A 210,968-nucleotide genomic window follows, 5' to 3' on the forward strand; every position below is an offset into this window, starting at 1 on the left:
TGGAAAAGTTGCCCTGGAATTTGCAGCCAGTGTTGCTCGTGGGGATTATGGTGAATTAGCTGTTCTTCCAAAGCAGGTACTTCTTTGCTTGGTACATTTTTTTTTTTTTGATAAGTTCTTTGCTTGGTACACTTATGCGGATGCTCCTGATGTTTATTATTTATACCTTCTTCAAGTTGGATTTTTCTTGTTTATTTAAATTGTAGAATGATCCTATGATATAATGTGCTTTCTTTCGCATCATGTGATTTCTTTCATGATTCCCTTTTCCAGTGAAATAGGTAGCTTCGTAGACCTATCCCATGGTTCAGGATCAACCAACTCGATCTCTATAAATAAAATTTTGGTTCTCACTTCTTCAAGAGATTCAATCTTTCTGGATTACAGTATTTCTCTTTTTCTTAGTGAATTATATTGTTCAATTGAAAAGACTTTTGCCTTCTCATCATTTTCTGGTGCAGAACAGCTTTGGGTCTTGGACTCTGTTCCAGGAGAAGTAAACTCTGACGAAACTAATGGTGAGGTGGAAAAGGTTTTGCTTACTCTTCAAAGTTTGCCATCTCCATTGCCATCACGCAAGTATGCTCCCTGTTATTAGAAAACTCTGTGATGCCATACAATGTTTAAATTGCATGACCAAGTATGATGTGTTAGTGAACTGGCTCAAACATGTGAACTAATTAATCAACTTTTTTACTTTGGTTCGTACTTCGAAAAAAAGCACACCAATACCTTCTCTTAATGGAATTTTTTGGACAGTCCACTTTGCCATTTCTCGGAAAAGATTTATGTATAGGAGGAAATTGCTGTTGAGTTGAATGGCATGCCTCCCTATCTACAAGATAGTAGTAGTTGAGGAGCTACACAAGATCTTGCATCCAGATTGTGTCAACCTGAAAAGAGACTCATTACTTCTTATGTTCATGTTCCAACTAAGAATGGCTACTTGATTCACGTTATTACTTTGTATCATCAAATAGTGTTGCTTTTCTGATTGTAAGAACTAACTCTTGTGTAAGAAATGCTAAAATTTGTGAAATTAGTCATGGTTATGTGAGTGTGTACTAGATAATACTGACCAAATAAAATATATTCTGACTTACACTGTGGATGGTTCAAATCCATTTGCAAGTTTGTTGCATGTATCACTAGATAGAACTTTAGGTTTATATTATTGATCAGCAGGATCAGAAGAGATACTCCATCAAGCAATCGACTCATATTATATGCGACTTTGAATTTATCCATTGAGGCCCTATGATCAGGGTTTTTTTCTAAAAAAAACAAAAGCAACTACTTTACTTGCATCCACTCTATCATGGACTTGCTTAACCTTTGTGTCCTGAACATTGAAATTTACCGGACTTTACTCAAGCTATATACTTAATTAGGTCTTTTAATGCTTTGTAAATTTCATCTCAAAATCAGGTGGGTTGTTGACCATATGCTGAATCTTGGATTTTCCAAAATGCTCTCCAATTGGATTGGCAGCAATCTAAAGAATGAAGGTGAACATGTAGTATGGGCTTTTGATCTTCAGGCCTGTATAGAGATGATTGACTCATATCGGTAATGATACATAGCACCTTAGCATTCAATTTTTGCTCTTTATTTATCGTAGATTATGTTTTCCGTTTTTTGCAATCTCTGAGTACTAAGATGATGGTTGCAGGGAAAAGAGTTATTGGCCTCTATTGGAACACCCACCAAAAGGATTGGAGATCGCTATTGTTCAAGCAGAGAACAGTGACAGGTGGACACAGCATGTGATTGAGCGTCTTGATTACCTCTCTAGAAAGCTAGAGGGACCTGAAGAGGGAAAGATTTCATTACATGTCCTACCTAAGTCTGGCCATTGGGTCCATGTTGACAACCCAAAAGGATTACTTGAGATTGTGGCATCAAACTTCTACTCATGTACCTGAAACTCTATTTTTTATTTTTTGAATTTAGAAATATCATGATGATGACAGAGAATCTTGTGTTTGACAATGAGAAACTGAAGAACCATGTTTAATTGAGTTACCATATATCGATATTTAAGATGCAAAAATTTTCATCTGAAATTCTGTTAATACTTTCAACATGTTCTATCATTTTCCTTTGCTTTTTGTATATGCTGTTATATGCATCTCATAAACTGATTCAACAGTGTTCACTTGGTTCTTTCATCTCTTCATCCATTACCTAGAATTGCAGTGTTCTCGGGCTTCTATTTAATATAATTATTTGTTTGGTTATGTATACCTTTTTGAGTTTCTGGACCAAAATTACTGCAATTAGATTGAATTCAAATCGAGTTGTACACATTTTTTTACTGTTTTTTCAGTTAAATATCGAACCAGTTCTATCATAGCTCTCTCTTACTTGGATTTCTGATTTTTTTTTTTTTTTTACTTACTGTAAACAGATAGGAGTTACTTTAGGTGCTAATTATTTGACTGCATCTTCCATAAAGTATAATTATTTATTCAAAATAGTTTAATCTTACACATTCCAGGTAAAAAAGCTTTTTGCTTGGAAAAATGATCATTCTGCAAAAAATCTTTTGACCACAGCTTGTGTGTTCTTTGCTTCTACTTTTGAGATTGAAATATCGTTCCTATTTTCCGCTGGCTATTTTCCCACCTTTTTTTTTTTTCTTTTACTGCCAACTGCGATTTATCGGCCTCACTTTGTAAACTCCAGGGAATGCTATCGTTCTGCAAAATTTTGGCTCTAGAACTGACAGTTTATTGTAGTGTATTTGATGGCCATGATCTCTTAACTTCATAGGGTTGCAAGAGAATTAGTTTTCCGTTGAAGGATCAAAGGAATGTAGCGAGGACAATTCTTGCGAGGTAGGAAACATGTCGTTCTGGTTCTGTCTCAGGCTGAGGTGTTGGGAGGTCGAGACCCTACAAAAAGAAGCTGCAAGGTATACCCAATAACATCTCTTTAATTCTTTAATTAATATTCATTAAATGTTGCTTTTGCAGCGAGACACGAACAGTTACTATGTTCCACTAGATTACTCTTAGCAATTACATGTTCTTGCAAGGTTTTGCATGCTTACCGGAGCAGCTTATATCAGTTCGATTGCATTCTATTTTATGCCAGGCAACTCGACAGTTTCCTGATGTTGATCTAAATGTCCAAGTTCAAGATCGGGGACCCATTGTAGCAGTTCTTTTGACTGTGGATCTTCAATAAAATCTTCCCAATATGACTTCAACAATCTTAAGATAAATATGATGTAATGTTCATGCATACATTGGACTGTTCTATACACCCTGTTGCAGCTCATGATATTTGTTGCAGGGGCATTAGCAAACACTTGAACAAGAAAGGGCAGAATAGAACTATCTATAATCCAACTCAATAATCATATCTTTTAACTTAAGACCATACCATTTAACATTTTAGTTATGATCCAATGTCTCTGCAAAATCTAGAACATAGTGTTGAAGTTCATATATGATGGATGCATTGCATGTGGATTTACATTTGCTCAACTCCGTAACCCAAAGATACTTGAAATAGATTGATTGAGTGCTTCATGCTTTATCGGCCATACAATAGACCTAATAGCCCTGCCTTAGCTTTTCTTCAAACCTGGTCTTCTCATCCTGCAAATAAGTTGCCCAAAATGAGATGCTATGGCATACAAATTATTACAAAATCTGCATTCTAAACAAATTTCACTAATCAATTCTAAGAATTATATACTGGTCTGATATTTAGTAAGGTAGTCATAAAAAATTAACAGTCAGAAAACTGGAGCAAGCTGATTCATATTAAGCAGGAGGAGCATCAAACAAAAGTGCAATAGACTTTGTCAAAGAATAGGATCACACACACATATACATATACATATATAAATGTATATATAAATATACACACACACATATATATACATATATATACATATACATATATATATAATCAAACACTAAGAAGTGGAAACCCGAGTATCATTTAGAAGGAAAAGAAACCATTTAGGACTTCATATCCTTCTAATTAATCCCTACAAATGCAGTCGACGCAAGAGATTATAATAGAATAACAAAAGGCTTTCCAAATATAACTTACATCATTATCACCATGGTTTGTAACCCATGTCCTTCCATTCAATTCAACCACTACATACCTTTTTTTTAAATAAGAGAACATAAAAAAAGAACTCATGGAATTGCGCATATCATGACAAAACACTAAGAAAGCATGTGAACCGGCTCAAACCAGCCTCTTAGCATTAAGCAGCTTAAAATGTGCACAAAATATGCCAGAACTTTAGCAAGTACCCTGTGTATGAGCAACAGTGAACATATTGACTGTGGGAACACCTTGTGGCCTCTTCAGTCATCTGCTGATGGGTGCTGACATTAGAGGTAAACTAGCCATGAGAAAGCTAGCCTACCAAACAACCTGACCACTAGTTTTTAAAATTATTTAGAATCTTTCTCTCCCACGAACATGTCTGTGTCGTTAAAGCATCGCCATAGAATCGGCAAAGCACTTGATGACAACCCATGCAAACTGATTAACACGTGGCATGGTAGGGGAATCCTTGGTTACAACAACATTCCATTTTGACAATCAATAGGGTGGTTGAAATAAGAAGGAAAAGAGAGTCAAACCCAAACACACTGGCACCATTTATAGATTAATTCGTTTGAGAACAAGCAATTCCATTAAAACTGAATTGAGAATTGAGATATCTTCAGTGGTTATCTTATCCAGGATTTTGAGCAATGGCTCAAATCGAGCAGTTATCTTCAGCCATACAAGTTTGATGTGCAATGGGATAGTAGAATTCATAAAACAGATGGCCTTTCTGCTGGAAATTTACTATTGTTTAGCACTTTGATAATGGATTAATCTAGACTTGTTTCTGTCACACATAATAAATTGCCCCAAGGACTTGTGAAAAGATCTTTTCTATAAAGTGTTCTAGAAATAAATTATAAAAAGCACATTATAAAAGATGCTCTCCTATATGCATTAGATGCAACATACTAAAAATAAAAAAAGACTATATATAGCAAAAATTACAGATTACAGGTCTTGATACAGGATTTAAGAAAATGTTCCATATCATTGAGTTCTTCTCAAGGAAATCCAATACATGAATAACATCACGCTTAGAGATGTCAAACATCTTGAATGATACAGAAATAATCCGAATAAAAAAGAAGAGTGAGAACCGAACCTCAAAACCCTTCTTCAGATAGTCAAGCTCCTTGTCTAGGTCGTCGATTGCCTGACTATAGGCCTGTGTCGGGGAAGACTGGCTGGTCGTTTGGATCTGTGGGCCACAAGGACATGTTAAGTAGAAAATCGAGTGAAATGCTGCAACCCATTCTATGGGGAGATAAAGAAAAAGAGTGAGAGGCTTACCCTAACTATGATCTTGTACTGGAGGGGATGCGGAAGCTTGTAGCCTGCGAAGAGAACATTGGGGTCTCTATGCAGCTGCCTGCAGGCACAATATAAGCGTCCAATATAGATTTATATATCAAAAACGAAACAAAATTCCATGAAAGACACCTTTTTTTTGGTTTTCAGAGAAAGAAAAAAGGAGAGCAGCAGAAGGTAGTGTGTGTGGACATTCGGAGGATGTTTCCGATCGTGTGATCTTCGCGCTCAACAGTGAAGGAGGCCGCATTGACGATCTTGGTGTCCCTCTCATACGAAACCCTAAAATTTTCTCCCCACAAAAGATATAGTACGGGATTAAGACACCAAAGAATCGATGATAAATCTCGTACATAACAAGTTCATCGAGAGTCCAATCGGCCAGTGAAGATGTTCTACATCACGAAAATAAATTAATCTAAACAAAAAGAAAAGATCGGTCAAGAAATTAGGATCAAAGGACAATAAAAAGATTGCATCTTGTGCTTACTTCTTGGTGCCCTCGGGCACGACGAAGCGCTCGTAACGATCCGGAGCGTTCATCCTTCTCCTCTTCCTTCGTCTGTTCTATTCCTCGCCTTCTCGCCCCCGTCTGCAACTTTTACTGGGAGACGACATATCCATTACGGTATCGTTAATTGGACTTGTGTCGGATCCGAATCGGAAAATTAAGAACTCGGATCGGGTTTCAATCGGGGACAGATCCGGTGAACTTTACAGGTATTCTGATCGTTCTCAACAAACGGATCAGTTGTTTTCGTAGTTACCCGATCCGTTTAAATCGGATCTAATCGGGTTTTTTCCGTTCGCCTCCGAGGGAAGAGCTACTGAAACAGTCTGTTCTCTGTTTCTACCATGTTTGTCTTCTAAGACTTCTTTTAGATCTCCAAACCTCCCAAGTTGAAATCTTGATGCGATTTAATGGCTTGTCTTCTGGTTTTGAACATTGGTAACGTATCAAGTTGACTTTTTGACGTTGATTCTGAACTTCCATGGCTGCCAAAAGGTTCTTCGCTCTGCCTTTCATCGACGTTCTACTGTCCCCGGTTTCGATCGTGTTCAATTCGTACTGGCCCAATCTGAAAGTTCATCTTTTTATGCTCAGCACCACCATTTGATCTGGAACTTGGTACATGTATCTGCTCGGAGAGAAGATATGGTGCCAAAAGGAGACGGATTCGTACATGCACGGACGGATTCATCCCGCCATGTCTGCCTCACCAGCCTACTGACCTGAATTTATTTCCCTGCCCCTCGCCTTCTGCTCTCCCCTTGCAGCTTGCCGCTCCTCGCTTCCGAGACCTGCTCCTTCGTCCGCTCGCCCCTCCGAGACAATATCCGCCATTGCCGACGACGCCGCCGTGTCGGTCATAGCTGACGCCGCCGCCATGGAAGCCGTCGCTGATGATGCCGCCATGGACGCCGTCCAAAGGCGCCTTATGTTCGAGGATGAGTGAGCCCCTCTCCCCGTAACCCTCTGTTTGCTACCTCTCCTCTTAGATCCATGCGCCTGACATTGATTGTGGCTTGCTTTCTCTCGTTTTGTGCCGTTTTCTCTCGTCTTTTACTGCGAAATGAGCAGGAAATTGTGGTTCTGCAGAGTTAGTATAATGTAGCTCAGTGAATGCTATTAGATTGTGCAGATAACGATTTGTGGCAATAATCTGTCAATAGATTAGTAATTGAAATGAGATTGAAGTAGAAGAACCTTTGTAACACCGGAAGCATTTTGAATCTCGACATTTGGAAGCATACAGAGAGGCTACAGGATTGAGGTTCCATTTTGATGCCACTTCTATGTGACTACATTGGTTTAACATCTTAGATGAACTGGCTCAACCAGATTTTTGCCTTTGCCAGATAACTTATAGGAGCAATGTAATGATCTTTAGACATCAATTCCTCACTTTGCGACTCCATTGTTCGTTGAATTTAGCCACCAGCTTGTACAGACATTGATCTGGCATTCTGACTCCTACAGCATTACTTCATATCCTTCTGTATCATACACATACTGTATTGCAAGTGCCTGTTGAATAGTTCTGAAGAAGAAACAAGTATTTTCTTTTGGATACATCTGTCTTTGTTATAACAATTAGCAAGCTTATCAACTATACATCCTCATGTGCATATATACATCTCAAAGACTCAAACTAATCTCATGTTTTGTATCTTAACTATGCTGGTATATGTATGAGCTTCTCTGACAAATGTAAACTTCACTTTTCTGTGCGTGATGCAGATGCATTTTGGTGGATGAGCAAGACAACGTCGTTGGACATGAATCTAAATATAACTGTGAGTGTTCGACAACATATTTCAGCTAATTTCGCCATGCAAATCGTTTTGTGGATTATGTTCAAGAAACAAAGTTTCTTGGCTTTGATGATGCCTCAAGTTCTAAGACAAAATTACTCCCTGAGCATCTTTGTGGTTACCATGTTTGGGTTGAGGAAGCTGCCTCCTTTGGGGTTGTTTTATTATAATTATACTTCTGTCCTTCAAGATCAGATATTGCTTGCATTCAAAGGAAGCCTTTAGTTTAAGAAATTAGTTGGCTAACCATACAATTCAGGTTTTCATGTTTCCTTTTGGCATCTAAGCATTGTATAATTAGCTGGGGTGAATTCTATAATACGCATGAGATATCTCATGTGAATTGCTAGTGCCTGTGTGTAACTGCGGCTGAAACTTGATCAACATACTACTAGTTTAGTTTCTTTCCAAGTGTTCAACAAAAATTCATGGGATTATCTTTCGTATATGTAGGACTTGTCTTCTACTTTATGCATGTAAAATCTCATGAATTTTATAACCAGAGTATCAAGAGAGTATAAACAACTCACTAGTCGCTGTATTTGCAAGCTGATATGTTAAGGCAAGGAATGAATGGAAGATTTTATGTATGAAATGAGCTAAAAATGTTTAATTACTTGAGAGTATCTATAGCTCAGTGATTTAGTGTTCTGTTAGTGCCAAGTTTGTGCTACAAGAGAAAATTTTGACAATTACTTTAGGTCTATAATTGTAAGAAGAAACACAGATATCTCAAGACGTAAAAATAAAATCAATTCATGTTTTTCTTCACTAATTTGTGAATGTTTATTGCAGCCTGAGTTCTCATTGAGGATATAGACCAGCAATATATTGTTCATTTATAATGCTCACGTTACTAATCATTTTTCCAGTCACTAATCCCTCTGATTTTATTGGTTGCTGTTAGTGTTCTGAATAAAGACATACTGCTATATTGTCATACTGACCTTTGATCATCTATTGTTCTTTAGGCCATCTGATGGAAAATATTGAGTCTCAGAATGTGCTCCATAGGGCTTTTAGTGTTTTTCTCTTCAACTCAAAGTATGAGTTGCTACTTCAGGTATGTATGCGATACATAATAAATCATGCTTCTTGCTGCAAGGAGTTTGAAAATTATGTATATCGATAAGAAATCAGAATATGTTATAGTTAGCAAAAGATCTACATTGTTAGATCATCTACTTCTTTCTCCATCATGTTTATATCAACTTCAGTCAAATCGCATGTAATGCTGATTATTCATGTCAGAGTTGAAACTTGATGCCGCGCTGGAGATGCTACAAAATAGCTGATATCCATAAACTTAAATCACTTAGAAAATACACAGAAATATCATCTTTGTGTCTTAGAATGAGTTTGCCAGTTCTGGTTCAAATTTGATTTGCTTTCCCAGCAATCGTGGTTTCTTCATTAATTGTTTGTTCTTGCACTGCCCAATGATATTTAGAAACTTATTTAAAAGGCCAATTTTATGTGAGAACAAGTCCTACCTGCGGATATTCGAAACATGAAGCAGTATCAATAACTTCAAAGCTGAATTATGTACAGAATACCACATCATTGTTCATGTGACCTACAACTCTGGTGTTAAACTGTTCACACCACTATATTTTATCTTTCCCATGCAAATTATAGATAGGATGCCGATGCGTTGATGCCCGATGGATGCTTATCCTATCTAGGCCAGATCTGGACATCGCTTTTGTTTCACGAGAAATATATATACAGCCAAGAAAACCATGTCATGCATACAGGGTGACAGCATTACTCACTGGGTTCTTTTTCTGCACTCCTTGTTATATAGCTGCATGATTTCCGTGAGTAGCAAACATGACATAATTTGAATTCCACAAAGCTGCTGTCCGAAGTTGATCATCCTACTGTTGTATGTATCGGACATGCTTCAGGTTCTGATGTCTCTGTCCTTGAAACTTTTTGCAGCAAAGGTCTGCAACAAAAGTAACATTTCCATTGGTGTGGACAAACACCTGCTGCAGTCATCCTCTTTATCGGGAATCCGAACTTGTCGAGGAGAACTTCTTAGGTACAATTTCGCATAACCTCCCATCTTATTCTGACCTACTAAAAGCTGATACCACAACATCTCTTGTTGCCAGGGGTCAGAAACGCTGCACAAAGGAAGCTATTCGATGAACTCGGAATACCCGCGGAAGACTTGCCTGTCGATCGATTCACTCCTGTCGGTCGCATGCTCTACAAGGCGCCATCTGATGGAAAATGGGGGGAGCACGAGTGTATGTGCTCGCTATAGGCCTTCATTTATCGAATGAGTTATCGTTGGATTTAGTGTCACAGCCTGATGAAAGTGTTTCTTGATCTCAGTGGATTACCTGGTCTTTGTGGTTGCTGATGTGAAGCTGCTTCCCAACCCGGACGAAGTCGCGGATGTCAAGTACGTCAACAGGGAGCAGCTGAAGGAGCTGCTGGAGAAAGCAGATGCCAGCGAGGAGGGTGTTAAGCTTTCTCCCTGGTTTAGGCTGGTGGTCGATAACTTTCTGATGAAGTGGTGGGACTGCGTGGAGAGCGGCACTCTGCCGGAGGTAGCAGACATGAAGACCATTCATAAACTGGTTTAGGAATTGTTGGACGATGTGATGATCCTGCGGAAACTGAGGGAACTCTGATAAAAAATAGTGTTGACCATGCGGAAGTAGTTTATAATATGTATCCTGCCCATGGCGTTGACTGTGGACAGTTTAATCTTATCAAATTTGGTAAATGGCCGATGGTGGGTGTCGATTAGCATTACAATAACCCCATCCTCATCCCCGTCCACCACCACCGCCAATACCAGAAGGTTGAATAAGCCTTTTGTTGTCACTACAATTCCTAAAATAGTTTTTATATATTATATATTATATTATATATATATATATATATATAATATCAATTCTTCTTTTCATAAATTGTCAACAGGAGAACTTAGCCTCCAAAATGTGTTTTAAATTCCAAGCCAAGACATTTTAGGATAAAAGAAGAGGTAATATAGAAACTACAAGTGTGAAGTTTGGTCACATTTTTCTAGTTATGTAATAAAAAACAATCTCAAGTTTCTCCTGCTGTAAAAAGATTAACACAAAATAAGGGAAAAACTAAAATTGTGGATGTAGGCAGCATGGCCTGAATAAGTAAACAAAGATTAAAGAAGCAAACCCAATATGCAATTTAGATGGGAGAAATAAAATGTAATCCCTAGTTTTAACCAACCCTCGTATGTTAATTCAACAGAAACAACTTCTCTGCCCAAGTCATTAAGATTTTTTATCTACATTTACATTTCCTCCTTGTCTAAATTAGTGAAGCAAATTGTCTATTTAAGATGGTGCTGCTAGAGGTACAAAAAGTTGAATGACCCAGATGGGGAACGCAAGAGCTTTGCTTTAAATACCAGAGTGGAATGTTGCACAGACCCCATTTTGAGAGGGGGTAGCTATTTATCATAATACAGACAGAGGAATACACCACACAAGTAGCAAACTTCTATACTGTGGTAATTTCTGGAGCAATGGTGCTTGGGGTTGGTATTAGAGCCAACATTTGGTTTTTAATGATCACCATGCATGTCTCAATCTCCCTGTAAATTGGAAGATTATGAGGAGAATGTGGTTGCAAACTGGTTACTGCAGAATCAAGAATCTGGGCAATCTCAGCGGGTGGGTACTGTCTCTCTGTACAACTCTGCAAAACCAATCAAGTTGAATATATGAATTTTTTTTTTTCAAAAAGTGAAATAAAGCGTTATGAACATAAGATTTGACCGTGCATGTGTTAGTACATTACACATAGATAGATGAGTGAAGAAAACAAAAGTGCTAGTACAGTAGTAATTGAGGCATATTTCATGTCAAGGTGGCCAGAAAAATGTCAGCTACAAAATCCTAGAATGGTATTTAAAAGGCAAATAAGTTAACAAACACTGTCTAATTTACATGTTTGGTAGTGCTTCGGTAGTAATCAGTCAGCTTTTCTGGTACAAAAACAACAACTTGAGAGTTGTAGACAAAATTCAAAAACCATCTAGACACGGTGACCTGAAGGAACATTGGCAGTGTAAATTGATGGAATGACTCTCCGGAGACGATGTATCCAAATTAAAATCAGAAACGGAGATCTCTGGAAGCCAAAGAAAATTGGGTGTGTTTTAGTGGTGTTAGTTTCTGTAAGATCTTCTAAATGTGGCTGATAAAATGACAATGAGAAAAAGATACCAATTCAGATACAAATTATTAAAACAACAGAAAAAAAAAACCAATTTAAAAGCAAATAATTAGTCTCAGAGGACTCGGGCTCCAATTAAACTATTTGGAGTTGGCAGTTCAAATATCCTTGACCATTAAACTTGAGCGAGTCTGTAGGAGTTCAAAATAAAGAAAAAGCCAAACATTTAAATTATTATATACTCGAAGCAGGTAGGATAACTGAGTATACACCAATAAAGTCCTACCAACAAATTTACCTGTATCATGAGAAGTGTAGACACACACGATGAAATTAACTCGGAAGGAAGTTGAAGATCAGCATCAGTTGAGCTGTTTGGCTTTGGTGCATGAACCGTTGGCATGTCAGACGTGCTTGCTGTGTGATCCTGATTTGCTGTGTTATTATATCCTGGATTAGGAGCCCCATGTACTCCCAACATACAAGAACCAGAACCAGAACTGCGATTATTTGCCAAATCTAAAGCCTGTCCTATTTTAGTAAAAGCATCTTCTCCTTCCTTCAGTGTGCACATTGCCTGAGAAGCACATCAAAACAATAACTATGCTCCATAAACAGACTAATGAGACTAGAGATTGTGATCAATCAAAAATTGAGGGCATAAAAGCTAGTAGCAAAAACAATCTGATAAAACCATAACAAGGTTAAGGTCTTCATTGTCCAATCAAGCATAAGTTATGCAGCAAAAACCGAGATATCTTCATATACCTGCACAGCAGCATCAACCATTGTCCTTGCTTTTTGCCTACAAGTAATTTCCACTACATGAGATCCCAAATCCTGATTGAGTACAGCAGATGGATTGAACAATTCTGAAGGTCCAACAGGTACTCCTGAATTTTCCATTGGCCTATTCCATGGATGTGTTGAATTATTATGGTACGTGTTACGTTGTCTTAAGGAGAGCAAGGCAAGAGCAACCTGAAACCCATAGAAACAGTTCAGATTATTGCTTGGGGGTATGTCCTTTGAACATTAAGTGGATATAAGTCCTACAAAGATGCTTACCTGATCATTAGCATCTCTTAGTTGAACAAGCACCATTGCATACTGCTTTCTGAAATGCTCCATATCTTTTATGGGATCACCATCCTTTTGCTTTTCTGATACTTCTCCATTCATATTCCTCAGTTCTATCAACAAAGCTTCCTACAAGTGCACCAAAATCCATTAACATCGAGGTTCCTAAAAACTAGAATAAGTAATTAATAATAAGAAATGAGATATAGGGGTATGAGTCACTGCAAGCTTCCCAGAGTGTGCTTGGATGATAAACTAGACTCCATAATCAGATTAAAAACTTTAATGTAGCAAGTGTCCAGCTTGGTTTTATGTGATTATTTTCATTTTAAGAATTCTAATGAGAAACAAGAGTGATTAGAGGCTAGACCATAGAGCCTCTCCAAACAATTTCCAGTTATTAAGCTTCCACAATGGCAATAGGGTTGAGATTAGAGTTATGAGAACTATGATTTCAAATGCTAGTAAGACAAGTATGTACCAACAAATGTTTTTATAGATCTAAGGACTGTTATCAGACCATATGGCTGGACACCGGGCAGAATTTATTTTTATTATTATTAAAATGATATAGTGTGGTATAGCTCGGTATACCTCCAGATATACTGGTGCCATATCAATCTAACAATGTGTTGAAACCAATATCGAAGCGATAATTTAACCAAGAAAAGAACTACCAATTTGAATAAAAGTTACGTGATGTATATCATGATAATCATCATAGTTTGCACTTGGCACCAAGTAATGGGTTCAGTTACACTAAAATCAACTATATATGGTATTGGCTAATGTACAAGATAATTGCAGTGAACCAAAATAAACCCAAACACTGGGATGTTAATTTTTTAAATCAAGATGGAATTTCTGCAATCTTAGGCGTAAATCAGAGAAAGTGGTATGTTCCACACATCAACCTGGAGGTCCATACAGACAGATGTATAGTCCAATAGCAGATTAAAATGTCAACCATTTCAAGCACATAAGACAACTGCAACTGAGTACCTGTAGCTAGAGGATGTTAACCTACATGGTGGGCAAAAAGAATGAATTACTGCTTCTGTTAGATTTTGAATGAAGCAACATGGGACATATTACAGTCAGTAGCCAGCTCGAACAAGAGTCCTATAAAGCTCAGTTTCATCAAGGAGACATACAAGTTGGCTCCATGGTGTGTGGTGATGATATAGAATATCCATGAGGAAAGGTTATTACAGGAAACCCAGCAGAATAGAAAGGATCACACTGATGTAAAACAAGTGAAGGAAACAATACTATTGAGCAGATCAACAAGATGAGTTTCATCAAAAAGGTTCTCACTAAAAATGGATGCATGCTACTGAAAAATCTCTTGCATGCTCAAGCTGAAATTTCTTTTATATGGAGTACCAAGTAACCAGGTTATAAGCATGATTTTTATATATGGATATTGGATCCCGTAGTTGTCATTGGCCAGATTAATATGGATATGTTATGTACCGTCATACCCAACATTGCATCCATATACTGGTCAGCACCAAGGGGGCGAGTAGGAGGAGATGAAGATGAAGAAGATGAGGAGGAGGGGGAGGAGGAGAGGAGTGGAAAAGGAAGAAGAGGAGGTGGAGGTGGAGGTGGAGGTGGAGGCGGAGTAGGGGCACTAGGAGGCAGAGGAGAGGAGAAAAAAGAGTACCGAGCAGGCAGGCAGTTGGAAGCAGTGGGTGGTGGCAAGCAACACCAGGCGAATGAGAACCGGACGATCGGGAGAGAATGAGAAAAAGAGGGGTACTAAAACCTAAATAGACAAGAATAACTGTCAAATTTTTTTTAAAAAGTCCAAACTGGATGGTAAGTTCGGACTGGACTGCCAGAGCACAAACCCTTGGTCCACGTGTCAATTCAACCTCGGACTAGTAAATACCACCCAGAGTGGTGCAATCCAAGCAAGATTTTGAAACATCATTATACATATCACAGATTCTCGAATATATGCCCAAGAATTGTCAATCCAGGACCCCACAAAGAAAAGGGGTCTTGGTACACAAGTGGTCCACAGATCAGCCAGACTGTCCTTTCAATCCTAAGCCACATAGTACTGGTCCAAATATTGCATAAAACTGTGTTTAAAACCACAGCAGCCTTGTAGATCAACTGCAGCAACAATGGAGAGAGGAGGGGAGGCTGAAGAGTAATACAACTGAATTATAAGATTTAATGTTTTCAATCAGGTTTCATCTTCTTCAACAGAATCATATCTCCAAGAAACGATAGAGGAAAGAGAGAGAAGAGGGATAAAAAGGAACTATGGAGAGCAAAAAATTTATAAATCAATTTGTGATGCCTCTAGGGGCCTACAATACTATTATTTAGAGTGTTTGCTCTCTTTATTTTTTAAGCAATGAAACTAAACTAGAGCTTCAGGTTACTAGGGTACTATGGTTTGCACCACAAACACTGATATGTATGTATTTTCATCATTTTTGGAAGGTTCTATTTCTCTCATTTTTGGTTGTTGTCAGCACCTGTGTAATTATCATGTCAAGTTGGCAGTAAATACCATACCACCTACCAGTTGAAATAAGGGATGCCGCAAATCAATTAGAATTTTATCAACATTTTTATTGCATAAGAGGTATAAATGAACAATCCAACATGACATCTTATTAGACAAATAGAAATTGAACGACGAGATATGCAAACTTGTAGAATCATCATTACCTTTTTATCAAGAGCACGAGATAACTCAGCAAGAGCCTTTATATCAGCTTCTTTTTCCTGAATTTGTGATAGTGTACAAGGTTGATTGCACATTGCCTGCTGAGCAGCAGCTGCAACTTGAATTACAGTAGCTTTAGCTTGTGCGATGGCATCAATCGAATCCACCTGCCAGATGCACATTCTGCTTAATGGATCTCTAAAATTCCATCCTGCATAAGAATATTAAAGTTAAAAAAAGTAGAACCTTTGCCTGCTTCATTAATGTATGCATTTGATAACTCCCATCTGCAATGTTGAAACTCTCATTAGGAGCAAGTCTCGTAGAACTTCCAGTTCTCCAGTCCTTCAGACCATCTTCTAACTTCATATCTTTAAAGCTGTTGCAGTATCTGTTGAGAACACTGTCCTGTGGTCTAAAAGCTTCAGGAATATTGTCAAATGGATATAGTGGCGCAGAGTCAATATCCTGAAAAAAGTGGAAAATTGCATGTCATTCCAAAGCTCAGGATACAAAATAGTATTATTAACTAGCATCCTGTTTCCTTCCAAGCCTTGTTATGAGAACATAAAACTCAAATTGCTTATATCTAGTGAGAAAAAGGAGCACCACAGGAATATTACCAGATGCTCGCTGCAACGAAATGAGACCATATAAGTAAGAATCGCAGACAATAGTGTTCTAATTGGTAACTGGTACAAGAACAAGGACATTGGAAAGGCTAGACTAAAATCACAATAATGCTTGAACTTTGCTGAATAAAATCAGAAGAGTTTTTCTGGGTAGTAACCAGAAAAGCGTGAAAGAAAAGCAATATCAAACTTTCAGACAGAAGAGAAATTCAAATTATATATTTTTATGATACAATTTATTTTTCCTTATACCCTGTACTGATAATGCTTAGTTGAACTAAACAAGGAATGCAATTTCGGGTACCAAGCCCATGTCGGTCCATGGTTGGACTCGTATAGATCTCATCCATTTTGACTTACTGACACACAATGCCAGAACGTACTGCACTCCAAGTGTGGGCGAAGAGAAAGGAGGAAAAGGAATGAAGTGGAGACACTGAAGGAAGAGGAAGAAGAGCAAGAATGAAGAGAAAGAAGTGTACCCAAGAAGATGTAGTACTAATGAAGAAACACCCTCAAAATAGTGATCCAATGAGATGGACAAGGAGAATAAGCAGACGATGCAGATCCCCACGAGGGTCATGTTCAGCTAGAAGTTGATGAGATGAGGATGATAATTATTGACAATGAGAGCACAGGCAATTGACACCAGAGAGTGGGGGGTATAATTTACTGCTAGACATATGCTACAATGAGCAATCCAGTACATGAGGGATAAGCCACAAGCATATGACTTAGCAGATTGCTGATCCAGCAAAGTAGTAAATGAGACTTCTAGATTCAAGACATTTGTACTGCAGAAGAAATGAAATGCAAGACTATACAGCTGCAGTGGGTAATTAGCATGCATGTTAAGGTACATATTGCTATAACCTGAGAAAAATGACCAAGAAAAACATGTTCATCAAGTAGACAATAAAGTTTCCAAAAAGACATGTTAATGAATAGTACTGATATTCACTTTCAACCTGAAACTTACAAATTTGTGAGACTTCATTAGATAGGGTTATTTACAAATATAAAATAAACTTCTGGCACCTACTACCATTACAAAAATATTTAAGAACTTGAAATAACTATTTTCAACAACAATTTCCGAGAGTACGAAGGCATGCTCGATGAATTCATGCACATTCTTTAACATGTAATACTGTAAGATAAAAAGGTAAAATGGGAAGTTATTTGCAAGTAATTCTAAATATTGTTATAATTAATTTCACAGTTTAGAATATAAGTTTCTCTATAAATAAATCAACATAAAAGATTCAGAAACATGTCAAACCAGAACACAATAATATACAATATATAATAGGAAACATTAAAAGTAGAAGGATTACCATTACAAACTCAACCCCTAATTCAGGCTGATCAAATTGAACCCTGCACCTACTACGGTCAACAGTGAGAATACTTCCATTGTGAAGTTCTCTTGTTTTAGGGTGACAAGCAATAACACGTTGTCCAACTGACAAAGGAAGAGCCAGATCTCTTGGGAGGCCTTCTTTAAGGCCAGCTCGAAGCTCAGCATAATGTGCCCTAACTGATTCTCGATACTGCTCGAGCTTCTCTCGTTCTTCCTTTAAGAATTGCTTTGATAATCGACGTGGCTTTCCAAGAGAACTGAAATAACAAGCAAAAAGAATAACTAACTGAAAGTCAGAATTAAGAATTCAATTAGCATGTACCTTCGTATAACACCCCACTCCACACGAGTTAGTCTAGGTATGTGGCCCAACCTGACATGATTCAAGTACTCTACAAACTCACTTTTGGCAAACCAAGGAGAGTCAATTGCACTATAAAACCACTCAAACATACACCACCGGCGCAACAGTTTAGATGATAGGCAGTGAGAAAGCTTTCCCTGCAATGAATAAAATAACACAATATTAGAATATTATTAGAAAACAACTTTGACCAGTTGTAAAAATATAAAAACCTTCTCAATCATCCTGATGACTGCATTGGAGTGTCCAGGACGATCATCTCCCACAACATCAGATTTGAAATCCTTCCAGGCCAGTGCTTTCTGCAGGCATATCTTACGACGGCTTCTATGCTTAGTAAGCAAATTAACTTGGTTTTCGATTCCATCACAAAGAGTTGTTTCACTTAAATCTGTCAGTGCTCTTTCAGGATCAGTTGTAGAAGATGAGTTCTCTGGTTGTTTAATAAACTTTCCTTGCCTGAGCAACAGACTAACTTCACTAACATGTTTAACCTTCGCAGTGGATCGTTTCCCTTCTTCAGCAAAGACCTGGTAAACAAGTGGTAAGAATATGAGAAGACTTGTTACACAATTTTTAGCAAAAGATAAATATATATAATTACTGAAGTATAGAAGACAAACATGGGACATAAGATTGCATCCCAACATACAACTTGGTAGTTGTACAATTACTGAACAACAGAGAGATTTTAGTTAAAACTTGTTGCAGAAACTAAGATTTTAAAAGCATTTTGAAGCCACAAGCATCAAAGCAAAAACAAACTATACAAGCATCAAGAGAACGGCGAAATACCTCCATCTTATGTGATTCACTTTTTTGAGAGTCACTGCAGAACTCAGATTTTGGTATCTGCCAATGGTGAATAAACAGGTAAAAATAATAAAGGAACATTACATCACGAAGGTGATGATAATTTATTATATGCATAAATCAGATAAAGCTGAAAATACTGAAATGGTTGCATATCTCTTACCTTCCTAGACAAAGATTTCCCTTTTCTTTTTTCTGTCATACCAATACATGCACAAGCTTGCTGATTCATTTCAGCAATAACTTTTGCATCGTGTTGCAATCCCTTGACAACTTTAGAACTTTTCCTGGAAAGTATATCAGAACCAACACTAGTAGAATGCCTTCTCTCCTTTTTCCCAGGAACTTTAGGCTTATCTCTTTGGTAATTTAATGGCAATGATTCAGGTATATTAGGCTTCTCATCAGTATCAACATTTGCCTGTTCTTCTTTGACCTGGGCTGATGATTCTAAACACAGTATAAAAAATGTAACACAGGAACTCATTTGTGTAAGATTCTTATAAAAATGATCTGTCAATAAAATACTAAAGATGAGGAAGCAATATTTTCACACATAGGCTTTAAACACAAAATGGGCCAAATTATTAGGCAATTTCCTATAGCTGGATGGAGACACAATTTCCTACATAGGCAAATACCTTTTTTGGTCGCATCTACCAATCAAACAAGAAATTTTGACACTAATGCTTTTATGAATGTACAATCGGTAAAATTCCACCTGATGAAAGGAACAGATAGGAGAAGAATAACATATAAAAAATTATTTTGGAGACAAATATTTTACCTAAATCATGCACATATGGATTATGACAGTTTCTCCAAAAAGCATGTATACAGAAAATGAAGAGACAAGAATCTAGGTAAAACAAACTAACCAGACTCAACAACAGATAAAGGAAGCAAGATGTTAACAGACAAATCTGCTAGTGTCTGCAGAGCATCCAGGGCAGAGTTCTCATCTACAAAGAAAAACCAATAAGCTGAGTAACCATGTCATATCATCTCATATGCATGTGAGAAAATAACAATAAACAAAAAGAAAAAATATAAGTTATTCACTAAAATTTTATCCATGTAAAATTAGCATTCACATATGTTCCCCAAACAACATTTAAAAATAAAACAGAAGGGCAAGTAAGAACATAAATGATGATATTGCAAGATATTTCCGATGACCTAGATTCCACCAGAAACATTTAGAAATACAACATGAATGAAGCCATCACTTATATAAGTTGACAGAAGAGAAGGACAACTGAGATCATGAACAACGAAATTGAAAGACATTTCCATTTACCTATGAAAAGGTTAGCCGCAAACAACTATCTTATTCAACTGGAAGTTTTAACCCATAAGAGCTTAGGTTATCAATTTAAGGTTCGAGGAGCTTTAGCTTCTGGTGGACAATAAAGAAGTTTTCGGAAGGCAATTATAATATTCCACTTGTTGGTGACTACATAGCATGTTCCTGGGCTTGCATGTGGTTCACGCCTTATGCATGACAATATTGTTATAGCCAAGGATCACATGACTAAAAAAGTACACATAAGCAAGAAAGAAACAAGATGGAGAAAGGAAAATATATTATATATCAGAGAAGGAGCAGATGAGAGTATGGTCATGCCAATACTAGTAACACTCCTTGACGAGGAAGCTGACTTCAATATTTTGTATACTTTATCTCCATGTCAATCGACACAATGATCACATAATTTTCATTAATTGGAGAACATAAGCATCCAATTCAATATAGCATGTTGAGATACAAATGCAATAACCCATAAGGCAATAGACAGTGATGATATCATCTTATCTATGAATTGTGGCTGTTGAAGTATCATCAGTATAATTAAACCTTAAGCTAGAAGCACATAAGTTTATATTCTAGTCATTCTCGTCAAACTAGTAAAACAATGAAAGAATAACATGGTCAGAGCCACAAATTCCTCGAGAAAAATGGGAAAACTAAGACATGTTGACAATAATGAGGGAATGAAAGGGGAAAGCAAAGATAATTTGTAGCAAACCTCCAAAAAAGAGTTGACGGCTTCTTTTTCTTGAACCAATAGATCCTCGAGTAGTTTTACTGACTTTGACCTCCAAGTCAGTTTCATCTTTAATTTTTCGAACACTTGATCCTTCCTCGGTACCACTGCATGCTTCCCTATCATCATCAATTTGAAAGCTTTCAGCATTAGAAGTTCTTGGCCTCTTTCCTTGGCGTTTCTTCACCCTTTTTGGAGCTTCAACTGCTCCAGAACCTTCATTACCATCTCTAGCAAATATTCCATTCTCAGCTTCCCTACTCCCTAGACTATTTTCATGACAATCGCCATCCATTTGACTTAATAACTTTGACCTATCAATCTCCAGTTCAACACTCTGGATTTTGCAGGAAGAATGATTCAGTAAATATAGCAAAATCAATCAAATAAATACATATAGTTGGTTACCTTTTGTTCACTACTTTTAACAGGAGAGGACCTTATGTGATCAACTCTGTTTTCAGGTGTTCGAGAAACCTGTGGTGAGCCGCCTCTTTGCAGAACCTCTGCTAAAGCCAATGCTGCAACATGGGCACCTTCATCATCAACAGCATTTACCTCAGATTTTGAAGGCTGTTTAATTAAAAATGCTGATTTTTCTTTGTCGTCTTTGCTGTACATATTTGCATTTGAAACAGGGATGCGAGGAGTCCTTTTCCCAACAGCACGAGGTTGATTTCCCAGAAATAAATCTGCTAAAGTTGTAGAATTAATTTTATAGATAAGGAAAGAAAGATTATGCACACACACTCATATGAAGCAAGCACACAACACATGCCAATAAATAGATGCAAGGGCAGAAACATCTCCACACCCCAGCGAAGAAAACACATATCTTTTTCAGAACACATCAAAATTGGAAAAATATTTTTTTTTCTTATTGTAAATTGTTTTATAACTTTTATTAGGTGACATACACATCAAAATCAGTCTAATGTATGTTCTCATGGTCAAAATCTTTTTTTTGGTCATCCATAGCAGAAATTCTGACTTCAATTCTGCAGAATGTGTAGGATCAGAGGACAGCGATTAAAACAATAAAAGGCAATTCAATAAATGAGGAACTATATTAAAATAAGATTTCTATAAAATAACAAGAGGACCCCAGGTGATGGGGAAAAACTTGGTCTATTATATTGTTCCTTTCCCAATACGTCCTTCAAAATAAATGCATGCTGATGCTACATTTCAACCAAATTGCTATCACTCCAGTATCAGATAATAGACAATAGCTAAATAACAAATAAAATAGTACTGAAAGATTGTACCTCCAGAACGCTTCTTCTTCAACAAAGATAGGCATCCATATCTTGATGAAGCTGATTGATATTGTGACCTATCAAGAGAGCACCCATCAGAACCCTTGGATATAAGTCGAAATTTTCCCCGACCACGCTTTTGAGGCTTTTGAGATGCTTTTGCAACATCATTGCTTTCTGGATCACTCTCATTTCCTTCCTGCTAGTTGTTAGTTCCAAGTTTCAGACTATCGAATTTCAAAAAAACTAAATGCACGATCAGAAGTAAGAGCAAAGATTCAAGAACTAAAAAGGCAGGAGAAGGGATATTGTTCATCTGGATCATGGCATGATTAACTAATTTGTAGCAGAAAAAGATTTTTAAGGAGTTGAAAAACTTATCAAAGCAAACAAACTGGGGAAAAAGATACTAATTAGTTATAAAAAGTTATAACAAGCCATGATATCATCATTTTGGCACCAAAAGAAGAAATAGCACTAGAAACAGAAACTGTATAACAGAGCAATAATATGCAGAAACACTACCTAAAAATCATTAGTTGGTTCAGCTTTCTGTAAGATTGTCCTTCATGGTCAAAGATTTATTTAATTATTAAAGAAAAATGGCTTTTCAATCAATAAGTCAACCCCGGTTAAAAAATCGATCATACTAGGTGGTACGGTTGTTTTTATCAGTTTGAGACTTTACTGGTATATGGATCAGGCAAGGACCAGGCAGATTTTTCACGGCCCACTTCAGAATAGTGTTTACCACCTGATACAGTTACCGTTTCAGGCAGTCCTTTGACTAGTACATAAAGGTGAGTTGAGTTAGTCCTTTGACTTGTGCATACAGGTCAAAGGACTAAGCTTACCAAAATGTTGAGTCATGACGTTGAACAGTTCTAGCTATTTCTTCACTAGAATTGATCACTTTCAATAGCCTTTATCCAAAAAGTCCATGCTTCTTAATTCACAGTAAAATTTGATAAAAATCATCCTTTTTCGGGTACAGAAGAAGCTAGAACTAATATTCATTTATGAATAATTTATTTCTGATTTCAAAAGGAGTAATTGATTAGATGATGAGAATCAACAGTAAAGTGTAGCTAATACCAGTAAACTGGAGAAAAAAAACTCCAATCTCACCAGAATGTTGTGGTGATCAGTCATCATTGCAATTAGCCCAGCTGCAGTAGCCGTTCCTTCTGGAAGAGATAAATATGCCTGAAAAACCATGGCAAACTTTAGTCAGTCATGAAAAGTATCATGGGGTCTTTTTCTTATGAATAGACAAACTATTTGCAGCAAGATTGAAAATCAAAAATCTCAGAAGTACAAAATTTATCATAAAATCATAAACGAAATCAAATCAGCTGTAAGAAAAAATGTTAGTAAGTGTTTGGTAGCCTTCATTTCTTTTCTGCATTGCATCAATTGATGCAATGCAGGTAGTCTTCGGAAGGTTGTATCTCAAATCATGAATTTACTTTTACAGTATAAGCATGCATCAAAATTATGTGTTTTGTCATGCAACCAACTAGGTCACATGGCACTATGAAGTCCTGCATAATACATCTAATTTTTTGCCCCATACCAATATTAATCAAGAAATAGTTATGCATTGTCAGCCTGCATTTGCACCAAACAACTCACCCTGCATTAGTTAATGTATGATCAACAAATGCAGTGCATTTACTAATGCAGCGGATCAACAACCATAGGCCACTAAACATTCCATTAGTGGAACCTATCAAGTTCAACATGGAGAGTAAACCGTGGTAAAATCACACTACTATTGCTAAACTCAATAAGAATAGTAGATATTAATTTTGTTCCAAGAGACAGAATATAATTGAAAGTGAGAAGCACAGCTCCATCAAAAGAAATGACAGAGCTGCTATAGAAAAGACAGGAAATGCACAAACAATGGGCTTTCAAATGTTCTCTGTCTCAACCTGGCTCTCAAGTTAATTTCAGCAGTTTTTGGTTATTACAACTTGCAACTGTGATGCTTTTGCTTTCAGGATTGCAGCCAGAAAGTTAAAAAGTTATGAGAAGTCGAGGGACTACAAAGAAACTTAAGGATTATACAAAACAAGCAAAAAAATAAGTAGCATTTTTTTATGTAGGAACTTTTGGAATTCGCAAGTATCCTACATGAGTTTCCTGCTTTTAGCCAAGAAAGAAAAAGTAATTAAAATAAGTCAAATAAAACCTCGGGAATCCACATATTACTGATTTTTTTTTATTTTACTACTCATATTCAAAAAATTTATAATATACATACTAGACGCTTACGATGGGTCTCAAACCCCCGACATTGTAACTAGGCCTAGAGAACCGTAACTACTGGGATGCCTCTTCAGAATTCTATCAACTCTTCTCTAAATATGAAGTCAAAATAAACATAAGTCTTCTTTCATCTATATCAAGGCTTATAAATCTTGGTACAGCATTGAATCTGATCGGCGGCCAGACTACTATGGTACTCTGATCAATGTTCGATATGGATCTATACCACCCGAACAAGAGAGAGAGGGGGAGAGAAGAAGGGAGGAAGAGAAAGAAGGAAGAAGATGCGTAGGAGACAAGAGGAAGATAAGGCAAACTGGAGTCGGAGAAAGATGTGTCTCCAAATGAGGAAACAATAGTGACACGGCAAGGAGGAGGAGGAGGTGTTGACGAGACAAGGAGAGAGAGTGTGTGCATCAGAGAAAGAAAGCATGCACAAGAGAGAAGAAAGAAAAGAAAAAAGAGAAGAGAAGGGCAGCTGTCTCAATTGCAGAAATTTTAATAAAATAACAACCAATATCAGTTAGTAAGCTTATGTCCAGTATAGTTTGGTACGGATCTGCATACTGTCAATAAATATGGTGCTATGAGCATATGGCACATTTTAGCTCATATCGGACAGAACTGGACAAAATTATCCAGTTCCTGTCCTAATTGGATATCGGACTAATATATACTAATCATACAAGAGGTACAAATGATATTAAAACCTTGATCAATTTATGGAATATGGAAATACTCCCATAGATTTCATATGACAACTATTTATATTTGATGGCTTTGAAAGTAGGTAAGCCATTAGGCCTATACACACTATATCTTTATCTGCCAAAAAAATCCAAAAATTGGATGTTCCAACATTTAATACCAAGGTTCCTCCAATCAAGTAGATCAACCTGATGAATGATTAAAAAACAAAGTAGATCAACCTGAAGAATGATTAAAAAACAATGAGTCCAGCAGCTACAAATATGTCAATGAACCAAACTGTCTACTCTAGACATAACAGATCAAACAGTTGAAACACTTTGTGAGCTGAGGAGACACAATATAAAATCAACTAGAGAAATACACAACTGCATGCCAACCAACAAGCACTTTAAGTTAGAGAGGGTTGACAAAAGAAAAGAGGTGAATGTGAAAATCAGGTAATGGACCAGCACAACCACATTCTAGAGAAGAACTGCATGATACATTACCGCAGAAACATGTCTGATTCAACACATATAAAAGCAGAATGGACTCATAAAAAGTGAGAACATCGATATATGTCAAGAACATAAAAGGAATTATGGATTTGAGAAAAGATCTTACTTTATTCATGTTGTAAAGAGCTTCCACCATTTCTGATGATCTGTTAGGTATAGTACCAGAAACCTACAAATAAAAGGATTTATGATATTCACAAAAGATCCAAAAATAATTTTCATACTTTCTTAGATATCAGGCTTCTCAAATGCATGGCGTTTCTCTTCTTTTTTATTTTGTTTTGGGGAGGGGAAAAAAACTAAAAAGGCAACTATACCTTTCTCCAATCTTTCCCATATTTACGATAAGCTTCGTAGAAGCGCTCAAGTTCTTCTTTGCTCCACTGAGGACCTAACATGTCAGACAACTTCCTCTTCTGCATTGTCAGAAGCCCAGATATTTGAAATTAATAACCAAAACACAGTTAGAACAGTACACTTTATCTTCAGAGATACAATTTACTCATGTAACTAATGCTTAAGAAATGAAAGATTTGAATCAATACTTTTGACCAAAGTGAATGATAAATGCAACCAAACAAGTCATTTTCTTACATGTTAACAAGTATTCTGTATTTCATGTATGATCTCAGCTTTACCCAATTTTGTGTTTGCTAGAAATTTGCAACCTACAGCAAAGGGATGATGTCAGGTCTATAGATGCTTTAAAATCGGCTTCCTCCACTGGTGAAGTTTTCTCAGTTCAGAATTCTCCTTCTCATGGGTGATCAACAGCAATTTTAATGTGCTTCAGAGATTTATCAGAAAAATATTGATAATAAGGGCCTTATTCAATTTGGAATAAATGGCAACCAAACTTGAAGTGTTGTGAGAGCATAACACCAGGAAGCTGGCAAAAGTGAAATGTTCGACTTGGTCTGGACAATCCTTCTCCCATCAGCCCAATGTACATCATTAAGACCTTCAAATTTTTCATTTTAAGATACAAGAGAACTTCAAAACTTGAAATTCCTCTCTATTATCCTGTGGAAGATTACCCACTATCATTTTCGCTCAAACATTTAGAACACTCAAAAGTGAAGCTTCAAGGAACACTTACGAAGATATATAATCAAGAAGTCTGAAAGTCTGGAAGAGAGGGACCCAATCAATGCTACAAATGATTCATTTCAAATTTCCTTACAGGATCCAACGCATAGGAAGATGAAGTACTTGGAAACTAAAAACAATAACCACATGACTAAAATGAGGGAATGGGAGAAAAATTTTCAATGACATTGCAAACCGACAGAACCCTCTCTAACCTGAGAGATAATTGCTTATAATATATGTTCACGTTTCAGTTTTGCCCTTTGTTCCTGTTACTACAGCAAAATCTTTAAAAGCATATGAGCATGATTCAAGGACCATGAACTGTTCGGCGAGTGAAGAACAAAAAAAATAAGATCTTACTCGTGTTCGACTTTTCTTTGGAGGTGTCTCATCCTTCTCAGACCAGTCTTCGAAAACTTTAAATCGCTTGTTCACATTTCTAGATTTCCTGGTTGAAGCCATTAAAATTTCTCTCTATATCGCCTGCAGTATGTATAGGACATCAATCGATACTTATCAAGAAATTTCATTTTAAAACTAGGTAGGTGCACATTATACACACTTCATACGATATAAAGAAAAAAAAAGTTGACCATTTAAAATAGTATGCTATACATTCTAAACTGTAAAAACTTGGGAGTTATAACTAGGTCCCACCTTGAGAAAATTAATGCATAGATGTAAAACCTCAAGACAATAGAGAATGGTGGAACAAAAGAAATTTATATCACTGAACAAAGAGTATGGAACTCATGTAATAGACAGTCTCTCGAAATCTAGTGTCAACAGAAATAAAAAATTTTAAGTTATAGTGCTGTTAAAAAGAGGGGCAAAAATAGTTCTCACTGACCCCGAAGGAACCTAGACTGGAAAAAACCTAGACGGGCAAAAGTGCATGTATTATAGCAAGAAGGTAACCAACAGCGGAGAGAAGAGTCCCACCCTTGAAGCTAAAATTCAATGTCCACGTAGACGAGAACCATACTATGAACGGGGAGAAGAGTCCAGAAAAATGAACGCTAAAAGGAAACAACTAAAGAACGGTTCGAGGTCATCAAGAATGGATCTAGGATAAAGCTGCCCTAAAGCTTATGGAGCTAGTATATTGTGATGATCGGCCAGTAAGGTTTCATGAAATAAATATGCTTTATTAAGGAGCTCAATCTCAAAAACGAAACTTTGCCAACTCGATCTATCTTGAACCAAAGAATTCGACAGTATTCGATCTCACAACGTCCGGAAAACCCAAAAAGAAAAGCAAAGAAACCCATTGTAGCGAAAAGGGAGGAATTGGGTCGGTGGTAGCCGGGCAAATGAGGAACGAGCAGGAAAGAGGAAGCCACTGAGGTATCAATCGAGACTTTGGCAGCACGATCTAAAGGTAAAACACACGAAGGATTGAATCAGGAGGAGAAATCGCGGTTTGATTTCGAGAAACAATAATTTCAAGATCTCGAGCAAAAATTGGGCGTACCTGGAGAGGAAGAGCGCGGGGAGCCGCGAGTAGATGGAGAGGGGATCGGAGAGTGACGCGAGCGCCGCCCTCCTCTTCCGGACAAAGGCGAGAGCGAGAGAGAAGGTGGACGGGAGGCGCCTCCTTTTTCTTTCTCTTTGTTTCTGCGTTTGGTGGAATCGGCGGGTGGAGGACGGGGAGGGAAGGGGTTAAAGATGCTGAGAGGGGGACGGAGGGATAGAGAGCTTTTAGATTCGCGCACGGAGATTTGCGCATTTGAAAGGTCCGCCGGTGCTGCTGCCACTCAGATAATTCAAACGAACAATACCTTTTCGTACGTGCTTATTCGAAACCCGCTCGGCCACCTCTTCTGTGATTGGAACAAAGAATAATCCCGGATGGGTAACAACAGGTGTGAGGCCGGCCATTCTTGATGTGGCACCAAACTTTTGACTATACTTCACAAAAATTAGTATTTCAACCCAATAATCTATAAATTAGTATTTCAATGTTAAGAGTCGAAGATGGACGAGTCAATTGATTGATAAATTAGATTGGGGATGTATATGGCTAGGCATGTAATGCACTCAGAAAGACTTTGTTAGCAAGAATTGATGCAAGAGGGGTTGATAAGTGTGGGTGGGGTCCTTTTTTCGGATGATTCTTGCAATGATAGTGTTTATCTGGGACATACATGGTAGCTATTACATGATGAACGATACACCAAAGACATGAGGCGTATATGTGCTACATTAAGATTGGCGTCATGCGATGACGTTATATACCCTAATTACATGGATGTCCGTGTGTCATTTATGCGATATCAATATGATGTGTATTATTAAATATAAAAAGATTAAATGGCTGACACACTTAGTGTGTACATAAACTGACATCAGCATAATAATAAAGTATTAACACACCTTTAGTGATGAAAGAAGGGGCCAACGGCCTATGATCGCGTTTTGTTGACGCGCGATTGCAAGAGCAAAATAGAACAAAACCATTTATTGCAAATTGGACGAATTTAAGGGCTCGTGATGACGCGCGTACCAATACATGCTCGATATTATAAATAACCAATTAGCATCGACTTATACGCTCCGATGTCGAAGCTTAATCAGTTTAACACACATTAATTTATATCGAATGATACCATCAGAATTAGTTTCTTGATCAAGTAATTAAAATTAAGTTTGGTCGACGCACTTTGATTGAAGAAAACAATGGGTAGTTTAAAGAATTTACTGAATGATGATCTACGCCACTCGACTCAATGATACAATCTAATTTGCAATATATATAAATAAATAAATATAATTATATATATATATATATATATATATATATATATATGAGAAACTTCTCCTATTCGAGTTTAATATCTCCAACTATATAATCAAGTATAAGGTATTTCTTTCGGGACTTCGAAACATATTTCAATTTAAGATTTAATAATATTGAATGACTCTCAATTAATAGTGAACCAAGAAAAAAGAAATAACAAGGCCTAAGATACGATGACAAAGTACTTTGTTGAATTGTAAAAACTAACTCTCTACTTCTTATAACTTAATATGTTGTATGTTCCTCATGAAGGGAATACCCATGCCAATATACTTGTCAGATTAGCATCAATCGGGACTATGAAGGATAGTTGACTAAAGTTCAATTCGATAGCTCATCTTCAAACCAATGATCTTATTTAAATTCTCTACTAAGGTGAAAAATACTTGGGTGGATAAACTACTGAGGTGAGGTCGAGCGCGACACTGACCCCTATTCGTTCTCGAGGAGAGGAGGTCAGATACCAAATCAATCTTTGTTTCTTCCTGAGGTGAGGAGGTTGGGTGCGGCCCTAACCCCTTTTCCTTCATGATAAGAGCAAAGTCTACAAGCCGTGGGAGGAGTCAATGTGGACCTCTCCCACGATTGGTCTTAGTGACGAGCGAAAGTAGGGCTCCTCCTATATTCTCCCTTGATAACGAGCAAAGGAGGAGCTCACTTAGACTCCTCCCACAACTCACCATGGCGACGAGCAAAAAGGGAGAAGGGGCAGCTTGATGACATGGAATATTCATAACATCTCCCCTGTAGCCCTACGTAGATCCCTTGGTGATAATAGACTTGTCGCCAACATGGGTCTCTCGATGACAAGTAGAGGATATACTCGGCTCGACTCTTCCCATAGCCCACTTCAGTGATGGACAATAGAGGAACATGGATTAGCTTTTGCACTAAGTCAACCGAGAGCAAGCTTCCTCTGCCCAAAGTTGGTCTCTTAGAAAATCAAACAGGCGACCAAAATTCAATTTTCTCTATCAGCATACAACAACATAGCTTAGGTAACGATAAGGGTTGCAACATCTCAACTATAGATTGATGATTGACCCATGGCCCGATGAGGTCCTTATGGTATCCCTACTATAGATCAGGCAATGATATGGGCACGATCAGGTCGAGACATTATGGGTTACCTCGATGACAAGTAGGGGAGGAGCCCACCTCGACTCCTCCCATAGCCCGTTTTGATGAGCATATCGTCGCGACTTTCTTTAAGTGCCTCTAAGAGAACTGGGTTAGAGTCATGCTCGAGTTAGAAGAGGAGTGGTAAAAGGAGTAGGTATTACCTTTTGATACATACATCTTATCATCGCTACATCATGTCATGCAACGATGAATGACTTCTCAGTAGCAAATCGAACAAGCCAATCATATCCTCTATTATCCAAAACAAGCATCTTGACGGCTCCTCCCCCCACCTCTATATAGTGCACATGTCGGATAAGCTGATAGTTACACTTTGTGGCCTCTTTAGAAAAGTTCCTAAAGTATATCTTTAGAGGGATAAATGAAAAAGAAATATCATCAATCAATTATCATCCAACACATGACCAAGCCAACAAAAGTGAGACAAGATCTACACCCTTGGTTTGCTTGCTTAGACATAAGTCCAAAGCAGAAGATTATAGGCTGCCTCCTCTATTGTCACTCATATGGATAAAAGCATAAAGGTAGATTGTTAGAGGCGATTGAGGTTGTATCCCCATAAAATATTTCTATCCTCTACAATCCCTCTACGACCATATATAAAAATTTACTTTTAACACAATTATCGAGAGAATCACTTTTACCACTTGTGATCATACTCACTTATCTTAGATTATTGATTTAGACATAAGAGGGATTAGGTCAAGAAAGCTCTCTTCATCTCAATCTTCATACAAATGACACTTCATGAGTTTGACGTTTCAAACATCAATATATACATATATCAGAAACTTATCGAATCTTCTTATAACACCTAATAAAAATTTAATATTTTTTACTTAATTTGAGTCAGTTTATCATTTTAGAATAAAAATATGTGTAGACTAATCCAAATTTTGATCAAGCCAAACCATCAAAGAATCTGAAGTGCAATTGATGTAAATGTCACCGACCTCCACATATATATATATATATATATATATATATATATATATATATATATATATACTACTGTTGATGTTGTCGGGTGTCATTCTCGAACCGGCACTCAGGTCCCTCTCTTGATCTAGATTACTTCGTCTCAAACTTTCATTACTTGTTTTTATAATTCTCAAGAATCTCATGTGTTCAAGTTGGAAGCGATTCTGCCTTTATTATCTTTCATATAATTATCGTTCTAGTTGTTGAAAGAGACGATCGGAGGCTGATTAAGTTGAGCATATAGATATGCGTTTTCTATTTCAGTTGTGCTGTCTAGTCTTGCAAAGTTATATGTTTACCTATCTTCTGCACTTGCAGCTGCAATATACATTGTGTTCTATCAGGTGATACAGCATCTTTTGATTCATCACGGAACTCAAATATGCCTTCAGGCACAACACGTAACTTTTCATTTTTTGATGGTTATTTCCTTTCTGTCACGGCTAACGAGGAAATCAAATACATATTCTAAGAGTTCTTTTATTTTTTTTCTATTTCAAATTTTACGTTAGCAAATGGTTATATATATTCTATATAATAAAGAAGTGATATGTTTAATGATGGATGATCTCATGAATTATGGTTTAAGGAGATTCTCGTGAGCAGGTTTTATTTTATGGGTACGAGGGGACAAGCGTGCAATCCAACAATTATTCTCACTATTATCCTGCGTGTTTCTTGGACCATGCTGTTTCATCGATTCTGGTTTCTGTGACTTCCTTGTCGACGAGCTGTCTTTTGCAGGTCCTCCCAGATGTCCCACCTGATATGGTAGATGCTACAGGCCGAGGGGGGAGAGAGTTCAGAGTTCATCGAGCCTGGCCGCTGGGAAAACCCCGTCAGAAGCCATCCAAAAAGCAGCAGCAATTCATTGGGTACAGATTCAGGGATCACAAGGGCACAGAAACCCAAAGATATTGATGCCCTCGTCGACCTGACTACATCGCTTCAAAGTCTGGCTCAAAACCTCTTCGATCATCATCATGATCATGGCGGAAAGAAAAAAGAACTGGCGAGGGGACAACTTTCGACGCATAGTTTAATTTACATGGTACGGCAGATGATTTATCCGGCAGTCAAAGGGTGTGTCCGCATGCTGTCTCTGAGCTTCTTGTGCAGTCGGAGGGAATCTCAATTTCCTGGTACGGCTCAAAGCCAAAAGCCTAATGCACCTCGATCTCTGCTGCTGCTGCTGCTGCTGCTGCTGCAGGAGGTCTGGATTGACAAGATCAATCAAGACTACTTTTATCGAGAAGCCATTTGTCGATCCGTGCACAATTCAGCCAGGTGTCCATAAAAATGCATGCCCTTACGTACGCCTCATCTCTGTGAGCAGCAGTGTGGTATTAATTCTCAGCACGAGCTGGTCTGATCGCAATGAGATGGTGTGCCGACCCGTCGTTAAAGTGGTCCACGAGCACAATGTTAGACCCTCGATGGAAGACTGGAAGATCCGTGCAATCGATTGATTGATTGATTGATTGTTTGTTTGGGCTTGATGTTGAATCTGACTGCAGCTTGGTTTGAGGACGGACCCAAATCAATCAAAGTTGATGGAATGATGGGCCGGGTCAGACCAGCCCAGGCGAAACACAACTGGGGGGCCGCTCGATCGGACAGGCAATGTGGCGGGTCGAGTCTCGGCAGTCTCTTCTCCAGCGGATATATCTTGGCTCCACGTGCATCTGCGACCGCCTGCACGAGTTCCCAAGCCGTCATACTATTAATTAACACGTCCCTCGTGCCCATCCCTTCCTCCCGTCTGTAATCGATCTGTCCTTCCCTGTTGTTGCTCGCTCTCTCTCTCTCTTCTCTCTCTCTCTCTCTCTCTCTCTGTCTGGTATGCTCCTCCGTCCACACACACAATCTGTGAGTAACAAGGGCATTGCAGGTGGACCTCGGGTAGGCAAAGGTTAAACCGGCGCGTACGGAGGACGACCGGGATTTGTCTTTCTCTCTCCTTCTCTGTCTGTGGTTAAGGAGGTGATCCAAGAGAGACAGGAACTGCACTGGAGGAAGAAGAGGAGGATGGGAGACAGAGGGGTGGTGGGAGTAGCGGACGACATGGGGGAGGGCATGCAGTGCGTGGACCACCCTTACCGTAGTAACCCGGGCGGGGTATGCGGCTTCTGCCTGCAGGAGAAGCTGGGCAAGCTGGTGTCCTCCTCCAAGTCCAGCCCCTTCTCCCCGCTCCAGCCCCCGCCGTCATCCTCTTCCTCACCCACGTCCTTCCGCTCCGACGGTGGTGTTTCTGGCGGAGGGCTCGGGCTTGGACTGGGACTTGGACTCACCTCCCGTCCGTCACGTACCGGTGCCGCCTCTGGTGGCCGTAGGACCAGGTTCCCCTTTCTGGCCGCCAGCCACAGCAACAAGAAGAAGAAGAGCAGCGGCGGGAGTGGTGGCTACGGAAACGGCGCAAGGAACGTGATGGCTTCGGTCTCCACCGCAGCTGGCATCACGGATTCTGGCTCTGCGGCGAACGACAGCGGCATCGTTCTAAAGCGGAGCAAATCTACAGCACCGAGAACGGCTGGAACCCTTGCGCAGGGTCGTGGTGGTGGCGGCATTGGAGACCCCGCCGTGGCAGAGAGTCCTCGAAAGAAGAGCTTCTGGTCTTTCCTCTACCTCTCCTCTGCCTCTTCCGCCTCGAGCTCCTCTTCTGCGGTCCACAGCAGCAATATCAACAGGCGAAAATCTACCTCATCGTCGTCGGGCGAAGGATGCGATAAAGATGTCAACATGAAGCTGCATCTGCAGCGGCAAGTGAATGCATCAGATAAATTGGTGGCCAAGGAAGAAGCGGCGACCGCCGCCCCCGAGCAAGGGGAAAACGGGGTGAAGGAGGCGGAGAGCCCAAACGCTAGACAGGCGGCAGCGTCATCGTTCGGAAGGAAGGTGGCCAGATCCAGATCGGTGGGCTGCGGCAGCAGGAGCTTCTCGGGAGACTTTCTGGAGCGCATCTCCACCGGGTTCGGTGATTGCACCCTCAGGAGAGTGGAGTCCCAGCGCGAGGCCAAGCCCAACATCGGCCTCCACCTAAATTACGACAATGACGGAGAGCAGCGGCAGCCGAGGATGAAGGTGCGGTTCAAGTGCGGAGGGCTGTTCGGTGGTTTCGGGACGATGTACGCGTACTGGTTGTCGGCGGCCGCGGCCGAGGACGACTTGGACGACAGCAGCAGCAGCAGGACCTCGGCCGCAACCCCGGCTCCCTCCGCCACCGCTGCTGCACGAGGCCGAACTAGAAGCTGGAGCTTAGCCTTTGCGAGTCCAATGAGAGCCTTCAGGCCATATTCCTCCTCTAAGCCCCTGTACGCCATCCATAACGCTGCTTCAGCTGCGCCGGCGACCAACATCATTTCCTCGATCAACGGTAGCAACGGCGGCAAAGGGCACAAACTCCACAGCAATCCATCGTTTCTAGCTGTTGAAAGCTAACACACAGACACACCCCTATGGTAGTCTTCTCTTCCGCAGCAGCGTACTTGTCTATTATCACAATCTGCCCTTGAACTCGATCTTTCGATATCGTGTTAATCACATTCTACTTCTCCGTCGATCGCCTCTGAAACTATGTTATATTTTGGTGAAATATGGCGACATTATGAGCTTGTTTTTGTTGGAAATAGTGAGCGTCGTTGCGGTGGATCTTTCGATGCTCGCCTGCAAGCGTTAATAGCTTCCCGTGTCCGATCCTGTTGTCCGTTGGCGAATCAAAATCTTTGCCTTTGTGGCATCGAAGGCCACTGCGTCGTTTCGTTTCAGGGGCCGCCGCCGCGGTCACCCTGCACTCGACAACGCGAGCGCGGTTCTTCTCTTATGCTTGACTGCGTGATGGATCGCCACTGTTCTTTTCGTGAATGGATCGACGCGCTTGTTGGGGGTTCGCTGTGAGAACAATGTCGTGCAGATTTGCGCAGCAAAACGATTCCACTAAGCTTATATTTGCAGCGGTGGTGTGGGATTTATATTAATCGGTCTAGGATAGTTAGATCCAACCAAGCTGAGCTGCGCCCGTGTGGGTCTCTACTGGTACTCCATACCTCTGTTCGTCGAGGATGCCATGTGTCTTAGCTTCCACAACTCCAGGTTTGACTGAAGCAACGCGACCATGTTTGGAAACATTTGATTACTAATAATTATAATCAAATAGATTTTTTTTTATTAAAAAAAATAAATTATTTATAAAAATTATAAAATCATACTTGATGAAAATTTAATAAATCAACATAGGAAGCTTAACAAAATATGTTCGTGATAAAATCTAAAGATAGAGATGTAACCTTAAGAGAGTGGTGATAGTCCGAGAAAGTTCATAAATTAATTTTTACTTAAAAATATATTTTAAATATTGATAAAATTATAAAAATTTGAAAAATTTTGAAAAAAAATAAAAGAATAAAAAAATCTTCAATTAGTATGATAAAATATAAAGCTTATGATAATTTTTATAATAAATTAGTTACCAAAGATACATAAGAAATAATATATTGAATTGTTAAAGCTAGGAAAAGAAAGCGTAAGGAACTAGGTAATTTTAGATGCATTAAATACGAAGATAAAAAAATACTTGTTAATGATAATAAGATTAAAGAAAGATAAAAAAAAAATATTTTTATAAATTATTTAATAAATATTCTACACATGACTTAGGTTTAATGATAAATAATAATGATAGATTTAATAATCACATATTTATTCATAAAATTAGAGTTAATGAAGTAAAAAAATATATTAAAATGATAAAAATAACTAAGAGTGTAGAGCCTGATGGTATTCCTATTAAGGGTTGAAAAAGTTTAGGGAACAAGTGACTATATTTGTTAACTAGTCTATTTAATAAAATCATAAAATTCAGAAATATGCATGAAGAATGAATAAAGAGTATTTTAGTGTGAATTTACAAAAATAAGAATGACATACAAACATGTTTAAATTATATAAAAAATAAAATCATAAGTTATAATATAAAATTTTAGAAAAAAATTATCAAAAATAAAATAAGACCTGAAACAAATATCTTTGAAGGTCGACTTAGTTTTATACTTAAAAGATTAACCATATAAGTTTTTTTATTTATTAAAATAATTAATAAAAAAGTATAGAGAGAAAATTTGATATATTATTTTTATTGAATTAGAGAAAGTGTCATAGTGTATCCACTAATTATATTACTGTTATTAAATATATGTATAACAATATAACTATTAATATTAGAACTATATGAAGTATGTGGAGTGAGTTTTTTATTAGCATATAATTATATCAAGGATCTACATTAAGAATTTATATATTCACATTGATAATAGATAAATTTACTACACACTTATATAATAGACCTCTTTGGTGTATGTTATTTACTAATGATATTATTTTTGTTTATAAGAACTTAAGTGAAATTAATTACAAATTTAAGCTATGGAGTTAAGCCTCAGAAACTAAAGGTTCTAGATTAAATTTGATTAAGATTGAATTTATAAAATATAATTTAATAATAAAAAAAAAGAGAATATAATTAGATTGGATGAACAAAAGGCTCCGTTAAGTAAATGTTCTATATATCTTGAATCTGTTGTTTAATAAGATGAAGATATCGATGAATATATTATTCATAGAATAAAAATAGAATGTTAAAATAACAAAGGTGTTAGGAGTCTTACGTGATCATTAAATATTTTTGAGATTAAAAGAAAATTTTATAAGATAATTGTGAGACCAATAATATTTTATGAATTTGAGTGTTATATGTAAAAATATATATATATAATTATTAGAAAAAATATTTATAAATAATTAGGTATTGCTTATAGTATTATTAGGAAAGATAAAAAAGATTAATACAAATTTAATAGAAACTATAAATAAAAATTTAAGTATTCTAAATTTAATTAAATATATAACTTTTTTATAAATTTAAATGATGATAAAAAAATTATATAGTCGAACTCATATAATTAAAACTAATGATTTTATTATTATCATCCTATAGATTCATATGATCGATCTCAATTAATTGAGATTTATAATTTTAATATTATCATCGTCTATCTTTGATTGAGTTCTGTCAGCCCATCTCTCCGCCATCCCCCTTGCTGGCTAAATATTTAGGGAGGGAGATGAAGAGAGAGAGAGAGAGCAATAAGGAAAGGACGAACGCAAAAAGAGGCGGCCTCGGGTGGTGCGTGACGGAACGTGAGAAGAGTGCGTGAACAGCCCACCGTAGCGAAAAAGTATCATAGGGATGGGATAGTCGGGGACAGTGGGAAGTCTTCCGTCCACTTCACATGGCCCCCTATCGAAGCGGCAGCAGCGCCTGCTGCTTCAATGTATGAGCCCATGGCAGGGAGCGACTGCGCCGTATGCGTGTCGATTCGATCTTAAAACAGCAATGAGATGAATGAACCACCTCATCCTTGGCAGCAGGACCACCACGTAAAGAGGAGAAAGAATCGATGAGAATGACGATGAAGTCTGGATATAGGTCGATCCAGATCAGATTTCCACAAACGAATGGTAACGGCGATGATCGGATCAATCAGATTCGATTCAAGTTCACGTCCATTAAAAAGCCTAATATATATAGTCAAAAGATTAAGGGGTACTCGAATATTTTCTAAATTATGGATTTATAATGAATATTAAGGTCGAATGAGATTTCTTCGACACGACACTCTAATTAATGTGATAAAAAGTTTTTAATAAGTAATCACTCACCTTAATTACTTATTATTATACTAAGAAGGCCTAATAGACTTTTTATAGGAGATTTAATATGAGAAGAATATTTTGAGATATGAATGAAATTGATAGCTAAAATTCAAGTATAACCTAACAGATGGGTGTTCTCGCAGAAGATACAAAAGCTTAAATCTCTATTCTACATACATCTTAACATTACACCCCTTCCAGCATCGCCCTTAATGCACGATACACGACAGGTTGCTAGATTCATGTAACTATGCATTCTCAAATAATGTTTCAAAAATATTGCAGCCACAAACACTTGCTTTCCATCATACCCAACATTTTTGAGGTCTTGTTAATGTGGTCAAGCCACTTAAACAACAATGATAGATTCAAAGTACCAAGTAGTTTTTGCCCTCAGAGCTTCCACCAAAACCTTTGTTACCAAAATTTCCCATCACTGCTGCCCTTTACACATTTTCATCTGATTCCTCTTTTTGCAGCAAGTCATGGGTGCATTCCCTTGGGTCAATCACAACAATGACAGATTCAAAGACCAAATACCTTTACATGCAGATCTTCCATCAAAGCTTTGTTACCATTTTTCCTATCTTGTTTTCTCCCTTCATTCTCTTCTACTGTTTTCGTAGCAACCGAGGCTACTAACATATCCTAAAATGGTTTTTAAAACCGGATCAAAATGATATCAGTATACCTAGCAACATACCGAGAATCAATCGTTGTCGGCCTATATTACCTAGCATCAGTCCATGATCAAAGTATTTGAAATCCTGATTCCTCCGGTTCTCTTACCAGATCATACTCCGTCGACCTAGCATATGTTTAATACTTGTCTATACAACTTATCTGTTAACTCCAGTACCAAAATAAGAAATGTAACTTATGGATAGATACTTGAAAGAACATGGCAACAGATGTGCAGATTCAGATATAAAGAACAGGTTTTCAAAAATAAATTGGGCTGGAAGTCAGTACCCTACCAGAAAGTTGAAGAGCACCCACAAGGCTCCCACCCTGATCTTCATGTAGGGGAGGATTGTAGAGCACCTCTTGCTGAAACTTGGGCACCGGGAGCATTCATTATTAGCTCACCAGGATTTCCTCCATCTGCAATGCAGCTTGTCTGTGGTCCTCTCCGCATAGTTGACTAACCAGCAAATAACATACTGAAGTTTCAAGGGAGTAGCCAATTTTATACACGGCATCCAGCACCAATAATGCATCATCCACTCTGAAGCTATTGCTGAGGCATTCTAATAACCTGTTGATGGTGTCTCTTTGTGGCTTGAGATTATTCTCCAACATGTTTACCAACCATGCCATGCCTGCTTCAGCCTTGCCGACCCTGCAGAATCCATTAATAATATAGTCATTTGTACGAACCAAAGGCTCCAAACCCTTTTCTTTCATGCATCTCATCAGCTCCATTGCACCAAGCACATTCCCCTCATTGCATAGTGCCTCGATCAATGGTGTGTATGTTGAAACACTGGGCTGCAGTCCAACCAATAACAGTGTCTCATACAGTTTCAGAGCTTCGGCAGTCCTGCCTTCCTTGCAGAGACCCTGAATCAGTGTGTTGTAGGTGATCACATCGTGCTCGATTCCTTTAGTTGGCATTTCCTCAAACATGTCAACTGCTTCTCCCACCCTCCCGTGCAAGCACAATCCGGCAATCAAGGTGTTGCAGCTCACTGTGCTCTCCCTGAATCCACTTCTGCACATCTCCTGGTACAATTCCTGAGCCTTACTGAGGTCACCAGCCTTGCAATAGCCATTGATGATGACATTGTAAGCATATTCATTAGGCTTGGTCCCCTTTGCTACCATCTCCGACCACAGCTTCCACGCATCGGTAGTCCTACCCATCTTGCATAAACCATCGATCATTGTTGTGTAGGTAACCAGATCAGGAGCATAACCTCTCAGCTTGAGATTGTTGAAGATGTGGAAGCCCTCATCGGCCTTGCCATTTTCACATAAGCCGTGAATTATGGACTGGTAAGTGAATATGTCAGGCATGCAGCCAACTGCTATCATCAGGTGAAGAAGCTCAGAGACCTTGCCATAATTGCCGTCCCTGCAATATCCAGTGACCAACTTGGTGATGGAGATCACATCAGGCACAAGCCCATTCCTGGAGACTTCCCGAAGAAGCCTATAGGCATCGTCCAGCTCATTGTCCATGCAGAAGGCCTCGATGAGGTAACCAGCAGTGGAGGCGTCGCCCGAGATTCCTAACTGCATCATCATCTCGTAGAGGCGCCACACGAGGTCGGTCCTCCCTGCTCGCAAGTAGGCAGAGAAGATGGAATTCCAAGTGGGGAGGGACGGGGAGTAGCCAAGATGAGTCTTCACGAGGGATATAGTCTCCATCGCCTCGTCGGTCACCCTCCCTTCCCTTTGAATGAGGCGGTAGAGGAATAATTCAATAGCGGGCGGGTCGGGCCGGCATTTCGTCGAACGAATAGCGAGCAAGGCCGCCTTCCAGGCCCGGGCATTGGCGAGGGCGTCGAGGAGGGAGGCGGAGGTGGCAGCGTCGGCGGGGGAGGCATCGGGGTGGGAGGAGAGCCAGAGCAGGTAGCGAAGGGAGAGCAGGGGTTTGGTGGAGACGAGGGGCCGGAGGACGTGACCGACGCAGGTGGGGTGGAACAGCTCCGAGGGAGCAAAGTGGGAAAGCAGGAAACTTTCCCACCTGGGCTGCCTCACGACTACCTCGCGCACCCTTTTCGCCGTCTCCGCCAGCTGCTGGTGGTGCCTCCCGTTGTTATCGTAGCTGTCGTCGGCCGCATCGCCTCTCTGTCTTCCTTCGGCAACGGAAAGGATTGGCCCCGCACTTTCTACCGAGGCTGATGCTGGCGCCCCGGTGGAGACGGAGGAGGAGGTGGTGGATGTGGCTCTGCTTCCTTTAAGCGCATGAGAAACGAAGGGGGAGCGGCTGTTGCTGCTGAGATCCCACCAAAACCTTTGCGCGACGCCAGCCTTCCTCACCATCTTCCTCTATTTGTCAACCATTGCGCGGCGATCATTTGGGTGCTCGATTGGGTGCGGCGGAGGAAACAACACAAAGCTATCAACGGAGTCGCACTTGGACATTTACAATTAACCCCCTTTCAATCTTACAATTTAAGATTGGAATAACATCCACACAACATGATTGCTACCCATACACTTACCTCCTCCCATGTGTCGAGTTTTGATCGGGACGAACATTTCTTTTATTGTTTCATGCCCCATGAATGATGGTTGTATATTTGCTGATTCTTGTTTGCATGACGACAGTCCGATGGAAGATGGATTGTGGCAGGGGAAGATGTTTCGAGGTACACGATTCTCAAGCCATTCTCAGGCATCGACTTGTATTATGGGAAGAACATGTCAAACTTTCCATGGAGCCGGGAAACACGATCACATCGATCATCGATCTGATCGAGCTATCAACCTTAAACACTCAACACGCCGACCAAAGATAGGAAAGAAAGCAATCAAACAAACCAAGCACAATCACAAGCTTTAACCCGAGATTACTGGGGGGAGGGAGCGTCGCCGCCATTGTCTGTGTAGAAGGGGATGATGGTGTACACAGTCTGTAGCACGGTGAGGACCAACAGGAAAATGGCGGCGGCAAGCGAGAGGACCGCCCAGGGGCTCCGGAAGTAGGTGTGGATGAGGTTGGCCCGCCACATGTTGATGTCCTTGCGGCAGTAGTTGTTGACCTTGCGGTGGACATCGTCGAGGGTGCTCTCCGGGTCCAGCACCACGTCCTTGGACAGCCGGTTGAACAGCTTCGCCACCGCCTTGTCGCTCCCCACCGCGTTCTGGATGATCTCCTTGGAGTGCAGCAGGCTGACGTCCTTGGCCGAGTCAATGATGTTGTCCATGAAGAAGACGTAGGAGGTGATCTCGTTGCCCGCGCCGCAGTGCAGCCGCTCGAAGGCCATGAGGTTGAGGAACATGTACTCGGTGGCGTCGTCCACCACGATCACCGGCAGCCTGAGCACCCCGTGGTGGAAGCTGATGTCCCGCAGGCTGTTGGTCTTGCTCTTCTTGAACCGGATCCCGGCCTCGTACAGCTCCACCGCCGACCGGACGATCTCGCTGGAGCCGTCCCGATCCGGCCTGACCAGCGGCGAGCGGTGCGTCGGGTCGTACAGCAGGCTCTTCCGGAAAACGTCGAGGGGGTGGAGACCCAGGGCCACGCTCGCCGTGGACGGTCGGCCATGACCTGACGCGCAGAACTTGAGCACCAGCTTGTTTACAGAGTCTTCGAGCTGTCCCAAATCAAACACGTTCATATATGGTACTGATTGCTTTACTCCCATGAATCCATGATACGAGCAAAGAGAGAAGAAAATATACCTTGGGTTTGCTGCTCTCGACAGAGACGAGAGTGTCCAAGGCCAGCAGGGGCAGTTGGTTCTCGATCATCAGCATGTCTCGCTTGATGTAGGGGACGGTATACAGCATCCCATGGCTGCTAAAGATGGGGTCGTTGTAGGCGTAGTCACTGGAGGCGCCGGTGGCGACGCGCATTATCTCGAGCATGAAGCAGCCGTCGAGGATCATCAGCTGCAGGAACCGGTCCTTCTCCCTCCATGGATCGTCGAGGCCCTGATACGCGTCCTGCAATTGCTGCACCACCTCCCCCATCGCCGCCACGAACTCGTCGAGCCGCTTGTTCGCCCTCCTGAGGAAGTGGAGGAGCGCTCTGTGCTTGTGCTCCTCCATGGGCCAGACGTCGGGGTCCCCGTGGTGGTACGGCCCGAAGGAGACGACCTGCGGCTTGTAGGCCATGCGGTTCAAGTCCTTGATGCAAGCAGGAACCTTGTATATGGATCGGTTACTCCATTGACCTGTCTCTGCTGCTGGTTCGACGCTCTCGAGCTGGTCATGGATCTCCAGCACCCAGTTTTTGGCCATGGCACAGAACGAGAACGATTACGACCACCATTCATCCTCCTCCTCCTCTCTCTATATATATGCCCCTGAAGCATAGGAAATGAATGGTTTGTGGGCTAATCAGTTAGTGTTTCTGCTGCTTTACAGCCAACTACTGGCCAGGCTTTATCGGAGATATCCCTATAGAATGAGCAGCGATTGAACTGAGGAAGAGTACGGCATAGGGGAGGTATCTCTGTCCTCTAATCTATCTAGAGAAAAGGTAAAGAACAAAGAAGGCCATATACTCTGTAAAGAGCACGAATGCCTTTGTTGCAAGTCATTGAACATATGCTCTACTCATGCAGTTCTCTCTCTCTCTCTCTCTCTCTCTCTCTCTCTCTCTCTCTCTCTCTCTCCATTAAAAGCATATCGATTCCAAGTTAACAGGTAAAAAAGCCTAAAAAATATAGCCCAATGTATCCAATCATTTCTTATTTGTGGTTTTTCATTAACAAAGTGTAGCAACAAGTCTCTGAAGTCCCTCAACAACAATAACCTTTACCAATGCTTTCATCTACTTTTATCCTGCATGTATCATCTAAGATCTCATTATTTGGTCTTTGCAGTAGCAATAATAGAATGTGGTGACCCCGATGTGAGGGGGGAAAAAGATGAATCTCTCACTATCCTATCAGTGATCGCTGACCTCAATTAGCTGGTCCACAACACTTGGGTCTGCAAGTGTGCTTGTATCCCCAAGCTCATCTAGCTGCCGTGAAGCAATTTTCCGCAATATCCTTCTCATGATCTTTCCGCTCCTGGTCTTTGGTAGTCCCGGTGCCCAGTGGATTTTGTCTGGGGCAGCAAAGGCGCCAATCTGACAAGAGAAATTTCGTAAGTGCATCATGTACAAATGAGTTTGCCATAGTTTGAATCAAGAGAACTGTAATATCTGATAAGTGTCATCTGTTGTGCAATTGAAGTAGTGCTGCAGACCGAAAACTCTCCGATGCTCTCAGCTCTCTTCATTCTATCGAACTAGCACATTTGCTGGCACTGCTCATGTACCAAATACAGAGCATGTACCCCTTTAAAAATGCCCCTTTTCTGCCGACATCATAAATACAATCCCAACTGGTACCTTAGATCAAGACCCGAGTACACCTCTTTCTTGTAGCTCTCAATACAGTGTGAAAGTATGCATACAATGAGTCGTGAAAACATCAATAGTGTTTTAATATGTCCTACTTGTACTAATTGTCTAATGGAAGATACTTATAGGTATAGCAATGGAGGACCTCTGGAGGACAAGGGCCTAAAGGGATAGAAAGGAAACTAGACAGATCGGATAAACATATAAAAATAGCCAAAACTTTCCATTTCTAAAGAGAGTGGTGAAATGCACAGTAGATGAATGGATATATAGACTCTGGTCCTTAGAGATCAAAAGGATAAATTTTTGGATGATAATTAGCTCAGCATATTTCATAGTCCAATGCTGTATGATATATGTGCATATGCAAAATATATTGGACACCCATCTTTGCTATAGAAACAAAGAATAAAAAGACATACAAATTATTATAAGCAAGAGTTGTGAGAAAGAATTTCAAAAAGCTGGCGATAAAATAATAAAGGCCTTAAGAACAATTGACACCCCTACAAAATTTAGCATCTGCCTCTAAATATTCCTCCTCGAGTTAGATTTCCAACAAAATAAATCACTAGTGATATCATCAAATCGACTACTAAGTTGGTGTTTCCAATGACTAAGAAGAAACCCATGTAACCATGGCATGTAACTTAAAGCTTCGAAAACTCTAAAAACGATCAGAATGCAATGTATATATAAGTCAGGAGCGCCACATCTGATTACAACAGGAACATACCTGGCTTCTGACGGCCAAAATGAGGCTTTTCCGTACTTCATTGCTGTAAGGAACGCCATCCACTAAAGTGACAAAAGCATATATGCTTTGCCCTTTGACCTGGAAACAGAGAAAACTGTAAGAAAAGATTAACAACTAAAGTTCAGCAAGAGGCATCATGCTTGAAGCTGGAGCTCTTCACCTCATGGTCAACACCAACGACAGCAGCCTCTGCACATTGGGGGTGAGACACCAGGGCAGATTCTACCTCTGCAGTTCCAATGCGGTGCCCACTACAGACAACTTAATCAAATATTTAGTCACCATTCCAATTTGAATGAACATGCTTTCCCTCAAGAAAGCTATAGTCCCATGTCAATTACATTAAGAATAATAAGCACATATGAGATTACAGTACCTGACATTGATAACATCATCAACTCTTCCGGTGAGCCAGTGGTAGCCATCCTTGTCCCTGATGCATCAAAATGATGACCAGAACATGATAGTTACCTATATGCGAATGTTATATATCCAGCAACCTAAGCTTCAAAAACTCATTTTTGCAGTATCTTGTGGCACAAAGATGAAGTTTTAAGCCTGCATCAGTTAATATGCCAGAACAATTACCTGCTGCAACCATCACCTGTGAAGTAATAACCAGTGAATGGTTTAAAATATGTGGTCTCATATCTTTCATGATCACCATAAAGTGATCGAAATGCCCCTGGCCATGACTTCTTAATGCAAAGATACCCGCTGCATTCACCTTCTAGCTCGTTTCCTTTCTCATCGACTATGACAGGCTGCAACGTATCTCAATTTTTATTTCATAGATTCAAACTCATATTTTCCTATATAGAAAACCTTAGTTTGTACCTCAATGCCAAAGAAAGGAAATGTGGCAGAACCAGGTTTCTGTGGCCAGGCACCAGGTATAGGTGTAATCTGGAAAACGGGAAAGGAGGGGAGCAGAAAATAGGTGAAAATACTAAGGAGCAAAAGGAATTAGAATGATCATTGAAACATTGACTAAAAAGTAAAGTGGAGCATCAACGCACCATGAAACCACCAGTCTCAGTTTGCCACCAGGTATCTGATATAGGGCATCGTGAATCCCCGACAACATTGTAAAACCATCTAATGAACATACATAAAGTGTGTTAGCAATTTATTATATTCACAAGATAAACTAGTCCAAAGTACAGTGTCGAACCTCCATGCACTCGGGTTAATGGGCTCCCCCACGCTTCCTAGAACACGTAGAGATTTACGAGAGTAGCAAGTAACGTACTGCACCAGAGCATCACATGTATGGATGTATAAAGGAAAATTTATAGTTACAAACATAACTATAACTTATATCTCAATAAATAAAACATAATATGAAGAGTGGACAATGCCAGTGTTATTTTACATCACGATAGACACGAACTGAAGGACTGCCATGTTTTCAAGGCTCCAAAATTGTTGACATTTATTTAACATGAATGAGGGCTATCAAGATATTTTTGTACCTTTGATGAAGATAACTATATGATTTGTCACGTGATGGGACAAACAAAGCACCTCAAGGAAATGATGATGCTACTAATGAAATAAAAACCAAAGTATGATAGATATCCAATTACAGACATTTGGAAATATAATGAATCACTATAAAAGAGAGTAAAAGAGTTCCAAAATTTGTAATGATGAGAGATGAAAACAACTAAGATTCCTACCTCATCACCATCACGCATGAGGGCACGGACCAGGGTTGGTGCTGTGTAAAATATTGTCACCTTGTACTTATCCACAATATCCCAACAACGTCCAGAATCAGGGTAACTTGGAGCCTGTGTGATATCAAGTAGATTCTGTTAGAAGGATCGTATCTATGGAAAAAAAGAAAGCAAGAAAAGGATAAGTTCATAGGTTTTGTCAAACCATAAGTAGATACAGCATAAATAATTTTGCAGTAAAACAATTGACCAAGATGGTCAAGTACACATGTAATTTCAGTACAACCAGTATTCCGAAGAATTCATGGATGGTGGATTACCCCTTCGAAAACCAAAACAGTAGCTCCGTTCAAAAGAGGACCATATGTAACATAGCTGTGTCCGGTGATCCAGCCACAGTCAGCAGTGCACCTTAGGTCAGAAAATTAAGGGATAATGACAGAAGTAACAGTAGACATAATTTGCAAAAAAAAAATTATAGAAGATTTTTACACACAAACAAATTAGAAGCATACCAGTATACATCTGATGGCTTATAGTCAAATGCATACTTAAATGTTGTTGCAGTGTATACCATATACCCCCCAGTTGTGTGCAATACACCCTGCAGATAGAAAATTAATATGAAAAAAATTTACAGTAATAATTAAATCAGTTGAAGCCTGGCCACCTTCGGCTTTCCAGTGCTGCCACTTGTGTACAAGAGAAACAGTGGATCTTCTGCATCAACCCATTCCACTGAACACTTGGTTGGATATTGCGGAACAACATCCTGAAGATAGTACAATGTACACAGAGAATTATGTCAAGGTAATTAATTGAAAATTTAATGACATTATTAAAAATGATTTATGAACATTAGTGGAAAGTTCATTTTGGTAAACATCCAACCAATGACGTAGAAAGACCTAACATAATCAAGATTTGCCAATAAGCAAACAAGTGCGCAAACCTGCCACCAGATGTCTCTTCCTTCCAGCCATTTGGTTGTTTCTCTATCCATGGCAGACTTGTTTTCATAAATCAAGCGCAAGTCTGTATGAAGGAAAACAGAGATAAAGTGATGAGCCAATGGGGACAGCAGTCACTCCAGGTGGAAGAGTGCATAATGCAAATGCAAAATCCGAGGAGAGAAAACAGGAGTTTATCACAAAAGTAATTACAAACCATTTTATTATATTAATCTTTCAATATTATCAAAGTCTAACATTTCACCATGGAAATAGATGAATACCATATAGCTAGTCCAGTGCTCTGGTAAGTTAAAAGTCTTTAATGATAGCCCTCAGACCAAAGGAAATTCCAGAAATATGAAGGAAAAAAACAACATAAATGGATCATCCTACACATAGTACTCAAACAGAATTCAATTCCCCATAAGAAAAGCCAATTCCAACTCATTTACAGAAGCTGAAAATAATGTTTTTTGAGTGTCAAAGGATGTTGCATATCAGTAAGCTCAGTGAGTGATAACAGCAGACAAGTTTTGCTCCATAAACAGGAAAACATTAAGACAAGTTCCTGCATACATACCCACAGGAACTCCATTTTTGGTAGACTCAACCAAAGCATTGTCAACTATCTCTTTGAGATGGATGGTTTTGGCTCCTCTACGCACCGCATTGCAGCTTATTATGACTTTTGGTTTGCAGTCAATAATCCTCTGTGAAAGAGATTCTGCCGAGAAGCCAGCAAACACAACCTGAAGAAAGCCAATGATATCTCATCCCTAGACAACCGAATCCAATCTTCGAGGACTAGACAGGATAGTAACAGGATAATACCGAGTGAACAGCACCAATGCGAGCACATGCCAACATTGCAATTGGCAACTCCATCAACATGGGCAGGTAAATGACCACTGCGTCCCCTTTACCGACCCCAACATGTTTCAAGTAATTGGCAAGCTGTTTTAAGATACGGAAGATCCATTGTTACCACAACATATTCTACTACAACCAAAAGAGATGGAAATGGTCACCAGCGCACCTGGCAAACCTTCTCCAACAGCTGGGCATATGTCAGCTGCCCATCTTGGGCTGGCTCATTGCCTTCCCAATACAGAGCTACCTTATCTCCATTGCCGGCCTCTATGTTCCGATCCAAGGCATTGTAACAGATGTTTGTAACACCTCCTTTGAACCACTGAGATCGGTAATAGTAAAGCAGAATTCAATTTATGTTACAGCACATCTATCTACCTCTTCTGCGCAAACAAGACTGACCTCGATCTTAACAGTCCCTTTCCTCACGTCAATATTCTCGCTGCAGACCTCCGGACCCCACCTCTCCTTCCAGTAAAACTCGGATGCGATCTCTGACCAAAATCCCGCGGGATCCTCTATCGATCGCTTATACATTTGCTGGTACTAATTCATGAAATGGGAGAAGAAAAGCAAGATCTAAGACGAATGAAAAGAATAAACCAAAGCAATAACAGCAAAAAGGACGCATCTTTTAGATTAGAATCAATGGACTCTTCCCAAAATTGAACGTTTTCAGATCAAAAACAGATTCTTGGAGGCATCACCGAGGATGAAGGAAAGACACCTGTTCCGGGGAGGAGACTAGGGCGTCGCGGGAGAAGTCGTGGGAGGGGACGACGAGGTCGACCTCCTCGGCGGCGATGGCCTCCCCAAGGACGACGGCGTTGGGGCGGGAGATCCGCCCGGCGCCGGAAGGTAGCTGCGACGTGGACTCCACGTGGGAGAGGTGGTCGAAGGGCGCTACGCTCCGGCGGGAGGACGACCCCATCCCGAACAACCGGCGGCACGTGAGCCCAAGGAGGAGGAGCGGAGGAGTAGCTGTCGAGGGTGAGAGGAGGAGGCGCGTCCAAGGCACCGCTGCGGTCCGCGACCACTTGGCGGTCGCTGGCGCCGTGGCCATTGGCGGTGTATATATACGGGTGGAGGACAGCGAATCCATCCGTAGAGGAAAAGATCGCCCACAGGAAAATCCAATCAATGATCGATATTTTCTCCCCCTCTGCTTAATGGCTACCGCCGCACGCCACTGCTTCCTCTCGCTCCCGGTCTCTCTCACCCCCTGGTCTGCTTACTGCAGCCGCTCTTCCTGGATCAGGCTATATCCGTGTAGATCTCACATCGAATGGGGGGAGGGATCGGATCAGGGAGGACGACTCTCGCCCACACTTGTTTAATGGCTTTCTTGCTCTGCGGTATTTCCATGGCTTGGAAGACGACACATGTAACGTGTATGGCGCCACGGCGGCCACAGGTTGGAGAACGTTTGACACGGCGTTTTGCACGCCTCGGCTGCGGGCCGCGAATCATGCCAAGTACCACCGTGTGACGGTTCATTGGAAGGCGGATGGAGCGCATGCACGACATCAAACCCATAACCAATAGAATGACTCGGTTGACTGCATAGCATTTTGACGTGCAATCTTCGGGCACGTCTTTGCTTATCGTACAATCACAAAAATATTATGATAGGATCAATCAAAGTAAGCATTTTATGTTCTCTTTCGTCGAGGGGAGTCTTCTGTGTCAATCATACGATTTTGGCTGTCCACATCGACAGCCAAATTTCGTATATTATGAGTCAACAAAGTGAATAAATTTTATCTTTTATAAAATAAAAATAAAAACAAAAAATTGGGAGACTTGTCTACTTAGAGGGCTTTGTCACCGTGGCATCTTTGCTCGAAGAAGTTGGCAGCGATGGACCCACCGAATCTAGGAGCACATTCCTCTGTTGAACCATCGGCACCTGCATCTCGGCGATCAGCGTCTCCAGGGTCTCTACTCGTTGACGAAGCACCATGACCTTAGCCTGCGATTCGTTGTTGTCCCGTTGAACCTCCAACAACTTAGTCGCATGGCTTTGACACTGAGCTCTTAACTTTATTGCCTCCATCTTCCACATCTCACCCTCGAGCTCAGTCACCTCGTCCGAATCGACAACGGCAGACTCCATCAGCTCCTTCACCAGTGCGCCCGATTCTTGTACTCGGGAGATAAGCGCGGCACTGAGATGAAGACCCTGAGGAAAGGAAATGATTTCAGCACAATATGAATACCCAAAAAGAAAAAGGGAGATAGTACCATCACGATATGCTTCAAGGCCCTCGAAACTAGAGCGTCAGAATGTAGGGTACACAAATCCTTGGTTAGCTTTGGGAAGAGGACTCCCTGAACGAAGATCATGGCTTGTTCCGTTGACTTCCATGGTTCCGCCGTATCTATCATCCTCCACCCGGAAGATATCTCCTCGCCCTCGGGTGTGGGCAGACTATCGGCCACCACCAGACGAGTTGAAGATGATGAACACTGAGCCGCCAACTCCTCTCGACGACTCCTCTTTGGCAAATGCTCTTCCCCTCCCCCTCCTCCCGCTTCCGTATCTCGAGGCCTCTTCGATGGCCTAGGGTGGGGCTCATCGACTCGTGTGGTCGGGACCTTGGCAGCTGAAGAAATCTGCGTGGCAGGCACGGGTGTCACCCGGGGAGATGATCGACGTTCAGATCTGACACCGCCAATCCGTAGAGGCCCAGGAGCTCGGGGGCCAGGAGGACCTTGGTCTATGTTCTTTCCCTTCAACGTACGCGTCAAACTCCAAACCGTTTCTAAACGAGACGCACGAAATCAAAATCAAACCTGAATGACAAAACAAAAGCAAGTGACGCTATCAAACTCACCTTCTTGAGAAGGGCTCAACCCAGCTCGGACAAGCCAGGATTCATCCATCGCTTTTATCATCGAGGTGGATTCAAGGATGCCGAGCAATTGACTGACTTGCACCGCCTCCGAGTTGGACAATTCTGGGACATCTTGAGGAACGACGGTCGTAGCCCATACCTGATTAAATGGCCAATCATCTTCACCCCGTACAAGACAGTACCTCCTCATCCACCCATCGGCAGGCCTCGGAAGCTTGTCGATCATGAGGCCCCGTCTCGGATTGATGTCGTACATTCCTTTCGCTTGTTCTAGGACGAAGAAGTAGTGGAAGACGGTAAGGGTGGGTTGTATGCGGTGCAACTCGCACTCTCCTACGAACACGACCACGTAGCGCCAGCAGTTGGGAACCATCTGGGCCAAGGCAATTCCCCAGTACGAGAGACACTCGACGACGAAGGGGTGCAGTGGGAGCCGCAACCCAGCATCGAAGGCGTCGACGTACATGAACGCCCAAGGTGTTTCTGGTACGTACGGGCGCATGTCGTGACCGGGGATCCCCAGCTGATACTGATAGGGAATGAAGTACTTCGTCCGACAAGATTCGAGGTCCGACAGGGTGATCTCAGAATCATCGAACATGCTCATCCAACTGATTGCCAAATGGTCCTCCTCTAGACTCCTTGTCTCCGGCGGAAGAGATGTTCCATCACCGGGTTGAGAACGCTTGCCTGCTCCCCTTGCGCGAGAAGCGTTGCCGCGACTCGTCCTACGAGACATCTTCTCCCGAGGGAACTCTTTGAACGCCAAGGAAGGGCAATTGATTTGACTCGAATTTTCTGACCAAGGACAATCCGGACCTCTAATCCCATTTATACGGTGTGGTATTTTCTATTACTTTTCTAAATTAGAAAAAGAAAATATAGGTTTGGTACACATCTCATCCAACATTATTTATTTCCTAATTTTTATACCCTAATATAATATACATATCACTATTTTTTTTAAATTTGTATACCCTAATATAATGTACATCTCGCTCTTTTTTTTTAAAGCCACATATAGTGCATATCTTATTTTTTATTTTCCAATTCTTAATATCCTAATATGAAATAGATTTACTTAATTCCTTTTTAAGGATAAGCTAATATGGAATAAGTCTTCTCATAATAATTCAGATTCTTCACTGTCTCCTAGTCCCATTTCTGATTCTGAAGGCTGTGAGGAAGGCTTCTGTTGGTTTTGAGGGATTCTAAGGTTGATTCAATATACTGTTAGATGAGAAATTAGTGGTTGAATCACTACATGGGAATGGGAGGTTGGATCCCACCTATGAGACAATAATATGTCTAGCAACCAAATTTGATTTTATATATATAATAAGACGGATGGTTATCGTTACGATATGCTCTAATAAATCTCGTTATATCTTAAATTACAAAAAAAAATAATTAAATCCTTAATCACTTAACATGAAGATACATTCTAAGTTGATTATATTTGTTAAGATGATTGTGTTCGATCATGTTTTCAAGATTGTTATACTTCTTGAGATGATTATCTTTGAGTCAATTGAGTTCTCGATACTTATGCTCGTTAGGAGAGTCAGGTCCCCGAGTCGGATGCATCCTCAAATCAACCATGTCGTTAAATCAATAATAGTATGACTTGATGAAGTCGATAATCACTTTGGCTTATATGAGTTCACGATCATCCAATTTGATAAAGTTAACTATATTTTCAAGTTAGTCATATCATCAAGTCAATTATGCCTTCAAGTGAGTCATGTCAAGACACCTCAAGTCTCATCTTAATACAATTCATAGTCTCAAGTCGGGTGCATCCTTAAGTCGACCATCTTCGTAAGTCACTCATACCCTTGAGTCGATTATTTTTTCAAATCGAATGCATTCTCAAGCCAATCATGCTCTCGAGTCGATAGTGTCTTCCAGTCGATCATGCTCTCATGCCCCCGAGTAATCTTCAAGTAGATCACACATTTGGTAAGCAAAACTTTGAAGGTCTTATATATATATTAAAATCAAAGCTAAAAAAATCAAATAGTATCTTCAAAATTGTCACACTTTTCAAGACGATTATAACTTTGAGATAATTAAGTCATCGAGACTTGTGCTTATTAAGAGAGTCATGTCTCTAGGTCAGGTGTATCCTCGAGTTAACCATATCATCAAATCAATAATAGTATGATTTGATGAAATCGATAATCACTTGGTTTAAATGACTCCATAGTCATTCAATTTGTCAAAGTCAACTACATGTTCAACTTGACTATATCCTTAAGTCAACCATACCTTCAAGTGAGTCATGTCTTCGAGACGACTCAAAGTCTAAGACAATCATCCTCAAGCCCACCATGTTCTTAAGTCATTCACACTCTCCTCAAGTTGAATGTATTATTATATAATTACCAAAACTTCTACCTTGCCAATTTTTTATGCATACAATAACTATCAAGATTACACGTCGGCTTAGACAATTATTCATCATGTAGCGGAGTAAATGATATAGTAATATTTTTGATCAATCAAAACTTGACATGTGTAACTCATTCGATCATATCGAATGTATTTATAATATTCTTGATTTAGAAAATATTTCATTCACCGTAAGAGGCTAAAGCTTTACTTTTAGCTCTCACTTAAGAATCAAAATAACTACTTCAAAAGCCTCATTCTTAACTATCGGAAAACAAGTTCAGATTGACTTTGTGTCATTGATCGACGATTAATTCTATCGCTAACGGAGCTCTTACATTTTATTTTTTAATTATTACATAAGATTTAGTATTATAAAAAAAATTGTGGTAATTCATAAGTTGTTTCTTTACATACAAGTTTCGCAAAAATCCGGTTTATGTTATTTTATAGAGATCAAATTGGAATGATGACTTGCCACAATTAGTTATTATAGATAATTTTATCTAAGTTGCAATGAATGAGAATATACAATGAAAGAAAATTAAACCTTAGCTATGTATTTTTAGAGAGACGTTTATGCACAATATCACAGCCACTTATTCCAAAAACACAAATAAAGGCTTCCCTCATGCTTCGAAGCCCAAAACTCCTCAATGGATCGAAGCATTGGCGGAGAATTCTTAGAGGAGCCATCAACACCTCTACCCGCGATCGAAGATGGGCCCCTCGTCAAGGACCTCCTCTTATCGGAGATGGACCCACACAAGGTGGTCCCACTCGATGTCGACAGAAGCGCGCGACAGTCGTATTGACCCTTCCCAAATAAACCCGTGACTAGTACGAAATTACACAATCAACCAGCCGCGAAGATCCGATAACCCACGAAGAAAAGGGCATGTACGTCATTTCGCGTTCACGTTGGTCGCGAGTCGTGGGTCCACTCCCACGGCCTGACAGGGGTCTTGGCGGGCCCACCACGAGGGTAGCTGTGGGTGTGTTGGTGAGGGGGAGACGAATCAAGGACTGGCTTGCCCGCGCTGCTCATCACGGGCAGCTCCCCTCTATAAATTCGTGTATTATGGAGTGGAAAGTAGTTTGCCGCTGTCACTCTTTGAGGTGTCTTTTGTAGGGAGAGATTCCTTTTTCCTTTCCCACTTCGCGTCCAAGGTAGAATGGAAATTCTAGTATTTCCATTTTTAATCTTTGTTTTGATTCGATCATGTTTCTTAATTTTTGATTGTTTTTTGGTTACCTACGGGATGTATCTTTTCGACAGATCTGGTGATTTTGGATCCCGGCGAGGTTTTCTTGGTTCATTATTTCTTGTTTGAACTCAATATAATGCTTTCAATTGTTTATAATCGAACTTGTAAACATGATGAATGCTTTTCTTTCGTTTTTACTTCAGATCTGCAACAAATCTTCAAGGAAAAATGGGATCCAATTTCGTGTCCAAGGAAGACCACCATCACCAGGCTCCGTCGCGGCGGGGCGTTAGGAGGACCTGGTCCTCCAACTCGTCCACGTGCGGCCAGGGCGTCGCCGCTGTCCCCAAGTGCGTGTGTGCTCCAGCCACTCATGCGGGCTCCTTTAAGTGCCGCCTCCACCGGGCGAGCTCCCACGGCCACTCGCCCCCCTCCCCCACCTCGATCCGTCCGCCGCCGCCGTCCGCGAACTCCTCTCGCGCTCCCACCGTGGAAGCCCAGTGACTCGAACGAGGGCCAGAGCGAGGAAGAACTGTTAAAGAAGGGAAACATTTGGTGATTCCCGATGGCTAGCGAGAGTTTTCATCTTGGCATGGTGTATTGTGTTTTCCACCCATACTCTGCTTACTGCAGCTTCCTTATTTTATTTTGTACGGAAGAAACAGCACCGAGTGTGATTAGTGTTGTAATTAGTTCTATCTCCCAATCGCCAGCTGTGAGAGATGTTGCCTACTCCAGTAATTTCTTTCTATCTTCTTGTTGTTGAAGCTGTTCTTGTAAATATGATCTGTTTCTACTTTCTAAAGCCAAAAAAACACAAAAGGCATCAGTGTTCTAATCTGATTGGTGTGTGTTTGAAAGATGACAAGTTAACATATGGAGGTGGCCAACTTTTTTTCCCATTCCCTTTTCTTAGTTGACGACAGTGAATTTATTGGTTGCCTTGTATCTGTCCAGGTTCACGAGCTGCTCCGAGAAACGAAAGAAGGTTCAGATGTTTAATCTTCTTTTCCAAATGCGATCAACCACAGCAAAAGAAGGTTCAGATGTTGATAAACTTGTTCATATATGTTAAATTTCAGTGCTTTCATTGATGAAGATGATTGCCTTTAGAATGTTTGCTGAATTGTGCCTGTAGTGATAGCATGCATTCTTTTTCTCCTTTCCAACTCTGTTAACCTAGTGATTCCTTGTAGTTTACTGTTCCAACATGGTAGATCCTGTTCTGGATGAATCCTCAGGTTTGATAGTATATCCGATGACTGCTACTTCTTTCCATTTTCCTGCCATAGCCGGCTTGAAGGACATGCATATCCTGTACTACAATCGTCCTTATTTGGCACTTCCACACAAAATGGATCAGCATGGGTACAATTTCAATTTGTCCAAATGTGCTCTGATGCAGCTAATGAAGAAATTTTTTATCTAGTCAGTACTTCAAGTATAGGTAGGAAGTTATCACATCAGAAGCTTATGCATGTGGGCCTTGTATACTGCCGCCCTTCTTTATCTTGTTCCAAAACTATGGTGGCGTGACTTTTGGTTCACCAGTTGTGGACGTAAACATATGGAAAGTGCTGTTTGATGAAATGAAAGAAAAAGAAAGATTTGACAGCCTAAAAAAAAGGTTTTTGACTTGTCAAAGTTTAGCTTGTTTTCTTCTACACTTCCAGAAACCGTGTGCTTTCATCTGCCACCACTGGTGTTACTTTGCTTAATTGTGAGACATGTTCTTTTTGCAATTTCTACAATGTTCCAAAGTTCCCCCTCTGGAGGTATTTTAATGCATATCAGTTAATTGTTATGCTAGATTTCTTTGAATTGTGCACGAGAGCAAACCATTGATTGATGTGTGCTGTGAACCAACACTGGGTTCTTCAGTCTTAAATTTTTATGCTGATATTTTTGAACCATGCAATGCTATATGCTGTGATCCAGTCTAGGGACTAGGGACTTCATTCAATTTATTTTTTTGTCTGAGTTTAAATTCATGTGCTACATTTCTTCAAACCATGCATTTGGAAGCTATGGTTATTGCTATGTGCTGTGAATCAGTCTGGTTTTTTCAATCTTTCTTGAAGGTGCATCAAGCTTCTTGTGAGCCATAGAAATATATCTTGATCTTTTCTTGGTCACAACTTGTGAGATATACAGAACTTAGTCGTGCTTTGTGTGCTGTAGCCCGTGCTTGTTGCTCCACTGTTACATATTGGCTTTTATCCATGTAGTGCACTGTTTAGAAACAATTCACGTTCCTTTTCCATGTGTTAACTTAGGAATAATTATCTATTGTTCTCCCCCCTACTTAGCTACCTTTAATGTCTTAGTCTTTACATGATATCCCTATAGTTAGAAAAGTAAAATATTTAAGTTTATTTATTCTTAACATCGTTAGTTTTACCGGCGAAAACATGAAAACAAAGGACAAAAAAATAATTTTAACGTTCGATGATAGACGACATCGATGGTGGTATCTGATAGACACACTGGCGTCGATGCCGACGTAGTTATTTGGCCGCCTCTGACGGTGATAAGATCCGCTCTCCGACACCACTAGCCTCCACGAGAAGTGTATCGTTGATCTCATTGTGGCGTCGACACAGATGATGGTAGTCGTCATGGCATCCACAGCAAAGATGGTAGTCACCTCATCGTTGACCCGTTAGGCGGATCGCAACCTCAACTCAAAGTTAGGGCTACCGAAACTCCTACCGCTACCATGTTAGTTCAGATATATCACCACTTGGCCAATTGTTGACATCACCTCTTGGCTAGTTGTCGAGCGGTGAAAAGATGCTTGGCGTCTGCATCAACGTCGACATAGATATAGAGCGGTAGGACCTCTTACGACCCAAGTTTCGAGTTGAGGCTGTGATTTGCCCAACAGGTCAATGACGAGGTGACCATCATCTTCATCGTAGACATTGTGGCGGCCACCACTATCTGTGTCGGTGCTAACATAGATGTCGAATGACCCTTTTGTCGCTCGATAACTATGTTAGCATCGACGTAAATACAAAACGACTCAAGACGGGCGATGATAAGGTTGACGATGTGCTCCTTGTGGAGGTGAGTGACAATACAGTGAGAGCGAATCTAATTGTCATCGAACGCGACCAAGCAACTGCATCGACGATGACTTCAGTGACATCGTTGTTCATCACTAAATATAAAAAAAAAATGTACTCTTTATTTTCATGTTTTCACTAGTAAAACTGACATTGTTGGGGTAAATTGATTATACATATTTTATTTTCATAACTATAAAGATGTTAATATAATTTTTTGAAATATGTGGATCGAGGTACTATATAATATATAATTAGCCCGTTAACATAACACATTTTTCCTTTTGTAAGTCGGTGTTCAATCTGGAGTCTTAATTGGCAGATGTAGAAGATGATTCGCATGGAAATCATATGAGGAATTGGTCAAGAACTTTTATCTACTGGGTTAATCAGTTGGTAGAACACTACTACCTCTTCATCGAATACCTTGACGGCAAGATGACCGACAACCCATAGGGATGCCCTTGGATTCTGCAATAAAGGAGAATCACCGGATCACATGCGAGCGGAGTCCGTTTCGAACACCCAGGTATGCTGCTGAGCTCAATGGGTTCACCATGCGTTCAGCTTCGTGCAGTCGGACGCGAGAGTTTGTTTCGGTTCCGAAGCCGGCGTTTCGGATTTGAAGAGCAAATAACCCAATTAACCGCGAAATTTTCCTGACATAATTGTCGTCTCTGCCTACGCCATCAGCGTAATCACATCAAATCATATCATAAACCTCTACCAAATCCAGCCTGCTCCAATCGGGCAATACCACAAACATTTAATCCTCATTGCGGTCTGCACTACCGGGCGAGTGTTTGGAGAAGGGAAGAAAGGTGAACATGGGGCGAAGCGGCGGCGCCGTGGAGGTTGGGGAGCGCGGACGGACACCGGATCGCCGGTCCTCGGAGGGGGACGGGGAGGATGAGCAGCAGAAGCAGCAGCGGTCGGAGATCTACACCTACGAGGCGCCGTGGCACATCTACGCCATGAACTGGAGCGTGCGGCGGGACAAGAAGTACCGGCTGGCGATCGGCAGCCTGCTTGAGGGCTACGGTAACCTGATGGAGATCGTGCAGCTGGACGAGGCCACGGGGGAAATCCGCTCCGACCCGGCCCTCTCATTCGAGCACCCCTACCCCCCCACCAAGGCCATGTTCGTCCCCGACCGCGACTGCCTCCGCCCGGACCTCCTCGCCACCTCAGCCGACTTCCTCCGCATCTGGCGCGTCGCCGACGACTCCTCCCGTGTCGAGCTCCGCGCCCTCCTCAACGGCAACCGCAACTCCGAGTTCTGCGGCCCCCTCACCTCCTTCGACTGGAACGACGCCGAGCCCCGTCGCATTGGCACCTCCTCCATCGACACCACCTGCACTGTCTGGGACATCGACCGCGAGGCCGTCGACACCCAGCTCATCGCCCACGACAAGGAGGTCTACGACATCGCCTGGGGCGGCGTTGGCGTCTTCGCTTCCGTTTCCGCCGATGGCTCCGTCCGCGTCTTCGACCTCCGCGACAAGGAGCACTCTACCATCATCTACGAGTCCGCGGAACCCCCCGGTACACCACTCGTCCGCCTCGGATGGAACAAGCAGGACCCCCGCTACATGGCCACCATCATCATGGACAGCGCCAAGGTCGTCGTGCTCGACATCCGCTTTCCTACTTTGCCCGTCGTCGAGCTCCACCGCCACCAGGCCAGCGTCAATGCCATCGCCTGGGCTCCCCATTCCTCGTGCCACATCTGCACCGCCGGCGACGACTCCCAGGCCCTCATCTGGGACCTTTCATCTATGGGCAGCGACCAGCAGCCTGCTGCCTCCACCGCCGCTGCCGAGGGCGGTCTTGACCCCATACTGGCCTACACCGCTGGGGCCGAGATCGAGCAGCTGCAGTGGTCCTCCTCCCAGCCGGACTGGGTGGCCATTGCCTTCTCCACGAAGCTTCAGATACTTAGGGTTTGACGGCCTCACCTTCAATCAGAAAACTAATCGAAAAAAAAAATTTTCTGTTATATTCATAATCATTATCATCCTCGTCTTATTCGTTAATGTTTTACTACGCTTGTGGTGACTGATAACAATAGGTTTGTCAAAGAAAACTAGAAGGGAAGGTAGGTTTCGCCTTGTAGGTCTACATGTCTACGATAGTAGCTACTGAGTTTGTCATCTGAAATTGCATTCTATTGAGTAGGGACGTCATTGGCTCCACCTTCAAGGGTTTCTATTGTTCTCATGTGCTGAGTATATATTACTTGTTGGTCCTCTAAGATTGCTGATCTTGGTCGGATGTTATCTTCATCCTATCTGAAACTCATATTTGTTGCTTTTGTTATGCCTCTACTTAACTTTGAGTAATTCGTTTAGAATGGAAGGGTTACAATGCTTTAGTTTTTCATGTGATGATACTCTAAAGTAGAAGTAACTGTAAAGTTTTATGGTGGAAGAGAGGAGCGTATCATTTCTGTTTGGTGCTTCTGCTTTATGCTAGAATGATGAGTTAGATGCACCATTTTTTTAGATGAGTGAGGCTTTTTACCTATTAGTAGAAAAGCTAAACATGAAATCAACTGTATAAAGTTTTTGAACGATAATCATGGAATGGCTTCGAAATGCTTGTCTTATTTCTAGATAGTAAGAAGCTAATAAGGTAGGTAAATTGTTGATCATTCAAGTGGAGATGACAATGTATGACTTAGCACTCTATTGGCTTTACCTTTGTCAAGATCATATTTAGTATTAACTTTTTCAGGTCTTCCATTCAACTTTGAGGATTTCTTGAATAGTGCCTTTGTATGTATTCTAAAATTCTCTTGCTGAAAGCTAGCACCACCGGTTCAAAAATATTCAGTTTATTTTCTTCCTATGGTTGTCTGTGGGATATGTATGGTAAATGTTTGTGAGATTTGCCATTAACAACTTTCCAAACTATGATTATAAAGTAATCACAAGCCATAGGTTTGGGATCTGCTCATTACACCCCTGATTTCAAGTGGCACCGGGTGATAGTGATTGATTGTCATTGTTTCACTCATTTTTGTCTTCTCTGCATCTTTTTCTCTTCATACTATGGTTGTTGCAGCAGGCTGCACTGCAGCAGCTTTTATCACTTCTCGACTGTTTTCAGCTACAAGGCCAAGCAATTGACTGAAGTTAGGTTGGTTGTGTTTCAACTTGATCACGAACTGTGTACATGATGAACCTTGAGATGACATGTTTGAATTAGATTCTTAATTTCAGTGATTCAGATCATGTACCAGTAGTTAAAACAGAGAACCTAGATTGTTTGGGGTGTGCAACGAACTAGGTAACCATGAGTTTGGAAGGGGCATGAGGAAATGTAGATTGATACTGGTTTAGTGTCCTAGGTAGCCTAGTTGGTAAAGACTTCGATTGATTAATCACAAGATCCTAATTTTGAATCCCACTTTCATCACTCATCCTTTACCAAAAAATAAATATTGGTTTATTGTGCTAGGAAATTTCTTGAATATGTAAATTTGTTGAATAACCTAAAGTTGTAGCTAGCATGTTCTTATGTCCTTTTTGAGCATCAATAGTCGCACTTAAATCATCTTGGATGTTCAGGAATGAGTAAATTTATGATTTTTAACCCTAATGATGTGGCTAGAGTGTTCTTTAAGACCTCTTTGGTCATCTAATAGTAGCTCACTCAGAAAGATCTTGTTAAAGGGTGAATAGTTTGGTAGACACTTGTTTCAAGCTAAAATGTTGTATTGTCTATGCATCTTAAGAAATCATTTTTTAATCTGTCATGGAGGATTATACTTGCAGATGCTATTTCTTGTATTTCTGCGCTTGAAGGCTTGGCCCCATCTGGTGACAAAAGTAAGTTAACAGGGAATGTACTTTGGCATGACTGTGAGGTTCGAGGGTTGTTCGATCACTTGGGAGTAATAGTTCTATATCCTATGTTCATCAGTTTGGCAGTCTAAATTGAGTACTAGAAGAGGTTCTAGGTATTTCGGTTAGGATTTAATGAAACATAAGAATGCATTTTTCTGCCTTTACCATGTGTTTCGCCATCCAAATTTAAAGTGTAAGAAAAATATTTAAGGGAAACATGTATGTAAGACATTCATCTTCATCATACACTAATATAGATAGAAACTTTTTGTTGTCGCCTTTTCTACTGTTATTTTAGTCACTTTATGTGGTTGGTTATGTTCCTTTATATGCATGTACAATATGCACAAGCTCGAGTGTCCTACGGTCTTAATATCCTAGTCAAATAAAAAAAGAAAAAAAGCTTGTATATCATATAGTCGTAAGTTAAAAAGATACAGAGCGGAACCTGTTTTGAGCAATTTGTTCTATAGCTTGAAATTAAAAGGACTACATCATGTGATGTTCCGTGGAAGCAATGGTCCGAAGCTCAGTATTTGATGGTCACATGTTCTAGTAGAATCAAAACATTTGTTCATAACCTTCTGTTCTTGTCATATGAGTAAGGTCTACTCTCAGTATTTGGTAATTTTTATGACTGAAATTGATAGTAGCACTTGGTGCTGAATTTGTACCACAACATGATAGTTATCGTTTCTTTTTATTCGGGATGATTTTTCATTAAAGCAGGTCATATAAGCGATTCTTGATGTAGTTGATAGGGTTGTTCCTTTTTCGATATTTTATTTGGTGATTGCTGTCTCAGATATATCGACCTATCGGAACATGGATCATTTAATGACTTGCTGCCTGTTTTCTTATAGTCTAGTGCATCATTGTCTTCTCGAGTTCCAGAAGATGATTCTTTCTTCTTCTTCTTCTTCTTCTTCTTCTTCTTCTTCTTCTTCTTCTTCTTTTTTGTGTCAAGAGATCTAAGTAAAACATCTATTAGCATTTCCTCTGATACTTATTTCTGCAATGGTTGTAATTCCGCATATTTTCTGACAGACATGTTGAATCTCATAATGTTATGGCTCACTATGCTGGAGATATACATATTAGCAATAGTCTCTTGAAATGTCAGTATTTGAACTCACAGTTAGTGGCTTCTGTAGGTCGAGAAGTATGTTGATTTCAATGTCAAGTGCCACTGTTTTGGTGGGACTTGAAAAGCTGTTGATACATATCGAAGTCGTCAGGACTTTTGATTTCTTGGTCAGTTTTAACTATCTACCCACCCTTCTTTAACTTGGTTCAAACATATGGTGACGTTGGCTTTTGGTTCACCAATTGTGGATGTACGTATATGGAAAGTATTGTTTAAGAAGCTTGCTATTGGTATTGGCAACTCCGAATTCGCAATTGCCAACCCTTTCACTATAGCTAATATTTCAAAAAATAATAAAATATAATTTTATTATTTATGATCTCTTTGTTATCAATCATATCTTTATTCCTATAACCCTTTATTTTATCGTTAGCATCGACATCGTTTCTTGTCACTCCATTGCGGAACAAGAACAAGAGGACATTTATGCTCGTTCGATATTGTTTGTCGGGAGAAGAAAAGATGATGAGGATACTTACGTTTGTTCATTTGCAAAGATATATTTTTAAAAATATTAAAAAAATAAAATAAGATTATAAAAAATAAAAAAGGGGTTAGATTACAAACCTTTGTTTTAATAAAATGAAAGAAAAAAATTGACACCTGGAAAATATTGTTGACTGGTCAAACTTTAACTTGTTTTCATCTACGTGCCAAAGAGTATGAGGTCAACGTTGCTGTCTGCCACGCTGCTGTGAAAAGATCTGAAGGGAATCGCCTCCTCTTGTCTGCACCGATGTGTCTGTCATCGACAACGACGATAGGTGATGATGGATGGCGAGGTTAAGGTAATGGCGGGGGTGGGCGGTGCAACGTTTGGTCTGGCATGGTTGGCGCGACGACTGGGAAGCAACCCATCTCCCGGAATCGGAACGGGAGGCAACCTCGGTAACTTATTTGGTTCTTCCATGATGCTTCTGACAGAATCCCTGCCTCTCTGTTTCGGCTGTGGCGCTCGTCGGTATACGTTCCTTTGTCCTTCGCCCACACCTGCCTGCTGGTTCTTCCCGCACTTCTCGAGGGGAAGACGATCGTATCCTATCCTGTGAGGAGGCTGTGGGCTCCGTGGGGTTATTGTTTTTTTCCTCTGTAAGGATGCAATCGTTACATTCATTGCTGCTTCTTAGTAAAGTCGATTGAAACGTATCCCAGTGATAGGTATATATGAAAGTTTATCCGAGATTGGTGTGGGGGCTCGAGTAGGAAAGGGCACATGCATTTTACTGGGTTTGATCTGGGTTATGTGTAGCACCCCTATTAGTCCCACATCAAAAATGAATAAGATTAAGATTAATTTAATATTATATTCATTAATAATATGTTTGATTAGCATATAACCTAAATGTTATCGAGTCAAATATTCCATCAACTCATCTTTCAAGATGTGCTTATTATGTTATCTAAGTTGACAATGATGTGCTTAGAAAACCGGGGTTAGGACTAGTGCTATCCTCAGTGCATGCACACCCATGTTCGAATGGGGAAGACTACGGCGAGTCCGACTTCAAAGAAGACAAAAACATAAAAAAAGATGTTAGAGGTCCACCCACTTGAAATGGTCGGTGGTGGAATGCGACATGGATTCGGAGACGACGACGACGACGACGAATACCAATACGGTGAACTTTCTCCCGGCGACTTTTGTGCCCATTTATGTATGTTGGGAAGATGGGGAAGGTGAAGTGGTTGGGTGGGGACGTTCTTCTCCCCTTCGTATAGTTTCATTGGGTGTTCCAAGCAATTCTTATGGCGTTCCTTTTCTTCCCCAAGTCAAATATCGTGCATCAAAAATGTAGGTAGGTCGTTCACCTAAAGCTATTGTTGGAGTAGGTTTAGAGTGTACCGAAAAATCTTTGAATGCATTGGTGAGAAGAGATAAAATAATTAATATTAATGATATAAAAATATAAAAAATTAATAAATATTATAAATAAATATTTAAATATTCCGAACTTATCTAAATATATAGTCTGTTGTAGATTTAAATGATGACGAAAGATTCATGTGATCGATCCCAAATAAATAAGAGTTACAATTTTATCGTTGTTATTATCATTATTATAAGTTTAGAGTTAATCAATAATTTATCAAGAATCGTAAAAATAAGATAAAATATTAGTAATTAAAAGCTTATATTTATATTGATCACTTATGATAGCTCTCGTCATCGATTGTTGTCCCGGTGGTCGATCGTCTCGATTCGATGAAAATTTTGATTTTTTTTTTTTACGTGTGATAATTTCGCATGTAAGACAATTGTAAACATCCAAAATGTGGTTTCGAGAGATAGCATCGAGCTCTCGATGTCCCTCCCTTTAATGTTATTTAAAGTACAGTGAAGAGAGAGTTTAACCTCACGGACTTTTTTCTATGTACATATTGTCGATCCGTACTTTAGAGTGAATAATAATTCTATCATCTTATAAACTCTCAAACTTATCTATTTTTTCTCATTTTGTTACTAAATCAATCTCATAATTTAGCTTTGATTATAGAAGAGCCAAATGAAGAGTTTAGCTTTGACTGAAACTGGACTCGTAATTTAACTAAGACCTTTAACCAAACATAACATCTAAATCACAACATCGGATTTATATGATCTAAAAGTAAAATAGGAGTTCGATGAAAATCTTGATTTTTCTGTGTGGATATAAGTAAATATTATATTTTATAATTATATTTCATCTAGCATCAAAGTCTTCTAACTACGTAATCGATGAGGGTAATAATTACGATAAGACTCGCATGACACCTGCTGACGTCCCGCTCCCCTGTTAATCCGACATCGCGTGACTAACACGGGTCAAAACGTCAACCGAGGCCCATTAACGATCGCTCAGGTTCGGTTCCACACGCTACGCCGATGGCAATGTCAGACGCCATCAGTAGGTACGATTTTACCCCTTGCGGGCAGGCACATCAGGTAACACCGAACCCCCCTTATAAATACCCTTGCATCCTAAACAAAAAGGGGGGAACCAACATATACAACAAACCCCCAGCGACTATTTACTGACTGGATCGTCGGAGGGGTCGGGTCGAGTTCTCCCGTCCCGACCTGTGTGCAGGAACGAAGGCGAGACGCTTCTCTCCGGGCGCGTCGGCAAGGAACCCCCTCGCGAAGGAATCGACGACCCGTTATCCGGACCCGAACCAAGCCGCGTCGACCCGAGGTCACAACTAAAAAGTTGTTTACACTAACAATAGTCATCACCACATCGTCAATCTTTTTCATTGAAAACTACTTTCGAGATAAAAAAATGTGTTTATCGGATCTAAAAGTGTCACATCGCCCGGTAAAGATTTGGTCCCTTGTTTGCATCAATAAGCAGCTGTAGTCAACGGTGGAGCAAATCTAGAACGCAAACGTTCGCCACGAAGTCAATGAAATCTCTATCCGTCGAGAATCGAAGTCCGCAGGTTGCTGTTGTTGTTATCGTCGTATTGGTTTGCAGCGTTTGCTACGATGCTTCGGCGTGGGAGAGATGCACAAGTCATAGAAGAACGTGTTCTCGTTTCTGTGTTTTATCGAATCAAACACATGTAAAGGTCATTATTAGACTGGGAAGATTCAACTCAGTTCTCACATACGAAAGCATGCGGCGAGAGGAGACCTCAAAGGCCGTGTCTCACATGGTATTCCTGCGTCCGGGAAATTGTAGGGGAAGGGAGAGGAGAGTGGGTTAAAAAAGCAGGCAACAGGAGAGGTGATGGCGACAAGAGACTGAGTGCAGACTCTCTCTCTCTCTCTCTCGACAGGCTCTCCTCCTTGCACCATTAAGTTGATTCACCCGGGAGCTGTGACCGAGCGAGATAACCTGTTTGCATCATGCCAGAATGGTGACACCCTGCGCTAACAGCTACGTCTGGGCTTAGGCAGACGGTCGGAGCACGACAGAGGAGGCGTAGGCTCCATTTGCGGTGTTGCATAGTTATGGACGACAGCAGCAGCAGCAGCAGCAGCAGAGGCGCCATTAATGGAAAAAGGCCCATCAGGTACATGGTGATACTGTTTATGGAATGGGAAGGTAAGGCCAGGGATGACGGGAAAGGGGATGGAAGGGAAGGGAGGGATGAGGCGTTGCAGATACGATATGATTTGATGACAATAACAATTCAGGCGAGACTGCGTCGATCACTTGTGTTACTACTGCCCGCCAGACCAAGAAACGTAATCCCCGTGGCTTTTCCTCGTTCGACGCGCCCAACTCCTCCTTTGGGGCACCGGGCACCGCCGTGCGTGCCGCCCGAGGCGAACGCGTCCGTAACTATTGAACTCACTTGCGGTCACACTGGGCTCGGTGCACAGTGCACGATGCAGCGGCCCCCCGCTTGACTTTGCTCGTCGGTTCTTGATAGAGTGGATTTTGCTGGAATTCTACTGCTCCCACGCCGGAGAAAAATTACAAAGGCAAAATAAGAAACTGAGCGCCCTCAGAGATCCCTTTTCGAGCAGCGCTACAAAGTACGGACTTTGGGGGGGGGGGGGGGGGGGGGGGGGGGGGGTGGGGGGAGTGAGGTCCCCTCTCTGGCTTGACATGCGTTGGAGGGGGACACTGCTGTCAGCGGTCGTTTCTCGCAACAGTCCCGACACTAACAACGCTGTCCCCGGTGCATAGCGTTGCAGGTGACTTCCCTCTGCGTTCCTTGTATCTCGTAGTGGTACGACGCCTCAGGACCATGAATCATCTTCATCATAGCACCGAGTATTTTTGGTACCAAGCAAAACACGGTGGAGAAGAGGGCGAGGGTGGTGCGTCGTAATTATGAGGCTACCCTCGGATGTGGTCTCTTACCTGTGCCTCGGTTGTCACGTTATTCCCATGGGGGGATGCGGCGGGCACCGGTGCTCCCTCGCGTGTTATGGTGGTCCAGCTGGATGGAAGCAGACGTCGTCGTCGGTGGGGACGGACGAGACAAAACACACAGGAGCGTCGACCCAAAGTTGCCGATGACATGTATGACAATATGCTAAAGTGAGATTGATCTGATACATGGAATCTCCCCCCTCAGTCAAAAGAAAAAGGGAGAGGGGGATCGGACTCCATTAAGAGAACGGGTGCGACCATGCTTTATTTTCCTGTCCTAGATTTTTCCCGGGTGGACATGTGGATATATATATATATATATATATATATATATATATATATATATATATATATATATATATATATATATATATATATATATATATATATGGCTTGGGAAATTTATATCTGGCTGTTGATGTACTCGTCCCCCGTCAACCGATTCCGACGGCAGGCATGAGGATCTCGTTTCCTCCCACCCACCTCCGTGACAGAGGGGGGAGGATTCGCTGGCTGTGCGTTGCGGGCGTCTCCGCATCCCCGTCCGAGCCCCGTTGCAACGCCAGATTTGACCGTCCATTGCCGCATTCATATCCGCAGCTACGTCTCCTCCTCCTATTACTAAATAACCGACCCCCTCTCACTCCGTCAATTGATTGAAATCGAAGAATAGCTGCAACAGATATAAAACATGGATTTAATAACCCATTCAAACCCCCATATCTGCCCGACTTGCCTGCGTGCCTTATAATGAGATTGTCACTGCCCATAAAATAGTGTCGGTTCGTTTTCTCAGGCAGCTATTATGGTTTGTATATGCGTTTAGTTTATTTTGGTTTGTGGCTTGTGTCTTTTTCCTACGTGGACCCCTCTCTTCCTCTTTCTCTCTCTCGGATGATATATATATACATATCCATAGAGAGAGAGAGAGAGAGAGAGAGAGAGATACCCAAACACAATATATATGTGCCACGCCCATTCTTGTCCCACGCCATTTGGTTCGCTCATCCTTCCCTCGCCCTCAACCCGCTCCCAACGCGCGCTCTGACCATAAGAAGAAGCGACGCCCGTAGCAACCGAAATCGTCGTGGTTGTGGGGTGGGGGGGTTTCGGATCTGGCAGTGATGGCCGTGCGAGCCCAGTATCCCGCCAACGCCTTCTCCCCCGATTTCCGCTACCGGTGAGCCATCAGCGCTTCTCCTTGCCCCTTCTTGGAGCGCTTCTCTTGGATTCCTTATCCCGCTCTCTTCCATTTAAGATCCATCCCTCTTCCTCTCATGCCCTGTTCCTTCCTTCGTTTGGTGCTGTGGTTGGTAGCAGAGCAAGGAGCGGTGCGCTGGATGACCCTCTGATGATGCAAGAGCCTCGCGATCTCCTGCAACTCCATGGCAACAACCTTGGCACAGGTGAGCCTCCCTTTCTAGCCTTTCTCGGCTTTCTTGCTTCCAGACCGCGGTGTGATGGGATCGCTGATTGCAACCGTCATTGTGGGTGATGCAGGGGAGCAGCAGCACCAAATCTTGAACAACGCGGGGGTGTTCAGCGACCGCCAGAGCGAGCTCACGTGCAATGCCTCAGGGTGCAGGAAGCGGTCGCGGGAGGAGTCCATGGTGCTGCCCGGTCTGCACAACCCTGCCCTCTCGACGCTGTTCCGGTACCCTAACGCGACGGCGGTCCCGGTGAAGCCCACTGCCGCCCAGACCTTCTCCGTCGGACTCCCCCATAGCCGGTCAATCGAGTCCGGCGCTACTTCTACCAGCGGTCGGCACGTTTCGTCGTCGCATGCCGCCCCGCCTCCCCCTTGCGATCTCGTCTCCCTTCTCTTTCAACAGAATACGGAAATCGACGCCCTCGTCCGCTTGCAGGTATCTGCCTATCCAATACCTTCCATCTATATCCGTTGTTGCTTTATTTCTTGAATCGACTATTTTATCTTGAAATTAATCATCATCTGTAACCGACCTCAACAGAACGAGAGGCTGCGGACTGGATTAGAGGAGGCGCGCAAGAGGCATTGCCGGGCACTTCTTACGGTGTTGGAGCAGCAGGTGGCGAAGCGCTTGATGGAGAAGGAAGCCGAGTTACTGATGGCGACGCGACGGAACGCAGAGTTGGAGGAGAAGGTGCGGCAGTTGAGCGAAGAGATCCAGATATGGTTCGCCATGGCCAAGAACAACGAAACCATCGTGTGCAACCTGCGGACGAACCTGGAACAGGTCCTACTCCAGGGCGCGTCCGGGGCCGCAGGCCGCGGTGGTTACGACGACAGCGAGGGCGGTGGCTTCCCGGCCGACGACGCCCAGTCGTGCTGCTTCGAGTTCGACGCTGCCGCGGCTCCGGCGGCGGATTCCGAGGTCGCCACGTGGCGGAGGGCCTGCAAGGCATGCGGGGAGCGGGACGTCTCCATCCTGCTCCTCCCCTGCCGGCACCTTTGCCTCTGCAAAGACTGCGAGACCAAGGCCGACGCGTGCCCCGTCTGCGGTTCCGCCAAGAACGCCTACCTCCAAGTCTTCATGTGCTGATGGCGTCGGACGCAGCAGCGGAAGGCGGTTCGTTGGGGTTTTCTTTTTGGTGGCGGTTCGTGCGGGCCGTCGGACCGGTCGAATTTGTTCATATCGTTCGTTACATTTTGGTTTTTGGTAGGGAATTCTTCTTTTTGCTGGGCGACGGTTATCGCACGTTGCCGCTTCTGTGTATGGATCGCGTACTGATAGGCTTTCGATGAAAGGTTTCTTCTCCTCTCTAAGTAACTGCACACACGATCAGATGCAGTAATGGAGGCCACCCAATTCTCTTCTCATTGCTTCTCTTCTCTTTCAGCTACTTATTGACAACTAATAATAAGCTTTAGAATAGGCGGCAGATGTAATAATAGTACGCGGTAAAGGGTGAAGTGTTTGAACAGTGTGCTTCCACTTAGGTATTTGGTTCTTCATGTATCCCTGAGATGAGGTGGGGAGGAGAACCAATAGCCGTTACTTCTCGGAGACACGGAATTGTGGTGCTCACGAGAGCGTTTGCCGAAAGGGGTGGGTGATCGGTGGCGTGATGGTGATCTGCCAAGCATATGATGGCGCTGTGACTATTGTCATTATTGCTTTGCGTTTCTTCAGTGTTGGATGTCACCTCTATCCCCTTTGAAATAATTAGTATTTTGACTCGTATTCGTGGATTAAGTTCTAAAGGCTCATGTCATGTCCACATTTCATTACGTCACTGTTGTTGGGCTCCAACCCCTCGATGTTAAAGTCATACATGAGAGCCACACCTTTCCATGTTGCTCATCTATTAAAAAAATTATGCAGGGATCTAACAATGTTTTGATTTAAATAGTCTTAAGGTCAACAATAAATCCCACCTATCCTTTTCCATGTCATATCTTCTTTACTCTTATCTTAGTTTAGGCTTTCCCAGACCTAAACCCATATTCTATGCACCTGTGCTTCCACTCAAACTCATTGTAGTTGCTCATGTCATGTGCAGTAGGGGAGAAAGCAGGATCCTCTCCCACAGGGCCAAGTAATCAAAGACCTACTCCGCTCCTTTGTCATGGCTCGGTGGACAAAGACAAAGGAGCGACCTTTATCTTTATCTGATGCCACCGATTCACCCAAGCATGTTATTAAACAAGCATTTACTTCTCACCTGGTGCCCCACCTACCTCTCTCCCTTCACCGTCGTTGCCTGCACAGACTTTTTTTTTCCCCCCTTTTTCTCGGGGGTGGGGACCAGTCATCATCAAATGCTTTTGGCTTTGTTTGGATTTGATGACATAACCACAATAATAATAATAATAATAATAATAATAATAACGTGTTGGATGGTGTTGTTGGGTCCCTGCAGCTTGGCCGACCTTGGTTGAACATGGAGATCAGTTGACCTATCTTGCCTGGTGTTCTGTAGCTTTTCTTTCTCCAAGTTTTTTGTCATCAGGAAGCTTGAGGCCACAGCTTTGCTTTCTTTAATCTCGCCGAGGCAGAGCCACTGCCCTGGAAGGCACCAAAAATAAATGCACAAGTCTGCTTGAATCCCACAACCTTCGTCGATGGAAAAGAACCTTTTCTCCCTCCCTGTGAGCTTTACTTGTGTTGGAATTTGGGCTGTCGCCATCCCCAACCAATTCCAGGGGATCACACTCGCTTGTTTCGTGGTGTTGGCTGTGTGGTCCCGCCTCATCCAAGCGAAGCAAGATATATGCTCTTTTCATGGCTTCGGACCTTAAGGCAGTGGCAGTGGTAGTGACAGCGACAGCGACAGCGACAGACTTTATTGCTTGCACCAAAAGATTTTGACACAACTTGGGTGCCTTCTCTTTCATGACTCGGCAGTGCATAATTATCCCGTGGAATTCTTCTCTCACAATAATTACGACGTATGAGACGGGTGGTGTGCGCCCACATGGGAGGCATATTCCCAACGAAACATGAGAGAAACAACTCCGCGAGGCCGAAGAAAGAGTTCCCAACGTCCAACTAGAGATGCCGCTCCCACTACACAACATCTGCTCCTCGGAATCAGCGACGGTCTCATCCATCATTCTCGTCGGGTTAGCCTGCGGATGCCCGAGTCCAAGTGGATACTCTATTGACGGCATCGCTGACACCCACAGGGCACGGGACTTTGCAAGGTGGCAGCTGCCTCAGGCACACCGAGATCCGATCCGGAAGAAGGGCCACTCGTTGTCGAGGAGCAGTAAGAGACTTATGGTCGGTTTGGTTCTGTATTCTGCGATCTACAGTCCAAGAGATGGCTGGCCCGACTCGGTGCGCACGCATGTGATGGGGAACCTTTTCTCTGCTCCGCATCATGTCTCCATCTCGTTTTGTCGTGTACACGAAGGTGGCATGGTCGTCACTGTCCCTCCACAGTGCCATTATCGTGCTCATCCCCCTCTCTTCCACCGTCATGAAGCGCACGCCACCTGTTCTTCTCTTGGCCGTGCGTTAAAACTACATGGTGAGGAACTGCTGCGGCTGATACTGTTCTTCCCATGGGGAGATGGAAAGAGTATCAAGAACAGGATGAGATTCCGGGACTCGAGCAAGCAGACAACGGGAACGTGCTGCAGATAAAGAGGAGTTTGGCCGGTAGCCACGAACCAAGACCCGTCTGCACCGGAAAAGGCAGCCGTGCGTGCCCTAATCGGAGGGTGAGGATGCCAATGGCCATGACTCTTGCCCCCTCGAGGAGGAGAGGAGAGACGGACCACCTCCATCAGTCACACACCTCATCACAGCAATGTGGAGAAGTCCTGCACGTATGATTAGTTTAACAGATACGGTGAACAGTTCATGGGGGGGGGGGGGGGGGGGGGGGGGGCATTTCTGATGCATGGGAACATGTGAGATCTGGCACAGTGGCGGAATATAGATATTATATGTAGTAAGGGATAAGCGCGAGAGGAAGATGATGACGATGTGAAGCTGCTAATAAAATGGTGGATAGAGTTCATATCAGTGGCGGCCGAGAAGAGGATATATTTGGGGCACTGTCGACATACTTTTGAGGTGGGAAGAGGATATCTTTGCATTCATGAGATGTCGAATAAGGCGGAAAGAAGACAAGACAGAGAGGGACGGAAGACGATGCTGACGTTGCAGAGGGCCACACGCATCCACTTAAACAGAGTCAATTATAATTAATGATAAAAGGCCAATTCCCAAGAAAACGAAGTCCTATTTTTTAGAATTTTTTTAAGCGATTAGTGTTAGTTTGCCATAAATATCTCGGGGAGGACAATTTATAAGGTTTAAATTATGAGTTTTGAATAAATTTATAGTATTTTGACGAAGATATGGAAAGTAGCATAAGTCTATTCAAAACCATTATAATAAAAAAAAAAAAAAATATATAAACATATAATTTTAAAAATTTTATATTAATTATATTATTTTTTAAAATAGACTTATAATGTATCCAATTATTTTATCGGGTGATAAAATTTAAAATATAGAAAAACCTAAAAAAGAATTTAATTTTAGAACTCGTCCACATGATAAAACCTTTCTAGTATAATAAGAAGAAAAAAAAAGATTATTGCACTAGTTAAAAGTGTTTCGTTCCGCATTATTGCACTGAGTAGGTGTTCTACTTGGGGCACACGAAAAGGACCTTCGTACCAACGAGCAACGTTGATATAGGACAGCTGCTCCCGTGCGAGGAGGATGGTCATCGAGCAACCGAATCCACCACTAATCATTAAGGACGACATCCACAGAAGCAGGTCACTTGTTAATTATCAAGCGATGACACATATCTTGGTAGGTGGTGATGAAGCTCTGTTTTGTTATCATGTAAAATATCCTACTTGTATATCTTAATACCCTACTTGTTCACGTTAGTTTGAGACAATTCAAGAAGAACAAGTGATAGTGGTCATCCTGATAAGTCTCTCTCTCTCTCTCTCTCTCTCTCTCTCTCTCTCTCTATCATTCTATCTCATCTGGCAAAACTTGGGAGTATGGGATGTTGCAACTCTAGTACTAAAGTGGCAACAATTTGAAGAGTTGGGAAGTGATGATGCACTCAAGAGTAATCAGTGGCTTTTGCTTTTGTTTTTGTGCGTGGTTTTGGAGAAGGTTTCAACACAAGTTGCTTTCAAGTGCTGCTGCCTCTGTGAGTTGTTCCCCTCTCCATTTCACACAATCATGCCTGCCTCTTTTGTCATTTTTAGTCTGAAAGATATCCCCCAACCTCCTCCCAGCTCACACACACTCCCCCCAACCCTCCCCTGCAGCAATTATTGTCCCCATCCACTGTTAGTCCTCTCACCTGTCCTCACTCATTGCATACATTATCACCCACTGAATCCTGCAACTGTCCCCATTTCCTTGTATCCTGCACTCCTTGTGGTCCTAATAAGCATGGAAATGTGGTGATCGTCTAAGACTTGGCCTTTTGTGGGCACTTTCACTTCATTCTATTATATCATCCGAGGACATGACATGGACCCACAACAACCAGCATCATACTGTTGTCCCCATATATGTTCACAGGCTAATCTTTGTAACACACATGGTAGCCTAGCCAACTTTTGTTGATTTCCTGATGCGTGGAAGAGGCTGCTACGACTTATCTTTTGCCAAACACAGCTAAGCTATTGTTTTAGTATGCTGCTGCTCATTGGCATACTATAAGTCTCATTCCTGACTCTGCTTCTTGCTTTGATTTGAAGCAAAAGGAAAGTGGATACGTGGAATATAATTTTGTGTCTCAAATCACATCTCTGCACGAAGAATAAAGTTTCCTTGTGGCTGCTGATCTTTTAATATCTTTGGTCATGAGGTTCACCTTGCCTATGGTTTTTAACTACACAAGAAAAAAATAGTACATTCGAGTGATGGTGATGATGATTAATCGACAAACAAATGAAGTAAAAAACATTAAACAACATGTTCAAATCTGTGAACACTGAAGCCAAATTCTTACATTTATCTTTCTTATTTTATAATCTGTTGCAGAGTACCATTTTGTACACTTGAAGCACTGGTCCAGATCTAGATCAAGCACTGGTCCATGATTCAAGACAAAAGAAAATTGAGGCAGCAGGCAGCTAATTCTGAACCCACATGCCAAAAGTACGCAGCTGGTGGTGTTTGGGCAGTGCAGACACTCAATTCTAGGTTGCTTGACAAGGCCAGATATCAAAGTCTTTACCTAAGAATAAGAAAGAGCTTTGATTGATGTGAGACATTCCTAACACTTGAGATGCCAAGGCTCCAATGGGGGTGGAGCCCCCTTCTCCTCCTCCTCCGGTTAATTGCCATCCATCCTCACCAGCTTTGTTTCTTTGCTTTTGGTGGAGGATTCCTCCACACCCTCCCCACCAGTCTGAGACATCGGATGGGGGGTGCCGAGCTCACACATCTCTTTCGCTAAAAGACATCACCACCATATTTGTGTGTGTCCTCCCAACTTTTTCCTTTGGGACGCAGAGGGTGGGGGTCTCATGTGGACACGCAGAGACATCTGAAAGCAACGTGATGTTGCACGCCGCGGACGCGATGCCCCCACTGCTTGCTGCTTGTGATGCGGTGGTGTTCGGCTTCCCCACACCGTCAAAGGAGAGCCCTGTTCAAAAGGTTCAGCCTTTTGGTACAACGAGATGATGGCACTCCAACTCTGAGGTCGGTCTAAAAGCACGCATTGATTCACGAGCACCGGTAAAAACCGTGTGGTTGTGCCGTGTGGGGGCAAAGCGGCGACAAGATTATTATTTTTGGGTGCTTCAACCACTCGATGCGCGTTTGGACCTTTTGAACATGTCACTCATCAACTGTGTTGATCGATGTAAGTGATGTCCAAATCATTTCGACTTGATTCCCAACCTCGCGTGCTCAGAAAAAAGTCTGATATGGAGTACATCCGTCTGATAGCCGACCTAGAAGATCGAGGCCCGTCCGATTGAGTCTCCATCGAGACCCGTCATTTAGTTTCAACTAATTATTTTGAATAAACAGTAATTAACCTTAATTATAGTGACCCGATGGGCTTAACCCAAAAAAATAAAATATTTTACAATATGAATAAAATATATTAAACTAATGTTAGTGTGATTGGTAGGCTTGCTGCAAAGCTTGATAATATTGGATCATCAGAACAAGAAAAGCAAAAGAAGCATGAACAGAAAATAAAAGAAAATCCAGTGAAATTGTAGAATGGTAGGGTTTACAGGTCAATAAAATGAAAAGAAGAAAGCCTGCAATTAAGAATAATAAAATTTAATATACCTATGAACTTGAATAATGTTAATAAAATTAATTTAACCATGAACATGAATCAAGTTTCCAGACATATTTGGCCCTCATGTAAAACAATGAATTAAATCAACTATCTCAAGCTCTGACTTAATAGATATTGTCATGTACAGAGCACAATGGTGGGGAAATGTCCATGAAGTAGGACATGACAACTAGATATTGTTGTCTTCATTGTTGTTGTAATCAAATAATCCAAGCTCTTGTCAGTCTTTAGGCTGTAAATAAGCTTCATCAAGCATAAATGTGTTCAAGGAGGAGGTACCGACAAAGTTATTTTAACATCTTAGATGAAACCTGCAATGATATTGGAAATTATCCACACAAGAAAAGAAATTGTGAAGATCTAAAAAGTCTGCATAACCACTTCTTTTCCTTGTCCAAAGAACTATCTTGCACTCCCCAGGATAAACAACCCCTCGCATGTGGTCGCTAGAAACAAAAATTCCAATGCAAGCCATTTAGCACAAAGCAAATCATTGTGTTTCCATGCCTTCAACAGAAAGAATCAAAATGGAGTATATCTAATATATTAAAGCAGTGATCAAAGTTCCCTACTGTACCTATATGTACATGTTAGAGGGTGGCGAAGCCCATAACCCAAAAGAATGGATGAATAATAAAACTGAACACATACATACAAAAAAAACTATGTCAGCCTTTGTGAGTCCAAAAAATGACCACCTCATATTGCAATTCTTATCAAGTTTGTTCAATATATCTAAGCAACGTAATTGTCAGAAATTATAAGTTCCTGCCTTCGTACATCGCTGGCCATCTCTCAGTCAATCTATTGTTCTATACACCCTGTAAATGTTGAATGAAAAAAAGAAAAACAATGTAATTGTACAAATCTCACTAGTTCCTGGGTCTGCTAACAGGTCCCTCAGATAGGGCATTGTTCTAAAACACCGTCTAAACGTTGAATCCATAGAAGTACTGCCTTGTGGTCAAGATCATATATCACAATGCCTCTTGAGAACAACTTTCTTAGATGAGCATCTTCTAAAACAATATATATTAAAATAAAAATCTTTAATATTGAAAAAATTTTAACTGGAAAAAAGTTTAGAAGGATTTATAACTTGACTAACTTGAGAAAAAACTAATTTCAAAAGAAATAACATCCAGGAGTAAATATTAACCACATAAGAATTACCAACGATGAACAACTCTGCTTTTTGTTTCTTGCATTTTATAAGATTAAGCTGGATGTTTTATTAGCTTCATATTCAAGCAAGCCAACTGACTTTCATATTTGTTTGTATGTGCTTCAGCAAGTATAGATCCAGATCTGGAAGTTTTTATTAGTGAAGGAAAAAGCCAAGGAGGCAATATTACTAGGGAAACTTTGAAAGAAAGTAGAAAGAAGAATAACCCAAAAACAAACAAAATTTGAAAATTTTGAAGTTCATCGTATTCTGTTCTAACTTAGGGCTCAATTCAGGTGCTTTCTTGCAACTTCTATTGTTGTTTTGACATTTGTACTCTGTTTCTGTAGTAGATATTCCATTATTGGATCTAGTGGATGTGCTTAAGTATTTCAAGTAGATGGTTACCCCTTCTATTTTCTATTGGAAAGCATAAAGAACTTTGAGCATTACATGTTATACTGTAATATGATAATGATGTGCAAAGAAAAAAACATGTCACATACTACATACAAAGCAACCATACTACATGTAAATGGACTTTATGCTTGGTAAGTCGCGTCTTCTTTAATTGCAAAAAAAAAAAAAAAATTGAGACCATAATCAAATTTGCAACGTTCATGATAATTTCAATACAGCTCCGCATCAATGCAGAACCTTAGATTTCAGAAATCAATTCTACTTTATTTCAAGTACATACCAGACAAAGATAGTTAATATTGTACATAAACATACCATATATGCTCTCCACAAAGAAGTGATGTCTTCCTATATCCTACTTGTATACCCTTGTCACATGTCACATACAACAAGCACAATAATGACAACGACGTGCGTGTGATTTCTAATGTCATTGAGCTCTAATTCATGTCAAACACTAACAAAATTTCCTCTGTGTTCATGACATAGCATGACTTAGAACACTGCCAAGAACAAAACAATATCTCAATAAGTAAATTGGTGAAGACATTTAGGATCAGCATATAATGTTAGGCAGCCTACAACAAAGATCACCAATTAGAATGACTTCTGGAAACTCCATTGCGGCTCACGTTGGCCGGCATTCTTTAGTCAATTCTGTACAACCATCCCCTAAGAAACATTTCAGGCTTATCTCAGAGTCTCCAAATTGTACCGATGACTTATCTTAGCTTGGACGGCAACATGGTGGGCGGTTCTGCTTTGGTCCGCCATGTATGAACCCGGTGTGAACGTGACGGGCCGCCACCATGGCCCGCGCTCTATCTTCATGCAAGAAAGCAACGCCGAATCGAATTCTAACACCAGGGCTTCTCGAGCTACCAGAAACCCTAACCGGGAAATTTCTAGGTCAACACTAATAGAAAAGGTTTCAGAGACGAACGGCGTGGGTTTCCACTAAACGATCGCTCGGGTCGCCATGATCAATCCCCAGAAACGACGTCGGTTTCCATCTAGAATGCAACAATCCAGACATCCAGATGGGGAAAAGAACTCCAACAACAGGCATGGAAGAAAAGGAAAAGCATACCGAATCGAAGTCGTGCGGCTCGATGGAGTGGATGTGAGGAGAAATCCTGCGCCAATCTCAGAGTTTTTATACATCAAAAAATTTACATTAAGATACAAAATGTAATTGGTTTTATCGATGAAAAAATAAAAATAATAAATAAAAAGATAATTTTAATATCAAAATTATATTTTTTATAATAGTTAACGATAATGTAACTGGGGCCACCGATGTCTATTGTGGATGAAAAGAGACAATGACGACGAGAGATGAGGTGAAGAGAGAAAATGAAGAAGATAATACACATATCGACGTAAATGTAGAGCGAAGCAAAGGGCGATGATCTACTGCGAGCCGAATGTTGCCTTCTTTTATTGGACCTGCATTGCGTCCATCCACGATGCCAACTTTCTCATGGCTCGTCGCATCCGCAAGGTCACTTGTGTTACTTGTCACTCCCTCGACATTGACTATCGCATCTCTAGTGCAGGTTCACAATAGGTCCCACCCCTTTACGTTTCTTGTGATCCCAATCCTGTTGCCTCTCATTCGCACTTTGTGACTTCCTCATTCTCTTACTCTTGCCTCTCCACCTCCAAATTCTCGACAATTCCTCGAGCTAAGAAGCCCACATATCTTTGACAAATGACCATGAAGTGACGTCACGAGGTGGTTTAAGAAAGGATGGAGGTCGTCTTGCCAAGCTAGAGCTAAAGGATGGGGTGACAGAACGACGCTAATACAAATTCAGAGCATCGATATCTACATCGTCCTCTCCCTGTTCCTCAACTCTCACTACTCTCTCTCATCATCCATAATAGTCACCCACGGCCCCTATCAGTGTCGTCGTCTGTCATCACTAAAAAATAATTGAGATATTAAAATAATCTTTTTACCCATTATTTTTATGTTTTCATCGATAAAACTAATGACATTAGGATAAATAATATTAGATATTTCACTTTATATTCTAATATAAAATTTTCAAGTTTAAAAAATAGAATACAAAGGAGATCTAACTATAACAAATAATATGTAATTAGGCTGCTAATCTTTGAAGGCATCGGTAAGATTTAGAAAAACAAATATATATATATATATACATATATATATATATATATACATATATATATATATATACATATATATATATATATATATATATACATATATATATATATATATACATATATATATATATATACATATATATATATATATACATATATATATATATATACATATATATATATATATATATACATATACATATATATATATATACATATATATATATATATACATATATATATATATATATATATATATATATATATATATCCAAATTTGGATTATTTATATATAGTTCTTTCAAAATATTTAGATTTATAATAATAGACCACAATCAATCGAACGAAGTCAAGTCAACGATTTAATAGTTCTTAACCAAATCAGCACTTTGATTCGATTTGAATCGATCAAAAAAATAAAAAATCTAAATACATTTGTAAATAATAAATTTATCCCGTATAACCTAATAAACGACTAATTAGATGAATATTCTATAAAATAAAAAAATAGGGGAATTGGAATCGATTGATTCTTGAACCGAAATTGAAATTGCCTAGAAACGGTTCTTTGTTATATCATTCAACATAAGAAATTGAAATTGCCTAGAAATCATTCAACATAAGAATTTCTTTTATCATTGAAATTCAATAGAACCAATATTTTTGATTCTGAATTGAAAATATATATTTTAAATTGTAATTAAAAAAAACTCCAATGGGTCATTTATTAAAAATGTTGAAAAGGATAAACTCATCATTTATTTATTTATTTATTTATTTTTCTCATCGGCTTGTAATCGAATCAAAATTATCAGTTTCCATTTTCGTTTCGGATTCCATAATTCTAGAAATCGAAATCAAACGGCCAAATTCCAATTCTAATTTGATTAAAAATTATATTACCCTACCCTTTCTAATTTTTGATCGATTTGATCCGAGTTGGAAATTAGCTCACATAACCACTCCTTTGGATCTTCGAGCAATGATGAATTAATAAAAAACGATGCAAATGTATTAGAAAGTAACAATATACATACATACACAATCCTGGAGATTATTTTTGTGGAAGAGAGAAAGCTCCTTCTCCCTTCATTATCCGTCATTATACTTTGTCGCACATATGGAACATGACGTGCTGCAACGTTCGCCTCCGCCTACAAGTTTGGATGGGTCATCAATTTAGCTTGCAGAATAAGCTTTGGTCCGCCGTGACCCCGTCGTCGTGATACTGCGCCTTCCTGTTTCCTGTGACGCGCCTCAATTGTTCGACGCAAGTTGTCACAGAAAACGCCGTGGATAATAGAAGGATAATGTAAGAGCGGTTTAATGGTCGCGTCTTCCGGTACACCAACTTGCAATATCGTGTCACACATCATCAGCCGCACATCCCTCCGTCGATTGAAAGTCAGCATCTTGTGGTCGCTTTTTCTTCCCTTGAATAATCGATGCGCGACGATGAAGTCAAGATCGTCATTCTCTGTGGGACCCGCCGTGTCGCCCAATGGGAGAACGTCTCCTACCCACTAGGCGTTGCACGCGAGGTCGGTGGGGCCTACTCCGTCGGCCCAATGGGAGAACGTTCGTTCCCTCCTCGAGGCGTTGCACGCGAGGTCGCACGCGTGATACCGTCCCACACAAAACGTGTGAAGTTTGGGTGAGAAGGAAAGAGTCTAGAATCACTGCTCCGAATCGGAAAGTGTTTTTGGCAGCAGAATCACTGCTCAGAATCAGAAAGTGTTTCCATACCTGGGGCGTTTCTTTCGGATCAGATAGTCAACCGCAAAAGACGACCATTTTTGATTACTTGGTCATCGTCACCCGGTTTTGTGTGTGGGCCCTCGACGCAGTCCCACGTGACGCCCAATGGTCATGAGGGTGGTTGAAAGTTAGGAAGTAGCCGCGTTTGAACCAATCCGACGTTTCGTTTCGTCGCCCTTTTAAGTAACGTGCGATAGTAATTCGTTTGTTCAAACCCGTTATACCTTTCAGTTTCCCGAATTTTTATTTCGACGTGTAGGAAGTACGCGTAGAACTTACGTGTTGGAGCGGGCCCTCGGATGGGCATCTTAACTTCTGTGCTGGGACGCATGGTTTTGCGCATGACACGAACTCGCGTGGATCGAGGAGGTGTGAGCTTTGCGTTCCACGCCCATGGTAATGCTAATGGTAATGCTTCCATTTAATTGCAAAGAAGGGATTGGGCAAGACTTCTCTCCCCTCCACTTTGGTCATTGGCCCATCTCTTCAACCACTCCTCCTTTCGCCCGCCGATCCCTGCCTCCTTTTCTTCCTCTGCGAGTCTTTTGGCGTCGACTCTTGATCTCCGCGTCTTGGATTGGTTCAGTTGGATCGGCGATCGTTGCGCCGCGCCCTACGTTTTGGTTCTCTGCAAGTGAGCCCTTCTTCAAGCATCCGTCGGTTCTCGACCAACCTCCGTCGATCGAACATCAGGTAATAGGTCGATCGTTCTTTTCCTGATTTAATTTGTTTTTTGGGGCTTTTTCCGTATAGAATGTTCCTTCTCTTCTGGAAAATCAAGATTACAACCATCAGGACTGGGAAAGCAAGTTTGATTTTGACTACCGTGTGACTGGCGTCGAGAAGGATGGTAGGACTTTCTGTAGTCCCAGAAGTACCGATTGTCCATCTTTGTGTGTCCTTGTTTAGGATCGAGTTTGTCATCTTTAGATTGGTTAGCTTGCCTTTGGGTTTCTGATCATGATTATTTAAAGCTGTCTCACAGACGGAATAATGATTTATATTTACTTGCTGCATAACTAGCGACGGAAAATGTGCTGAGAGTAATCAATAGATTAATCGTGTACTATGCTTTTGATTGTCGATATATATTGTTTTGATGGTCTTCTGATAAGGTGAAAGCTTTGGAACAATTTAACGTCCATGTAGGATGATCTTTTGATAATTTTAGTGATCTGCTTATCCTTTATCTTATGGTCAGCGATTCTTTTGTTCTCATTTACTAATTTAAGTCAGTCTTAGATGAACCTTTTTCATTAGGTGTCGGGGGCTTTTCAAGAATGGTTCTTTTTATTACGTTCAGCTGAGTGTGTGCATGTCTATGAAAATAACCTTTATGCCGGCAAAGGGGCAGGAGCCTTATAATTTGGGTCACCCACTTGGTCTAAATTAGATATTAAGTTTGGTTCTTCTCATGTTCAACTTGATTTTAGAAGCATAATGTTACTTGACATGAGTAATTGAGTATGAAACGTTCAATGACTTGATGTTCGGTTTATTTTTCTAAGCAAACGAATCAAATTGGTAAAGCTGGATGATTCAACCAAACATCGTGATCCACAATTAATTGGTATCTTCTATCTTGCAGATGTGAGTGACATGCTTATGCTGTTCTATAGTGAAAGAACATGTATAGCCCACCATTTCAGAGATCTTGAATGATAGACATGTTCATATTAATGGTTGTCCCACAGTTGCTAGAAAGGATCAATTGGGAGGCAACACAGAAAGAATATGGCCTTGTTGAATTAGAGGGTCATTCACAAAAACCCAATTATTACCTTCACTTAAACCATGCTTAAGTATCATATAATTATTCATGATCAATGTGCCTCAATTGATTAAAAAAAAAAATATCAATTGCATGTGCCTCTTATATTCGATGACGTTAGAACTCACCTCTATGTCCATAAACCAGTGAACGATGGCTGAAGAACCATGCTTTATGTCCCAAATGTTTCCTCGAATCACAATAGGCTGGCTTACCACATAAAACAGTCTATAAACAGCCTTTGAAGTTCCATGTAAAACAAGTAAAACATATTTTTCAAAAAAGACTTACAGGTTGGCTAAGTTTGATTGCTCCTTATTATTGTCTTTTCTATTATATCTACATTCTAGTTTTATGCTCTCATTATATTTTATTTTTGTTTCTCTTGATGATATAATTACTAACTCATGTTAATCGATACTGTTGGGGAAAAAAAATATCATTGTCGTCCTTGTCAATATGACGTCGCCCTGATCTATATACGTGAAGTCATCTAAGGTGGAAAGCGCCTTCTCCCGAGATGTCACCTACACAAAGACTGAAGTCGAGAAAGGCTTCTTGAGTCGGTCCCTCTGATGCTTATGTTAGCGCTAAGGTTAACTTCCCTGGCTCTAAATTCTTTATATCCCTTACTTTGAGTTGAGGGTATGTTTTTATATTTGATCTTGAGGAGACATAATATCCTATAAAGATTTCGTAGGGGAAACGATTTATAATCGATCCAAGTAGCCCTGTGGACTCTCGAAAATATTCTTGTGAATATTTCACAGGGAAGGCAGTTTGTAATTGACCCGAGTTGCCTGCCCCCCTAGACTCTCAGAAATATTCCTATGAATATTCTGTAGGGGAGGTAATTCGGTAATCGACTCGTGCTGCCTCTTGGACTCATATTCACGCGGGCAAGCGGGTGTCAGGTCGTCTGGACCTTTTTCCTCCCATGGGCCTTACGTGGTGCTTACGTGACGAACGGTGGTTGATCGATTATATATTCCTTATCAGATATTATGGGTCTTTATGTATGTATGTTGTATGTATATTCTAGCAACCTTCCTCATGCATAACATGCTCGTGTTGATTGTTAATTGAAAATGGGTTTTTCATGCTATAATAGTTATTTTGTCCATTGTGTTTGTCTTATTATTTACTAAAAATAAGTCTTAAAATTACACTTCAAACCTCAATTGAGTTACAGTAGTGCTTTACATATTGATCAATTCTTCGCACTTCTATATCTAATATTTTTACCACTTTATCCTATCATTCTAGGACTGTGTTATAATGCCTTTCTGAAATTTAAGATCTTGAAGATCTTCTTATTGCATTGAGGTTTTGATTTATTTATGCTGAGATGAAAGAAATACATTGCAAAGAATGCCTACAGCATGGAGACGCATCCCTGTCTGATCCCCTCTAAGTCCAACAGTAACTAACCCAGTAGATAAATGGCTATATGAAAATGTCCTCTGTTGTGATATTTAATTAAGTTGACATTTATCTTCAACTCCAAAAGTTAACTTGCTACTTGTGTTGCTTGTGTACTGATAGTTTAACTTAAAACCTTAGTCTAATGCATAAAGTTTCTAATTCTGCATATACTTAATTGTGTTTTTTTGAAAATTATTTATTCAGACTATACATATTTTATCTGGACTTATCATCTTCAATAGTGAACTTTAATAAAGTTTGCCAATTTTATGTGTACTAAATCAACTCTTTCCTGAAATTTCCTTATTCTGTCTGCAAAATTCTTTCTGGTCATAGCAACTTCAATAACATGGTTCGAACTTTGAAGACTTGAATATGTGAATCCAACAGTATCTGTTTTATGTCCTTTGCACAGTTCTTTTTACTAGTAATTGCTTGTTATGTGAGGAGTTGTATATATTAGAAACATTATAAGTTTTCAGCTTGTTTAAATTAATAATGATGCCTATATTTCCTGCTTAGCCAAAAGGACATCACTTGTCACAGGCTGCGATATATTAGTTTTGTACTATAATGGGTTAAGACACCGATCCTTTAACTTTTAGGTTTGTGAATTTCTTAGCTGTTCTAGAATTTTTATATTTAATTGGGTCATTTTGTTATCATTTGTTATTTACAGATCTTATAATGTTTCCTTATAAAGTCTTATAGTTTTTCCTTATCAAGTCTACTCAGCTATACTGTATTGATGCATTAATTTGTATCAGATATTAGTGCTCTATCAAATATCTGCAATGATAAAGCATGTAGTCCACCATGGGAATTCATGAGCTTACAGTTTAAGTGTTTGCATGCATGTCCTCTCATATAGATAGGGGTCTGACATGATAGAAAATTTATTTTTGCTGACGTTGTGTTTTGTGATCACAGCATTATGTTTGTTGCAAGTTGGCTTGTATCAGGCATTCAGCTTAGTATGCATCTCAACTTGGTAAACTGCAATATTGGTTCAGAGCTTTAAGGAAATTACGAAAATACACGATGTCTGTGATACGGTCTGCAGATTCATCTACTGCCTATGGTGAGTCAAACATTTATACTCGTAAGGGTGGTGGTGACAGCTCAGCTATATCCAGGCAAATATTAAGTGCGGATGAGCAGATGTACACTTACGGGCCTACCTCATACCATTCGGGCTTCTATTCCCAGCAATACGTAACCAATGCGTCATCAGAAATGGTGCATGCTGATCCATTTCACATGTCTGGATCCTCAATTCCAAGACGCTATCTTCAAGTTTCTTCAGCTCCCTATCAGCTGATGGCTAATATTCACTCATCTATCATATCGGAAAATCCTTATAGTTCCTGCTTTGCAGCAGTTCAGAATCCTGATTCCTCAGCAAGCTCTAACATCTCTCATCAAACTTCCCATTCTTTATCTGACAATCTAAGTCCAGAGCAAGAAATAGACTATGGTGAAGATGAAATCAGGTTAAAGCTTCAAGAACTTGAGCAGGCATTATTGAATGATAATGACGAGGACTTGGTGGATTCAGACCAGGTCATGGGAATTGAAGATGATTGGGCTGAGCCTATCAAGGACCTGTTACTTCCAAGCTCACCAAAAGAGTCATCGGCAGATTCAAGTGTCAGTTGTGTTGGCAGCAATAGAGAACCACGAACTCCCAAGCAGCTACTTTTTGACTGTGCAGCTGCAATCTCAAAAAGTAGCATGGAGGAAGCACAAGCTATCATAACTGAGCTTCGTCAGATGGTTTCGATTCAAGGGGACCCTCCTCAAAGGCTTGCAGCCTACATGGTGGAAGGTCTGGCAGCTAGAATAGCCTCTTCAGGGCGAGGTTTGTACAAGGCTCTAAAATGTAAAGAACCCCCAACTTCAGATCGGCTTTCAGCAATGCAGATTCTGTTTGAGGTCTGCCCATGCTTTAAGTTTGGTTATATGGCAGCAAATTATATAATTGTCGAGGCAGTCAAGGATGAAGCAAAAGTTCATATCATAGACTTTGACTTAAACCAAGGTAGTCAATATATAAACTTGATACAAACTCTTTCAACCTGGGCAGGTAAACGACCACAGCTCAGGATATCTGGGGTGGATGATCCAGAATCAGTGCAGCGGGCAGTCGGAGGCTTGAAAATTATTGGTCACCGCCTTGAGAAATTGGCAGAGGATCTTGGTGTCCCATTTGAGTTTCGAGCAATAGCTGCTAAGACTGGGGATATAACTCCTGAAATGCTAGACTGCCGACCTGGGGAGGCACTTGTGGTTAACTTTGCATTTCAACTGCATCATATGCCAGATGAGAGTGTATCAACAGTGAACCAGAGAGACCAGCTGCTTCGAATGGTTAAGGGCCTGGGACCAAAACTGGTCACAATTGTTGAGCAAGATATGAACACTAATACAGCTCCATTCTTCCCAAGGTTATTTCCCCACTTATTTACATTCCTTATATAATTTATTGTTATTTCCCTTCCACGAAAGTTGTTTGCTATGTATGCAAATCTGCATAATCCTGACCTATCACTTTTCTTTTTCCTTTTTTTTTTCCTGACCTAAACTTGAATTTATTGGTTTATGTTTAATTGGAAATATATGTTTAATTGTGTGATCATCTCTTTGTCGAACTCACATTTACCTCTCTTTGACTCCCTAGATCTATATGTTTACAGGTTTTATTTGTAGCTATTATTTTCTCAAAACTTGACCATGTAATATGATAGGTTTGTGGAGGTTTACAATTATTATTCAGCAGTCTTTGATTCACTTGATGCAACTCTTCCAAGAGAGAGCACAGACCGAATGAATGTAGAGAGGCAGTGCCTTGCACGAGACATTGTCAACATTGTGGCTTGTGAGGGTGCTGACCGCATTGAGAGGTAATTCTTAAAGTAATCAGTGCTATTGGGTTCTCTAAATATTTATACTTGTAACGAAACCCTCTTTGTCCGATAATTTGCTACTCCTACCAACCAAAACAGGTATGAGGTAGCCGGAAAGTGGAGGGCAAGAATGACCATGGCTGGGTTCGTTTCATGCCCCTTCAGCGCCAATGTCAATGGATCGATACAAGCATTGTTAAAATCGTACTGTGATAGATACACGATCAAGGAGGAAATTGGGGCACTCTACTTCGGATGGGAGGACAAAAATTTGGTTGTTGCGTCGGCATGGAAGTGAGGCCTTTTTTTGCTACCACTACATGTGTCGTTGTCACTGTACTCGGTTGCTGTTGTGTAGTTTTGACGTGCATAAGCATCGAGAAATCAACTGATGTGAATATATCTGATCAACACTGCCATAGTTCACGCAGATAATTATGATCTTGCAGACCTTTCTTCTTGTCGCATAACAATGCTTGTTGTAATATATTGGTGCTTTGTGAACTAGAAATAGAGACATGTCTATCTGGTGGTTTCATGCCCTCTGTGATGTTTTGTCTATCATTTTTTTAAAAATATATTGTTTGTTTAATTAGTGTATGCTTATTATTTATTTAATTAGTGTATACTTTTTTAACAAGAGAAATATTTTTTCTAATAGGGATTTAACGAGTCATGAACTTATTTAGTTTTGCTCGGCATCCTTGTGTATTCGTTTATTTTCTCTCGGAGAAGATGAATTAAAAAAACATTTAAATTTAAAATTTTATAAGTAATTATTTCAGTAAACACTTGATAAATAATATAAATTTTGTAAGTTTTGAGTAACAAAGGGTCCAAGATGATCTGTCGCAATCAAAAGTTCCTACAAGTGTTCACATGATATTGCTATTGCTGTAAAATAAGATAGCGAATTAGTCTTAGGTACCACCTTAAAGGCTCATCCAGTTATGTATCACATGAGTAACTCTTGGGTGCTATGTTGGCTAATACTTCGCACCACTCTTCGGAGTTAAAAAACTCCTAAATGATTTCCTGGATGATCTATTTCTAGGTAGTTTATGATGATTACATACAATTTGTATTTACAAGTTTGAAACAACTATAAAAGCTAACTAAAATAGGACTACCAAGCTTATTGCAACCTCTGTGCAAAGCATGAACAAAATTGAAAGACACAAAAATACATGAGAATTACATCAAACACCATGTTTACAGTTTTATCCATGACATTCTCTCCCACTTATTCCTTTGATATCCTTGTCAAAGCCTTTGCAGATACTGCATCTTTTTACTTTTATTAAATATTCAATCTTCTGTTCCAATTACAATGCGCCTCTTAGGTCCCAATTGCTTTCCATTTCTGTTCTTGAGTAGTCAAACTTTAATTCACAATTTTGTTTTAACTTCCAAATGACTTTGACTCTAACTCTACTCTAGTGTAAGATCGATTGATTGTGCTGATCCTTGTTGGTTCCCATGAATCATTCAAATGAAAGATATATTCTCTCTAATAAGGGCTCAACATGTGGTAATCTAATCAACATGTGGTGTCCAAGCTGTCCCCTCAACTATCGAGTGGGTGTTCGATCCCTCTCTTTAGCCATATCTAACTTCTTACGCACATGGGCATAAATTGCTTATGACTAAGTTAGACAACACTAATATTTGTCTTATCATTTTGGCACTAGAAAGAAGGCCAATATTGTAATAACGCCATTCCACCCACTCGCTCGATAAGAGCTCTAGTGATAGCGCTTCTCTCCTAATCCACATCATGATCAACACGGCCCAACGTGCTCTCTACGATGATAGTGCGATCGACACGACCCAAGATGCTCTCCATGTTGATAGTGTTGTCGATATGGTCCAAGGTGCGCTCTCTACGATGGCAGCATGATTGACATGACCCAAGGTGATCCATGATGATAGCACAACTGGCATGTGATAGCACGATCAACATGGCTTGAAGCACTCCTTACATTGACAGCATGATCGACATGGGCCATATCGCTCTCTATAATGACAACATGGCCAACATATCCCAACGTGCTTCTCTACAATGACAACTCGACCGAAACGATCCAAAGCGCTCTCTGTGATAATAATTCGACCATGACGACTCGAGGTGCTCTTTATGATGATGATGTAACCGACACATCTCGAAACGCTCCCTATGATGACAACACAACCGACACAACTCGAAGCACTCTCTATAATGACGAAGCACTATCACGGGCCAAAGCGATCTTTACGATGATAATATGATCACAATGGGCTAAAGCGTTCTCTACGATGACAACAAGACTAGTATAGCCCAAAACACTTTACGACAACATTGCGACTGACACCACTTGAAGCACTCTCCATGATGAGAGTATGGCCAATACGACCTAAAGCACTCTCTATAACGACAACATGGTTGGCTTGATCTAAGGTACTCACTATGACGGTCAACATGGTCTAATGCGCTCTCTACGACTACAATGCAACTAGCATAGTTCAAGGTACTCTCTACGATGACGGCACGATCGACATGGCTTGAAGGCTCCTTTCAACAACAACATGATCGAAGTGGCTTGAAGTGCTCCCTTCGATGATTGCATAATCGAAACGACCCAAAGCATCTTAACAGTCGATGTGTCCTTCATGGACATAAGCATCACCGATGCATAATGCATCTTTCATGGATAAAAAGTATCATAATGACCAACACGTCCTTCGTGAACATAAGTGTCTTTAACGACCAGAGTATCTTTAACGTGAAAAAAAGGACATATGCAAGATTTTCCTCAGATTTACGTCAATATCTGACACAAATTGAAAGAAAGTGAATGCTCAAGAAGAACTTATAGAAAATGAAAGAAAAGAAAAAAATGATGGAAAAGTAGGGATAAAGGGATTTCAAGAACGTAGAAACCGACGTTCTTGATTGATGAGGAGGAGGAGGTCACTTGGAACAAGGAACAACAACAACAACAACAATCGAGTCGTTATAGGTGGACGACGTTTCAAAACATTTGCCAAGAAGGAGCAAACGAGTCTCGATTCGTTTGTCCTGTCGTATCCCATAATTAGTTTAGGAGCAGTTAGTTTCACATTGGCATGGATGCCGTCACCTCACCTCACCTCCCAATTCTCCACTGACTATTAAAACCCTATTAGTGGTGGGACTGAGCTCATATCTTCTCTACCCATGCTCTCGTGGTTCAACCTCCAGCATGATGAAAAGCCTCTTCGGCCAAAGAGGTCAGTCGTCCATTTTCTATTGCATGCACATGTTGGTTAATTGTCACCGCATCTACTCCAAATCGATGAATGAATCTGATAAGCTCGAACGACTTTGATTTGATTTGACACATCAAAGTTAAGTATTCATAATCGAACATTTGTCTCCTTAACACCCCTAAAAAATGTAATCACCAAAATACATCCATCCTAAGCTCATGCTAAAATAAATCCAATCACAGTCGAGTGAGGAAGGAGAGATCGAAACCCTACGTGGAACTTACTGTGTTTCTTAAATACAGTAATTGCGTGGGACCAAATAGCTTCTGACGACCGAGCTAGTTTTGGACTTGGTCTTCCTTCTCGTGCCCACTTCCGTCGTGTCGAATCTAATTAGGCAAGCGTGTAAACAAAACTAACCCACACGGCCGTATTAAAACATGTTGCAGTCAACTAAAGCTTACGAATGCACAGTTCTAATGTTGGACTTTTAAATGGGTTGATAACATCTGCATAAAGTCTTTGCAATGACAAGTGAACGGTTTGTTAAACCATTCGACGTTGCCCTACTTCCATCAGTGCTCTTCTGGAGTGGAATGCATGATTAAGCCCACTCTTGATTGATTGACCGTTCCACCTTTAGATCTTCATTTGGTCCACTCGAGATGTTGCCCCTCCAAATCTATATATATACTAACCTAAAATCGACTTACAAATTCAAATGTCAACTAAAAAAAAATGTATCCGAGTGTCACCCAAATGGGTTAACTTATTCAAAGTCTATGACTCTAAACATTGGGACCGTAAAACATGATGTAGAGCTGAAAGAAAAGAGAGCTAATAAAAAAAGGATTATAATAAATTTAAGGTCCTCAAATCTTTGAAAATTCAAAAAGAATTTTCTTGACAACATTCTTTACTGTTGGATAGATATGCAAATTTAAAGAATTAATATGTAAATCCTAAAATATTTTAAGGATTAAGATTATTATTCTATATCTTTGTTAAGAAAAAAATAAATGATTAAAACATATTTATATCTTAGTGATAGGGAATATAAAATCAGTTAGTTATTAATCACCACGTCAATGTCATATCATATGCCAACACCCTCCTATCCATAGAGATAAAACCTAAAAAGCAACTGTCGAATTATTGAACTATCTTCTTCACAAAATATTCGTAAGAATTTAAAAAAAAAATCAAAAGGTAGTTCAGATCGATTATGAACTGACTCTCATGTGAAATATTCATAGGAATATTTTTGAAATATCAAGAGGTAATTCGGGTCGATTACAAACCGACTCTCTTATGAAATATTCACTCGATTACAAACCGACTCTCTTATAAAATATTCACAGAAATATTCTCGAAATACCAAAAGACAGTTTAGCTCGATTATGAACTGACTCCCGTGCGAAATATTTTTCAAATACCATAAGGCAATTCGAGTCAATTATAAATCGACACCTTGTTGAATATTCATTGAAATATTTTCGAAAGATTATAATGTAATTCTAGTTGATTACAAATTATATTCCCTACTATTCTCGAGATATTCTTCCTCCTCGAGATTAGTATAAAGATACATAGTTAGCTATAGATTAGGGAAACAAAAAGAAACGATCTTTGTGTCGTAAGCGAGTGTGAAAAAATCATACTCTGTCTCGGACAACTTCTCACGTATGAATTAGAACCATATCATGTTGATAAATATCAACGATATTTTCCTAGCGAGAAACGTTCTATTTATAGGTAGGTATTCCTCCATTAGTGGGAGATGTCTGTGGCGAGTATTTATTTGGTTAGGAACAGTAGATCGAAGCGAACAAGAAAACGTCCTCTACTAGTCAAAAAGCCTTCAAAAGAAGTGCACAAACGAGAGTTCATCCTAACCTTGTCCTCCTCCACACCATCTCTGTGGCTGCAGATTCGTCAGGCTCGCTTTCGCTTGCCAGGGAGATGACAACTCTTCTGGTTGGAGTTGTCTGGAGTAAAAGTGAAGCAGAAGGACATGCAAAAATCCGCGCGAGGGGAATGCAGTGTGAGCGTGTCATACGACGAAGTCACGCTCTATCCTTTCGACGAAAAGGAATTCTGCACTGCTTTCTTTCTGTTCCGTAGAAAAGTCCTTCACATAAGGCGAAAATGGGTTGGATAAAGTGACTCCCACCCGTCATTATGACGAACAGTTGGAGGGCGGGACGGGGTTCTCACGGTGTTGCTCCCCCCACCCCCGGCGACTTTGGTTCGCCGCTGACGTCCTCCTCTTGCGCGTGTCGACCCCAAGCAGCTCGGACCGGTGGGTTGCACCTGCGTCCATCAGATGCTCCTAGTCTAACATATTCTTGCGTGCGTAAGAATGACGACAGAATAAGCAAGCACGACTGTTACCCGTGAATGCATCAGACCGCTTCGTGGCGAGCTCCGTCCTCCCCTCGTGCGAGGGTTGAGCCCGACCAAACGAAGACGGGTCGCGTGTGGCTACTGCGAATGACCTACCACCGTAGCTCTTCCGTGGGTTGGTTGATTCGGTGCATGGATGGCGTCAAGAGGGGACGCGTTCTCTTAATTGGGGAAAGACCGAGCCTTTGATCGCCTCCTCTTCTCGGTCAAACGCCACCAAAACTGCACCGACCTGCGTATAACGTTCACTGTCTCTCACATTCCACAAAGCCAATCACTACTGTTATCGATGTATATATTTGTGTGCGCGCGCGCGCGCGTCTAGGATCATATGTGGTGTGATCTCTATCGCTTCGAAGGCTGCTAGTTTGGACTGCGAGGTTGAGAGACCGAGTCATCATGCAGAGGACCGGAAACGAGGAGGATGGGAAGCAGGAGGGGTCGGACATCGTCGAGACCGAGAGCGTCGGCAGCGACCGCGGGGGCTTCAGTGGCCCGCTCAGCAAGCGCGGCAGCCGGAAGAGCGCCCGCTTCAACCTCCCGGCCCCCGCCGCCGGAGTCGATGACGAGGCCTACGTGGAGATCACCCTGGACGTGCGCGAGGACACAGTGGCGGTGCACAGCGTCAAGCCGGCGGCCGGCGGCGGAGGGGGCGGGGAGGTGGAGAATCCGGAGATGTCGCTGCTGGCGCGGACGCTGGAGCGGCGGTCGGCGTCGTTCGGGTCGTCGGTGATCCGGACCGCCTCGTCGCGGATCCGGCAGGTGTCCCAGGAGCTCCGGCAGCTGGCATCGGCGACCAAGCGGCCGGCCGTCGGGAAATTCGACCGGTCCAGGTCGGCCGCGGCCCACGCGCTCAAGGGGCTCAAGTTCATCACCAAGACCGACGGCGCCACCGGGTGGCCGGCGGTCGAGAAGCGCTTCGACGAGCTCGCCGTCGACGGCGCTCTCCACCGCTCCGTCTTCGGCCAGTGCATCGGTAATTATTCATTTGTGCTCTGTTTCCCTTGGTAATCAAGCTGATCATTTTTTTGCTTCGGATGATCTATCATCATACTTAGGCATGAAGGAGAAGGAGTTCGCCGGAGAGCTATTCGACGCGATGGCGAGGAGGAGAAATATCACCGGCGACAAGATCACCAAGGCCGAGCTACGAGAGTTCTGGGAGCAGATCGCCGACCAGAGCTTCGACTCCAGGCTTCAGACCTTCTTCGACATGTATGTAACTGACATTAACTTGAGAAGACGAGTCCCTACGAAGTCTTCAAACTCGCTCACTGTCTCCCAATGCGCAGGGTGGACAAGAACTTGGACGGACGAATAACAGAAGAAGAGGTCAAAGAGGTAATCTTCTCAATAACTCGTACCTGATGCCTGTGAGCAATCGATTCGAGGTTTCCGGTTAACACTGCAAATGTCCGCGGAACAGATCATCTCCCTGAGCGCCTCCGCCAACAAGCTGTCGAAGATCCAAGAGCAGGCGGAGGAGTATGCGCGGCTCATCATGGAAGAGCTCGACCCCAACGAGCTTGGCTACATTGAGGTGATTACTTACAGCAACTACTGCAATTGAGCTTGACTGGTTGATGTCGATGGAATGAGCTGATAGTTTTCACATGATGAGCAGATATACAACCTGGAGATGCTGCTGCTGCAAGCCCCGAGCCAGTCGATGAGGATAGGGACGACCAACAGCCGGAACCTGAGCCAGCTGCTGAGCCAGAATCTGAGGCCGACGCAGGAGCCGAACCCGGTCCGGCGGTGGTACCAGCGCACCAAGTACTTCCTGGAGGACAACTGGCAGCGGGTGTGGGTGATGGCGCTGTGGCTCTGCGCCTGCGCCGCCCTCTTCACCTGGAAGTTCATCCAGTATCGCCACCGGGCGGTGTACCACGTCATGGGCTACTGCGTCTGCGTCGCCAAGGGCGGCGCCGAGACCCTCAAGTTCAACATGGCCCTCATCCTCCTCCCCGTCTGCCGGAACACCGTCACCTGGCTCCGCACCAAAACCAAGCTCGGCAAGATCGTCCCCTTCGATGACAATCTCAACTTCCACAAGGTAGCCTCTCAAGCCCAACACAAATCTCAAGCATAAATTGTGAAGAAACGATGACAGAGAGCCGAGTGCAGGTGATCGCGGTCGGGATTGCTGTGGGTGTCGGGCTACATGCCATCTCGCACTTGACGTGCGACTTCCCACGGCTGCTGCACGCGACCGACGCGGAGTACGAGCCGATGAAACACTTCTTCGGGTACACCAGGCCGAACAACTACTGGTGGTTCGTGAAGGGCACCGAGGGCTGGACGGGGGTGGTGATGGTGGTGCTGATGGCCGTCGCCTTCACGCTAGCCACGCCGTGGTTCCGCCGCGGCCGGGTCAGCTTGCCCAGGCCCTTTAACCGCCTCACCGGCTTCAACGCCTTCTGGTACTCCCACCACCTCTTCGTCATCGTCTACATCCTCTTCATCGTCCACGGCTACTTCCTCTACCTCACAAAGAAATGGTACAAGAGAACGGTAAGCAACCAAAATCTTCTCCCGCTCGCATCATCGATCACTTCGCTAAACATCTCCAAATTGTTCTTCCTCAGACTTGGATGTATCTGGCGGTCCCGATGATCCTCTACGCGAGCGAACGGCTGATAAGGGCCTTCAGGTCGAGCATCAGGCCGGTTAAGATACGGAAGGTGGCGGTGTATCCCGGCAACGTGTTGGCTCTCCATGTGTCCAAGCCGCAGGGCTTCAAGTACCGAAGCGGACAGTACGTCTTCGTCAACTGCGCTGCCGTCTCCCCCTTCCAATGGTAAGCATTATTCTTTGTCTCATTCCACACAAAAAATATACTAGAATTGCAAATATATCAGTTCTCTTATGTGCTGCAAACAGGCATCCGTTCTCCATCACCTCGGCTCCGCAAGACGACTACATCAGCGTGCACATACGGACGCTCGGTGACTGGACCAGGCAGCTGAAAGCGGTTTTCTCCGAGGTATGCAATTCTGCGAGGCATATCTTCGAACACTTTAGCAGCGATGCTAACTAAGCTTGGTGTTGTTTAGGTGTGTCAGCCACCGACCGGCGGGAAAAGTGGTTTGCTGAGAGCTGACTACGGCGACAGCAGCAACAATAGAGCCAATCCGAGGTGAGTTGAATCCGTCTTGTCTCCCCCATTTTGATCAATTACCGGCAACTGTTATTATGATTCTTACAATAACCCTCTACAGCTTTCCGAGGGTGTTGATCGATGGGCCTTACGGTGCACCCGCCCAAGACTACAAGAAGTACGAGGTGGTGCTGCTGGTGGGGCTAGGCATCGGCGCCACCCCATTCATCAGCATCGTCAAAGACATCGTCAACAACATTAAGCAATTGGAGTCCCTGGGACTGTCGGACATCGACGATGACGACCTCAAGAACGGCGGCGGCGGCGTTAGCAACAGCAGCAATGGCGACCACAAGCGGCACGCCTCCACCTCGGTATCGACGTCGTCCTTCAGGACGCGGCGGGCCTACTTCTACTGGGTGACGCGGGAGCAGGATTCGTTCGAGTGGTTCCGGGGGGTGATGAACGAGGTGGCAGAGACGGACAAGAAGGGGGTGATCGAGCTGCACAACTACTGCACCAGCGTGTACGAGGAGGGCGACGCCCGCTCAGCCCTAATCGCCATGCTGCAGTCCCTCAACCACGCCAAGCACGGCGTGGACGTGGTGTCGGGCACCCGCGTCAAGTCCCACTTCGCCCGCCCCAACTGGCGCAACGTCTACAAGCGGATCGCCCTCAACCACCGCGACAAACGCATCGGTAGGTCACCCATTCACTTCTCCTCTTCCTCCATACGACGACCCTAAAACCTTAACGTATGGAACACTAAACCATTCACAGTGGCATTAGCTATTGGAACTCTCAAAGTCAAAACAGCTTATGAAAGCTGTGCATAAATCCCTACCTTCATTCATTCATTGACAATTATATATACCTTAGGTGTTTGGACTTTTGCTAACGCCTGCAAACTTTCCTTGTCATTGCAGGTGTATTCTACTGCGGAGCCCCAACACTGACGAAAGAGCTACGCCAGCTAGCGCAGGACTTCTCGCACAAGACCACCACAAAGTTCGACTTCCACAAAGAGAACTTTTGAGCCATAGATATTGGACTTATGGTTGTAGCAGCCCATACAGATATATATAGGATTACTTATTGTACAGTATTTATATAGGTAGACTCGTTTGTATTGGATTCCTTGTCCAATGTCCTAAGATTAAGCCACCAAAGTTTGTCTGTAGTTGGTCATAGGTTGGATGTATGAACATGACTTGGTCCACGACAACCAAAGACTTGACAAACGAGTTATAAGATGTTTGAGGTGTATCCTCGGCCACAAAGGGGCCAAGGAACCAACCAAACTTTCTCTGAAAATTTTGCTTCTACTTTTCTATTAGCTTCCTAAATTGTTGGCATAATATAGAAATGATATATTATGCCCAGCGGGCAACATTTTATCTATGTCTATGTCAAACTCAGGTATAAAGTGCTAATATTATGTCAAGAAGGAGAATGGAATTCTTACGGCTTCCTCAAGCAGGAAGTTCCTCCGGTAAGGTTGTAGGTGTTCCGATGTATTCATACGATCTTGATGGGCACCATTACGATCTGCGTGCTGACTTGGATTGCACTATATTCTCAAGTGATCTGCGAGAAAACAAGAGGAGAGTACACCTTCAGCCCACAGCTTCTCTTGTTCTTTGCGATGATTAGATACAGAGAAGAAACTCATCAGATTGACAAGAGTTCATCCTGGAAAGTTCACCTCGGCTAAGTCAGTAACTGAACAGATCCTCGTGTATTTGATGCCAATACAGCTAATCTTGACATTATCTGATTAGATATTGGCCACTTACTGGGACCTGAAATTTTCATGTAGAAATGTGGAATGATTTTGGACAAATTTAGATGCCATCTTAAAGGAGAAGAGAAATGCTAATACATGTGATGACACTTCAACCAAAAAATAAAGATTCATATCCTCATCAATTATCTAAATCTTACTACTAAGGTATGTGGCAGCTTTTGCGAACATACTAATCATTCACCTACTTTTTCCTCTTATTTCCCTAGAGAGAGAAACAGAGCCTGGTAAGAGTTTAATGACTGCTACAAGGATATACTGCGATGACATTATATTGTAACCAATACGACACTATTAATGACCACAACCTATCAAATGTGACTTGAGAAGTTAGGACAATATCACCAGGGTAAGTGTCTTCTGCCAACTCCATAGACTCTGCATCCCGATCAGCCTTCACATGCTGAACTGACAGCCACACTATATGATGGTGACATCCCACGAGTTAGTGCAAGCAATAAACAAGCCTTTACAGAACCAAGAACAGAAAAAAAAAAAAAAAAAAAACTTGATGCAATATCAAACAGTCACCAAAGCAAACCATGCAATTCAAATAAATTATAGGAAAGGAAACCCAGAAGCTAAAATGCTAAGTGATAACCTAATATATGAAGTTTTGTGTCACTTAGTTAGGTTAGGTCCCTGTACAAAGACTATCTTTTATGTTAACATGCAAAGAAAAAGGAACTGCTTAATGATTGATATCCTTGAGAAAGTTTCACCAAATCCATGAAGCAAGTTTAGTGGTTTTCAAAAGGTTTGGTGGTTATCCAGACCTAAGTGGACATGATTGCTCTAGACCGATAGGCCATATTGCCATTCTTGGGTATCACAAACCCTACACCCTTTTTTAATCGACTAGCAAGGCAAGATATTTGATGTACTTGGATTAGGTTCATGTATCATTCAAGGAAAGAGCTAAGCAGTTATATCCTTAAAAGAGAAACAGAGATTGATAATTTTAGAACCACCTGCAGTTTTGATGTCATACAGACTAAACAAAATCCAAGCTACAATTAAAAACTGAAAGATAAATTTAAAAGCACACAAGAACAAGAAGATATTTTTCCTAAAGAATTGTAATATGATGGAGTAGCATTTTCAACTCCAGGAATGGCAATATCAACATAGTTCATCCAGTGATAGTTTTTATAGGTGCCCAACTTTAGTTGCATATATGACTTTTATTTATGATTATATGTATCTGTGTATGTCAGCATTATGCAAGCATGACTTCCAAAGCTACTTTAAAAGTCTCCAAAAACGAAGTCTATGGTCACCCTCTGCTTCACTTTCAACCTCTGGTTAATCAGAAGTCATCAATGGCTTTTGATCTGCCTGTTCAAGAAATTCGTTAAGATCGATATGTACTTTGACTGTGATTTTTTTTGTTTTGGGGCTTCCAAATACTCCAGAACTCTTGATTTGTCTCACCTGAAGCCATATCTGAACCCTTAGATTTCAGGTTTTAGTCTTGTTATTAAATATACCAGTGAGTGAATAGCTACCATTCAATTCATCAAAGCAATTGACAGAGAAGACAAGTTTTACTATAGAGATAAGAAGATGCATTTTTTAAAGATAATTTAGTTACATGTAAGTCATCTAATCAGCTCATTTCTTGGTTAACTAGCATGGTTTACGAGTCTAAAAGCATAATACTTAATATTTGAAATCTATGGAAGAACACAGAACTAGATATTAAATGAAATAAATGTGTAAATGCATTTAGTTGCTAGGAAATTTTTTTTTTTTTTGAATGACTGCAAATTAAAAGAGTACCTACTCCAGCTAGCAATAATAGATGAATTTACCCAAATTGCAAGCTCGTCTTTACCAGTCAGTTCAGTTTAAGATGAAAACCACTTTCATGCTGGAGAGGATTGCGGTCTCTCAGTTCAATCTGAAGAAAAACATTTAAATACAGATTCATACTTAAGAGGCCAAAAGCATTAACATTCTTTACCTCGACTTTCTTATTTGATAATAGAATCATCTAAATATGGAAAATTGTCTCACAAAGAGAAAAACATCTCACCTCTGCCAACAACTACCTCATTTGCCTGTGTTATATCAGAAATGGGCAAGGATTTCCGATACAGCAAGCCTCTGCAGCTTCCATGAACTTATGACTGTCAAATATGGGAATTTATGAAGTGATAAACAGTGTAACTGAGATCTGAAGACGAACATTTAAAGATGGATTAATGTATATCCTATGCTTAAGAGACCAAGAATATTAGCATTCTTTTTCTCGATATGATTATTTGATAATAGTTCATCAAGATAACCTTCACTATTGGAAAATTGACTCACAAAGAGAGACATTTTAATTTTCACCCTTGTCAATAACTACAGTTGCCTGAGTTATAGTAGACATCACAAGGATTTCCTTTGATGCAGCAATCATCTGCAGCTTTCATGGACTTGTCACGTGTGAGAATTGTGAAGTGATAAACAGTGGTAACAGAAATCACTTGTACAAACTGAAATTAGTACCAATAGACATATTCTTGCAACTAGACTCATGTTTGTTCCAATTATTTTTTTAATGGAATCAAGTAGTTTTCTATAATTGCAGTCTTTAGTGAACATGAATCCTAAACCTGGGTATTAGGGTGCCAATCTAGATATGCATAGAAGATAAAAAAAATCTGAGGTACAAAATGTTCCTAACTTAAAAATACCAGTAAAGCCATCACTGTCACCATGTGAACTTGCTAATTGAATAGGAAATGAGATGAACTGTAACTCAAAAGATTCAGATACACTTATACCGAGTTCTTTTGTAGCGTATTCAGTTTCATGACATTATGGAGTCACCAAAAAGGGACTTCTCATTATCAAACCTGTCAGCATAGAGATGGTAAGAAGAAAGAAAAATTCACAGGTACAGTAAGTAAGAAACTTTCATTCTTTATTCTAAAAATCTTGATATGGAGACTTTATATAAACATAAAAGTTCCAAATACGATCAGTTTCCTTTCTACATGTCAAAATTAAGTCAAACCATGTTGGATCAAACAGAGAAGTGAGAGAAATCAATTAAACTCTATGACAAATGTAGTTGATGCAAACAGAAGCCACTTAATTAATTTATGACCTATTTAAATCAACACCATAATGTCCATATCGTTGTTTGTAGATTTGCAGAAGTTACCTCCATACCAACCCCGCCAGTTGCTAAAAGACAGGTTTCATCTTGACATGACACAAGTTCTCAACACTAGTCATTAGAAAACTCGTTTTACATTTCGAGTCAGTAAATATTGAGCTTTGGGTATTTAAAGGTAACTAACTTATGAGAAAAGAATTTTGATCCATAAGCATTTTGGGAATCCAGAATTTCAGGTTTTCTTATAATATTATGGGTCTGTTTATGTATGCACACATGTTATACATATAAATTATCAAAAATGTACCATTGGCATGTTAAGTAATACATAGCAGCTCTTCAGCTCATGTATCAATTAGCTAGGCACCAATTATAATCCCAATTCATGTCATGACAATTAACAAGAAGTAGAACTAAGATCATTGATAAGACCAAAATAGCGATTAAGTTAGCATTTATTTGTTGAGTTTTAGAGAGAGATGGAATATTTGCAAGAAAAAGGAAACACCTATTTACCTGTTTGTAACCTGGCATTGTTGCTTAAAAGGTAAGGGCCATCATTGCAAGGTCCCAAAGGAGACGGATACAAGAAAGTACTTAATCCATACTGATTTAAAAACGATAAAACTTTATTGAGTAGACATCAATAGCATTAAAAATTCATTGTGAACCAAAGAGAGAATTCGACGTTAACGAAACAGCAAAACTGCAAGAATTGAACATCAGAGTACGAAGATACCAAATCAGTCGAAATGGATGAGTCTGTCTAGGGCAAAAACCATGACACGAAGCTACATGCGAAGTGTTCTGATAAGGATCTGACTGTATGCTCAGAATATGAACAGCTGGAGTATACAAATAACACTGAATTAAACTTTTGGAGAAATAACTTGGCTAACCAGCAATTTTAGGAGTCGTCTCGTGAATGGTCCAAGTCGAAGGCATCGAATTGCCAATGTTCTCGAAGCTTAACTAGACTTTGTCCGAGTCCCAGCTGTCCCGCTTCGTGGTCAGTGAGAATGTGGAAGAGAAACTTAATTAGCAGTGAGCACAATCCGTCCAAGGAATTGTCACCGACGACTCCCATCTCCCTCCGCGACATGAGCAAAATCCACGAGCTTCATCTGCATCCCTGAGGACTTCCCAGACTGCAGCAGAATCGATCTCGTACGCCTGGTCCTCAAACCACGCCTTGGCTCCAGCAGCTGCGCCAGGACGCCATTCGGCCCACCGTAGACGGCGGGCGCGAAGGCACAATCGGGCTTCTTATCGTCGCAGGCCGAATTCTGCAAGTCGAATCGCTCCAGCCTGGTGCTGCCTGACGTCAGCCCTGGGGGGCACCAGAACCCGTCGGTCTCGCCCGGATTTTGAATCTGGACGTCGAAGGCGTCGAAACCGAGGGCGATGCTGGTGGTCGCCTGGTCCTCGGCTAGGCACTTCGACATCGATGAGCGAGGTGGGCCGCGCGGGCCCCCCTTTGCCGGAAGGACGAGGCTGCCGTGGAAGAAAACACGGGAACGGTCGCTGAGTTCCCCTCCTCATAACGTAGACAAGAAAAATAGATGCAATTACAAAGGTCCCAAATCACAATAGAATCAATGTGTGTAGTACGACGGACAGTCGCTCACAAAAATTCAAAATCGATCGGAATCATTATTTATTAGATTCTTTGTTAATAGAAAAGAGAAGCCGTGACGAAATATATCTCGACTTCTTAAAAAAAAAATTCAATAAAAAATCCCTACTCCGTAAATTATTAGAAGTCACTCAGCAACAATAATCCTGGCTGGCAGCAATCGCTGAAATGAACTGCTGCATTCGGCGACATCCAAAGTAGCAGACCAATCAAATATGACCTCGCCAGATGAAAGATGTTCGCGCAACTAATACCCAAGCAAACCAAGCACATTCTACTAGAAGTTGATTTTCCATAGTACTCAAAAGAGTTCCTAAGAGGATAACCGAGCCATAAAGATCCTTTGAAGACTTACAAGTACAATAAGATTACGCCTGAACTCACTCTGACCAGAAAACACAAGCTAGGGAGGCAAAAAATGCGAGTCTGTTTTGCTTTCAGCCAATGACATTGGTTCACAAGCCTCACACCCGCTCGAATGGAAAACACCTAAAACGAATACCTCATTCAAAATCTGAGACCTGGCTGCCTTATGTCTCCCTCCTAGATCTCCTGGGGCGCGGGGCTGATGCATCATCTTTCTCGTTCTCCTCTCTCTCCTCGCTGCCTCCTGTAGCTTCAGTCTCAGCAGCTCCAGAGTTGTTAGTTTCAGTGGTTGGTGCAACTGGGGCCTGTAAAATGCGAAATGGTTTCAAAAGGATAATCTCATGTTAAGCTGAACATGGAAGCAAATGAAGAAGCCCGAAGAATACTGAAATAACTTCACCTGAGGCTTCTTCCCGCCAAATAGAATCCTGAATATGACAGTAAGAATTACCACCAGAATGGATGCCAGGATCCCAATAGTGAGGTTAGGTTGTTTCTCTGCCTTCTCAATGACATCCTACAAATAAAGATTTGTGGGAAATCACAAAAAAGACTTAGTTGATAAATGAAATACAATAACAAGAAACAGGTAAACAAGAGTTTTAAAAAAATGGTGACTTGTGGGAAGAAAATGACAAGAGACATATACAAGCACTTAAGTTTCTAGTCACATTATGCAGATGATTGTCAGCTAGTTGAAATAGCAACAAAAGCTACTCCTAGAACAGTTTGTAACGTAGACCAGGAAAAGACCAATTGGAACTCACAATAATTTTGATCTTGTGGGACTCCAAGAAGGGAATGTCTGCAAACTTGTAAAGAACATCAAATACTTTCTTCTGCAATAATATTTAAGACACCCATAAGCAAAAAACAAACAAACTCAAGCAACTATATAATTTAACATTACCAAGCTGGTGGAATAAAGACATCACCTGGAAACCTGAAAGGCCATCTGAAGATACAGAAGCATCTTCAGCCTTCTGCTTTTCTTTCTCAACTTCATATTTAGGCTTCCATGTCTCCATCCTATATGACTCAGCCACCTTCTCATCACTAGCTATCAGAATATTGTCAAAGAGAATGCCATCCTGCATTGTCCATATCTCAATACCGATAGCAGTAATTGGCTCAAAATCTGGTTTGTCAAGCTCAAAATAATCAGGGTTGTCTATCTGCTGTGGCTTCCAGATACCCTTGTAGTTCGGGTTATCAATTAAAGGTGCATGCCATTTTCCCTTATATGCTGGATTCCTCTTCATTGGCATCTTCCACTCTCCACAGCCAGGTGCTGCTTCACACTTTGGGTTGTCAATTTTCGGTGCTTCCCATTCTCCATCCTCTTCATCATCCCAGTCTTCTGGTTTTGTGGCTTCTGGATCATCAATTTCCTCAGGTTCATCATCCAACCATCCTTCCGGCTTGACAGCTTCCTCGTCTTCAATCTCCATTGGTGCATCTTCATCCCAGTCATCTGGCTTTACAGCATCAGGGTCTGGAATTTTAGCCCTCTCATCCCAGTCCTCAGGCTTCTTATCATCAGGATCAGGTATGATCTTGGGTGGAATAAGAGCTGGTTCGAAGTCATCCGAAGAAAAGAAGTTTGCTTTTTTCTTTTCCTCTCCATCAATCAGAATTCTCAGCTCATTATCAGGTTTCAAAATAGCAGTATAGACATGAGAGAGTTTGTCAGATGGGACAGATGGAGGGTACTTAACGTGATGTTCAACAAACTTCCCAGTTTTGGGATTCTTGTGCTGAAGGATGAAATGCACCTTATTCGTGGATCCACATTTATCAGGTCCAAACATGATAGAATATGGAGAATCATTGTCAAATCCCTTGGAAGTCCATCCAGCTTCCTGGGGACGGAGGTACTTCAGATATGCCCCTCCACATTCAAGTCCATTCTGTAGTCGAACCTCAAACTGTAGAACGACAGTTCCATCCTTGAGAATGATAGGTTCATCAAGTTCCTTAACTATTGCATACTTCCTAGCCTTCTCGCTCACAAGAAGTCCATAGTCTTCATGACCATCACTCTTAGAGTGTTTCCATAAACCTAGTCAAAACACAACTCTGTAACAAAATAGACATGGGGCACCAATGGATTGGATGAAACAAAAGATAGAAGTAAACCTAAAGCAGATCCCCGGAATCAATACCAAGAACAGTGAGACTGAAGCAATAACATGGTCACCAACAGCATTGGATAACTCACAGTTTTACAAGACATTTCTATTATCCAAAATTTGACATTCAACATACTATTCTTTAGATGCACAATGGGAAAGAACACCTTTATGATTATCGTATATATGTCACTCATACAGCATGCACATGTAGGGTAAAGTACACACTTCCGGCAGATTCTCAATGGTTTTGAGAATTATATTAAATAATTTTCAAGATTAAACTGATCAATGAGCCATGGGCCCCAAGTAGCATAGAATTTTGATGCAAGAACAGGACCCACAATGTAACCAAAAGAACCCATCTTAACAAGATTCTAAAAATAAATATGATTGAATGCAAAAGGAAAATACAAATATGTGATTGGATTTGACCACAGCCAGGACACATATCGAGGTAACAAAAACTTTGGACCAAAAGATTTCATTTAGTACAGAAAACAGAGATTTAAGCATATAACATTCATTTTCACTATATTGATTTTTATGTGACCAAGCTTCATTTTCACTATATTGATTTTTACGTGACCAAGTTCTTCTAAAAGTTCCAAAGGTGACTGACATTAGGTACTCATATCCACAAAGACAAATATAGAAATTCAAAATATTGATCAAGGCATAACAGAAATAAAAACCCAAAACATGTGAAAAGAGCCCACACAGTCAATAAGTCAATCTCCGGATAGTAGTTTCTTCTATATATTTAGCATGACTCTGTTTTCACTAGCTTACATTTTGATGGTGTTTCTTCTATATATATTATAGCTCTGTATTGCATAACTCTCTAACTTCCTTTTCTATCCATCAACAGTTATCATCTATCATCAACCTAATTAATAAATAAGATATGGCCACGACCAAAATCTAAGATTGACGTAATCAGGCATTGATATATCTGGAATTAAAAAAAAAATAAAGAACTAAACAAAAAACCCTGTTGAACTTGTCCAAAACGGGGATCATTCACAATTTTTTCTGATGACGACATAGTCTTAACCAAGTTTGTGAATTCATTTCACACTAAAAAAATGCCCAATATCCATTCAGGTCCTAAATAATCAATTAATTGTTGATTATTTTCATAGCCAATGGGCCCAACTTATAAAGTCAAGTTGTGATAGGTTGATCAGTATCCTTTCATAAGGAATACATGAAGAAAACAACCTAATACCATACCATTTAATCAACCCAAAATTTAACAAGTCAACAATTGAAAGTTCCTTAAGTGATTAATCAAAAATCAACGAAGCACCTCCTGGAAATCCCAACTTGAAGGAGGTTCAACCAATAGCCCATGTTTGAACAAATTAATATGAGTAAGCACATAATTATCTTACTGAATATATCAAAATCAAGGTAGGAGATAAATCGTGGCAATTCCATAGAAGTGCAAAGTAAGGAGAATATCCCTGACAAGCTGACATTTAGATACTAAATTACATCCGCCAACACTGGAGATTTTTCAGTTAAAGACACGTAATCATACCAAAAGTATAAAAAAGTGTTTCAGTAGTGGTTTACTTTGTAAAACCAATATTTTCACTAGCAAACAAATCAAGACTAATTCAACCAATTTAAGGCAATGTAGTAGATCTGAATCATGTAATCCAAACAGTATATTTTAGCGTCTGCAACTCAAAAATACTACTACTTAGAGCAAATTCTCCATAGCAATAGTAAACCTTTCCTTAACAACTAACCATTAGTCCACCGCTTAGGTACCAAAGATACTTAAAATGCATATGACATCTCTACCAAACCAACAACACCCTTTCCAAGAAAATAAAAGAGTGGGGCCCTTCGTTACTCGCTTGTTGCCTACACAGAACCAGCTTATCATAAACACAAAAATATTAGCAATTATATACAGTGTAATAAAGCTGATCCACATTAGACTCTTTGAGTCCCATAAATCTGAGCTTCCACTAGTTTATCATAAGTACTAGATCTCTTAGGTTCCACTAACATATCTTAATATAACGCCTCGTGGAAAAGATCTGGCAACAGTGACCACTGATCAATCAGAAGATTGTAAAAGCAAACAGCCAAAACTAAAAGACGAATTCTTTATTCCATGAGCGCAAGGATATCATTTCGAAGAGATCATCAACAGATCTGGAGGTAATGTTATACCTGTGTAGTCCTCCTTCTCGGACACGATCCATCGCCCTTCAAAAGGCTCATCAAACGACTCGTAGAACAACTGCATCAAACGCCACAAATTTTTAAACTTTTGAGTAAAAAAACCAAAGATTACGAGAACAATCCGCCGAGTGCACGAATTACCGGATCCGACGCCCAAATCTGGAGGAGAGAGGACGCGATGAGCAGCAGGAGCAGCGGCGCGGCCATCTTCCTTCCACCCATCGTGAAGGGAAACAGTGGATCCCGCAGGAACCCTAGCGCAAGATCGCGATTGGGAACGATGCAAATGAGAGAGCTAATGATCCGACGGAGCAGATGCACCCACGGGAACGGATCTCGCTCTCGCTCTCTTCCGTGCTTAGGAGGCGATGAGAGAGCGAGACGCATACCGGTCGCGACCGTCAATAAAAGGTCTGCTGCTGACTCGCTTCTGCCAATGGTATGAGATGCCACGTTGATAAGCCCAATAGAAATATGCCATGTCATCTTCCGGGTCCCTGTTGTCGAACAAGCTTGATCGCTCGGACGGCGAAAACACGAAAGCATCGAAAAGGTACGATCGTGATTTATTATACATCGAAACGAACGGCGGGAATTCAATCCGATGGCGAGTCGACGCGTGGCCAGGTGCTTAATGGATCGGATACAGATTGGCCCACCAGAGCCCGGATCCGACAAGCTATGGATCTAAAAGCGAGGATCCGCAGCCAACATAGCCAGATTTAAGAATCATACTTAGCAAAAGGCGAATAATATTAAAGGACGACTTCCAAAAACCAAGTTTAAGAATTATACTTAAGACAAAGAAAATAATTTTTTTTAAAAAGAGACTGTATAAAATATTAGAAAACAGCTGATAATAATACCTCAATTGCATCAGTCTATAAATAGAATAAATATTTTTTAATAAAAGATAATAATATCAAAATTCTTATCAGCTATACTAACAAACACCTTCAAGTATTTTAATTTGACAAAGCATTAGATAAATATTCTACATCCATTTTTATATAAAAGAAAAACCTAGTTTTCCACAACTCTAAAACTACCTGCATATATAACCAAGGTAGTCTTACAAAAATGGATTTCCATAAATCACATAAGAGAGAGTTCTTAACAAAATGAATGACAATGAATAAAATATTAAAGTGTCAAGATTATGTTCCAAGATGCAGATATTATCAAGATTTATCAAATCAGTGTAACCCAAAATTTTGAAGGAGGAAAATGGTTCCCTCAATCTCATGGTCAACTTAAGATTAAATCTAGAAATAAACAACACGTTCAAAATATTCAAGACATGTCAGGTCTACGTCTCCCTCCTGGACCTCCTGGGGCGCGGGGCTGATTCATCTTCTTTGTCCGTCTCCTTTTCCTCCTTGTTGCTTTCGGGAACTTCAGTTTTACCGGCTCTAGCAATCTCAGTTTCACTGATAGGTGAAGCAGGAGCCTGCAGAATGAGCAAAGGTCAACAAAAGGTAAAGATGGATTAAAGCCAAAAGGACACACCTTGGGTTTCTCTCCTCCAAACAGAACCCTGGATATAACAGTAACTATAACCACCACAATGGATACCAGGATCCCAATAGTGAGGTTGGGTTGTTTCTCTCCCATCTCAATTGCATCCTGCATAAGAAATTAAATCAGTCCTTAAACAAGTATAAATTGTTTGATGCAATACAACAAAAAGAAACACTAAAACTAATTAATTTTTTTTTAGAGAAAAAAAATGCTGACTTCCAACAAAGATGAGACTACCCGAAAAGACTGGAAAGTTACAAGGAAAAAGAACAGTTACTACTTACAATAATTTTATTCTTGTATGCCTCCAAGAAGGGGATGTCTGCTATCTTGTAAAGCACATCAAACACTTTCTTCTGAAATAACCACAGAGTAATACAACAATTAACATACTGTCAATTTAACGGAAGAAACAGAACAAGGCTAGCACAAAAAACTGAAAACAAGTGAAACATTACCTGGAAACCTGAAAGCATATCTGAAAACCCAGCAGCACCATCTTCAGCCTTCTCCTTTTCTTTCTCAACTTCATACTTAGGCTTCCATGTCTCTGCTCGATATGACTCAGCAACCTTCTCATCCCTAGATATCAGAATATTGTCAAATAGAATGCCATCCTGCATTGTCAAAATCTCAATACCGATAGCAATTATTGGCTCAAAATCTGGCTTGTCAAGTTCAAAATAGTCGGGGTTATCTATCTCTCGTGGCTTCCAGATGCCCTTGTAGTTTGGGTTGTCAATTAAAGGAGCGTGCCATTTTCCCTTGTACGCTGGATTCCTCTTCATTGGTCTCTTCCACTCTCCACATCCAGGTGCTGCTTCACAGTTTGGGTTGTCAATTTTTATTGCTTCCCATTCCCCATCCTCTTCGTCATCCCAGTCTTTCGGTTTTATGGATCCAGGATCATCAATTTCCTCCGGTTCATCGTCCAACCACCCTTCCGGCTTGACAGCTTCCTCATCTTCAATCTCCTCTGGTGCATCTTCATCCCAGTCATCTGGCTTTACAGCATCAGGGTCTGGAATTTTCGTCCTCTCATCCCAGTCCTCAGGCTTCTTATCATCAGGATCAGGTATGGTCTTGGGTGGAATAAATGCTGGCTCAAAGTCATCCGAAGATAAGAAATTTGCCTTTCGCCTTTCCTCTCCATCAATCAAAATTCTCAGCTCATTATCAGGTTTCAGAATAGCAGTATAGACATGGGAGAGTTTATCATAAGGAACAGTTGGAGCGTACTTAAGATGATGTTCCACAAACTGTCCAGTTTTAGGATTCTTGTGCGGGAAAATGAAATGCACCTTATCTGTGCCTCCACACTTATCAGGTCCAAACATGATAGTATATGGAGACTCATTGTCAAATTCCCTGGCAGTCCATCCGGCTTTCTGAGGACGGAGGTACTTTAGATATGCCCCTCCACATTCAAGTCCATTCTGTAGTCGAACTTCAAACTGTAGAATGACAGTTCCATCCTTGAGAATGATAGGTTCATCAAGTTCCTTCACTATTGCATGCTTCCTACCCTTCTCACTCACAAGAAGCCCATAATCTTCATGTCCATCACTCTTAGAGTGTCTCCACAATCCTTGTCAAAAGTAGCAAATTATGTAAGAGATAAATGACTGGATGCCAAAGATGGGAAGAAGAGAAATAAGGTCGTTGGAGTGTTCCTTTGAAACCCGTGAAGATCCTATCTGACTAAATTGATTTTTCACGCAATCAAGATATTCAAGAAGTTGCCATTGACATTTGACTTTTTGAGGGCTGTTTGAAATTATTGAAAAGTTCACTTAAGATTGTTCTTTGTTTTCTACATTGCAAGTGCTGATATAGTGTGGCAAATATAAGATGATTAAAACAATATGAAAGCCTGATAATCTCATCGAAGGGCTATAGTCTGGATTTGATTCAAGCTGAAAAGTTAAACCAAACACAATCGATAAGCCAAGTCAGATGTAGCCATCTGGATATGTCAATCTCTGAGAAAAAAGCCAATGTGCAGGTGCAAACAAATCAAATTTTCTGTAAAATAAAGACAAGGCTGCAAATTGTCTCCCCCAAAAAATGCACGTTCTCCGAGATCAGAAATGTCTCACAAATGACAGAACAGAGGAAAATGTTGTTTGTTAAGCTGTTTTTTGCCACACAAAGCTTCACCAAGCAAACAAGTCAAACTAAATTCAGTGCCATGAATGCTAGAAAATAGAACTCGTGATGCACGACAATAAAAAAATGTTCCATGTTATGCAACTCAAAAAGCTCTCATGAGCTTACAATTCAAAGCTTCACAGAACAGCCAAATCTTTTCATTAGACAATTAAACATTTAGTTCTTCATGCACAAGGTCGTAAATCCCAGTTTATACAAGCCAATATGACTTATATACAATTACAATTCCGCATATAGAAGCCACAATGTCATTACGATTAAAAACTGAGACTCCCAATGACCATCTAGCATATATTATAACAATGCTATTGCAAAAGGCACATCTATCCTTTTATATTCCAGAAATTTGGAGTTTTGCTGCTTCACTTATCTTAATTTTAAACTCTCGTGTATAAATTTATAAACTTGCGTAGATCAACGAACTGAAAAACCAACCATTCACTGAAGATCATGATGCGCAATCAATCAATCCGAAAGATGAAATCTTGTCGTCCAAACCAAGGAAAGACACGAATGCAGGAATATATACGATGAGAACACAGAGGGGTTTGGAGTTAAATGTTATTTACCTTCGTAATCCTCTTTCTTGGAGACGATCCACCGCCCCTCAAAGGGCTCGTCAAAGGATTCATAGTACAACTGAATCAAAGCGAACAAAATCGTCAAATTCAGAACCCCCAGATCGACAAAAACATAAGAGCAATCCATCGAGAAAACCAGTCACCGGATCGGACGCCCAAATCTGGAGAAAGGAGGATGCGATCAGGAGGAGGAGGAACGGCACGGCCATCTGCGACAGGATCAGCTTGCGGGGAGGAAGACCGGGGCAAATGACAACCGGCCGTTGGGATCTTAACGAAAGTGCCGCTCTCGCTTCGCCTCTCTTTCCGGGGCAACGAGAATGAAAGAAGGGCGCTGCCATCAATATAAGGGCGCGGGCGACTCCTCGGTGCCAATGATACCAATTACTTTGGCTAATGGAAAGATGCCACGTCACCGTAACCGTTAAATTCGTTGTTGAACGTTATTCTGAGTATATTGAGAAAGGCAACAAACAAGTAAAGATCGAAGCCCACCAAACGCAGTTTGATGGCTTATCCTATCGGATCGACGAACTTAAGAGCCACAACTGCTGTTGTGGTTTCTGTCTCATGATCCACCTCAATAGAACTACGACCAACATTCTTTCTCTTCAATCCTTTGTCGCCCATAAACTTCCTAATCCTTGCAACATCTTCCCACCGCCTTGCAGTAGCATATATATCAGCCATAATCGAGTAGATCCCACTCTCCCCAGGGTTCCTTTCTAATATATGCCGTGCTGCAACCTCTGCAATCTCCACATCCCCCCCATGGATTCGGCAACCCGCAAGCACACCTCCCCACACATAAGCATCGCCCTTCATTAGCATCCCTTCTATCATTTCCATCGCTTCCTTGATCATCCCGTCCGAGCAAATCTGCCATGCATCCGAATGCTTGAGCTCCCGTTCGACACCATAGACGCTCTCCATCTCATCAAAGAGACTCCGAGCCATATCAACGAGTCCTGCACGGCTACAAGCCACCAAGACTCCTAGGAAGGTCACCCCATCTGGCCGAACACCCACAGCTCGCATTCTGTTGAAGTGCTCCAGTGACATCTCACCGTTCCCATGCATGGCTAGACCAACGATGATGGCATTCCACGTGAACAAGTTCTTCCATGGCGTTGACTCAAAGATCTCTGTAGCAACACTAATGCAGCCGCACTTTGCATACATGTCTACCAGGCCCGTGGACAGATAGACATTGAGTTCAGCTCTGTTCTTCTTGATGTACTCATGGATGGCTTCGCCTTGGTCCAGCTTCCCCAGTTGAGCACAGCAAGAGAGTGCCGAGACCAAAGCAACATCGTCGGGCGCCGTTCCTATCGCGAGCATCCCATCAAAGAGCTCGATCGCTTCCTCGAACCGGGCCACCTTCGAGTAGCCTGCCAAGAGCGTGCCCCACGACGTCGCATCTCTTGCAGGCATCTCGTCGAAAAGCTTACGTGCAAACGCGTTGTCAGCGACCTTGACATAGCCGTCCATCAAGGTGTTGTAGGTGACGATGTGACGAGACGACGGGCACTCGTCGAAGAGGCCTTGGGCTTCAAGCATGGAGTGGAATGGAGCGTACGCACTAATCAAATTGTTGCGGACGTAGTAGTCGGCGGCGAAGCCGAACTTGAGGACCTGGCAGTGGAAGTCCCGGCCGAGGGCGGGGGAGCGGAAGGTTGCGCAGGCCTGGAGGGCGAAGGGGAAGGCGTGGGAGTCGGGGTTCACGGCGGCGCGGCGCATGCGGGCGAAGACGAGGAGGGCGGGGAGAGGGGAGGAGAGAAGGGTGTGAGCTCTCATGAGGAGGTTGTGGGGGAAGGCGGAGGGGCTGGGGATGCTGTGGAAGAGGGAAAGAGCATAGCCGATGAGGGCGGCGGCGGGAGGAAGGGAGGAGGGGCTTTGGTGGTGGTGGTGGTGGCGGGGGAGGATGAGGAGGGTGAGGACGTAGAGGAGCTTGCTGAGGGTAAGCGAGGGCCGGTGGCCTACGCATGGATGGACTTGAGTTAGTGGAGCGTGTTGCAGTGGCCGTGGAGGAGACGGAAAAGGTCATGGTGGGAGATACTTGGACAGGTAGCCTAAAAGCCCATCACTTGTATGCCGAAGCCCATCCTCCTATCGGCACATACTGCACATCTCCGCCATGGAACCTTCTTTGCAGACTCCACTTCTCAATCTTTAAATGCCTCCATTAGATATTCTTTGGTCGGTCAAATCTACCAATCTTGGAACATTTCAGGCCCATGTGGTAGACCAGCATACAAAACTCAAGTCAATAATAGTCATATATATATATATATATATATATATATATATATATATATATATATATATATATATATATATATATATATATATATATATATATATATATATATATATATATATATGAATCTTATGTCCAATTCATTACAACATCCATCACAGCTCAACAAGGATCACTGGAGAGACAATAGAAAGCAATACATACAATGTCGAGGGAGGAGTTCGAAGAGAAGATTAAAAGGGAGGAGGAAGAGAAGAGACTCTTAAAAGGCCCCATCTAATCTCCAAGAGGAGAAGAGAGCCAAACCGGACCAAACCCAAAAGGAAAACGCCACGTCCACCGGCGGGCGCGCAACCAAACTGCAGACCCCGAGCTTCTACGTACTCGTCAGTAGTAGTAAGAGGAGGAGGAGCCACCGAGCTGGAACCCGTCTGCGGCGGCGTCGTCCACCGTCGGCATCGGCCCGAACAGGGGACTGTGCACGTAGCCTTCCTCGAAGAAGATCCCGTGCGAGGCCGGGGAGCCGTACCCGCCGAACTCCCCCGGGTCACACCACATGGCCGCCAGGTCCTCCTCGCCCGCTTCCGAAGCACCACTCGACTCCCAAGGAAACGCCACGGCCGGCTGAGACGCCGGCAGCGTCGAGGCCGTGTACTGTAACCCATCCTCCTGCTGCTGCTGGTTGTGGTAGTAGTAATGGGTCCCGTCGTCGGAGATTGTACTGTCCGCAATAGCATTGTAGTCGCCCTGACCTCCCAGAGCTGGGAAGGCGGCGGCCGCGTGGTGACCGGAGTCCTGTATCGGCGATGGCGCGGAGAGGGTGAAGGAGGAGGGCGGGGGCTGGAGGTCGGGGGAGAGGAAGGGGGTGAGGGAGGAGCCGGGCGGGAGGTCTGGGTAAGCGAAGTTGGTGCGCGCGCGGGCCCCGCGGAGGGTGCGGGCGGCGCGGTCGTACGCGACGGCCGCCTCCTCCGCCGTGTCGAAGGTGCCCAGCCAGTGCCGCTCCTTGGTCGCCGGGTCGCGAATCTCCGCCGCGTACCGGCCCCACGGCCGACGACGCACGCCGAGGTACCTCATGCCACCGCCACCGGCGCTCGCGCTGTTGGCGCCGTTCCCGTTGCTCTCGCTGCTGCTGCTGCTGTCCTGCTGCGTCCTGCGTTTGCTTTTCTTCTCCTGAGTGACATCAGAGCCCGGAGAAGCAGAGGAGGAAGAAGAGGAGAAGAAGAAGGAGAAACCCATTACCAAGAGAAAGAGCAGTCCAGCAATGATGTTTAGGTGTATTATTAGGTTGGGGTAGTGGGAGGGTTTGCATGGTGGGAGGCTTATATACAAGAAGAGGTGGTGGTGGTGGCTAGATATGTATATTCTCTGACGGTCGGCCCATGTTTTCTTTGATCGGGAGTGGAGTCCACATATGGTCAATGTGGATTCTAAGTTAGTAACATGGATTGTATGTGATCATCACTTTCATGGTAGACTCCATCCACCGTGCCACTGATGAACTCAGTTACCTTGTCAAAGTCGATCCCTTCATGCCCAAATAAACTCAGAATCTGGAATGGAACTGTTCTTTTCCTGTTGGAGGAGGAGAAGATGCAATGTAGGAAATCTATGGCAGGGCAAGAACATGATCTGAGGTCGGCATTAAAGAGCGCAGGTATGGGCCCCCCCTGCATTTATGTAAGCCTGATGATTGTTCTCTGATCGAATGGAGTTGCTAATGATGAGGAGAGGCCATCCCACAGCAAATGCCATCACATGATTACATGGCTCACCGGAAATGATTAGCATGTGCTCTCACTTCCCTTCAGATGCCATGACTTACAATATTGCAGTGGGCAACTGCCTCGTTCTTGGCCTGCATTCATCAAAGCATCTCAGAAGTTGAGATTGTTGGATCAGAAGCTAATCATCAATTCATTGTATCCTGCAGAAAATATTATCCCTTCCATTTCTTTTCTCGGAATCTTGGATGCTCAATATATTAGGATTAGTCGATGTTCATAAGAGCTCGGTGGTAGTGTTACAAACCATGACATGGAAGACCTTCTTCAGAAAATTAAACTAGTTAACACATCCAAAACATTATTTCCTGATGATGAAGAACACTGCACATTAGGCTCATCCGAGGTGCTTGTTATGGAGAGGCATGGAAGACATCACAAAGCCATCTTGACCACCACTTTATCTGGCATTATTAGTGTTGCTAATAATCATGTAAAGAGCATTCCAAGTAGTTGTTAAATCAAAAGATTAGGTACACACACACACACAAACTTCATTAATCTATGGGAAGTTCACACGCACAATATTAATCTATAGGTGATGCAGGAAAGGCTTATCATTGCTCATCCATGTGCTAGCAAATTGAGCAAAACCACCAAATGATAAGCTCCACAAGCCAAAACACCTTTTGAAGGCCAAAGTCTCCCTTAATCTGTGCAGTCTCGGAGGTGTTGGGAGTTTAATTTTGTGTCCTGCGTTTGGTTGCAGGGCCCGCAGGAACCTGTATGAGTCAAAAAGATTTGTTGGGGTGCATGTGAAGGAAGAACTTGTTGGCATATATATTCTGAAGTAATTACATGACTCAGTCACTACAAACTTTCATCACCCATATGATGCACATCAATAAAGTTGGAAAGCTCATGTACTCGAAATAATAATAATACTAGTAGTGCCTTTTAGTATCCTTCTGACAAGATCAATCTTGTTCTTTGCTGTGCTCGACTGAGAACTTGGAATGCATGGAATCCAAGACTTATCTGACCCAAATTTACTTGGCATCACATAGCTATCGGTTGTCTCTCGCATTCATTCACTCTCCAAGATCTTGGAAACCTAAACACACATTTGCATGTTTTCACATCTTCAGACTCCTCATCTTCGTTGTCAGTCATCTTTTGTTTCTTCGGAGATAGTGGAGAATTCTTCTCGGGGTAGTTTATCTGTAGAATTCCTCTGAGAGTATCGGCACTGTCACCAACAACTGATGGATTGAAAGATTGTCTGCATGCGTTTTGGTCAATGATTTCGCAACTGGTCTCATGGCCGGTCGGATGGATTCCGAAGAGCAGGAGATCACATGGCACCTAATATTCTAATCTTCAAGCAGTGTAAGAGGAAGAAGACAACCCTTTCTCCATTATTCTTGCTCTTTGGTGATCCTGCAAACAGTTTCCACGACTGACCGACAACACCGCATGTCATTGCTTACTGCAGAGTCTGATGTGCTCTTAGGGACACACCAAACCAAGACCAATCTCTCTTTCGATGATAAAAGACTCACCTGCTGTTGTGTGCCATCAGGAAACCTACAGGCACAACTTGCTTCAGTGTCCATCCATTCTCTTCGATCTCCATCGGATCATCATGCATGCATGGATCCTAACACAACCTTCAAACTCGTGCCTCACTTCTTGTATGCATGAAAGAGATCGCAGCAAGTCAAGCAGAAAGAGAGTATTGCAGGGTGTGGAAACAAGGACCACAAGATCCTGCAACATGCACTGGGTTGTCATCTAGGATGCTTGTTGGTATTATAACCAGCTTCGCGCTTAAGGTACATCATCGAGATCTAAAGCGCGATTTTAGCTGCTATAAGATGCAAAAGATCTTCTCATGGAAAGCTAGAAAAGCATAGATGTGTGATAGGAGAGGACATTGTTTTAGGTGTAGGCATGTGGAAGCCTTTGAGCTCTGCAATGGATGCTACACTCGATCCAAAAAGAGAACCCCCAACTCTAACCCTACACCTTCAACATACTCTGTGATTTAGCTTGGAGCCACTTTGGTCCACTGCTGTGCATCAGATCTTGCTTGTCTTACACTGACTCGAACAAGGTGAGGTGATGTCAGATCTTTTCTTCTCAGATCTTTAAGTGCAAGCTTTCCATCAAAATTTAGCATGTTTTCCGGATAAGCAAAATCCAGTTTAGTGATTGTTTAGGAGATTGCATGAAGTTTGCAATGAGTATATATATATTGCAATCCCACATCCATAGGGATGTAGATTGACTTAAATAGGATGAACATGGAGATGATTAGATGAATGATGCAATGTGAAGTGGGTTTAGAATCACTTTGCAGGGCCTCAACCAAATATTTGAGGCAATTCGAAGATTACAAGCAATGGCTTCAACTTGCCTATCTACTTAATGCAATACTACATCAAATGGGAGATACATCACAGATCTCAACTAGTAAAGTAGAGCCAAGTAAAATTACAATCTCCGTGTCCGAAACGCAACGATGAGTAAATAATACAAGGCTTGTGGTAGTGTAGTATTTACAAACAAGTGCTTGAAGCATGACACAGATTGAGTAGCTCCTTAAAATCATTGCACTAAGTACATATCAAGAAAGCAGAAAGGAAGCCTAAGAAGAGGCTTCAAAGCCAGAAAAATAAGCTCGACAATCTTATCGTCTATCGTAGATACTGGATTTGCCTGGAGACGGCTATATAACATTACATGTACTGGGACTCATGTGATAAAATATTTATTTATATTACTATTTACAAAACATCCTGTTGGACAAAAATAACCGAGCTTGGCTCTAAAGAATTGCATCTGTGTTCCAATATATACTACTTTATCTCTGCAAGAAACTGATCGAAAAGTATAAACTAATATTTTACAGATGAATGCCGTAAGTTCTATTTAATGTTCTAATTCCATCTACATATGTCATTCTTCTCTCCTTACTAGAAATTATAGCACTGACATAATTCACAAGGCAAGCGAGTGATACCGAGCATGATTCGATGACTGCTTTGACATCAGTAACATAGAGCCCCACCATGGTTGACCCAATGCGCAAAACTATCAGAAAACTCGCCATGGTTGGAACTTTGTGCAACATCAGTGGCTTCAGCTTCCTGTGTCCAAAAAAAAAAGTAATGTATGTTAGGTTCTCCAAATCTCCATGATATTAGAAGACAAAAGTTGGACACCAGTTAATTTTTCGTATGGTAGATGGAATCAATTTGAATTGCCTCCTTGCTCTTTAGATCAGGTCTTAAGGTTTTTGTGCCAAAGTATGGCACACATCAAGTGCTTCACCGATAATTATCTACTGATCTGCCTTGGCATGTACTACATCGATGTAGTCAATGTAAACCCATATGTGGATCAAACAAGTAGCATATTTGAATAATAATTCCGAGGAACGATAAGAATCCAATTTTAAACATGAACTACCAAGCATTTAAAAGATACAAAGGAATGATGCACTCAAAGGAAAAAGAATTAATATAATGTTCTTGAAGAAGTTTCTTGTCTGGCTCATGTAAATTTTGAAATTATAACTGTACTATTATATTTTTACAGAAAGAGATCAGAAGTCAAGTCGTAAATAGATGCACCGGGGGACTTTTGCCAATTTTGGCATTATGCTAATCATAGAGAACGATCAACTTATCATCAGAACTCAATAATGTCAATGGATAAATTAAGGCGGGTTGTATTATTTTATGATTAACTAGCACTTTTTGCAACACCGGTTCCTTTCAAGGTTTAATTATCAGTCCATATGGGCTAGTAATTGTTAATTGCTGCTCTGATAGCCAATCAAGATGGGGCTGGGTAATTTCAAGTGGCTCGATCAGGTATGAACCGAATGTACCATTCAATAAGCTCATCATATTATGATTACCCAGATGGTAAGCAAATCAATTCCAGACTTTAACAGGCTATAAGACTACGGCCCAATACCCATGCTTTTTTTTATAGCTGTCAGATGTATTTTTCTTCTCTCTCTCTCTCTTCCTACTACCCGTTATGTCGCTACCACTACTTCCTCCAAGCATGTTGCAGTCATCTCCTCGTGGTATGCCTCCTTCCCACCACCACCTCCTCTCCACTGCCTCCTCCAATAAGTACTAATTCATACCAACTTGGTATACCACCCCATAACGGTACTGTAACAAGCCATCTGCCGACAGCTATTGGTACCAGACTAAGAATTAAAACCTTAATTATATTTTACAAACTATAGAACAATTCAAGAGGAACCCATTCTTGAACTTCAAAATTTTGGCAAAAGCTTAGCACAAGTTCTAAAAATATCAGTGCTAAATTTGCACAAATAGGAACTCAAGATGTGAAACAACAAAGACAAAAGGAAACAAACCTTAGTATTAGGACCTTCCTCACTTAAAATTGAAGTTTCTTCAGCAATTACACCATCAGTGACATTTTCAGTGGAAACATTCCTCGGTGGTGAGTTAATAAGAGGTGACCTGTAGTAAAAAGAAAAGGGAAGAGGTTGAAAAAGACACCCATTTTAATATTTGTATCGAGAAATGAAGGAAGAATACTTCTCAAGAACTTTCTCTTTCATGCTCATTTTAGAGAACAAATTCTTTCATACTCATTTAATCTGTGCTATATTTGCACGAAATTCAATCATCTGTGGCAGTTCAACTATGGTGAACCTTATGAGTTAGCATCACACTGCTCAATTTGCAGGGACTTCTCTAAATTCAACCAGTGAAACTTAGTATACACCATTAAACAAAGATAACATTATAAACTGTAGAATTAGATCAAGCAAAGGAAGTTCTTATTAAAATAACAAAGTTAGCTTATCAAAGCATGTAATGTCATGTCAGAATGCAGCACAAGTGGTTGCAATACACAAGTCTTAGAAGATAAAATCTACTGAATGTGCACACTGCATGTTCCTCAAACTATGACATTTTGTATTAATATATGGTTTTGAACAGCAATTGGATCTGATTATAATCAAGAAATACGAGAATATTTGTCTGTGAAGAGTTGAGCTATGTTAAATTCCACAAGCAATCAAATCATGTATAATATGAAGTGAAAAACAAGAGCTATAGATATTAGAGTTCTTTAGCTATAGATATGAAGTGATAAGACCCATCTTTTTCTTATTGACAGTTTGACGCCATGATTATCACCTAACATACAGGATAAGTAATATTTTCATTAATGTGCTCAAAGCAAGCAAAAAGCAAAATTATCACCCTCAATATTTTCAAGAATGCACATTGATGTAAGACAATGACCGTGTGTGTCTACTTGGTTCTTACTATCTTAACCTGCAGAACAATTTACAATTACAAGCTACACAATGCAAAAAAAAATTACATTCTATACACCATGTATAACACCATGGAAGTTAAAAGATCATCTAGAAATTTGTTTAAATCATGATCTCAAACACAGCTGTATCTTCTCCCACGACAAAGACATACATAAACACTAATATTGATCAAGTTCAAGACAAAAAATGATGCATTAGTTACATTATCAAATTCCATCACAATATTATATAAATAGGGGAAACAGCACTCATAGAAGATTACCTTTCATAACCTTCATCATCACATGAATTCCCCGACGATGAAAGCCAATCAAAGTCCAGGAAGTTTGAACAGTTTGAATCATTAAATCTATGCTCGCTTAAACATATATGCCCACAATCTGAAAAGAGTTGACTCCTGGAGATCATCGGAGTGCACCTAATACATATGAGAGAGAGAGGAATTAAGCTATTTATGAATATGCATGGTGAATGTCCTACTAAGGCATTGTTTCTGGAGTTTCAGATGAAACAGAGATCAAGAAGAAATTAGACACTTAGTTTATAGAGTTTTGGCTGCTGTGGGTTTTCTGTCTTATCAATCAGAAGCTAAAAAATGCAACAAAAGAAAAGCACAACATTTCTCTTGTTTATTTGTTGTTATAAAACAAAAATAAGGCCCAAAAAGATGTCCCTCGATTCAATTAATTACTTATTTGACTGCAGTAACAGTTTTGTAGAGAGCTTATTAATGCATCAACGATGAACAATCTAAAGAAACTTACCTTGAATATGATATGTCATTTTCACAAGTTGAAATTTCTGGTGTAGAATCGCATAGACCCTTGACATTTGACTCGTGTTGTACTCTTGAAGGCAGTGCCGAAGAAGCTACTTTGTTTGGTCCAGCATCACAGCCAGAGACAGGTGTTTGGCTTTCACGTAGAATATTGCCATCTGATAGGGATCTTTTGATAAATGACCTGAATAACAAAAGCTGAAGTTAAACCAAACCTAACTTATACACCTGAAACTTCCTCAACCACACCATTAAAAAAAACCAGATGAATTGTAATATCTATGATTGTTATCATATGATTTACAAATGCATGTAAGCATGCAGGAGTCCTGCACTATACAATTTCTAGTAAAGCACACACAAAATTATTAATTTTAATATTGAGGTTCACTACCTCATGCATCATCTTATAAAGTACAAGCTATATACAACTTCCAATGGTTATTACTCAGTTGTCACAACAATTAGAAAATATCATTGAGAAAATCCAGATGCTATAGATAAATCAACACTTTAACTAAAATTCAGTACCTTGCATTTTCATCGGCAAAAGTATGACGCCGACCAATATTGCAATGCTGATCTGAATCCAACTCCCAAAGTGCTGCTTTACCTTGTTGAGGTTGGAAATGCCCTAAGAATCTACAAATTTAATAGTAATTATAAAAAAGAGGTGTTATTCGAAGAAAAAAGATTATAATCAGTGGTAACAAGGAGGTTAGAAGTAATTTATCAGAAAAGATTGTGAAATCCTACATATTAATAGCATCCTGCTTCTCGGCATCCATATAAGCATTGCTATAGTATCGTTGGATGGTCCTAAACAACTCCTGGGACTGGGTTGCAGCCTTCCATTGACCTCTTCTTTCAGAGAAAATCTGTGCAAAATTATGAAACAGTTCAAGTAAAACAGAGTGATGCTGCAAGTATGTAAAATATTTTGCTAGTTGGGAATAGACTATTTGGCAAGCAAGCAGTCCAAGATGAGAACAGTAAGTGGATCATGGAAACCAAATCTTTTAATATTCTAGCTTATTATTTTTTAACCTAATAAAACAAAAATCTTATTTCTTCACTACTGCCTTTTTCTTTTGAGTGCTCAAGGTGTTATGAAATATGAACCCACCCAATGGATAAGAGATCCGTTAACTTGTTGAGCTTGAACTACTGACCCAAGTTGATGGACCACTTATGGACTTCCAATGTGTAACTAAAATGAGGTGATCTCTCCACTTAAAGATTTAACATCTTTAACATCTTTATCAAGGACCAATATAACCTAGAATCAATCTTAACATGGCACCTTAATATGGTGTACATAATGTCATGGTGGCTCCACATTGTAGAGTGCCCAATAGCCTATATGCTGGTAGTCTCTCACTGTGTTCAAATACTAGTTTGACCTTGATACCATTTATCATGATCAGACTAGTTGAGTATGAACCACTTGCTCAAGATGCTTGAGCCGAAGTTAAAAGTAGTAGACTCATTAAAACCAAAGTCATCTTAGTTCCAGACGCATACTTGATGCATATGTATGTAATACCTAGGCACCTAGCTATAAGTTGTAATATGGAGAAATATGAGAATAGGAAAAATGAATGTCATTTTTTGTCGAGTGTGTTATTTGTTAGATCGAGCAACAAGTTTCTTAGTAGAGAAACGATCTAAATATATTAATGGAACAAATGGAGTAAACCATTATTTGTCTTTGTCCTGTACTTTTTACTTTTTATTTTTGGTGTGAAATAGTTTACATAAAAAAGAGGTCAAATTATAGACTCTTTTCAATTGACTCCTCTGTGGACCTTAATATAAACAAACTAAAATAAGGCCTAAGATGAGATATTAAATTAGAACTATACAGTGTGATATATTCAGCTATCATTATTCAAGCCTTGGAACTTTTCCAACAAACAGTGATCAATCTGATGTCAAACCTCGATGTTGGTGCCCAATTTCAGTCAAGAAAGAGATTTTCCAGTAAGCAACTTAATAGTTTCATTGAAACTTATGCAACCAGGAAGCCACTCTCAAAGATTCCTAAGAAACTATCAGCAGTTAGTTTTTAAGAAGAAAAGGTACGTGCCTCAAAGGCACAAAACACAATATTGAACTGATGGAACACAACCCCAAGTTCAGATGCTTCAAGACATTTACAGAAAAACTCAGTAACATACTTGAATATTATTGATAAGTACATTAGTAAATGAACACTCAAACAGCTTATTCCTCAAAAGAGATAACATACTTAATACCTTGTTGTGTGCAGCAGAACCACCATATTGTAGGGCAAGTGTATCACCCATTCTCTCATAGAAAACCATCAAATCATCACCCAAAGGAGAATCTAGATCAACTTCTGGGATGTCTAGAAATCCCAAGGCATGAAGCTGATGACCAAGAGCAGCCAAACCATATGCATACTGGGCAACATTTGTGCGGTCCAAGCAGTCTATACAATTTGTCCTAAGGACACCTCTTTGGAACCTAGGTGATATAGCCAAATTGTCTCCATTCTGAACTTCATTAACGAAATTACCATGACTCTGTTCAGTTCCAAAATATGTACTTTCATCCTTCAAGGAATTGCTATAAGAACCAATGGCTTCTCCTGTGCTGCCTCGGCTACTGCATGACAACAATTATTGAGATTAAATGAAAAAAGCAACTCAAATATATATAATACCGTTCAGGTGCTTCATCTCATGTATAAATGAACAAAGTGTTTAAGCAGTGATAAAAAAGAAACTAAATAAAATCAAACAATGTTATTATTATGGAAGTTCAAATATCTAACAGTTCATAGATCCAGAATTTAAATCAATAACCATATGTCTAGTAAAATTTACAATTCATAGATGTGCCATGTTAACTCTGTGAGATCAGCAAAAGCCTGAAAGACTGCCTTTACTTTTGTTTTCAGTATGGATGAAAGTGAACTAGTAAAGGTGTTTGAAGAAAGCAATAAGGATTATAATACTGATTAAATACTGATACTAGTCAAGGGTTAAATCATATAATGACAGTAACAACTTGTACCAGATCTAAATATGTTGGTATCAATCGTACTGACTAGTCCCTTCCCCTGTTATGCAGATTAGATACCAGTTTTGTTCTTTTAAATACTATGACATGTTATTAATCATATGATAAAAGAACATAGACAAATCTTCTAAAAGCACAAGTATTCGTATGCATACAAAGTTAATCGAATCATATAACAGAATACCATACATGCAAGTTCAAACAAACATGACAGTAAGGTTATATACTTTAATAATTACAAGTTAACATACAAAATACATGCCTTGTCCGTTTACTAATACAAAAAATGAATGTCGCAGAGTGGAACCAGTGTGAATGATATTTGAATCCGTGATTACATGATAGTTTTGGAATTTCGATAAAATTTGAATTTAGTTTGTGTGTTACATGCACATAAACATATTGCAAAAATGTTTCTGAAATTATTATATGAAAGAAGCATTTGGTGTTTTCATACTTCAGTTGGTACATCAAATGTAGAGATTACTGATGCCAGAATGCTCAAACAATTACGATTAAAGCCTATGCAATGTGGTTGATCATCGAGCTGCATGCTCATAATAATTCCTTTTAGCCTATTCACACTTTAGATATAAGCATAAAGAATATGTTGAAACATAAGATTACTAATCATGGAATCAAGAAAGAAAAAAGTACTGATATTGAAACAAAAACCTGGCTTGAAAAAATCATGAAACAAGATTCTTACGGAAGGTCCTGAATTTGCAAGCCTGGTGTTACTTGGCAATAAAAGAAGCCTGTTAGATCCAATGCATAAGCTGCCACTTTGCCTAATAATTCCAGCACGTTGGCAACTTTTCTGGACATATTTTAGCAACCAACAATTAGTAGCAAGTTGAAGAGGTTATTATTTTTGCACGAGGACATGAAAATAATGAACAGAATATAATAACAACCCATTTCCTGCAAAAAAGACAACATACAGAAGAATAATGCAAGAGAGAAATTAAAAAAGCAAATATATACCTTCTAGAATGTTTTTGAATATCCCAGTGCAAGAATTTCAGGCGTCTCTCCTCTGGTATATCTTTATTTATGAAATCAATTGCATTGGCAAACTCTGCACGCAGCAATGATTCTCGAGGCTTCTTCTCACGTGACTAATTGTATTAGATCATGAAATTAAAAAAAAAAACATAATAAATTAACCAAGAAGTGAAAGATTACTTCAAACCCAAAATCCTCTGACATCATTGAGGTATTCATGCACAAAAAAGAAGATACAAAGTTACATCCACCTTTTTGCCAAAGTAGATTGAGACTACCCACCTTAATCAAATTTAAAATAATTATTGGGTTGCCATATCGCTTTACAAGATTTTCAAAGTGTAGCCGTGTAGCTTCATAGTTCTTGTCCTTCTTATGCACTGAAAAAAGATGTGCCAAAGTAAATCTTTAACTGTATTACAAAGAAACTAATACAATATTACTAAAACTTACAGATAATATCAGGCCGAATATTTAATTTTGAAGTTTCCTGAGACCAGAAAAGGGGTATGGAACCTCTATTCTGTACAACAGAAGTTATTTGTGAAGGAATTTCTTCTGGAGTATCTTCAAATACAATTTGCTCCGTCTCAACATCATTGGCTACTCTACCCTTCTCATTAACACCACGTTTTAGGTACCTAAACCGGGACAAAGCAGATATTAAATCATTAACCATAACAATGTTACAGATTAAAGATCTTAAATCTGTACGCTCATATTACAGATCAAAGATAATTAACAATTTATTAGTGTGACAAAACCTATTATCAAAGAAAACAAGGAATTGCATTAAACCACATTTTCACCTACAAACCTTGTGCCAGCAAAATGACGTGAGCGCCTAGCAATGAGCGTCAACATAAAATCTCTACCAAATATTGAAAGTTTTGCCTGAAAACATAACAGAAAGATACATAAGTGAGTTTTTAAATACTAAACAAATTAAAAGAGAAAAAGAGCATACTTCTCAAAGCAATAAAGCAATATCATCAGTGTGCTAAAACAGGAAATGGTCAATGTTGGCTTACAAGTGGTGCATTTTTTTATTGTGTTATTAACAGCATGATTGAATCCGGAAGAGTCCACACCAGACATTTCGATGTAATCATACCTGCTTAAAAAATCCATGAACCAATGCAACTGTCCACATAGTGTTTTTGAGATGATTACGGACGCCACGCGTCAAGAACTCATTCCAAACAAACATTGTTTCATAGAGAACTTGCCCTGTCTTGCCATCACATAGGTTCTTTTGAAGACTACGCATGATGTTGTATGAGTAGCTGAAGAAGAAGTCCTTTGTGAGGTCCACAGTGCACAGTAGCCTCTTGTATCTATGCAATAAAGAAGAAAGACAGCATTGTGAATGGTTCTGCAAATATGTAAGACACAGAGTACAAAAATGACAACCATAAATTTAATATGAAGGTCATATTTTTTCCGGTAGTAAAAACTATTAAGAAACTAGTACATATTGCCTCAATACCTTAAGCCATCGACATTTTATGACAACATAAATATTCCTTTCGATTACTTGAATTTGCCTCAGTACATAAGAAACTGATCTGGCACACAGACCCCAAGAAACTGTAATGACTTGAGATGATTAAAGATCCCATAACAACTGTGAGTTACCTCAAGGAACGTTACATACTTACAAGGAGAATAGCGTTTCTACATCTTTAGCTAACAAGAAAAAAACACTATCAACCTTTCAACAAATTGTCATTGTCACTTTACAGAAAATCTCCGCAGCGTGTCATGGAGTAATTCAGAAACAGAATCCATTGGCACTGTAGAGCATTTGTTCCATGGTTAAATACTAGACTTCAATTATAGCAGTTCAAACTTGCACTAGTTTTAATTACAATACAATAGCAGCTTTTGAAGACTGATTACGGCCTCAATTAAACATAAATTGTACATGGCACATTTTTCATGTAAAGAATGGACAAAGGACCTGTTCTCATCTTTAGAGTAGACCAAATTGGACTGCACAGCCGAATTTGGAAGTGCAATCATTTCGCTCTTGGAGACAGCATATATGGTATGACCCAATATGGTACCAATCTTCCTTCTCCTAGTAATGAGCAGCATGTAGTACGGACCCAGGAACTTGATGAACCCTGAAAATGTACAACATGTATGTCACAAGAAATTCTTGAACATCGACTTTGAATGTGTTGGACGGAGGGGTTGGCAACAAGCTTCAATTTTATCCATGTATGGAAAAGATCAAGGCTACACATACCAGCGATGCCATAACATTTAGTCACAAATCTTAATCCCCCAGTTGAAATATTTCCCTCATGTACGCGCTTCAGCAAGTCGTAACATTCACTCGTGGAGTATGTTGTTGGATCCTCACGAATATTCAGCTCAGAAGGCTCCAACCTATCGATCTTTAACACCCTCCACTGTGCCCTACTCTTGTTGCTTCCAACTATATAAAACATCTGCAGCATCATACCAGGTGTAACAAACAACAAAAATATGAATACCAGATAAACAGTTTAGATATCGACGATGAGGAAAAAATCAATCATTTTGTGCATAAGAAAACGCATAAAAGTAATCTGTTCTTGACGAGCAACTGAAATATGGTATATAGATATCTATTCTTTGAGAAACCATCACACAAACAGATCTCGATGAAGGCGTTGAAGGACATAAGAAAAACTCCCGAGTAGGTTACCGGGTAATTAAAGATCAATAAGAACGAAGAAACTGCCATGCACATATCTCTAAAAGAAGTACACGGATCCCGAATTTGTAGCCTGTGTGAACCAAAATAGTATATGATGTTTCCGTAAGACGATTCAACCATAGGCAAATCCAGCAATGAAATTTCTTACACAGGCAACAAAAGAAAGCGATAAGAGCATAAAACAACAAAATCGTCAACCATCAGAAAATATTCCCTCCAAACCATACAGATTTGATCATTGAGTCCAAGATCTGATAGGAGAGGGAAGAAATCAATAACGATAGACAACAAGTACTAGGAAAAAAGATTGAAGAAACCCATGAAGCAAAACAAATCACGATAAAGGATCCAACTTTCTACGACAAAACCCAACTGACCGATCGAGTCTCGTAAAGCCTGAACTTCTGGAGGTACCCGCTCCCGGCAGCTGCGCCGGTCCCGGCCGCCGCCAACTGATCCGCCGTCTCGCTGTCCGCCACCATCTGATCAGCCGAACCCATCCCGAGCCTTCGTCGGGCCCGGGGAGCTAGTCACTCGCAGATCTTCCGTCTCGCCCTAATCCGCCACTCGCTCTCTTCCATTGACGGCACGGAGACAACGAAAGCAAGAATCTTTCAATGAACTGAGGGGGGGAAAGGAAAAAGAATACTAACGGGCTCTCTCTCTCTCTCTCTCTCTCTCTCTCTCTCTCTCTCTCTCTCTCTCTCTCTGTGAACAGCTTGCGATCTTTCCAATAAAAGATCAAAAAAGCCGTTCTTGAGCGCAAGCAAGAGGAAACCGAATTAAAAAGCGAGTAAGAAAAGGAAAGAAGCTTCCATCCTTGGGGGAAAGAGCAGCCAAGGTCGATCAAAAAGGAAACTTTCTTCCGCTCAATAAATGACTCGGCTGGGAATTGGAATCTGCCACAATGATTGCGGGGTGGGATGGAGAAAGAGAGAAACAGAGAGATATAGAAGAATCGGGGCGGACGACGACCACAGGGAGGTTTGGCCGACGCCTTCCACACAATAATAATAGTAATAATAATTACACACAAATTAACACGCAGCCCAAAATTATGAGCTTTTGTTTCTTCTTCTCAATCTTTGGGTCGTGGCTTTCTGCCCTCGGTTTCTTGTGGAGGGGAGACGGAGATGAGAGTACAATTAGGAACCGGTGGAGTGCGTCTATCACCACACCCATCTTGGATTTGTAGCTTCTAACAAATATAACTGTCACTACTTACTGTGATCAATCCAGTAGATCACCGGATCTCGATGACAGATCGCGGTTTACGCTGTCGGATCGGGGAATCGAACGGGGAATCGTGTGAATCGATAATATAAAGAAAAACTATTTGTTTGGGTTGACTGACTGGTCTTTTTCATTTTTACCCCTGTAAATTTGAGTTTGATGTATATATCCTTCCAAGACTCTTCTAACCAACCATTAGCATAATAACATTAATAATACAAATGATTAATATTATTTATCTATTTAATGAAAAATAATAAAGTATACTTTAAATATTAGTTTTCAAACTCATTATATATATGTGGCAAAATCTATGAAGAATTTATATGATTGAAATAATATACATGTGCAAGTTTTAAGGAATTAAAGGGATGTACTTATATATTTCATATTAAACATTGAAAGGGTAAATATAATATTGTCAACTTTCAAAGGATAAATATGTAAGAGTCCAAAAATAAAAAAAGTGTTTGCACAGAACCTCAACGAATAGGATCTACATAGCCCCTATCTACTTAAGTCTACAATTATAATTTGGTATTAAAATAGTGAGCCATATACCTATCATGTCCAGTCAGAAATTGAGGTGCATGACAATTATTTGTGATTAATTACTTTACAATGATGTATCCATCACAAGCAATTGCAATAGATATTAGCCATAGATATCGTTGGGAGCACGGCAAACGCATGGAATATATGCAATAGCTTGTCATTTTAGGCTTCATGTGACTCGCATGACCAATGTGGTAGCTTCCACACGTTGGCTTCATCGCCATAAGGATGAAGACACGCAGATTGGCTTTTGTGGTTTGATACAAGGCTATAAAGTATTGTTCGTGAGATTAATCGAGATCTTGGAACCTAATCACGTTCGTGCGACACGAGGCATCAAAATTATTCATATTAAAATACTCTTATATTAGCTTTTCCAAGCAAATTTGGTAGTTTGAATCATATATTGGTAGGGGTTAGGCTAAATGAGTTGTTTAGAACTAATTACATAATATCCCGGACCCTATTTAGCATCATAATTTTTATATTTAAAAATTTTATATTAAGATCTCTATAATTTTAAAAATATAATAAATAATTTTATTTACTCTAATATCGTCAGTTACATTAATGAAAAATATAATTTCAACATCCTTCTCATTTTCTAATATATGAGATGTTGAAATTATCTATTTTATTGATAAAAATTATTAAAAATAAAAATTATATAAAAATTATATTTTTATCCATCACTTTTGCACGTGGTGTCTCATATTATATTTTTCGCTAATACAACTGAAGATATCAAAATAAATAAATAAATTTATTTTTTTATTTTTAGAATTATAAATTTTTAATTTTTTTTAAGAATAAGGGCCATGATACTAATAAGTCCAGAGAATAATCTATAATTAATCTTGATATTTATAATATAATTTATATAAAACTTTGAATAATACTGTAGCTTGATATATTATACACACATATACATATATTTAAAAGGACATATATATATATATATATACCACCACTCTCTGGGGTCATTATATCTATTTCCCTTTCTTGTTCATTGATCACTTTGAGCTTATTATATATATAAACCCTTTCCCATACTTTTTATATTCTGCGTTCACTTGACTACCTATCACATATTAATTCTAATGGAATCAAACTCATGCAACGCATGAAAATAAACAAGTCCAACACAACTCTAATTCCTCCACGGGATCAACCACCGGTCTGCATGCATGGGCCGACCGAGCCATTTTGTTACATTCGGACCGAGCCGGAAGTAAACCGGCGTTGCGAAACAGTTCGATCAGCTTCTGACTTTGTCAAACACCGCGAGTGTCGAAGAAGCTTCCAGAATGTGCAAGGCCAACTTGTAAATCGGTCGCACGTGTTCCTCGCCTTAGATGTTGTTTAGTCGTCCAGGTCTGACCCGAGAGACGGGGTCAACATCACCGCTCGACGTGTCACGCATCGATTGGCTGAATGGGATTATCAGTCAAGGGTTCAGACGACAGCAGAGCCGAGGCAATAATAATTCAGGGAAAACAAATGTCCTATTTAAATGGTCGCAATCGAGCATATAAAAATAATTTACCTGATGCAATGTATCGAGTGACGTATCTGTAACATCAGCCGAGTCGAGCTGAGTTTGATTGTTCTTCTGCAACTCGGGAGCCGTCGGCATCCCTGGCAAACACGTCGTGAATCGCCTACTTTGCGCGAGGAGAAGAAGAAGAAGAGCGTGTTCCCCCACTAGCTTTTGTACCCTGGTGAAGACAGGAACACCAGGAGGTGGGGACTGTGGATAGAGACAGTGGCGACGAGGAGGAGGACGAGGCGGGCGATCCATTCTCGGGCGCCACAAACCCCAATAAAGTAAAGAGCATCTCTAAAGTGGCACGACTTTTGGGGCGTAGCCATGGCCACCACACCTCCGCCCGTGCGCGGTGTTTCACTCGGTGTGGATGAGTCCTATCGTTCCCCGCTGGCTATATCCCACGGCAGAAGATATCTGCAGCTCCTTTCGTCTTGTTCTTCATTGCCACTAGAGCTTCTCCTGCACGTAGTTTCAACTCATCAAGTGGCTGCCGATGAGAAGTGTGTCATCAAGAGACGAGAAGCTCGTTTTGTTCTCATGAGAAACGGGGAGAGATACACTGAAGCTACTCAGGTACTGTCTGGAGAGAAAACAACACGGGGAACTCTGATTGATATACGAGACTAGTCTTCTGAGATCTTTCTAATACAAACAACTAATATGCTGAGGTCTAAGAAATGTGGGTTAAAAATAAAACAATAAAGATTTTAAGAAATATAAGACATCTAATATATCTGTTATCAAATCTTATTAGTTATATAGATAGATACATTTACATATATATTTTTATTTTTACTCATCTCAAATAGGACTGGACAGATGTGAGTGCCAGAAAAAACATCTGATATGATATTACTAACATATTCAAGTATTTCCCGTCTTTGTTATTAGTATCCCCCTCAAATCCAATTAACCAATATCTAATCGGATTTTAACGGATCATGAGTAGCCGAAAAGACCTAATAGAAGACATTAGCATTCCCATCAAATCCACATGCACTTCCGACACTCCAAGAACATGTGTTAGCCTGTTAAGGACAATGTTATTGTCCTTAGTTTATATGAATTAAGAGTCTTAATCTAGATTAGATTAGTCAGGAGCTTGAGTCCCAAGTCTTATTCGTCTGCTACGAGTCTTGTTCTATATATATCCAATTAATTATTTGAATTTGAGTGTCTATAATGAAAATATTTTTTGGAAAAAAAAACAAGAAAATAATAATAATAAATAACTATGCACAATAAGAGGCCACAAGAATTTTAAGTTTATCTCATTAATAAAATATTTAATATAATTTAAATTGCGCTAATACCTTTTATTGGTGCTTGCGATTCGATCACTTCTTTTAAGACACATCACTGCCATCGATAGCATTACCTATTGCTGGCCGGCCTCGTTCCCTCGCCCATTCTGGACCTCAGTATCGCCCAAGCCTTCCTTTCCGCCGCTCCCCGGCCCAAAAAGCCGAGCAAATGGCCGGGAAGCTGCTACGGAAGCTTAAGGACATGCTCAAGCACCGGCCGCACTCCTCTCATCACCGTCCCGCCGCCGCTGGCCCCTCGAGCGACGCCGCGTGCCGGGTGGCCTCCGTGGACGGCGGCGACAAGCAGGGTGACGGGCTCCACCTGGTCTACGTAGGTAAGTCGCGAAGGCGGTACCTCATTAGCTCCGACGTGATCGACCACCCTCTCTTCCAGATCATCGCCCAGCGTCACGCAGACGGTGACAGCAGCGGCGGCGCCGCCACAGTGGTTGGCTGCGAGGTGGTGCTGTTCGAGCACCTCCTCTGGATGCTCGTGAACGCCGACCTGCAGCCCGATTCTGTCGACGAGCTCGTGGAGTACTACACCTGCTGAGGACAGTGGTTTGATCGATTCGCATGCACGCATCCGCATTAAATGTATTCATGTAAGTTAACGTGAGATGTGTCGTTTAATTCTCTGTCTATTAACGAGCGAGGCAAAAATAAAAGCAAATGAACTAACCTGTTCAAAACATGAAGGTTGGATATCTTTCCATCTCCATGTTAATGTAATTTGTAATGTCAACATGGGTAGTCTTTTACTCTCTTCTCCTCCTCCTTCCTCCGATGTGGTTACCAAATCGAGCAGCTTACTCCGTCCATTGAATACCGATCACATCACCACTACGTTCTCCGGAGCTAATTCGGCGTAGAACGCAGCAGTTCCTTCAACTCTTCTTGCTGATTAAAGCCTCTCTCTCTCTCTCTCTCTCTCTCTCTCTCTCTCTCTCTCTCTCTCTCTCTCTCTCTCTATCGCTATTAGTCTCCATCAAGTCCTGCTGCTTATGTGCGAAGACTGTGAGGTCAGTCGTTGCAGGGTCTCCTTCTGATAAGAGGACCACCCATGTGCAGGTGTGGGCGTGGAGAACATTGCCTTCTGACAACCTACACTTGATGAACAACGTAAAGCGGGTTAATAATTCAAGGGAGTGTAAGAGGAAAGAGAGAGAGAGAGAGAGAGAGAGAGTGTGTGTGGTAATAGAAGCACATACGATTATAGCAGTTCGTCAAACCTGTTCTACCATTCCGACGTGAATGCATCCTCCTCACCTTCTGGGCTTCAACGTCTCACGTCGATCGGGCACACAGGGACAAAGCATGACCTCAGGTTCGACGACGTAACACAAAAAGCTCATCTGGACCACCTGAAAACACTGAAATGTTACACATGGCTTGGTTGCTTTTCTGTGGCTTCAACGTACCTGATGGTAGGGTTCCTGCAGTGGAGTTGATAGGGAGGAGCTTTTCCTCGTGGGCTGCATCAAATCGCATGCATGATCTAAACCATTGTTGTTTCCGAGGACACATAGGGTGGAGCGGATCGGTGGACGCACTGAACCTTAATATTTGACGAGGGAAGCAGCATCATCCGTGATGGGAAACGAAGGGAGAGTTTTGGCTGGCTTTTAGGGACATGATGAGCGTGCCCTAACAATGGACGGATTGTTGGCATATGTTTGGATTCATTCGGAGAGGTTTAGATGCATACGTGACTCGTACAACTCATGTTAAAATCCAATTGACTTGGGAAAAAGATGTCTAAATCCAATCGAAAGCCACAAACAATGAGATTGTGAGAGATAAATATTTTGATAGTCTATCGTAAGTTCATAGCTTGAATTCCATCCTTAATATTTATCTTTTATTAAAAAAAAGAAATTACGAGGCACACATCATTAATTCAGTAAGTGACAAAAAAAAAATAATCAAACCACAAAACAATATTTACATGAAAAATTCATTCTTCTTTGGTATAGAAGCAATTCAAGAAGGCTGACATGCTACCGGTTAATGCACTATTCCATAGTTGATGAAAATATTATATGTTTGCATTGTTTAATATAATGAAAATTATTATTTTTTAAGGAAACTGTGAATTTAGGATAAGTCAGTTTTCCAAAACGTAAGAAATGGATGGAAGAGGAAAAGGAACACAACTTTGTTAACGACAAAAGACACGAAGGTTTCGGAGGTGGGTATATGGAGAAGGTCGAGTCTTCCGAGACCTACGGACGCGACTTGGGTCACGGCAGGTCGGCCCATTTATTGTTGTGTCGTGGGCTTCGGCCCAACTTGTTTGTAGAGTCCAATGCGCCATATCCAATTAGAATGTTACGAGCATCATTGGTTGGCCCCGAATGACGCAACTAAGAAAAAATATCTCAAAAATAAATATTTATTTATATATATATATAAAGTTAGAATTGCAATCTTATATATAAAGAAAAAATAATCAATTTTTCTCATAAAAGAGTTTAATATTTTAAAGTACAATACAAAAAAGTGCTTTAAAAATAATAATAATTTAAAGTCACTGACAACAAAAGTAAAATAAATATATGTTAGCTTTATTTATTTTAACACCACCCCCACAAAACAAAAAATGTACCCAATAGAAAAAATTTGTATTTATTTTAGATTCCAAATTATTTTTTAAAAAGAGTTTAAAATATAAAATAACTGTAGCTTTTATTGACACTTTCCGGGAGTAAACCTAAATTATTGTCGAAATGGATCAAAGTATTCTAAAAAAAATTACTCATTCACAATGAATTTACTAAATAAAAGATCGGATGTTAATATATTCGAAACCTCTTTGAAGATACTCAAATTAGAATTCACCTATAAACAAATAATTAAAAAATATTACGAATTTTACTTACATCCTCTTAAATGAGTATCTAACCTAAAATATATGAGAGTTCCATTCATGATATTGTCAAGGTGATCAATAACCTAATTTAGTGCCTTAATTTAATTTAAAAGAGAAAACATTGATCTATTGGAAGAACAAAAGAAGAGTTTAATTCATTGATTTGCATTTGACAAAGTTGGATCGTATGATGTCACTCCCTATTCACCATTAAGAAGGTTTTGCTAATAACCAACCCATCATTGCTTTCACCAATTCTTTTGACCCCAAAAGAAAGGGCTTCTAATCATAGATAAAGCTACTATACTTCATTTTATGCAACCAACCAACGAGCTCTAATAGTTAATGACCGGAGAAGTAGACGATGAGTGAAGAGGAAGACAGATGACTGTCTTCGTCACCGCTTCAATTTCTTGTGCATATAAAGCAATGACAAATTAAGGCTCTCTTTGGAGAGTGACTCAAAAACACATAAAGGACAAGAGGAGATGAGAAGAGTTGGAAGATAAAGTGGAAAAGAGTAAGATAAGAGGAATTATAATAAATGCTCCTTCTAGCTTAGCTTACTTAGTGACGAGGGTAATAAACGGTGACAAAACCCGGGCTGATGTCAGTTGTCCCAGACGACGCCTCATACCTCAATCGAACTCGGCGGAACCTGGTCAAACGAATCAGAACGCAGATCGAAGCCCATTAACGATCTGCTCAGACTCGATCCTTCACGCTACGCCAGTGCCAGTGTCAAACGCTACCTGCCCCTTGCAAGCAGGCACATCAAACACGGTAAATCACCCTATAAAAACCCCGCTCTTGAGAGGGGCAAGGGGAGGGGGAAAAAACACACGCAAACAGACCACTTCACATCACTAACTTGATCATCGGAGGGGTTGGGCCGAGCTTCGGACCCAACCTGTGTGCAGGTGAGAAGACGAGGTTAGCCCCCCCACGGGACGCGGAGCAGAGGAGGACTTCTCTACGGAACGCCCCAACGAACTCCGACGCGATCTGATTCGTGTGACCAGCCACCTCAGCAATAACGAGATCCCCTCGTCATTCGGACCCGACACAAGCCGCGTCGGTCCCGAGGCCACGGCATAAAGTTGTTCTCACGAACTGATTGACGCTAGAAGGAGGGCCCGAGCGGCCCAACCCCCTTGAGCCCTTGGCTCCCTACGAGGGGGGGTAACCTGATAGGGCCAACTTAGTCCCACATCGATTAAGGAGTGGGGGAGCCAAGCGCTCATAAGGCAGCCAAGCCTCCCTTACCCTTAGAGGTGTTTTTTGGAGTTCTCCGACTCTGAAAAGATAAAACCCTTTGGCACTCATACGTCGAAAGCGGACAATACCTCGCACCGAGACAGACTAATTGGTCTCCTATCACTTACTATATAAGAATATAAGTTTATTTTCACTTATCCCCACAATTGAATGGCTGATTTATGGTAAGCAATATTCTCTAATGAATTTCTTTTGCAATTAACAATTGTATGTAATTCATATAAAGACCCAAAGAAAGTTTTATGGAAAAAAATGTAAGGAGCATAGGATGATCCAAACACAAAAAATGAAGGAAGATACAACAACAAAGCTTTCTTTTTCGCGCATGACAAACGTGTACTTCTTCTTGAGACTTTGCAGCTCTTCCTTTTTCCAATCAATACAGATAACCCCATCGTGTTCAACATGGCTTTTCGTGTCTTCTCCTCCACGCATTTTTTAGCTTTGGACATAGCGAAGTTTCCCAAAGAAAATGTTGGAATTTATTGATTCTCTTGGAAATTAAATATTTTGTCTTCGTGTGGTTGAATCAAATCAAATGCCTTTTTTATCTTTTCATTAGTTACTCGTGACCATTAAGATCCAAAAATAACATAGCTTTTTGTTGGGTCCATTAGAACGGAGTCATTGACATGTTTAGCGAGAACTAAGATTAGGAACAAAGCATAGAGAGTATAGAGTGTGAGATGAGCAAATGTCAATATCATGACTTGTGAAACTCTGATGATTATGATAGGGAAGAAGGTTCGGTACGCACGAGAAAGGAAAAAATGGAAGGTCGAGCCATTTTTATTGATTATTATTATTTATTATTTATTATATATATTTATTTATCTTGGATCATTCATTTATGGAGATTAAAATCCTTTTGAATGTGTTGATTAGTTTGATGGATAAACATTTTTAAACAGAAAGAAGAATTTTATGGAACACTTTTCTGCATAATTGTTATTTCTAACTATTTTTACTTATTAGAACAAAGAAAAAAAAACTCTTTTTTTACCTTTTATCTAACTAAAAAAGAGAATTGTTTCAATCATCTATCAATTTCTTCCTGTCATTGCCAGAGAGAAATTGTAAGTAATAGTCAATAATAATAATAATAATAATAATAATAATAATTTCTATTTATCACGTACGCAATGCACACTTGGCAAGATGGTTCGCTCCGCCATCTCCAACCTCTCCTCCTCCACTTCTGCTCCTTAAACTATACCTATATTACTCTACACACAACCACTCCTCTCTTTCTCTCTCTCTCTCTCTCTCTCTTCCTTTTGTCGATCTCTCTCTGTACATCTCCTTCTAGCCCTCGTTGCAATGGCGGGCGCGGCCGTGGCGTCGCCCCTTTGCACGTGGATTGTCGCGGCGGCGTGCATGTCCTCCTCCGCCGCTTCCGACCAGGCGCCCCCCCCCAAGTCGGGCCGGAGGTGGACGACGATGGCGGCCCCCACCCGCGGAGGCCGCGCCCACCCCAGGCGGCGGCTGATCTCCGCCAACAGCAACTCCGGGATCCAGGGCATCGTGAGTGCCTGCCTCGCCTTCGAACCCTGCGCCGACTTCCGCGGCGCCGTCGCGTCGCCTCTCTTCGGCGACGGCGGCCTCTCGTCTCTCTTTGGGCTGTGGAACGCGGAGGCCCACCGATGGCGGCGGAGAACCGCCCGCTCCCGCGCTGTCTCTGGTAGTGTGCAATCGGCAAAACCCCGTTTCGGTGTCTTCTTTCTGATTTATCGATTTGTTTATTGGTAACTAAACCCTGATTCATCTCGATGTCTTTTTCCCTAACCCGCTGTTGTTGTCCGTCGGATAAATCTTGACTCTATTGATCTGTTGGATATGTTTTCCTAATCTCTGTATTCTCGTTTGCGAGATCTAGGTTTGTGATTAGTTGTTGTGCATGGAGATTTGGGTTCAAGATTGTGGTGTCACATTGCTTGCATGAAGAATCCTTTGCTGCTTAAGAATCCTAGTTTAAGATCTGTTTCCTTGGTTTGTTGTGGATGGCATGTGGAGCCACACTTAAGTATCTCCTTTGGTTGGCTTGGCGCACTCAGTTTATTTGCACCTCGTCCTTGATGACCCAATGTTCCTTTTGGTACCAATGTCTTCTAGCAATATTGTTTCCTTCATTTTGGTTTTATGACGATGGGCGGGGGGTTGCTTTATGTCCAGATCATGGAAAACTAAAATCTTTTGTTGCATATTGATGAGTCGCATCACATATGGATCTTCTTACAAAGTGATGAGTGATTCTCGTCTATGGAAATTTCTGTGTTTTCACTAATATGGTTTGTGGGCAACAGGAAAAGTGATGGCAGTCGCCTTGGAGCCAACTAAGGAACTTACAGAGAAGAAGAAAAGGCATATAAAAAAGAGGAGGGTTGTTGTGACTGGCATGGGAGTGGTTACTCCTCTAGGACATGATCCGGATGTCTTCTACAACAATCTCCTTGAGGGTGTCAGTGGCATAAGTGAGATTGAAACGTTCGACTGCTCCAGTTTTCCAACGGTATATTATTTTGCTGAGCAACTTGCTATTGATGTTTGGAGATAATAAAAAATCCATTTTAATTTCTTTATGAACTACTCTTGATGAATGGGTTGGCCAGTGGGTTCAGTTTAATATGGCAAGAATTCTTTTTTTATTAGAGTTCCTAATAACAGGCTCTTTTGTAGAGAATTGCAGGGGAAATTAAATCTTTCTCGGCGGATGGGTGGGTGGCACCGAAACTGTCAAAGCGGATGGACAAGTTCATGCTCTATTTACTGACTGCTGGCAAAAAAGCATTGGAAGATGGCGGGGTCACAGAAGAAGTCATGAGCCAGTTTGAGAAAACAAGATGTGGTGTGCTGATTGGGTCTGCAATGGGTGGGATGAAGGTACATGTTCTCCTCAGCGTATATCTGAATAGATAAGCTCCAAAACTTAGCACAAGCCACATAGTGAAACTTGGCACTTCAATGAAGTTGTTTACATTTAGTATTGTTCTTTTACATTCCATTGGCTTTCCATATTTTGTCGGTTTTATGCTTATCATAATGCTTCATATTGTAGGTGTTTAATGATGCAATTGAAGCTTTGAGAGTGTCATACAAGAAGATGAATCCCTTCTGTGTACCCTTTGCGACCACGAATATGGGATCTGCAATGCTTGCAATGGATCTGGTCTGCCAAATGACATATTCTTGGAAATCAGGATAATATGACTTTATGTACTTGGAGACATACTAATTGTTCATGTTCTTGTTGTCCTTAGGGGTGGATGGGCCCAAATTATTCAATTTCAACTGCATGTGCAACTAGCAACTTCTGCATTCTAAATGCAGCACACCATATCATACGAGGTGAAGCTGTAAGTTGTTCACTTCTTCCCACTGTCAGTTACCACCAGAAGCATGAAACTTGTGTGATTTTTTTCTAAATATTGTAGGATGTGATGCTTTGTGGTGGATCTGATGCGGCAGTCATACCAATTGGTTGGAATTCTCATTTTAATTCAGCAACCTTTCATGATTGTGACCAACAGCACATATGTGTGACTACATGGTCATTAAATGTTTTGCAGGATTAGGCGGTTTTGTGGCATGCAGATCACTTTCACAAAGAAATAATGATCCCACCAAAGCTTCACGCCCTTGGGATGTTGTACGTAGTTTTGCTTTAACTTGTTATTCTATCATCAAAGTTACTGAAGACTATCTTAAGATACTGGACGGCATGTCTCTATTTGGCTTTTCGTATAGGTGCTGATCAAGTTTTAATATTTTAAACAAACCATTTATTGCTGCAGTGTGGTGATAATAGTCATGTTGGGACCCTGAAAGAAACCATCTTAAGTGGAAAAATGTCAGTAAAGGAGAACAATAGATACTTTAATTAACTGAGCATGTGTGGACCTCTCTGCATCATTTTTTGATGTTTCCTCCGTTTACTATTTTTATTCCTATGTTAGAGGTATGAAACTAATCTATTTTTGATTGATTATCATTAGGATCGTGATGGATTTGTTATGGGGGAAGGGGCTGGCGTGCTACTTTTGGAAGAACTAGACCATGCTAAGGTTAAACTAGGTTCATATTGTCAAATTCATAGGATCATCTCTTTACTTGTATTTTTTTTTTCTCTTGCAATTGTCCTGTTAATTTCTTTCTTTATTTTCTTTTTCATTTTCTGCAGCAAAGAGGAGCAGAAATCTATGCAGAGTTTCTAGGAGGAAGCTTCACCTGTGATGCTTACCACATGACCGAACCACATCCGGAAGGTAACAAAATTTTTCTGCACATTACGTTTGTAAACAAATTTATATTGCATCTGTTTTTTTTAAATTCTTTTAACAATCACATGGGCCTTTGATAAATCAGGGACAGGCATTGTTCTCTGCATCGAGAAGGCACTATCAGAATCAGGAGTATCCAGAGAGGATGTTAACTATGTAAATGCTCATGCAACTTCGACACTTTCTGGTGATTTAAAAGAATATCAAGCTCTGATGTGTTGTTTTGGCAAGAACCCTGAGGTTAGTGATTAAAGTTAATGTTGTCTTATTTCTTTTTTTTTCTTATTAACTAACTAAAAAACTTTGCAGCTGAGGGTGAATTCTACAAAATCAATGACTGGTCACCTGTTGGGTGCTGCTGGTGCAGTCGAAGCTGTTGCTGTTGTACAGGTAATGATTTCTAGCTTTCTTTATCTTGCTGGGTTTAGCTTCTGGGTATCTCAAATTTTGATCTCTCATCCTCACAAAATGCTTATCATGGCATTTGATGATAATAGTCGGACTATTATTTCTAAGCAATACTAATCTGTTCTGTTGAGCGTAAATAAAATAAATAGATCAGAGAGCTATGGATTACGAAATATCCATCTTGACAAGAAATTATCTATACATTAACATGTTTGTGACAAGGACTATAGCTCAATTGGTAGAGTACCTTGTTTACATGTGCGTGAATCTTACATATTCTAGGTGTGGTTAACTCATTAGGCTTCATTGCAGTCATTGGATATGTTGGTTTATCAAATCATTTATTAATGTTTCTAAAATTCTTTATAATCTTGACTCCGCAAGGAATTATTACCAAAATTAAGAAATATCACATGGATAACCATTGGGTGTTTGAGGACAATTTAAGATAAATCCTTATCATAATCCAGATTTGGTTAATTTTTGAAACTTTGGAATTAGATGTTTAGGTTGGATTTGCAATGATGAGGTTTGCATGATATGCCGACTTGATGAACATGAAATCAGACAAGTTAGAAAGTAGAAACAAAGGAATTCAAGAAATTGGAAAGAACACTTTTAGAGTAGTGAACTGATTATCAAACTGATCGCTCCTTCATGTTCGTAGTGCTTATATGACCAATAAGCTTACATATTATTGATGTCTGGGCAGAATAAAGTTATATAGTGTTCTGAGTGATTAAGGATCAGAATAAGCATGTTTGTTGCCAAGTTGGCAGCATTAAAGTAAATTTCATGCAGATAATCACACTTGATAGGTGAAGAAGTAGATAAAGCAGAGCAACAGATTCAACAAACTGTTGCATACAGAGTTGTAGAAAACTCTGAATGATTGTCATTGGTGTTAAAAGTGATTGTGTAGAGGGGACCAGGCTTTTTAGTGATGACACTATACAGAAGCATATTTAGTTTATCCTGTAAGTTAGAAATAAAGTTAGGATCAATACAAACAATAATGTATTTTGATGTCATTTGATCATCTTGAGTCCATCAAAATTAGATGGAACTGTAGACCATAGACATAAGTAGAGTGCAATCTTAATGGATATGGAAGGGTGGATTTGGTCGAACAAGGCCTTCATGTTGCTCCAAGATTGGTTTGTATAAAAGCCTTTGAGGGATCTCTTATTCAAGGCAGGGCTTTAATTATGTAACTTAAATTCTCCAGCATTGCAAAGGCCACATACACATGAGTGTCATGGGGGTGAGAAAGCATTATCAGGTCCAGGTATCAGTGGAAAGTGGAATGTTAAAAAGAGAAACATGGTATGGCTTATTTAACTGTAGTTGACAAGAAGAGCATTGTACAGGACAAAAAGGTTGGTGGAGCTCAAGCTTGTGTGAATTGGTAAAAGTGTGAATGGAAATAACTACCTAGAAATAAAGAGACAGAGTACTAGTGCATGTGTTGATTTGTGAAACAATAATGTCAGAAACCAAGATCCAATTGATCCTTGCTGAAGCTAGTTTTGAACATTCCATAATTAGCCAGGATTACTGATTTTGAACCCAGGTCAATCCAATGTGACTGGTTTTGGGTGATTTAGTTGCAACTGATTCCAGTTTATCATTGTTTCATTAAGGGTTTCGGTATTGAGTTGGTCTGGTCTTTGGCATTATCATGTGTTGATCAGCCAATCCTGCAAACCATGCAAAGGAGGTAACCGTCAATATCAAATTTATTGTTTTTAAGAATTTCAGAGGTCATGTAGCTATTTTGGTGATTACCTAGGTTTGGAAGGAGTACAAGATGATACAAAGTATAGAAGCTAATGGGTATATGATGATTGCTGGCCGAGACTGATTTATAACTATGAGATCTTAGTCCTAGATTTTTTATTAGTTTAATTTTAATTTGGCTTTTCACATCCAAGAGTTGGTTTATGTTCTATCATGTAACATGTGATAGATGATGCTTACTGCTTATTCATAGCTTATGGCTGTTTGATGTTTTAGCTGAACAATGCTTAACTATCTTATGGCTATTTGATATTTAAGGCGTAGTTAAACAATGTCTAACTATCTGGTTTATCTGGTTGCTATCAATTTCAGATATGAATGTTGAATGCCATCTTGCCTCATCCGCATCCAAACTTCTTATCGAGATGCTTGGCCTTGTCCTGGAATCAGGAACTTTTTGCACAATGCATTATTGAGAGGATGACACTAGCATCTAATTCCCTCAAGAAGTTAATGACCTATCTTCGTCTCCTTTCCTTTCATCTTTCTCTATTTCAAGTGTTAATGGAACAGTAGCAATCTCTCCTGTGAAATAGTCAGAGCCACAAGTTCTGTTTTGACTTTTTTTGTGGTTTGTCTATTTTCCCCTCCACCTATGGCTACCATATGAGTTTTTGGCTTCCTTCCATACCTCTCTTATCTTTCCTTTTTTGAGTTGACCAAAATTGGCTAGAATTGGTCCCAATTCTGAGTGATGTCTAGTGATAATTTAGCCAACATTAGATAAGCCATGGTTAATGCCAGTATGGATCGAGCATATGGTTTAAGAATTGACTGATATGAGAAACTGTATTTTTATCTTTGAGTATGATATGGAGTCGTTTTCATTTAGTGTCAGATGTGGGTGGCCGTGTATGGATTTAAATTTTGTTTGTACCAATCTGATGGTTGACCAGTCTACAAACAAGACTATTTTGCTGCATCGAAACAATGTTTACCACCTTGTGAGCTTCCTGCCTACCATACGAGACTTATTGGGTGGTAAGATTACCAATACTCGACTGTATCAGTCAATAACCTATCGTCCGAGGCCTGTACTAACAAATATATAATTTTTTAAATCCTATTTACATCCTACCACTTCTTTCTCTTTCTCCTCATCCTCCTATGCCTCTGGTTCTGCCTCGGCCTCATCCTTGTCTTCTCATCTTTTTATCTTACTGTCTTTTTGCTTCCTCTGTCATTGCTATCTCCTCTTCTCTCTCTCTCTCTCTATCGATTTGGTTGGTGGGTGTCGACCAGTACCGATCTGTACTGTTACTCATCCAACACGCCAATCTATATAGATATGAGACTGAAATTTTAATCCTCCTGTTGTATGACATATAATAGGAAATATACCATAAAGAATTCTTTGGGGCATCTAAAGTTGTGTTAAATATCTTACCTCGGTATTGTTAAATCCTAGCCTAGACATTATAATCCTATCAAAGTTAGATTTACACAAAAACATATAGTAATAACATGAAAATAAAAAAAAAAATTGAAACTTGTAAGGTAATAGGGAAAAAGAACTGATACTATGCTGCAAATTTTCCTGCAAAGCAGATGAGGATTTATTAGTCTTGCAAAACTTACTTTTATTAATTATGTTGAGAGATTGACTAATGTGAGGGTTTTTTTTTCTGATTTACTCTCAACCTATCTCTAATTTTATGTAAAGGAATGATGCACCTGTATCTGTTTTCACATTAGTCAATCACTTGCTAAGCTCTGGGGCACATCCTGTGTGCAGGCTATTCGAACACGGTGGGTCCATCCAAATATTAATTTGGACAACCCGGAGAAAAGTGTGGTATGTTCACATCTCTTGAATTATCCTCTGCTGTGAGTACTGATATCTTTGTTCACATTGAAAATAACTTTCACACCGCCAGTCACAAAATCTAGCAAAAGATATACTACTACTTTTCAGTATGGTGATTAGTTTTGATGACTGTTAGATGAAAAGCCTGATCAAGCGACAGTAACTCTTAGGGACTTTTTTTGTTGTCATATGTTTTTTTCTTTTGGTTCTTTAATATTGCTAGAGATTAACTGTTGAGTTCGATTTGATTCAGGATGTGAATCTGCTAGTAGGTTCGAAAAAGGAAAGATTGGATGTGAAGGTAGCAGTATCTAATTCCTTTGGGTTCGGTGGGCACAACTCATCTATCCTGTTGGCACCTTACAAGTAATAGTGGTATGGTGGTGCTAAAAAAACATGTTTGAAAATGGCAGGCCAGCATCAGATACCCCCTGTACCCTAGTTTTTCTTTTTTCTTTTTTTTGTTTTATCAATTTTCCTGATATTATTATTCGCTGATTCCACATGTTTTAAGAAAGAATAGATCAGTTTTTTTCCCCCTGTAAAACAAATATTGTTCGTCATAATATTTGTTCAATCGGTATATGCATCCGAGATGCTAAACAGTGGTGCTAAAGTTTAACTAGCACAAGCAGGGAAGGAAGCACGAACAATATGACCACATTGGAATGGTGTCAGACATCGGCCTATAAATCTGGTGAATGGTAAATTTCGATTCTCCTGCTGTTCCTTTACTGTTTTATTCTCGTCCTTGTGAAGTTTACTGGATGAAAGGCTTACCAGGAAAGAAGGATTAGTTGTTCCATTAATCTGACTTGCAGCCTTAAAAGAACAGTTTGTCCACCAAACTGAAAGCTGGGTGATATGGATCGACTCATTGGATCTGTTTACCTCTCACTTACTGCTCAAGAATTTGCCATCTTACAACTGGTACTTGGTACTTGGATGCATCATGTACCATTTTGGCACCAGTGTTCGTATATTGTTTGGAATGGCATCTTCTTAAGTGACAATGTCATCCTACTTCTTATCCTTTTGGAATCAGTGGTGGTGGTGGTGGCGGCGGCGGCGACAGCACACCCTCCGTAAGACACGTCCCTTTTTTCGTGATCGGCCATGCGACTTGCAACTTCCAATGGTTTATAGTAGCCTCTCTTGGGAACAGAAAGGGTTGTATTTAGTCGATATGCTTCCATCGTTTGATGTCTCCGCTTGATCGACAATATGGAGCGCACCGACGACATACTTTGTTGATGCCCCACCCCAAATATCTCTCAAAAATATGATGAACTTAAAAAAGGCAGAAAAACAATTATAAAATAGAAAAACGGAAAACTACAACTTAATCACTCAACTAATTCAGGCTCTATCTTTATCTCTTTTTTATTCTGCATCAGACAATCTATCTGCAATAGTCATCCATGCTCTCAGCCTATCTTTGATCAATCATAAAATTCTCATCTCTCTCGAACCATTCTTTAAATACGAAATCCATTGGATCAACATAACCATATACCCAACTGATGAGGATAGTAATTATGATAAAACTCAGCTGACGTCAGTCGACGCCTCACGTCTCGATCGGCGCGATTGCACTCGGTCAACCGAACCGGAACATCGACCGAGGCGCATTAACGCCTACTCAGGCTCGGTTCTTCATGCCACGCCAACGCCCATGTCAGACGCTATCAGCCTGCCTCCTACAGGCGGGCACATCAAACAACAGTAAGTATCCCTATAAATATCCTCTCGTTCATCAGAGAGAAGAAGAAGGGACAGACACACTAAAAACTCTTCTTCATCTGAAAACCCCTCCACATCCTCTAATTTGATCGTCGGAGGGGTCGGGTCGAGTTTCCTGACCCGACCTTTGTGCAGGTGCGAAGCCGAGGGTCCCCGTCGGACGCGCGGACGAGGAGTTCCTGTCTGGAGAAGACGGCGACCCCGTCCCGATCGGACCATCGCACCAAACCGACCCCGCGAGCTCGAGGAACGCCCCGAAGAGATCCCCGTCGTCCGGACCCGAACCGAGTCGCGTCGGCCCTGAGGCCACGGTTCAAGATTGTTTACACTAACACCAACTATTTAACTTTTTTGGTATAAAAAATTTATCGGGTTTTATAACTTTTGTATCTTGAAACGATTATAAATATCTTTGATAACTGACATCATAGATTCTTCTTTTCATAGGAAACTAAAAATTACTTCTAATTCAATAAAATCATCATTTGTTCTAATAAAATCAATACTATCCCCATCTTAATCTGAATATTATTATTATTTTTTATATAATTCTAATATCTAAAAGAATTGACATACCTGCAGATAAAAAGGAGCAAACATAAGTACATACGGTAAACCGAACAACAGAGCCTGGAGCAAGTGTCGACCACCGTGAAAGCAAACAGAAGCCACCATGCATGCATATCCCATACGTTAGCTTTGGAAACCTAGCCGCCTTCCGGATACCGGTCGACGCAGTCGAGCCAGGGGCTCCTGTTCGGCCTCCGGACTCGCCGTGTCGCCTTCCACACCGCGCTGTTGCACTTGAACCCGGAACCGAACGCGATCTGCCACACCTGGTCGCCACCACGCACTCGGCCTTTGGCTTCCAGGTACGCAAGCTCATACCAGATGCTGCTGCTCGACGTGTTGCCGAAGCGGTGGAGGGTCGCAAGGGAGGCCTCCATGTGGCGGTCTTCGAGCCGCAGATTCTTCTGAAGCGCGTCCAGCACCGCCTTGCTCCCGGCGTGGACGCACAAGTGCTCGAAGGCGAGCTTGTACTCGGCGATGTAAGGCTTGGTGCCAGCGGAGTCGCCGGTCTTCTTGGGGAGGAGGTGACGATAGAAAAGGGTGACGAAGAAGAGGAGCTGCTCGGAGAAAGGGATGACGCGGGGGGCGAAGGTGGTGATGTGGGCCTTGAGTGCATGGCCTCCCACCTCTATGAGGTCACGGCTGATGCAGAGGCACTTCTTTCTTTCCTCGTCCTCCTCTTGATACACGCACCTTGAGGAAGAAATCATAGGATCTGTCACCGACTCAGTTATGGTATCTCTGCAACCAAGTACTAATTCACCAACTCAGTCGTGTAATCACCTGAAGCTCCGGCCGTCGGCGCCGTTGTGGGTCCTCACGATGTGCTCGAGCCGGTACTTGGCCCGGCGGAAGTCTCGCCTGCGGTTGGAGAGCAGGACCGCGGAGCACCCCATGCGGAAGAAGCAGTTCGGTATGAGCATCGACCGATTGCGGCCGGTGTACCAGGTGAAGGACACTGCCTCGGTGCTCACCACGACGGCGTAGCTGCTGGGATTGGCCCGCAGCATGTCGCGGGCCAAGTCGAGCGCGATCACGCCGGCACTGCACCCCATCCCGCCGAGGTTGTAGCTCAGTATGTTGCTCCTCATCTTGTAGTGGTTCAAGATCATGGCCGAGAGTGACGGCGTGGGGTTAAAGAGGCTGCAGTTGACGACGAGGATGCCGACGTCCTTCGGCCGGACGCGGCACTTGTCGAAGAGCTCGTCGAGGGCGCTGATCATGGCCGTGGAGGCCTCGGCGCGGCCTTCTGTCATGGTGGCGCAGTTGCCTGGAGAGAATATGGACTTGGGGACATAGGTCTCATCGCCGATGCCGGAGGACTTCAAGATCCGGGATTGAAACGCTAGGCTCTCCTCGTTGAAATTGCCGGACTTCCTCGCCAGCTCTATGAACTCCTCGTTGGACACCTGAGAGAGAGAGAGAGAAAGAGAGAGAGAGAGAGAGAGAAGCATAGCAGCTTAGGATATCAACATTGACCACCATGAACGCGGGCGTGCAGTTCACTACCTTCAGATCGTCGGAGGGGCGGTAGCAGGCGAAATCGAGGAGGTAGATGGGCCTCGGCTTCCACATGAAGTAGACGGCGACGGTGAACGCGAGCGCAACAAGGAAAGCTAGCTGGGTGGCGAGATCGTAGCTCGTCTCCTCCCACGCCTTCCTCCACAGCGCCTCTCTGCTCAGACTTCCCACCACGGCGAGCAGAGGTACGGTAGCCCAGTACACGGCATGGCCGATAAGGTTGCGGTAGCCCAGCTTAACGTAATTCAGGTTCACCGACTGAAGGAAGTCCGGCAGCCTCCGCCGCACACGGACCGAGAAGGTGGGTGAGCCGGCGTCGGGCCCGGAGGACTCGATTCCGCGGTTCACGATCTCTGCCGACAGGAGCGCGTGCTCGCCGGCCATCTATCTCTCTTCTCTAGAGAAGCAAAAAGAGCTTAGCTTGTGGATTGTGTGATTACGAAGCGCAAACGGAACGGTTATATATAAAGGGGGAGGTGGGTGAGGAACAGTTGGTGTTTGCACCAACCAAAACCGAAAGAGAGTGTAGCTGAACCACCAGACTTCCCAACGATCGAATTAAGGTGACCTGTCTGAGGTTTTAGAGGTTGGATGGCTATACTAACTTCCAGCCACTAGTTTTCTGGGCCTGTTGGAATCGACCCTTCGAACTACCAAGTTATCCAACATTTTAGCCCTTCATGTACGTGATTGTACTTTATATTATGTGTAGGCAAATCATCCCTCACAGTAAAATGGAGGAAACAAACATATAGTACAGTTAATTACAATGAAAACAAAGTAAAATGTGAAAAAATAATGGCTCAGAAACTTATGAAAGCAGTAGATATTGGCATCAAAAAAAAAAAAAAAACCATGCAATAGATCGGTAGGGAAACTTGATTCTGAACAAGATCTCACCTCTCTTTTACCTTTTACCTATTTGCCTTGTCTAACAAAACCATTTATGTTCTTAATGATATCATGGGAATAAGACACGTCAACAATATTTAGACAACAAAGGAAATGCAATCATTTTGAGAAAGAATAAATAAAAGTTTAGCAGAATCTTCTTACTTGGTGCGAATGATTCTTGAATTCTTGCTCTCTCTCGGACCGTGCAATGGAGTGCAAAGAAGAGATAATCCGCATACTCCGATTCATGTCCATTCCGAAGCTCAGTTAGTTCTCCGCTCAACGAGCAACAATGAACCACCACTGCCAAAATAGGTTGCGGAAACACACCACATTTCTTGATCATTCTGATTCCACACCCTATTTTCCAGCTCACATCATTGAAGCGAAAAGGGCCTGTGTAAGAACTATTATTTGTTTAGTCGATCAGTGTTAGCAATTAAGTGCATACCTTAAGTAGGCATAAAAAAATATCATGCATATCTTGGCAAAAATCATGCAGCATAATTAAAACAATGATCGGCTTGAGGATTTTTAGTTTGTTACAGGATGCACAATCACTATGAGATAGAAAAAAAAAAAGCATGACAAATTCTAATAATATGAACCAATCATGTCCTGGCAAAAACTTGTATAATTTGGAACAAATATAGCCTTGAGGATTTTAGTTTGTTACAAGATGCACAACATATGTGAGACAGAAGACAAGCACAACATCTCGGATAATTTGAAACATTATAATTCATTTATTATCACAAAACCAGCATATCAATTAAAATTTCAGACAAGACGTCACCAATAAATCATGCATTCAGCATGAAGAACTAACCTTAAGTACTCAATCTTCATATGCCTCCTTTACCTCTCTGACATCCATCTCGGATTCATCTATAATGGAAGAATCATCCATCGTACCAAAGATCTCTCCATCCTCAACTTCCATCAAACTACTTCTATTGTCATGATTCCCCTCGATCAAATCATCCTTAGAATCAGAGAAATCACTATAATTGTTTATTCTCTTCCTCCTCCCTCTATAACCAGTAAGTCTGAGAATTTTTTCCTTCCAAAGCACCAAAGGGCATTTGTCTATCAACTCCGAACGATCATATGCTTCTGTCAGAAAGACACTAAGCCGCTTACCCCTTTCAGAAACGTAAAAAATGCCAAAGTGTTTCAGAAGAAGCCGCATTAGCTTTTGAGGCATTACAAATTCCCTCCGAAAGTGCGTGAGGTGATCGGTGACAAGCCTCTTTTCAATGGTAAAACTCAATATCTCATGCATAATGGCTACTGCCCTTTTATCAAATTCCTGTGATCCAGGCATTAGTCCTCTTGCTTCAGCATAAGGTGACAGGTATGACCTCTTCTGAAAATGCTCAATTCGTCCACCATGTCTAAAGACCTTACCATAGTTTGGTGGAAACTTCATTGGAAAAGGCAGACAAAGAACTCCAGGCTCCCCTGGTGGCTCTGAGATAATTCCTGTTGCCACAGCTTTCTTCTCTATCTCTGTAACCGCCCAAGAAGGGTTCCATGCCGTGAGTTGCAAATACTCATCATCTTCTATTCTCCTGACTTTGAAGTGTTCAGGGAACATATGAATCCACTTCGTCCTGAAATCAAACGGAAGGCCCATGTCTCTCCGAAAATGTATTATCTTATCGACAGGAAGCCTTTTATCCACAGACATCATCAGGAGCCTCGTAACATGCTCAACTGCCTTCTCCGAATGCTCTTCCAGAAGCCTAGCCTCTTCTTCTACGAGCTCCTCGGCTTGCTCTGTAAGTCCGCACCATAGCACTCCCTTCTTGTCCCTGTAGATCTCGAACAGCTTGGGCGATTTGCGGATGAAGTCCTCGACTTTATGGGGCTTACTCAGACTGATCTGCTGCCGATACTGCTCCAACCGCTTCAGAGGTATTACTTGTTCAGGCTCTTTCTTCAAAACCTCCATTATGACCAACACCTTCGAAGCAACCTTCCAGCATTCCGTGACAACTTCAAGATCATGCACCCGCTTCTTCTTGCTTCTGTCCTGGACCCGTCGACTCTTTGCCATTGATCGCTTTTGCAAGGCTGAGTGAAGCCAATCAGGAGAAAATGCACCTCTTCCCGTCGACACAGTTGAACATGATACACTATCACCGAAAACATGCAATAGGAGCCGTCTACCAACCGCTGCAAGCCTCAGGACATCAGAAGCACCACGGCCTGACATTGATTTGACTAATTTTTGTCAAATATAACTCAAAGGAATATGTTTCTCTTCTTTTTCAATGCAACCAGGATTCCCCTTCGTGCCTTGGTAACGAGGACCTGTGGCTGGACCACATAACCACCCGATGAACACAAGAAGTATGATCGAAGAAGCTTCAGAGTATATAGAGAAATCAAATTTGGACCTCAAATAATCTGGTAGCAAACCATCTGAATCCAACGTCACCTACTCACCAGTATGGTGCTCGTTAAAATGTCCAAAAGAAATTCATCTATCGATATGGGAGAAGGGGTCGGTGTGCCACGAGCGAACCGAATTTTTAACGTCGATGTGACGCCTTCTTCAATCCGACGGAATCCGCCGGCCGGCACAGAGTAGGAGAGAGGATAGTGGGAAGCGAGGTTACCGCGGCGCCGATGACCAACAATAGCAATGCGCCGCACTCCGCCTAATCCACGTCTTCCGCTACGCTTGGCCTCGGTCGCACATCCAGCCCTCTGTGCTAGCCTCGAGTTCGAGCGGCTGGCCAAGGTCGTCGAGCAGACAACGAGCTCTTCCGGGCAGGAGTCCGCCTCACTGGAGGAAACCGATAGTGAGAGAGAGGGCTAGGGCTTGGCTTAACGGGAAAGAAGAGCCGGCACTGACGGCCCGGTTTGGTTCGGTCCACTAAAAACACTTCCGTTTTCTATTACCAAAGTAGAAAACTGTAATACAAAAACATGAAACAACTTCACTCGTCTTCTACTGTTTGAATGATTGAGAACAACTTGTACGTCGTCGTTATTTCTTCCCTTCCTTTCTTGTTTTTCTGTGCTAGGATGGATCTCGATAAATACATAATGAATCTGAATCAGAGACTCTGACACGCATACTTGTATAGGAAAATTAAGACTCTTAGAAGTTCCAAAGAGGAACGCATTCGTTGCCGCCATCATCGTCGTCGTCATCATCATCATCATGGCCACCACGGCCGTCGCCACCAATCCAGAAATCATTGTCCTCCAGCGGCCACATTCCGCCAACCATTCCGGAGTCGAACAAGTCCGGCAACGACTCCTCCACCGGCTCTCCCGACATCCCCAACCCCGAGCTACTTGTTAAAATAAAGAGATAAATGAGTTGTAGAAGAAGAAGTTTCCTCAACGGGTTAGAGGATTTCCCTCAACAGAGTAGAGAGATTTCCTCAACAGTTAGGGAAATCTCATCTACTTATCATGCCCCCGCAAGATGGTGCTCCTATCAAGGAGGCCAATCTTGGACTGATGTAATGCAAACAGCTTACGAGCTATAGGCTTCGTAAGTGAGTCGGCCAATTGATCAGCTGTATGAACATGAGAAACACGGAGTTGACGGCGGACAACTTGATCACGTACAAAGTGGAAGTTAATAGCAATATGTTTCATGCGGGAGTGGAATACCGGATTAGCGCATAGATAGGTAGCTCCAATATTATCACAATATATTGTAGGAGTGGAATCGATGTTGAGTTCCTGGAGAAGATTCGTGATCCAATTGAGTTCTGCAGTGGTAGCGGCAATGGCACGGTATTCAGCTTCAGTTGTAGACCGGGCGACTGTCTTTTGCTTTTTAGAACTCCAACTGATTGGATGAGCACCAAGGAAGATAATATACCCCGATGTGGATGTTCTATCATCAAGGTTGCCCGCCCAATCAGCATCGGCAAATGCATGAAGACGAAGTGGAGAGTGTTTACGAAAAAAGAGTCCATGATTTAGAGTCCCTTTAAGATATCGTAGAAGTCTCTTAACCGCAGACCAGTGTAGAGTAGATGGTTGCTGCATAAACTGTGATAATTTGTTCACAGCAAATGAGATGTCTGGACGCGTGAGAGCTAAGTATTGTAAAGAGCCAACAACTTGCTTTAGTGCGATCATACCAGCACTAAAGCACCGGATCCCATCGGAACTCCGAAGTTAAGCTTGCTTGGGCGAGAGTAGTACTAGGATGGGTGACCCCCTGGGAAGTCCTTTACCATCACCGATGATGATATCTTCATTGCCGCCATAGGGATTGTGAAGAGACAAATTCTGAAGATCAGCGGTGATGTGATGAGAGGCACCAGAGTCGACAATCCAATTGGACTGGCTAGGTGTCGGAGTAGTTAGGAGATTTGCCTGTGGCCAGTGTGACGGAGTAGGGAGGCGGAGACGAGACCGGCAAACTTTAGCGGAATGGCCGACTTTGTCACACAGTTGGCAAACGACCCGTCTCTGATGGCTCGGTAGGGCAGGACGCCAAGACGGATGATGGCTGGAGTCGCCACTTTGCGAGAAGGGATGACTAGGAGGATAGGAGGGGTGTTGCATGGAACTCACAGAATCAAGAGGCGTAGTAGCCAAACCTTGGGTGATGTTCGGTGAGTACCGAGCGTTCTTCCGTTTAGACTTGTGACTGACTTGAGCTGTGACAGTTGATCCAGGCAGTTTGTCCGCACGCTTCAAAGACATCTCGTAGTCAGTCAACTTATCATAGAGATCTTCAAAAGAGATTGGCGAGTCGCGTGCCCGAATTGCAGCAGCCAATTCTTTGTAGTCGGTGTCGAGACCATTGAGGGTATGAATGACAACCTCTTCATCACATAGGGAATGACCTATCAAGGCCAAGTCATCGATGATAACCTTGATAAGTTGTAAATAATCAGAGATAGTACTTCCCTCTTGTTTTGTCTCCATAAGCTTGGATAGAAGACTGAGCTTGCGAGTACGCGAATGATTTGCCAGGGTGGTTTGCAGTTTAGACCATGCATCGGCAGCTGTCACACATGAAGATATCAAGGGAGCAACGGATCCAGCAACTGAAGCTTGAATGGCTTGGAGAATGAGACGATCTTGACGTAGCCATAGTTTGTGAGCTGGATTGGGTACTGGATTAGGATCACCGGGGATGTTGAGCATGGCCGGAGGACAACTGAAAGAACCATCAACGTAACCTAACAAATCATATCCAAATAAAAGATTAGAGAATTGAGCTCGCCAGGACGCATAGTTGCCACCCTTTGATAACTTAAAGGAGATTAGCGTGGCGGCATTGATGGAGATAAGCCCTGTAGAAGAACAAGAAGTGGGAGTCCCTACAGGAACTGAAACATCAGAAGAAGTGAACGAAGACATTTTCCTTCTTTTTTTTTTTTTTTTTTTTTTTTTTTTTTAGAAGAAGGCAGCGAACCTTGTGTGATACTCAGGTCACACAAGGTGGAGAATGAGGGAGGGGGCTGCTGCTATAGATTGCTTGCTGTAGCAGATTGAGCAATCTACAACAGTGCCAAAAAGCTGCCGGCAGCTGCTGTGGATTGCTGCTTGCTGCTGCAGATTGTAGGGACTGCAGTTCGCCGGGAGATGGCTGCAAAAACTGCAGCGGTACTCAAGACTGCAGTTCGCTGCTGTGGATTGCTGCTTGCTGCAGCAGATTGTAGAGGCTACAGTTCGCCGGAAAATGACCGCAAAAATCTGCAGCAGTACTCAAGGAAACTGCAGTGAGAGAAATCTGTAGCAATTAGGTGTATAGAGAAAAGCGGCAATGAAAGCTGCTGCGATAGAGGAAGGAAGATGCAGCGGTTGCGACAGCTACTGGCCGGAGAAGTGCAGGAGGCGGCTGCTGCGATAGAGGAAGATGCAGCAGTTGCGACTGCTACTGGCCGGAGAAGTGCAGGAGGCGGCTGATGTCTTCTCTGGTGCTGCTCAACGTGGGGCTGAAGGACCACGTTGTCCTTCCGGCGAAGAAGAAGGAAGAGGAAGGTGCAGCAAATAGGAGAGGGAGCAAGGCCGGCGAAGAAAGGCAAGACCGGTTAGCACTGGCTCAAATCCGTGTCTTGGTGCTTCTTCAATGACTCCGCTTGAGGCAGCGTGCTACTGTGGCCGCTTGGCTAACACATGGCGATGCTGCTGTCGCCAAGAGGAGCTGCTCTGATACCATGTTAAAATAAAGAGATAAATGAGTTGTAGAAGAAGAAGTTTCCTCAACGGGTTAGAGGATTTCCCTCAACAGAGTAGAGAGATTTCCTCAACGGTTAGGGAAATCTCATCTACTTATCACTACTCTCGCCTGGATCCACCGCTTCCTCACCACCTCCCTGTCGAGCTTCTCCCTCCTGCGGCCGCTTCGCGCCTTCGTGCGCGTGTCGCACCGCCGCGGCCCGTATCTCGTACTTGCTCAGCTTGTCCGCCGACGGTATGCTCGGCGGCTGGTCCGGGAAGTTGAGCGCCTCGCCGGGGCCGCGCAGGCAGTACACGGCAGCGTCGTAGGCCCTCGCTGCCATCTCGGGCGTCGCGAACGAGCCGAGCCACAGCCTCTCCCGGCTGTTGGGGTACCTCGCCTCCGCCACCCATTTCCCCCACTTCCTCCTCCGAACCCCCTTGTACTTTGGCGCCACCCCCTTGCTGGAACTCGGCTTCTCCATCCCCAGACGCAGTACACACGTCATGCGCTGACAACATCAGGATGAAGAAAGCCTGTATTTATAGGAGAGGGAAATCGGAGTGCGGCAGGGTCAGCGCGGCCGCAGTAGAACAAAGTCCACAGTCGCTTACAACAGCCGTACTTGGGGATCTTTTAATGCCTGTGGACGGAGAAACAATATGTCCCACCGGAGAACGACCCAAGCGGGTTTAAGCTTCCACGTGCACGGTGGAGATGTACGTACAAGGCCGCAGCATCAAACGGCGAAGGGTCGGCGTGGCTTCGCCTCATGGTTTGGAGGCTCGCCGGCCTTTGGACGGAGAGAGTTGCCGAATTGCGTCGTCTTCCCTAACACGGATGACGAAAATCCAAAGCCATGCAATTTTCAACGATTTCGACAGCAAAAGAGTCGATTTTGTATGTTTATGAACGTCTGAAATCATATGATCCTGTCGATTCAAGCGTGTAATTGTTGGAAGTTGAATCGATGATAAATTCCGGGCTAGAAAAGATCCTTAGTCCCATGCATCGTGGCATGGAATGTCACAGCGGTTATCTCCGGTGACTCTCTCACCGCAAGCTTCGTGTCTTGATGTCTGTATCGACGAGCTATCACTGTTAAAACAAAAGGTTAACATCAATTACTGCTGCATTCACCACAGGCATAATAATAATAATAATAATAATAATAATATGATTAGCAATATTTGGTCAATCTCTATTATCATCTTAGACATATAAATCAATCAAAGTATCTGAATCCGATCAAAGTGAGCCCAACGAAGGCAATCATCTCTGGCCCACACCAAAGATTGACCGTGGGAAAGGGTGTCAACGTCACGGCCTCACCCAGTGACGAGTCCGCGTGGGCCTTCCGATGAAACACGGGGCTCCACTCGGCGTCACGTGAGAGGAGCGAAGCTTGGATGAGCGTGTAAAGTCGCACGTAGACCGGTTCAATGGCATAGAAGGATATTTTGGTCATTCGACTAGTCACTTTGGTACCGTTCAGTTTCGGGTACCACCTCAAACCGACGTCATATTAACCCCCCGACACGTGTGGGTCACTTGGCCTGCTATCTGTCACCATCTCGCGGTCATCCCGGTCTTCCGTGCAATTCCTCTACTGCTTCAACGCTTCAGTATACAAGCCACCGCCTCTGCTGTTTTCTTGTGATCTGGACCGTCCATCTATGTATTGGACGGTTTCGATTGCTCATTGCGGTGTAGGCGCTTGTATGTGAAAGCCTTACATGGGAACTCGCAGACCTTTTCCTTCGGCCGTGGTTTTCTGAAGCCAATCGTAAAGAAGCGACAGCGATTGAAGTAGACGTCGACGGGAGACTTGGAAGTCGTCTCAGGAAACACGGAGCGAAGGCCAATTACTCCACCTCTCCGGCCACGGAGATCTGAGACGACACAGGCCGGGATGGTGCATCAACCACGCCCAATCATCGGAAAGCTGCCGGACGCGATCGGTCTCGGTGACCGGATGTGGCTCACCGGCGCAATCCCGAGCCCGACCACCCCATCCGAGCGGAATTCCCTGTATCCGAGGAGGTGGAAGAATAGCGATTCTGGTGGCGTCGGACTAGGCATCGCAGTGGCGCTCGAGAAGGCCGGCGGCGAGAGCCCGAGGAAGCTCCACGCGACGACTTTACCGATCGCGATTGGTTCGCCGAGGACGAGTCGTCCTCAAGTGTGCCCCGGGGGTAGGCATTGGGAGAGGGCTCAAGGGGGTTGTTGTGCATCGCCACCGCCGGTCGCCACCGAAGAGTCCCAGGTGGCTGACTTCCTCAGCAACTGCTTTCTGTGTGGGAAGAGGCTACACGGGATGGATATCTTCATGTATAGGTATGCTGCAAATCCATGCCTTTCCCAATCATTTATTCTATATCGATTTCAGCTTCTAGCTTGCTTTATTGAGCTGATGAAGTAGAAATTAATCCGTAGCTTTGATGGATTTGTGATCGATTGTTATGTGTTCTAATCGAAATGCAACTTCCACCGCAGAGAGAAGGCGTTCTGCAGCTTGGAGTGCCGATATCAGCAGATGGTGAGCGACGAGTACCAGGAGAAACGTGGCGTTGAAGCCCCGAATCCATCTGGCTCGCCCTATTCCGGCGGCCAACTCTTCTTTACGGCTATCGTGGTGTCATGACTCCCCTTCGTTGCTGAGGCTGAGATCAGGGCATCAAATATTCCGGCATCAACGAGAGATGATCCGTTGCTTGTAGGCGGAGACGTGCGTTCGAAGTATGCACCTTTGTATGTGCATCCATAGGCGTATACGTTTGAAGGTTCGCAAGATTGAGCAAGAATCGTTAGTTGATTTGCCCGAGGAAAAAGATGAGACAGAAATTGTTACTTGTAATCGAAGTTTTAACACCTGTGTGTGTTTTTGCCAATAATTGGACTCGAGACATCTTGGTTTACTCTTTTCTTCTTTGGTTCCTTCTTCAATTCTTCCTTGGAGCATAGATTACTAATGCCACCAACCACACCAACATACACATTTAATACTACCATTAGTTTGGGCATGACGTATCTGCAAAGAAAGCTGGGATGTTTCTAGGTAGAATAAGCAGAAGAAGCTACATGAATGAGGTCCATGGACATCAAACCACAAAAGCAACGCAACGAGATCGTTTATCCAAAGACTGGGACTGTACGTTAATACCAAACACTAAAAGCAACACACTGAGAATTCCCTCAAGATCTAAAAACAAAGTGATGAAAACTGTATATAAAGGATAGGAGGCTATTCAGGTGGTCTTATCAAATCCTACAGACACTCCATAGGTCTACATAATTGTGCAGTGCCGGTAATACAAGTATACACACGAAAACATTAAGTATAAAAGAAGATATAAGAACAATAAAAGAGAAATCTCCAAGATCCTCGGTCGATCATATGGGTCTGTGGATGCATACGATCACTAGTAATACATGAGCTGCTGTGCTGCACCAACGTTTTGGAACCCGCCATTGTAGATAGCCTGGCTGGCTCCGGCACCCATCCCCATTGCAGCTGGCTTCAGAGCATGCTGACCCTGAGCATGAATCAGTGCCTGGTTGGCACCCATCTTGCTCAATGCCATTACACGATCATAACCAACGAGGTCGGTTGCAGAGAATCCAGGGAATGGAGCAGCCAAAGGTGGAGGCAGTGGCGTGGAGGCCGTTCCTGGTGCCGTCGGTTTGTTGCCCCAGGAACACTGAAACCAAAGCAAGTCAATGAGCTGATCAAACACAGCATTCGTACACATATGCAGTGAAGTCTATATAAATAATGAATGTAACGAGAAGAAACAAAGACATTCAGTCGGATAACATAATTTCATTGACCCATCAGAACATGATTTCCTACAGTGATACAAAAGCCAGATGGTGTGTGCACACCACAGGAGCAATCAAGGCTGCATCATTCAACAATCAAACTTCTTGGAGACTATGACGCATGAACACTACAAAATAGTTGTCGTGTTCATGCCATATTCATGCTAAACACAGACACTTGCAACAGCCCAAAACATACCAAGAAACTCACAGCATCTACACCTATGGTAAATAATGGAATATATGGTAAGACAAATCATTTAAACAAGGCTTCAAGAGATGATTAACATTGACAATATCTATTTAACTGCAACTAATGTGAATCGTGGTAGTACTTCTCTTACAATCTAAACAATCTATGAACATCATATGTACAGTTCATAACAAGTATTAATTGTCATATTCATGACAATCTTTTCCTACTCTTATACTGTGTCAGTGTGCATCACACTATGATGTGGCATGTGTGATTGTCCATGCTCCATTATTTGAAGGATGGTAAAACGACTCAAACAAGGATGTTAAGTAGCATTTTGTAGTTCCAACAGTTAATTCATTGAAACAATTTCCAAAAGATTTATGATTCAATGCTAACTCCTACACTATAATGAGCATAGCTCGAAATATTATGAACAACATAAAAAAAATTTACAACTTAAATGTTACCAAAAAATAACAGAATCAACACTTTGTATACTGACACAATAAGAAAAAAGATCATTAAGGTAAAAGGTAGAGTATATTACATAAAAAAATAAAACTAATAACATTAAGAAAACAATTGCAAATACAAGTAAGCGAATTATTTGGTTCCTGAATCAGTGGCAACAGCCAAAACATAAAAAATATTTCATCCATGCTAGAAAATGTGATCTTCTGGCTAAAAGAAAAGGCGATTTTTCAATTTAATGAATCAGTGTCATGAAAAAATATATATCAGTGTTTGAATCAACCAATCAAAACTAGAGAAAGTAGGTTCTCTTTTTTCCTTGTTCATTCATTATATGACTTACCGAATCATCAGATTTGAAACTCATTATATAGCACAAACAGATGATACATTCAACAACAGAATTTTGCCATTTAAGGTATGAGTAGCTAACTCGGCTGAGTCATGTATCTACTGTCAAATATCAACTAGTCCAAGGCTGCAAATTAATCAGTCAAGTACATCATCCCATGTCAGCAGAGGACTTAGATTTAACACTGTTCACCACAGGCAAGCTCAATGCTTGTATGAAGTTTAAGTTAATATCCCAAAGGAATCAGCATTGGAAATACCCAGGCTTGCAGAATAAGACCAACACTGGTTTTCTCAAACATAAGCTTCAATTGAGGACATCCAAATAGTAAATGAACACAGCTTAAAAATTGAATTAAAATTTGCCATAAAAATGAGTCTTGTAAAGGCACAATTTTGAACAGAACCAAAAACTCTGACAATGTATATCCATAGATTCAAAAACATCTAAGCTCCAATAATATATATATATATATATATATATATATATATATATATATATATGGGCACTAGAATTCAATTTAAATGTACCAAATAATCCAACTATACCTTAATTGGCTTTCCACAAAATATTCGACCATTTCCCATTTGAATAGCCAAAGCAGCTTCAGAATGGCTACTGTATCTCACGAAACCAAACCCTTTATCACGTTGTATACGAACGTCCTCAATGACTCCAGCACCAAGGGCATGGAAATAGCGGTGGAGATCAACTTGAGTAACCTGTCATTTTTTTTACATTTCGACAACTCAGAACAAAAATGACCTCAACAACAGATAATGCAATTTGCAAAATCAATTCAGACATGATCAAATAATTATGACAAGCACTGAATGGCAGCTAAATCCTCTAAAACAGACTGAAGCAGCAATAGGATACCCACCAAAGAATCAATATGAGCTTTGTGACATGTTGCATATAAATGAGATACTGATACCAGTAAAAAGTTCACATTTTGAAAAAACAAAAATCAATATACATTGGGTTGGGGAGTGACAGTTGAATTGATAGAAGAACATCATGAGGGGAGAGGAGAATGGAGGGAGGAGAGATGCTTACCTCATGAGCAAGGTTACCCACATAGACAGTTGTATATTGTGGGTTATTCTCTGGACCATCATCATTTGTGTACTCTTGGCCATCTTCTGCATGGTAAAAATAATTATGGCCCGTAAATCAAAATGCTACTCCAAAAAAAAGATAAAAAATAACAGTTAATGTTGAACTATTCTGTCAAGCAATGATCATAAGTAAAACATGCTCGGACTCGGGCAATTGCATCTTGATGTGCCATCTAAATACAAGCTACAACCCATGCAATTATTAATTCCTAGTAGATGGGTACACAATATCTTGCTGCTACATTTGAAATGACTATGTAAATATTACATTAGTATGACAAACAACATACCAGGTACTTTTAGCAGAACATCATCTTTATCCATCAAACAATAAAAAATTGACTGGATAAATCAGGGTTATATATGACTTCACATTTGCAGAATGTGATGGCTTAGGAATCAACTGGGCCCAAATGGTTTTACCATGAAGCATCCCCAACTTTAGACTCTTAGAACTAAAGTTCATCAACAGGCTTTGACTTACTCTATTCTGATATTTTCTTGATCTACTTTTTGCTAATTATTTAAAAATAAGGTTCACAAACTAGCCAAACAACCAACATAAATGCTCAATCTTTTCACTTGATTTGAAAAACACATAAATGCTCAACCTAATTCAATCATTTTCAAAGGTAAGATACTAAAATGCTTGGGAAATATTCTAATGACAACCATTTGACAATAACTCCTATGTTGCACTAATTAAGAACATCATTCTAACATATTTAGAAAAAATCAAAAGCCTGTCTTTTCTCTTGATTTGAAAAAGCACATAAATGGTCAACCTAATTCAATCATTTTCAATGGTAAGATACCAAAATGCTTGGGAAATATTCTAATGACAACCATTTGACAATAACTCCTATGTTGCACTAATTAAGAACATCATTCTAACATATTAAAAAAATCAAAAGCCCAATCTTTTCTCTTGATTTGAAAGCACATAAATGCTCAACCTAATTCAATCATTTTCAATGGTAAGATACTAAAATGCTTGGGAAATATTCTAATGACAACCATTTGACAATAACTCCTATGTTGCGCTAATTAAAAACATCATTCTAACATAGTAGATAAACCAAGAGCAAAAAAGACAATGATGAAATTATCAAAAAAAAACTGGCCTGAATATTATATTATCAACCTTGGTACAAAATCAGAACTTTTGTAATGGGTCCTAGGGGCAATTGCTTGTCCACCCCTATGACTTTACAAAATATCTTCTCAAATACAGCCTCTCAAAAAATTAGGAAACTATAGACAACCCAGCTATCACCTCCCTTACCACAGTTATTCTTAGTGCACCAGTTATATGTATGCGTAAAAAATCAACAAGGACCAAACAAATCACAGCACCATTAACTGTAAAATGGGGCAAATTACACAATAATCTATCACATCGTACTAATGTTGCATAAGTTTAGTGATAGGATAGAAACCACATCAGCATCATGGACTAAATTTATTCACTTGGTATTTCCTTGCATAAGTTTAGTGATGGCGTAAGTGCATCTGGATATATTTCAATGTTCTGCAAGGAAATACCAAGTGTACAGATAATTATTCCTGTAGACAGGGTACACAAACAATTCTCAATTGATGTAAATTCTAAAGCTAAACATGTATAAAACAACAAACTTTGCACTGTAAATCTAGAATGAAGAAGAAAGTCCATTACACAATCAAGGTAGACAAACACCTCAATATAGTATGACAATCTAACTTAGTGGTTTAAAAAAAAATCTGAATAGCTTTTGCCAAAAAAAAATTAAATCAAGGGAAGGTCTACAAACATAACTGTGTAACTCACAAAAACAATATATTGTGTGCCTAGTTATTGCACCAGTTCAACATGTCACCCACCTGCAGATTCATTTGTTAGCTCTGCATTCTTGGATTCTAAATTTTGTTTGTCTTCATTAGCATTAGCTCCCTTCATAGCCCAATTACAACGAATTTGCCTACTGCCAAGCCACTTGCCTGAAACATGTCAGCAGAAGACCATTCAAGTCAAATTTGCAAACCCATGGTCGTCAGTATCATGAGTTAAACTACAGTGATCATCTTATGTTATAATGTAAATACATCAATAAGTGTTGCCCCATTAATCTTGGTATATGTAATCTATGCAATAAGCAACCACTACAAGATCAAGGTCTTTTTTTCCCAACAAGATTCAAATTGTTAACATCTACAGAAACCAGCAAAAAAATAAGACCAATGTCAAGCAGCCAGCCAAAGGCAAGATGATTGATGCTAACGTAACAACAAAGTTGTTGAAGAGCAACTTACCAGACAAGTCATTGATGGCACTTTGAGCCTCCTACAAAAAGAATGGTAAAAGAAAAGGTTCAATCATACTAGAGACCTTAAAAGATGATTATCAACTGATCAACTGACCTGTTGATTTCGGAAAGAAACAAAACCAAATCCCCTTGAACGCCCAGTTTTTTGGTCCCACATAACCCTTGCATCTCTATAGAAAAAGAAAAACACAGGTGCATGTGGTGACACAAGTTTCACATAAACATTTAGAAAAAAAGAGCTGGTTTGCTAAGTTCTTACATTACCTAAACATAAAAGGCACCAAAAAATTAAAATTAATAAAACACAGAGACAATAATATTATACATATAACAAATACAAAGGTCAAGAAAACTTACGAGCAGCTCGGATATACAGAAAAGCATGCAAACAAGGTGGCATCTGTGACCTCGGGGCTAAGATCACCAACAAAGATGTTGTATTGCCCTGCATATACCAAAAACAAGATATTTTCCTTATGTCAGTGATTTCCAATATGGTACAAGCCAATCCGAACTGAAGCATAAATTTTGAGAAAGAAATTATCTAAAATTGGACCTGATGTGTCTTCTCTTTGCCCACTGGCATATGCCCAATTAACCTTAATAGGTTGGCCAAACCTGCAAATGCATGCAGCATAAGCATGACAAAGTACTAATAAATGGACATCAAAATACAAAATAGAATTGTCCAACTTACAAATGCCTCCCATTAAGTGCAACAATTGCAAGTGCAGCTGATCGGCGGTCATAATAATCAACAAAACCAAATGATGACTACAAAGTCAAATCAGAACAAGCATATTATAGTTAGAAACTAAAGAAATATACAATGGATTAAATATCAGTCTGTATATATATATGATGCACATGACATGTGGAACAATAAATATAACTAACCACGCCAGTATGCCATTTCACTGAAAACGAGACAACAATAAAGAGCAATACCAAGCATACAGCCAGCTACATACATGCCAAGGTTTTACAAAACAAGATGGGGAATGGGATTAGCTAGCGGACAAGGTCCGCTCAGCAAGTGACATTACTTGTATCATTGTTATCATTACTGACAACATTAGTGGTGTAAGTGACTTGAATTATGTAATTTATGTAATTCATTCATTTAGAATACACTCCTAAAAGACAACCAAAAAGAACTTTTCATTGGTTTGTCACTACCGGCCAAACAAGTCAAGGTGACAATCATATCGTGCATCCACATGGTACAATGTTGGTACCATAATGATCGAATTGGAGACCAATACTGATACGATGACCACTTAAACTATGGTGAATGCTTTATCCTGCAAGAGTACTAGGATGGCAGACAGAAAAACACAGAACAACTCTCATACAATCAAAGTGAATGAAATGTCGAAGACGTGAAAAATCTGCAAGCGACATATCTCATTCTGCTATAAAGCAAGCTATTTACTGTTGGATCAACATTTAAAACAAACAATGAAAATCCTAACATGCCAATATCCAGGTATGATAAAAAAAAAAATCATTAATGCAATATTACTAAAACATAAGCTGCCATATATATTGCAGGTAGACAAAAAGGCATCGCTTTGTCATATAACATTATCAAAATGAAAATTATAAACCAAGGCAACCATTAAGAACAAACCAGCATCACACTGTTCACAAAACAAATGAACATCAATTTAGAAAAGGTTGTAAGCACAAAAGAGCATATTTCTCCATCTTATTAAAATCTTTTATTTCTAATTCACTCAACTTAATGAAAAAAATATAGAACAAGATATTTTTGCAAATATTTGTAAGCCAAATTAAAAAAATATGGGATCCATGAAATTTCATATATAACACTGATACCAGCTTTTCACCATTTCATTAGTGCAGAAAATAAGAACTACACAAGTATTCAAACATCGAGAGAATTTTGAAACCAATTTAAGATCAACGTATTAATTAGCTAAATATATCTAAATTAGCCTATTTTTCACACTGATGTCAATACTGAAACTGGAATCCTAAAGAAAAAAATCCGGGGGAAAAAACACCACAATAGAATGAGTTATATTGAAGAATAGAGAGGTAACTGACCTTCTCTTTCCTAATGAGCTTGCACCCTTCAACAGGACCAGTACTTTGAAAAACCTCTTGAAGAAGGGCTTCAGTAACCTGAAGATGCACATTGCCTACATACCTGGGAAAAAAAATTCAGATCATATGACTAATCACCATATGACGACAAACAAAATAAAAAAAATTTCAAAGCACATTTTCAAACATCTTCAAAACGCATCACTGATTTTAATGATGGAGGGGCTCTAACATTCTATATTTGCATATAATGACATGACAGGCCCTCATCAAAAATCCAGGTTATTTATTACAATAGATAAACAAAAAATACTGGCGTATGATATCATATCTCCAACTAACAGGTCCAGAAACAAAAACAGTATCACTATTATGAATGTGCCATATATAAAAGAGGGTACCAATCAAGATGATTATGAAATTCTATATAACTAAAACAACAACTTGCAGAGAACAAGCTAACCAATGGAAAAACTGAAAGAATGGAATCCCCCCCACTAATCCACAATCAAGAGAGGAAGTAACTACACTAAAAGAATAAAAGGCATAAATTGTATGAGCAAAAAGATCAAAAGGAAAAAAAAAGCCCTAATGACACTCACACACTGCGACATGTGCTTGGATCAAATCCAGGAGGCAGATTCCCACTTAAGATTGGCTCTATCTGCAAAATAAAAGTGCAAATGAATAGGAAAACAGAAAAAAAATAGGCCCCACAGACAAAATAAAAAAAGAAACTCATAAAATTAAAGTAATCCTAAGCCTAATAAATAACTATATAAATCAGAAAATTCCACCAATAGAACAACAAGCATCTCCAAATACTATCTCTCACTTAAGTTTCCACAATAGTAACAATCATCTTTCACATCCCAGGGATTTGCACCAAACTCTAATCCTTTAGCCTTCAATAGTGATAAATATGAACATGAAAAGCCAAAAGAACTAAGTATGAATATAAATGGCAAGGTTAACTAAAAAGGTTACTAATGCTCTTCCCTCAGCATTGCCGAAGACTTGAAATGAACTTGCAAATGAAAATTGAAAATTCGATAATCTTTATACAAACAACTTGCTTGATTCTAGAAAAAGAATAACATGAAGAAAACCCCAACACATAAAAACCCTCATTTCGAGATCCAAGAACCCTAACATCCATCATAAAATAAACATATTCTGCGAGCTACACATGGGGAAAAAAAATCAAATTGAGTAACAGAAACTGCACACTACGACCAAGGATGAGATTTTTAAGAAAACATTGCAACCGATCCGGAAAAGGGAATTTGAGGGCGAGGCGTGGGAGGGACCTGAGGTGCGGCCAAGAGGCCAGGGTGGGGGTAGAGGGACTGCTGCTGCTGCTGCTGCTGGACGAGGAGGGCTTGCTGCATCAAAGCCTGCTGCTGCTTGAGCCTCAGCTGCTGCATCGTTTCTCGCGCTAGGGCTTCCACGCACCACTCCGATCCGATACTGATCCTATGGAGGGTGATAGGATTAAGGTTTACGAGGAAATAAAGACGGAAAAAAATTCAAAAAAAAACCCTCGAAATCGAGGGGGGGAAAAAAAGAGACGAAGAAGAAGAAGAAGAAGAAAAGGGGTAAGGAGAGCGCAATAGTGGGTCGAAAAGAAGGAAAGATATCGGCCGCGGATGCGAGTAGTTGAGCATCAGAGGCAAGATTTGGGCTGATGCCGTCCGATGTCCTCTCTCGTGACATATGTCGTAAAACTCCGAATCACGAATTAAAACAAGCCTAATTATAATTGAATTCTCTCTTTAATCAAAGGATTTAAGAATGGAATATATTAAGGGGAAAGATGAGTGAAATATGATGATGTGATCAATTCAGATGATCTGAGTCAACTTAGTAAATAAAAGGATTAGTCAACTCAGGATTTGACGTCCAAATAAATAAAGAATTTGCTATGGTCCAATCTTATTCAACTGGAATTAATTTACTTGTTCATGTTACAACCCTATCATTTGCACAGTAATTTAAAGGTTTTATAGGTATCCGCAAAACCTATATCCACAAATTCCGGCCAGAGTAATGATTTTTGGGTGATATCACATATGAATCAACGATCAGAAATAAATCCTGCTTCCCTTTATTTATTAAAACATCAACAGGGCTAATTACAATTTTCTCTTTTAAATATTATATTGGGTTACTATAACTACCAAATTATTATATTTTTAGTTTTAATAATACCATCTATTTTTCTTTTTACGAAATCCTTTGGTATTATATAATTTTATTTTTATTATTATTATTATTATTATTATTATTATTATTATTATTATTATATATATATATATATATATATATATATATATATATATATATATATATATAACTCTCATACATCTTACCAAAAGATTTTGGGTCATTTTCTCATTAAAGCCCCTCATAAATACTTTTTATTAAATAAAGTTCCTTTATTGAAATTTTATTTTGATCCACTTTATATTTATTTATACTTAAATAAAATTATTAATAAAATCATCTTAAAAATTTAGAAATGATATTAACATCACATTTGACTTGAATGATGAAAATATCAAGTGGTTTGGAGTCAAGTTGTTACGCCTGAAAATAAATAATATTATTATATTTTGATAATATGTTTAAGTATTTAACATGATAATACATCAATTTTGATATAAATTAACAGAAAAATTAGTGAAAGTATGAGGTGATACAAGAACTTCATATTATTATAGTATGAAATGAACCGAAATATAACATGAAAACATAATCTAAATTTTTAAAAGTTACATTAGAATATACATGGTTTCAAAATTATTATATATTTTTTTTTTATTTTTTAAAATATTAATTTTTTATAGAATCTTTATTTATGGAAAAAAAAAATTGTGGCATTTGAACATTTAAGACACATTTTTGTGGGATTAGATTTATACGTGATTTATGGAAAAGAAAGAAAGTGAACGAAAACAAGAGACAAAAAAAAATGCAAACTAAAATGTATAATATCCTTAATGTGGCCACAAATCGAAGAAGATAAACAAAGTTCACGTGTTGGCTGAGGATAGCCGCAGAGATCTTCGATTTGCGGATAAGAGGCCTCCATGGGTTGTTGAGCACCCCCTTCTGCTGTCCACTATCGCTGATCTAATCATTTCCTTTGGCCCAAATCGCATTTCCCCACCCGCAAGTCCCCATCGACTCCAACAACCACCGGAACTGATCGAACTTCCCCAGCAGCTCGTCCTCCGCCGGTCCCCAACGGCTCGTCCAACTCGGTCGTCTTGAACGACTCCTTGCAGCCGGGGCAAATGCCGCCATAGTTACCGAAGTCTCACTCGTAGGTGGCCAACTCGTTGCCTCAAGTGAGGCCGTCGGTCCATGCAGGAGTCGATCACCTTGTCGATGAGGTGGGCACCGGTGTCACTAGCGAAGTCGCCGGTGAAGAGGAAATCGTTGACATACTTCGCCTCCACCTTGCGGAGATGGAAGGGTCCACCCGTTGGTTGTCAGGAAACGGACATGGTGGTTGACGACGCTCTCGCCCACCTCGTTGCTCTGTTCACTCTCGGCGTGCTACCATTCAATTCGACAACTGCCCCTTTGCTTAAATGGATGAAATGATTAGTTTACCCTTCGCTTTGATGCTATACTGCGTTGTTAAAGTTGCAGTAAATTATAATAATTTCAAAATCATAGAGACTCCATTGTAATTTTCAAAAAGTTCAAAAAATTAATACTAAATGCGAAAGAATATGATTAACTCGTCCCATTAAATAGGAATGCTGTATTAGAAACATAAAAAAAAAATAGAAATTTTTTTCGAGAATTCGCCGCGTATAATTTTACCGTATGTAACACCGCGGTTAACCTAAACACACGTGAAGGAATAAGAAATGACGGACATTTCGAAAATATCACCGAGAGCGAACTCGAATCCCGTAACCCTTTTGATTCGGCCTTCGGGTGCGCGGCCAAACGAAGAGGGGGGAGAGGATGGGCGGCGGAGGAGAAGAGCGGTGGTGCGTGGTCACCGGCGGCCGTGGCTTCGCCGCCCGGCACCTGGTCGAGATGCTGCTTCGCTCCGACATCTGGTGCGTCCGGGTCGCCGACCTCGCTCCCTCCATCTCGCTTGACCCCCGGGAGGAGGACGGCGCCCTTGGCCACGCCCTCCGATCCGGCCGCGCCGCCTACTTCTCCGCCGATCTACGCAATAGGGCTCATGTCGTCAAAGGTACGCGGCACCGTCGCCCCAATCCGCGGTAATGGGGTGCATCTGCCGCCTCCCCATCTTTCTCTGGGATGCTTGGTTTTCTTCCAGCCGCTGCCGGCTTTTTGGGAGGGCTTGTAGCTAAATAATCTGTAAGAGTAAATGCTTTTTGTTGAAATGTCCGTTTTGGTCAAACGCGGAGCTGTGATTTTAAGGAAAAAGCTGTCGGCTCATTAGAAGAAAGATACCATTTTTCTATTGTTGTTATAAAAAATAATATACGTTCTATAAGAGATTTTGTTGATAGATCTTGTTTTATTTTTGGGTTGGGGAGCGGTGGGGGGTTCAAAAGTCCAATATGTAGTTTGTAGCTGATCAAAGGTTGACAGAATATGGACCGAACGACATCAGTAAGATGGAGTTGAGAAGCATGAAAGACCATATCCACTGATCTGTATCATCGGATGAGTAGCAAATGACACCACCACAGAAAGACAATATGTAGTTTGTAGCTAATCAAAGGTTGACAGAATATGGACCGAACGACGTCAGTAAGATGGAGTTGAGAAGCATGAAAGACCATATCCAGTAACCTGTATCATCAGATGAGTAGCAAATGACACCACCACAGAAAGATGCATGGTCACGAAAACTAGGACCAAGGAATATGGTGTTTGGCATTGTAAAGAGAAAAGCATCCTAGTCTCCTCTTTTGCTTTACCTTATTTCAAAATTCATAGAGTCAACTTTACAAGAAAAACCATGCATTTATAATAAGTCCTGTCAGGGAGAGTCAATGTGCATAGTAAGTAGGAAAAGTTGCTAATACATCAGTGAACATGCAGCTCATTTTGGAAAGAAAAAAACAGTTAGGTGTAAGTACCGGTGCAGTTTCATTGTTTGACTTGCTTATGTTGTTGGGTTTAAAGAAAACTGCTAGTTGTGGACTAAATAGGGTTCAGTGAACCAAAAGTATGCTGTTTTGCATTACTTTCATGCACCATTTGGCAGAAAAGTTTTCAGGGCATATAGACTTTTGAGAGGATCCACCATGACAGCCTTGAGATACTGTTTGGTATAATGTCTATTTTGACTTGATATACTTTTGGAAACATTGTTTTCAAGAACATTATATCATGTAACAGATCGATAATGGTTTAGAACTTCTGGAAATCCTGATGGTGATTCATGGAGTGTATGAATCATGACGTATTAATCCATCATACAATTTAACATCTCTAATAATATATCAGCAGATAGCTATAATCTAAGCTCTCTAACAAAAAAATATTATACAAAGCCGGGAAATTTCTGTGGACTATGTTTATCTATGCAATTTAGGATTTACAATTTATATGATATTAATTCCATTTTGAAGACTTCAGCAAGCTCATGATACACATCTTCTAATTTTCTATTATTGTATCCATGATCTAGATTATTTCAGTTCAATCTAGAAGGCACTTAGTTCAGTACAATAAAACCCCCTCTCCTAGCAACAAGCTTAATATTGGCTCTATCATGTAAATGCTATTTGTTTCATTGTGACTCTATCTTAGCACTTTTCTTGATCCATCGATATAGTGTTATTTTGACTCTTGCACACATCCCCGAGAATCATGACTCATATCTACCAGCGTGTCAAATAGGCATACAGATGCGGGACACTTAATAAGCTCATCGATGAAATGTCAACCGAGGAGACATGGTCTTAGTTATACATTGCTGATATGAAATAAAGAAAGTTCTGCTGCCAAGTAATGTATTGACCCTATGGTGTTCTGCTTTGGACTTTGTCTTCCTATTGTTTATATTCTAAACAACATGACAAGGACCCATCCCTTGAAATAATTTATATACAACGTCATGCACTTGGTTATAGATTTAAGTATCATCTGGCATGGTAACAACAGAAGCAAATGCCTTTGGTTTCTAAAATTGACATATTGCATTTTCGCGACATTAAAATGTATGGTTTGATTATAGTTTTGAAAAGTTAAATTAGTTAGATTTGGATCCAAATTTGATTATTGTGCCTCCCTTCACATTTTAGCATTTCAAAGAGTTCAAAATATTTCAGTCCAAAAGTTACCTGGTGACAATATTATGTTTGGAGGGCTAAACTATTCAATTATGTGCGAAACATATATCTGATCTCGATGTGTATGCTATGGCTTCGGTAATATACTTTTTCTAGCTGTAGATCATCTATTTTTCTTTGCATGTTCTGAATGTATTTTAGGAGATTTTGGTTCCTAGTAGAAACAAGATATCTAATTATCTTATTGATAATTATTAAGGTATCTTATCGATAATTATCAATGATTAAGTACAATGTAAACATCATTGTTTGTTGCTTAGATCCCTTATTTGTCGACTGTGAGTACACTTTGATTTTCTGGAGCAATGTGATGTCATAAATAGTTGTTCATATGATCTTGGAAATGCTAACCTATTTTGGAGAGAAAACAAAGTTGCTGGAGGAATGCCTGCAAATGCAAACATGAAGTCATAGGAGAAGTGGCTATGAGATTAGGACAAGAGTAACAGGACAAATAATTTTCTTTTTTTTTTTTCCTTTGTCCATCGATGTTAGGGTCTAAAGTATCTTTAAAGCTACAGAAAAACTGCAAAGTTGTGCAGAATAAGTAATAAATTTTTACTTATTTCTAATTTCACCAGTTTCTTATATTTATAAATATGATGGATGCACTATTTCCCTGTCTTAGTGTTTCTTTATAATTCCTTTCTACAGCATTTGAAGGGATTGAGGTTGTTTTCCATATGGCTGCTCCTGATTCATCCATCAACAACCACCAGCTTCATTACTCTGTGAATGTTGAAGGTTAGAAGTTAAGTGGTTCTTGTTAATTTTCACGCTGTTATTTATCATAAAGAAATTGGTAGGCTGAGTAACAACATGTTATAAGTGCAACCTGGCATTGGTGTACAAGTTCAGCACACTGTGGTACTATGGGAGTCTGTTTGAAACCCACCATGACTAATATTATTTCCCTGCTACTAAGAGGTACTTGCGCATTTGCAGGTACCAAAAATGTTATTGATGCTTGTATCGAGTGCAAAGTTAAGAGACTAATCTACACTAGCTCTCCTAGTGTGGTCTTTGATGGTGTGCATGGAATTTTCAATGGGGATGAAACAATGCCATACCCAGATAAGGTCGCATTGGAAATCTTTACTTTGCAATATTGTCTGCCTTTTCTGTTTGAGATTTTTTGTTTTTCTTTATCTTTTTGACTCTTGGAGTTGTTATGTTGCACCAGTTCAATGATTCATATTCAGAGACTAAAGCAGAAGGAGAAAAACTGGTTGTAAAAGCTAATGGTAGGAATGGGCTTCTGACATGCTGTATACGCCCTAGTAGCATCTTTGGCCCTGGTGATAGATTGTTGGTGCCATCACTAGTTGCTGCTGCAAAGGCTGGGAAGGCTAAGGCAACATGTTCTAACTTCATACTTCTTGATACATATTTATAAAACAAACTTGCTTGATAATTCCTTTGATTATGTTTGAGGCTTCCAAGGGTGAAGTTTTTAACTGATAGGCTTTCTTTTTCTAAGGTTCATCTTCTTTTTCCTGTAGGCCAAATTGATTTATCTGAAGTGAAAAATGCATATGCCTTTGTCACTTTTACTATACTTGTTTTTTCACTGGTTTTAATAGTATGAAGTATTATGGAATTAGTATAACATAAGAGGTGTCATTCAATTTATGAACTTCCGTTGACCATTGTCTTCTTTTTCTTCTCTATCAGTATATCATTGGTGACGGAAATAATGTCTATGACTTCACATACGTTGAAAATGTGGCACATGCTCATATATGTGCAGAGCAAACTCTAGCCTCTGAAGTGGGTGCAAAGAAAGCTGGAGGACAGGTATGCCTTTTGTTTACTTAAGTTCTTATGATGTTTCTGTGACATACCTTTTGCTGCAGGCCTATTTCATAACAAACATGGATCCAATAAAGTTTTGGGAGTTTATGTCACTGATACTTGAAGGTCTTGGATATAAAAGGTGAATATGCTTTTGATAATTTTGTTCTGCTCACATTTTTAGGTGTTTCAAATCTTCTGCAAAAACATAGTGGAGAAGTATACTTTAGATTAAAATCTGTTTGCACATTATGGATTTGAAAGAATCAAAGAACCATTTTGAATCTAAGAACCAATAAAATTTATGGAGTTTATGTCACCAATACTTGAAGATCTTGGATATAAAAGTTGAGTATGCTTTTGATAATTTTATTATGCTCACATTTTTAGGTGTTTTAAATCTTATGTAAAAACATATTGGAGAAGTATAATTTAGATTAAAATCTGTTTGTGGATTTGAAAGAATCAAAGAATCATTTTGATTCTTTGTATTTCTCATGTTATTAAGAGCAACTATAATGAAGAATTGTGACAAGTAAGTTAAATCATATGTCTTACTCTCCCTTCTCCGTCCTCCCCTTAGCTTCTCCTATCCCTTTTTCACAAACATTCAGAAAGATGGTTCATCCTCTTAGCGATCAATGATAATGCTGAGTTTTCTTTATTGCAGGCCTAGTACAAAAATTCCTGTCACTTTTATGATGCCAATTGCTCACATGGTAGAGTCGACATACAAGCTGTTGTCTCGGTATGGAATGCCTGTGCCCCAGCTGACACCATCAAGGATTAGACTTCTATCCTGCAACAGGACTTTTAATTGTTCAAAGGCTAAAGATCAGATTGGTTATGAGCCTATTGTGTCTCTGAAGGTTTTACATATAAGTTCATATTCTTTTTTTATCTTTTAGGTGCATCTGCACCTGTTAATTATTCATTATAAACTGCTTCATCATGTGATTATAGGATGGCCTGGAAAAAACGATCGAGTCATACTCTCATCTGAAAGCTGAGCATAAAAAGACAACATCCAAAGCTTATCTCTATCTGGGAGGTGGAAAAAGTATGGATGCATTACATGAACATATTGGCGATTTAGTTGCTTGATGTTACTGAGTGATGCACTAATTCTGTGTTTCAGTTGCCAACACACTTCTCTGGAAAGATCAGAAGCAGTCAGTCACAGCATTGCTACTCTTGATTGCCATCTATTATTACTTATTTGCAAGTGGATATACGTTGATTACAGCAATGGCAAAGCTTCTCTCATTTGTTGCACTATTCTTGTTTATTCATGGTGCCTTGCCTAAGAAAATGTAAGAGCGTCCTGTTTCTCTGCATCTTATAGTTACATATTTCACTATCTTTTAGTATTTATCTATTTCTTGTAGTGTGGGACAGTGTATAACCATGTCAAGTAGATTATCACTCAAAAGCCTTCTGTTGCATTAAGGAATTAAACATAAGTTGATGATTTTAGTCTTTTAGACGTAGAATGATTAATCATTTTCTAGAAAATATATGGTTCTTAATTTCACTTTCATCTATAACAAGATTGAGTATGTTTCAGTTTATCTGTATAAAATTTATCCAGTTTGTTGCTAAAACACAAGCACCTTTGTTGGGCCAGTTGATCTCATCGTGTTTCATAACTATTCTTTATGATGTCACTGGAATAACTTTTGACAGAAATAGATATTCTCATTTTATCCTAAGACATTTTGATTTCTGTTGGCATTTGCAGCACTTTATTTGAGTTCTCACCATATACTTTTCTTCTTGATGGATCATAAGAAAATGTTGTGTGTGCAGATTTGGGTACAAAATTGAGAAAATGCCACCTTCATATTTTAACATATCAGTGGAGCAGGCGCGTAGCCTTGCTTGTTCAGCCACTTATTCATGGAACAATGGAATTGGCATATTGAGATCTCTTTGCAAGGGAAAGGATTGGTCATTAATGTTTAAGGTGTGTAACTACGTATTGTTTGCATATTACATTTCTTCTTAATTTCCCAATCGTCTAATGTGATCCTACTTTTCTCAATCAAAATCTAGATGTTGAAGTTGTGTCAATATTATTTTCCTAGTGCTCACTCTGTTAATGTTCATGTTGAAATCAAACAGGTGATTATCTTCTTATTAGCTCTCAATGTCCTGGGCACGACGTCACTGCAGACAATATACAAAATAGGTAAAGATGATACTTCTTTGCACTGATGTCCAAGAACATTAAAACGATGCTAACCATTGATGTAACAAAGAAGATCTTTGCTGTTGCAACAGGTGTCTTTATAACTTTCTTTGCCTTCTATGTTTATGAGAAATGGGAAGATGCAATTGATAGTTATTTTAATGATGCTCTCTCGTACTTACTAAGGCTGAAGTCTGAAGCAACCCAGAGGCTCTTGAAGCACAAATGATTTTGACCAGTATTGGGTAATGTTGATCTCAGACATCATGAGAACACATGTTTAAACTTTTGTTTAAAGTCTGGTTTCATGCACCCATTTGTTCTTTGCTGCATGTTCTTGTAGATGATGGGCAGTTCATCTGACTCATCGTCAATCATCCTGTTTTGCTGTATTAAACCGTGGAGTTTTGCTGCGAATTCTCCTATTGTGTGATCTGAAGTCGTGGTTTGATCTGTTTGTTGAACCTTAAAGATGTGTTGTTTTTGGCTCAAGTTTCTTTCCCAGTTATTAACTATTGTTTATGCAACAATAATTATTGATGGTTCGTTGTTGTAGTATACGTGATTTGTCGTTAAAACCAGCGAGTTAACAGGATGAACAATCCACAACTCGTTAAAGAACGCAGTTAATTGGGAAGACAGCGTTTGATACGGGATGAAAAATGCATGAAAAAGTTCAATCTTTTGGATGTTGCTCATTTGTTGATAAGAGCTCGTTATCGAGGACAATAACGAAAGTGATAATGGATGCGCAACATGCATATTAGATTAAAAAACCAGATAGAGATCCCTCACGACATGTATGTATGTATGTATTCATTCCATTTTTTGAAGGTGTGACACATTTATTTGTAGAAATTTGTCTACTGTTCTAGGACTGTTAATAGAAGAAAAATTCCAAAACCCAACAAGCTTGTTTCATCTTACAAAAGTGATGGCACCTGCCAACCTTAATTGTGGAGATAGAAGAGCTTAATATTAGCATTAGATTTTGAAAGATCTCAATTTTATATACACAAATCATCAGATGTGTCTACACAAAGGTAACCTGTTTTAATTGCAAGAACCATTCCAACAGAAGTTGCACGATGCTAGTCATCGTCACTATAACAAACTCCACAAATCCAGGAGAATATGAAACCTTTAAGTCGTTAATAAATCACAGTAGGAAAGAGCAATGGTACAGACCTAAATTTCGACTTAGCAGCAGAACTAGAGCAGCTTAGGGCAGTAAAAGGGTTTTATGTTGAACTCAGAAAGAAACCGCGATAAAAGATGCGGACGAGATGATTCAAACACATCAAAATGGTAATGGATATGGGCGAGGAGGGCAGAGCATGCCGTCAATCCAGATCGAGGAACTCCATCCTCTTTCTCATGGACCCTTTCAGATCAGTGGCATCCCTTTCTGCCTTTTGCGCCTGTCACAAGAGTACACAACAGTATAGTCACTGAAAGAAAGGCTTCAAGCATACTTTTATATGATAAATGAGGAACATGCTACTTCCAACGTCAACATGTAACAGAAGTGTATGAACTACTGGCCAAACATATCCTAATTATCAACTAGGCCTTGGAAATGCATCATGGAAAACAGGTGCAAGAAGTGCTTTAGCACGCTCCTAACAATGTTCCAGAACTGTGCACATAAAGCTTGTTCAAATTCTTAAAAAGCACACCATTTTAGTGCTCATCTTTGAGAAACTAGGTTTAGTTGATGGCAGTGGGTATGACATGTAGTGCTCATGGCACAATTGTGCTTTCACGAAATCTCCCACCACATAGATAACAGAAATGCAGCCAACAAAAAGATTTCATAAATTCATGATGACAAAGGCTCTGATACCAAATACACTGCAATAGATGTCATGTGGTGGTATAGATAAAACTCCTGAAATTCTTTTTCAACAAGCTTTATGGTCCACTCTCAGGAGGAAACAACAGAAAAGAAGATATTATTATAAGAAGATAATGGGGAAAACCAATCAGATGCGAGTACATCTAATCTGACTGATTTCAAGCTCTAAACAATATCATTTATGCTATTGCAGCACACACACAGAAGACAAGAAATAAGATAAACATACAGGAATCGTAAGTGAAAGCAGTAATAACTACAGATTAACAGCAGTCAAAGCTCAAATTTCACTTACGACCTCATATGCATTTTTCATTGTCACTCAACAGTGTGCCATAACTTTAAGGGTCTAGAGTGGAATTCTAGGCCAATTAGAACTTTTAACATAAGAAAGTACAACACTTTCCTTCATCATAAACACATAATCCTACAAAATCCTAACATTTATATCTTCCAAAACTGAACTCATAATATGACTGACTATCCAAATTTAGTCACTACACAAAATAGAGTACATGACTATAGTTTTATGGAAAAATAGGTCTAAAAATTTGCTACTAAGATTACGCAAAACAACAATGACGGACATGGAGAAAATATACAAAACAAGGGAAAAATAAAACTAAATGTACAGTAGTTAGATGCAATCAAGTATTCAACTCCAACAGTATTTAGACACAAATCCACCTACTGGACTATAAACAGGATCAAGTTGGCAAAAAGAAAAGAAATATGCAAAGGAATGCACATAAAACACGCACACAAGTTAAACGGTAATGAATGCAGAGGCATCCAGAAACATCACATGAAAATATAATAATGCCTCTAGAAGTATGTAGAACAGTAAACTTATCCGGATTAGTCTTAAATATAGTGCTCACTCTTCTAATCTCTGCAACTGAAACACAAATCATGTGGGCTGGAATCTCCTCCCTCTCCAAGTCCTTTCAGATAATGAGCAGTGTACAGTAAACAAAATGGTGTCAATATTAGATTCAACATATTAAAGTCATATAAGCATCAAAAGAGACATCAATACCAGTTCTCCTATTAAGACAACATTCTCCCCACGGATCACATAGAGGCCTAGAGGAATATCAGAATAGAGATCACCTACAATCACTCGCTCACAAGCACCTTCAAGAACCACATTTGCTGTAAACAATCAAAATTCACTCTGATAAGCATCTCATATTGCCAGAGCAAATGCAACACAGTTTACAAATAAAGGATGGAAGAATACCAAATTGGTCAAAAGAACGAAGAACACCTAGAAGCTTTCGCCCATCACGTAATAATACAAGAAGCTTTTCTGTGAAAAATAAAAACTGTCCAAGTCACACTCTCCGTGCATCTAATAAATTGAGTGGAAGGATTCCTCATTTTATTACGAGATAACAGAAACTGGTCCATGATGACACTGAAAACTAGAGGAAAAATGGTTTGTTTTCTCAATGTTAAGTGTGAAACATCGTTACAATTGCTTGCAACCAAACACATAAAAAATGGTGACAATAAAAGCTACAGATCAACACCAAAATATATCATCATTGTCCTTGCTTATGTCCTCCTGAAAGGGCACACTGCATATTGAATTAGCTCCTCTGCCTTTAGAATTACTGCTAGTAAACACTTCAAACAACCAAGCAAACCTTGGAAAATGTATCGAGATACTTGAAGTGGCCTAAAGGTTGATGGATTCTTGCAGATGAAAATCAGGGCAAGGAGAAAACATATCAGTGCTTAAAGACTAACCTTATAACCAGAGAATGCCTTTATTATCATTGCCTAGTGGAGCAGCTGCAGTATCCCATGGGTCACGGAAATAAGCGTTTCAGTTAAAAAAACGTCTGATTATCATATTCTTTGTGTGTTGAAAACACGATAAGAGAAGAAAGAGATAAGGAACCGCCTTAAGTAATAATTTGCATTTAGTTTGGTTGTTATCTGGAAAGGTCATACACTTCATTACCCCCATGAATTGTAATTTGCTAGTTTAACTAAACACTGAATTAAAACATACAGCCATATCCTGTTGTAGGGTTCCTCTTTCACAACCTAACTCAAAATATCATCAGAAATTGCATTATGTAAGAACCTAATTCCCCCATATGTCTGAATTCATCCTTCAATAAAAGCCTACTCACACCCAATGGGCAGAATATTCTTTGCGGATCCACTTTATCCTAATAACTACAAACATCAACTTTATCAGTTAGAAATTTTGCCTAATACAAGAACACACTTTGACGACTATTCTTGCAGAAAAAGGAACGCAAAATAATTGGCAGAGGTATCATAACTACGGAATCTGTAGATCAACATGAAACTCATGTCGCCCTTAAAGAAAAACCACAACCAGACAAACCAAAGCAATATATTTTCTAACTAATTAAAACGAAATAGCAAACATAATAAAAGCAAAGCTAATATAACAGAGGTCAACAAAATTGGAACTTTCAACGAAAGTATGAGTAAGCAAGTACATAGATGTAACAAAAAAAATTCAAATCCAAAATGATAATAAGAAAATTAATACTACGATTTTCTCACTAATCCATTACAGATATCTATTCAAGAAGAAATTTACAACAAGAAAACTAGCTACACAACAAAAGGGCAATAAGAAGAAAAAGGTAATGACAAACTCACTGTCAAGGTAGCTCGCTAGGGAGGTGGAGAGAAAGATATCTTCTGGTCCCGCCCACGACATTGCAGCCCAACCTTTTCGGCCTGTTAAAAATCACCGAAAAATACCCCCGCACTTTCTCAAATAGCATTGGCAGCCAAAATATGCCGACTGCTACGCCGTCCCTACCTCACCCTCCGCGTCACCCCCGAAAACTCAAGAAAAAAGCACTCTTTGGAACCCAGGCCCCGACATGCCACCGGCTACAGCCGTCGGTTCGAGCCAAGACGCCTCGAGATCCAACCCCCCGATCTGCAGAATCGTAACCCTAGCCGGAGACGCGAGACCCCTCTTTCTGCCTTGGGTAGACAGATCGAGGAACGGAAAAGGAAAGAAGAAGAAACCCTCTCCTAGTTTCTCACGAGGATTAGGGCCTTTTTCTCTTCCACTCGGCGGTGGATGAGACCCTGCGATCCATTCATCGGTGCGTCACCGATGCAGTCAGATTCTTAGCGTGACGAGACGCAACAGTGACCAGACACGGAACAGCGCCCCCTCATTGATTCCGCGCCTGTGGACCCCGCGAGTTCAGACACAAGTTCAATCGCGCCTTCTTCTTTGTTTCGAGAATTTGATCCGATGACGTGGGTATCCATTCTTGAACACATGGAATTTCCAAAACGGATTCGAATCCCAAGTTTAATTGAGATCCGATATCCAAGACTAGATTATTCTGTAATCCGTAAAGAGGGGGCGAGGCAGAAAGTATTTTTGTATCTCTGTCCTCTTATCCCTAATCCTTAATCTTCGTCATCTTCCTTGTTGAGACCAGGACGAGAACTGGTTAGAGAATCTCCGGTTGGGATGGAGAACCAGCGGGTTCTCCAAATTTTTAATTATTTTTTTTATTTTTAAAAATAAAAAAATATCATCATAACTAATTAATAGAATCATAATTTATAAATAATAATAATATTATTATTTGTAAAGTTTTACCTATCATAATAATATATAAATATAAATAATAATATTTGTTTGTAATTGTTAAGAGAACATATCATTGACATATTTTGGGTAATTATACGTAGTTCAGACTTGTGTGTGTAGGATTATCTGAAGTGGATCTGAAATGGCTCCAAGGTGGATAAAATAGTTTTGAGTTGGATTCGAGACGGTTACGAGATGACTTCAAGGTGGCTCCGAGGTAGAGGTATTAAACTCCCGAGGTGTCACCTGTATAAAGACCATGCCCTTCTGACTCTCTTATTTCCTTATTTATGATATATTTTTATACCTTGAATGATGAGAGATTTCTCGGTCCCTCCGACACTCAAGTTAGGAATTCGAAATCCCTAAATATGTGCTCGAGTATTTCGAGAAATAAAAAAAATTCTTTCATATGTTTTTATATCTTGAAGGAGGGTAAGAAAGTTTATAATATCATTCCCTGTCATAAACGAAGAGAATGAAGTTTATGATCATCTTTCTCCATCATAAAAGATAAGTAGAAAGCTTGTGATTGCTTTCCTTGTCATAATAGATAAGAAAAAGGCTTGTGTTTCCATACTTTGAATCTTCATCCACATAGGAAGATGGGTGGAGGGCGACTTAGAACTCACTTGACAACCACGTGTCACTTGATAGTAGATTCCCTATCATTTGTCCCTCCCATGAAAGCGTACTTTGGAGCTCTTACAAGAGGGGTTTGAAGTGAGTTGTTTAGTTTGTCCGGGAGCGTTCGGGATCTCATCTTGTCGGTCGAGTTTTTTTTATTCAAGTGTTTCGAGCACGTGGGACCTGTATTTCTACTATAACGAATTTTTCTTCACATAGGTCGGGTTTTCCCGACTCACCAGTATAGTCGTTAATGGCCTCTCCGCCAATGACCGAAAAATGAGAGAAGGCCTAAGCCTCATCATTGAGGCTTAATCACAAGTGATGGATGAACTTCTTACATGCCTCATATTCTTTGGTAAACTAAGCGAAGAAGTCAGAAAGTATCTTTTCCTCCTCCTACTCGAGTTCAAGAAATATTGTCATCGATAATCTCGAATGTACATTCCTAAGGAAGTATATTTCAAACTCTTTTATGAGTTGAGCAAAATAGCCAATCAAGAGTGCCTTCAAATGAGTGTATCACTTCTGCACCGAGCCTCTTAGCATCGTTGGGGACACGCGACATATTAGAGTGTCTGAGGTGTTATAGAGAGACATTAAGGCGATAATGTATTCAATTAGGTCGATATTATCGTCAAAGGCTTCCAGCAATGGGAGATGGAAGTTGGTCGGGATTAGTTCCTCTTGAATATTTTGGGTGAATGAGGATCAACCTGAGGTAGAATTGACTAGATTCTCCCTCATGTACTACTAGAACTCTTACCACATCTCGTCTAGGCATTGGTCCATTTATTACAATTGGACCTTTATGAAGTCATCCATTGAATCCACTGATTGGGCCTTGAATTAGGACAGAGCAGAGTAATAGTGTAGTAGTGCATTGAGCTCCACTATTAGGGAGCGGGGTGCTCCTTTGGCTAGTAATTCCATAAACCTTATGCAATCATAAGATACTAGCATCGTGTCAGTTGTGTGGATTCTAACGAGTGTCGATATCATTGACATTTGAGGCATCATCCATGGCTGAAATGACGATGTTGTTTGTTGGGCTAGTTGGGGCAGGAGTAGGGCAACAATTTGTAATATGCCCATAAGCATATGCACTTGATTGATGACGTTTAGAATACTTTGGCAAAAACGAGTAAGTGGCTCGAGTTTAGGAGCAACGGGCTTGAGTCGTTGAATGGACATCAGTGCCTCATCGGTGTTTGTGCTGAGGTTGACATATCCACATGCGAGAATGATGACAGTTGACCCTCGAGCAAAAGTGCTGTGTTGGAGGCGGAGCCTCCTCGTTGGATGGTTCATTGAGAGGGTTGGTAAGCAGACATTCTTGTGACATCGAGCTATCCTTTTAGTGCCAAATTGTTAGGAAAAAATATCATTGGTATCTTGGTCAACTTAACATAGTCCAAACCCGTGTGCGTAGGATTGTCCGAAATATTTTTGAGGTGGTTTCGAGATGGCTCCAAGATGGCTCTGAGGTGAATCCAAGGCGAAGGTGTTGGTCTCTTGAGGTGGAAATATTACGCTCCTGAGGTGGAAGTATTACGCTCCCACTGTGCCACCACACGAAGACTAGGGGGAGGTTTCATAGCTTGGTCCCTCTGACACTCAGGTTAGTAATCCTAAGTCTTTAAATATGGGCTCGAGTAATTTGAGAATGAAGAGAGTCCTTTCTCATTTTTCTATTTAGGATGTGTTTTTGTACTTTGAATAAGGGAAAGAAAGTCTTTAATGTCCTTCCTTGTCATAAACGAAGAGAGGAGAGTTTATGATTGTTTTCCTTGTTATAATGGAAGAAAAGGAAGCTTGTAATTGAGGAGAAAGAGGCTTGTGTTTCCATACTTTGAATCTTTATCCACATAGGCAGATGAGTGGATGGTGACTTGGATCTCACGTGGCAACCACGTGTCAATTGATGGTAGATTCCCTATCAATAGTGTTTTATCTAATTCAATCAAACCAAATAACTTACAATTGACTTCTGATCAACCTAACCAAAACTAAGCTTAACCTGATTTGAGTTAGGTGAGCGCTTTGTCCATCCATTGTCTTCGCTTACGTCTTAATGGGTAGGGACTAGTAAAGAGATGAGTTAGGGAGTGTTTCATCCATCCTCGCTCCATCACCATGTGGATAATAAAAAATATCCCAACCCCTAATAGGGTAGGATACCTATACCCACAAGCATAATTAACACATATAGAATATATATATATATATATATAATATTTTCAAATAAAAATATTTATATTTTATTTTTTAAATAGTATCCTTAATTTTTTTAAAATATATTAAAATTATTCTTAAAAAAATTTCTCATCTACTATAATGTTTTAGTCATCATAATAAAAATACTATAAATAAATCAAATAAAATCAATACACAATACGAAACATTGATATAGTTCAAATATGTGTTTATATTAGTTTAGAAACAACATTACCTTGATAGAAATAAAAAATAATTTGATCACCATAATAAGAATACTATAAAACTTATTTAAAATTAATATAAATGATTTAAAAGAATTATTAGCCTATCTCCTATAATATTTTTTAATAACATTTATAGTGTTTTTGGTATATCAATAAAAACATGATAAATGTTATTAAAAAAGGATCTTAACAATTTAAATTAAAACTGATAAAAATGAGTAGAAGTTTTTTTGAAAAGTATTTTTGATTATTTTTAAAATTAAAAAGACTGTTTAAAAGTGGAAATATCAATTAAAAATTTCTAAAATATGAGTATTTTATAGGGAATCGCCCAAGCATGAAATCAACTTATGTTAGCAAAAGATACAGGCGGCAAAGCATTAATTGAACTAATTTAGGGTCAATATTGAAAAAATATTTTTGTTAATTGAGAGAAAAAAGAATATTTAGGGATGTAATAGCAAAAACGCATTTCTTTCTTGCAGCCGAAGCACAGCTTGGCCGCCTTCTTCCTTCCCTCAGCGCTTGAGATCTGTCGCCATAGACATAAATCTTGATCCGAACCCCAAGGCTCGCGGAGAAACCGTAGAGCACCCGGGTGAAGAGAGAGCTGACACAGCGCCATGAGTCGCGGAACTGGAGCCGGCTACGATCGACACATCACAATCTTCTCCCCCGAGGGCCGTCTCTACCAAGTCGGTAAGCCCTAGGGTTTTTGATTCCCACCCAAGGCGTAACCTTTGATCCTTCGCTTTCTCGAAGCCGGATTCTTCTATTGGCTTTGCAGAATACGAGGAATCGCGATTTTTAGGGTTGTGATTTTGGTTTGAAGCGTGCTTTTCCTTGATTGGGACAGAGTATGCGTTTAAGGCCGTCAAGGCCTCCGGGATCACGTCGATTGGAGTCCGAGGAAAGGATTCCGTATGCGTCGTCACTCAGAAGAAGGTTCCCGTGAGTATTTCTTCAACTCACTCTTTAACACTATCGAAAATGTGATATTGTTTTTGTTATTGGAGTGTAAATTTTGTTTTAAATTTGTCTTGGAAAACTTAATGCAGGACAAGCTTCTGGATCAGACCAGTGTCACGCATCTCTTTCCAATTACAAAGTACCTCGGACTGTTAGCAACTGGGATGACAGGTTTTCTATATTTCTTACTTATTTCTAGAATAAATAAGGCCCAATCACGTGAGCAAGCTTGTGAAAAATCTGAAGGCTAGCAACAAGTACATAAAAGAGCAGGCAAAACAGTTTGGATTATGGCGATGACATCATTGTATTATAGCGATGATGCTTTTTTATTTAGATTAGAACAACTTGACATGTTTTTTAGAACAACAGCTACCTTAATATCCTGCTTCCAATTATAATTTTTAGTTATTATAAAAGGATTATTTCCTTCAACTTCAAAGTCTTGTGTAAAAATTCTTGAAAAAATCTCTTGATGTTTTATATTAGAATATTTGATTTTTTTGGTGCTGTTATTGTTTTGGATTCAGATGATTTGTTCAACCATAATTTGTTGGTTTTATTGACATTGTTCTGTATATGGTTGTTGTAGCTGATGCAAGATCTTTAGTCCAACAAGCAAGAAATGAAGCAGCTGAATTTCGTTTTAAATGGGGTTATGAGATGCCTGTAGATGTTTTAGCCAAATGGTATGGTCATTAACTTCCAGCTTATATATCTTACAATGAATAAATCAATTGCAATTCTGATCTTTTTATCATCACGTGTGTCAATTTATGCATATTCCAGCAGTCTGCTTCAGTCTTTTGCCACTGGGATGTGCTTTTTCTAAGATTTAACAAGAGTTCTCTTTTTGGTGTTAAGATTTTTGATAGTTTGTAGCAGCTTTACATCTAGACAGTGACACCCTTACTGTAATCGTTGTAGTAAGATTCCGTATTTGTTGTATGTCATAATACCTCCCACCAATGGCAAATTAGTACGATTTTTCTTGTGAATTATTATAATTCTGTACGTCTCTAACAAGACATCTAACATACATGCCAAGAATTCATCGTGTGAAAAGTATGCATAAATGTTTTTCATGTGAGAATGGGATTCATTTACTGTTATAGTTGAAAAAGCAGGCAAACTCATAAGCAACTGTTGTATTTGCAACTGATGTGCCATTGAGATTTATAAAGATCAAGATCATGAATTCAACATTTGTTTGCAGTATCACTGAGAGAAGTTTACCAAATAAGTCACTGAACTCAGTGTCGAAGTAGGAAGTCCGGTAGTTGGCGCTTCTGGTAGTAAGAATTAATCTGATGGTCAGGCTTTAGTGTTAGGCGATCCCTATCTATGTAGAAGTTTATGTTTGTTCCTTCAGGGTAGGTTCATTTGAGGCAAGCTCAGAATTTTTATAACTAAATGTAACAAATTTTTTTTTTCTGAAAATTGCAATTAGTCAATATCTGTTCATAATCAGTTGTTGACTGTCGATCAATGACCTGGAATAAGAATCATTTGTTGGTGAAATGAATCGTTCAGGTTTTGCAAATTGCTTTCACATGGGGTCTTTGCAACTGTAATAGACCTTCAAAGAGGTTATCAAGATCACAAGATTAACATTTTGAAAACACAAAGTTCAAACATGTTTTAATAGGGTTGAACATGGCTTGGTCTGTTCCAACAATTAAGCTGTATTCTCTGTTCAAAATTCATAGCAGCCAACTTTTGTTGCTTCTCAAAAGAAAAGAAACAAAGGAACTTTAAGAGTTTACTCCTTTAATGTAAGGCCTTAATGCATGTGGATAACTACAACTAACTAGCCCTTGAGTTTGGTTTGAGTAGCCCTAATCAAATCAGACATAACTTGTCAAGTTCAACATAGTGTCATAACTTCGCCTTCAGGTTAAGGGTGAGTTTTGTGACTTGCTTAAACTAATTTTGTTATTCCTTGAATTTAAATGATTGCCTACTGAAAGGATCAGTGCTTGTTGGCTAAGAGCTTTTTATGACTAACCAGCCTTGTTATTTCTAAAGTTTATATATATTCTTTGTTTTCTATTTAAATAGCCCCAGCTATTTTCTGTTATTGATCTTTTAGGTATGTCAACATAATTTGGGATGTTCCTTTTTATTTCCCTGCTCTGGAATGCTTTCAGTATTTCATCTTGCTGGATTTTTTATATTGGTAGTCTTATTTCTATTGTATGCACATACAGGATAGCAGACAAATCACAGATATACACCCAGCATGCCTACATGAGACCTCTTGGAATAGGTAGTTTCCGACAATATCTGAGATTCATAATACTGAAAAAAATTAATGGAGTATCATCTATATATGGATTCTCCTAGTCCTTCCCCCCTCTTTCTTTGTTTTTCTCACTACTATAGTTTTTGTTATGTAGTTGCTATGGTCTTGGGTATTGATGAAGAGAAAGGGCCTCAACTATTTAAATGTGACCCAGCGGGGCACTTCTTTGGGCACAAGGTATGGTGCTCTTGTACTTATTTCAACAGTTTTGGATATTATCTAAAGATAGAGATGGATGCTGAGATGGGTACAAATTTAAAAGTTGAAACCTGATTAATCTCATGTGCTAATTATCATGAAATGTTTTACACTTAGGCCTGCTTAGTTTTATGCATCTTATCCCAGATGACTTGTGGTGGTGCCAGATTTCACCATTTATATAAAAAACCAGATTTCACCAATTGCATCAATTTTTTCTTGATTTCTTTTGTAGTATATTTGAAAAATTGTGTTCATAGAGCCCTTGTGATTTCTGATATTGGATACAGAATATGTGAGTGGAAGATGGTATACGCATGGTCCTGCATCCTTTTCATGTAGACATTTTTCATTTGTTATCTGGAATCAAGTTAGATATGGTAATGAATTATTTGTTGAAGCATGTATGATTACATAGTTTAGGTATTATGATGAATTCTTTGAACTTGTGGTACAATAAGGTGTTTGATTCACATAAAAAATCATCATGATTCCTTGGAGTTCACAATCTAGTTAGTCTAATGTTATGCTAAACTGATGCAAACAACATATGTTGTTGCTACAATAGTGATGAGAAAGTGAGTAAATAATTTGTTCAGTTGGTCTTGACCTATTTTAATTTGCTCAAGTTTCGGTTTCCTGATACTTTCATCTGAAATCACCCCTTTGAATACTTTTATCAGAACTTGGACCAATCGAGCAATTGTTTGAACCAAATCAAATTAAATATACAGTTTTGGTGCAGTGGCAAAGGGAAGGGAGATGGGTTTCAAGGAGATGGAGGTCATGCGGGGAGCCAAGGGACTGAGAACTAGTGCAAACATCTAGGAAAAACTATTACAACAAGTTTACTAGATTATTTCTTTGTACAATATTTTGATCTAAATGAGCAAACTCTCATAAAGTGAAAAAACAATCAATCAAGTAAATACCTTGAATTAACCTAGATTGGGTTCTTAGTAGAAATAGGTGAGGTCACTGCTGCCAAACACCGAGCTATTGTTGCATATATGACAACCGCTAACTTGCAGAACTCAAAGATCAGCAAAGTGTTATGGAGCTTAGGAATCTCCTCTAGGGCATTGTTTGAGCCCTCAGAATAGGTGCCACGCAAGCTTGATTCACAGGAAAGGACGAAGAGGATGGAGAGGGAGAGAACCAATGAGGTAAGGGCTTTGATCAGAGAGAGAGAGCAATCTTCTAAATGAAACTTTCGTGGAACGGTGAATTGTGTGGTCAGGTTAACTAATTAGGAAGGGCCAAATCAATCAGTTCGGGCTCATACTCAAGTTAATCTAATCAATACGGGTCTGGTTTTGTTTTCCTGGTTTTTGATTTTACACAACCATAAACTGAAATCTTACAATATTGAAAATGAATTGAATGGAGTCCATTTATAATCTGAACAAAGTTATGGGGTTGGTTTGGTTCAGCAATGGGTTTTAACTCAATAGTGCCCACCTTTATGTATGCATTGTTTTATTAGCCAAGAAAAAAACATATATAGGATGTTGTTCAGTTTAGAGCTATTGTTTATTCCACATGATTGATCTAGCTCAAGACAAGTCGTATTCTTCCTGATCGATCAAATTGGTGCAGTTATGATGTGATGCGTCCTCATTGACTGAGGTTCACATCCACTATAGGTTGGCATAGCCTGACCTATATATTTTCTTTGCATTGGAAAAGCTGATAACCAACTGCTAAATTGATTCGAGATTTGCCGATGGTTTATATTATTCTCATTGCTCTTTTTCTAGCTCGTTACTAAATCAACATAATTGAACTTTAATGAGACTATGAAGATGAAAGAAAGAGATAAGGTAATTCTTTCTTTTAGGATAAATCTGAGATTTTAGCTAACTAGAAATTACTTTAAAAATAATTAGTCATAGTAATAGCCACAGGTGAGCGTCAATGGGTTATATGTGAAACTATTAAACAAAACTGACATTTATGACACATTATTATTTTTTTATAATTGTCATATATAGTGGTGCTAATGACTGTTTTTGAGTTTTGTCATTGAGCATCGAATGAATCAGTATGCTTTTTGATTTCATACAAGGATATAATTTAGTATGATTCAAAATTGTTTTTGCTAGTATGCAATGATTTTGGACTGTTCTCAGCTAGATATATTGGAATCTGAACAGAACATTGTTATATGGGTTTCATAGCAGTCAGTAGATAAGAGCTAGATGGCCGATGTAAGAGAGACCCAATGTCAGTAAACTCCAGATAGTTGTGAATGAAAGCTAGCCGCACTGCATCATCGTCATCATCATCATTGTTGTTCTTGTTGTCATAAGTAGATGAATAGGTTGTAAACAGCTAGATATGCTAGACCAGCGGATGGTATATGGAGAGAAACTTTAACTTAGCTGGAGTTGATGCTTGCCATGGGGTTTCATGGAGCTCTGTGGCTTGCTGATTATTTGACCCTGGAGTTGTTTTTTTTTTCTGTAAAATCTAATGAGCACTTGCTGTAGATTAAATTTATAAAACCAATTTAGTACTGATTTCTTTAATTCCCTTAGTTGATGATGCAAGCTAATATTGTTTTTATAAATGGCTGTTGATTACTGATCTTAGATTGCAGGTTTACTTTGGGTTGTAGCATTATCTTATTTGTCTTTGGAACTCATGTCAATTTACTTTTACTTAAAATGTTTAGTTGTTATACTAAGTTGTGAATTGGTTCTAGATTCCTTGTTAAACAAACTAACTTTTGCCATTATGTTTTTACCTTTTAGATGTAATTATGACAGTAAATAAAAATTGAGTATTATGTTTTCAGGCTACAAGTGCTGGCTTGAAAGAACAAGAGGCAATCAACTTCTTGGAAAAGAAAATGAAGAATGATCCTGCATTCTCGTATGAGGAAACTGTGCAGGTAAGAATCTGAGACTGCAGTTAATATGCACTAAGCATCTGTTTCCTATCTTAGTGTGACCTATCATTGATTGAAAATTTGTTCTTGTGAATATCATGACTTGCAATTTCTAGTCCTTTGACCTGCTGGCATGAGTAATATGATGTACTTTTGTTTCTTCCTTGGTGATTTCATTTAGTGTATTGAGTTGGTATTTGCTTTGTCTCATTTGAGATTTAGGCATTTTATTTATTTCTTTCTAATTCTTCCACCGTTTGTTTCTTCTTTTTGTCAATACAATGTCGAAATTGCTTCTTTTATAAAGTGCTTGTAGAAGACTATTATATTTTGAAATTAGGTTAGCATTTTCTTATTAATGAATTTATGATTGTAATTATGGTTTTTGCCTTGTAGACTGCAATATCTGCTCTGCAATCAGTTCTGCAGGAGGATTTTAAAGCAACAGAGATTGAGGTAATTTCTTGATTTATGGTTATGAAGTACCAGTAATTTCATTTGAAAGGCTGGAGAAAACTACCCTGGAGCGGAAGTTGTTAGCCGTTCACATAAAAAAAAAAATAATTACTTTTTTTCCACTGTATCTTAGGCTCGTCAATAAATAGTGCTTCCAATCTTGCTTTTGACTTACAGTTATTGGTTATTCCCTAGGTGGGAGTTGTGAGGAATGATGATCCAGCATTTAGAGTGTTGTCCACAGAGGAGATAGATGAACACCTCACAGCGATCAGTGAACGTGATTGATGGTAGATTATTTCATCTACAGCTTGATTCAGTTTCGATTTCATCTACAGCTTGATTCAGTTTCGATTCAGTTTTGATTGATGGTAGATGAACACCTCACTTTGGTAACTCTCTCTTGGTTTCTGTGATTACACTGGTTGAGGATAACCTGATTTATCTTAAAACGGAATGTTACACCGATATGCATGCATTAGTGAAAATTTCTGGTCGAACCTTGGATGCATGACAATATTCATGTGGATATGTTTTTCTCTATTTATAAGACAATATTCATGTCACAGCATCGAAAACAAAAGTCTATGGAATATTTTAGGAGTATTGTTTAAACAAACCCAGTAAACATTACTTGCCAATTAGGCTATGGTCTGGATGTGGAATGTTTTAGGAGAGTTTACGAGTCTTATGAACAGAGTTTGCTTGCGGATTATCTGTCTGCAAAAGCTAGTCGTGTTTCTAACTCTATGAACAAATATGACTATCTAAATCATAATGTCCAAATCAACTCGATTTGATTTTGAACCAACATGCATAAGAAACTCGATGTGATTGAGGGGATAGTTCAGGCGTCAATCGATATACCGACTTATATAAAGATTAATGTCAGATGGAAAAGAATCATAAGTGAATAATAATTAACATATGTAATAGTAAATTGGTAGGCTGGGATCAGCTACATATTTTGATACTTACATGACTGCAGCTCTCTACTCCACTATGTCATATGACGAGCTGCAATTTGCGAGTCGAACACCTCCCCTGTCAGTATCTAACTCAAGCGTAACATTTTACATAGACTCATTCAAACTGATCGAATTAATCAGAATAGCCAAAAGACTCCGATCCGCTTGCCAATCCTAAGTACAGCTTAAACACCACGATAAGCCCGTAACTTAAGTTACGATTTAGGTTCGACAGACTGACGCGACGCACCTCATCCGCCGACCGCGTCTATGGATCGTGACTTGTGTCGTGTGGGTTGCATATCCGTCACCGTGAATATTTTTGGACCCTTGGAAGCCTTCCGCGGCAGGCGATTCGAGAGACCTCCCGTCGTCATCCCCGAAGGTACTCTCCGGAAACCTTAATTTTAATAGAAATCGATCTTTCTGCGGCTTTAAAACCCTATTTTGCCTTCGATTTTCCCCATAAACGCGAGATTTCCAGCTCCTGGATACCAAACTATCCCCCAATTCGACCCCTGGACAACTTTTGCGCTGAATTCGCCATGTACCCAAACCCTAGATCTCCGGTGAAGGGGTAAGGAACCATCGTCGTACCTCACCGACATGGCTGGGATCCATACGCGCCGTTCCAGATTTCGCGCGGTTTTCAATGCCTTCTGCTCTCTGGTATTGTTCTTGTTCTTCTACAACGGAGAGGATGTCCTCAGGAACCCTTTCCTTGGTCCAAGATCTAATTTTTCCCTCGGTCATACTTCCAAATCTGACCTCTATCCTCGTCGGAGGATGGCCGAGCTCTCTTTCACCAATTCGACAAATGGGTCCGTCCCGATCGCTCAGATGGACGAGTCATTCGAACCCCTGGCGAATCCTACCGTGGCATGTGCTGGCATACGCCAGCACGAGGGCTTCGCCAGCCACTGTGACTTCTTGAAGACGCATAGGCAGTGCAATTCCGGTGGAATCATCGATTACATTACTTTTTTCTATTGTGATTGTCGGAAATTTCGCGTTTTGGGATATGCTGTGCTTGTATTATGGCTGGCAGCTTTGTTCTACACGTTGGGGAACACCGCAGCAGATTACTTCTGCTGTAGCTTAGAGAAACTCTCCATCTTACTAAAGCTTCCACCGACTGTTGCTGGGGTCACTCTTCTTCCACTTGGCAATGGTGCTCCTGATGTATTTGCGAGCATTGCAGCATTCATCGGTACGGGTGCTGGCGAGGTTGGCATTAATAGTGTGCTGGGTGGAGCAGTCTTCGTCACTTGCATAGTTGTTGGAACTGTCGCTTTATTTGTGGCGGAGAAGAATGTTCAGATTGATAGAAAGTGCTTCATCAGAGATATTAGCTTCTTTTTATTGACATTGGCGTCATTGTCCTTGATCTTGTTTGTTGGAAGAGTGACACTTTGGGGAGCAGTTTTGTTTGTCTCGATTTATTTGGTTTATGCTTTCACCGTGGCAGCAAATGAGATTCTGAGGAAGCATGCTCGGAAGTTGAAGTTAGACATGGTGACTCCACTGCTCCCAGTTAGAGGAAGCATCTTTTCTCTTGGCAGTGAAGAGGATGTGTCCGTCTATAGCAGTCTTCTTGAAGATGATCTTGACAACGAGGTGTCACATCTGCATGGTTCATTGCCACAGTGGATGTGGGCTTCACATGTGGCTATTTATTCGAATCAGGGAAGCAGAGCGAATTCATTTGACAGCTCCAGGCCTTTATGGGGTTGGAATGAACAAGAGGCAGAAGCATCGGTTTTCTCATTTTCCAAACTATTTCTGTTAATGGAGATGCCCCTGACCATCCCTAGAAGGTTGACAATTCCAATCGTTGAGGAAGAAAGGTGGTCAAAACCATATGCAGTTGCAAGTGCTTTCTTCGCCCCCATTCTTTTGGCATTCGTGTGGAATACCCAGGAGACTTCTAAAATCAGCATTGCTGCTTACATTGTAGGCGGCCTCTTTGGTGTTGGATTTGCAGCTGTTGCTTTCCTGTACACCAGCACCGATCATCCACCACGGAGGTATTTGTTTCCATGGGTTTTAGGAGGGTTTTTCATGAGCATAGCATGGTTTTACATTGTTGCTAATGAGTTGGTTGCTCTTTTGGTGACCTTGGGTGTGATTTTGGGGATAAATCCTTCCATTCTGGGACTGACAGTATTGGCATGGGGCAATTCAATGGGAGATTTGATGTCAAATGTTGCTTTGGCTGTAAACGGGGGTGATGGTGTGCAGATTGCGATGTCAGGATGCTATGCAGGACCAATGTTCAACACGCTTGCTGGTTTGGGTATGTCAATGTTGCTTGGAGCTTGGTCGACTGCTCCTAAATCCTATGTGCTACCACAAGATAGCACCTTGGTGTACACCATGATTTTTCTTATATCTGGACTTGTTTGGGCCCTTATCATCTTACCACGGAATGATATGTGTCCTAACAAGATGTTGGGCTTTGGCCTAATAACACTTTACCTCATATTTCTGATTATTAGAGTGAGCAATGCAATTGGCCTCTTGCCATTGGCTGGCTTGCAATGACCTATCTTTCTCTCAGGAGAACTGGAAAGCTGAATTGCCATTGGCATACTGATTCGCTGGTCTTCCCTACCACTTTCCACACTAAGAACTTGGAAGCCATGATTATATGAAGTACCTTTTTGTGGTGGTCAAGTGTTGAGTTTGCCTAGAAAGCCAAGGTTGCATCTGTACATGGATATGCTGTCACAAGTCTCAGATGTTATAAGAGTTACATATGAAGATGGATTTTCTTTATGTTGCTGCACTTGCCATTGAACTTGTTCATGTGTTAAGGGTAATCACCCTTTGATTGCCCGGTGTTTTCTTGGGAAACTCTGCCCAGTGTTGTCTTTGGAGTCGCACATTCTTTCTCATGTACTGCTCTTGGGTAATATATTAAACATGGTAATTTACTTTGTGAATAGATAACTGTAGTTTCTTTCTTATTGAATGTCAGGTATCCACCTGAGGTATTGTTCTTTTACTTGTTAATGATCTGTTGTCTAGTGCTTGCAAGAGGGAATTCCTTTAAGGAGGTTGTCTTCTAGTTGAGATTAACTTTTAATATAGCATTGTGTATGGCTGAAAACATTTTTCTTTCTCTTACCATGTGTTTGTCTGATTTCATTTCTACCTTGGATTGCTAAACCTATTTGTTCTAGACATTTGTACAAAGAACCATCAGCTTGAGAATAATTTAAACTTATGTTGTTTATATCCTTTTCGATGTGATTTTTATCAATCATGGAGGATAAAGATGTTGCAGCCTTACAGCTTCTTGTTATTGCATGGTGAAAAAGTTATATATTCTGTTTGATTTTCAATTTGCTCCCGCACCACCATTTCTTTGTGAGAGCTATTGCATCTTAGACATGCTGATTGCTGGATCTTGGTAATTTCATCTTCGTCTTGAATTTTTTATATAATTGTTAATTTCTTGTAAACTTTTATGTCTCTTGCTTTTTCTTTTTGTTTGTAATCGTTATTTGCGTCTTATAATTTTGACCCAGAAGTTAGCTTCTCTGAAATAAACAATCTTTATCCAAACCACCTGATTTTCATTGTTTCATATTGATAATGCTAGAACAGGTCATGTAAGTTCTTGCTATGATTAGGAGATTGGGTTGTTTGATCATGTCAAGATGCTATTTAGAACTAGATTTGGCACTCTTGCTCTTCGAAGTCTTATTGTGTTGCAATGAGTTTATGGCACTTGCTTTCTTTTTGGTTAGCTCTCTTGGAACAAGCTTGATGGTCCATGTACTTGAACCACATTTCTGATGTTTTATCTGGCATTAGTGTGATAATCTTCCCCGCCTGAGCTTAAGATTAAATGAGCAGCCTATAAGTTAGGTCATGTTTTTAGAGATTAAAATATTGCCTAATGTAACCTATTTTCCAATAATATGTGACCAGCTCAAATTGATGGCTGTCAAGCTTTATGTTCAATACTTCTATTAATAGATCTCATGATCATCCTTAGTATAGTAATTTGGACTTGTTGGATAATTGCTAGGAGTTTTTGAGAAACTATGAATGTTTATTTGGTGCCATAATTTGAGCAATCAATGGAGTAACATCTTTTTGTGTATTCGGAATGGGCAGATCATTTGATGCCAGTTTTTTTCTTGGATTTTCTTTTAGGAATTAAATGATACATGCAATTCTTTTTATTACATATTGATGTACAATTAATTGAGTCTGATGAAATAAGTGCTTCTTTTCTTAATGCAGTCAGTAAGAGATTTTGGTTGCATTATATTTTTTGATACACTATATCATTGCAAAAGAGGGCAATCAAATAAATAACCATCTAGTTTAGCTACAATTGGATCTCTCCAGACTTATCATAATTAGCATTCGTAAATAATTGTCACAAAGGGGATAATATAAATTCCAATACCATTTACATTTCCATATAATCATGTCTTCCTTTCTACATTCAATAATTCTAACATTATATTTCCAATATTGTTCTCGATCTTTTGTATATAAGCTCTGGTTTGTCCTACGAGTTAAAAAGAAGAAAAGAATCCATGTTCCCCTCACCGTCGAGAGCGACTACCTCCCCTTATATGGAGACGCTATTGGGAACTCCCCGTCCCGTTACACCGGGTGGGGAACTCGGCGCCAGCAACTCGTAAGGCAGCACCCCGGCTCCGCACCGATTCCGCCGAGTCGGGTCCACGTTCCGCTTCTTGATCTCCTCCTCAGCAGCCGCAACCTCGTCGGCGAAGTTCCGGTAGGCCGCTTCGGCCTCCTTGTCCGCCGTCCACGCGGCGGCGCCCTCCCGCGTGCCCCCCAGGTACTCCTCGTCCGGCGAGTGCATTGACAGCGTGTCCACGACCGCCATGAACTTGGTGGCCTGCAGCACGCTGGGCATGGCTGACAGGAAGAAGCGGTGCGGGTCAGCGAGGAAGGCCCTGTACTCGTCCGCGTCGCGCTCCGGGTCGGGGATGAGTCGCCGCACGAGCGGGGGCCGACTCGGGACGTAGCCGCCGAGCGGGTACTGGCCGAAGTTCAAAGCGGCGTGCTGGGCGGAGGCGAGCCAGATGAGGGTGGTGAGGAAGGCGACGAGGTCGTCCGAGGTGTCGAGCGGCGGCCACCAGGGGGCGTCGCGGTGGTCACCGTGTCCCACGTTGATGGACTCGTGGTACCAGGCCTGGAGCTCCGAGTCGGAGCGGATGCGGCCCGGGTCCGAGTCCGGGTAGTAGAGCTGGATGTAGGAGCGGACGTAGCTGGTGATGGCGGACCAGAGGAGGAGACCGTCGTCGGCGTACGGATAGTCCGGGAGGACGAGGCGGACGCCATGTGGTTGCGTGGGGTCTTCCACTGCCATTCCCCTGAAATTTTGGACGTCAAATTGCGTTTATTTTCCCCAATCACTCGTCTCTTTTGCATGGGAATTATACAGTGCCAGAATGCAACTCAGTAAATGATCGGATGTCAATTGTATGACCGTGCATTATGGTGTGTCCTTTCCATAGGTAATTAGATGGAGGATGGAGAGCTTGCCTGCGGATGAGATCAGCTGGTAGCCCCTCGAGGTCGAATCGCCAGTGATGCTTGTAGTAGGCGGCGCTCATCTCCATGCAAACGGCGCCGGGGGTGAAGCAGGACTCGATCACGCCGTCGGCGTTGATCAGGCTCTGCCGCGCCAGCGCGTTGATCTCCAGCGTGTACCGCATGTGCGGGTGCAACAGCTTGAACACCGGGTGCATCGCGCTCAGCTGCCGGTACGCCGCCAGAATGAACGGCTCCATAACCGCGTGCGTCCTCAACCTGCGTGTCACCACCGCCCGATTAGAACCTCACCGCGTCCACGGGCTACCTGAAGCGAGAATTCTCGATCACAAGGCACTCGTCGTCGATCTCTGTACCAGTGGTTGACGAGCTGGTGGACGCCGGCGTCGTTGGAACAGACGTGGGCCTTGCCGAGCATCCAGAGCCAGTTGGTAGTAGCGTCGCGAGGCGGCGTCAGCACCATGCTCGGCCGGGACGCCCCCGGTTGCGCCGGAGGGAGTCCCAACTCGATCGCTACGGGCTTCAGCGTCCCGATGGGATTCAAGAAGAAGAGTGTCCTCGTCGCGTACGCCTTCCGGTCCATCGCGTTGATCCTCTCGATGAACGGCAGGTATATGTCGTGGAAGTCCACCACGAACAGCTTGCCTTCCTCCACAGCCTTCATATGATCAGGAAGACAAAACAGCAATCATCCATCAGGGGCCGCGACGATGGCACTTTCTGTCAGTATCATCAACATCGAGGGCTTTTACAATATTTGTACCTGTTGTACGGTCAAACCCTCGAGCTGACCGGATATGTGGGCTTCGGTGATAGCGGATTCAGGTGGGCCATAGATCTCAGAGTCCAGCTTGCTGACCGGAGGGAAAGCCTATAGACCATAATACCCTTGTCACTACGGGGAGCTTCGTTCCAAATACCCTTGTTACTGACTGTGTGTATGGCTAAGGAGGGTCACCTGAAGCCTCTCTATGCTGACAGGGTTGATGCCGGCGACCGCCTGTCGTGCAAACTCATCGTCCCGGAGCCACGCGAACTTGTCCTCTGCAGGTGGACAATCCAAATCGCATTAAGCTCAAGCAGAGACTTAGCTAATCAGAAATTGGACGCAGTGCTTACTGGAGAGGATGCGTGGGGTGTCGTATCGAAGCAGGCCCTCGCTCGATTCCTGGATCTTTTGAACGAAAGGGAGCTTCTTGATGAGGTGTTCCTGGAGGCCGAGCTTGAGGACGAGGCCCTCCTTGTAGAGATTGTCGATGTGGTGGAACCCCTGGAAGTCATGGTTATCAGCGGAGATGGACGCGATGAGGGAGGGGATGAAGTTGTGCAGCACAGCCCTGAGTCTTCCTGCGGAGAAGGCACCCTGTTTCAGCTCCTCGAACGCCTCGTCCCGAGGCACATATATGGGATGTGGCTTCTCGATTCGGCTCTCAGCTACCATGTCTGCACCAATGTAGATGAATACAAGTCGTTTGGTTAGCTTTCCATGGATTGCAGTCAACCTCTGCACATTGAGAACGATATCACATCACGCCATGTTCGTCAATCTTGGCGGTGACCAATTCGTGGCGGACCAAGTCAACGGATCAGCAACCGGCATCCTCGCCGTGGTTCCTATAAGCTACAGGAGAATCCTCGACTCCATCTGTCGACAGAGGGGAAAGAGAACTCACTGGTATCTGTTGGGGGGCGACCGGTACGGCACCGTCTTGGATAAGGGATCTTCTTGCCCCCAAGTGTTGGCCTAGCAAACTCGATGCCTCGATCGGGATTACCCAAGTCATTGTAGGTGGCGTAGTCGTAGATCCTGTCGGACCGCTTCCGAACACCATTGCCGTCGCCTCGTTGCTCGTTCAGTTCCTTCTTCCTCAGCTCTTTCAGCCCCGCCGGCGTCTCCGATGGCAGATATGGCTGCACTCAAGTCATCAATGGCTACTGATGAGATCAACTGCATGTCTCAATGGCTGTGATCAACAAGCGCAGAGGATGACGCTGACCTTGTTGCTGAAGAAGATTCGTTTGGTGGGAAGGTCCTTGGTGGATTGGACCCAAGAGTTGCAGGGGAAATGCACCGGCCCGCACGCGAACCCTTCGATGACGACGCCCTCGAGGAAGAACTCCTTCTGGTGGCGGTTGACCACCGTGATCGCCCCAGGCTCGCCGAAGGCGGAGTCCACGTCGAATTCCGCGGTGTACACCACGCGCTCTCCCTTCACGTTCTTCTTCTCGTACCAATCCTTGATCACCGTCTCGCCGCTCTTGTTCGGCTTTTTGGTTCCTGAGTTGCAGGGAGAACAATTAGAGGCATCAAAGAAGGAAATTGGATTTTCTCTTGTTCTGGTGTCAGCAAATCTACTGCCAACTGGAGAAGTTAAAAGGGAAAAAACTATGATCTACAATGATTCCATCTTGAAAAAGCCGATCTGGAAGGACACAATCGATGATTGTTCTTGAGGGAAGAGAAAAAAAGTACCTCCTTTTGGTAAATATGGGGATTTTTTTAAGATTGAAAAGAGTCATCTTTGGATTTGCTTTATACTACAAAGATCTGATAACAGCACTAGATCCACTTTAAATCTACCAAAAATCAAGTAAAAATAGCTTGACCCCAAAAGAGTCCACTTTTTCTTTGTATTTTTCCTCCTCCATCTCATCAAACAGGACGCAAAGTAGAGCTGGAGCTTGTGATCCAAGAACCAAAAGCCAGATCGAAATGTTTCGAGGCTTACTTGGATTGATCTCCGTGCTGATGAGCTCCAGCACCACATTCCGGCCGATCTTGTCGGACAGCGCGTCGAGTTGATTGACGATGACCTCCTTGAGATCCTCCTTGAGTTTCCTCCTCACGGTCAGCGCCGCCCTCACCTTCAACTTCTGCTGCTGTTTCCCCACCACCAACTTCACCACCTCCTCGCTGATCGTCGCCACGACTGGCGTCGCCGCGGCCTTCTTCATGGACGGAAGTCTCCCCTTCCTCCTCTGTTCCAAGAGAGCAGGGGAGGCAAAACAGAGCTTGTTCTGTTTGCTCCCCAGCAAAACAGATCTATTCCCAGGAAGAAAAGAGGATCTCCCCAGCGGAGAGACGCCGATGATCTCATTACATGCTGCCATTCCCTCCCCTCTTTTCTTCCTAAAGATCAAAGTAGTCACTCGAGCAAAGTTTCAGGAGAAAGAAGGGGGGGGGGGGGGGGGGTGGTGGGAGCTTTCTTCTTCTTCCTGCTCTGTTTTGTTGCGACAAGAATTATTGCGGTGTGATCTAAGGATAGGTTGGCAAATATAAGAAGGGAGGGGCGGCAGGCGGCCCCTTGGTTTCTACTTTTCTACCTCGTGCACGTTTCTTGTTTGATTTCTTGGCGTTTATAGCTCATAAACACATGCTGTACGGGTGTGATCGATTTCGTGATGGTAGAACAAAGTCAACCGTGAGGAAATGAAGGATGTTTCCAGGTAGTGGGGTTCATTTTCTGCAGCTCGAAGGACCGGCATGCCCATCTGTGGTGTTCAAATGGCATATCAATGGCAGAAGCAGTACTACTTTCACACTGAATCCCGCAACTCGATCATTGGAACATGATGGGGATGATTTCCTCATCGTAGGTACTTCATAAGGACAGGAGGAGATATCAAACTTGTTTGTTTGATTCTTGCTATCATATTTTTAGTCGCTCACAGACAACATCAAAAGAATTCAATCTTGCTTGGTGTGATTGTTGAGTTCGATCTGCCAAGTCAATTTCTCCAATAAAGGGACATGGCGATCTCGTGACGTTCAAGTAAAAAAATGAATTCGTGGTGTTATTTTTTATGACATAAAACTTATCATTTATTATCTCAACTACAAACTAATGAGTGGTGTAAATGCCACTTACTATCTTCTTTTCAATCATTTAAATACCGAAATTTCTCTATAATAATTGAAGTCATCGGAAGTCTAATTCTTTAATGACTCGCCTAATTAGCTTCCCGTTGTTGTCACCCAAATCTTCGATTTAAAGGGAGAAGACTATGCACTCTAATCCTTTTTCCTTGGTTGACTCTTTCATTTGCTATATGTTACAAAGTAGGGCTTAACCAAAGGATGCATCATGTCGACATAATCATCGGAACAAAAAATATTCCATGGATATTTTTTAATATAAAAAATATTTTTTTAATCATAAGTGATTATAAAAATGATGAACTATAAAAGGTGAATGCAAATATAATTACAGAGGTCGCACATTAGGAACTCTTTGTTTTTTTGTAATTATAAAGTGTTTTGGCTTAATTTATTAGTTTTGTTTAGACTGACTTTGATGGTTGATAGAAAAATTATAGCTCAAATCTTGTCTTTACCACTTGTCACTTGCAAATTATCTTTTCTTATTCTGTTCTTCTCTGGAATGTAACATTTCTAATGATTGATGCTCAGACAATCTCTTATCCATAACATCGGTAAAAGAAAAAAAGAAAATATTGTACTCATATTATAATCTTTTTTTTAATCCAATCTATTATAAAATTTATTAAATTTTCATTCTCAATTACCTCACTTTTCATATTAGTCCTAAATTAAAAGAGAAATTTATTTTAGTAAACAGAAACTTTTGATCGTGATAGATCATCTTAGATCTTTTGTTACGTGATTGTTAAGAGTTTAAGAAATTTATTTTTATAATTTATATTATCTATCAAGTGTTGACTAAAATAATTGTTCGTGGAATCTCGAGTTAAACTCGTCCGATGCTAAAGGATCATAAAATATTTTGAGAAAATTAATCGCTGAACATAAATGATGCTGTACGATTCAGATAAAATTAACTAGATCTGACGTGTAATTATTTTCAGATTGTTACACATGCAATCTATGATTAAGACGGATCGATCGAGTCGTCCCTGACAAACACACCTTCAAATGTCTCTATGTCAAAGGAAACAAAGCTGTAGAGACGACCGCCTTCGCTTTTGTTCTTGATGGATCTGCGTTCGCCGGTCTCATCTGCGGCGAGCTTCCGGGAAGGGCAGGGCGATACGGTCATGTTGAATCGTCCTCCTCCGTTGACTGGGCCTCAAAGGCCTCCCTGCCCATCCAACAGCCACGGAGCTCGATCACAAGAGACGAAGCCTGGCAGCACGCCGTTGGTTTGGAGGAGGAGGGTTCCACGAGACGTACGTGGATTTGGAGAGCTCCATCGAAGGCGTTGAATTGGGACTTTGACTTCAAACTACGAACTGGACTTGCGGGGTGGGGTGGAGTTGGTGGCTGACGCCGCATCGCCATGGCTGGGCTTTTCCGTGGTTGAAGATCCAAGTTCCGAGATCGGGAGACTAGTCATGGAGTGATCCCTCCGTTACGTCCATCGGCGTGTCATCCTTCCTTTTGACGCCACCAAATCTATGTGCGGATGCACTTGGCATCGGTCAAACACTGCCGCCCATCGTTCGTACTCTACTCTACCCATTCAATTCTGCCACTGATGCGACTAGATTCGACCGTAAAACGTGATTTAGCATATCAATCATAGTAAAATCATAAGTGATCAATCGAGAATATATATATATATATATATGCAGAAGAATAGAGAAAAAATACTCAAATTGTTTGCAGAAGAATAGAGAAGCAGAATTATATTGTTTCAACTTCCAATGAATCAAATGCAGCAGTAACGCACCACAGAAAAAAGACTCGATTGTGTTGGGTCTTTTAACTTTGGCATGGGTCTGGGAATATGGATCGGGTCGAGTTTGAATCAGTGCAGATTTGATCCAAATCCAACCCAAGCTGGCAGTGGGTCAAGATGTTTTAATTCTGACCCGATGTGGTTAGCGGGTGAGGATGTCTTTCAAAAAAATAATAGAAGATAAGAATAATTATTGAAGAAGCTTTATTGAAGTAACTTTAGTTTGAATACAATTAACATATCGATCTCCTATTTATATAGATTAGGAGGAAAATTTTTCTTTAACAGAATAGAGGATTTCACTCGACAGAAGAGAGATTTCTTTATATAGTTGAGGAAATTCATAACCCAAGACAAAATTCATAATAAATGTACTTGACTCAAGACTTGACCATGGCCTCAACTCCAATCTACTTTGATTTGACCCGACAGAATAAGAGTCAACAATTTAGCTTGGATTTGTGTCGATTAAACTTTTATGAGGATGATAATATTTTACTAAATCTATTGCCTTGATTTGTTTTTGTTCTTGTGTTAATTAAGCTTATGCGAGGATGATAATATTTTAATAAATTTTTTGCCTCCTATGTCGATTAAGCTTATGTGAGGATGGTAACATGATGATAGATCCATTTCTTGGATTCTCTTTTGTTCTTGTGTTGTTTAAGCTTTTGTGAAGATGATAATATTTAAATAGATCCATTGCTTGGATTCTCTTATGTTCTTGTGTCGATTAAATTTTTGCGAGGATGACAACATTTTGATAGATCCATTATTTGGATTCTCTCCTATTCTTAGCGTTGATAAGATTTTGTGAGAAGGATCATATTTTAATAGATTCATTACTTGAATTATCTTTTGCTCTTGTGTCGATTATTACAATTGATCGGATTCTCTTTTGTTCTTATATCGATTAAGTTTTTTTGCGAGGATGATAATGTTTTAATATATCCGTCGCTTCTAATTTTTAGTCGTCTTCTTCTTCGATAACTCATTTATACGTAAAGAGTTAGTTGTTGATGGAAGGTTAGCTCCATCCGATCTATGATGTGAGCCTCGATGTAATGAATGTGAGAGTCATTATTACTATAGAGAGAGAGTCTAACCTCGCGCATTATGAGAAGGGAATATTCCCTATCATATTGCATGACTTGTGACAAATGCTTTTGAAAAGATAATTGTGGGTTTATTTATAGATGTAAAGGTATCATCATCACGAAGGTCTCTAATGTTTAATCATCTGAATAAATTGTTCATATTCTAAATCATAATTACTAATGGAAACATTTTTCATGTGGTACCGAAGAAGAACCGAATGATTTGAGACATGCAATTATTCAAGTCAATTATTAGCAAAAGATACCATTTCATTTTGCTTTAATTCCTAATTGAGTTATCAATTCAATTATAATTCTTTTTCAAAATTACCACATGTTATGTCGCCAAAATACCAAAATAGTCAATATTTTTAATTTCTTTCAACTGATTTTTTTCTTCTCATCTTTTTTTATTAATATAATACTTTATTATTTTTTTCCTTTTAATCTTTTTAAAATTATCATATTGCTGCTTTCTTAATTTAATTTCTTGAAAACTTTTAATGTTAGTATTGATAAGGGGGCTTGATACGTACGCAACTAATGTCTCGTCACATCTCATCATATGCCCCGTCAACTCGATACATTGCCCAAACATCATGCCCACATTGATATCAGTTTAACATTGCTCGGGACATCTCGTCATCGTGACATCAATTAGGACTGTCACGTCCAATAAAAACTTGGATGGTGGTCGTAATGTTTGATGGCCTAATGAACCTTTCCATAGTCGAGTAATGATCGATGATTCAAAATAACTATCCTATGGAATAATGCTCCACTTGATTTTTATGATTTTAAAAATCTCATTTAAAAAGATTTCAAATGTGTTTTAAAGACTCTTTTAAATAACTTGAATATATACACTCTTCGATTCTAAATCTAATCTATTAAACTTATGATAAACTCGAATGTAGTACGATCAATGTCACAATCCGAGCTTGATGGATTAATTTATCTATCAACTTCATTTAGTCTAATCCACTGATCAAAATGTTTAAACTAAAATTAATAATAGTACACTCATCATATCCTTATAAGTCAATCTTAATCTTGTCCACTTTCGATGTGGGACTAATCAGGGGTATTACACAAATGACAACATCACATATGCCTCGTCAACTTATCGACCAAACCTCGTGCCTACATTGATACCAGCTTGATGCTACTCTGGACATCTCATCATCATGATGTATCAATTAGGACTATGTCACGTCCAATAAAAACATAGATGGTACTTGTAATACTAGATGGCCCGATGAAACTTCTCACGATCGAGTAATGATCGATGATTCAACGTAACTATCCGTGGAATAATACCAACATTGAGCACATAACATTATTTCTTTCGGAATCTAATCTATTATATTTATAATAAATTCGAACGTAGCACAATCAAAATCCACCACAAGTCTCGATCGACAGGGAGAGGGGTAGGTGAGTGTCGAATAAATCTCATCATGATTCCCATAATGCAAATTAAAGTCGCTAAAAAAGAGAGAGCACTAAACAAAACCGAGAGAGGGGAATGGAGGGAGCGTCCGGAGACAGCCACTTGTGAGTTCGATAGGACGACGCCGTGTAAAGGTGGGAAGATGAGATGCACACATGGATCGATCGAGTGCGGTGCCACTGCAGCTTTATGCAAAAAGAAGCTTTCCACATCCCATGCGAGCCTTCTAAATTACTTACCCATGTATGACAGTTGTGCGGCGGCGACGTCGACCTGCCTCCACCATCGCCACCACTGAGCTTGCTTGCACTCGAGCACTATGCCATTATTCCGAATCATACCTCCCCTCCCCTTCTCCGAAAGATGGGGAAACCTCTCGATCCCATCGACGACTCGACAGCCCTCCCATACTTTTTCGCAGCACTGCCTTTGAGAGATCAATGCAAGCACTTCACTTCCATGTCCATGCCATTTCTATATGTATATTATAATTCCATATGTAACAATTCTATCAATAATATATTTTTGACCACCATTTCTCATTTAGGCCTTTTCAAGTTTTCCAAATTTAAAACATCATTTATTATAACACCTCTAATTTAATTGTACATAAAAAAGGATTATAAGAGCCTAATGAATATTCTATTAGTTTAAATTAATGTATTTTAGATTATTGATTATAACTTAACAAATTAATGAGCTAATTATTTTATCAAATTATGTCATAGGGAATACATTGTCATGTGGCACATCACCTTTACGTACCGCTGAAAGAGAAATAAAAATAAAAATTAATTCTCATTATTTATGATGAGAAAGATAATTATTAGCTTTTCTCTCATTATTTATAACGAGAAAAATAATCATAAACTTTCTTATCGTCATTTATGATGATAAAAATAATCATAAGTTTTCTTCTTACTTTTACAACTAGATATAAAAGTTTATTTCTGAGATAGAAAAAAAGAGACTTTCTTAAACTATTCACATCCACACTTTTATACATTGGGTTATTAAATTAAGCATAGAAGGAATTAGGTCGGAAAAACTCTTTTAACCTCGGTCTTTATGCAGATAGTATCATAAGAGCTTAACATTGGCACCTCAGAGATACTTCGTAGAATAATCCTACGCATCTGGATCTAAATCACATTAGACTGATTAAGATATCAATAATATTTTTTTCCTAATAGATACTAAATCCAACCTAATATAAATACTAAATTCATTAATGTGGCTAAAGGATAGTCATGACATAAAAGCTATAGTTACGCTAATCTCATATACATCATATTAGGGTTTAATTAGTTTAGTCCATCATTGAAAGTATGCTGAGTTGTAGGAGTTTGATTATTCCATCGGATCAGATCATAACATATAATATTATGATACTTAACTCGTCAATCAACTTAATGGGATTGAATTAATAATCTAAAAGGCATATATGATGTTGTAAACCAATTCGATGTAAATTGAGATGTCGTCGGGTCAAATTCTTAAAAACAGTGGAAGGTCCTCCACAAGTCGAAGTGGCCATTGGGCAGGTCTCAATAATAGCCTTAAAACAGAAGGAAGGTGGCGGTGGTGGTGGTGGTGGTGGTCATGATGTAGTCATGCACCTGTGTTCGCAAAGGGGCTCCCACGTTTCACGACTGATTTGCCTGCCTACCAGCAAACCACATCGACAGAGGCCCCAAAGTATGGCTATTATGGTGAGTTGCTTTTTTGGTCACCTTTCTCATCCGGACCTCACCCCGGTCTCAAAGCAACACCTGTTCTCCGTTACTGCTAATCTATTATTGTGTCATTCGCCGGTAATGCTGATGATGAGAGGGACTACACTGTGTGCCAACCCCGTTATGGCACATCATGTTCTTGTGGACATCCCCGTCTCAGTTCTCAGTCGCAGAGGAAGCACGACTCATAGCATCAAAGAACAACAGCAAACTGATCGGTTCTGTGTCACGAGCTAAGCATCCAAACATCATTTCATTCAACTTAAAACCTTGTCAGTGTATTCTTTTAGATCACGCATCTATCCTTACTGAGTGTCGTAGAAACAGAAACATCTGATGTCTCTTTCTTAAATAAAAATCAGTAATGTCATTTCATCAGTGGCTCAGTAAAGATATTATAATGCATTCCAAAATTCTCCAATCATAATATGTCATTTCATTATTGTCGTGGGAAACAACTTTGAGCCGTGGTCTCGGGGTCGACGCGGCTCGGTTTGGGTCCGGACAATGGGGATCTCCCTGGGGCGCTCCTCGAGCCCGTTGAGGCGGTCGGGTGCGATGTCTGATCGGGACGGTGTAGCCATCTCCTCCGGGCAGAAACTCCTCGCCTATGCGTCCAGAGAGGACATTTGGCTTCGCACCTGCACAAAGGTCGAGCCGAGGCTCTCGGCCCGACCCCTTCGACGATCAAGTTCGCTGATGTGGAGGAGGTTTCAAATGAAGATGGGTTTTTGTGCATCTGTTCCTCCCTCTCTTTCTAATGAACGAGAGGGTATTTATAGGGAAGCATATTGCCTCCTGAGCTGCTTGCTTGCAGGGGGCAGGCTGGTAGCGTCTGACTTTGTGTTGGCATGACGTGAAGAATTGAGCTTTGGCAGAATGTTAATGCGCCTCGATCGACGTTTTGGTCTGCATTGATCAGGTGCTGTTGCGTGAGGCGTCATCTGACGTCAGCCGAGTCTTATCATAATTACTATCCTCATCAATTATTGTTATTAAGTCCATAAATTACACTAATCGTATTAGGGAAAGCTCGAAAAAGGAAGAAGGTGAGACGCTCAAAATGGATGATGTCCAATCTCACGACACACCAGATTTGTGGCAG

General features: G+C 40.6%; 30 protein-coding genes, 2 long non-coding RNA genes and 1 pseudogene across 43 annotated transcripts in view; 15 read left to right on the top strand and 18 right to left on the bottom strand.

Annotated features, from left to right (window-relative positions):
• Nucleotides 1–2,036, top strand: part of LOC135651715 (uncharacterized) — a 3,164-nt gene extending 1,128 nt beyond the window's left edge. The window contains exons 2-5 of the mRNA XM_065172075.1: nucleotides 1–76; nucleotides 467–579; nucleotides 1,429–1,569; nucleotides 1,673–2,036. The exon at nucleotides 1–76 is cut by the window's left edge and continues 163 nt beyond it. Coding sequence (XP_065028147.1) covers nucleotides 1–76; nucleotides 467–579; nucleotides 1,429–1,569; nucleotides 1,673–1,925 — 583 coding nt within the window. The 3' untranslated portion in view covers nucleotides 1,926–2,036. The remainder of the gene's footprint in view (nucleotides 77–466; nucleotides 580–1,428; nucleotides 1,570–1,672) is intronic.
• A 1,312-nt stretch (nucleotides 2,037–3,348) lies between these two features.
• Nucleotides 3,349–6,019, bottom strand: LOC135651133 (DNA-directed RNA polymerases II, IV and V subunit 11-like). Its single transcript, XM_065170960.1, has 5 exons — nucleotides 5,888–6,019; nucleotides 5,590–5,679; nucleotides 5,380–5,458; nucleotides 5,192–5,287; nucleotides 3,349–3,608 (listed from the first exon to the last, which is right to left on the bottom strand). Exons 1-5 carry the CDS (start codon nucleotides 5,938–5,940, stop codon nucleotides 3,564–3,566), a joined length of 363 nt encoding a protein of 120 aa, XP_065027032.1. The 5' UTR covers nucleotides 5,941–6,019; the 3' UTR covers nucleotides 3,349–3,563.
• Nucleotides 6,020–6,277: 258 nt separating this feature from the next.
• On the top strand, nucleotides 6,278–10,379 carry LOC135651132 (isopentenyl-diphosphate Delta-isomerase I-like). The gene is made up of 7 exons (XM_065170959.1): nucleotides 6,278–6,403; nucleotides 6,503–6,850; nucleotides 7,640–7,695; nucleotides 8,685–8,776; nucleotides 9,658–9,760; nucleotides 9,834–9,971; nucleotides 10,060–10,379. Exons 2-7 carry the CDS (start codon nucleotides 6,786–6,788, stop codon nucleotides 10,311–10,313), a joined length of 708 nt encoding a protein of 235 aa, XP_065027031.1. The 5' UTR covers nucleotides 6,278–6,403; nucleotides 6,503–6,785; the 3' UTR covers nucleotides 10,314–10,379.
• Nucleotides 10,380–11,097: 718 nt separating this feature from the next.
• Nucleotides 11,098–28,389, bottom strand: LOC135651721 (protein ALWAYS EARLY 3-like). Of its 2 annotated transcripts, none has more exons than XM_065172092.1 (20): nucleotides 28,195–28,389; nucleotides 27,081–27,203; nucleotides 25,946–26,044; nucleotides 25,735–25,797; nucleotides 23,275–23,352; nucleotides 22,156–22,345; nucleotides 21,296–21,579; nucleotides 20,870–21,224; nucleotides 19,718–19,801; nucleotides 19,003–19,289; nucleotides 18,822–18,878; nucleotides 18,239–18,556; nucleotides 17,985–18,163; nucleotides 17,637–17,919; nucleotides 15,914–16,135; nucleotides 15,670–15,834; nucleotides 12,964–13,104; nucleotides 12,664–12,876; nucleotides 12,194–12,472; nucleotides 11,098–11,415 (listed from the first exon to the last, which is right to left on the bottom strand). In XM_065172092.1, exons 2-20 carry the CDS (start codon nucleotides 27,180–27,182, stop codon nucleotides 11,218–11,220), a joined length of 3,597 nt encoding a protein of 1,198 aa, XP_065028164.1. In that variant the 5' UTR covers nucleotides 27,183–27,203; nucleotides 28,195–28,389; the 3' UTR covers nucleotides 11,098–11,217. The 2 variants fall into 2 exon arrangements, with proteins under 2 accessions (XP_065028164.1, XP_065028163.1); XM_065172091.1 differs by having other exon boundaries at nucleotides 22,156–22,348.
• Nucleotides 28,390–33,416: 5,027 nt separating this feature from the next.
• LOC135650688 (uncharacterized) lies at nucleotides 33,417–35,255 on the top strand. Its single transcript, XM_065170219.1, has one exon. The coding sequence runs from the start codon at nucleotides 33,673–33,675 to the stop codon at nucleotides 35,080–35,082; it is 1,410 nt and encodes a 469-aa protein (XP_065026291.1). The 5' UTR covers nucleotides 33,417–33,672; the 3' UTR covers nucleotides 35,083–35,255.
• A 3,961-nt stretch (nucleotides 35,256–39,216) lies between these two features.
• LOC103968490 (pentatricopeptide repeat-containing protein At5g18950) lies at nucleotides 39,217–41,542 on the bottom strand. The gene is made up of 2 exons (XM_065170096.1): nucleotides 41,526–41,542; nucleotides 39,217–41,436 (listed from the first exon to the last, which is right to left on the bottom strand). Exon 2 carries the CDS (start codon nucleotides 41,341–41,343, stop codon nucleotides 39,433–39,435), a length of 1,911 nt encoding a protein of 636 aa, XP_065026168.1. The 5' UTR covers nucleotides 41,344–41,436; nucleotides 41,526–41,542; the 3' UTR covers nucleotides 39,217–39,432.
• A 131-nt stretch (nucleotides 41,543–41,673) lies between these two features.
• On the bottom strand, nucleotides 41,674–49,992 carry LOC135650613 (acetyl-coenzyme A synthetase, chloroplastic/glyoxysomal-like). Its single transcript, XM_065170095.1, has 21 exons — nucleotides 49,373–49,992; nucleotides 49,048–49,191; nucleotides 48,812–48,967; nucleotides 48,607–48,729; nucleotides 48,356–48,524; nucleotides 47,775–47,857; nucleotides 47,493–47,594; nucleotides 47,338–47,426; nucleotides 47,143–47,233; nucleotides 46,823–46,936; nucleotides 46,315–46,391; nucleotides 46,160–46,238; nucleotides 45,978–46,046; nucleotides 45,729–45,904; nucleotides 45,517–45,573; nucleotides 45,301–45,391; nucleotides 45,120–45,218; nucleotides 43,937–44,107; nucleotides 43,203–43,334; nucleotides 42,709–43,125; nucleotides 41,674–42,620 (listed from the first exon to the last, which is right to left on the bottom strand). The coding sequence occupies exons 1-21, from the start codon at nucleotides 49,745–49,747 to the stop codon at nucleotides 41,874–41,876; spliced, it is 3,561 nt and encodes a 1,186-aa protein (XP_065026167.1). The 5' UTR covers nucleotides 49,748–49,992; the 3' UTR covers nucleotides 41,674–41,873.
• A 4,937-nt stretch (nucleotides 49,993–54,929) lies between these two features.
• On the top strand, nucleotides 54,930–55,945 carry LOC135651105 (uncharacterized). Its single transcript, XR_010501732.1, has 2 exons — nucleotides 54,930–55,067; nucleotides 55,309–55,945. It is a non-coding gene; the product is annotated as an uncharacterized LOC135651105 (long non-coding RNA).
• Nucleotides 55,946–58,878: 2,933 nt separating this feature from the next.
• LOC135650864 (WD repeat-containing protein LWD1-like) lies at nucleotides 58,879–60,487 on the top strand. Its single transcript, XM_065170505.1, has one exon. It carries the CDS (start codon nucleotides 59,001–59,003, stop codon nucleotides 60,120–60,122), a length of 1,122 nt encoding a protein of 373 aa, XP_065026577.1. The 5' UTR covers nucleotides 58,879–59,000; the 3' UTR covers nucleotides 60,123–60,487.
• An 8,446-nt stretch (nucleotides 60,488–68,933) lies between these two features.
• LOC135650754 (BOI-related E3 ubiquitin-protein ligase 1-like) lies at nucleotides 68,934–70,779 on the top strand. Its single transcript, XM_065170323.1, has 4 exons — nucleotides 68,934–69,159; nucleotides 69,300–69,385; nucleotides 69,480–69,844; nucleotides 69,950–70,779. Exons 1-4 carry the CDS (start codon nucleotides 69,104–69,106, stop codon nucleotides 70,499–70,501), a joined length of 1,059 nt encoding a protein of 352 aa, XP_065026395.1. The 5' UTR covers nucleotides 68,934–69,103; the 3' UTR covers nucleotides 70,502–70,779.
• An 11,774-nt stretch (nucleotides 70,780–82,553) lies between these two features.
• Nucleotides 82,554–88,843, top strand: LOC103968496 (scarecrow-like protein 1). Of its 2 annotated transcripts, XM_018819800.2 has the most exons (5): nucleotides 82,583–82,896; nucleotides 84,464–84,569; nucleotides 86,330–87,846; nucleotides 88,147–88,302; nucleotides 88,405–88,843. In XM_018819800.2, the coding sequence occupies exons 3-5, from the start codon at nucleotides 86,441–86,443 to the stop codon at nucleotides 88,601–88,603; spliced, it is 1,761 nt and encodes a 586-aa protein (XP_018675345.2). In that variant the 5' UTR covers nucleotides 82,583–82,896; nucleotides 84,464–84,569; nucleotides 86,330–86,440; the 3' UTR covers nucleotides 88,604–88,843. The 2 variants fall into 2 exon arrangements, with proteins under 2 accessions (XP_009380015.2, XP_018675345.2); XM_009381740.3 differs by lacking the exon at nucleotides 84,464–84,569 and having other exon boundaries at nucleotides 82,554–82,896.
• Nucleotides 88,844–93,169: 4,326 nt separating this feature from the next.
• On the bottom strand, nucleotides 93,170–102,863 carry LOC108951544 (uncharacterized). 5 transcript variants are annotated; one of them, XR_010501947.1, is made up of 5 exons: nucleotides 100,882–102,863; nucleotides 98,745–100,746; nucleotides 98,505–98,626; nucleotides 93,928–94,171; nucleotides 93,170–93,846 (listed from the first exon to the last, which is right to left on the bottom strand). It is a non-coding gene; the product is annotated as an uncharacterized LOC108951544 (long non-coding RNA). The 5 variants fall into 5 exon arrangements; XR_010501948.1 differs by lacking the exons at nucleotides 93,170–93,846; nucleotides 93,928–94,171 and having other exon boundaries at nucleotides 98,342–98,626; nucleotides 98,745–99,263; nucleotides 100,681–100,746; XR_010501949.1 differs by lacking the exons at nucleotides 93,170–93,846; nucleotides 93,928–94,171 and having other exon boundaries at nucleotides 98,342–98,626; nucleotides 98,745–99,263; nucleotides 100,658–100,746.
• Nucleotides 94,200–98,372, top strand: LOC103968497 (respiratory burst oxidase homolog protein C-like). The gene is made up of 11 exons (XM_065172315.1): nucleotides 94,200–94,915; nucleotides 94,998–95,154; nucleotides 95,232–95,280; nucleotides 95,366–95,479; nucleotides 95,564–95,995; nucleotides 96,067–96,453; nucleotides 96,528–96,739; nucleotides 96,823–96,925; nucleotides 96,996–97,078; nucleotides 97,161–97,738; nucleotides 97,966–98,372. Exons 1-11 carry the CDS (start codon nucleotides 94,339–94,341, stop codon nucleotides 98,073–98,075), a joined length of 2,802 nt encoding a protein of 933 aa, XP_065028387.1. The 5' UTR covers nucleotides 94,200–94,338; the 3' UTR covers nucleotides 98,076–98,372.
• Nucleotides 102,864–103,028: 165 nt separating the features above from the next.
• Nucleotides 103,029–103,403, bottom strand: LOC135651443 (inositol polyphosphate multikinase beta-like). Its single transcript, XM_065171515.1, has one exon. The coding sequence runs from the start codon at nucleotides 103,401–103,403 to the stop codon at nucleotides 103,029–103,031; it is 375 nt and encodes a 124-aa protein (XP_065027587.1).
• Nucleotides 103,404–103,866: 463 nt separating this feature from the next.
• Nucleotides 103,867–108,719, bottom strand: LOC103968499 (calnexin homolog). The gene is made up of 6 exons (XM_009381742.3): nucleotides 108,439–108,719; nucleotides 108,286–108,355; nucleotides 104,896–106,022; nucleotides 104,728–104,799; nucleotides 104,361–104,477; nucleotides 103,867–104,265 (listed from the first exon to the last, which is right to left on the bottom strand). The coding sequence occupies exons 1-6, from the start codon at nucleotides 108,682–108,684 to the stop codon at nucleotides 104,125–104,127; spliced, it is 1,773 nt and encodes a 590-aa protein (XP_009380017.2). The 5' UTR covers nucleotides 108,685–108,719; the 3' UTR covers nucleotides 103,867–104,124.
• A 634-nt stretch (nucleotides 108,720–109,353) lies between these two features.
• LOC135650689 (calnexin homolog 1-like) lies at nucleotides 109,354–112,912 on the bottom strand. Of its 2 annotated transcripts, XM_065170221.1 has the most exons (6): nucleotides 112,715–112,912; nucleotides 112,560–112,629; nucleotides 110,277–111,406; nucleotides 110,103–110,174; nucleotides 109,807–109,923; nucleotides 109,354–109,747 (listed from the first exon to the last, which is right to left on the bottom strand). In XM_065170221.1, exons 1-6 carry the CDS (start codon nucleotides 112,910–112,912, stop codon nucleotides 109,607–109,609), a joined length of 1,728 nt encoding a protein of 575 aa, XP_065026293.1. In that variant the 3' UTR covers nucleotides 109,354–109,606. The 2 variants fall into 2 exon arrangements, with proteins under 2 accessions (XP_065026293.1, XP_065026292.1); XM_065170220.1 differs by having other exon boundaries at nucleotides 109,354–109,923.
• A 172-nt stretch (nucleotides 112,913–113,084) lies between these two features.
• Nucleotides 113,085–113,753, bottom strand: LOC135651444 (pentatricopeptide repeat-containing protein At5g61800-like). The gene has a single exon (XM_065171516.1). It carries the CDS (start codon nucleotides 113,751–113,753, stop codon nucleotides 113,085–113,087), a length of 669 nt encoding a protein of 222 aa, XP_065027588.1.
• Nucleotides 113,754–113,755: 2 nt separating this feature from the next.
• Nucleotides 113,756–114,710, bottom strand: LOC103969789 (pentatricopeptide repeat-containing protein At5g61800-like). The gene is made up of 3 exons (XM_065171517.1): nucleotides 114,695–114,710; nucleotides 113,874–114,550; nucleotides 113,756–113,827 (listed from the first exon to the last, which is right to left on the bottom strand). Exons 1-3 carry the CDS (start codon nucleotides 114,708–114,710, stop codon nucleotides 113,756–113,758), a joined length of 765 nt encoding a protein of 254 aa, XP_065027589.1.
• A 260-nt stretch (nucleotides 114,711–114,970) lies between these two features.
• On the bottom strand, nucleotides 114,971–116,873 carry LOC135650690 (ethylene-responsive transcription factor LEP-like). The gene has a single exon (XM_065170223.1). It carries the CDS (start codon nucleotides 116,065–116,067, stop codon nucleotides 115,219–115,221), a length of 849 nt encoding a protein of 282 aa, XP_065026295.1. The 5' UTR covers nucleotides 116,068–116,873; the 3' UTR covers nucleotides 114,971–115,218.
• Nucleotides 116,874–119,314: 2,441 nt separating this feature from the next.
• LOC103968501 (phosphoinositide phosphatase SAC3) lies at nucleotides 119,315–130,538 on the bottom strand. Its single transcript, XM_009381744.3, has 16 exons — nucleotides 129,821–130,538; nucleotides 128,988–129,192; nucleotides 128,697–128,862; nucleotides 127,848–128,070; nucleotides 127,551–127,627; nucleotides 127,187–127,374; nucleotides 127,016–127,113; nucleotides 126,713–126,846; nucleotides 126,435–126,545; nucleotides 124,936–125,308; nucleotides 123,434–123,555; nucleotides 123,209–123,319; nucleotides 122,664–122,861; nucleotides 122,162–122,317; nucleotides 120,958–121,066; nucleotides 119,315–119,704 (listed from the first exon to the last, which is right to left on the bottom strand). Exons 1-16 carry the CDS (start codon nucleotides 129,941–129,943, stop codon nucleotides 119,606–119,608), a joined length of 2,493 nt encoding a protein of 830 aa, XP_009380019.2. The 5' UTR covers nucleotides 129,944–130,538; the 3' UTR covers nucleotides 119,315–119,605.
• Nucleotides 130,539–134,100: 3,562 nt separating this feature from the next.
• Nucleotides 134,101–134,750, top strand: LOC135650869 (auxin-responsive protein SAUR78-like). Its single transcript, XM_065170515.1, has one exon. The coding sequence runs from the start codon at nucleotides 134,254–134,256 to the stop codon at nucleotides 134,635–134,637; it is 384 nt and encodes a 127-aa protein (XP_065026587.1). The 5' UTR covers nucleotides 134,101–134,253; the 3' UTR covers nucleotides 134,638–134,750.
• Nucleotides 134,751–139,420: 4,670 nt separating this feature from the next.
• On the top strand, nucleotides 139,421–147,129 carry LOC135651948 (3-oxoacyl-[acyl-carrier-protein] synthase II, chloroplastic-like). Its single transcript, XM_065172610.1, has 13 exons — nucleotides 139,421–139,915; nucleotides 140,538–140,743; nucleotides 140,911–141,114; nucleotides 141,290–141,400; nucleotides 141,492–141,587; nucleotides 141,666–141,711; nucleotides 141,801–141,880; nucleotides 142,227–142,295; nucleotides 142,412–142,496; nucleotides 142,597–142,751; nucleotides 142,821–142,901; nucleotides 146,455–146,514; nucleotides 146,780–147,129. Exons 1-13 carry the CDS (start codon nucleotides 139,555–139,557, stop codon nucleotides 146,894–146,896), a joined length of 1,671 nt encoding a protein of 556 aa, XP_065028682.1. The 5' UTR covers nucleotides 139,421–139,554; the 3' UTR covers nucleotides 146,897–147,129.
• Nucleotides 147,130–148,768: 1,639 nt separating this feature from the next.
• Nucleotides 148,769–151,553, bottom strand: LOC135651954 (3-ketoacyl-CoA synthase 10-like). Of its 2 annotated transcripts, none has more exons than XM_065172623.1 (4): nucleotides 151,417–151,553; nucleotides 150,349–150,752; nucleotides 149,623–150,248; nucleotides 148,769–149,532 (listed from the first exon to the last, which is right to left on the bottom strand). In XM_065172623.1, the coding sequence occupies exons 2-4, from the start codon at nucleotides 150,742–150,744 to the stop codon at nucleotides 148,977–148,979; spliced, it is 1,578 nt and encodes a 525-aa protein (XP_065028695.1). In that variant the 5' UTR covers nucleotides 150,745–150,752; nucleotides 151,417–151,553; the 3' UTR covers nucleotides 148,769–148,976. The 2 variants fall into 2 exon arrangements, with proteins under 2 accessions (XP_065028695.1, XP_065028694.1); XM_065172622.1 differs by having other exon boundaries at nucleotides 150,349–150,757.
• Nucleotides 151,515–154,103, bottom strand: LOC135651955 (protein WHAT'S THIS FACTOR 1, chloroplastic-like). Of its 2 annotated transcripts, XM_065172625.1 has the most exons (3): nucleotides 153,709–154,103; nucleotides 152,084–153,579; nucleotides 151,515–151,650 (listed from the first exon to the last, which is right to left on the bottom strand). In XM_065172625.1, the coding sequence occupies exon 2, from the start codon at nucleotides 153,473–153,475 to the stop codon at nucleotides 152,093–152,095; it is 1,383 nt and encodes a 460-aa protein (XP_065028697.1). In that variant the 5' UTR covers nucleotides 153,476–153,579; nucleotides 153,709–154,103; the 3' UTR covers nucleotides 151,515–151,650; nucleotides 152,084–152,092. The 2 variants fall into 2 exon arrangements, with proteins under 2 accessions (XP_065028697.1, XP_065028696.1); XM_065172624.1 differs by having other exon boundaries at nucleotides 152,084–154,103.
• A 1,255-nt stretch (nucleotides 154,104–155,358) lies between these two features.
• Nucleotides 155,359–155,474, top strand: LOC135651999 (5S ribosomal RNA; annotated as a pseudogene).
• Nucleotides 155,475–157,517: 2,043 nt separating this feature from the next.
• LOC135651446 (ethylene-responsive transcription factor ERF017-like) lies at nucleotides 157,518–157,892 on the bottom strand. Its single transcript, XM_065171518.1, has one exon. It carries the CDS (start codon nucleotides 157,890–157,892, stop codon nucleotides 157,518–157,520), a length of 375 nt encoding a protein of 124 aa, XP_065027590.1.
• Nucleotides 157,893–159,185: 1,293 nt separating this feature from the next.
• LOC103968505 (FCS-Like Zinc finger 13) lies at nucleotides 159,186–160,326 on the top strand. The gene is made up of 2 exons (XM_009381748.3): nucleotides 159,186–159,745; nucleotides 159,905–160,326. Exons 1-2 carry the CDS (start codon nucleotides 159,321–159,323, stop codon nucleotides 160,050–160,052), a joined length of 573 nt encoding a protein of 190 aa, XP_009380023.2. The 5' UTR covers nucleotides 159,186–159,320; the 3' UTR covers nucleotides 160,053–160,326.
• Nucleotides 160,327–160,611: 285 nt separating this feature from the next.
• On the bottom strand, nucleotides 160,612–169,383 carry LOC103968506 (oligouridylate-binding protein 1). 2 transcript variants are annotated; one of them, XM_065172019.1, is made up of 12 exons: nucleotides 169,063–169,383; nucleotides 168,355–168,416; nucleotides 167,753–167,855; nucleotides 166,377–166,453; nucleotides 166,236–166,297; nucleotides 166,037–166,124; nucleotides 165,774–165,849; nucleotides 165,666–165,696; nucleotides 165,237–165,353; nucleotides 163,312–163,397; nucleotides 162,801–162,974; nucleotides 160,612–161,109 (listed from the first exon to the last, which is right to left on the bottom strand). In XM_065172019.1, exons 1-12 carry the CDS (start codon nucleotides 169,177–169,179, stop codon nucleotides 160,831–160,833), a joined length of 1,272 nt encoding a protein of 423 aa, XP_065028091.1. In that variant the 5' UTR covers nucleotides 169,180–169,383; the 3' UTR covers nucleotides 160,612–160,830. The 2 variants fall into 2 exon arrangements, with proteins under 2 accessions (XP_065028091.1, XP_065028092.1); XM_065172020.1 differs by having other exon boundaries at nucleotides 163,312–163,394; nucleotides 169,063–169,353.
• A 2,270-nt stretch (nucleotides 169,384–171,653) lies between these two features.
• Nucleotides 171,654–178,528, top strand: LOC135650374 (3beta-hydroxysteroid-dehydrogenase/decarboxylase-like). The gene is made up of 12 exons (XM_065169624.1): nucleotides 171,654–171,974; nucleotides 174,706–174,795; nucleotides 174,997–175,130; nucleotides 175,235–175,405; nucleotides 175,726–175,848; nucleotides 175,908–175,987; nucleotides 176,516–176,714; nucleotides 176,809–176,905; nucleotides 176,984–177,158; nucleotides 177,655–177,811; nucleotides 177,970–178,036; nucleotides 178,129–178,528. The coding sequence occupies exons 1-12, from the start codon at nucleotides 171,737–171,739 to the stop codon at nucleotides 178,263–178,265; spliced, it is 1,668 nt and encodes a 555-aa protein (XP_065025696.1). The 5' UTR covers nucleotides 171,654–171,736; the 3' UTR covers nucleotides 178,266–178,528.
• A 538-nt stretch (nucleotides 178,529–179,066) lies between these two features.
• Nucleotides 179,067–183,071, bottom strand: LOC103968509 (sm-like protein LSM1B). 2 transcript variants are annotated; one of them, XM_009381753.3, is made up of 5 exons: nucleotides 182,547–183,054; nucleotides 181,138–181,206; nucleotides 180,934–181,049; nucleotides 180,776–180,838; nucleotides 179,067–179,457 (listed from the first exon to the last, which is right to left on the bottom strand). In XM_009381753.3, exons 1-5 carry the CDS (start codon nucleotides 182,605–182,607, stop codon nucleotides 179,380–179,382), a joined length of 387 nt encoding a protein of 128 aa, XP_009380028.1. In that variant the 5' UTR covers nucleotides 182,608–183,054; the 3' UTR covers nucleotides 179,067–179,379. The 2 variants fall into 2 exon arrangements, with proteins under 2 accessions (XP_009380028.1, XP_018674447.1); XM_018818902.2 differs by lacking the exon at nucleotides 181,138–181,206 and having other exon boundaries at nucleotides 182,547–183,071.
• A 3,981-nt stretch (nucleotides 183,072–187,052) lies between these two features.
• Nucleotides 187,053–193,913, top strand: LOC135651720 (proteasome subunit alpha type-6). The gene is made up of 9 exons (XM_065172090.1): nucleotides 187,053–187,280; nucleotides 187,438–187,532; nucleotides 187,640–187,721; nucleotides 188,143–188,239; nucleotides 189,761–189,819; nucleotides 189,950–190,032; nucleotides 192,854–192,949; nucleotides 193,343–193,402; nucleotides 193,598–193,913. Exons 1-9 carry the CDS (start codon nucleotides 187,205–187,207, stop codon nucleotides 193,688–193,690), a joined length of 741 nt encoding a protein of 246 aa, XP_065028162.1. The 5' UTR covers nucleotides 187,053–187,204; the 3' UTR covers nucleotides 193,691–193,913.
• Nucleotides 193,914–194,618: 705 nt separating this feature from the next.
• LOC135651719 (cation/calcium exchanger 4-like) lies at nucleotides 194,619–197,344 on the top strand. The gene is made up of 2 exons (XM_065172089.1): nucleotides 194,619–194,755; nucleotides 194,855–197,344. Exon 2 carries the CDS (start codon nucleotides 194,977–194,979, stop codon nucleotides 196,912–196,914), a length of 1,938 nt encoding a protein of 645 aa, XP_065028161.1. The 5' UTR covers nucleotides 194,619–194,755; nucleotides 194,855–194,976; the 3' UTR covers nucleotides 196,915–197,344.
• A 1,366-nt stretch (nucleotides 197,345–198,710) lies between these two features.
• On the bottom strand, nucleotides 198,711–203,109 carry LOC135651718 (probable lipoxygenase 6). Its single transcript, XM_065172088.1, has 9 exons — nucleotides 202,647–203,109; nucleotides 201,915–202,195; nucleotides 201,591–201,828; nucleotides 201,037–201,360; nucleotides 200,876–200,961; nucleotides 200,681–200,788; nucleotides 200,274–200,575; nucleotides 199,909–200,175; nucleotides 198,711–199,736 (listed from the first exon to the last, which is right to left on the bottom strand). Exons 1-9 carry the CDS (start codon nucleotides 203,026–203,028, stop codon nucleotides 198,965–198,967), a joined length of 2,760 nt encoding a protein of 919 aa, XP_065028160.1. The 5' UTR covers nucleotides 203,029–203,109; the 3' UTR covers nucleotides 198,711–198,964.
• Nucleotides 203,110–210,968: the final 7,859 nt, after the last annotated feature.

The sequence above is a fragment of the Musa acuminata genome, chromosome BXJ3-10, assembly GCF_036884655.1.
Source record: "Musa acuminata AAA Group cultivar baxijiao chromosome BXJ3-10, Cavendish_Baxijiao_AAA, whole genome shotgun sequence".
NCBI lineage: Eukaryota > Viridiplantae > Streptophyta > Magnoliopsida > Zingiberales > Musaceae > Musa > Musa acuminata.

Excerpts from the sequence above, each read along its gene's own strand:
- LOC135651133 (XM_065170960.1), bottom strand. The coding sequence starts at position 5,940 with ATGAACGCTCCGGATCGTTACGAGCGCTTCGTCGTGCCCGAGGGCACC. Across the intron at positions 5,459-5,589 it reads ATCGGAAACATCCTCCGAAT|GCAGCTGCATAGAGACCCCA; the intron begins GTCCACACACAC and ends TTGTGCCTGCAG. Across the intron at positions 3,609-5,191 it reads ATCTGAAGAAGGGTTTTGAG|GATGAGAAGACCAGGTTTGA; the intron begins GTTCGGTTCTCA and ends ACTTATTTGCAG.
- LOC135651132 (XM_065170959.1), top strand. The coding sequence starts at position 6,786 with ATGGAAGCCGTCGCTGATGATGCCGCCATGGACGCCGTCCAAAGGCGC. Across the intron at positions 6,851-7,639 it reads CGCCTTATGTTCGAGGATGA|ATGCATTTTGGTGGATGAGC; the intron begins GTGAGCCCCTCT and ends TGCGTGATGCAG. Across the intron at positions 9,972-10,059 it reads AAAATGGGGGGAGCACGAGT|TGGATTACCTGGTCTTTGTG; the intron begins GTATGTGCTCGC and ends TCTTGATCTCAG.
- LOC135651721 (XM_065172091.1), bottom strand. The coding sequence starts at position 27,182 with ATGGCTTCAACCAGGAAATCTAGAAATGTGAACAAGCGATTTAAAGTT. Across the intron at positions 26,045-27,080 it reads CAAAGAAAAGTCGAACACGA|AAGAGGAAGTTGTCTGACAT; the intron begins GTAAGATCTTAT and ends CTGACAATGCAG. Across the intron at positions 18,557-18,821 it reads GTGAATCACATAAGATGGAG|GTCTTTGCTGAAGAAGGGAA; the intron begins GTATTTCGCCGT and ends CTTGTTTACCAG.
- LOC135650688 (XM_065170219.1), top strand. The coding sequence starts at position 33,673 with ATGGGAGACAGAGGGGTGGTGGGAGTAGCGGACGACATGGGGGAGGGC.
- LOC103968490 (XM_065170096.1), bottom strand. The coding sequence starts at position 41,343 with ATGGTGAGGAAGGCTGGCGTCGCGCAAAGGTTTTGGTGGGATCTCAGC.
- LOC135650613 (XM_065170095.1), bottom strand. The coding sequence starts at position 49,747 with ATGGATTCGCTGTCCTCCACCCGTATATATACACCGCCAATGGCCACG. Across the intron at positions 47,427-47,492 it reads GCAGCACTGGAAAGCCGAAG|GGTGTATTGCACACAACTGG; the intron begins GTGGCCAGGCTT and ends TTCTATCTGCAG. Across the intron at positions 45,574-45,728 it reads ACAGGTGATGGTTGCAGCAG|GGACAAGGATGGCTACCACT; the intron begins GTAATTGTTCTG and ends TTGATGCATCAG.
- LOC135650864 (XM_065170505.1), top strand. The coding sequence starts at position 59,001 with ATGGGGCGAAGCGGCGGCGCCGTGGAGGTTGGGGAGCGCGGACGGACA.
- LOC135650754 (XM_065170323.1), top strand. The coding sequence starts at position 69,104 with ATGGCCGTGCGAGCCCAGTATCCCGCCAACGCCTTCTCCCCCGATTTC. Across the intron at positions 69,386-69,479 it reads TGGCAACAACCTTGGCACAG|GGGAGCAGCAGCACCAAATC; the intron begins GTGAGCCTCCCT and ends TGGGTGATGCAG. Across the intron at positions 69,845-69,949 it reads ACGCCCTCGTCCGCTTGCAG|AACGAGAGGCTGCGGACTGG; the intron begins GTATCTGCCTAT and ends CGACCTCAACAG.
- LOC103968496 (XM_009381740.3), top strand. The coding sequence starts at position 86,441 with ATGTCTGTGATACGGTCTGCAGATTCATCTACTGCCTATGGTGAGTCA. Across the intron at positions 87,847-88,146 it reads ACAGCTCCATTCTTCCCAAG|GTTTGTGGAGGTTTACAATT; the intron begins GTTATTTCCCCA and ends GTAATATGATAG. Across the intron at positions 88,303-88,404 it reads GGTGCTGACCGCATTGAGAG|GTATGAGGTAGCCGGAAAGT; the intron begins GTAATTCTTAAA and ends CAACCAAAACAG.
- LOC103968497 (XM_065172315.1), top strand. The coding sequence starts at position 94,339 with ATGCAGAGGACCGGAAACGAGGAGGATGGGAAGCAGGAGGGGTCGGAC. Across the intron at positions 96,740-96,822 it reads GCCGTCTCCCCCTTCCAATG|GCATCCGTTCTCCATCACCT; the intron begins GTAAGCATTATT and ends TGCTGCAAACAG. Across the intron at positions 97,079-97,160 it reads AACAATAGAGCCAATCCGAG|CTTTCCGAGGGTGTTGATCG; the intron begins GTGAGTTGAATC and ends AACCCTCTACAG.
- LOC135651443 (XM_065171515.1), bottom strand. The coding sequence starts at position 103,403 with ATGTCGAAGTGCCTAGCCGAGGACCAGGCGACCACCAGCATCGCCCTC.
- LOC103968499 (XM_009381742.3), bottom strand. The coding sequence starts at position 108,684 with ATGCGTCTCGCTCTCTCATCGCCTCCTAAGCACGGAAGAGAGCGAGAG. Across the intron at positions 108,356-108,438 it reads AGATTTGGGCGTCGGATCCG|TTGTTCTACGAGTCGTTTGA; the intron begins GTAATTCGTGCA and ends CGTTTGATGCAG. Across the intron at positions 104,266-104,360 it reads TTGGCGGGAAGAAGCCTCAG|GCCCCAGTTGCACCAACCAC; the intron begins GTGAAGTTATTT and ends CGCATTTTACAG.
- LOC135650689 (XM_065170220.1), bottom strand. The coding sequence starts at position 112,912 with ATGGCAGCGCCCTTCTTTCATTCTCGTTGCCCCGGAAAGAGAGGCGAA. Across the intron at positions 112,630-112,714 it reads AGATTTGGGCGTCCGATCCG|TTGTACTATGAATCCTTTGA; the intron begins GTGACTGGTTTT and ends GCTTTGATTCAG. Across the intron at positions 111,407-112,559 it reads CAAGAAAGAGGATTACGAAG|GATTGTGGAGACACTCTAAG; the intron begins GTAAATAACATT and ends ACTTTTGACAAG.
- LOC135651444 (XM_065171516.1), bottom strand. The coding sequence starts at position 113,753 with ATGTATGCAAAGTGCGGCTGCATTAGTGTTGCTACAGAGATCTTTGAG.
- LOC103969789 (XM_065171517.1), bottom strand. Across the intron at positions 113,828-113,873 it reads CGCCCGACGATGTTGCTTTG|GCGAAGCCATCCATGAGTAC; the intron begins GTCTCGGCACTC and ends AGCTGGACCAAG.
- LOC135650690 (XM_065170223.1), bottom strand. The coding sequence starts at position 116,067 with ATGGGTTTCTCCTTCTTCTTCTCCTCTTCTTCCTCCTCTGCTTCTCCG.
- LOC103968501 (XM_009381744.3), bottom strand. The coding sequence starts at position 129,943 with ATGGGTTCGGCTGATCAGATGGTGGCGGACAGCGAGACGGCGGATCAG. Across the intron at positions 127,375-127,550 it reads CGTCATTTTGCTGGCACAAG|GTACCTAAAACGTGGTGTTA; the intron begins GTTTGTAGGTGA and ends GTCCCGGTTTAG. Across the intron at positions 127,114-127,186 it reads TATTCGGCCTGATATTATCT|TGCATAAGAAGGACAAGAAC; the intron begins GTAAGTTTTAGT and ends ATCTTTTTTCAG.
- LOC135650869 (XM_065170515.1), top strand. The coding sequence starts at position 134,254 with ATGGCCGGGAAGCTGCTACGGAAGCTTAAGGACATGCTCAAGCACCGG.
- LOC135651948 (XM_065172610.1), top strand. The coding sequence starts at position 139,555 with ATGGCGGGCGCGGCCGTGGCGTCGCCCCTTTGCACGTGGATTGTCGCG. Across the intron at positions 140,744-140,910 it reads ACTGCTCCAGTTTTCCAACG|AGAATTGCAGGGGAAATTAA; the intron begins GTATATTATTTT and ends GCTCTTTTGTAG. Across the intron at positions 142,902-146,454 it reads AAGCTGTTGCTGTTGTACAG|GCTATTCGAACACGGTGGGT; the intron begins GTAATGATTTCT and ends TCCTGTGTGCAG.
- LOC135651954 (XM_065172623.1), bottom strand. The coding sequence starts at position 150,744 with ATGGCCGGCGAGCACGCGCTCCTGTCGGCAGAGATCGTGAACCGCGGA. Across the intron at positions 150,249-150,348 it reads GCCCCTCCGACGATCTGAAG|GTGTCCAACGAGGAGTTCAT; the intron begins GTAGTGAACTGC and ends TCTCTCTCTCAG. Across the intron at positions 149,533-149,622 it reads GCCGACGGCCGGAGCTTCAG|GTGCGTGTATCAAGAGGAGG; the intron begins GTGATTACACGA and ends TTCTTCCTCAAG.
- LOC135651955 (XM_065172625.1), bottom strand. The coding sequence starts at position 153,475 with ATGTCAGGCCGTGGTGCTTCTGATGTCCTGAGGCTTGCAGCGGTTGGT.
- LOC135651446 (XM_065171518.1), bottom strand. The coding sequence starts at position 157,892 with ATGGAGAAGCCGAGTTCCAGCAAGGGGGTGGCGCCAAAGTACAAGGGG.
- LOC103968505 (XM_009381748.3), top strand. The coding sequence starts at position 159,321 with ATGGTGCATCAACCACGCCCAATCATCGGAAAGCTGCCGGACGCGATC. Across the intron at positions 159,746-159,904 it reads ATGGATATCTTCATGTATAG|AGAGAAGGCGTTCTGCAGCT; the intron begins GTATGCTGCAAA and ends CTTCCACCGCAG.
- LOC103968506 (XM_065172019.1), bottom strand. The coding sequence starts at position 169,179 with ATGCAGCAGCTGAGGCTCAAGCAGCAGCAGGCTTTGATGCAGCAAGCC. Across the intron at positions 167,856-168,354 it reads CCAAGCACATGTCGCAGTGT|GTATGTAGGCAATGTGCATC; the intron begins GTGAGTGTCATT and ends TTTTTTTCCCAG. Across the intron at positions 166,454-167,752 it reads AGCTCATTAGGAAAGAGAAG|TCATCATTTGGTTTTGTTGA; the intron begins GTCAGTTACCTC and ends TTGACTTTGTAG.
- LOC135650374 (XM_065169624.1), top strand. The coding sequence starts at position 171,737 with ATGGGCGGCGGAGGAGAAGAGCGGTGGTGCGTGGTCACCGGCGGCCGT. Across the intron at positions 177,812-177,969 it reads ATTGGTCATTAATGTTTAAG|GTGATTATCTTCTTATTAGC; the intron begins GTGTGTAACTAC and ends GAAATCAAACAG. Across the intron at positions 178,037-178,128 it reads GCAGACAATATACAAAATAG|GTGTCTTTATAACTTTCTTT; the intron begins GTAAAGATGATA and ends CTGTTGCAACAG.
- LOC103968509 (XM_009381753.3), bottom strand. The coding sequence starts at position 182,607 with ATGTCGTGGGCGGGACCAGAAGATATCTTTCTCTCCACCTCCCTAGCG. Across the intron at positions 181,207-182,546 it reads CCTAGCGAGCTACCTTGACA|AAAAGCTTCTTGTATTATTA; the intron begins GTGAGTTTGTCA and ends TATTTTTCACAG. Across the intron at positions 181,050-181,137 it reads TCGTTCTTTTGACCAATTTG|CAAATGTGGTTCTTGAAGGT; the intron begins GTATTCTTCCAT and ends GATTGTTTACAG.
- LOC135651720 (XM_065172090.1), top strand. The coding sequence starts at position 187,205 with ATGAGTCGCGGAACTGGAGCCGGCTACGATCGACACATCACAATCTTC. Across the intron at positions 187,722-188,142 it reads GTTAGCAACTGGGATGACAG|CTGATGCAAGATCTTTAGTC; the intron begins GTTTTCTATATT and ends TGGTTGTTGTAG. Across the intron at positions 188,240-189,760 it reads GTAGATGTTTTAGCCAAATG|GATAGCAGACAAATCACAGA; the intron begins GTATGGTCATTA and ends ATGCACATACAG.
- LOC135651719 (XM_065172089.1), top strand. The coding sequence starts at position 194,977 with ATGGCTGGGATCCATACGCGCCGTTCCAGATTTCGCGCGGTTTTCAAT.
- LOC135651718 (XM_065172088.1), bottom strand. The coding sequence starts at position 203,028 with ATGGCAGCATGTAATGAGATCATCGGCGTCTCTCCGCTGGGGAGATCC. Across the intron at positions 202,196-202,646 it reads CAGCACGGAGATCAATCCAA|GAACCAAAAAGCCGAACAAG; the intron begins GTAAGCCTCGAA and ends CCTGCAACTCAG. Across the intron at positions 200,962-201,036 it reads CACCCCACGCATCCTCTCCA|AGGACAAGTTCGCGTGGCTC; the intron begins GTAAGCACTGCG and ends GTCCACCTGCAG.